A 288,358-nucleotide genomic window follows, 5' to 3' on the forward strand; every position below is an offset into this window, starting at 1 on the left:
TTGTAGAAACATAATTACACTGGTACTCAGCTGATGTGATGTAGTAGTATTATTTTTAATGCCTTCAAATTTTTTTTTATGTCATTCCATAGGTTGACCCAAACCCCGATCAGCCAGTAGAAGAACATCCCTCCTGTCCATCCCGCTGAAGCGGCTTGTGTTCACCAACGTATGAGACTCTGGCTTAACAAGATGTGGCAGCCTTTTTGGAAATGCACTTTCACAGAGAATAGTTTTGTTTTTCACTTTGAAAGTGGGAAACTGAATCAACCTGTGGTCATGGTTATGATGCCTACAGCATTGCAACCAGTCGCTAAGGGAGTTGTACTTCCTTGCTGTTGGCGATCCTGCAGAACTGCTGCATTCACACAGTCGAGCGATGAAATGCTTGTCCCATAAAACCAAGTGGACCGGCTTTCTCTTTACATATGAGTTCGTGCTCCTTCAGTGCGTAATGTAGGGCAGCTTGGAATCACTACAGCGTTCTTTATTTTCCTTTTTTCGGCTTGGCCGTGTTCTGCACACCTAAAAGCAGATGGAAGCTTTGAGAAACTGAGAAAATGCACTAACTTTATTATTATTTTGTAACAAGAATTGTTTAGCCTGGACTCAACCAGCATATTTACGTGCTTAGCGAAGTCATAAAAGGCTACCTGTGCATCACCTCTTCAGCTTGTATTCAGCAATGGTTTCATTTACAAACATCGAATGCCTTCATGCCAATCCTTATTGCTGTATATGTCGTTTTGCAACCTACTGTAGCAAACTGGCTACCAGTGGGTCCCTTTAAAATCAAAGAGACGCGAGGATTCAGACTTTCGTCAAGATTTTACATCTTAATTACTTTAAGACATGTTGCCTTTATACTGTCACCCCGAGCAGGATTTTGTTACAGACTTCCTACAAATCACTTAATCTCAGGAGAACTCTTCACTTGCCAAACTTTTCAATGCTATGTTGTCTTTATGTTGCACTGTGCTTTTGTTGGGAGCAGCTGGGTTTCTGTGGAGTGATGTTGACTGATAACATGCACACGAAAGGTTAAGAAAAGGTTAACCTTTAGAAACCTTTTTTTTTTTTTTTTTTATTTAGAATAAATACCCACTAAAAAAAAGGAAAAAAAAACTAGTATTTAGTTATTTGTGGGCATTAGTTTAAGGCACAATGATGTAAGGGCAGGCCAAGAGCTTAATTGTATGACTTCTGCCACATGACATTTTTGTAGTTGTTGCCTGAACAGATATGTTCTTTCCTCAAAATCAGGATTCATGAACACGTAGAACTCTGTCTAGCTGAGGATGACACGAGTTGTAGCCAAACAGGATACATGCTGCCTGTTAACAAACCCTGCTCTTAAAACAAAACTATTGTTTAGAAGGATTTTTGACAAGCAAAAAATAACATAAATTAAAGAGCACTCAACATCATGGTAAATAATCTGTACAATGGTGACCTAAATACAATTTCTAGTGTCTAGAAAGCTTGGTTGTTAATTGAGATTCCAATGGCATTATTACACAAACATTGCGACTGATTCTGTTACTAAGAACATTTGTCATTGAAATATGACAAAAGTTTCTTTCAGTTGATAGGTTGTGCGAGCCTAGACCTAGGAAAAGTGTAGGCCCCAAGGTACGTAATTCTTGGCATCCGAGAGAGAAACGCCATGCAACGTAGGCGAACCTTAAATATATATGGCCTATGCAACGTGAAGACTGTCCGAAGTATGCCATGAAAGTACAGAGTAGAAGAAAAAAATTACAAGCCATGCCCTATACGTAATTCAAATGGGAGTCCCTTTAAGGATTTTAAGTATTTATTTTCTCGATCTATACACGCTAGTGGTTAAAATCAAGAGGAAAGAACATTTGCTGTACTTGCACAATAAAGAACAAGTTTATAAAAGTTGTACTAAAGACTTGCACTGGAGCGTAAAATCCTAGACATTACGTTAAGAATGAATGGTTTCGTGTAGGTCCTTGAATACAACTTTCAGAGCTCCCTCCTATACAGGTGTCCTCATTCTCCTGATTTTCGAGAATGAAATACCTTTTCAAGAGCAGTTGATTGATTAAAATATAATCGACATGCTCTTTTTCTGCAAGTGTCCTTTTTTTAAGCTAATTTAGTAAATAGTTCCACGTTAAAAGCTTCCAAAGTGAAGAGCTGTAAAGTTTTAATAGTCACGTTTTAAGTGATTGAGTAGCCGTTTGGTTTTCTATGATTCTAATGGTTTAGAATGAAGCAACAGTGATTTCCTTTTTTTTCCTCCCTATTTTGTTTCCTGTCACGTTGTGGATGTTTCTTCACATCTTCACTGTGCTGGTGTATTTGGCATTAAAGCAGTTTTTATATAGATTGATTTTAAATACACAAACCCCCTGTTCCAATTTCTGTGTTATAGAAAAACGGGGAACAATTCCTGATATGCCCATGAGGCAAAAGGCATGGGGTTATGTATGAAATAGGGTTGACCAATATTAATAGCCACTGCAAATGTATTATGTGAAGTTTAGCATTATTAATGCCACTGACACTGTATAGCATGCGGATGTGGTAAAAAAAAAAAAACTATGCTTAAAAAAATAAGAGAAAACTTAAGCAAAGTATTTATTTACTCTGTTGTTAGAGGCATTATTTTTGTGTTTCTTTTGTTTGTTTTTTTATTTCTTGTTTCATTCTTCTACTGGTCAGTTCATATGTAGTCCAGTATTTGAGATTGTTTCCTAACTAGGAACAAATAAGTAAAATCCAAATTCTTAGAGAGAAAAAAGTGCAATATTAAATGTATGCTTATAGATACTAATCTATGGCGGTTGTATGTTTTTTTTTTTTGTTGGTGCTGAAAATTGTAAGCTCCATTTAAAAAAACACGAGGAAAATAATTCTGTTTTCCTGTTGTTCTTCCTTGTCAAAAATAAACTTTTTTTTTTTTTTAATATAATCATGTGTTGGTTGTTTATTAGTTTTTGGTGATATTAGCAAAAACAACTCCTACATTTCCCAGCCATCGATAAATCCTGAATGGGGCTGGTTGTGTTTTTATTTATTTTTCTGTCTTTCTTCTCATCTTTGAAAATGAAATCCAAACGAGCTTCCACCAAAGGAGATTGGTTACTTTTACTTCTAATGACCTATAAAGCTATTAACCTGATACAATAACAGGTTCACCATACCCCTTAATATAATGAAGTAAATATATAATCACAGCAAATAATCTACTATATCCAATAAATGATTACATAATTCGAGCAGCAATGGCCTTGACGATAATCTCTACCACTGACAGAGGGGGAAGGAATGTGCATGAAAATGGTGGTTTTTATGTTTATACATAGTTATCTGCTGTGAAACACACTTTCCTTTATTTTCTGGAGACTCCACAAGATCAGCTGTTGGAAAAATTTCCAAGCACAAATTTCAAGTATTTTTTCCAAATATCTTCCAAACTCTTCGCATAGTATCCACACACACACACACTCTCCTAGGAAATATACCGTATATAGTCAAGGTGCCTTCATGAACACCAATACTAGTCTTTGACATAGTTATTGTAAACATGTTAAGATGGATTTTAACGTTTCATTTTCTTTGTCTCTACGCGCATATACATCTCTGTTACCATGCAAACACTTTTGGATCTCTAAAGCAGACTAAATATTTTTTGCAGTTCACTATACTTAATAAGCATATGTAATTATCCTTACCCACAATTTAGGGGTTTATTTACTAAATGTGATGCGTAACATTAGAAGCCATTTTTAAGTTACATCTGCCGCCTTTCAGCTTCCCTAACAGCTATACTGAATGAGGAACAAAAGACACACATTACAAGACAAATATTTACAGACCATCATGGATTTATTTCCTAAAAGCTGTGAAGGTGACATTTCCTCTTTAAGGAATAGCATGTTATTCAGGTGAATGTTTTCTTCTAGGACTTTACAGGGCACATTGTGTGTTTATAACCTGTACCCCCTCTTAAACTTGGTCTGTAATCATCATGAGATTGGAAGCTAAAATGGATGCTATGTGATAACAAGGCTATTAAAGTAAATCAGGGGTCAGATAAAACACAGCGAGCAGAAGCCAAGTTAATGGAGGGATTAGTAGTGTGTTCACTAACACAAGTTTCTGCATCAGGAAAAGCTCACATAACCGTTCTTTCAGAAGATGCCTACACTTGGTTTGTCCTTCATAATGCCTTGTTAATAGATGTTTCTTTTCCTCGCAACTCACCTACAGCTTACCAGTTAATGATTAAACCCATTAAACAGTGTAGTATATTATAAACTTGGATCAATTTGAAGAACAGAATAAACAGCATGTCGTAATTTTCAGGCAATCTGATATCTACATATTACATTGTATCACTATGCAATGAGGGCAAAATACAAGGTAAACTATTACATAAATGTCAGATTAATATAAATTATGACCAATACATGTGGCTCCTTATAATGTTGCTGGAAAAGATTGCTGATTGCTTATCAAATACATCAGTTCAATGGGGATACTTCAAATAGTGAAGGTTTGATAAATGCCTATTTCATAATAATTGTTGATTATTTGTGGGAGGGGTCTCATGGCGTACCGTATTCATACCCCCTTAATGACCCTCTACTTCTCCCTTAATTCATTTCTACTTTTGCCACCTTCGGCCACAATAAACTCAAACTTTGCCCCAACAGGGCAAACGCTATCAAATTATACATAGCGGGTATAAAACTTAAGGTTTTCCTACTACACCCTCAAAAGCCTTCCATTGTTAGCGCACATCCTGAACAAGAGTTGAGAAGAGCCTTAAAAGACCCCACAAATGATAACACAATTATAACACAACCTTTAGTAATAAATCCTACTGTAGTCCTACATTCAGAATTGTTTTGTTTCATTGGCCCCTATCCTACCTACAAAGGGGAGCATATTCGGGTCTAGGCTCATTTCAGAACCACTGGACGTTTGTTCATGTTTTACCACAAATGTTCAGTCTGTGTTTGTGGGAGAGGTCTCAGGCGGTATTTGTACCCCCACTCTTTCTGCTCCCTTCAGTCTTTATTCTCTATATTTTCTCTTTCCTATCCCTCTTCCTTCTCCTTTATGAGAGGTAGGCCCTTATCCTACATACGAAGGGGGTTCCTTTCTGGGGTCTAGGCACATTTCAGACCCACTGGACGTCCGCTCATGTTTTACCCCTACCACAAGTATTATTTAGAATTCAAGAGTGACTGCATCGTCAACTATAGTATATTATGAATACCGCTGTGGAGACATATATATTTAAATGGTGCTCTCATGAAATTGTACACAACTCAGGGTGCTGGACTGTCCAGCCACATAAGAGATCTATAGAGCATTGTCAGTGGTGTCACAGATGCTCCCTCAACATTGCCTTATCATCCTAGACCTAAACATGTTATTAAACATGCTCAGTAAGACATTTGTTCAATTTGTGATATGTTTGAATTGTATATTTATTGACCTTAAGTGGGTGACAGGACTTGCATGGCAACACATAACACAACCCACACATTATGCAAATCCTAGATTGACATTGTGTATTAGATGCACACATATGTCACGTATAATACCTGTACCAATATATAATATAATAGATAGTTTGATAAAAAAAACAATTTGGCCCACTGAGTCTGCTGTTTTTCACGATTCAACCCTTAGGCAGTCTTTAGGCTTGCCTTAAATTCAGGCTAGCTTTATGCCTGTTCCATGCATGTTTAAATTCCCTCAGTGTATTAGCCTCTACCACTTTTGCTAAGCAATGCTAAAATATCTGTAGGTGACAGGCCCAATTTTTAATGCATCATCTCACCCAAAATAAAGAGACAACCATCGTGCTCAAAGTTATATGATAGGGACACCACTCAAACATGATCCATGATATGCTGGTATTAAAATTTTACTAATGTCTCAAGTATTTAAGTCAAATGTAAATTAGTGAGATATGTGACTAAGTATGAAAAATCTATGAATGAAAAGCATGACACATGAAGCTGTCATTTAAGTCAGGGGAAGACACAGTATAAAATCTAGTTTAGATAAGGATACTGATGCATAATAGAAGGAAAGCCTATTGACATATTTTCCCATTGAAATTGACAATGGCAGATGACATCATTAGAATTTTCTTTCTTGTATAAAATACAATACAAAACAAATTTGAGACATTCAACCAGGAACGGACAGCTGCTTCATAGCCTTCACAGGCTATGAAGCGCTGTCCATTTTTTGGTTGAGCTTCTTAAATTTGTTTTTCATTATATTTTACGCTTGGGGCCCACCGCAGGTGAAAAGGGGAATCCAGATGTGGGCCTCCTTGCCCCCTTGTGCCTAGAGAGATACCAACCGTACCCCACTGACAAGGCCAGTGTAGCCTGAAATGTAAATCTCGGGTTGTTAATTCCCTGGTGCAGGGGGAATTTGCCTCACATTTCAGTCTGGACTGCCTTTGGACACAAACAAACTGATATGCTGTTGGACATTTTTCCTCTCTAATGGCAGCTAAAACATACTGTAGGACAGGCCATGAAGCAACTGTTCTTTGGTTGAGCGTATCAAATTTGTTTTGTCTTGTATAGGAATTCCTACCATTGAGAAATTATTAGATTTTACTAAAACTTGACGTAAAGTCATGATTTTATGGAAGACACGGAGGCGAATATTGTGCATTAACCCTTTCTTTACTCCCAACAGCAGCAAAGAAAAAACAACAGTATATAGAACAATCAAGTAGGAGTATACAAAACATAACCCCTCCCACATAATATGCATCCCATAAAAGGAGACACACATCCCAACATCCTCCTCTTTCTAGGCTGCGACGAAGACTGGACTCTCCAATCTGGAACGACACCAACTGGACCAAACAGGAACCGACTCCAAAATGAAGAACAACCAACGGAACACCGAAGGGAAGGAGATGAACTCACTAAACATCAGCCACCATAAAGTAGCCCAAGCTCAGAAGGAGGAACCTGCCAGCCAGCCTCCAGGACAACAGCAAGGGCAAATAGAAAAACACATAATACTAATGAAAAAAGGCAGAGGAAAAATATACATCACAAGACAAAATACCCCAAAGACAAACCTGAGGGGAAAAATCCCACCAGACCAACGGAAGCACAAACCTGCAGAACACAAGAATAAAGGGAAGGGAAAGAAAAAATAAGGGTAGGGAACAATATTCGCCTCCGTGTCTTTCATAAAATCATGACTTTACGTCATGTTTTAGTAAAATCTAATAATTTTAAGTCAAGACACGGAGGCTCATATTGTGCAAGTTCAAAGCTAGGATACGAATGAAGAAAAAACATGGTCATGATTATCTGGACCAATCCGCCACTCGCAGAATATCCTCCAGACGACCCCCTAGTGCCAAAGTTTTCGACGCCGCAGCATTCCTTGTAGAGTGAGCCCCAAACCTGGAGATATTAACACCCGCAAGGGCCATAACCCATTTGATCCAGCGGGAGAGAGTCGCCGATGATATAGGAGCATGAGGGAAGCGAAAGGAAAGGAACAATTGAGGCGAACGGTCCGTCCGGTACCCCAAAGTGCGGGCCTCATACTCCTGGAGATAAGCCACCGGACACAGTGCAACATTAGAAGTGAAAGCCGGGTAAGTGACTGACCTGATAGCAGTTTTAGTACGTCGCGAGATATCGAAACGCACACCTTCTGGAATGAATGACCTGGCGTTCCAGTCGAGGGCCCGCACATCTGAGACACATTTGCATGATATGAGGCAGAACAACATAACCAACTTAGCCGACAGATGCCTCAAGGAGAGTTCGGAATTAGGGGGCCAAGAGAGAAAAAGGCGCAAGACCAGAGAAACATCCCAAGTAAAGGTATACTTGGGCTGAGGCGGCCTAGCGAGCTGGACGCCCTTAAGGAGACGGCAAATTAATGGATGTTTACCCAGAGGGACCCCGTCAAAACCAAGATGCGCCGCAGAGAGGGCAGAACGGTAAAGGTTGACGGTCCTGTAAGCGCGCCCTTGATCAAACAAGGAAGTGAGAAAAAGAATCACGGAGGTCAGAGGGACTGAAAAGGGATCCAAACCCCGTTCCAAGCACCAAGCAGTCCAAGCTTGCCAGGCTGCATCGTAAGACTTGTGGGTGCCTGGAGCCCAAGCTCCAGCCAGGAGCTGCTGAGCTGAGACCGAAAGGCCGGAGGACTGCCCGGTTCCCGGAAACCAAACAAGCCAGGAGGGAAAGACTGCCGTCCTGAATCAGCGGATGAGGAGCCCCTGCAGGATCTAGGAGCAGAGGGGCGTGAGAATGGAGTAATCGAGGGATTGCCACAAGAAGGTCCAGAAGACTGGGGAACCAAGGTTGGGAGGCCCAGAAAGGAAACCACGAGAACCACCGTGACTTGTTGACGGCGGATCTGCAAGAGCGTCCTGGGAATCATCGCGAAAGGGGGAAACGCATAGTGGTGCCCTCCGGACCAGTCCTGGAGAAAGGCGTCTACCGCAAGAGCGTCTGGATCCGGGCGCCAGCTGTAAAAGAGAGGGAGACGTGAGTTCAACCGCGATGCGAACAGATCTGTGCGGAGTGGGCCCCACAGCTCCATAATAGATGAGAACACACTCTTCTCCAGGGTCCAGTCGCTGGCGTCCGAAAGGTAGCGCGAATTCCAGTCTGCCACCACGTTGGAAAGACCAGGAATGTACTCCGCCTGCACCGTGATGTTGCGTTCCAAGCAGGAGGACCAAAGATCTTTGGCCAAATCCGCTAGAACCGCCGACTGGGTGCCCCCGAGGCAGTTGATATAACGCACTGCAGAAACATTGTCCATGCGCAGGGGGATGCAAGAGTTGATGCGATCCTTGGAAAAGCTCCGAATGGCAAACGAGCCCACAAGGAGCTCCAGGCAATTGATGTGTAAACCCATCTCCCTCCGGGACCAAGGACCGCCCGTGGAAATCTCGCCACATCTTGCGCCCCAGCTGTGAAGGCTGGCGTCGAAATCTATGGACATGTCCGGGGAAGCGCCGAAAATTGCTTTGCCATTCCAAGCGGACATGTTGGCTAGCCACCAGCGCAATTCCGCTATAGTCTGAGCGTCCAGGGTGATGAGATCCACATAGGACGCTCCCCGGTGGAGGTGGTAAATCTTGAGGCGTTGGAGAGCCCGGTAGTGAATAGGGGCCGGCAATATCGCCTGAATGGAGGCTGCCAGAAGGCCGATAATGGAGGCTAGGTGGCACAGCGAGATCACCCGCAATCGTAGGACCCTCCGGAGCTCCTTCTTGATGGAGTGGATCTTGCACGTCGGAAGGTGAAGAACACTGGCTTTGGAGTCCACAACGAAACCCAGGAACTCCAAACGTCTGGACGGAAGAAGGTGGGACTTGTCCTCGTTTATGAGGAAACCCAAGTGTTGGAGGAGCTCCAGAGTCCACTGTGTATGAAGGCGTAAGACCTCCTTGTCCTGAGCCATGAGGAGCATGTCGTCTAGATAAATGATCAGACGTACACCCCGGGATCGCAGAAGTGCTACCACAGGCTTGAGAAGCTTGGTGAAACACCAGGGAGCTGAGGAATGCCCAAAAGGGATACAGGTGAAACGCCAGGATACGTTGCGCCAACGAAAATGCAGGAGATTCCTGGACTCCTCCGCCACCGGGACAGTAAGGTACGCGTCCTTGAGATCTATCTTGACCATCCAATCGTTTGACAGTAGGAGGTCTCGAAGAAGATGGACGCCCTCCATCCTGAAGTGGCGATAAAGGACATATCCGTTGAGGTGCCGGAGGTTGATAACTGGACGGAGGCCACCTCCCTTCTTGTGTACCAGGAAAATATTGCTGAGGAAACCTGGGGTGTCCGGAGGAACCCGTTCGATCGCGTTCTCTGCTAAGGAGGAGATCTCGGCATCCACCATATCTGCGTCGTGGCGAGAGAAGTGGAACGGCCGTGGAATAGAAGACGTCAGAGGATAACCCACCAGTTCGATGACGTAACCGCTCACCGTTTGTAGCACCCAAGCGTCGGAAGTTATCGTCTGCCAGACCTGTAAAAAATGGGTGAGTCTGCCCCCGACAGGAAAGTGGGAAAAAGGGTGAGACAGAAGAGGACTTAACAGAGGGACGACGTGCGGACTGGGATCCACGATAACCTCTTGATCGCCATGGGCGTCCGCATTGGGGGAAGAACGGCTGCCTGCTGGCATAGGAGTCCTAGAGATGAGGACGTTGCGACTGGAATGTCGAATAGGAGCCTCGGAAGGTACGGCTGGACAGACGGCTCCTGCCTCTGCCAGCCCTGGGAGAAACCCGAGGGTGAAAGACCTTCCTCATGGAGGATTGTGCCTTATCCAGAGCTGTAAAGGCTCCAACATAGCGCCCAAGATCCTTGATGAAGGAATCCCCAAACAATAGGCCCTGGGCATCGCTACCCATCTCCGTGAGAGCCAGGTTGGATAGTTTTGGCTCAATCTTAAATAAAATTGCCTTCCGCAGCTCAATATGGAGGGAGGTGTTCATGTCGCCCGCGATGCAAATAGCCCGTTGGAACCAGCCCCGGAGAACCATGGGGTCCGTAGGGGAACCTGAAGCCACCCACTCCTCAATAATCTGAAACATTTTGGTCAAGGGACCAAAAATATCCAAAAGCTTGTCTTGCGTGGCTTTAAGGGCTGATTCCAGACCCTTGCGGGGGTTCCAGCCAGATTTTGCCAGAAACTGGACCATTTTTGGGTCCACAACGGGTGTTTCAAATACCTTGCCCGGGACAATGGGCCGGGGGCATCCTGCACGTAATTTGCTGCGCAAGCTTTTACTCAAGGGTTTACGTACCCTGGCTTGCAAATAGCGGGCCACATGGTCAGAAGGAACCCACTCAGCTGATCAAGGATGGTGAAGATCCTCAGGATCAAAAAATGGCTCACCAAATTGATCCAGGACTGCAGTGTCAGGGTTTTTAGAGAGTAGACCAGCCTGGGAGGAGCTCGCCTGCGCAGCAACCTCAGAAGGGTGAACCGAATCTCCTGTCATCTGATCCTCCGTATTGGAGTCAGAAGTATTCCAAGCCTCCTCAAAAGATTCTGGATCAGAATCAGTAGAACTAGAGGACTGTGCTCTGGCACTCCTCCATTTCCTCGCCTGTTCTGCCCGGCGGGAAAGGGCTCGTTTGCGTTTTGGTGGAACGCTATCTAGGATGGCATTATCCTCATCATTCAAAGAGGTTCTGGAGGCAGACACACCAGTATGGTGAGATTTAAAGGCAACATTCTTTCTCCCAGATGTCTTATGGGAAGTGTCAGAAGGGGGTTCAGCGGTTTGTATGGGTACAGGCAGAGACTTTTTAATGGCTTGGGTCAATGAAGCTGACAAAGCTGTAGTCATAGAGGACATTGCAGAAGCAATAGCCATAGAGACAGAGTTATTTAACTCTTTAAAAGAATCAATAGTTGGCAGGTCAGCATTGTGATCCTCTCTGGGGGAGGAATCAATGTCAGACAACTCTCTAGCAGGAGATTGGTGCCCAGCCATAGTATAATATATATAGAAGTACAGAGTATATATAAAAAGGATAAATTGGTTAATATGGATATGCCCCTTTAAGAAAAAACGGCAAAAGAGGAGTAGTTCGCACAGGGCGCCGGAACACCTAAGGGCGGCTCTGCTCCCTGCCATCACTGTTACATTGTGTATATCGATGAGGAGCCAGTTATGCCATTTTCTATGACCAGATGGGAGACCAGGCAGTCAGAATATACCCTCTCTCCTGCAAAAAAACAGTTTGCTATAGAGCCAGTACCCAAATGCCTACTTGTTTGACCTTTTAAAAAGCATTCATGTTAAACCAGTTAAAGGCTCGCCACTTGACAAACATAATTATATTATATTCCTTCCATCAGTTGCCTGCTTCCATATTAAGTCAGCTAAACAGCATGCATTGTTGATGAGAGTACACTACCAGAAGTGTACTTATCTGTATGCTGAGATCAGAGAGATAACATCAGGGAGACAAATGTTTCATCCACATATATTTATACAGGTAGGAAACTAATTTTACCTTCTAGAAGTACAACCATGTCATTCTTCATACTAGTGTGTGTCTGTGGTCATGCATGGAAAATAAACAACGTCCACCCACAATGAAATGTGAGTTGTCAATTAGCTTTACACCGAAAGGCTAAATTGAGGTCCCCTACATGTAATCTATATATTGAAAATATTAATTGATTGCATAACGTATGACATTAAAGAAGGAAGGGTGAGTCACGTCTGGATAGAGACTGTTTCTGTTCCATTTCGTGAGTCATCGTAGTCCTGCCAAAACCATCCCCTTCACTGCCAGAAGCAGCCGTTTGAAGTGTTAATCATAGCTACACCTCGGCCTGAATTACCACTAGTTTCTTTCCAGTGCTTTAAGTATATGTCTTGACCTTGAAAGACCTTTAATAGAAACTAAAGATTTTCACTTATGTAATATTTCATAAATTAATTTCCTTTATGCAAGGACTTCATTCAAACACATATTTCACGGATCTTTTTAGATTTTAACCAAAAATATGTATGTATATAGATATATATATATATATTTATATATCACTACCATAAACTAAAATTATACTCGATAGAACTAGTAGTCACATCAACAAAAAAGCTGTCAAATTGTTAACAAATAACATAATATTATTAAAGAAAGCACCAAAATGTCAGAGATCCTACCATACTCCATATTTCAACAGAAATTACAACCCAAAAAAAGTTAGTGGTTATTAAATTTAGAAAACAGGATTATATCGGGGCGGTTATTTTTTTTTTTTAGGTACATCAAAGCTAATTGTGTATGCTTGAAATACTTAACGATAATGAAACCTATTATTTTAAGATATAAATTAATTTTAAGAGAAAATTCACATATGCACATTTAAGAAAAATACACAGATTTCTGAATTCATTATCTCTGTTTCTCTGTATACCAAGCAATGTTTCACTGATTCACTTGTGAATTAACTAGGCTGGTGTTTCCAGTTAGTGAAATGAGTAATGATGTGTAGCCAAAAAAAGTAGGCGTGCTTAGTCTCAGTAAGCGTGATTAATTTGTTTAAATACTGAAGCTGCAGATAAGATTATTGGTTTGCACCTGCTTTTTCTTCCACTTGCACAGTTAAAGTGAGAATGGGTAACCCTGTGTATTTCCGGACAAGATAAAATCCAGAACATCTACGGATGGGTGGGTTTTATTCCCAAGACTACATGGAATAGATGTACCATCCTATCAGGGACATTTAATATAACATCTATCAGGGAAAGACCAGGGAGTAAAAACAGCCTTGGCACTTTTAGGCCAGCTGTCCTCTACACGTGGCCAAATGGTACTCTTTTATACTCACACAATGTACGGCAGCGTGCATCCAGTTTGTGGCCACATATTAACGCACCAGATCTGCTGCATGAGCGGTAGTGAAGGTAAGTGATACATGTTATCTAGCACCAACCCAGTAGGCGTTTGTCCAGTTTGCAATGTGGCCAGTCTGGGCCTGAGCGGACTCAAGGCAAATGTTGTAGGGACTATGTCAATGAGAAGTATTAGAAACTTCTGAAATGATGCATACAAGACCTGCAAATAGGTCTTCAGGTAAGAAAATTATGGCAATATATAGAGATATCTATTCTTAATTGTACGGTTAAATGGATTGTTCTTTAATGGTTTATGGTTACATTCCAACCTTACAAAAACCCAAGAGGATATGTGGAGAGTGGTCAAAATCACCTTGGATCAGTTTGAAGAGAATCGATCCCATGTATCTTGTATCCATAGATTTTCTTTCATATATTTTATTTGAATTGTGTAGCTCAGGGCCTCAGTAGCTGATTTTGTATGGGTAGCACTTATTTAATTTCCTGTGTCTTCAGAAACTGTTAGATCTAACTAGTAAAAAATAAATATCTTACAAAGATAGCACATTTAAATCAGTGTCTGAGCTCCTCCATGCACGCCTTTGTAATTCCGAACATAAAGGAGGAATTCGGATGCTGTTCTGCTGAAGCATGCATAGTGCTGAAATAACACGTAGCTGTGAAGTCAAATGTCTAAACAGCATGTGGATTTATTGGCCACATCTACAATACTACTTGGATCAGAAATGGTGCTAGGCTCAGAAACATGAGGCTTTAGATGTTGCTTTTTAGGACTTAAAATAGGCTGACATCCTCAGGTAGAATTATTTTAAGACTAGGTAACGGTTGTTGAGTAAAGAGGCAAGACACTCAAAAAATTTATCTGAATGATTCCTCTAAAATTATGTTTACATTTCCTGATTATCTGTAATCTTCATTAACATCAGATTTGAGACACAGCCTTCACAAAGAAATTGAAAGGCTAATATGAGAGCCAAATTTGCTGCTGAGTTTTGGCCAAACATATCTCCTGTGTACCGCTGAGCCTTGTTTTAAGCACCAAAAGTGGCACAAAAACGGCATCGCAGAGGGGTCGGCACTAAAGCAGTTTAATATACTTTCTTCATTGGTGGGGATTCATAGGACACTAGATTGTCCCATTGTTCTTTAGAATGTCATGCCTTTGACGTACAAGTGCGTAGAGATTTTGAATGCGAGTTCAACTGAGTCCAGTGTCTGGGGTTTACTTCCCTAGCATAAGCAGATTTTAATCTTTAGAGTCATTTCCTGGAAAGGGTAGAAACGATTCTGGAATCTTCTAGCATGTTGAGCTCTGGGCATTTCTAATCCAGTAACTGCTGCATTTTGCTGTCACGTAGTCCAAAAGATGACTCAGCTCTTACTAACTGAATTCCCTGCCAGTGGATTTCCCACTTTGTCAGCTCAGCTGTTGCACATAGCCTATCGCTGACAGCCAAGAAAAAGACATGCTTGCCTTCTACTATAAAATCCTCTTCAATCCAGTTTAGAGCAACATAACATTCACAGTTTGGGCTGGCATGTACCCTATAACTGTAATTCTGTTTTTCTTTCATTTTGACAGCATTATTCTTCCGGACCATTGAAATTCAACAGCCCTGTGAAGACATTTCACAGGATTCTAATGGATTGTTAAAGTAACAAATTTATTTAGAAGTATTGACCTGTGAAACATGATTTATAAACCACCCTAAATTATCACTTCATCAAAGCCTTTGTGTCATTAGGGTTATCTCTGGCATAAGTAGACCTCAGCACCAGGCTACACTAGCAATGACGCACGTTAAGCTTGATTTTGGCACACACTGTTGGCACGTTGTAACATTTTAAAGGAGAACATTTTCTACTGGTGTTTGAAACGTGATTTTCCTTTGAAGTTGTCATCTGATTAAAAGTAATTTATGTTTTAAACCTCGTGCTCAGGGTCTTGTGCTTTCTGGCCTAGGTCTTTATAGACCTTGCATCTCGCACCATATATTTCTCAATATTTCAAATATGTTTGAAATATTGGGTCATTTACTATGGCAAATGAAAAGGAAATGGCAAAACTTACATTTTATATAATTATAGTGATGATTTTGGGATGCACAAGATTACTGCTTTGATACCACCTACCTAAATAATTTCATTTAAAGGGGAAGCATCATGAAGACGTTTGGCAACCTGCCACCACCTACTGACTCTAGGAAATGGGTAACTCTTTTAATACCACAACTAGCTTTGTATTCCAAAGGGATCTAGAGTAAAACTCTATTCTCTGGGTTTCCCATTGTAACTCCTTGTACAATGGTAGTAGCCTGTACCTTGCTAGTGAGAAGACTTTAGCTCCCAGCCAACAAGGAAGTGCCTTGAAGTGCAAAGGCTGATACTAACTCTAGGTCAGTTAAGTGTCTGGTTTTTTTTATACCAGTTTGTTGTGTGCTATATGTAATATTATGTTATTATACATTATATTTTTTCCAGTTGTCCTAATACGAATGGGACAGTCTTGTCAACCTGTCAACAGTCCTGTCCAATATTACAACACATCATTGGTTCCATATGCACAGTGCCTATTTTACAGAAAAACATGGTTTGCACATGAGCAGCGGCCAGGCCTTAAATTAGATGGTACATAATGTGATGCCAAGCTTAATATGAATAGAGTGTGATATCATGAAGGAATCGAGAGAAATCCACAATAAACATTTTTTATTTTTTTTATGTTTTATTTATGTTGACCTGAAAAAATAGTTGAGCATAAGTAAAGAGGGGCCCTTTTGTATAAGTGCTCCAGGGCCACAAGGTATGTAGTCTGGACTGTTTTTATAGTCATGAAGCATGCAGCTGAAAAAATCCAGCCAGCAGCTGCATACTACAGCATCCAGCATGTTGTGTATGAGCAAGTATGGAGTGTTTTAGGCCAGTGGCATGCCAAACATTTGCCTGGTGTGCCAGATGGCCAGGCTGGACCTGCTAATACCATAGAATACACACTCGATACACTAATGCCATACACCTACACACATGCACTCTTTAACACACAACACTTTATGCTAACACCCTATCTCTAGCACCATAAACTAACATCATCATAACATCCACACTATAACACCATAAACTAACACACACTCACTCTAACACCCACACATACTTAAACATGTGTTAACACTTGCTCTAACACCATACATTATCAAACACACACATACTCACTCCATACTCACCCACTCCCATTCTAACACTATGCACTATGAAACGCACACGCACTCTAGCACCATACAATAATGCACATACTGATTGTAATTCCACCTGCTAACACTTATGCTTACTCTAAAAGAATATACTAACATATACATTCACTCTAACATACACATTAATTCTAACTAAATGTGCTAACCCACACATTACCATATACTAACACACACTCAACACACACTTGTTCTCTTACCCTGCATGGCACCTATCTCCAGAGGCAACTCATCCCAGTTCGATTTGCCATGCAACTACTGAGGGGTAACGAAACATAGCATAACATGACCATGTTATGTTACTGGATTTCTGTCCCTTTTAAAAGCATGGTAATAATACGCTCTGTTATGCATAATGACTTACTGTCATTCAGTTCACAGATTGTGTTGTTTTGCACACTATATGTTTGTACGGTCAAATGAGGTGTAGAAGCGTTTGCTTTACTCTGCGAAAAATCTTTATTGTAAATGTGCACAACCACATAGGGACATACATATGCTGACTTATTCTTTACTTGTTTTATCATTTTCCAGAGAGTACATATTTGGCTCAGTGATCTACTAATATGTTTAAAGTGAATCTGTCACTTATTTCAAATTCTAGTTTTAAACTTCCATTTCTAAAGATTTGTATGATTATTACTCCCTATTAACTTTTTTCTGCCCTATTTTTACGCTAACTGCTGTTGATTGGAATAGGCACCTTATAAAAGGGTGGCTACGGTGAAGAGAGAGAGAACAGGATCAAGAAATTGATCATATAATGATCGTTTTGCCAACAATACCAGCTTCCATGAGCATGAGGGACACTCCAGTGTCCCAGGGAGTCCCTTAAATAATGAATATATGTGAAAGTACTTTGTACTAGACTTGGACACCAGGGGGCTCTTCGTGTTCCTCTTCGTGCTCGTCTTGGGGAAAAAAACAAACTTCGTATTCCGCGAATATTCGCCTGGTCCTGTCTTCTCTTCGGGCGAATATTCGTGGACATTCTTCGTGTTCGTTTTTTCTTCGTTTTCCCCGGTTAAGGGGTTAATACGGGGTTAAAGCCGCTCTGGCTCAAGGAGTTTAAATGTCCGTATGAGCAACTCTATTGGTCGTCAGCAGGGGTCTCGTCTGCCATCAACCAATGGCAGACGAGCCCCCTGCTGGCGACCAATAGGGTCGCTCATACAAACTGCTAAACTCCTTGTGCCGTAACTTGTCCGGCAGATCCCACTGGTCTCCCTGTTCTAGCATTTATTAACTGATAGAACAGGGAGACCAGTGGGATGTGCCGGGTAAGTTGCAGCATTGGGATTTTAAAAGTCTCTGTTGGTCGCTCGTACAGACTTTTAGGCTCCTGGTGCTGTAACTTACACGGCACATCCCACTGGTATCCCTGTTCTATCAGTTAAATGTCCGTACGAGCGATCAATAAAGTCGGACATTTAACTGATAGAACAGGGAGACCAGTGGGATGTGCCGGGTAAGTTGCAGCATTGGGGTTTTAAAAGTCTGCACGAGCGACCAATAGAGTCGCTCGTGCAGACTTTTAAAACCCCAATGCTGCAACTTACCCTGCCGATGCCACTGGTCTCCCTCCCTGTTCAATTAATTAAATGTCATTTAACTAATTGAACAGGGAGGGAGACCAGTGGCATCGGCAGGGTAAGTTGCATTTAAAACCCCAATGCTGCAACTTACCCTGCACATCCCACTGGTCTCCCTCCCTGTTCAATTAGTTAGTCTGTGCCGGGGTAAATGTCCGTACGAGCGACCAATAAAGTTTTAAAACCCCAATGCTGCAACTTACCCGGCACATCCCACTGGTCTCCCTCCCTGTTCAATTAGTTAGTCTGTGCCGGGTTAAATGTCCGTACGAGCGACCAATATTTTTGCCATAAAACCAGGTTTGTTTCTTCATGAATCACCACATGTTTACGTTAGCATGTGTAAGGCAGCTCTAAGAATTTCTAAATTTCATAAACAATGTTACACAATTTGTATGCCACTCTGCCCCATGATATGCATTTTAACCCCCTATATGCTGCTCTGCCTCCAGAAATGCCTTATACCCCCCTATATGCCACTCTGTCCCATGATATGCCTTTTAACCCACTATATGCCAGAGTGACATATAGAGGTATAAGGCATTTCTGGAGGAAGAGTGGCATATAGGGGGTATAAGGCATTTCTGGAGGCAGAGCAGCATATAGGGGGTTAAATGCATATCATGGGGCAGAGTGTCATATAGGGGGGTATTAGGCATTTCTGGGGGCAGGGTGGCATATAGGAGGGTATAAGGCATATCATTGAGGCAGAGTGTTATATAGGGGGGTATAAGGCATTTCTGGGGGCAGAGTGGCAAGCAGATGTGCATAACTGGGGGGGCAGGTTGGCAAATAAAAGGAAATAAAAACAAAATAAAAAAAATTCTCAATCATAGCTTTTATTAAATATGAAAAAATAGTTTACATGAATTAATAAAGAAATAAAAGTGTCTCACAAGAATATCGTGAAGAATAATGTGATCACTGTTTTGATCCACTGAATAAAATGGAACTTTTTCATCTAAAATTTGTTGCAGTAGCAAATGTTTTGATTCCAAAATCAAAGGGCAGTGTACATGTATATGTGTATGTGTAAGGGCAGTGTACAAGTATATGTGTGTGTGTAAGGGCAATGTACATGTATGTGTGTCTGTGTATAAGGGTACACACCCTAAAATCATAGGAATTTTAGTTCACAGCTAGAATCTGCAGGTTTGCTTCACTTCCCATGACGCTCTGCCAGCATCATGAAAGTAGTTTGTGTGGCTGAGCCTTATGGGAATTCAATGTGTTGGTTATTTTTAATATGCATGACTGTGCTGATAAAAACGAAGCGTGTTTTAAGTGGCGATGCAAGTGCGACATTTTAAAGTGCAATTGCTTGTATTGGTGAGTTCTGTGAGATTAAAAAAAAAAGTGTCCCTCTTTCACATTTTGAAATGTTGGGAGGTATGGTATAGTAGTGTGTTAAATTACTATACAAAAGATTGTGGGACTTTTTTAATATACAGACATTTTTAAATATACAGTATAGCACTATATGGCCCAATATATTGGCTGCCCGGCTTACTTTATTGAGTGTTCAAGTGAACGTCAGAAGCTGCTTCATTAGCAAGGACTATTAAACTGACATGGAAAAATGATACTATAATGCTTGTTTGATTTGCTTTCTTGCAGTATAAAACCTATCTCTCCATGGATATCTGTTGCAAACAAGGAACACTAAAGATATGGCATGTAAACAACATGAACGAGGAAGTAGCTCTTTCAGACACAACAGGTTACTGCAGCAAAACAAAAAAATAACAGATTCAAATCCAGAGCTTTGCATGGAAAACCATGAACATGGATAGTGAATTAACTCCTAGTCATCCATATTTCATATTACATAAGCATATGCCCAAGAATCATCAAACCTTTAACATACACATGTAAACTAAATGTAAACAATTTTGGGGATTAAACCTATGAAATCGTCAACACACAGTTGCCCTCTGCAGTCTTCTATCACAGTTTTAAGAGATTTAACACCCAGATCTCTCTTTTCATCTCTGCTTCCACTCACTAACCATCACAGTTCCAGGATGGACAACTGGGCATTAAAACGGGTCAACCTGAAATGTTTCTCTACAAAATATATAAGGTCTTGCATGATAGTGTATTGTATGACAAAGGAAAGAAACAGAAATGTCTTAACTACTGTAAACATGTTTTTCTATAATGACTTCTTCCTAATTTGCTAGATGAAACCTACAAGTCTCTATTCACAGCATGAAGTGGATTTTATTCTCATGCTTGATGATTTTCCTACAAAAAACACTGGTTCTAAAAGTGTCATGTAACTTGCATGTTCTCGCCTGCTACTCACTTGCACGCATTCTCAAGTATAGTGCATATACAAACATAGCGAATATTAGACTTGGGTGCCGGCCTCTTCCATCAACCAATGAAGAGCAGCTGCTCTTCATTTATTTGATGTCAGACAAGCCCCTGCCGACCAATAGAGGCACTCGTATGGACCTTTAACTCCTGATGGCGAAACTACGCCTGGGGAGGGAACAGGAGTTAAAGGTGTCACGGACTGGGTCCAAACAGATGACTAAAAGGACCCAGCGCGCCCAAAGATTGTGTGCAGGAGTCACAGTGCAGTAGTGGAGTTAGACAGGGCCTGGTTGCAGGGTGACCACACTCACCCAGGTGTTGAGCACCTAGGGTAGTGCAGCCAAAGACCAGCGCCCAGATATGGCAGCGGATGTAGTCCAGAACAAAGTGAAATCCTGCAGGGCACCCTGGAACAGGCATGAGACATCACACAAGAATCACGTGCAGGATGCTGCAGGCTGGGAGTATGGAAGCTAAGCAGAGAAGTATAGCAGACACATAACAAGCAAGGGACAGGGAGACCAAGCACGAAACATATCCAGACAAGATATACATATTACTGAGCACAACAGTGAACAAGACAAGGAATAAACATAACTAGACAAGATATACATAACACAGGGCACAACAGGGAACAAGACAGGACACCCCGCTGCCGGAGATACAGGACAGGACACCCCGCTGCCGGGGATACAGGACAGACTGACACACATAAATACAGAAACTAGCCTAGGACTGTATGATAACTATTGGAGATTCCGTCACATCTTATGGCCATAGTATGCTTAGCCCACCACTACGCCGAAGTACTCCAATGACGGTGGGTCCTAACGCTAATCCCTGCTGACAGTGGTACGAAACAAACCAAACATGTAAACCAAACACATAGCACTGAGACATACCTTTAGACTGAAGACTGAGACAAACAGAACAAACGGGTGGGACACACTTTATAAAGGAAACAGAGCTGAAGCAAAGAGCAGAACTAGAAGCCAGGAATCAGAACTGAGCATACGGAAATCCAGGAATGGATTAAAGCAAAACAGAAAAACTGAAGCAAGATAGATATGCAGCTCCGCAGCCTGGGTAGAACGTGACAAAAGGTCCATAAGAGCGACTCTATTGGTCGCCGGTAGGGGCCTCCTCTAGCATCAACCAATGAAGGGCAGCAGCCCTTTATTGGTTGATGCCAGAGGAGGCCCCTGCCGGTGACCAATAGAGTTGCTGGCACGGACATTTTACTCCTTGCGCGATTCTACGGATTCCCGCTCACGTAAACCCCTGTGATGCTGCGTAGACAAGATAGGCTAGAGGGGGAAGGGACCAGGGAGATTAGTTAGGCGATATTAACAAAGACGAACACAAAGGTTCTTCGTGTTGTGTGTCTTCGTCTTCATGTGCGTTTTGCCGCCGCCATTTTTGTTTCTTCGGTATTCGTGCTGAGCAACCAAAACGCACCCTTCGTGTTCGTTTTCATGTTTGCCCAAATACGAATGCACAAGTCTAGAGAATATACAAGTTGTTTTGCAGGGGTTGGCATGAGACAGGGTGTGAAACTCAGATAAACTCAGTCTGGAATATTTTTATAAGATCCCCATTCACCATAAATTAAACTCCTTCCTTCCATCTCTCCTACCCTCCAAAAAAAACCAATAGCAAGTATTAGAATCTACAAATGGACATTGCTAATTATAATTAAGTTGGATTATGTACCCATTTATTATAATTACACAACCTGAGGGATTTTATTGCATGTGCTTTTGGCATGCAGTTTGACAGCACTGTGCTCCTTCCACGGGAAAACAGATCAAGACAGGACAGAGTTGGGTGGGTGTAATCTGTAAATTAGAGGTTTGTATCTGTAGGGCAATCAGATGAGCTCTATAATTAAGACGATCTTAAATGAAGAAAAACAGGAAGTTTTCTGATTACTATTGCAGTATTTCAAACAAATAGCCACCTTTAAAAGCCACTCAATAGTTTCTAGGATGCAAGGGATATTATTGCATTTTACATGGTAATTAAATAATTTCTATTAATTTAATTTAGCAAGTCTACTTTTTTCTCTTCCCCTGATGCCAGTTGTGTGGCATGAAACATAATGATGTATGCTCAATGTTCAATGTTTATTTTAATTCATTAGAGACTGAAGTCATGAAAAGTATGCACAGTCAGAACTCGTTGGAAATAAAAGCTAGCCACAAAATGATTCTGCATTTAACTAAATATTTTCTAATCTTTGGAAAACTATACCAGCGAGTTTCCCGAGCTGAGCCCCTACTAAGTGAAAATTCACAAGGCACATGAAGAAAAAATCAAACTTTCAGGGTTTTTATGTTGGAACACATTTATTGACTGTAGGGACTGGAACCGTTCTTTAACTATTATACTAACATGTATTTGCACACCAAGGGTGTTTGTGTAAATGCCTTTCCAAAAAGACAGACATTTAAATACTCTACTCACATCTCATAACTCTACCTAGGGTTAAGGATCTCATATTTATTCAATTGTGTTTATCACCTCTTGCTTTGGGTCTTACTGTCTAGACTGAGTTAACTTCTTCATGCTTAGAGCTGCAACTACAAACTGGATAAGACATCGGGAAGCTCTACTCATGACTGGGCCTCCTCAGCAGGAAGATGTTAAAAGATTCCCCTTTGCTCATATGTTGTGCTCATTTTATCTTGGCTTAATTTCCCGAGCACTCTTTTTGGTGTTTCGAGGCAGTAATAAGATAATTATATTATGGGACTTTTGTTTTGGGGGATGTATCTGCTGCATGGCTTAAAATATAGCTGTTATATAAAAGGCAGTTGCATCATTGCCAACTGTCATGATTTGGTTGGGTCAGTGGACAAGGACCAGTTTCTGTGATAGACATGTGTGTAAAATCACCTGGTGTTCTAATGACCTCCTATAACCTTGTCACAGTCAGACGCTGGTATCCATGCATGAACACTTTGTTTATAGCTGCTTATGTTCCGTGAGCTGGATATCATGACTAATGTGATAGCTGGTCTAGCTTATGTGCAATGCACCTCCAAACCCTGATGCTCAAAGTTAAATCTGTTTTTTTTTCTTGTTTCCCATTTTTGTCTTATGAAGTCATCACGTATTGCTTTTTCGGGCTGCCGTTTAGTACACTACTACTGAAACAAACCATATTATATTATCTTTGTTGTAATCTTTCATATTTACAATAACACACTCTCCCGCCCTCCTTTTCTCCCACTCCCTTGCTGTCTTTCTTACAATTGCTTTATTGCATGTGTGAACTTGCTGCACTGTACCCTTTATAACCTAAACATCATTAGAACCGCTGTACTTTTTGTTTATTCTGTTCAGAACATTAGACTGTGATGCACTTTTTATCATTTTTTTGTTATCGCATCCCCCATAAAGTTGCAATAAAATGAATACATAAGGTAGGACTGTCTGTGCAACGTGTGCTTTACTATGCAAACCGAAAGAGATCACTGTACAAATTGAAAGAAATAGGCTTAGGAGATAATACTTGCACTTGGTTATGAGTTCAGAGAGTTGTTGGTAATGGAAAATTCTACAGTTAGATTGGAGCGGTAAGAGGTCCACTTCTATGTATTGTGTTTATTAACCCCTTAACACACTAAAGGGACAGAACACGCTCAAAAATATGTAGCAGCTTCCTTCTTGAAACCTGGCGGACCTAGGAGCCATTCCAGAAAGAGTTATTTAGAATATGAACAATAAATATGTAGAGTTTCTCTGCAGGGGCTGTGCTACCCAATTCAATTTAAGTTTGAAATTCTCTGGATTTTTCTTTAGCAAAACAGAATATACAGGAATATAAATGTTAATGACAAGGACTAATAATTGTTGCTTCAATGTGGGATTTTTGCTTTCTTCTGGATCGACAACAAGGATAAGATAAAGGAAAGATTGATGTTGGTCAATTTACAAGGTTGGACAAGGGGTCACTATGAGCTGATTTCTGAGTCATTTTAGTTAGGAACTGTGTGATCTCATAGCTCACTCTTCTTTCCCCAGCAGTCAATGTGCTCTGAGATATCCAGAGAACAACAAGTTATGATGTCATAATATAGCACTCTTTGTTTCTTAGTGTGTATGGATGTGCACCTAGGAGCAGAGGACAGTTCTATCCCACAGCTTTCACTGGTCACCACTGAAAAAAACACCATATTTTTCATGGATCATTTAAAATGGGTTTATACGGTTTCAAACTGTGACACAAAAATGAGTTTCTCTAAAATTTGTAGGCATACTGTTACCTGTGCATTGCATGAAATAAAAGAAACTGTCAACCATGGTGAATTTCCATGAATTCCCGGAGCATAAAATTGCCTGTATGTTGTGTTTGCTTCCTCTTTCAATATGTTCAGCAACTTTAAATATATTTTTAATAGAATTATTTATTCACAAAGAGGGTATCTATAGGTAAGCAGGGGTTTCAGTTTCCTCATTTCACTATGCATTATTGGATGGGTAGACACTACTTAATATACAGTTAGTGTATTTCTTGAGGGTTGCCACTCTTAAAACGCCTCTGTAAATTCCCACTGAATAAAACCTAAAACATACTACTCTTTTTTTAACTTTGGATATGTTTTTTTTTCTGTGGCATTTGAGGGCATAATCAGCAATGAGCATCTGGAAAGAAAGTTTCATGCGGACATTTTGTTATTCCAGATATCTTAAAAATGTGACCTCCATAACATAAACATGTTTAGCTTTTTATATATTCAGTTTTCTTCACATGTCTTTCATTAGAAGCTAACGATTTCTTCTTGGAAAGCCTGTTGTAATCAACATATGTTGAGACATAGTTACAGTGATGTGACCCGTGCACACCTTGACAATCAAAACGCCCGGGGGTAGCTACTCCACCAAAACAACCTGAAGGCAGGAGATGAAATATTCTTTATGCTAAGTATGTGCTGATAATGTAGGATGTTTATCTTCGTCAGTTCAATCACAATGCAGCTGACACGTGGAATGCTAATTATATTTGAAACATTGTGCCTTCTACACGTGAATTAAGCTAGTGTGGATATGGACAAAATGTTCATGGAGGATATAGCGTATAGGTGAAACAGTATGATAAGCTCTGTAGTACAATGAAATAATGATCACTTATTGTTTTAGTTTTTTTTATATATATTTGTTACGATATGTTTTTGAATTGCGCCATGATGTTAGCAACGTCTGCTTGTTAATGATTAAAACTGTTGAATGGGTTTTAAAAAAAAAGTGTAGGGAAGTAGCCTGTGAGATCACATTTTCTTTGCTTACATTAGACTTGTGCATTCGTCTTCGGGCGAACATGAAAACGAACACGAAGAGTGCGTTTTCGTGTTCGTTCCGAAGACACCCCGAAGAGAAGACAGCGGCGGTAAAACGTAGGCGAAGACGAAGACACACACCACGAAGATCTTCGTGATCATCTTCATCTACCACTCTCCCCCCTTTCTAACTTACCTTGGCAGTTCACGGAAGTGGAAATCCGCAGGTTCGCCGTCACGGGTTACAGGGCAGTGCGAATGAGCCTACTGGTCGCCTACAGGGACCTCCTCTGACATCAACCAATTGCTGCGTTAGATAACGGGAGCGGAAATCCATAGGTTAAAGGGCCGTGCAAGCGACCAATAGGCTCACTCGCACGGCCCCTTAACCCCTTAAGGTGCAACAAGTGCACCAGGAGCCTAAAAGTCTGTACGAGCGACCAACAGAGTCGCTCGTACAGACTTTAAAAAGTTAAACCCTAATAAAGCAACTTGTCCGGCAGATCCCACTGGTCTCCCTGTTCTATCATTTATTAACTGATAGAACAGGGAGACCAGTGGATCTGCCGGGTAAGTTGCAGCATTGGGGTTTTAAAAGTCTGTACGAGCGACTCTGTTGGTCGCTCGTGCAGACTTTTAAAACCGCAACACTGCAACTTACCCGGCACATCCCACTGGTCTCCCTGTTCTATCAGCTAAATGTCCGTACAAGCGACTTTATTGGTCGTTCGTACGGACATTTAACTGATAGAACAGGGAGACCAGTGGGATCTTCCGGGTAAGTTACAGCACCAGGAGCCTAAAAGTCTGTACGAGCGACCAACAGAGTCGCTCGTACAGACTTTTAAAACCCCAATCCTGCAACTTACCCGGCAGATCCCACTGGTCTCCCTGTTCTATCAGTTAATAAATGATAAAACAGGGAGACCAATGGTATCTGCCGGACAAGTTACGGCATCAGGAGTTTAACAGTCTGTACGAGTGACCCTATTGGTCGCCAGCAGGGGGCTTGTCTGCCATCAACCAATGGCAGACAAGCCCCCTGCTGACGACCAATAGAGTTGCTCATACGGACATTTAAACTCCTGGCCCCAGAGCTGCTGCGGTACGCGTTAACCCCTTAACCGGAAAAAACGAAGAAAAAACGAACACGAAGAATGTCCACGAATATTCGCCCGAAGAGAAGACAGGAACAGGCGAATATTCGCGGAATACGAAGATTTTTTTTTCATGAAGACGAGCACGTAGACGAACACGAAGAGCCCCCTGGTGCCCAAGTCTAGCTTACATTAAGTTTGTGTGTGTTTTCACAAAACTTAGAGTTTGCTTGTTTTGAGGAAGATTACTTTTCCAAAGGACAACCTGTTTGCAATGATTATTAGTTAGCATTGTACATTATGAAGACTAGTAATGTTAATAATGTCACAGTAAGTCAAATGATGGGAATAACAGAATGGTAGGTCAGTTATGGAACACAGTTGCTATCTAGTATCAAAGGGTATTGCCATGGCATTCACAACATATTCATTTGTGAGATAATTTGTTTAGTGAGCTATAATGTCATGGTTGGTAATGTTAAGGGCTGGTGCAAAAAGCTATTTTGAGTTTCTATACCATATTCTATCTTTTTCAATGGGGAGAAAAATATATATTTCTTATTTATCAAAAGTGGGGTTGCTTATTCATTTCTTGATCTACTAAAATGAATGAAAATGACCTGTTCATTGCCCTTCATGGTATTTTAGGAGTCAAATATAATCTGCTTTTTAGGGAGTTTGCAATCCTGATAGCTATTAAGACACTGAAGCCACCTTTGTTACACCTTCTCTGATTGCAGCAATTGCTTTTGATCCACATCAGTGTAGTCACATAACTAGATACTTAAAAAATATTTACTTAGTTACTCGTGACTCATTGCACATAATATGGTTCATAATTATATTGTCAATCACCTGCAGCAAAAATGTTAATTTAAAATGTATATTGCTGAACTCGTAGACCTCAGATAGAAGGTACGATTTCTAAACCAAATAATCAATTTATGTATTGTACTTTCAGATGACCCACAGTAACCAAAAGGTATCTATCTCTCCACCTGCTTTGAAACCACACTCTCATTGTATTTGCCAACATATTAAAAGGCATCAAGGGTATTCATACATTCTTGTGTAAATCATAGAAGTGAAGTATACACAAGGAACACTGTTTTAGTTGATATGGTCATTGCTCCACTTTACCACTTTGTACCATAATTGCTTTTTATTTAGAGTATATCATGAGAGGTATAGTTTTAACATGTCTGTCGTTGGATACTGCCGGTGTACTTAGTTTATAATTAGTTTGTTCAATCTAAGATAATTTAGAAGATACATTCATATGATCCATCTAGTGTTTCCAGTTTGGAAATGGGCATTCCAGTAGCTTATTTGGGAAGCCCATATACAAAATATTGTGAGTCTTTTAAAGTAGTTACCTTAAGTATACTAGTATAAATAAACAGGGAAAGCCCTATGTATTTTGCCCCCTGGCTGAGAGCAAAATTACGGGGGTATACTTTTTCTCACTCTGGTTCACAGACCATAACAATGTACCAGAATTACAGTTGTTCCATCATCACTTATATGGTGGCCCTGAAACAAAAACCCTATTATACTGTATGTTCCAATAGCAGTAAATGGTTAACTCCAGGTCGTATGCATCCAGGCCAAACTAGACTAATTTTGTGTCCTAAAAGCAGAGGAGTCAGCAAAACCAATATTGGTTTGTATATTTACTGCTATAACATCACTTTTTTCCTGGAAATGTTTCAATATTTATCTTAAAATATGAAAACATAATGCAATAATACGCAATCTCTAAAGTAGAGATTGCTTCAAATATGGATTTTATTAATTGCATAGCTTCTTGATTCTGTCCCCAAAACATGAAGGAGTGGAATCAGGTGTGGCTAATATAAGATATAGTTAAAGAGGTTTGTATAACACCTTTGATTATAGTTTTGTATATAACAGCCTTTGTAGTCTCATTCATGTTATACAGTGACATTATCTCATTTATTATGTTCCAATTTCTATCATTCATGCAAATTGGAAAAAGTAAATCATTCGTATCAATTAGCATGTTGTGCTTACAGTGTATATATGTATAAATGTATGTATATATTTATGAATTTGATGGCAGAAAACAATCTGCCTATTGTTCTCTCTGCAAGTAAAGCCTCAGTGCTGTACCATGGTCCTGGGTAGCCTTTTACCTGTCCATTTATACTTTGCCTTTACCTCAATTAATTAAATTAATTGTTTTGTAATTAAGGGTCATTTAAGCAACACAGCAGACACATAAACAAATTCATTTAATATTTGCTCACAAAACATATGAATCAAAATGTTACTTTTCCTAATCATCACATAATTGTGTCCCTTTTATTTCTGAGAAATCCAGTTTGTTGTATTTAAGCCAAGATGCTCCTTGAGACACAGCTATTTGTTACATTACCTACATTGTTATCAGTGGCTGCACAGACCGTACAATAACATTTAGTGCAATAATAGCAAATAAAAAAATATTTATATTTGAACATAAAAAAGTTACAAATGTGTGTCTGCTATTGGGATTCTCCGGAGCTCCACAATCTGTGAGTTACCCATGCTGCCGCCATCTTGACTTCCATGACAGGATTCAGTATCACTGATGTTGAGACCTGATCCTAAAAGGCAACAGAAGATACATTTGTATCAGCTAAAAACACAAATACAATTTTATTGCAAAAACCTATAATTGTTGATGAGAGGGGCTGTACTGCTGGTATGTTAGGGGACTTCAATTTTTTACTAGGTACCCTGCCTTGAGAAACTGATGGGCTTCAGGAAAAATTAAGACAAACTAGGTTCCAAAGGGGGGTAATCCTAATTCCAACACTACATAGTTTATTCACTAAACTAGGAGTCGGCAGGAGAGATGATGACACACGTCAATATGGATTATTCTGAGTTTCTCCTAAAAGATTGAAGGAATCTCACCAATGAAACCATGCACTATGCATGGCCAAATTCAGCCTTTATTTTTAGCCCTCACTAATGCATAGGGAAGTCAGTGAACCATTTTAATTTACCTGAAAATTAGCATTTTGTTGAAGAAATAACACATGTTACTGAGGCATGAGCTCCTCAATGAGCAAGAATATACTTTGCAATACTTAAATACATAAACTCAGTTTTACAACATATATCATATCTAAGCTAAATTAGGATATCTGTAGCTCACCAGCTTTCAAGACAAATATCAAGTCATCAAATTCTTGTAATTCTTCATCTGCTACCAGTGAACCATTGCTGTACCCTCCTGTGGTAGAGAAGGCTGCACCATTTTGTGGGCCTTGTTTTATTGCTTGGCTAGCTGGCCTTTCCCAGTCAGATGAAACCTAAAGAAAAAAACAACAAAGGAATGGAGCTTATTTTCATTTGTTTCTTAAAGCCAAGTAAGGCCATGTATAAAAGCTAAAACAAATGTTTGTCATTTATTAGGGTCTCCTATTCAAGCATTAGTTTCTGAGCACTGGTATTCTGCAATATGTTACAGCAAATTTACTTAGCTTTGAATTTAGGCTGGGGAGAGCTAGCAGTTGGCCATCCCTAGATTACAGAGATGTAACAGCAGTAATGAACATGAATTTTAAGTCATGGCTAGCAGATAACCAGGTCTTTTAAGGGACACCTTTGTAGGGACTAAAAGTAGAAAGTCATTGCTGTCTCTCATTGTCCAACATTAGTGTACAAGGCATATCTCACGGCACACGCCTACACTGACAGAAAGCAACTCCAAACACCAGATACATGCCACTCATTGATAATCACCATTGGTGTTAAAAAAGCTGCTTACCTCCTCCATCGCACTGATTAGGTTCTGTGTGGATTTGCTTATTTCCCCTCCAGCTGCAGGCATTCCACTACCTGGTGTGAAGAAGGCAGAGGCTGGGCTTCTATGTCCATCCATTTCAATACTGTAACTGGCTTTGACTGGGCAGCACAGCTGATTGTGGAGAATAAAGTAAACCACAAAGACATACAGACCCTAGAAATAGAAAATATACAACCAGCAATTAGCACCATCACAGTAATGGTAAATGGAAAACGATTGCAAGGACATCATCCCCCACTAAATTAACTTAACCCCTTCTTTCCCACAGGACAAGGGAGGTGCAAAGGGTAGCATCTGTGTTCATCCAAAAGAATATTTATTTGAACCCCCCTTCGCTCATATGTACAGGGGGGCTGGAAAGGGGGTGTAGGTGAGGCACAAATATTTATAACCACTCGTACCCATTAGCCGGCAATGGGGAGGAAGGGTACATAGTTGTACAATGACAATCATTTCGTTTTTTTCATAAGTTTTTTCAAATGTATTTTAATGTTGCAGGGGGTTAATTTTGCAGGTTAAATGTGAGGGTATGTGAACACACAATGAACATGCATATGACCCTCACCTCTAACTCGCAAAAAGGAGAAGAGGATCTTGCTCTTCTGAGCTTACAATTTATTTGGCCCAATTGCATTCATTATTACAATCATTTCAAAGGATATGAAATCTCCGATTGTAGAACACATGACAGCATGGCACAATTGCAGGCACATCAGCTGCACCTACTGTGTATCTACAGCTGTGATGAAAAACCAGAAAGAATGTTCTTGTGAATGCTACTTTTTTAAAGAGGTCAAGTACTAAAACAATGAAATAACTATGCAATGGAAAAGTAATTTCTTTCTCTGAAAATAAGAAAAAACGATCACAGGAAATGAAATTATTATTTTTAAATTACAAGACTCGTCTCTTTAGTGTAAGCTATCTGCACCTTGCTGTTCATTATACTTTTCTAAGGGGTCTATGATACACTTATAGGAACCAAACATTCTATTATAAGAAATGACTCATTGGGCAGATTAGATGGGCTATGTTTCAATGTATTTATCTTTCAAAGAAAGATGCCCCCCCCAAAAAAAAATTTAGTGAGCTTTGGCTGAATTTATGTTCTGTTCAGGCCACATGCTATTTTAGCTTTATCCAGTATCACTCATCAGTTTTTTGGCAAATGTGACACAAGCCTTTGTGTTGTTTTTGGTCAGCAGTGGTTTTCACCTTGCAATTCTCCTATGGATGACATTTTTTGCAGTCTCTTTCTTATTGTGGAATGGTGAACACCGTTTTCTCCATTGCTTTGCTGGAGTCCTAGATTCTTAGAAATGGTCTTGTAACCCTTTCAAATACTTTGTTTCTCATCTGTTGGATGTCATTAGATTTTTTAAATCTATTTAATTGATGTTTAAATTCAACAGGGCTGGCAGTAGTAATGTCTGGATGTGTCTAATGAAATTGAACCCATTTATGGATTAAATTTGGTTAGTTGGTTGATTTAATAACTAAAGACACAATTACTATCTCATATAGGGCCAGGATAGTTTTTTCCTTCTACACATGAAATCATCAGTTAGACACTTTTGTCTAATAATAAAATTGGATGATCTGAATCATTTAGGTTTAATGAAATTTAAGAAATTGGAAAGAGGCAAATACTGTATATACTATAAAGTTAATTTGTTCTCATACTATCTTGTAGTACTCAACCAGGACTTGGCAGGAGAGTTTGCAGAACATTTCCATCACCATGACTTAATTTTACATTATGAATGACATGTTGGTTATTTTAGTTATGAACTGACTGAATGCAAAGGGAAATAGGACATTAAGCTTAGGTAAAATGGCAAAATGAAGTCAGATTAATTTAGATAAAACTAGCAGACAGATACTTGAAAGAAAGTATGGTTTAACAAGTAACATCTCCACCTACAGCCCTGAGTGCATGTAAAATTATATATAATATGCTATTGTTCCTCCAACACGACCATCCCCAGTAAGCTTCAGCTCCAAGAACAGCTTGGATTGCTCCATATAAAGCATATTTAAATCAGTGAGATTTCTTAAAGTCACCTAAATAACTAAACTATGGATTATGCATGGTTGGCAATTGTCTGGGTCAGACCAGCCCTTTGTGAATAATTTTGGACTGGCCCAGGGAGGAATGCAGCTGGGTGACATAATGTAATGATAATGGCCCTGCAGTAAAAGCGAGGATGCTTGCACAGCACGCAAGTATTCAGAGAGAAAGCTGCAGTGAGGTAAGGGGTGAGTGAGCAAGTTAGTGTGTGGTAGAGAGAGGGTAAGGGAGGGAGTAGGTATGTATGTATAAGTGTTCGTGACCATGTTCTGGGGGGAACAAGGGGCCGATGAGGCCACTTGAATTGACCTGCCCGCCGGGCCATAAGGTGGCAACCATCCAATGCCACCCCACTGTCTTAATCACATGAAGGAACCTATGATCAATATTTTATTATGAGAGGGACTTCATTAATTCCTCTATAAACCATTGGAGTTCCCCTTTAAATGCCTGTAGCATCATTTGTTCCAAGTAATTAGGATTCCATATACTAACCAAAAAACTGCTGAACTATATTAGTGCTCATTTCAGGCATAAATATCACTGCATAAATCTGATAAATTATTTTCATCCAGCTCTTGCCAAGTAAGTAGTCTAGCAGCTGCCGTAGCAACAACATACTTAAAGTAAACTTCAACCCTCATTTATTCAGGGAGTGGTGCAATAAAAGTTACAAAATATACAGCTTGCAAATAAAACAAAATAAATTAGGTAGTACATGTGGGGATGGGGAGATACACTTAGGGAGTCTCAACTCTATATGCAACAACAGCAAGTCCAGCACACCCATCAATTATAGTTTGATTATTAGTGTGGCATTATGACACATACTATTTTGACAAAGATATTTTTAAGCCTTTATCGGACTTAAGAAACGACACAAGTGCATTACATGAACTGTATTCAAAAACAGCATGTGACCTAACAAGGGGGCAATAAGAACTGTAAATGCCAATCATGAACAAATGACATATAGATTCATTTAGAACATTATTGTGCTGAAGTTATGGAAATATAGGCCAGGCAATATTATATCATACACAATTCATATATGGATAGAATTGTGTTTAGAAAATGTAATGCTAACATACCAAAAATGTAGTATTGCAGTACAAAATGGTACCTTGTATATCTGACTACCAAATAAAAAAGTAGGCTATTAGATAGTTCAACAAACAAGATAATATTACATACCGCTCTTATAAAGGTATGAATGGGACCTTAATGTCAAAAGAATCAGTGGAGAAGTCTTGTAACTCAATATAGTACCTTTTAATATTAAAAGTTTAAAAAGTGCTTTCTCCAGGAAAAGAGCTTCAGTTTTAGAAAACAAAATAAAGTTGTAAATATGTGTTTTAAGCAATGTGGTTTACATAGCAGGAAGTTGTTGAGTTAAATACTTAACAACAAACAAGAAAGTTAAAATAAGGAAACAAACATATTATATAACTCTTAGTATCAGGGGATTTTCCTCATCTGTGTTTACCAACCTTACATACAGTTGTATCTGCAGTGATCAAAACATATGATTTGTAATACTGGTGCCAACAATGATGGACTAAGATCTGGGACCGTGCTGATGTATTTATCATTGGATAGTTATTGGATAGAAGGTGCCGGAGTTGTAGTTCAACAGTAAATTACATGCCTATAACCTCAAGGGTAGGTGGGTAAATGATGCCAAATGGGTAAGTACCAAGGCTAGATGGACAGATTATTTAATGTCTCTTTGCAAAACATCATTTATTAGGTTTGGTGGATTCGCATCGGTACTGGAGCTTTGTGGTGACTTCAATATTGAGGACTATCTAAAACAGTTATTTTAGTGGACATTGCCTACACGAAGGTTGGAAAAATAACTAATGTAGTTTAGTGGTAGCTGAAAGTTATCTTTTTTAACTACCACTCATGTATCACACTTTTAAAAACAGCCTTTAGAGAACAGAAAAAACATTGTCTTTTAACAAATGATCCTCAAAAATTAAAATGTGTTCTATTTTTAAACATAGCTGGCAAGTAGTCTTCGCTAACGTTCTATGCTTCACTCAATAGAGTTTCATTACACACAGGTACTTTCCACACCAAAAATAATCTTTCTTTAGAAAGTCTAGTCAGAGCCTTGATTATAACCGAGTTAGAAATAATATCCCTGTTTACAGATGGATAGTTGTAAAGGAAGCAGTTATTATGTTCACTTAAAATAAAGCAAACTTGACTACAGGAAACCATGTGCAAGTTAGGGGAGCTTTGAATAGGTTCTTTTCACATGAAAATGTTGACAGGGAGTCACTGTTCCATGAACGTTAAACTATTTCTGCACACAACGGCTCGATTGTCGAATTGCTTTCATTAGCTTGCTGTGTCATGTTGTTTGCCTCACTTTTGATCCAAAGAGGACATCCTTACTTTTACAGAATTTCTTAATCCTAAATTCTCCTTAAAATACTTGGATATAATGCGTTCACCCAACTTTTGGGTTCCCGTTACCACAACACTTGGATAGTTGGCTGGTGTATTAGCAGCCATTCAGCTACAATAAGTTTAATTTAATAGACATTTTCTGACCAGTAACAATGACTTGAGTTCTAGACACAGTGTTTTGGAGGGTGCAAGGAAAAACATGGACTAGTTTAGGATCCAACTTTATTTTGTTAAGACATAAATCAAGGAGTCTAGTACTGTAATTATAATATAGAGTCAGAATTTAGTTCTATTACATCACTCAATATTAATGCAGGGCTTTAATATGACAGAGTGCAGGCAATGGAAACGTTCTTACCTGCAGGCTGTTAAAGATGATAAAGAGAACCAGCATCCACAGATGTCTATAGGCCATGTGTAATCCACCCCACAACCAGGTTATTGAAATAAGAACAAAGAGGTATAATATCAGGGGGACTTCTGAAAAGGAAAAATGATTTATCTTAAACAACAAAACATTCAAGAGTGTCATGTATGGCCTTCCTTTCCCTTAGGCCATGCAGAGGTTTATTCACTAATTATCAAGTTTAACTAGCACATGGTGTCTATTGTAACTCTTCCTTACTTTCAATCACTGCAAAACTGCTCACAAAATTCTCCTGATTAAATTATGTAGGGAGGGATCTGTAGCTAAACTTGGAGAACCAGGGTAGCTGGAAAAATAATATTGCTAATTCACATAACTGTTTTCAAATTTCGCATTGAACTTTGATAGATGCGAGGTGCTGAGATCCAGTTTAAATAGTGGATGAGTCAAGGCCATGTCTGATCCAACTGTGGACAATTAATGTTGTTACCAGAAATTGTTCTTGTCAGGCCACTACTGAGAGAATAAACCCCAGAAATTGCTAGAAAAAGCAATAGTTATGGATGCTGCAACTAAAAATTGTGAAATGAATAGTGAAACAGACAATAATATATTACACGATACTTTCCAATTAAAAAAATGCTTAGTGTATGTCGTTTGGATGAACCAAAAATCAGCAAACAGTTGCAACTGTCAATCTTTAAAGTTTACTCTGGTTTCAGTGTGACATTATGGTCCTATTTACACTATAAACCTATTATTAGAGTATTCAGTTGTTTCAGATCTATTCTTGAAACATCTGTGTTCTAGAAGGACTTAATAGACCATAAAAGCAATAAATGCAGCAGTCAAACAATTAAAGAAAGGGAATGTGGGTCATTTTCTACATGAAACAATTATAAATGCATAGGTGTTTGTACTGAGTTAGACACTGGCTGGTTTATTTATTACACAGATTATCTGTTATGTATTTCATATTGGGTTTTCTGTTTGTGGTGCTTAAAAACCTTGAAGAATTACTTCTAGTAATACTTAATGGACTGTTTGCCTTCAAGTCATGAATATAATAAAATAAATTCTGAATTTTCTGGTATGTTTACATTATGCTGAATACTTCTGTATTGTGCCTCAGTTTTTATTCTTGATTGCCATTTTACAAAAGATGAACGTTTTCTGTACCTGAGGCGTTAGTTCTTCCTCTAAATACATCGTCGTATGCTTTCCACTGTTGAGTGACTTGGTAAGCGTGGATGAAAACCACAAGTACGACAACAAGGCAAACTAATGGCACCAAAGCAGCAGTAAATAGAGCTGCATAGACATTTGGAGTAAAACACCTATAAACAAAAACATGAACAAAACATATGAAAATATGCACAGTACATACAATAGTTTGAATATCAGTTTGTCTTACATGATGACATGATGTAACATCAAAGAAATTCATGGTGAATAAGCTTTAAGGTAATGTGTCATATTAGTGGAACAATGCTAGACAAACAAATCCATATCCACCCTATGTATGCTGACACCGGCTGAAGCAAGAAGCAATTTACCTGTTTCTTGGGGTGGAATGTAAGTGATAAGGTTTCATTAACAGTGTTTAACACACACACAAAATCATATTTCCTGTGCAAATGGTAAATCACGTGGAAAGGATTTAAACTGTGAATCATGGATATTATGGGGTTGAGAAGCCCAGTATAAAAGTGTAGTTTGCAACTACGTCAGAACTGAAATGTTATCGTACTTCTGAATAAGCCAACGGTGCCCTTATCATTTTCTGTTTCTTCTTTAGTGCAGTTGACAATAATATACCAACAGGATCAATTTTATACACATAAGGTGTCATTACAGCACAAGGACCCATTCATGTGTGTTTAATAAGCTGGGCACTCTGGCTTTCTACCAGGTTACCTTTCATATTGAATAGGTCAGATGTTGTGGTTATCAATATCCTTTCCCAGCTTTGCTCCTTAATATAACCAACACTATTTTGCCAAATTAAAAGGAACTAAATGTATGGATTAAGAATATATTATCATTGAGTTACAATCTGCTGTATCTCTGTGAGATCATCTCCTGGCATAGTACTCAAATCACCTCCTGGCAAACTCATCTAATTGTCTACTCTGCCAAGTGCAATGTGTACAACTTTTGATGTCATTTGTCATGGCACATGTGCCACTTTCCGTCTGCTAATGTGAAAATAAGGTATAGTGAAGTCATTACGTGCATGTCAGCAAAGTAACCATACATGTCACGTTTGGCATATAATATATTTTTAAAATACTATGCCAGATGGTTATATTATGAAGCAGACAAAAATGAGAATTAACAGCCAGTTTCTTTTCTTTCTTCATTGTTAGTAGCACATTTTTGAAGATTTTTTTTTTTTGCTACACTGAAAACCCATTTTTTGGCACTTTCATTTTTTGGATACACTCCACATATGAAACACATAATGAATGTAATATAATCAGGTACGAAATTAAACATATACATAGTTGCTTCCTTCCCTGGGATAAGTGGCTCTTCACATAAGAAACATAACAATGTATTGTTCTCCCATGCCAGTCTACAAAGGCTTATAGAAATCTACGGTAAGAGTTTTGTGTTTCACTGAGGAGGATTGGTAAAGGGGCATTTTTGGGGGGTAACTATCAGCTGCTTTGCAGTGTGTTTTATATCCCACCCCTATACCCCAAGGACTTCTACAGTATCTACAGTACCTAAAATGTAGAACATTTGACACAAATTATTTTTATAAACCAGAAGTTCAATTTTAGATGAAAAACTGCTAACTGGTCCAATGAAGAACATGCTTCTATATGCAAGTACATGTCTAGTGTACGTTAATATCACATAACCACAGCCCAGTGTGTGCTGCTTCCCCCTTCTAACCACTGCATATGGTTGATGTTTTTGTATCCCGGGATATAAATATGATGCTGGTTCATATGTTGGGTAAATTTCATTTTGATCCAAGAAGCTACTTTTATCTGCAGACCTGAAGGCTGCCATTATATGCTTTTGTGTGGTGTTTTGGATGTTTTTGCTTACACACTACACTGAGCTGATTCTTTAAGGCAATGCTATTGAAGACCAGTTTATCTAATCTAAGTCCAGTATTCCATAGACTTTTATATGTGGCCGTGTCTGGGAGATCAAGACTGAGTCATTCTATTTATGTTTATCACAAGGCAGTATGATAAATAGACAGGGTGTTTATCTAGTAGATTGGGCTAAGATAACCCAAGTACTAAAACACACATAAATGACACATATGCAGAATCTTAAAGCATTCTATTATGTAAAAACTAAAATGAAAACAGAAACAGAAAAATATTTTAATAATATGATACCAATAATTAAAACATTTTATTAGTTCCCCTTTAAAGACCAAAACTGTCACGAATAGCAGAGCACAGGTGGTATTCTGTGGCTGTGGAGCTAGAACATCTTCTAAAAGGTAGGGGTCCTTTTTTTTCTTAGAGATAAAGTATGTGTATTAAAATACCCAGCCAAGCTATCTCTTTAAATGCACTTATTTAAATATTCTAATTTCCCTGTAAATGTTCTTGAGTGAATGATTATGCATGCACTGATTATGTGTTTCCTGTGTAACTAAACAATGTGTTATAAATGGCACACACCGGTGCAGTTTTGCTTTGTTTTGGCTAGACACATTAGATTGTTTACCAACTGGCTGCAACAAGAATTTTTAGAATAATTCTCATGGAAATAAATGTTAACTAACAACATATTATCTTAAAATTAGTATATTAAGAATCAATAATATCAACCATAGAAGTATTTCTAGATATTAATGGGATTCTTTGAAAGTTGAGTGATTTATTTTTTACATGTTATATTATATATACCAATTCCCAAGATTTAATGGTAATGTAATAGAATACCTTGGCTCATCTCTCCTTCTTTCTTGCTCTACCCATTCCTGTTTACTACTTTACAAACCTAACATGGTTAATTACAACATACACACAACTATAGTGTAATCTCAAACTTGTACACTTGCCAGTTATCAATATTTAGCAAACACCTATGTCAGCAAGTCCATCAACTGCTGCTGTATCTATGCATTATAACCTGTCAGTGATAAGCTCCTCGTGAAAGAAGTGCATAATGCATTGTTAAATCAAAGAGCTGAATGTCAAAGAAATCTCCCCACATTCACTAGGTTTGATCCAGGGCTAAATCACCTCATCAGGAGAAGTTCATTTTGGTTTGCCCTTCATAGCATATAGTGAAGTCATGTTCATTCAACCTGCAATTTCACAGTTGAGACCATGAATTTCTTGTTTTTATTATTAGTTTCCACCTAATATATATGCAGTCCAACCCTCCTCCAGTTCTGTACCGTCACTGCTCAATAGCTACAAATCTGTGCTATGGGTATTATTCTGCACACAGTGGAGGGGGCACAAAGCCCATAATCCACTAATGTTGCACTGCCCACTCAGTGGCATATTCTTGACTCAGATATCTTAAACAGCAGGTCAGGTATAGGCAGGTCTTTTCTCCTATTGCAATTGGCCACCTGGTGGGCTGCTGTTCTCTTTGGGCTGGTTGATCAACGATCTTCCCTGAAACTGATCAAGTTGTATTTCAAATTTCTGTGCAGACCTCTGTAGTAGCTCTTCAAACCACTTAATATGGAGCTGAACAATATAATGCCATGTCCTGACACTCTGCACAAACAAGATTTGCAGAAGACAGGACAGACGCTTTCACAATGGAAGATCTAAGGATAGCTTAGTGCAACTGCCCTGATGATTAAACCTCTATATGCAACGGACCCAAAATTCTAATTATACATAAATTCAAGTAATATGAGTTCACATTACCAACACATTAGGTTTGGCTTTGATTACTATTTCACAAAATACCTTTTAATTTTTTCAGGCACTGACTCTTCAGACTTTGGCAGCTGTGCAAATAATGAATTACCTGTAAGTCTTCCTCTCGCAGTTGTGTAGTTTGACTCTACGATATGGTATTGATTACCAAAATGTGATATCTTGTAGCTTCCTGTACAATTTGTTTTCTGAGGCACAGCAAGGTCAATAACTATCGACACCTCTGTGTATTTTGCAGATGTCTTGAACGCTGGAAGTTAAGAGTGTTTGGTATATCTAAAAAGATGGACAATGCCCTTATAATCCACAAAGCAGATATTCTTTAAATAACCAAGCATATGTAGGAGTTCCAATAGCTTCCAGGACTTAACAAGGGTGGCTTGTTAAGCCTGCATATTATTGATTTGTGCTACTTTTCAGTTTCATATTCTACAAAGAACTACGACTTTTCTTTGTGCCAAAATGGATACATCATGTGTCAGTATAAAGATCTAGGAAACCTGGGTCCACCATACAAAACTTCATGCTTATCATTAGCAACAACCAAGCAAAGTCTTGGTTTAACCAGTGACAGTGTAATGGTGTTTCAGAAATGAAAATAATACTTAACAGGTATAAGTTAAAAACAAAATTTCTAAAAAAATAGACATATATATGTATATATAGGTGCATATTATATATGCCATCAAATCATTAACCCTGTATTCTATTGATACTATTACTTAGTTCTGTAATATTAAGTCTGCATGGCATTTAGTCAACGTATAGAAAAAAGGACAAGAAAGGTTTGGAAGAAAGCCTAGACTAATCTTCTTCCAATATATTGTGTTACATTCAAGCTGGAGTTCTCAATCAGTCCTCTAGTACTTAAAGCCAGACCTGACAGTACTGTTCAATGTTAGCTCTCATATTTTGTCAAAGGTAATTAATATATAACATAATGTACTATAATGTATGTAATACTATGTTTTGAACAGCACATGTTTTTCATTTTTTTTGCACAGTAAAGAACAATATCTAGTCCCTTAGAACTTTTAAACTAGAATGCTCACAATTAAAACTTGAGATAATAGATTTGGCTGCTGTAGAAAAACAAAACAAAAATGCTTCTCTGGGGCATATGTAGGAAGAGGGCATACATTATAAAGATTGGTGGGACATAGTGAATTAAATGTGAACAGTAATTATTAAAGGTAGGCAGAGGGCTCATTTAGCCAGACCAGTCATATTGCACTCAAAAAGTGGTGGTCAATCCAGGTGTCTGCTCTCCTGTGGGGAATCCATCCCTGACTCTTGGGTTTATAAAAAGTTGATATAGAACTTTCTGATTAACATATTTGATAGAAACAGCAGCTACAGAACCTGTCATTTTTTGCTAAAGGTCTTAAGAATGTTGACTCTTTTCATAAGGGATAATAATCCAATACTGGCCAATACCAATAAAAGACAGTTTCCCATGCAGAAATAATCCCTTGTGTTCATTGGTCAGAACACAATCATTGGACCCTTATTTGTTAATTAAAAGCATATATATGGTTTCCATCTTCATTTCAAATGTATGTTTGCTTTAAAATTGCCACATTCCCTGCTGTTAGTTTTATCTGTTCTTGCATGCTCAGTGTTTACCAGAAGTGATTCTAAATAAGCACATCCAGCACAGATGTCTAAACTTGCACAGAAATGTATTTCCCTCGTGACCATAGATTTGGAGAACATTTAATGTGTGTTTACTGCCACAAGTAAAAATCAAACAGGATTATGTATGTTCTGTAATATTTTTAAAGCGGCAAATCAATGGACAAATGAATAGCTGTATTTTTGAAAATGGTTTGCATAATCGCTTTCCTGCTGTACTTATAGGGTCTTTTTCTGGTTTATGGGGAAAGCTATTTTTTTCCCATCATGCGGAGTAAAGATTTAAAGTAGACCTGGCATTTTTCATTAACTTTTCTTCTGTTGATAGAACTGCTTCTTGAGTCTACTATGGGAAAACTATTTTAGTGGTAATATTGAGGGTGGAAAACAGTTATTAGTAGGTCACACTTTTTTGTATTAGGACAATTTATACTGCCCACTAATAGGTAAAAGCACAAAATTCCGAACTTTTTACAGCAGCACATGGGACACACACATTATGCTCTGTGAATAACCGTGAGCATTATGTCACAGGTTGGGCGCTTGCATGCACATCACACAATCTTCTGGGGCACAGAGAAAGATTACATTACTGTTAATAATACAGAGGTCTTATCAACAGCTGCTTCACAAAATAACTTGAATGTTTGCAGAGGTCCCATGTTATGAAACTAGGTTTCAGTGAGTTTTGTAGGGGTCGGGGTGGGGGCTCTTAAAGTACTTCCGCACACCCCACAGGCATAGTCTCTCCCCCATTCCTCCAATCAGGGGAGAGGATGTGCGTGGAGGCTTCGCCCTTTTGAGGCCTTGTTAATGAAGCTTATACAGAGGAGAAATGGACAAAGAAAGAACACAGAAAAACAAGAAGAGGGAAGAGAAGGAGTAGAGCTGTGGAAAAGGAGATGGGGACAAAGAAGTGGTTGGCAGAGAAAATAGGGGGGCATTGTGTTAATCTCAACCTCTCTCAACGTATCAACAAAATGAACTATATATATATATATATATATATATACAATCAAAAAACAAATGTAAAATGTAAAGGATTCAAAATGTGCATGTATGTCTTGCAGAAACTGTTTATACCAAAAGCTGTGTTCTTGTGAAACAGATATCCGAGATCATATTTCTCTTTTTATCTGTCCACAGGTTTAATGGGTTTTTCTATGAATAGATAGCAAAAGGAGTCCATGATGGGACCCTAGTATTGTCATTATGTTTTCTTGAAAAGACCATTTTAAACCACAATTCCTCATTAAAATTTGCATTGCCTTGTTGCAAAAATATAAAAAAAAAATAAAAAAAAAATAAATATATATATATATTTACTAAAAATGAGTATGGTCACGTTCTGCCCAGGCTGCGGAGCTGCATATCTGTCTTGTTTCAGTTTCCCTGTTTTGCTTCGATCCATTCCTGGATTTCCTTTTGCTCTGTTCTGATCTTCCATTCCTTGCTTCTGCTTCAGCTCTTTGCTTCAGCTCTGTTTCCTTTATAAGGTGTGCTTCACCTGTGTGTTCTGTTTGTCTCAGTCTTCAGTCTAAAGGTATGTCTCAGTGCTATGTGTTTGGTTTACATGTTTGGTTTACATGTTTGGTTTACATGTTTGGTTTACATGTTTGGTTTACATGTTTGGTTTACATGTTTGGTTTACATGTTTGGTTTGTTTTGTACCACTGTCAGCAGGGATTAGCGTTAGGACCCACCGTCATTGGAGTACTTTGGCGTAGTGGTGGGCTGCGGGGTGTCCTGTCCTGTATCCCCGGCAGCGGGGTGTCCTGTCTTGTTCCCTGTTGTGCCCTGTGTTATGTATATCTTGTCTAGTTATGTTTATTCCTTGTCTTGTTCACTGTTGTGCTCAGTAACATGTATATCTTGTCTGGTTATGTTTCGTGCTTGGTCACCCTGTCCCTTGCTTGTTATGTGTCTGCTATATTTCTCTGCTTAGCTTCCATACCCCCAGCCTGCAGCATCCTGCACGTGATTCTTGTGTGATGTCTCATGCCTGTTCCAGGGTGCCCTGCAGGATTTCACTTTGTTCTGGACTACATCCGCTGCCATATCTGGGCGCTGGTGTTTGGCTGCACTACCCTAGGTGCTCAACACCTGGGTGAGTGTGGTCACCCTGCAACCAGGCCCTGTCCAAACTCCACTACTGCACTGTGACTCCTGCATACAATCATCGGGCGTGCTGGGTCCTTTCAGTCATCTGTTTGGACCCAGTCCGTGACAAGTACAAGTTACATGAAGCAAATAATTTCTTGACAAAATATGAAAATGTTATTTTTTTAATCACGTGGTTTTGTTCTTTACAAAGAAAATACTAAAGCTCAACTTTAGGACATTAACCTAAATTCCATTAGGTTACTTTGAGTGATAAGATAAATGAGGTCATAGTGCACAGTCTACAGTATGTGAAGCCCAGTAGCTCAACAATTTGGCATTGTTGTAGTTTTCTAGTAAATATACCCCACAAGGTATAAATATAAAAAAGATTATATATTCGAGCAATACAAATCACTCTTGTAAGAAAGTGAAATACCCTCAATGTATTATGTTTTGTTTCTGTATATTTATGGTGAATAGACCTGTTAATATAGTGGTGCAATATAAATCAGTAACATTTTTCTCTACCATGTATATAACAGACCAACTATATATATATATATATATATATATATATATATATATATATATATATAATTACACAAACTACGTTGATATTTTTGAGTTGGTAGAGATCTGAGTTCTGATTTGAGGCCAAACGAGATCCTGGAGATGCATGGTAATCAAAGTATAAGTGGAATTCACTTGGTTTTCAGGAACATAGGTCTTTTAGTAGGGGTGAAAAGAATGCAATCCACAATCCACTACCTGATAGGGATATGGGCCAAGCTCAAGTCAGCTTTCATCTGAATGTTAGATGGTCCAACAGCTGAGGATGCTTACAGGAGGGCTCTTGCTACACCTGATATTGGCATTAATTAAACCTAAGTGCAGGCTTACAATTTTATATCCTATGTAGACCATAGACATAGAGTGAGAATCCTAAACATACAACTAATTTCCCATGAATTTTGGGGTGATTCATTGTCCTGTTTTCAATAGAAAATAGAGACACTAAAACCTGCCTTGAATTACACTTATTGTACTGATAACGCGCTCTAATCTAATCAAGCTGACATACTGTTAATTATATCACTTGCATCTGTATAGTATCTCTGACCCCACAGCACGGAAACAAAAGGGGCCATTTGTGAAGAAACAAAATAACAGAAATAAAAACTGTGTGCCCTTTCTGTTATTTAGTTCACTGAATTGACAATCATCTCTAACTATACTGTCTGTGTGTTTAGTTGGATGTTTTTTTGGTTTTATTTACACGTTGAACAGCCTGCCGTAAAGATTTTCTTGCATTTCAGGTTTGGTTTCTCCTGGAGCAGACATGATGTGACAAATATTTTGTCTTGTGATAACCTTTGTATTTTGCAAAAAAAAAAAAAAAAAAAGCAATACAATGGATGTAAGATTCACATATAAAACATTCAGGGGGGGGTGCATAAAACACGGGCAGTCACACTTCCCACAGGGCTGTGCAGCTTCACTGCCTTCATGCATCCGAGTTGTTATACCACCGAGTGAGGCTTGGCTGTGTTTTTTGCGTAAAAAAAAATATTGGAGTTTCTTCCCAAATGTTTTGCAACATGGTTACTGGCACGCACATAAGATGATTTTAGACGTTGCCAACAATTGCTCCAACCAGCTAATTAAGTTTGTGTTACGGCTTGTTGGAGGTTCAAATTTTCATCACTCTTATTGTCTGGCACTAAAAATGAATGCTTCTCTGAACTGGAAATTTGGGGAACTCAGAGTCACTTAAGAGTTTAATCACAGAAGGTTATTATATCCATGGCTTGAACCCTCCCTTAACCAAGATAAATATTACAAGTGAAACTATAACAAACAGTACCGTCTGGTAAAAGATACAGCAAATCTTCTCTTTCAGCTGCCTCGTCTCAATAACAAGTTGTCATCAGCAGCATGTTTACAATACTGCATCTTGTCTGAAGGTTCTCTGTAATCACACTCTTATTAAAAAATCATAATCTAGATATTAGATATAACAAAGTAGTAACTATGATTTCCACATAGCTGAACGCAAGGCATAACTGGCAAACAGACCCTCCGGAGGAACTCAATCAGAAAACCACATAGACTCCATAGACTCTGATAACTAAAACGGTTAAAATGTGTTTAAGGACTAGGTTGGTTGTATAAAAAAAAAAAACGGGCTATAAAATTGAACCGGCAATACATCTATTTCTAACAAAATCTGGAGGTCATGTACAAAAACACACTTGGTTGCAAAGTAGTAAAAATTTACAGGCCACGTGATTGGTTGCTATGGTGACTGCACTATGTTTTACACTTGCATTGCTATCTATAACCTGTATAAGTGAAGACATATAGAGTTGTTATACCGAGTTCCCTTTTTATTCTTCTCTTTAAATAACATTACTCTTAGTCCTAAACACGTCTTTGTGCCGATTTAGTTTCTGGTTTCTTGTGGTTTTTTTTAAGCTCATAAACAGGAAGTTCCTCTGCAGTGAATTTTCTACGAGGCAGCTTTGGAAACACCTCTTATTAGCTAGCTTTGCTCATGCTGTAGCTGAACAAACTTTAGCTGGAAAGACAGGATACATTCATCTTGAGTCTTGTTTATACCCACACTGAAATGTTTAACAGACGTGCCAGGTTATTGTGTAACTCTCCAGCTCTGTGTAAAGATTAGCAGCCACACATACACCGTGTATCCCTGTCTTTCAGGGGATTTTTATTTAACCAGCACGGAATGATCTGTTAGCCATCTGTTAATAAACAGAATTTTAACTTAAACTTGGGGGTTTATGTTTACCGGCACTCCTTATATCTTGCAGATAGGTTTATTTCAACCTTAAAATAAGTAATATATGTGCTTGGATCCAACTGTATTTGTATATCATGGGAGAACTCACCTCTTCTTCCTGTTTTCAGGATTTTCATGGTTAAATACCCCTAATTAGTTACTTCTCTCCTTTTGTTACATTACTGCTACCTTCAGTGGTACTCTTTGCAATGTGGAATGACATGAAATTAAAGAACTAAGAAGCTAGTTTTATCACATTTTGCTACAGATCTGAGCTTCTCTTTGGCCAAATGGTGCCTAAGTTCAAGCTCAAAGTAGTTCTAATAAATCGATTTAGTTATGATAAACGCTGGGAAGGTACCAGTTTCCCTTTTTATTAGTAAGTTATTCTTACTGTTGTAATGTTTACCTTTGAGAATAAAGATTAATAGAGGAATAACTAATGAACAAATAATGATGATGGTGCGGTGACCTACTGGATTTTCCTGTTTACAGAATATTTTTGTATTGTTTACATCTTTTCTTCTGGCTTTTAAAAGCTTACTAGGTAGGGGGCAAAGTATAAAAAATATCAATCTGTTTTATACATTAACAGAAACCAGTTAAACTACTTGCTGCATAAAACATACTCAACAGTTCAAAGCAACATCTAATTCATCTTACACAAAGTACGTCTGACACGGATTAGTCCCTAAAGTACGGGGTTAATGAATAAACCTACTAAATGCTGATGGATAGTTACAGGTGGACATCAACCATACTGTCGCATACTTCCAAACGTTTCAAATAAGATGTTTTTATGTGACTATTTATAGTTATTTATATACCTGAGTAAGGTATTTAGAGGAAGAAAATGTCCTTTATTTACAGAATTCATCCGTTTATACACACATTATTGTGACGTTTACAGCTGTAGAACTCTATGATACTCATGCCCAGAAAACATTTTAAGCTCATGTAAAAGATACATCTAGGGAGGAAGGATTTAGGTCCTTAAGATGCATTTATCCTCCCAAAATAATACATTTGGGAGGTATATTAGGAAAGTATATGACAAAGCATGGAAATATTACTAAATGTCTACTGTCTCAAAAATGATGAAGAATTAGGAGATGTTGCTTAGTATTTCTCTGTTGCCCTTTCATCAGTTGTTGCACAGTTTTTATTTACAGATACTACTTGTCATAGCGATAACAGTTGCTCTCTGCTCAGCATCTAAAATTAAAACCTATGGGGCCTTAGGCAGTATTCAGACCGCTATAAATAGCAACACTATGCTATAAATAGTCATCCTTTAACAAATTCTAACACGTCTGTCTGGTTAAGGGTTTCAGTTTGTGCTGTAAGGGGTTTCACTGACCTCAGATAACCCATATCATACATGGACTTGTGTTTCCCAAATCAATAAAATCAATTTGTGCACGCAAAGATTACACGTTATCATACGTATTTCTACAGTACAGAGAATATATAAATAAACCATAAAAACAACTGAAAATGCATTACGCACAGGTCAGTAGTTGTATCTTTAAAGCTTTCTTAAGATCTATTTCTGTGCGCCACATGAAAAAAAACATATTTCCTGTGTGCCTGCAGTCAGCCTAGCCCTGTTCTGATGGTTTGCGGTTATAACCGTACCTGCCGTTTCAGTGATGACAGATTGCAGTGATGTCATTTTCCTTAAATAGCAGCGGTTAGAAAGCAGAGTGTCTGCTGAAAAAGTATTCAATTTATATTTAATCCAATTGACGGTGGGTATATCCCTTATAAATATCCAATTAAGAGGATAGTTAAAAAAAAAAAAAAGTACAAATATATTTCCTTGAGGGAATAAGGCTCTATTATGTCGATTTCTACATACAAGATTGGATTATGGTCTATTTAGGAAGGATAGGAGGGTAAGAAAAGACATTGCATACTTATATGTGAAAAATTAATTTAACATTTTAAGCGAACATTTAATTGAACGGTGTATTGATAGTATAGAACCTGTGTTGCAAGAGTTCAATTGTAATCAAGAAGTCATGCTAGGCAGGCTGTCATTATCAAGGGTTTTAATTTAGCTCTTTATTCCCGAAATAAAGTTTCAGTTTGAAAGGTGTGAAAGAATTAACATTACTATTTATTAATCACATAACTGAATCTATCAGTGAAAACAATCACTTGTTTTATTCATATTTTTATTTAATGTTTCTTCTTTATGTTAGTGAGATTTTCCTAGCTCTCACATTCTCTAGAGGCGTAGCCAGGCCATCTCAAGCACTTTTCCTTAATTTCCTATGATTTCACAGCAAAAGATTGCATTGGAAAATAATTGCGATACAAATATGTAAGTATATTTGAAAAAAAATATGATGGGTACATTAATAAAACTGTTGTAGTGATCCTGTTCTCCCCTTTAATGGCTTAAATGTTTTATGTATCCTGATTTTTGGATGCTGTCAGAATCCTGTGTCCTTTTCTTTTTTTTTTTTTTCTTTCATGTCCTGTTTTCATGCATGATTAGACCAATACAATGTATAGTCCGTATAAATATACAATTTGTATAAATGCCTAGCTACATTTTATATTTCCTCTTTCTTGCTTGTAAGGTTTATAGAGCAACATGGCACTTGAAAATGTCATTAAATGATTAAATGCAAATGATCTCAGCTGAAGTTAATTAACAAGACATTTTATCACTAGTGCATTTAATCAATAATATAGAAAAATGCCAGCGACAGAGCATTTATCTGGTATTTTGTGTTTTTAGAGGTGATAAATATTTACACTGTTGACAGCAATTTGGAAAAGCAAATTTTACTTCAAAGTTCGCTTCATCTGCATATTTTAATTTTTCACTGAAATTTCATTGGCGTTTGGAATATTTGCATGAATTTCAATGTTTGGCCATACTGTAAAGAATGTACAGGAAGCAAATAGCTCTTCCTTTAAAGTAAAACTTATGATACAGAAGTCATTAGGAGCGCTCTCCATCTTAAAATGCGTTGTTACCTTCTTAATCGTTTTAATCAAGTCAAGGTATACTGTCTGCACAACTGTACTGTTATGTCATCAATGCATGTGCGCACAGCACATGATGTTCAGGAGGGATATATATGACTGCTTGTCAAGGTGGGTAGTAGAGACCTGCGCGGGACGGCTTTTTTAAACCCGCTCCCACTGATTTTTGGCCCTCTCCAGCAATGTGAGTATTCCGCTCCCGCCACATTTGTGGCCAATCCCGCCCGCTCCCACCACATTTGTGGCCAATCATGCCCACCTCCTTACCTGAACTGTAGAGTTCCCGCGCAGTCCCGCAAGGCTGCCTTCTCGCTGCTCCCTCACAGTGTCTCTTCTCTTGCTCCGCCCAGGAACAAGGCGGAGTCACGGGAAGTCACATCACTTGACTCCATTTTGTTCCTGGGCGGAGCAAGAGAGGAAACACCGTAATGGAGCAGCGAGAAGGCAGCCTCGCGGGACTGCGCAGGATTACCGAGACCCGCAGGTACAGTGCCTGGCCACCCGCTCCTGCCTGCGAGACCCACCTCCCAATGCAGTCCTCTAGTGGGTAGCACCAGCATAACTGCAATGCTTGAGTGATCCATGAAACTTAGTGTTATTAAAATACTAAAAGCCATAGAAAGAGTTCCTTTCGGATTCCATCACACATGTTCAGTGTAGTTTGTCAGAATTTAAATTAATTTATATAGAGTCCATCTTGTCTGCCGATTTTTGTTATGATCTTCAATCATTGAGGTTGTCTTAGATTAAAGATATCCTAATGCCTATCACATGCATTTTCAACTTCCCTTACTGTATTAGCTTCTACCACTTTTGATGCGAGGTTGTTCCATTTATCTATCACCTTCTCAGTAAAGTAAAAACATGGAAGCAATGAACCCATCCATTTGTTATTGAGGTATTAATACACATATTTATTTAAGAAAAGAAAAGAATTTTTTTTTAACTTGCATGTCCACTGCTATGTGAAAAACAAGACTTAGTAAATAATTCCAAAATGATTGCCAAGAGAGGAAATACACACTTTACCACAGCTAAAAAAGCCCCACTTGTCAAACTAACTTCCATTTATTAGTTTGAATGAGCGTGGCAGATAACTCTCTAATCTTTACTTAGTGGTATATATTTTGCTGTATTGTATACCTTTTTGCTTCATTTGCACTTTTATATTCTGTTAATTATGATACGCTATAAGAAATTGTAAATGAAAGTAGCTATCGTCGGTAGGGTTTTTAGCAATAAACCAAGATGTGCTATGAAAGTCACACCCACGTAAATTAGCACAATGTTTACACTTTAGCTGGAAACTGCTTGATCATCACACGGTATTGAGCAAGATATGACCACTGATTTACGACACAAGGAGGAATTAATCAAATGTGCAAAACCATCCCAAAAGATAGTATGCCATGCAATTATTAGGCACGACCCGAATCATACAACTAAAAAATGGTTTGATTCTGTAAAAAATATGATACATTTAATATTACCGTATTTGCTCGATTATAAGACGACCCTGATTATAAGACGACAAAATCTAAATATTAATTTAGGAAAAAAACAAAAAGCCTGAATATAAGACTACCCTATAGGGAAAAAAAGTTTTACTAGTAAATATTAATTCATGCAAACAATTTTTTCATATTTAATAAAAGCTATGATTGAGAAAAATATATATATTTTTTTTTATTTCCTTTTATTTGCCAACCTGTCTCCCCAGTTATGCACGTCTGCCCCCAGGGTTGCCACTCTGCCCCCAGAAATGCCTTATACCCCCTATTTGCCAGTCTGCCCCATGATGTGCCTTTTAACCCTCTATATGCCACTCTGCCTCCAGAAATGTCTTATACCCTCCTATATGCCACTCTGCCCCATGATATGCCTTTTAACCCCCTATATGCCAGAGTGGCATATAGGGGGTTAAAAGGCATATCATGGGGCAGAGTGGCATATAGGGGGTTAAAAGGCATTTCTGGAGGTATATATATATAACTGCTAACAGCAATCACACTCCTATCAAGCCAAGGCAGCCAGTACATGCTGGAACCTGGGGATGATAGGAGTGTGAGTACAGCCTCCCTATGCCATGCTACCATGCTATCACAATTCACAAACATTTAAATTAGGGCTGAAACAACTAATCGATAAAATCGATAATAATCGATAATGAAAATCGTTGTCAACGATTTTCATTATCGATTAATCGAATCGATTTTTATCGATTAGAAAAATTATAATCCGACTTCAAACAGAGATCGGATTATAACACTAGAATCCAGATCCCCCGCAACACTGCAGGGGACCTGGATTCCCCTCACTGTCGGCCGGTCTCTCACTTCCGTCTCTCTCCCCCCTCCCATACACCCCTCTGACTCCTCCCCCCTCCCATACATCACTCTGCCTCTCTACCCGGCTCCGTTACTGACTTCATAGAAGCCTCAGCGTAAGTGAAGGGCAGTAACGGAGGCTGTCTGTGCGCATCGTACAGACCCCCACCGGCTGACAGATAATCATCCTCTCTGTCAGCCGGTGGGGGTCTGCATCGCACAGACAGCCTCCGTTACTCACCTTCACTTACGCTGAGGCTTCTATGAAGCTTCAGTGAAAGTTCCTGTCAGTAACGGAGCCGGGTAGAGAGGCAGAGCGGTGTATGGGAGCCACCCTCCCATACACCACTCTGGCTCCTCCCCCTCCCATACGGCACTCTTCCTCTCTACCCGGCTCCCTGGTGTCTTGTGAACCTCCGTGGCTGACAGGAGGCAGAGTGGAGTATGGGAGGGGGGAGGAGGCAGAGTGAAGTATGGGAGGGGGGAGGAAACAGAGTGGAGTATGGGAGGGGGGAGGAGGCAGAGTGGAGTATGGGAGGGGGAGGAGGCAAAGTGATGTATGGGAGGGGGAGGAGCCAAAGTGATGTATGGGAGGGGGACGAGGCAGAGTGGTGTATGGGAGGGGGAGGAGGCAGAGTGGTGTATGGGAGGGGGAGGAGCCAGAGTGGAGTATGGGAGGGGGCAAAGTGGTATATGGGAGGGGGAGGATTCAAAGTGATGTATGGGAGGGGGGAGGAGGCAGAGTGGAGTATGGGAGGGGGGAGGAGCCAAAGTGATGTATGGGAGGGGGGAGGAGCCAGAGTGGTGTATGGGAGGGGGAGGAGCCAGAGTCGTGTATGGGTGAGTTATAGTGGTGTATGGGGGGTATTATGAATTTCAGGGCATATAGGGGGTATAAGGCATATCAGGGGGGCATAAAACATATCTGGGGGTAAAAGGTATATCAGGGGGCTCAGTTGCATATCACTGGCATATAAGAGATATAAGGCATATATGGGGGCAGAGTGGCAAGCTGGGGGTCAGATGTGCATAACCGGGGGCAGTTTGGTAAATAAAAAAAATTTAAACAAGGCTTTTTTCTCAGTTTTTATTAAATATGAAAAATAGTTAACATATGAATTAATATTTACTAATAACTTTGTATTAAAACCTAGTTTGAGAAACAGTGTTTGGGTTCTTGTACTTTTATTATTATGTCAGTAAAATAAGAAGGTGAATAGAGAGAGGCCATTGTGATAAAGAGATGAAAGTGTAAATTGTACGTTTTTTATTACATTATTTTAAATAGAAATTTTTTTTATTTTTTTTTATCCGATTAATCGAAAAAATAATCGGCCAACTAATCGATTATTAAAATAATCGTTAGTTGCAGCCCTAATTTAAATACTCATTCATTCCATTAATCACACATACTTCACACATTAATCACAAAAACCCTACCCCACCCCCTTACCTGAACAGCAGATCTCTCACTCTAAGACTTCTGCAGGGGCCCGGCTGTGCGAGCAACTTCTCTGCCCCCGCCCCCCAGTGACACTCTTCTAGCTCCCTGTTCTCCTGCCGCTGGTAGAAGAGAAGCTGCTCGCGACCAAAGCACCGGTAAGCAGCCTGGCCCCAGCGGAGGTCTGATTAGAAGACGACCTCGATTATAAGACGAGGGGTATTTTTCAGAGCATTTGCTCTGAAAAAAACCTCGTCTTATAATTGAGCAAATACGGTAATATATATATACACAGTTCTATGCAAAAGAAAAACAACTCAGCAAATGAACTATATTAAATTTCATAACATTCATTTACATATACCGTATTTCCCCATGTATAAGACGCACCTTTTTTCGAAAAATGTGGGGTCTAAAAACTGGGTGCGTCTTATACAGTGGTTGTAGATAGTAGATTACAGTTACTACTTACAGTCCCAACCTGAAGTCACACTGATGATTGGCCCCACCCCTTTCCTTATAGCGTCCACACTGCTCAGCAACTGATCTAAGTATAAAATTAATATTTGGGCTGCTGAAAGTTAGGGGAGGTGGGGGTTAATTTAGGGGCAATTATGGTTAATGGGGTGTTTAGGGTTAATTTAGGGGCAGTTATGATTAATGGGGTCTTTAGGGTTAATTTAGGGGCAGTTAATGGATGGGAGTGATGAGGATGAATTTTATGATGAATAAAACTTAAATTCAATAACTTTATGTAATACACTTTTTTTCAAATTTCGGTCCCCAAAATTAAGGTACGTCTTATACATTGGAGTGTCTTTGGGAAATACGGTATTATGCAAGTCACACTCATAGGATCTATCAGTGTTTTAGTGGATAAAGTGGGTACTTCGAAAATAGGAGACAAGCGCATGAATTCTATAGTGAGTTATTCTGATGATCTTTGAGATGGTTAAAATGTCCTGGGACAGAGATGGTTAAAATGTCCTGGGACATCATAAAAGAAGCACCAAACTCTAGCCACATCTGCCCCACACTTAACATATTAATTATATGCAAATATGTTTAAGCATATGATGAACAATAACACTAAAACTATTTACAGACATCAACAACAGCATCGTATGTTGACACCCAGATAATAGTACAGACGCAGAGGATCCAGGATGTTTTTAAAAGGGCGTTTAGGTTGCTAATAATTGACTCCACTGACGACTGACAGTTGGGTGTGCACTGTCGCTATCAGGGGCGTAACTAGATGCCTCAGGGCCCGGGTGCGAGAATCTGTTAAGGGCCACCCCACCCCCTCACCCCCCCCAAAAAAACATGATTTTTACCCAACAATTTTTTTTCAACAAATTCAATTTACATATTGAATCATATCTGTAAAAAAATCAGAGAAAAAGGGGCGCATGTACAAAGGGCATAATCCAGGGGCATCCAAGTTTTTTCTGCAGTGGGCCACTTCATCAGAATTGTATACGTGCGTGGGCCGCACTCATTTTTCACTGTGACAAAAAATATGGCCTTTAATAAAATAAAGTAAAATGCCACAAAACCTTTACTCTTCCTCTCACTGATTTCTGGGCCTTGAAAGTTTTGCGACTACAAATTCAGGATTCCCTCGATTTATTCTAGGGATGAACTAAAATGAAAATTCTGGACCAAAACATTCAGGGTTCACTTAGCCAAAACCGAAAATGACCCCCACCTTTAAAAATAATAATAACTCACATGTTTAATAAAAGTAGGTAACACACAATTGGACAAAATTAGCAATATGACTTGGCATGATAGGAGTGTGATTGCTAACAGCAATCACACTCCTATCATACCCAGGCAACCAGTAAATGCTGGTACCTAGGCATGATGGGACTGTGCTCGCTGTGATTGCTGTTAGCAATCACACTCCTATCATGCCAAGTCAGCCAGTACATGCTGGTACAGGGTGGCTGTAAGTGATGTGCAGACCCCATACTGCTGGCAGCATCAATACACAAGGGGGGCAGCTAGACAGGTTTCAGCATGAACTGGCTGACTTGGCATGATAGGAGTGTGATTGCTAACAGCAATCACAGTCCCATCATGCCTAGGTTCCAGCACTTACACATCCATCCAGTAAATGCTGGAACCTAGGCATTATGGGACTGTGATTGCTGTTAGCAATCACACTCCTATCATGCCAAGTCAGCCAGTACATGCTGGTACAGGGTGGCTGTAAGTGCAGACCCCATACTGCTGGCAGCATCACTACACAAGGGGGGCAGCTGGCCAGGTTTCAGCATGTACTGGCTGACTTGGCATGATAGGAGTGTGATTGCTAACAGCAATCACAGTCCCATCATGCCTAGGTTCCAGCACTTACACATCCATGCTATCACACACACACACGCACTCATTTATTCATATAATCATTAATTCACAGATTCATTCTCTCAATCACACACACTCATTCAAACACCCTCCCCACCCCCTTACCTGCACTGCAGCTCCTCGATGCCGCTCACAGACTTCAGCAGGGGGCGCGGCCTCCCTCTGCCTTCTCTGCTAAAGCACAGAGGAAGTAGGATGTCACGTGAACTCCGCTTCCTCTGTGCAGTCCAGAAGACCCTCCCACAAGTAAGTAGCAGGGCTTGAGGTGCGGCTCGCGTAAGATCGGTTGCCCTGGCTGCCGATCTTACGCAGGCCGCACCTCGAGGTCTCGCGGGCCGCATTTGGCCCGCGGGCCGCATGTTGGACGCCCCTGCCTTATTTAAAAAAAAAAAAAAACGGAAAAAAGATTTCGGGCGGCCCCTTGGCTTGGGCCCCCCTGCATTTTATGTGGTTATCTGATTCAACAATTAAATTGAGTGTTTACCAAATAAAGACTACAATTAGCTTGATTCAGTCAGTGGCCAATATCTAATCTAATATGGCTTCAAACAAATGCTTTGATACCTCTCTAAATAACAATAATAAAATGTGATATCTGTCCCTTCTATTGGTCATATACATCATCATATGTTGATTATGTGCAAAAATAAATATTTCTCTAACCTTTCAAATTAAAACAACAATGCAATGGTGCATTGCAATATATGTAAGGGCAGTAACATCTTTAAGGGCCAATAATGGTCTAGGTTAGCCCTTAAAGACAGGGGACTTAATATGATGCCCTCCATCCTGCAGATGGACAGGAGAATAACAGCCTGTTATCATATGAAGACAAAATTGCCATGAACTGATTTAAACAATGGTGTTTATGCACTAAAGATATAGTTTGCAGAAGAGTTGTGGTTTTAACTCTCTCACCTCACAATTCAATGTGAGGAGTCAACACTGCCCCTATACTGTGGGCAAAGAAATCCCGCTGATTTAACTATGCATTTTAATATAGAGCAAGTCAAGGCCGCCTGCAACAGAATCTCACTGATTGGCTCTCCATAATGTATAGTGAAGTCAAGGAGCTGAAACACAACTCTTAATGTGATCAGGAATGCAGGGTTACAGAGCAATCATAGAGTAAAACGATGGACAGGCAAAGATTCTGCCTTTTAAAAAAATTGGAACGGAAAAAAATTGCAAAATAGCAATAAAAAGTTACGGTATTTAAAAAAAAATTTTAAGGGACCCCTCTGATGCCAAAAAGTCCCCAAGGGATCTCTAGTCATGTTGCAATGCTGAAAGAGTAGTGTTTTGAAAAAGATATTTTTTAAAATATAAACATGAAGTATTTTCAAAAGCAGAACACAAACACCAAGGTTAAAAAAAGTCAAATTGTTTGTGTTCCTTAATATTCCCACTTTTTTAGATTTTGTTCATACAAATATGTTTGTTAGTTTATATATTTAGACATCGTTTTAAATGAAAGCTCTACCAGTCCTGATAAAAAAAAAACAGAAGGATATCATGAATGAATAAAACAGAAAAAGCGCAGAAAATGCTTCAGTCCTAAGTGTAAAAATACATTAAGCATTTTTATAGTTTTAAAGAGACAGGGGTGGAGTGATCCACCTGATACCATGAATGCTCTGCAGTGCCTGGCTGATCAAAAAAATAGAATATTCTATTCCCGCATAGACTCCTTAGGGCCCACACTGTTACCTGTACATGCTGTTCTTTTACATGTTTTTAATGAAATTTGCATGGAATTTATACATTTAATAAACAAATCTGAAAATTTTTATTAAAAAAAAAACATTTTTAGAAACTTTGTTATAATAGAGTAGCATTCTGCATATTTATATTAAGAAAAACTTACATATCTCCATGGACCAGTCCATAAATCTCAGCCATGTTTTTATGATAGAGGCTCTTCAGAATGACCAGATGAAGAATTACAACAAAAGCTGGGAGACCCCAACCCAAAACAAAAAACATCAGATGGCGTCGCTCTGCGTGCTCGTCATTCATCACCAGAATGTACCAAAAATTAACAGCCTAAAGAAGAACAAATAATAAGTTGCTGTTTTTTTTAACAAATATTTAAAGGTACAGTACTGTTTATTAGCCATTTCTCATTCAATATATCAAATTACATAGTTAACTGTAATGAACATCTTGTGGTCTTTGCAATATCCTAATACCAAATTATCAAATAGTCCATTTGGCAGGGCCATTCCACCAGATACCAGGATAGAATCATCAACCACATCTTGAAAAAGAGATCGGGGGTGTTTGGGTCTAGGAATTATGGTGTATAAAAGGTAGAGCTTTACTTACTTTAGACCTCTTTGGATAAATCTGCCACAATGATTTTTCTTTCTGGTCAGGATCAGTGCTTGGAGGGGGGTCCCTGACGGCTGGCATCAGTGTGGAACTTTACTCTCTGAGGTACAGCTAATTCGGGTGGCAATAGCACTAGTAGCTAAGTGCAGGACACACTGTGGAGTGGATCCATAGTGAGTGGCAAGCAGTGTGTCCGCCTTGCAGGGGTTCATATGTTTTATTAGATTGCATTCAAATAAATTGTCACAATGTTCAATAACACGGTGGCCTTTTATCTCAATGCCTCTGCAGCTGTGTCCTTATTTGAATTTAATTTAATGACTATATTGACATTGTACCAGTCACGAAATAATCTCTTTGCCCCTGTTTAATCAGCTTACACCTTTTCTGCTTTCATATGCATTTTGCAATTTAAATATCATCCCTCTTTGAGTCTATCTAGAACTATATGCTGATGGAGCTTCTAATACCGTTGTAATACCTTTTAATACCTGTCTTATGTTGTTTCAGACAGTACTGTTCCATTATATAACTTGAAAATGATCATGTAATAATATTTAAATGTTCTACCCAGCAAATTGATATAATGTCATTGCTATGTTAATGACAGATGACTACAATTACTTATTTAAAATGATATGACCGTAAAAATATAATCTCTCCGTTAGATGTGCTTTTCGGATCACAATGTCCAGAACAAATCTGTAATTCCCAAATTACAGAATGCCATCAGCCAGGTTATCAGGAATATGTAATGAAGGTATGCTTGTAGTTGACATCAAAACTCATTAGCAGCATTTAAAGTGTTGTATTTTGTCTGACATTGCATTATGAATGAGAAAAAACAACTTCAGCATTAATTTCAAATTCTAATTTTAAGAAACCTTTGACTTGTGCACACAGCCATGCTCACTATTATGTTCATTGGTACATATCATAGTATGTCCTTGGCATTTATATCAGGATGTGATCACATTGTACATTGTTACAATATGAGACAGGCAGTACAATTAGACCATGGAATGATTTCATGCCAAAGTAATGCTTAGAGACAATTATGTAATACAACCGATACCACTGAGTTTTGTTTCAGAAAACCTTTGGGTTTGTTCTAGCCTTAACAGAACTAATCTAATTTAAACATCTTTAGTGTGCATTCAAGTCTAGATCTAGAAAGGATTTGAATGAATTATTGCTATATATAATTCTTCAAAATGTATCAGCTTATGAAGACCACCCACCACCTTACCAGAAGAGCCACTTCACAACAGCACATACCTCTTTTGATTTTACAGATCCCTGTGCCAGTCAGGGGAGATCAGAAGAACTCCTCAACTGGCCCATGATCCCCACTGCACTCCAAGGCAGGACAGTGGTGCGGCAATGCCAAAAGTGCCGGAAAACCAGGACTGTCCCATGAAAAATTAGGGCATTTCCCACAGATGCTTGCAAGCATGACCTATAAGTGTGCCTTGTATTGTGTGAAACTCATACTGGTAGAGTTTCAGATGGAATATTTTGATGTTGGTGACTCTAGTATATAATGGAATTGTAACCCAAGGGACAGTTTCGCAAATTAAACCCCTGTGGTCAGATTTGGTTCTGATAACAGCATTCTATACCTGCCATTTGTGAGCTTATAGCAGACCAGTAAGCAGCATTGAGACAGGGATGCTCTGTGTCTTTATAATTCCCAGGTATATTTAATGTTTCAAGGTAGCTAGATCTTATTTAATGAATATTTAATCAATACAACTTAAACTCGGAATAACCTATAATCATTTCATATCGTTTTAGTGCTTAGTTAATTGCACTCAGAAATACCAGCTTAAGCAAACAATATCTGAAAATGTGTTATGTATTAAATACAGTGAATTATGGGCATAAAATACCCATGATCACAGCTTAGCGGATGTCAGCACAGACCTTATGGCTCCAAAGTAAGTGATGTGAACTCTGTCTTAATAAACATTACATTGTTATACTATAAGGGCTGTATAGTTGGACTAAGATAAACAATTATTTATAAGAGAACGAAATCTTCCTGATGAAGCAAAGGAAGTAAACAATGCACCAGACCAGGAAGAGCCCAATAATAACTAGCCATGGCCAACAACTGGTATGAATAAATGCAGAAGAGGATAAAGAGGGCAGCAATAACATTAGTGACATTCAGACACACAATAACATTAACAACAAACATCAGCAGACATAAGGTATTTTAGTACAGAAGGAGAAGATGGTCCTGCTCATTTGATCTTAAAATCGATTGGGCTTACACTGCTTGTTTGTGGGACCGAAGGGGTCTTGTGAGATTAAGTATTAGCCAAGATCATTATGCTTTTTAACTTAATTATGAATATGCAGGTAAGTTGATACATACTGTAAATTGACATGGCCTACATGTCATATGATAATTGATTAACCATAAAAAAAGAGGTCAAGAGGACATATTGTAGGACTTTGAGACAAGTATTAATTCAGATCAGAAGTTTAGTAACTGACCATTGTGACAATCAAGAAGTTACAATTTTTAGACACGGGTATTTTAAAATTTTAAATGGAGAAGGAAACGTATAGAAATGCGTCTCTTTCTCATTATGGCCTGGTGTAGTACTTCTCCAACAGGGCGGAGACCCACAAGTGGATCACAGGAAAAGACAGAAGAAACAGAAAAAAAGAAGTGGAGGGAAGGAGAAGCGGAGACACAAAGAAGGTAGAGAAACACTGATGTTTATGAGATAGTGAGTAATTTAGAATGAGGGAATAAGAGTTTATGAGGGTGAAGAAAAAAACAAAATAGAAGCGAAAAGTCAGAGTTCTCTGTTGTTTTTCGCATTTTTCATTGGGGTCCCTTCTCGTTTTCGGACATTCGTACAAATTGATGATATTGGCATGAAATAGTGGCAAATGAAAGAGCTTTTTATAACTTTCTGTGTTCTTTTAATGTTACTAACCTCAACAGAGAAAAGTAAAATTGCAGAAATGCTAAGGTTCGTGAACAATTAGACATTCATATACAGTATTTAGCGTACAGTGTTCAGCAGGATTAGCAGAATATGAAACTATTTTAAGCATTAAGCATTTTGGACACAGTAAACTGTACTCACCTGGATAAGCATCCAAACGAACTGACAGAGGTAGAAATAGTGAGTCACAGATGCTAAACCTGAGCAGCTTTCAGTGGAGAGCTCCCGGCTGGTATATGCTGAGGCCAGGAAAGAGACCTACAGGGTACAAGCAAGTCTATTAATATGATATATGCTGTAAAATATCAAATGTAACACTAGATTTTCTTTATTTTAGGACACTTTGAGAGAACGTATATATTACAAAATATTTTACCCTAAAAAGGACAAAAATGTATACTACTGTACAAGCTTTTTCCTATTTTATCAATACCAATAGCATGAGCAAGGATACAATAATACTATACAATATTGTTTTTCTCTTACTTCTTATGCTCCAAATGTTAATATACTGTTATATTTTCATATACGATAGTTACAAGCTAATAGCAATTTACAGGAGCAAACTAAACTCCATGTTATACATGGTAGATTAAGGACAAGGGACATTTTCATTGATGGGATATAAAATTAATAAATTACTTATGGTGTTTGAAGCAGGTAGTGGCACAAATCTTCTCAAAATGACAAAACACAGGCAGGGGAAATTGCAGCTTTCATGTGATAACATAATTATGATATTTAACATTTTCATAAATACATCTCAAAGTATACAATAGCACAAAAGCATTCTAGAAGCAATAGATTCTCTCTCCTTGACCCCATTTTGCAGACCTTTTTAAGATGTTTGTAATTGCTTGTGTTAAAAGAAAGGAAATATTTGCCAAAATGGCATGTTTATAACTTTACACACTAGACTTCCCTTTAAAATGTAGCAGGAATCAGTAGTGTAGAGATGTGTGCCAACGGGGGCACAAATCTCCACTCTTTGTCACATTACACCACCAGGGGTGAAGCGGCTCTGCAGCAGTTATGACTGGGCTGAACGGGGGCAACTGGAGAAGGCCTCGACTGCAAGTTACCATAATTAACCCCTTAATGGCAAAGCCCGTACATGTACGGTCTCAAAATGCATTGTTTTCATTAGGGACTGCCCATTGTCCTCAAGGGGTTAACAAGTCCTTGACATCAACCTGAAACCAGTGCAAGTTTTGCTTATTCTCTATAAAAATCACTAGGAGAATAACTAGGAGAATTAATCATAATCTCCTAATTGTAATGGATGACAGCTTGCGGCATTGAGTTAGCTGGTTGCTCAATTTAAGGAAATTTGGATCTGTTAGGCGATTTGATTTCGATCAACACTCTGACCCAAACTAATTCCACTTGCATTATGGCAAATCTCGCTCTCAATTTAAAATTCTTAAAATATATAAATTAGAGAATAATAAAAATCCAATTTTCCCAAATCTCTTTAATATGGCATTTTTTTAAAAAACATAGTGTGAAGGTGCCAGTAAAGTAGAATTTATTTTAAAACCTTTCATTAATTCCCCTGATCAGAAATCACAGTTTTATTATCTACCCTACCGAGAAGCGTCAGAGACACGTTTGAATGCCAGAAACTTGCTTACCCATAGTTAATTGGATTAATGTTGCCTCGCTTTTGATTAGATAAGCCCAGTAACATGCCAAGGCTTGGTTGTTTTTCTGTTCATGTAGAAACAAAACTGGTTTTAACTTTGATTATTAGAAAAGTGCAACAAAGGGACAAGAAAATTACTTGCATAATTGGAGTTTTCTTAGAAAAGGTCTAAGAAAATAGTTTTAAAGCATGACAAAGGGCATTTAACTCTGTTTTAGGAAAGACAAATAAAATATGTTGTCACGTGACCAGATAAAGCTGATATGGTTGTAAGCACAGCAGTAGAGAAAGGGAGTCTGGAAGCAAAGCTGGTTTGTATTTTACATGGAATTTCCATTTTTTTTTTTCACTTGATCTTTTCCCAATTCACCATTCTGTTATGTAAAATGTTTACATAGGTATAGGAGACGTGCTTATGTAAGTATGACAAATTTCAAACCCCCTATCAAACAGTACTAAAGCAAGCATTTACATGAGAACAAGGGTAAAAAGGTAATTACATAAAATATCCAGAATCCCCTACACCTAGGAAATATGGCTGCACCACGGAGAGACCGGCGGCTGGGAGCGGCGGTCCGGGTGGCGGCCCCCAATGAGAGGTGGGTTGTGGTCTCTGAGCCTGACATTATGCCTACTTGACTTTGCAAGACAGGTTCTATTGGTGTTTAGATTTGACAGAGCTGGCAGTAATCATGCCTGGGTGTTTCTAGTGAAATTGAACCCAATTATCAATTATATTTGGTTAATTGATTGAGTTAGTAACTAAAGAGGCAATCGCTTTTTCACACAGGGCCATATTGGGTTGGATAGATCTTTTCCTTCTATATATAAAATCTTTTAAAAACTGCATTTTGTCTTTACCCGGGTTATCATTATATAATGTTAAGATTAGTTGGATGATCTATGTGAAAAATATGCAAAAAAAAAAAAAGAAGAAATCAGGAATGGACAAATACTTTCTCACAGAACTGTAGGTTTTATATATAGTAGATATGCTCTATGAAAATACAATTGCATATAAATATGGGAGACAATAAATTGTGACATGTTTGTGCCATTTCAAAATGTAAAATTTGGCAGAAAAACTATCTTTACACAGACCAAAATCATTCCATAATTTATTGTGTCAGTTCTGCATTTCTCTTTATTTCTTTGATGCACTTGTCCTAACCTGTATTTGTAACAACAACCCTATGACATATCGTTATGATTAAAGACAGACCTTCCTTAGGGCTATGTAGCTCTTTGCATGAGCAGTAGCAAAGTACATTGTTTTTGCTGGACTTAAAGAAATGACCAAAAAGTGGGAATTCTTCTGGTTCTCAAGGTTCACCATGACCTTCATATATGACTTCATGCCATCATAACCTTCATGTATGACTTCATGCCATCATAACTTGCATACTTTGATTGTTTTGGATGAAGAGTGGCAGGTGTTTTGGCAGTAATAATAACAAATATTACTATTTCTTCTTCAGGATTAGGATAGAGGCACACCCCATACTGTATGCCTCGGCAATTTCTAGCCTGATTACCAGTCTTGCACAATGAATTGTTTTTATTTCAGCTGATGTGGAGCTAAAGTTCTTATGATGCTAGGTCAGCCATAATGGTGTTAATCCATGGAAAGCCATCAACATACCATCTAAAGCTGCAAAATGGCCAAAATATACTTCATTTTAAGAAGCATGGCTCGACGATTGGGTCAAAAGAAATAGAGGTCAAAGAAATTGCGGCTAATATGTAACTGGGTATATTATTCAGAACAAAAAAATTTAAAATTGCTTCCTGCAGTTCACACAAATATTATAGTTAATTTTATTTCTTAGGGGCACTGTGATACATATTCACTAATACATACTTTGTTGTGTATCTTTTCCCTAGAATTTAGAACAAACGACAAATTGGATGGTGTATATTATAACATAGTCCTTATTGCTGTTATTTCCATTAACGGTGGTTCAGAGTCCTTGAACAGCAGCTACTTCTTAACTACATTTCCAGACACAGGATTAGTGCATAGGAAGAGAACCTTCGCTTGTCTACTATATGATAAACTGATATGCCTATGATACTCTGCCCCTCCGCTGTAGTTCATCAGCAGCTTGAGAGCTGAAGGTTCTGTACTTCTAGAGCAGTTTATTTAACCTTGCTTCGCCATAGTTTGGGTAACCCATGTGCCTATATTTCATGTGCTGTATCCATTAGTATTCTGTTTTGGCCTTTAATTTATAAAATATTCATAATTAATGTTTTCATGAATATTTTCTCCCTAAAGGCAGCTTCTGCTCAACAGACCACAGCGGAAATATTTTCTTAATTTAATTAGTTTTATAAAGACATTTCTGATATAGCACTTAGAAGATTCAGTTGCAACTTTTTAATTACCAATAACACAAGCAGGAGAAATGTATTTATCCAAAAACTAAAATGTAAACTTTACTTTTTGTAGAAAAAAAATCTAATCTATTAGCAAAATGAATATAAGTATCGGGGACTTGGCGCTAGAGGACCAGGTCAATTTCATGGCTTTGCCTAGGTTATGTAAGAAATCAAAGGCAGAGCTTACCACGCATGTGTATACAATACTTGCTGAGCCAGCACTAAAGCCGAACACATCTCCAGCATGGCAAATAGCTTATAGTGGGGAAAGAGCACATACATATGGGGGGATTCTGCAGAATTCCCATGCATTTGATAGGGGAAACCACAACTGGATTAATAGCTGGAGTGAGCCTTTAAGCCCACAATATCCTAAAGTCTGTAACACTATTCTGAGGATAATTTAACGAAAAGTCTAGTAATGGGTAAAATACCACCACAAAGGGTTAAATGGCACCCTTTGCTATTCATTATTATAAAAATAAAAATATTATGGTTTCTATTATATATCATTAACAAATAATTGTGTGAAGTAAATTTTGTGGTTTTTAATTGTTTACTTTTAACAACTACAACAGATTATATATATATATTTTGCAAATGTTGATTTTGTTAACATGAAGCAAATGTGTTCTACTATTGAATTTATTTTTTTATTACTTATGTCGTTATTGATGTTGAATATTTCTAATACTGCATCCAGGCTCCTTGAAATAGCTGTCTTTAGCAGTCTCCTTCACCCTTTCTATCCCACCTCTGCTTTCCCTTCCCACAGTAGACGACGCCGGTTCAAACTGGCTGGCTCCAGACATAGCAGCATCCTCTTCATGGTTTGCTCTTGCATTCAGAGCCTTTGTTTCCAGTTGGAAAAAAAAAACTATCCTGCTATAGTGTAAAGCTCAAAAATGAAACATAACAAACATTAAATTTTTAAATAACATTATAATTATTCATTTTTGTATTGTATTATGGAAGCTTCAGCGGTTCCGTGCTAAGTTTTGAGTAAATTCACTTAACCGTATCTATCTTGAATTATTATTAGATAATTCCATTTTTAAAAAGTATCAGAAAAACATGCAATATGTTGTAGGAATATTATATATGCCTGTATTTATTATTCTACTAAGGTTTGTTGGTTTAGGTTATAAAGAGGTTAACATCATTTGGATATAAATTTTATATTGTCACTATCACTATTTTATAGTTTTTTTCTTTGGTATTTATCCATTATCCCTCCTCCACCAAACTTTACAGTTGCCACAATGCAGTCAGACAGGTAACGTTCTCCTGGCATCCGCCAATCCACCCAGACTCACCCATCAGACTGCCAAACAGAACTGCGCCAAAGTCCAGTGGTGGCGTGCTTTACATCACACGATCCAACGCTTGGTATTGCACTTGGTCATGCGAGGGTTGCATGCAACTGCTTGGCCATGAAATCCCATTCCATGAAGCTCCCACCGCACAGGTTTTAGCTATTAATGCACTAAGTTACCCGCTCTGACTTTAGGTGCTCTTGCTACACACTTCCACTTTCCAATAATGCTATAATATCTAGCATTTCACAAACTGATTTTTTGTGAAGGTGGCATCCTATCACAGTACCACACTTACATTCACTAAGCTCTTCAGAATGGCCCATTTTTTTCACAACTGTTTGCATGGCTAGGTGCTTGATTTTATACACCTGTGGAAAAAGGTGGGTCCCAATACTTTTAATGTCATATACATTATTTTTCAAGTAAAAGTGCTGTATTCAGGGCTAGAAAACCTACAAGAGATGTGTTGTCTTGACCTCAGCTATATTTCTTATTATACATGTGCTGCAGAGCATCGCGTCCAACATGGACAGTCTAAATTCTTCAAACAGGGCCGGAACGACTTGGGCTGGCCCACTCGCTGAGAGATGGCATGACCCTGCTGTAGTACCACAGCAATTTACATGTGAAAGAGGCTCTAAAGACAGGCAGTGCGCAAGAGTGTGTATATGTGTGAGTCTGTTGTTAACTGTGCGTGTTAGTGTGTGTGTCTTTGGTAGTGTTTGCACTGGGATGGGATAGGGGTCAGGGAGATCACTTGCCCCCCAAAAAATGCCAGTCCTTAAGTCTAACGCATAACATACTGTATTACCTATTCTTAAGAAGATTCAAAATTTTGCAAACACAGAGGGCTTGCTCTCATGCCTCTTACCTGGCCTTTGATGATGTCAATTAATCATACTCACACTCCTCATCAATTTTCAATTTAGGGAGTGTTAAATACAGAAACTGTTACTTTTTTATTAGGAAACGTAGCTTACAATTAACCATCTGGTTCCATGAGCTATTGTACGTGTACATACATATCATATATTCACTAGGACAGTGTAATGAGGATCGAGATCTAGAATTAACTATATTGAACTATTGCTGTTGGACAGAAATAAAAGTCTATTCACCAGTTTCGATTATACCAGCCACTGTACTGTACTTATCTTGTGGTTTTCCTGTATAAATATAAATGACAAAGAAGGTTTGCACAAATTGAGTGGTTAATAGGTGTCACACAGTGTTTCCTACTGAACCTGCACTTTTACTTACATTTCAAGTACACATTATTCTGGATTGGTATAATTACTGTAACACTGATTTTTTTTTGCTGATTTAACCCCTTTCATCACCGATAATGTACCAGGTATGTTATAAATAACTGAGGTGGATCTGCTGCATACTGACTGTAGCTCTCTGCCTCTCTCCTCACTGTGATTGCCAGCTAAAGAGATTCACATGTATATGTATATGTATATGTATATGTATATGTATATATATATATATATATATATATATATATATATATATATACACACACACACACATTTTAGCTTTTTTTTTCAATTGACCCTAAGGGTTTACTTTTTTATATTCAATTGCTTTTATTTAGTGTAGTGGGTGTCTAGTTAGTGGATAATTTTCCAGATAGGGTTAGGTAAGGGTTAAAAAGATCTGAAAAAAACAATGTCATATAATAAATAAATAAATACGGTTTACAAAGAAAAAGCCCTACTTGTCCCCAAACAAAACCATATAATTTGTGTGCATACACTAAATAAAAAAGAGGAAAATAACAGTTGAAGAACAGAGCAAAAACACAAGAATAGCTCTGCTCCTGTTGCGTAAAATCCTTAAACTGGAAACAGAAGTTTTGTAGATTGAAAAAAAAAAATACATTGTATCCCTTATAATCAGCCCATAGGGTGAAGTTAATTGGATCAAAACAATGTGAATTTGAGCCACCTACAAGACAATGACGTTGGTGCTTCTGCTTAGTAGACACATACAGGACACGGGAAAGACAAAATGTACAGTTATGAAAGGGAACATAATGTATTTACTGGAGTTTAAATGTCAATAATCAGACATGTAAAGAGCTCCCCCTAGTGGTTATAAATGATCAGATGCTCAGGTTAGAACAAGAGGCCAAACCAGACGGTGTAGATGTGATGTAAGGAAGTTTTACTTACAGATAAAAGGAACAGCCTCCCATCAGAAGTGGTAGAGGCTAATACAGTGAGAGAATTTAACATGTATCCATTATGTATAGCATTATGCTAGATAGCAACTTTTAAATAGGGAAAAGATATTTAACAAAGTAAAAGAGGGAAGCAAATTACAAAAGTTTGTAGTTTAAAATGAAGGGGTCAGAGTTCTATATGCTATTCAAGCTTAGAGAGTGGAACGCCCCTGTGCTAGCGGTAAGGGAATACAGTAAGGGAATTTAAGCATGCATTGGATAGGCATGAAATTATCCTGAATATAAAGCAAGACTATTAAGCAATCATTTTTTGACAGCAGGAAAAGTTGGCAGAATAGTTGGGTCAATACATCCACCCTGATATATGTGGTAAAAAAACCATGCATGTATAAGCGTAGGTTAAAAAACTTGTATTCATAATTACTAATTTCACAGTTCTCCAGCATGCACTGCTGAACTTTTCAACTGTACCAAAAAAGTATATTCGAGACTGCTGCCATCATACTGATTTGCACACAATGTTTATTCTTTTCTCACATTTGCAAGAGTCTGTGGCTTAACCCTTAGAATGCCAACCATGTTTAAAAATGTTAAGATTTCCAAATCATTAATAATCATCACTGGAAAACGTCATAATGAAAACGTCTCCAGCTGTTCCTGAATTACATGTGTCGATACACTCAGGCAGCCCTAGTTTTGGTTATCAGTGTTAGAGTTAACTACTGTGACTGTTCATAAGCAATTGTTTATGTAAAATGATACAAGCAGATTTCCTACAGAAGCTATCCCACCAGCGATCTTCCTATTTACCAGAAGTACTTCTGTCACCCGTCACCCGTCACCCTGAAATCTACTTCTAAATCACAAGAAATGTCAAAGCAAGATATAACTGTTTCCCTTTACAAGAATTCTGCATTACACGGCAATCCAGTATATAATGTATTCATACATACAAATCCAGTAAAGTACTTCAACATTAATAGTGTTATTTATTTATGTTTGTTTAAATACTTTATTGTACAAAACTGCCCCAAGGGGCAGTGTTACTCCAGTGATATAAATGAAAAAAATATATATATCTAAACCTATAATTTTACAAAGATGCAGAATATGAACTATGTGTATAAATAAATAATATGTATGGAAAGAATGCATTGGGAAGCTCTTGGCTATGGGGTGGGATAATATATAAGATTTAAAAAAGTGCAGAATCTTGCAAAAAATAATTTTCAACAAGGCTGGGCCTTCAGGTAAAAAACACATTTATTTACACAAGGTTAAAAGTATGTATCTGCATGGAAGTCACTTACAGATTGGTCCCCAAGCAAAACACCCACAATAGCCTAACAGTAGCCTGGGTCTTAATTATAGGACCCGCAATCACGAGCACTAATCCCCACATAAATATATAACCACATGCATACACACTGGGTTCCATACACATGGATCCAAGGTCCTGCTTGCACTGAGTATCTTTGCTCCTGTGAGTGCAGGCTGTTGGCTGTGGAGAGTCATGCAGCTTCTACTCTTACTGAAGGTGATATGTAACTACAAACAAAGCTTTTTACTAGCCGATCCTGTGATCTGTCAGAAACTGAGCTCTCTATACCATTGCTGATCATGCTCCAGCAATGGAACCTGTCTGCGGAACTGCATATAACCCTGCTTCACGATAGAGCCCCCTGTGGAACTGTGTTCCTGCTGTGAAAGTGCAGACAAATATATAAATTACATAGTAACTAAGAAGAAACCACCCCTGAATGTGACATGTATTTTATATAAAATTTAGCATGCATGTCTTCTTCAGAGTCTTAGATAGTCTTGACAGCTTGCAATCCATTATATGGCAGTTAGCCAATATAGGTATCATCTTTACCAGATTTGCTTTCTCTTTTCTATGGTGCATTAGATGAATAGAACATGTATTGTTAGCACTGTTTGTACTTCACAATACCGTGTGAACAGCTGTATGTCTGTACAGGAAAAGAGCTATATCCTGCTGCGCAGAGGTCATTGCATTTGATCAAAATAACAGTAATAGTTAATGGGGATTCTTCCTTCTTTTGTTTTCATTTGGCTATTAGGTTTGTAAACAATACTGACAGGCAGCTATTATTATAGGTTCATGTTTAAGAGCAATGGAGCAACACAACTAAAAGGAGTTCATTTCTCTATATAGTGTGTGTAGATTTAATTCCCAAAATTACAACGTTTTGTTAAATAACAGCACCAACCAGCCTTTCTTATGCTTAGCTTTAGTATACCAATTACATTCTATTTCCAGGTCATCCAGTTTGCTGCTGCTCCATTTTTTTCAGACTTTAATAGAATTTGTTCCCCATCTCAACAGCTGACAATGTATGCAACTTCGTTACTGGATGCTTTGAAAAAGAAAATCTCACTATTCTCAGGGTTGCTATTCTCAATGTTTTAAGTAATGTGACCAATAATAATCTGTATGAAGTCAGTAGATGTTTTACTTGTTTCAAACTAACTCTTCATTGCAAAAAAATAGAAAAGAATTTAGCATTGTATATAAAACCAATACATACTCTGGGTTCAACTGTTCACAAGGGCATGACTTATGACTAGATATGATACTTTGTATTGTGGTTAAAATGTAATCGCTATATTGCTTTCAGAAAACCAGTTTAGGTATTTCCACAAAATACAAAGTACAGGTAAAAAGCAGCACTTGCATAAATACCATGATTTCTTATTCTACTGATTATTCATATATATTTAATAAACATTTATAAATAAACATTTGAACCTGTAATAGTCATGCTCTCTGAAGATTACCGGAAACTTTTTTTAATTTAAAAAACCCTTTTTTTTAAATCCACAACAATTAGCCAGAAAAGTTCTTGAGACATAAATATAATACTTCATTTATCACCCAAATTAAAAATAATAGGGTAGCAGAAGCTTTTTGCTTGTACGATTCCTCATAGCATAACCTAGAGGGTTTGAGTCTCAAACCCTGGAAGAAAGTATTCACTTATATTATAGAAACAATTTGACAGAAGATAAAAAAAACCCCCAACATTTGACCCATCTAGTCTGATCCTTTTCCTGATGTAAAGACTCAAACCTTCATCATTCCTTGGTCTTGTCTTAGACAACCTTTTCCCTCCCATGTATATTTAAATTCCCTCACTGTACTATCCTCTACCATGTCTGCTAGGAGGTTATTCCACTTATCTACCTTTCCCCATTCACCATCACAACACGTTCCTGGCAGAAATGTCAATGACTAAGGAGCAACTCTTATTAGCCTCTAGATATTTATCTCTAGGCAAATAACTTAACCATCAAATACTATAAAAATTTCCAGAAAACTCTAGCTCTGTGGAATTGATGGCCTTCAACTCATCATCTTCCTTCAACTCCTTTCACCCAACTACATTTGAGGCGACTATCTGTGTTATACCCAAACTAGACAGTGATCCTGAGCTGTGAGGTAGCTAACATCCTTCCTTGTGGTTACCGTGTTCTATCTTCGGCAATTGGGACTAATGTTCATAATAATACATCAAAAGTTATTTATTTATTTAAACTTGCCCAGAAAATGAATACCTCTGTGTTTTTCTTATTTACAGGTGCCAAGAATGCAGGTCTTTCTGAGTACATTTTGCCTTAACCCCCTTTTTTGCGAGGCTATTGGACATTATCTGGAGAGCCACAAACATGGAATTGACCAACTCCCCATCTTCTCTTTTACTCCACCACACCATCTGGACAGTACAGAGAAATAAACATTCTGTTTTCTTCAACATTGCTATATTCCTGGTATTTTTTATTTTTTTTTTTTGGAATAGGAGTCAGATTCCTTCTGTTAGGATGGAGAGTATATGAAATACGGAGGCGCTCTACAAATCTTCCGGTAGCCTATTTGGTAGCATTTTTTAAACTTTCTTATTATTGGACAGGAAGCCCCCTCGATGCCACATTAGGAGTCTTCTTGATACTGTCAATGCTGGTATGATCTGATATGTATATTTTTGTTATACACCAAATACCATGTATGTTTTTATGCTTCTTTTTTTGGTTTTTATCTTCTTTGAAATTTATGTGACATGATTTGTCAGCTAGCTACTGTACATCACTGTTGCATAAAACACATAATAAAGATAATAAAAAAAACTAGCACGAAAGTTGCACCACAGCAATTAAGCACATCAAAACATTACTTTTGACACACTTTGCTGCTTCTACTTTGTGTGCCAAGTGAATTCTGTAATGAGATCAACTATCCAAAGACAAACCTTTGGACTGTTAGACTGATATTTTCTGGCACTTGGTGGCAGTGGTTTTGCAAATGAACATTCCCCTGCCCATCTCTCCACGAACTTTATCGGGAATATTTACTAATATTTATTTACGCATTCCGCTGCACTGATTAACCAACATTTTTAAAAATTATGTTACACATATGGTAAGATTTAAATTACACTTCATAAATTATATATATACAGTGCCCTCCATATATTTTATATAATATTTAAATATTGAAAATTATACCCTTAGCAAGCATTTACTTGGGCCCCCTCCACACTCCCTAGCATGCAATCACTCCCTCCGCTCCTACGCCAAAAAAACTTTCAACACTGACTGCAGATTAGGGGAAGACTGAGAGTCAGTGCAGTCATCCCTCCTTCTGACCCTACCGTAACACTGAGAGGTCCTCTCCCCATTATCATCACCAGAGTCTTTTTCTCCCCTCATTCACTAAGCCATACCTCTCTTTTACTTACTCCCTGTAGTTCAGGTATAGATCAAATAAACAACACATGGAAACAACACTTGCATGTATAGATCAACTGTGTAAGACATACAAACCCTATATTTGCAGGTATACATAAATAATGTTGCACACCCCAAAAGCCAGCCCTGGCATCCACATTGCCCACATAGAACCTGACCAGCACCCAGATTACACAAACAGATTACAGTCCAGCATGAGCCAACTTTGTCCCTAAACAGCCCCGTGTGAGCCATCTTGGTCCCCAAGGCTCAAACACCCTGCTTGTGCCATCTTTGCCTTTCCCTAAATGCCCATACCTCTGACCATCACAGGTTTATTCCCTGGTCTTACTCATCGTGATTAATGGCTAAGGGAATTTGGCCTATATACCGTATTGGCCCGAATATAGGCTGCACTTTTTCCGGGAAACTGCTGGGCAGGCAGCAGGGTTAGGATACAGATCCCCCGCAGCGGTGCAGGGGACCTGCATCCTACTCTCCGATACGCTCAGACAGCCTCCCCTGTCGGCACTTTCCACGGGGGGAGTGCCGGCACGGGAGATTGTCTAAGCGCATCGTGCAGACGTTCACCGGCAGCGGCGATGAGCGTGAACGACCTCCGCTGCCGGCACGTCTGCTCGATGTGCTTTAACAATCTCCCTTGCCGGGAATTCCCACGAGGGGAGTCCTGGCAAGGGAGATTGTTAAAGCACATCGTGCAAACATGCCGGCAGCGGAGGTCGTTTACGCGCATCGCTGCAGCCGGTGAACGTCTGCACGATGCGCTTAGACAATCTCCCGTACCGGCGGAAGTGCCGGCACCGGAAGTTGTCTACGCATATTGCGTAGGTTTCCCCTGCCGGCCCCGCAAGACACACGGGAGTCTGCTTTGGTAAGTGGTGGGGGGGGGGCACATCTTGGGGGCAGAGTGGCAGTGTATCTCGGGGGGGCAGAGTGGCAGTATATATCGGGTGGAGGGCAGAGTGGCAGTATATATCGGGTAGAGGACAGAGTGGCTGTATATATCGGGTGGAGGGCAGAGTGGCAGCATATCTATTCTACATTTTTTTTTAACTAAGAAAATTTTTTCCTTAAAAAAGCACCTAACTTTAAGGGTGCGGCCTATATTCGGGTGCGGCCTATATCCGAGCCAATACGGTATTATCTAATCTTTATATACCTGTGAAACAGTAAGTCATGGTTGAACAATTTCCTGTTCCTTGTCACCCAGGTATACTAAATGAAAAAAATTAATGGAAATATACTTCAAATATATTTTTCTTATATGATTTCACAGGGGTGCCAATATTTGTGCCACACATATATTTCACAGGATAAACCTGTGCTGTTTGTGCAATTGTTTGAAATCTATTAGAGCAGAGTATTTTTGAGTATTGTTTGTAGAAAAGATCAAAGGGTTAAATAATAAAGACAATTTTTACAGCATTGTTTGCTCATATTTACCAAGGTTATGTTATCATGGCAAAGTGACCTCAGTCACCTACCATGGTGTCATAGGAGATGTCTGTATTGGTTGATACAATTATTTCTACTTCCATGGAAGACCCTCAGGTACTTGTATTGTAGAGGTCCTAATCTGGTTGTCAGTGCCCCATATTGACCTTATAACCAAAATACAGTAGAGGAATTTTGTTACATATACATCTTTATACTGTACTTGCTATTTCATTCCTTCTGTTATATAAAATAATGGTAATTCTGTTAAAATTAAGACCCAAAGATAAACTTTTGTATGACACTGGAACTATGGGAGGGGGAATATAATTTACACTATTAATGTCAGAAGGAAAACATGCAAATGATGTCATGGAAACCTGTGCAGTTGCAGATGATACTTGAAGCTCTTTAACTATGTGCTTTCACAGACAGAATTTTTCACCTCAATAAACCTACTTACTCTATAGAAAACTGGGCACATCCTACATGGTATGCTGTCCTTGGAGCCATGCATCTATGATAGGTAGAGCACTGCAGAGAGTGTGCTGCCCTGGGTCAGGCCTAGAGCAGTACCATAGATTAAAAAACATTGCAGGGTAAGGAATTGTGATTATATAAAAGGAATCGCTTTATTCTCAAAAATACCGATATGGTAATGGAACTTTACTCTTGAAAACATTTATACCTTATTATGATGGGCTACTTAAAATGTTTAACAAAGTATTATGGATGCCACCTTCTGAAACCTACACAGCATTATCCTTTCTCTTGAATGTAGATGTTTTAGAAGCATTTTAGCAAAAGAGATGTCCAATCTCTACTATATCATTTGAAGAATATAGCAGGATATACATACAGATACACGCTTATTTTTTACATAATTTTACTGATTGATCATAATAGTAACATTAATACTTAATAAAGGGTTAATGTATCCTTGAGTAGTTGCTGCCAAAATATACAGTTCTTTTCCACGTATACAGATTCACTTCAGATAAATCATAAAGTTGATAGCCCAGTACTGAACTCAGTGACACTATAGTCAGGTCACTTTATTTGAAGATCCTGTCCTTGATACCCACAAGTTCACTGGACTATAGCCACACTTTTTCAAAATAAACATTACATTTTGTTGAAAACAACATTTGTCCTTAGAATTCCAACAAGGTTCTCCCGTTAAAGCTGTTCTGGTAATCATGTTACATGGATATCTATATGTAGAAGAGCATCAGTGTTCTGCTTTTAACAATGAACAGCAATTTTGAGTAACAAGGCACATGTCAATTACATACAACACACGTGAATTAAAAAATTATCCAAAAATCAAGATAAGGTTCTGTTAGTACAATTTCCATTAATCCAATTTTTACATATACATTATTCGGAAAAAAATGGTAATTTGTAGTAAATATCATTTTATGAATTTGTGTTCCCATAAAATTGCTAATTAGCACAATTCAAGAGATTTCATTTCACTTATATCCCCACACAGGGGATTGCCATATTTGGAGTCGGGAAGGAATTTTCCCCCTGGTATGGGGCAATTGGCATCTGCTTCATAAGGGTTTTTTGCCTTCCTCTGGATCAACACAGTAGGGACACAATATGTATATAGGTTGAACTTGATGGACTTTGGTCTTTTTTCAACCTTATGAACTATGTTACAGGCGTGAATCAGAAATACCTTGTACTATACAAGCAAATGTTGAATGAAAATATGCACAATGTTGACATCGAACAAGATCTAAACCGGAATATAGGTGAAACTCTATGTCCAAAGGGGGCCTGAAAAGGCACTTTGAGGAGGAATTCGAGTGAACCATCTTCCGTTCCAAGGTGGAGGATCTGGAGAAGCGTGAGAAATGTAACTTTCTTTTTCAGGAATCTACACTCTGCCCACATGCCTCTGACAGAAATGAGAAACAGCCAAGGTGTGGTACTACAAGGAAAGGAGGAGGTGTAGAAGGTAGTCGCTCACTACTATTGAGATCTCTACTTTCCCAAAGTCACAGTCCCGGCCGCTGCAGTTCCTGTCAGGTATTACTAATACCATTGTTCCCGCAGGCCAAGCACCCTTGAGCAGCACTCTGCTGCCAAATCCCAGGGATAAAGTGCTCGCTCTAAATGGACTACGTGACCATCTTCTGTGCAGACCACCAGTCGTGTGAGGACTTCAGCAGAGCTTCAGGCACAAAGGTCAACTGCAGGAAGTCAAAGACCATGCTGTTCGGCCAGTGGGATCTGACTTCCAATCCGCCATAAAGAAGGATTTCCTAAAGATCCTGGAAGTCTGGTTCGGCAAAGACGGCGCAGCCCTGAAGAGCTGGGAGGAGAGACTTGCTAAAGTAAAGCAGAAATTTGGATTGTAGAGCCTTAGTGACCTTACCATAGAAGGGAATGTGCTGGTGATGTGCAACAAGATTATTCCTGTTTTGCAGAACGTGGCTCAGTCCTGGCCCTTGATGGTCACCATACACAGAGCCATCAACAAAGCCGTTTCCACTTCACCTGGGGCTCCAAAATAGACAGAGTAAAGTGCGTAGTGATGTACAAGGAACCTCGCAAGGGAGGCAAAGGAGTGCCTGACATCCCCACCATGATGAGAACTTTCTTTGTGTGCTAATGTGTGCGCAGGATGTAGTGAAAGGCTCTGCTGGAAACTCCATGTCTTGTTTCTTCCTACTACCCCTGTGGAAGGAGGTCAAGTGGGAAAAGTGGGACAGCTCCATCCCTTACAATTGGACTATGCCGTGGTTCTACGCAGACATGGGCAAATTTGTAAGGGAGCATCAACTGGATGGAGTTAAGCCAGATCTGTGGCCACCTCATGTGATCCACAAGCTCATTGCAGCCAAAGACACAATCAAGAACATCCCAGGGCTCCCTGTGTCAGGGGTGAGGTCCGTACGGCTTACAAAATGATGGTATTCAGGAGTTATTGCACAGTAACCTAGTCAAACAGGGCCTGCTGCAGGGCAACTGCACTCTCCTGGGTGTTCAGCACCTAGGGTTGTGCGGCCACATATCAGGGCCCTGACATAGCAGCGGATGTTATCCAGTACAAAACAAAATGAGATCTGGTGATATCATGCAGGCACTGAGAGATAGCACTACAGATAAATATGCAGGATGCTGCAGGCTGGGATAAGGAGAGCTAAGCAGAGTAATATCAAAGAGTCTAGAGAAACATAAGAAGCAAGGGGGACCGAGCAAGAAACATAGTGAGGGTGAACTGCATGAGAAACTGAATAAAGCAAAGCTGAACATAAGTAAGAACACACAGCACACTAATTCTAAACATAACCAGACAAGACATACATGGTAAAGGACACAATAAAGGACAAGGAGCATGGCTAGGAACAAGGGATGGAGTGAGGGGCAGAGATAGCAAGGATAGGATTCTTAACTGGGACACAGGAAGAGGAGAGAGGAACCGTGATCCTCAGATTATTCAGGGAAAAGAGGTCAAAAGGTGATATAAAATACAGACATAAAAACAGGACTAGCCTAGGACTATAAGATAACAATTGGAGATTTAGTCACATCATATGACCATAGTATTCTTAGCCCATCACTATGCCAAAGTACTAATATTCGGTGGGTCCTAGCGCTAAGCCCTGCCTACTGAATTTCTAATAAGCTGAAACTAAACATTTAATATAAACACAGAACAGAGATAAAGACATACCTTTAGACTACAGACTGAGACAAACATAACAAACGGGTGGGGCACAACTCATAAAGGAAGCAGAAGCTGAAGCTAAGAGCAGGACTGGAATCAAAGAATCAAGGGGAACTATAGCTAGACAGGGAATACTAAAGACAAGCAGCTTCCCAGCCTTGACAGGGCCTGACACCCTGCTGCCACAGCCATGACTGTCTGGGCAAATGTGGCATCGAGCAGGCTGACCAACAGGCCTCTAAGGACCTTTATGCATGCCAGGGGGCTGTGCAGATATAGATACTACCCACAATACATTGTGGAGGAGGAAAATGCCCTTCACTTGTTCTGGCAGTGCCCATTTGCGCAGGCTTTGTTCAGAGTCCTGGAGTTTGAACTCAAGACTCTATCGAGAGAAAGTACCTGTCCCTCCACTCTGTACTTACTGACTTTTTCCAGGAACACACAGAGGGCACCATTGACGAAGCCTGGCGCCTCATCTGCTGTGTAAAGGACGCTCAATGGTTTGCCAGAAACTGCCTGGTGTTGAGGAGGGAGCAGGTTACAGTCCGTGACTGCCGCAGGCTTACCTACAGAGATACTACTCTCTTATGGACAGTCTAGAAGCTGAGGACTAGCCCCATCTCCCTCAAACCCCTCCACTATTCCCCTTACCCACCACTCCACCACCCCATTTCCCTAGACTGTTTCCACTAATGTACTAACCATATGTGCCATGTCTGGAATTGTAATTGTACACTGCTTTTACTGTATTTTTGAGCTTTCCGTTAACTGAAGTTGTACTGTACATGTATTGCCCTGCGCTGGGTCGCAGTACTGCTTATCGTGTTTCTGATTTTACGAATTCCCGTAACACAGAATATGTCAAAAACAGGCATCAACCTGTTTTATCGGGTTTTTTTGGTTTGTATTAATACAAAAAAAGTCTTGTAGGGTAGCACTTTAGATGTACAGGTCAGTTGCATGTGAAAATTACATGTATTCTGACTCTACCATGATCTCAAGGGGCATCATTAAAGCTCTGTACACCTGGCCTATAGCATATAAATAAAACACCAAAGCACTCCTGAACATCATGAACCACTTTTCAAAGTATCTAAAATAAACAAACAAGGAACTATACAGGGCAATTTCAGGTTTCTTCAGTCAGAGGGTTAGTGATTAACGGGTGCAGACATTTTTTTCCCATGATGATTTTTTTCTGTTAATAATGTTAAAACCTTTGTGTACTTTAGCCCCACTTAGCTTATCTGATTTTGATATGTAAATAGACAAAGGATTCCAGCATTTCCAGACCCAAACAATGACCACACTCCCTGTGCATGCTGGGTGCCAAGTTCACCTTTTGTATCTTTCCAAGAGTTTATTGTGAGGTTTACTCTATGTCCATTCTCATAGGGTTTCCAGAGAAGCAAACAGTTCTAGATACCAAAGGTTGATTTATGAGATTAAAGATTAAGATACTGCTGCAAATGGATTGTAAGCATTATCCAAAAATAACAAAACACATATTTTCAATTTGAAATAATGTTGAAATAATGTGAATTGATAATGCATTGTTCAATCAATGAGTTTGGTTACATATGGCAAACAGCTTTCCCATAATTATTTAGTCCAGCGATTTGCTTAATCTCTAATCATTTTCCCACCCCAGCTATTTGCCATGCAGTAGATCATCCATCAAGAAGCCAATCAGCAGTGAGAACTACCAGATTATGGAGGTGGCATTCTACAGCAACTATAGAACTGCAACTTCTCCCAAAGAAGAATATGTTCTATGTGTTTCTTTACTTTTAAAAATGCATAGTATTGTAAAATTGTATTAAAAATGTGCCTTTAAAGGTGTGACCCACTCTTCTCATAGCCTCCTAGTTACTGTTGCTTAAATGTGCATACAGTTTAAACAACTATCACATTTCCTAGAACATTGTTTATTAACTTTATGTTCTCAAAAGAATACAGCTTTCATAAGAATGCTGATACTAGCAACCCAGTGCAAAATCCCTTCTAGGCAATGCATGGGCATGTCTTGGTTGGTGCGGAATTCTAGGAAGTCAGGTTAGCAGTATATGTAAAATGCTTAAACAACAATATTTATCAGTATCTCCTCTGGCTGCCTCTACAGAAACCAGGACACTTTAGCAGGAAGCATACTTCATATACATCCTGCATATGCACTTCCATTCATTTTTATGCTCAGCTACAATTGACTAGAATGGAAGTGTTATTGAGCAAGTGTGTCTTGCTTGCTGTAGAAAAAGTAACAATTTACATATGTTTAGAATTTTTGCTAGAAATGCTTGTAATGCGACACAAAAGCAGGTAGTGACAGACTGTTTTCACAGAAAAAGAAAAAGCTTCTTAAAAGATTGTGTTGTTTTAAAGTGAGTAAGCCTTCAAAGGAAATAACAGAGTAATAAAAAACTGTAAAAGTTTTATTTACTTAATATACTAGAGAGTAAAAAGTATACTTTAAGTTGAACAACTCCCTTAAATTAGCAGGATAATGTCTGTATGCACACGAGGACAAGCGGATGTTTTCCTTAATATGAAGCCTTTGATCCTTGATAACAGATATTGAAAAAAGGTGCACTGCCAGGGAACTCTAATGTTTATATTTGCAAAGATAAACCAGGGCCTGGCTAAATCTGTAGTGTTCTGATAAATTTGATGGTTTCTATTTAGGATGTACAGTACTGTGGAAAGGTTTTAGGCAGGTGTGAAAAAAATATGTAAAGTAGAAATGTTTTAAAAAAAAATAGACATGGCAATAGTTTTTATCATTTAACAAAATGCAAACTGGGTCAACAGAAGAATAATCCAGATCAAATCAATATTTGGGGTGACCCCCTTTTGCCTTCAAAACAGAATCAATTCTTCTGCAAACAGTATTTTAAGGAACTCGGCAGGTAGGTATTTCAAACATCTCGGAGAACCAACCACAGTTCTTCTGTAGATTTAGGCAGCCTTGGTGGTTTCTTTTTCTCTTCATGTAATCCCAGACAGACTTGATGATGTTGAAATCAGGGCTCTGTGGGAGCTATTGGTACTTTGGTCATATGTTTGGGGTCATTGTCATGTTGCAGAATAAAGTTAAGGCCAATCAGATGCCTCCCTGATGGTATTGCATGATGAATAAGTATCTACCTGTCCTTCTCAGCACTGAGGAGAACAATTAATTCTGACCAAATCCCTAACTTCATGTGGAGAAATGCAGCCTCAAACTTGGAAGGAACCACTATGCTGCCTGCAAATACTCATTATTTTACTGCTCTCCAGCCTTTTGGCTTACAAACTGCCTTCTGCTACAGCCAAATACTTAAAATTGTGACTCAGTTCAGAGCACGTGTTGCTATTTTTCTGCACTCCAGTTCTTAGTTGAGTCGCTTGGCCTCGTTTCTCCATGAGATGTTTGGCATTTTGGCCGCATGTCTTCCATGAAGGCCACTTCTGACCAGAATTTTCTGGACTGTAGATGAGTGTATCAGGGTCCCACTCTTTTCTGCCAATGCTGAACTGATGGCACTGCTGGACATCTTCTGCTTGCAAAGGGAAGTCTTTCATCTGCTTCACTAAGTTGTCTTGGATGGCTACTCTATCCACGGTTCTTGCCATTGCCCATTTCTTTGTGCTTCTTCAAAAGAGCTTGGGCAGAATATCTGGAAACTCCTGCCAGCCTTAGAAATTTCTGCCTGGGAGAGACCTTGTCTTTAGCAACCTAACGTTTTTTAGTGAGTTTGGCTGTTCCTTACCAAGTTTTATTTTTCTTTTGTTTTAGTCAATGATTGTGTTTCAACATACATATTAAATTGATGATCATTAGTACTTGTTTGATATAATTGTTTAATCATACGCCTTACTATATGAATACAAAACCCATTACTTTGTGCAAGTGAACCTAGGAGAATTGATGCTGTTTTGAAGGCAAAGGGTGATCACAACAAATATTGATTTGATTTAGATTTTTTTCTGTACACTTACCTTGCATTAAATTTCACACTTGCCGAAAATGATTCCGCATTGCTGTACATTCATAGTAAAACTATTGCATGGTTTATACAGGGAACAACTCTGTTTTAAAACTAGTTATGCCAGCTGTTCCTATTGAGTCAGCATTTCTTATGGATCAAATGTAGCAGTCAGGGATGTGTCTTTTTTTATTAATTACAATGAGTCTAGTAACTATAATAAGTCACAAATCTTAAACTTGAACCTCCAACCTACATTTTATGTAATTGGTATAAGTACTAGGCCCAGACTGGCCATCTGGCACACTGGGCAAATGCCTGATGGGTTGCTGACTGACAGCACCACATATGTGCATCAAGTGACTCGATATGCGTGGCCACACGCTATATGAGCATAAAACCTTAGCTAGAGGCCATTAGACCTAAGTCATTTAGAAGTCATTAGACCTAAGTGACTCTCTGTAAATAATATGAGGGTCTTCTATGATCTAGAGCAGGGTATAAATCCAGGCCAGTGATTTGACAGCCAGACATGAAAGAAGTAAACATAACAAAGTATAACTAAACGTACCACACTAAATTTAGTACTAGCTAAGAACGTTCAAGAGCATATATTTATATATATATATATATATATATATATATGTCTGATATAACTGATATTGTATATCCTGTTGACTACAAACCCCATCATGTACAAATAATCTCCGAGGCGAGGCAGGTAGTCAGCACTAGTTGGAATTCTTTGTTTCTCATACTCCTTCAAGACTTGAATTTGTCAACTGTTCACTAACAATTAGACATATATTAAGTACGTTGACAGTCCTAATTTTAAGAAAGGTTAAATTCTGACAAGATGCAATCTAATTATATTTCATGACAGTTAGAAGATGACAATAATACCATAATGCCATTCATCAAACTGATATTTCATTCTAGGGATGAGTCACAGAAAAGGTCTGTTTGGGGGGTGTTATTTAAAATGTCATTAAGATTTAACTGCCATGAATTTGATGAACTACAAACCTTCTCTAAGATTATTGAAACTGAAAACCAGTACATAAATAAAATTAAATAACTGAGTTTAAATAAATATTTAAAGGGATAGAAAGACAGCATTGCTCAATAAGGATGTAATAAAAAGTGAAAATTAGAAATTGAAAATGTTAAAAAAAAATACGAAAAACACCTGAATTTACCTTTCCAATTAAATTAGCTACTCTCAATGTACAGAGAGATCCTCAGCAAATAGGAAATTTGATGAGTGCTCTTCTTGTTACCACCCTCAGTGTTTTGCTACTGCATTCCAAGTTCAGCTTCCGAATACTCTGAATACTCCACTTGGAAGGGCAGTAAACAAGTGACAGAACTACTGTCGGTAAAAAGCATGAAAGCCTAAAGGGAGCGTGGGAAGGATGGTTCCTGTCTGCGTCATGGGGCAGAGCATGATATACTGTAATTTGTTCAGCTCACAATTAATATCAAGTACTTGTGTATATGAAATCCACAAGAAGTAGTGATAACAATTAACAGGGAACTTCATCGAATGCATAATTTATCTCCAAAGTCGCAATTTATAAAACCCACTGATTTAAACAATTTTATTAAAGTTAAAAGGACCTGCAAACACAATGAATATGGTTCTGTGGTATGCACTCATTTTTATTAGTATCCTTGCTTCAAAGAAACCTTTGTGCAAAGATAGGAGACAACTAAGAGGGGTTGGTCTTTGATTAATTTCGTAATGAATGCTTTTCTGCCAAGTACAAGATGGCAATGTGTATCATTTCAGTGCTGCTCTATACAAAAGGAACTCCTAGTACCAGGGTCAGTGTTTACCTGATTTGTTTCTAAGAGCAGTGAACTTCTGCCTTTTTGTTAGCCATAAAACAACAGTTCCACCTAGAGTTTGTCTCTAGAGGTACATGGAAATGATTTGCAAATTTTAATCAGGGTTGGATTTGCTCACAGGTGCTATACAGACTCACCAGCCCAAATTGTTTTGTTATTATTCACCACATTTCAAACATTTTTAATATGTGACATGCTTGAAATTCTTACAAATTAATGTGCAATATTAATAACCTTACCATGAGTATAATGTAGACCATAAAAGCCTTATGGCCACCAAAGAAACCTAGAATTCACATACTTCTAAAAAAAGGGATTTTAGATGCCACATCACAAGAACACTTCAACATAAAATGATATACCCTAATAGGCTATATAACGTATACAAGAACAAATGTTGGGACTAACACAAAACTATGCATGTCTCAGCTTTTTGCATGCTCAATAATATTTTTCTATGTATTTATCTTGACTAAAAAGGTGCATCAATATAAGGATTATATAATGTTTCGCAAACTTCAGCATTGTACTACAAGACAGAAAGAGGTTTCATTTAATGGCACAAAGCAACATACCTAGTGTATTTTTTAAAGTTTACAATGATGTAATAACCTCAGCAAATTGACTGTATAATACTGGGTTTTTCATAAATCATAATCTAAAACTCTAAATATATATTTTGACAGCTTCCTCGGCCAATGTATAATGTCTGCTCTGAAAACAGGTACGAGCTACAAAAGTAAATAATGATTGTATTTTCCAAATGTTGGAAAAATGCCATTGAGCAAATGCCATGTAATGACTCTTTATTGTAAGAGTGCTTCATGGTTACACAATCTGACTCTTGTCCAATATATCTGCCCTCACTTGTATGAAATGCAGTTACTATGGAAACTGTTACCTAAAGTCACTTGAGTCCTTCCACATGAAAACCATATATTTATGGACCTTGTTTTATGCAGGGGGACAGAGTCAGGAAAGGCCTTCACCAAACCGGTGCTCACTGGCGTAACTACAGCAGCCTCTAAGGTTTAGAAAGGGTCATTCCGACCTGGGCTGCAGCAGCATCAGCACCAGGATTTTTAAGGTCCGTACGAACAACTCTATTGGTCCTCTGCCATCAACCACGATGGCAGATGAGCCCCTGCTGGCAACCAATAGAGTTGTTCGTACAAACTTTTAAAATCCTGGTGCCGTGACTTGGCCGGGGGAGACCACTGGCCTCCCCGCTCCAAGAGTTAAAGGTCTTTAACTCCTGACGGTGAACCTATGGATTTCCGCTCCCATTATCTACGCAGCATCGTAGGGGTTACCGGGAGCAGAAATCCGTAGGTTCGCCATCAGGAGTTAAAGGGCCATAAAAACGACTTTTTTAGTCGCCCGCAGGGGCCTCCTCTAGCATCAACCAATTGGTTTAATCTAACCAATGACTGATTAGTGTCTGGGTGTTTTTATGTTTCTAGGTTACATATCCAGGCATACTCCTGTCTAAAGCAACAGCACCTTATCTCCAGATGTTGATCATCTGGGTATCCTGTGGCTGCTGGAACTTTAGATCTAAAGTGAGGTGCCAAAGTAGAACAAATAGTAACCAAAAACAAGCCAGGAGGTTTGGAGCAGACAGAGCATTAGCAAATATGGTTGCCAAGGTCTGGAACACAAATCTAAGGACAACAAATGCACCAGGCTACAACAAATGTGCTCATTGAATAGCCATTGAGATTCTGGATGACTAAATCAACCAAACTATCATCACAATAGAAGTAAAATTAGTATTATGTCATAATGTTGGAGTATATAAAACGCAATAGATTATGTGCATGACTAAGTAGGAGGAGGCATATGCCAGTGCAAAATACACCTTTTGCAGAGATGAAGAATGATGCATCTGTAGGTAATTATGGACATGACAATGGTCCTCCTATACAGGTGTAAAATATTACACAATGGTTTGTTCTGAGAAAAATTTACAAATGAAACATTTTCAATTTATATGGAAATGGCCTTTTGTCAAAATCTTGTGCATATATGAAAAAATGACCACTGTGCTTTATCAACCCTTATATACAAAAGCATTAGTATAAAAGTTAGCCCATAAATAACATGCATTTGGTTGGATATACGAAGCCTTGCCTACACTAGTACTTCACCCAACAAGATATGTATTAACCTGTTACTATAAAGTGACATTTTCACAATTTACTAATCATATTAAAAGATAAACAAAGTAAAGAAAAGGAGCTGTATATTGATACAGTATTCCAGGTAATAGCTATTGACCTTTTATTAGTACGGCTATTAGTATATATTTGCTAATTGTTCACAGTGCGAGGGAAGACCCTAGTGACATAATGGTCAAGTATTTTGGGCATCTGAAAAGATCTTGTGTTTAACGTTCTTGCACTTCATAATCTTCTAACAGCTTTTTTTTTTTATAAAGTAATATAACAGGTTTCCGTCCTGTGCAAACAATTATCTTCTAATGCCCTGCAACACTACAACAGTAACGTAGATAAATAGAATTCTGTCCATCTAGCTGGTGTGTTTGACGTAATGGATAAAGTGAATATGTAGCCCCTGAGGAGACTGACTTTAACTTGGGAGAATGGGTGTGTATCTGATAAAGCCGGTTTCAGGGCTGGATTGCTTCCACTCCTTCTAGTTTCTCACAAGTCTGTTTACATTTCACTTCCCTTTTCAGCTCAGATGCCAGGTTTTGTTTTCTCAGGGTTGTCTGTGTTTCATGCAAACTGCGTCGTGCTTTGTTATGCTATAAATATATACACATCGCAAATACAGAGATGGCAGGTTTTCAAAAACAAAGTGTGTGTCTTCTGGGACCCAGTGATGTCAAACTACCCAACTGTCTGACCCCAAACACATATTTTTAATTAGTGTTAACGCCATAGGTTCCAGAAGCACAAATAAGTTAAATGGAAACATTGCAAAACATATTTTCCATGACCTAATAGATTTACTCATATGTTTAGGGTCATTGTCCTGCTGCATTACACAACTTCTACTGAGCTTCGGCTGCCGGACAGCCGCCCTTACATTATCCTGTATGATACCTTGATCAACTTGGGAAATCATTGTCCCCTGGATGACGACATTATATCCAGGCCACAAAGAAGCAAATCAGCAACATGGTTGGTATGCGATGGCTATTTTACGCCATATGTAAACATTCTTCCTAAACAATTCAACCTCAGTTCCATTAGTCCACAAAACACACCGCCTGATTCATTGATTAGACTCCAGGTTTGCTAACTTCTCACTCCAATTAGCTTTTGTTGAAGAGATTAGCCTAGGGGTTCACATACTTTTTCCAACCCACGCTGAGAACATTTGAATGATGTATTCAATATGGGAAGAACAATGCAATGATGTGGGCATCATTAGTTCAAACCTGTTGTGTTTGTTCATTGTTGTAACTTAGATGAACATCATATCATATTTTATAAGACTTATTTATATATAAATTCTAGTAATTCCAAAGGGTTCACATTGCCACTGTATATATTATTTATACACACACAACATTATAGGAAATTATTTGTGTTGTAAAACAAAACTGATGTTATTACTGTCTTACAACCTACACCATGCAAATATACCGGTATCACTGAATGTGCTTGATAGTGATCAGTTAGTATTTAATTTAGCAACAATTTGCTTTGACCTCAGAGCTCACATAACACCCTGGGAATTCCAGAGATAGACGTGTCCTGCAATGCAGAGGAGTAATGTGAAAGAGAAAAGACAGTTTGATGACAGTTACTGTGGGAAGCTTTAACTTGGCTGATAAGTGAAGGACACAGGCGGCAGTGGGTATTCACACACATTAGCATTCTTACCATTTAACTTTTACAGGTATGCCTGGGAAGCTACAAACAATGGATGCCCAGGTAGTGGTGGAAAACATGCTATATCGGTTCTTAAAATATCAAACAGAGGCAGACAACTAGCAGACATGGTAGGAGCTAATACATTTCGGCAATTTAAACATGCTAGGCATAGGCATAAAGCTATCCTGAAACTTAGATGAGACCAAGGACTTATTAAGGTATGAGGTCATCAGGAAAAAATGGACCGACTAGATGGGCCAAATGGTTCTTATCTGCATATCAAATTCTATGTTTCTATGTAACTAGCTGCTATCCAGCTATTACAGGTTACAGCTTTATGTAGCATGGCATGTAGTCAATCAAAAAAGATGATGTCAGCCTACAGTTTATGTCAGCCTCAGTCAGTCTGTGAATGATAGATGTTGTAGTATAACAAAAAAGGGAATGCCACATAGTGGTCAATGCTTCTACATTGTAAGAAATCAGGGGTTGAGGGGTTAACAAATTCCAGGCAATGCATGTTATAGCGGCCCTAATGCATACATGTAATATGTAGATCAGTACATTGGGAATCTAGTTACTTTAGATACCTTAAGACCCATCTAAACGTTAAATGGTGTAATGGTAGCTGAAAATGCATGGTCTGTGGATTCTAGACTGTGACCAGTATATGAAAAAGCTACAATGGAATTAACATAAAACAACTCCTACTAAGTAGTTCAGAGGAGGGGTAGGAGCTGGGGCCGAACATAAGACATAGGTCTTGGTAAATATGTACACCCTTTTGTGGAATTAGTGATTTATTTTATTTGCATCCTGAGTTTAAAATGCTTGCTTATGAATATTTTTCAAAGTCCAGGAAAAAGGCTAGATTTGGCATGAGTGATTGAATCAAGTCCTTGATGGCTACACATACATGCACAGAAAGACCAAAAAAACATATGATAGTGTCCCAAGTCCCCAGGGGGCATTTGTTCCTCTTACAAGTGCATTTAGGTTGGTGGTTGTGATTGGTGAGTGTCATTTTTAGCTTGGACATGCTTTTTCAATAATAAAAACTTTAGGAATTATTTTTCTTACCTGAGTCCCTAAACAGGCAACCATCATGTGAGTAAGAAGTTTAGCTGCAAACATGGAAGACCGAACACAGAACAGTTGTGAAAGAATAGCCAATGTGAAACCTGGCGGAACAAAAAGTGGAATTTCAGTGATTTTTTTCATTATATAAGATGCAGCAATAACATGTAAACTTTTTTTTGTTTGTTTTCTATTCTAGACATCAATTCTATTAAAGTCAACAAAACTGAAGAGTGACACCATTTTTTTTGTGTTTTCTTATACTGATACATACCTGAAATGCAAATAAATCCAGCACAGAAAAAGGCTTCATTATAGGAAGAAAGGCTGTCAGTTTGGGCATAGACAGCATAGGAAGACATATGAGAGCAGGAGCATTCCACATATTCAGGCGTATCAGACAAAACTTTGCAGTACTGACCATCAGCCAACCACCTAGAGGACAAAAATGTACATTTAACAAAATATCTGCTGGTCGGTAGTATAAACAATTCTTCTCTAAAGTCAATTAGCCACCACAATGAGATTATTTTTTTACAATAAAGGGATTTCCTCTATTGTTGCTTATTGGGGATGGCGAAAGAGTGCCCTGTGCATTGTAGGGGGCCTCCTATGTACATTCCAAAGTTAGACATTGGTTTTAAGAGTTAAACAGGTGTTAAGAAGTTACACAACACATGTGCATTCAGCATTTTCCCTTGAAAAATTGTTTTAAATTTTTTTCTAAATTGTTAAAAATACTTTAAAGCATTAGGTAAATGTACTCGATGAACCTGTGTAATTTCTCACATAGTTGAAATGATGAATGATAAGTCTGCATGAGGAATAGAGTGACAAGAGAGAGAGAGTGATCATTCTGTTGACATTCTTGTGAGGGTCATGGAGTGCGAACAGCTACAGGATACAAGCTATTTTTACACACAGCCGCAGAACTGAAATAAAACCGGTTTAGCAAAACCGTATGCACGAGTTAAACATCTAGCTGGTATGGCATTAAATTATTTGCAGGTTTGGTTTCTGAAAGAAAATATTGGCTATTTTGGCCAGGCTTGTATGACACCTCCAGGTTATATGCAAGGGCAATATGAAAGCTCAAAGTAATATAGTATCTATCACATAAACACAGCTGTATCATCTCTACTGCGACCTGTGAATGTTTGGACTGTCACAAGCTGTATATGCCATATCTTCTCATTATATCTTATAATTAACATAACTCTGCTGCATAGTAAACATTTTTACAATGTAATTGTAAAGTATGGTAGAAACCAATATGGGAAGCACACAATGTCAGATTTCATAATGTTTCTCCAAATGTCTTCAAAAATCTTCATAAAGCTGTTTAACCCCTTCAGGTACACATTACAGTATACAGTATATTGCAATATATGTTCAATGCTTGTGATGTCTCAGCGAACTACAATGTTTGTCCAGCAAGATTTGCAAACTAACGTGTAGTGAGTAAAATAGTATTGAAAATAGGAAACATTTTTTCCTTGTTTAAAAAAAAAAATCTGGTACCCTTACCCTTTTTCTAGCCGCTCATGTTTTTTGATGGCTGTACCTTAGTGTATGCTTTGGCTAAACGCGTGATAGACAGACATACCACTTAGCTGTAACCACCAGGGAATGGAAGAAATCCAACTCCCATGATACAGAAAACAGAAGCATAAAATGGTAAGACTTGCTATACTGTACCATCAAGATCTATCAAAACAGAACACATAAAATAACTTTTACTTGTTACCTCTCTGAAGCCTGATTCCAAAGAAGGCAAAGTGATACATGTGGGATAATACGATCTCCTCCTGTATGAATCCTATACACTACCTCATTGTCACTGGATAGCTCATGGGAGTTCTGGTCTTTGACACTCACAGACAAAATCTAAATCAATACAATACGTTAGAATATTAGTGAATGAAACACATTTTATATTAGGTTCAGTAGCAAACTACATGCACACTATGCATTTATGTTGTTGTGTTCTCCCAAAGCAGACAATAGCCCTAAAGCTGTACTATTTTTAGTTGTGTGTTTGACTATGTAGATATGTTCACAAGAACATACACACATACATTTCTGTATATTTGAGCTCCAAAAACACACTCAAAAAAGCTGGTGCTAGAAGGCTGCTGGATGCTTTGTTTGATAGACAATTCTCACTATATATATATATATATATATATATAGAGAGAGAGAGAGAGAGAGAGAGATAGTGCTTAAAGTAGAACATTTAGTAAGACATTTTCATTTAATGTTATTGTGCCACTTTTCCCAGCAGAATTTGCTCTTCACGCATAGTCCCCATTGTTCTATATAACATGATTTGTCCTGTTTTACCATTTTCCCAATGTGCTGTATACTCTAAGGGGTTTTGTATATAAAAAAGAAAAAAAATAAGAGATAGTGTTGCAGTGTGAATGGGAAAGTAATGGTCCAATCAGCAGGACAGTTTGGTTTGTTGTTATGGGATAATACCACTTCTCAGACATTCTACAAGAATCTGTTTTTCATTCTTGTTAAACTATCTCTAGGAACTTGTTTACCTTCTCAATATATCTGTCCAGTCTATTTGATAGAAAGTTTACCTACTAAATGTATAAAGTGGTAAAATAATGCCCATAGATATACAGCATTTGTACCATTATAAGACAAGGGATTTTAAAACGTAAGCTGAAGAAATGACATTGTCTAATAATCAAAGTTGTCTTCTGTTCAGACCTCAGCTCCAAGGACAGGGGCTTGTCACTCACCCTCTCATTCATTCTTAATGCTCTCATTCACTCTCTCACACTCCTATTCACTCTTTCACGCTCTTTCAAGGCTCCTTTTGTGACCCTGTCTCCTTTTCGGCAGTTCCGCTTCTTTGCTTGCCTCTTGTCTTTCTGTGCAAATCGGTCTGCAATATTCTGGCCTCTTAAAGTACTTATGGAAAAAGGCAGAGCTATGTCGCGCATCACAAGGACATCCTTTCCCCTGCTCCTCCAATTGGAGGAGATGGTGTGCGCGGAGGCTCCACCCTTTTGCGGAAGTTCTTGGAGCTAATCCAGGGAGAAGTGAGTGAAGAAAGAAGAACAAAAAGAGGCAAGCAAGTAAGAGGAGCTGCTGAAAAGGAGGCAATGGACACACAGCTCTGCTTTTTCTCTTCAAATAAACTGTGATCAGAAAATGTTATTTTCTTCTTTAATTAAGATCTAAAGTTTTGGGGGGTTGTTTTATAATCAGGGTTGTCTTATAATAGAGCAAATATGGTTTATAAGTTTAGAGACATCCAATGCCAGTAATCAAAAGATAAACCTGCTGACATCTATGTTATTCAAAGTAATAGAAGCTACACAAGGTTTGTAGTTTTCCTGTATATCTTTCTAATTGTAAAATAAAGTATTTCTTATAAACGTTATATATTACAAACAAGCAAACCTGAAGAAGCTCACAGAATAATGTGTGCAAGTAATTCTGTGTGCATTTAAATAGTTGAGTACACATCTATAAATAATTCTTCCAGCCAATCAAATCTTAGGAAAGGCCATGCTAATTGTGTCCTGATTCCTGGAAGAATGAATTCAATCTAACTAAAGGGTAAAAATAAACACACGATTCATAGCAAGACCATCTACTTTAGAGCTAATGAGAACTTAAGGTTCTACAGAGAAACTGAAGATGTCTTCATTCAGAGTCTAAATTACCTTGTTATTTAAAGTAGACTGTTTACCACTGGTAAGAAACCACTGCTGGCTGCTATACTCAGTGAAGTGGACAAACTTACAGCCTCCTTCTGCTGTACTGTTAAGAGGAAAAACAGTCAACATGCTTTCTGGAACCTGGATGAAATCTCCATTCTTTCCTTCAAATTTATGTCCATTGATTTGTTGTGGATACCAGTTATAGGCACTTACAGAAATGTGAGGGCAAGTGTCAAAGATGGTCTTCCCTCTGAGAACAGAGAAAAAAAGTTTTATGTATAACAGTACAACAATATTCTGTTTCATAGGTTCTTAACAGCTGCTTAGGACCCCCTCTGAGGATATGGAGTGAGGCATCTTGTCTTAAATTTATATCATTATAATGTATCTTTATCATTAAAAAACTTGATCATATAATTATATTTTTCATTATTTTTTTACTTATGATGAGGCCTTCCTATTCATTATTTATCAATTATCCTGTTTTGTAACAAACCCTTTCTTACAGAAAGAAAGTAACAGCTCAGGAATTCTAACTGATGAAATCAGAAGGCAATGCTACAGAGACTTGTCAGACTAATTTATACACCATCAGCCTATGGGTGGATTTCTCCCTTCTCAATTATTGATCTTTTTTTTTTTTACATAACATGCTTCATTTTCTTTCTTTTCATCATTCCACTCTTTTTTTCTCTTTCTACCACTATTTAAAAAATGTTCAATAAATCAAAACCTTGTATTCCACTGGATGGGACTCAGAACTTCACACTCTGACTTGATGACATATACTGACAATATTACTTTAATGTGAAATATCAAATATCAACAAACTGTCACGTACAAGTAGTTTGGAGACACCGTGGTCAGGTAGGACTCCAGGACAGAACAGGGTCAAACAAGCCGAGGTCAGGTTTCCGGAGAGCAGGATAGTCGCAGGGCCGGCCCTACCATGGAGCAGACTGGGGCAATTGCCCCAGGCGGCACTTTTGAAGAGGCGGCACTTTGCCGCCCCAAGCGCCGTTTTTTCGCATCCGATGCGGCTACCGGTTTTAAAACAGCTGTAAAACCGCCTCCGTTTAATTATTTGAAAGCGGTCGGCTTGCCTGCATGCCGATCAGTTCGGATCTTCCTCCCGCCCCCTTGAAGATGCGCCGTGACGCTCAAGGGGGCGGGCTCACGCAGAACAGTTGCTCGTTACCGTGTGACAAGGAGAAGATCTCGAGGGAGAAGAGCAGGTCAGTGGAAGAAAGCCAGCAGAAAAAGTAAGTATTTAAAAAAAAAAAAATAATTGAGGTGAGACATGGAGTCATGGAGAGACATATTCATGCCCCTAGAGGATGGCTGGGGACATAAGTACACAACAGGGTGATTAGGACAATCTATACACAAAGGGGAGGGGGGGTAATACACATGGGTATGGGGGGGCATTACGATTAACCAGAACAAAAAGGGGGGTCAAAACACAAGGGTGGGGGGCTGGCTGGGGGCATCAAATAAATCAATAGACAGGGGTGTGTTGGGGCAAATTGCACAAAGGGGCCTCGCTGGGGGCACAGACACACAAAGGTGGCACACACACAACAAGCAGCAATGTGGAAAGCATTTTTTATGCTCTTAGTAGCTTATCCCATCCTGATGTGGCTGAGCCTGTCCTGATGTGTGTGTTTGGGGGTCGGTGTGGCAGAGCCTGTCCTGGTGTGTGTGTCTGGGTGTCAGTATGGCAGAGTCTGCCCTGGTGTGTTTGTCTGGGTGTCAGTGTGGCAGAGCCTGTCCTAGTGTGTGTGTTTGGGTGTCAGTGTGGCAGAGCCTGTCCTGGTGTGTTTGTCTGGGTGTCAGTGTGGCAGAGCCTGTCCTGGTGTGTGTGTGTTTGGCTGTTGGTGAGGCAGAGCCTGTCCTGGTGTGTGTGTGTTTGGGTGTCGGTGAGGCAGAGCCTGTCCTGGTGTGTGTGTTTGGGTGTCGGTGGCAGAGCCTGTCCTTGTTTGTTTGTCTGGGTGTCAGTGTGGCAGAGCATGTCCTGGTGTGTGTGTGTTTGGGTGTCGGTGGCAGAGCCTTTCCTGGTGTGTGTGTTTGGGTGTCAGTGTGGCAGAGCATGTCCTGGTTTGTGTGTTTGGGTGTCGGTGTGGCAGGGCCTGTCCTGGTGTGTGTTTGGGTGTCGATGGCAGAGCCTGTCCTGGTGTGTGTGTTTGGGTGTCAGTGTGGCAGAGCATGTCCTGGTTTGTGTGTTTGGGTGTCGGTGTGGGAGAGCCTGTCCTGGTGTGTATTTGGTTATCTGTTTCCTCGCACTTTACTTACTGTAGGGATAAATAGAACTTTGTAATTTTTATTTATCCAGAGATAAAATGCCTTCCTGAATTTCTAGTCACTTCACAGGCCAAAACTCCAGAAATCAGTGTGAGGAAAAGTGAGAAAAACGTGTTGTTTACGCTTTTTCAATCTGAATATATTATGAAAAAGGAAACTTAAATTGGTTCTTCGGAGTTTGTGAAACACAATTGCTGATTTCATTATAGAGGGGGCTGTACACCACACATACAGGGGGGGGGAACTATAGAGGGGACTTTACACCACACATACAGGGGTGGGGGTCAGCATTTCACACTTCGCCCCAGGCAGCACAATGTCTTGGGCCGGCCCTGGATAGTCGTATAACGTAGCCGAGGTCAGGATTAAGGAAAACAGGATAAACGTAAACGTAGCCGAGGTCAGGTTTCAGGAAATCAACGAAGTCAGACAAGCCGGGATCAAACACGAGGAAGCAGAATCAAAACGCTATCTGGGTACTAGCATAGGGCATAGACAACCAACAGAAGGCAAAGTCTGGCAGAACTGAGGAGGTTTAAATAGAAACCGCATGGGAAGTTCGAAACTCCCGCCAAACCTTCATGACGTCACTTCCAGTGTCTGGGAATCGCCGCCATCATGAGTGTGGCGTAATCTCCCCTCATATATGCCTGCAGTTTGGGAGTTCGCAAGCGCCGAAGCCGGACGCCGTGTTCCAGGAGGTCTACCTCTCCTGCGTGGCAACTCCGAGGATGACGGCGGAAGCGGCAGTGTTTTGGAGGGGGGTCTCCCTCTCCTGCGTGGCGGCTGCTGCGGAGGTGGCCCTGTGTTGGAGGGGGATCTCCCTCTCCTGCGTGGCGGCTGCTGCGGAGGTGGCCGTGCATTGGAGCGGGGTCTCCCTCTCCTGCGTGGCGGCTGTTGCGGCAATGTGGGAGCCGAGGACAGGTGAGTAACAGTACCCCCTCTCAAAAGGGTGCCCTCAGGGCGACCACCAGGGCGAGAAGGACGTCTAGCGTGAAGCGCACGTATCAGTAGTGGCACGGAGAGGCGTGCCGCAGGTATCCAGGATCGTTCTTCGGGACCGACACCCCTCCATTGTACCAGGTACTGTAAGCTGCCTTGTTGCCGTCGGGAATCAAGAATGACCTGGGGAGTACGTCCCTCCGAAGCCCTCCTGGCAGTTTCGGTAGTGGAACTCTCGCCTCGGGTAAACCGGTTGCAGACCAGGGGCTTCAACAATGAGGCGTGAAATACCCAGGGGATGCGGAGCGTTCTGGGTAGAAAAAGTTCAAAAGCCACTGGATTGATTTGCCGTAGAACCGGAAAAGGCCGTGGGGCTAGTTTCAGGGAAGGGACCCGGAGTCTCAGGAACCATGTAGACAGCCAAACTCTATCGCCCGGCCGGTACGAGGGGTTGGGAGAACGTCTCTTATTGGCCTGACGTTGCTGGAGCAGGACAGCAGGTTCTAGTGCGGAATGAACCGAAGCCCAGGTGGCACGAATGGAGGCAAGTCTCTCCTCCAGATCAGGAACAGGCGAAACTGGTAAGGTCTCTGGGAGAGACTGCGGATGGAGTCCCTAGAGACAATAAAATGGAGAGATCCTGGTAGACTCCTGGAGCGTGTTATTCCTCGCGAATTCCGCGAATGGCTGCAAGTCGACCCAATCATCTTGATGGTTATTAATGAAGAGACGCAGGTACTGCTCCAGATGTTGGTTCGCTCTCTCCACCGGGCCGTTCGTCTGAGGGTGATATGCCGAAGAGAAGGCCAACGAGATGCCCAAGAATTTAGTAAATTTGCGCCAGAATCTTGCTACGAATTGGGTGCCTCTGTCCTACACAATTTCAGACGGTACTCCGTGGAGCTGCACAATCTCCCGGATGAAAATGTCTGCGAAGGTGGAGGCGCTGGGTAGTTTCCGTAGCGGAATAAAGTGAGCCATTTTAGAGAAACGATCGACCACCACCAGAATCACGGTATGTCCCCTGGACGGAGGCAACTCAACAATAAAGTCCATGGCCACATGAGTCCAGGGAACCGAAGGACAAGGGAGAGTTTGAAGGAGGCCAGCCGGGCGAGTACGAGAGGACTTGTTAGCTGCGCACCTCGTACAGGACTGGACAAACGCAGTTACGTCCCTGCCCCAATAAGGCCACCAAAAAGTCCGTGACAGTAACTCCTTGGTACGCGCCACTCCGGAATGTCCCGAGGTTCTGGCACCATGCAGTGTGCGCAGGATAGGTCCCCACAAAGTGGGAGGAACATACAATCTCCCTGGCGGCAAGGAGTCCGGAGCTTGACCTTGAGAGCGAGTGATGCGATCCAACAGTGGAGCATAACCCAGTAGCCGAATGGCCGCAACGACTTTGGTAGAAGGGACAATGGGTTCGGGCTCTCTACTCTCCTCATCCGGTCGTGTATGCATCCGCTTTAGTGTTCTTTGAACCGGGGCGGTAAGTCAGCACGAAGGGAAAGTGGGAGAGGAAGAGAGCCCACCTGGCCTGACAAGGGTTGAGGCACTTGGCCGATTCCATATATTGAAGATTCTTATGATCGGTCAGGATCAAGGTAGGTACCGAGGCCCCCTCCAGCAGGTGACGCCACTCCTCCAAGGCCAGGATAACCGCCAACAGTTCCTTATTCCCGATATCATAATTTTTCTCGGATGCTGAGAAGTGCCTGGAGAAGTAGCCGCAAGGATGTAGTGGTCCGCTGTACGAAGCCCGTTGGGAGAGTATAGCTCCAACCCCGGATTCAGAGGCATCCACCTCCAGGACAAACAGCAGAAGAGGGTTGGGATGCCGTAACACTGGGGCCGTCGTGAACTTCTCTTTGAGAAGAGTGAACGCAGACACGGCTTCAGAGGACCACTCCGAGACATTGGCCCCTTTTTTAGTTAAGTCTGTTAGGGGAGCAACAATCCTCGAGTAATTACGAATGAAGCGTCTGTTGCAGAGCCTTGAGACCCGTAGGCTGTGGCCAATCCTTGATTGCCAGAACCTTCGATGGGTCCATATCAAAACCCTCAGTAGTAATTACGTACCCCAGGAAGGTCACCTTGCGGGTCTCAAAGACGCACTTATCCAACGTGGCAAACAGTCCATGCTGTTGAAGGCGACTCAGTACTTGACGAACCTGGTCGTGATGGGTAAATAAGTCCGCCGAGTAAATCAGGAAGTCGAACTTCTGGAGAAAGTCCCGGAGACAGTCATTAATAAACTCCTGGAACACCGCCGGGGCATTAAACAGAGCGAACGGCATAACCAGATACTCGTAATGTCCAGAACAAGTGTTGAATGCTGTCCTCCATTCATGGCCGGCACGGATACGGACCAAGTTATAGGCCCCACGTAGATCTAGCTTCGTGAAGATCTGAGCCCCACGTAACCTATCAAAAAGTACCGAGATGAGAGGAATAGGATAGGAATTTCGTCTTGTAATCCTATTCAGGCCTCTATAGTCAATGCATGGCCTTAGTTCTCCGTTCTTCTTCTTGACGAAAAAAAATCCAGCTCCAGCCGGGGACGTAGACCGACGGATGAAACCCTGCCTAAGATTCTCCTCGATGTAGCTCTCCATGGCCTTAGTCTCAGGAACAGACAAGGGGTAGACTCGGCCTCGGGGTGGCATGGTACCCGAAAGGAGATCAACAGGGCAATCGTAAGGTCTGTGTGGAGGCAACCTCTCCGCCTCCTTCTTGTCACACACATCCGCAAAATCCCGGTAATGACTTGGAAGAGCTGTAGTGACCATCTCCGACATAGTAGACACCATGGCCAGTCGAATGGGTTTGTCACAGTGCTCCCCACATGCTTGACCCCAGGACGTGAGCTCTCCAGTCGTCCAATTGATGGTGGGATTGTGCTTCCATAACCATGGAAACCCCAAAATGACAGGAGTAGAGGGAGAGCAGATTACTAAGAACTGAAGTCTCTCGTTATGCATCATCCCTACGGAGAGTGTCATTGGTATAGTAGTCTGGGTAACCTGAGCCGGATGAAGTGGTCTGCCATCAATGGCCTCAATTCTTACGGGCATGTCTTTAGGTGTAGTGGACTGCTGCTCGCAAAAATAGGCATCGATAAAGTTCTCTGCGGCTCCTGAATCCACGAAAGCCTCTGTGCAAACGGATCCCTCAGACCACGATACCCGAATCGGAACAGTCATCCGAGTACTGCTAGAATCAGAGGACAGACCCAGCACACCCAAAGCAGGTCCTCTAAACCACTCTAGGTGCGGGTATTTCCCGACTTCTTAGGACAGGATCTTGCCCAATGGCCTGCCGTGCCGCAGTATAAGCAGAGTCCTTCTCTACGTCTCCTGGCCTTCTCGTTCTCCGACAGACGAGTGACACCCAGCTGCATAGGCTCCTCAAAGGTGGAAGGAGTCGTAGGTGGTGGTGAGAACTGAGGAACAGGACGCAGAAGGGAACGAACTCCTCTCTCGTGCTCTCATACTGTCCCGTTGTATCTGACGATCGCGGAGACGAAGATCAATCTGTGTCACGTAAGAAATCACAGAGTCTAGGTCGGAGGGAAGATCTCGAGCAGCAATCTCGTCTTTTAAAGTTTCTGATAATCCGTTCAAAAAGGCTGCAATAAGTGCCTCGCCGGTCCAGTTCCAGGTACGACATTCAATAGCATAATCCATGAGAGAACGCTCCCCTTGACGGAGCATTGTCGGTGAGGAGCGAAATTATGTATCCAACCTTCGCCCGGTCGGAAGCAAAGGTGTAAGGGGAAAGTTGGAAATGAATTTCGCACTGGTTGAGGAAACCACAACAAGTAGTAGGATCTCCTCCATAACGTTGTGGCGGTGGTAGATTCATAGGAGCTTGCACCACGGAAACTGGAGCCGGGGACGGAACTGGTGGCAGTGCTACAGTTGGAGGATGCACCTGTCGTCCGGGGTCAGTACGCTGAAGAACAGTCTGGAGTGCCTGGGCAAACTGATCCAGACGATGATCCATCTCATCCAGACGAACCTCACAGGAACCTTGAAGTCCCACCAAAGCGGGTCTCATGATGGCCCTCTGTTTCTGTCACGTACAAGTAGTTTGGAGACACCGTGGTCAGGTAGGACTCCAGGACAGAACAGGGTCAAACAAGCCGAGGTCAGGTTTCCGGAGAGCAGGATAGTCGTATAACGTAGCCGAGGTCAGGATTCAGGAATACAGGATAAACGTAAACGTAGCCGGGATCAAACACGAGGAAGCAGAATCAAAACGCTATCTGGGTACTAGCACAGGGCATAGACAACCAACAGAAGGCAACGTCTGGCAGAACTGAGGAGGTTTAAATAGGAACCACAGGGGAAGTTCGAATCTCCCGCCAAACCTTCATGCCGTCACTTCCAGTGTCCGGGAATCGCCGCCATCATAAGTGTGGCGTAATCTCCCCTCATATATGCCTGCAGTTTGGGAGTTTGCAAGCGCCGAAGCCGGACGCCGTGTTCCAGGAGGTCTACCTCTCCTGTACGGCAACTCTGAGGATGACGACGGAAGCGGCAGTGCGTTGGAGGGTGGTCTCCTTCTTCTGCGTAGCGGCTGCTGCGGAGGTGGCCGTGCGTTGGAGGGGGGTCTCCCTCTCCTGTGTGGCGGCTGCTGCGGAGGTGGCCGTGCGTTGGAGGGGGGTCTCCCTCTCATGCGTGGCGGCTGCTGCGGAGGTGGCCGTGCGTTGGAGGGGGGTCTCCCTCTCCTGCGTGGCGGCTGCTGCGGAGGTGGCCGTGCGTTGGAGGGGGGTCTCCCTCTCCTGCGTGGCGGCTGCTGCGGAGGTGGCCGTGCGTTGAAGGGGGGTCTCCCTCTCCTGCGCGGCGGCTGTTGCGGCAACGTGGGAGCCGAAGACAGGTGAGTAACACAAACATCTAAGTCTCACTCAGCAGTGTACATATAATACAACCATTAAAAACATCTTGCATAATTATTAAATTAGTTACTTCCACAATACATCCTATTATTGTGAAGGAAAATGAATTGATGCTTCTTGAGAAGATTGCAATGTTCTCTAAGCAGAGCAATACATTTACAACTACTGACACAATACATTTGACTGCATTTGAATTGTTAACCAAGCCATGAATCACAATAACTTTTACTATTATATTTACTTTTCCCCCAGAGATCCACATTTTACTCCTGTAAGAAGTGAGAAGGCATACTGCTCAGCTATTTCAATTAACGGGCTATATCCAAGTGTATCCAACCGTTGTGGGTCAGCAAGACTGCAGAGTATGTCATAGAAAAGAATTCGGCTCTGATCACTAAGAATGTGTATTTCCCCTTCCCTTGTTATCTGGAAATTGGGAAAAAAAACATAATTAAGGACATCAGATACTAACAATAGAACATACATAGTAAAAGAATATAAGAAATCACTAAGCATGTGTGCCAAGTTGATTAAATATGTGTCATACTTCTTTAAATGTATAAAAAATTACCGCAGAAAAAATGAAGATAAATATTTTGTCCTCATGCAAACAGATGTTTAAGGGTCTTAATGGAAAGAGCTATGGTACAAATAAGTGTGAATATACAATCCCTTTAATTGTTGATGCCAAATATCTGCTACACACACAAACAAAAAGAGTTTTATTTAAAAACATTTTATTCTGGGATCACTACAGGGGTTAACAGGCATGTTTACATGCATTTCTGGACAGAGATTTCTTCGTCTCCCAGTGAAGAAAACACCGCAAAGCAAAGGTTCAATCTGCTGTGCAGCATTCCTGTTATATTAATCTGCATGAATGCTGCAAGGGGTTTATTCGACCAAAGACTGTTTTTAATATGGAACTGTAGTATTTGTCCACTTAATCTTAAAATGTAGCTACAGTTAGGTCTCTCAAATGTATGATTTAATACATGTATCTTGTTAAGAGCTTGGGGTACTGTCCCTTCTGTGGCCGCGGTCCTTACTGCTGAGCACCAAGATCTGGCGGCTCGACAGTTCTGCATAGTGTGAATGGCACTGCTGGGGAGATCAGAGATCTCCTTTGCAACTAAACTGGCCAATACAGCAGCATTGGATTGAGATTTATACCACTGGCGATAACAAGAGGGCCCGGTGCGCTCCCTGCAATCCCTTCTTCCTGTCTCCCCGTGGCGGTTTCAAAACAAAACAAAACAATAGTTTAGAAAGGGCCCTTCCGACCTGAATTGGTGAGGTCCAGGTGGGAAGGGCCCTTTCTAAACTATTTTGAACCGCCACGGGGAGACAAGTGTATATATGTACGTATGAATATGTATGGATGTGTACTTGTCTGTGTGTGAGCATGGATGTGTACTTGTATGTGTGTGTGTATGCATGTGTACTTGTGTGTGAGCATGGATGTGTACTTGTGTGTGTGTGTTTGTATGAGCATTGATGTGTTATTTCATGTTTGTATGAGCATGGGTGTATATTTGTGTATGTGCATGAGCATGGCTGTGTAATTGTGTATGTGTATGAGCATGGATGTGTAATTGTGTATGTGTGTGTGTATGAGCATGGATATGTAATTGTGTAAGTGGGCTGAGATGAAGGTGTTTTAGTAAGTATGAGTAAGTGTGTGTAATTCATGTAGGTGTGTTTACATATGCTGTATGTTGGAAGGGGGACAAAGAAGGCACAGACCAGTTGTGTGAGGGAAGTGATGGCACAGAGCAGCTGTTGAAGTTGGGAGGCCCGGGGCAATTTTTTGCACAAGGGCCCCGTGGTTTCTTATATGTTACATACCTTTTCCATAATATTCGTCATGGCACCAAGATGCTCCTCTGACACCTCCACGCCAGCTTTATTGTCTAGAGTCTGGAGAACCCTGTTAAAAATGTTTTCATCATATGGTTGATGCAACTGATCAATTAGCCCCCAAGTAGACTGAGATGAAGAGTCTGATAATATGGTGATGTTGGCAATACCATACAGTTTATCTACTTTGGCACCTCCTGAAGGATCAGTAAGTAAAACCTGAAACCGCTTAGGAAATGGATTGAGTGATCCTATTTCTGGAGTTAGTGTGATATCCAGCACTAGATTTCCTTGTCCTGGTTTAAAAGAGAGTCTTCCCTCCGACTTAACAAAATCTCGCCCAGCTACTGCTGGGGATATCAGTGTATGTCCTGCCATTTCAGGCTTTTTAAGCTCCTTAAAAAGAAAAAAATGAAAACAAAGCAACCACAAGTTAGCAAATTATAAAATTAAATAGATCAATTTAAAATCGAACCCTACATTCATTTTATATCACCTTCAAACAGTTAAAGGACCACTAAGAAATCATTAAAAGGGAGAAACATAGGAAGATAGAAGAAATCATTTAGAGTGATGGCATGGTATCAAATAAAGTGGCTATGTGTTAATAAAGGAGATTGATCAGAGAGGAGTAAGGTGGTAGTTACAACCTTTCGAAAAGTGGCAACATCATCCTCCCCCCAGCTAATGTAAAACATGCATGAGTTCTTATTGCTGCCCTATATGTATCCCTACCAAATGCATGCACTAACACAGAACCCAAACTTCTATTTAGTGAGAGTTACTTAGGACTGACCAACATTTATGAAAGCTAAATTGAAAATGTATTTTAATTAATTATATAATTTAAATATTGCATTCACTTACGGATTAGTGACATGAATGAATATAAATGTTGTTCATTTATTGCTTAATGTTTTGGCGTTATTTAATTGTATTACTTCCATAGGGTAAATTGTGGTAGCAAACCTATATCAGGCATGCTGTACATAGTGCTGATTGCCATACCTGGGAACTCTCCGGGTTTGACCCCGACGTCAGCATGAACTGCCCCTGACGTCAGCGGTAATGCTCCAACATCAGCGGGAACTCCCATTAACGTCAGCAGGACCGCCCGTCGTCAACAGGACCGCCCACCGACGTCAGTATGCAGTCCTGGCTGCATCCCGCAAGGGAAGGCTCCGGGTAGCCGGAACCCAAAAGTTCCCAGGTATGCTGATTGCTTGAGACCTCAAGTAGGTACCACAGGGCTTGAGGAATGAAATGATGAAGGGATTGACTGAAAGAGATTTTTGGCTCAGGGAAGGGAATTTCCACAATTCCTGAGTAATTCTATTATATTTTATGCACAAAGTTAATAATAGGTGATTGACATTTTCATTTTGACAGGACAATGAAAAAAATATTGGTAGAGTAGTATACCTCTAATTTAGTCAATGATAAATTGGTTTAATAATTGGTTTAAAATGTGGTTTGGTAAAGTCCAACGCACGTGACACTGTTTTATATTTATATCATACACCTGGCATCACTAATGCACTAACATACCTGTATAACATAGCCAACAGAAATGGACTGTGCTGTGTTAGATTCTCTGGATATTTCCAAGCTGATTAAAGTGGTTTTCTTATGTGCAACAGCTACTCTGGATCCAACAGCAAAATAAATGAGGCCACGCGGTGCGTCACTCTCTAGAATAACAATTTTGGCAAATCGCATGCTGTTGTTAATTGAGGCACCGCCACCAACTTCATAGATTTCAACAAAGAAGTATGTTTCAAATTCAGGCACCTGGGATATTAAAAAACATAGTTAAACAGGGAGTTTTACGCATTTCAAGAGAAAAAAGTCACAAATAAACCTTGAGTATAACTAAACAGTTAACTTATTTATCACCTTTCTCTAAACCAGCATTGCTTAAAACCCTTTGAAAGTAGTATTTTCATAAGATCACCACCAGAATTTAACACTAGACAAGTTCTAATGACTTATTTACGCAGAGATAGCAGAGCGACTAATGGATGCAGAAAGACATTCACATTAGTAAATACCTTCCCTTCTATTGGAAAGAACTAAAAAAAACTTGACCAGACATTCTAATGAAAATAAAATACCTAAACTATAGCTTCAAAAGTCCTCATGAAAAGCAGGGCTGGCCCCTGACAGCCTTTAGTGGGTAGGGAGTGGAAGGGAAGTGGGTGGGTAATGGCTGTGTCCAAATACAACTCCAGGGGTAGCTGTGGCACAGGCAGGTTGTTTTAGGGGCAGCGGTGGCACAGGCAGGTTGTTTTAGGGGCAGCGGTGGCACTGGCAGGCTGTTTTAGAGGCAGCGCTGGCATAGGAAGGCTGTTTTAGGGGCAGCGATGGCACAGGCAGGCTGTTTTAGGTGCAGCGGTGGCATGGGGAAGCTGTTTTAGGGGCAGAGGCCTACCACGTCAAAGTCAGGCTTACCGTATAGTGATAGGGGTTATGCTGCACTACTGTCAATGTCTGGCTCAGTATATAGTAATGGGTGTTATGCTGTACCATATCTTTTCAGTAAATGTTATTTATTTAAACTTAATTCATTTATTAAGTTTTTTTCAGATTTCTAGTTTTTTCCAGTTGGCATACAGTTTACATTTTGTGAAATAAATATTCTAGTAATATTTACACTTCACTACCATAAATTGCTATGGCAAACACCAATCAAGAGACTGGGGAATTTACTTCAGCACAAAACAGAGTGCCATGCACAGTAACGTAGGTTACCATTGGCAAAAACCCTGCAGACCTGCAATCAAGTGATATTCAGGGAAACCACACTGATTAACATAGTAACATAGTAGTTTAGGTTGAAAAAAGTCCATCAAGTCCTTCCACCTACTATTCTTGCTTATGCCCCAAAAGAAGTTAAAAAAGCGAAATTAAACAATTTTTTCCAATTTTGCCAAAATTTCCTCTTGACTCCAACAGGCAATCAGATTTCTCCCTGGATCAAGAAACTCTAAAATATTAATGTTATATTCTATCATTTACATCCCTGTATGTTCTGCTTTTCTAAAAAAAATATCCAGACCCTTTTTGAAGCCATCCATTGTACCTGATAGCACTACCTCTCTACTTTATGGCAATGCCAATAAAGTCTGTTGCATAGACTTTCATTAGTCATATTACATCCCTGTGTTATTACCGTATTGGCTCGAATATAGGCCGCACTTCCCCCCCCCCACTTTAAGTCTTTAAAATGGGGGTGCAGCCTATATTCGGGGTCTACCGCCCGACGCCCCGGACATGCAGTTCCGGGCGCCGGGCAGGCAGCAGGGTTAGGATACAGATCCCCCGCAGCGGTGCAGGGGACCTGCATCCTACTCTCCGATATGCTGAGACAGCCTCCCCTGCCGGCACGGGAGGTTGTCTAAGCGCATCGCGCAGACGTTCACCGGCAGCGGCGATGCGCGTAAACAACCTCTGCTGCCGGCACGTCTGCTCGGTGTGCTTTAACAATCTCCCTTGCCGGGAATTCCCACGGGTGGAGTCCCGGCAAGGGAGATTGTTAAAGCACATCGTGCAGACGTGCCGGCAGCGAGAGGTTGTTAACGCTTGCATCGCCGCAGCCAGTGAACATCTGCGCGATGTACGCTAACAATCTTCCTTGCCGGCACTTCCCACGGCGGAAGTGCCAGCACCGGAAGTTGAATACGCGTACTGCATAGCTGTCCCCCGCCGACCTTGCAAGACCCCGGGGAGTCTGCACCGGTAAGTCTAGGGGGGGGGGACCTCTTGGGGTCAGAGTGGCAGCATATCTCAGGGGGGGATAGAGTGGCAGCATATCTCGGGGGGGGCACATCTCGGGGGCAGAGTGCATATCTCAGGGGGGGGATAGAGTGGCAACATATCTCGGGGGCAGAGTGGCAGCATGTCTGGGGAGGGCAGAGTGGCAGCATATCTCGCGGGGGCAGAGTGGCAGCATATCTGTTCTACTAAGAAATGTTTTTCTTTAAAAAAGCACCTAACTTTTAGGGTACGGCCTATATTCAGCTGCGGCCTATATCCGAGCCAATACGGTATTAAGTCATTCTATCGTTTAACACAGACTGTATGAGTCCATGTGTTTGGCTAGTAGATTGGGTTAAGATGACAGAGTTAGAAAACATGCAAGTAGTTGAAAATATATTGTGCGAAAAACAATAAAAAAGAAAACAGCACAATCTTTTTCAAACATTTTTTAACACATACTAGTAAAAAAAACACTGGTGAAAGTTCCAATTTAAGTACCTGATAGCTGAAATGTCTCTTTAAGTTCTACTTTCTATAGCTATGCCATGGAACATAGCAGAAACTAGACTTGGGCGCCAGCCAACTCTTCGTGTTCATCTTCGTGGGGGACAAAATCTTCGTATTCCACGAATATTCGCCCTTTCCTGTGTTCGGTTCGGGCGAATATTCGTGTACATTCTTTGTGTTCATTTTTTTTTCTTCATTTTTTTTTTATTATTTAGAAAGGGTTAATACGGGGTCAACGCGGTACGCAGCAGCTTTGGCGCCAGGATTTCAGAGGTCCATACAAGCAACTATATTGGTTGCCGGCAGGGAGCTCCTCTGGCATCAACCAATGAAGGAGCTCCTTGCCGGTGACCAATAGAGTCGCTCGTACAAACCTTTAATGCCTGGTGGCGGAACCCTTAACTCCTGTTCCCTCCTTAGGCCAAGTTTTGGCATCAGGAGTTAAAGGTCAGTGCAAGTGACTCTATTGGTCGGTTGATGCCAGAGGAGGCCCCTGCAGGCGACCAACAGAGTGGTTTGCACGAACCTTTATCTCCTTGTGCGATCCTACAGATTTCCACTCCCGTTAACCCCTGCGATGCTGCGTAGATAAGGTAGGGTAGATGGGGAAGGGACAAGGGAGATTGGTTGAAAATATTAACAAAGACGAACACGAAGATTCTTCATGTTGTGTGTCTTCGCCTTCATGTACATTTTGCAGCCGCCATGTCTGTTTCTTCGGCATTTGGGCTTTATGTTTGCCCGAATACGAATGCACAAGTGTAGCAGAAACCCCATCTGAACCAATCCTTAGGAAAAACCTGTCTGACAACAAACATCTGAACAATATAGTAAGCATTTTGTGCGGTGTATAAATTGGGTAGGGTACAGCATGGAACTTATTTAAGTATTATTCAAAATTCATGTTTCCAATTGTGATAATATTTAACCTTATACGCTGAACATACAGATCAGTTCATTGGTCTTAGTGTTTTAGCAAACATAATATTTTGAATCCTGTTTATATAACAAATGTATGCTGAACACACGACGTTCCTTTTAATTATTTGCCTGTCTTTTGTTCTGTCTTAATAGGCATTGTGTTAACACTTTAACCTTTAAGACTACTAGGAACATTTCCAGGAACATATGATGGCATCACCGAACACTTGCTCCCACGAATTTAGCCTTCAACTGTTCCTGAGCACTGACCTTGTCTGGTTTTATTTCCATAGTAATTATGCACTCAGTTTGGCCTGCTGAACAGATGGTATATCCTGACACTGCCTGCAATTCATTAACCAAGTTTACTTCATCCCTATATAGTTCAACTGATGTTTTATTAAAGGTTGCACGCCAGGAAACCTTCACATCTTCAAATGCCCTGAAAAACAAAACACCATGAACGTTCTTGAAAACATTATTACATTTACCAGACTTGTTTAATTTGTTTTATAAAACAGTAAAAAAAGAAAACAGTACATAGTGAGAGTTCCCCTTGCTTTGAGACTGTACATATTTATAAACCTAGCTCAAATGTTTCCCTCTTCATTAGACTTGTTAGGATAAGGCAGATCACCCCAAAATGTACTGCCAATGTCAGAAATAGGAGCTTGCATTGTTTAGTTATTTGAGTTTAATTTGACTTTTTTTGCATTCATGCCTCTACTAAAAGCAGGAAGCATTAACCTGTTGCACATGCTCAGCAGCACTCCCATTTAAGGTACAGACGCCACAGCCAATCAAATGTATTTTAGCAAAACATTAGGTTTAGACAGGATACATGTGATTGGCTGTTGCTATTCCCATTGATTTCAAAAGGGCCTTAGCAGTGAGCATGTGCAAGAAGCATACTAAGGTACACTCCCTGGTGTCAGAACAGGCTTCTGGGGTAGGAGTTAAACAATCCAAAAGCCTTGTTTTTTTAACTCCAATATTGAAATAATACTTTTAAATGGACTCCAATCGGCATTTAACATGAAATTATGGCTGGAGTGCTCCTTTATAAAACTAATCAGCATGACACTAAAATGTAACTTGTATTTTCTCATCTTTGTAAAGGTGATATTAAATGTTTGAGAGCTCCATAAATGTATTAATTATAACATTAAAAACATTGCAAAGATGTTTTTTAAGTAAAATAAGTCAATTTTGTAAAATGTTAATACTTTAACAAACTGATTTTGTGAAGTTGCCCATTATCAGTAGACTCATTCAGTAAAATGTCTGAACATGGCAACTTTCCTATTTATTTGTTAGTAATACTAACACTGTAACATTATTAGATTAAAAGTTATCAATAGTTCTCAAAATGTATTAGTTTGAGACCACCATCAAATTCTGCTAAGGAATGATTAACAACATTGTCATTGATGGAAAATATCATTATACTCATAAAAACTGCATTTTTCTAACCTCTTTTTTTGTCTTGAGACAACAAGTTGTATAGTCCTCTGTGTAGAATCCTCATCAAGTATCAGACCTTCCATGGACTCCGCTGTAAATCCCAATATGCCATTCTGCAGATCATTTCCTGAAATGTTTCAGAAATCACACCAGGGAAAAACACTCTACTATTTAATGATTGAAACTGTTATTTTTCTCCTACAGATATGCAAAGTGAAGAAACACATTCTACACTAAAACAATAAAAAATATTATGTGTAGCTGGAAGATACTTCACTGAATGAATACTGTACCCGTTCCTTCATAACCCATGCCAAATGTTTACATAGATACAGTATTGTACCCTCTTATTATGTTAAAGAAAAATGTAAGCATATCTATAATTTCACTTTCTACTCAAGGTATTTAAGCACAGAAAGTACCACAATGTTTAAACAAGGCTATTTTTCTGCTATGCGGCAAAAGAGCTTTTCAACCAACTTCATCTTGCGTCACTACTCAACCTAAGTAGTACCTAAAAAAGAAATGAGAGCAAAGTACAATCTGAAATGATATAAAGTATTTCTCTGAAGGGAGTGTACACGTTTCTAATGCAGCATTTAGTTACAATGGCGTTAAGCAGGTTTTACTTTTTAATGTCCTATTTTAAGAGACACTAAGTTTGTCTACAGTTGATTTATATGTACAATCCTATCAATAAAAGGGAACAGAAGATTTGGTCTTTCAGTGTGCATCCCCTGGCTGGGGTAAGAATGTACTGCGCAGCCATGCAAATCCAGTTGACAACCTTATATACCAAGCAATATATATAGAGCAAATGCTCTAAAAAATACCCCTCATCTTATAATCGGGGTCGTCTTGTAATCAGACCTCAAATAAGTCTGACTATGAGACGACTAAGATCCAGATCCCCCGCAGATCCTCCTGTGTCCCCCCGCGCCCCACTTACCGGTACTTCTGAGTCCCCGGTGCAGCAGGAAGGAGTTGTGGCTAGCAGCGGGGGTTGTCTGGGTTCATCGCGCAGACCTTCTCCGGCTTTCAGAGATCTCTGAGAGTCGGGGAAGGTCTGCGCGATGGACGCAGACAACCCCTGCTGCTAGCCACGCCTCCTTCCGGCTGCAGCGTAACTGCGTGGGGTCTACACGCTGCCCCGGCTACATGACAAGGAAGTCAGAAGCACCAGTAAGTTTGGGAAGGGCGGGGGAAAGGAGTGTTAAATGGGGGGCATAAGGCATTTCTGGGGCAGATGTGCATAACTGGGGGGCAGGTTGGAAAATAGAAGGAAATAAAACCAAAATATTTTTCTCAATCATAGCTTTTATAAAAAAAAAATAGTTAAAATGAATTAACATTTACTGGTAAAACTTTTTTCCTATAGGGTCATCTTATATTCAGGCTTTTTCTTTTTTTCCTAAATTAATATTCACATTTGGGGGGTCGTCTTATAATCAGGGTCGTCTTATAATCGAGCAAATACAGTATGTTATTTAGGGGCTCTTGACCTTAAAGTGCCCGGGTCACATTTTATCCTCAGTCCGGCCCGGGATGTTATTAAAAAGATTTTTTTTTTATTCTCAAGTAAACATAAAAATCTCTCTATTCTCTGTTGTACTGAAATGGATACTACCATACTACTAAAGAAGAACGAAGAATGGCAAACACTAGTGTGCCTTCTAAAACAATCTCCATTCCCTAAAAGAATTTGGATATAATCTCTATGTCATTATTAAGCTATGGCTTCGCTGGATAAGAGGGCTAGAAAATCTATATTTAAATAGCTAAAAACAATACATTAACTAAAAAAAATAACAGAAGTGATTAATGGTTTTCAGTGCTGGATTCAGATATGGTTGTGTCTCAAACATGACAGTTCTCTTTTAAACGTGAAGTCAAAATAAGTAAAGCCGTACCATTAATTATAATACTTGAAAATGAAGCATATCCATTATTTTCAGTGTCATCTGCTATCTGAACACCACCCTGCGGATCTTGGAGAAAAACATAGAAAACCTCCTTGCCCTCTGGCTCCTCATCGTCAATAATTTTGAAAGCAACTGTATTTTCACTTTCCCCATCAAGTAAAGTGATGCGCAATGATTTTTCTTCAAAGTCTAAACCTTCAGTGGCCCAGGAAAGGTTTGAAGATCCATGGATATGTTCAAAAGGTAGACTCTGCAACCCGTTCTTTGCACTTTTCCCTCCGAAGGTTCTAAGTGTGACATGGACAACTCCACTCAAGCCTCGAGTCCTCTTTATGTTGATGCTTACATTGTTCATTGCACCATAATTAGCATCCTCATCTACGTAAATAATTGTAGGTCCAATACTTAAAAACCCGGAAATCAAATCATTGGCCAATATTATTATAGTTGAAAGACTATTATCAAAATGTAAGCGAGGTTTTTTGTGGTAGACATCCAAACTTTCCACAGATGTAAGATTAAGGTAAAAAAGCTCATCCATTTCATTAATATTATCATTAATTATTGAAATTTCTATTAAAGCACTAATCTGATGTTTCTCAAAAATCACTTCCCCATTATTAATGGGTACAAAATCTTCCATTGCTTTGGCACTTCCCGAAATGGTCTGAAAATACAGTTTTGTTAGATTCCCACGAAAGCCATACAAACGTTGGACTTGAAGTGTAATTTTCTGCCCCTCTTCTTCCACAGCAATGTGTAGAGAATTAGAAGAAAACTGGAATACACCTATTGGCTCAAATTCTGCAAACAGGAATCCAGGCCTGGGGAAATAAACATAATCAAGTGAACAAGAGTATTCACTAAAAATAGTGAGGAATTAATCATGATTACTGACTAATGATCTTTGGAACTCCAGTTGCAGTATTCAGTGTTGCAAAAATGACTTTGGTGACATACAAAATGCCAGTACTATTCTATATAGGCTGAAGCTAAAATGTAGGCTGTACAGAATGGTAAATATAACAATAAAACTTAAGGATAACAAAAGCATCTTACTTGAAACGGGCTCCACCAGACACATTGCTTTTCAGGTCAGTAAGATACAATGCAAAGGCCTCAGGGCCACTTGTGTTTGCCACCAAATACACTGGGACCATTTTTCTGTCTTCTCCATGTAAGAATATTACATCACCTAGAAAAAGAATGGATAATACTAGACTTCTGCATTCGTCTTCGGGCGAACATGAAAACGAACACGAAGAGTGCGTTTTCGTGTTCGTTCCGAAGACACGCCGAAGAGAAGACAGCGGCGGTAAAACGTAGGCGAAGACGAAGACACACATCACGAAGATCTTCGTGATCGTCTTGGTCTACCACTCTCCGCCCCTTCTAACTTACCTTGGCATCGCGGCAGTTCACGGAAGTGGAAATCCGCAGGTTCGCCGTCACGGGTTACAGGGCAGTTCGAATGAGCCTATTGGTCGCCTACAGGGACCTCCTCTGGCATCAACCAATTGGTTGATGCCAGAGGAAGACCCTGCAGGTGACCAATAGGCTCACTCGCACGGCCTTTGTAACCCCTGACAGCGAACCTATGGATTTCCGCTCCCGTTAACCCCTTCGATGCTGCGTTAGATAACGGGAGCGGAAATCCATAGGTTAAAGGGCCGTGCAAACGATCAATAGGCTCACTCGCGTGGCCCTTTAACTGCTTAAGGTGCAACAAGTGCACCAGTCTGTACAGACTTTAAAAAGTTAACCCCTAATGAAGCAACTTGTCCGGCAGATCCCACTAGTCTCCCTGTTCTATCATTTATTAACTGATAGAACAGGGAGACCAGTGGGATCTGCCGGGTAAGTTGCAGCATTGGGGTTTTAAAAGTCTGTACGAGCGACCCTATTGGTCGCCAGCAGGGGGCTCGTCTGCCATCAACCATTGGCAGACGAGCCCCCTGCTGACGACCAATAGAGTTGCTCATACGGACATTTAAACTCCTGGTGCCAGAGCTGCTGCGGTACGCGTTAACCCTGTATTAACCCCTTAACCGGAAAAAACGAAGAAAAAACGAACACGAAGAATTTCCACGAATATTAGCCCGAAGAGAAGACAGGAACAGGCGAATATTCGCGGAATACGAAGATTTTTTTTCCCCCGAAGACGAACGCGAAGACGAACACGACGAGCCCCCTGGTGCCCAAGTCTAGATAATATACTTCTGTATGATTAGAAAAATCTAGGGGTGTGTATTTATAAAAAAGTTATTCTGGTTCAGTGTTTTACTATATGGCTTTACTGCGGCAAAAGTGTCAGAACTAGTATATCAATGACTTTCATACTTAAGTCCTCTCCAGCATTCTTCCCCAGACTTACAAAGACAACCAGAATCAATGAAAAGCTACCATTCATTGTTAATTGATTGTTAATTGGATGCCACCAACTATATATATATATATATATATATATTTTATTTTTTTTACATAATCTTTACATAATTAGTGTACTGAACTAAGTGTAAGATTTTGGGTAAATGACTGTTATACGAACCTCATCCTAGCCTAATAGATAAAAAATGCATGAACCTATAGTTTATGTCTTACCTGATTGTGGTGTGATTTTACCAAGTCGGACATTATGTGGCATGAAGCCAGGAGGATACCCGGTACTCCAGCTTACAGTTATAGAACCGTATGTTCCCTTCCTATTTATTACAGCTTCACCTCTTCCTGATGTAATATTTGTAAGACGGAAAACAACAGATTCAAAGCCAATCTATTTTGAGAAAAAAAAAATTTCAATGTATTGTATGAACAACATATGCAGACACAAATCTCAATCACTGCAAGTAATTTAAATATAAAGAATAGCTATAATACGTAAAACAAAATATGTTGAAACAAAGAACCTTTGGAAGATTAATGAATCAATTGTATATTGATGTCAGTACACTACGTCTCTAGCACTTTTATATTTGAAGTAATTGAATCAATGTTATTGGGGTCTAATTACTATGTGAGTTCTTGCAGGTTGGCTAAAACGTGAGAATGGCAGCTCAAAGAAAGAGTTGGGCTGAAGTTCACCCGCACTGAAGCCAACATGCATTTGTTAAAAATCTACTCAAATCTGACACAAGCTGAAAAAGCAAACAACTTGCAAAAGGTTAACCTGTAATTTACTTGCAAGTAGCAAATCTGAATTGGTACTACACTATAATTTAGGTTTAATAAGTATAGAGCTGCAAGAACACCCTGTCTATCATCCCTATATCCTGTTCAGGGAGATGGGGCTAAATTTCAAATACTATAAATAAAATATGTGAGAGTATATGGAGGATGTCATTCAAGCATATGGAACCCATTCACATCAATGGGGCCTAATTTAGTAAAACAAAAAAACATGCAATACATCCTCCAAACACTTGGTGGCACCAGTATGCATACAAACGCCAGTGGTACCTGCGGCCTTTTTACAATCTGCTTCATTTTACAATCAGGAGAGTAATAGATTTTTTTACATTTTTTTAAAATTAGTTTATTTTCGGGGGGGGGGGCACCTTTTTGTGTGCTGAAAATAAGGATCGATGGCTTCCATATGACACAACCACTGAGTGTCAACAGAATGAACAGTGATTTTCATTACGTTTTTGGTCCATTTGTTTTTGGACAACAAATTTCATGAACCTAGCAATATTTCTGTAATGACTTTTATTGTTTGCCTTTCGGGATGACAACATATGTGTTCCAGAGAGTGTTAATGTACTTGCATGTGAGTTTTCATGTGAGAATAGACATAATTTTTCTTCTTTTATTATGGAACCCAGATAGAGTTTCCAGTATTCAATCGTTTGAAAGGCCAATACAGCTGGCAGTTTGATACCCTGACCAGCTTTATAGAGAGAACATTTTTGCAGGGAGAAGGTTGTATACTGACAGCCTGGTCAGGAGCTGCATTGCTGGCTCCTCACTGACAGACACAATGTAACAGCTTACACCGAGCCCTGCTGCATTTTAAAAGGAATGCTGTAAGCATGGAGCCTTCGCTATGTCAGCAAACTGGATACAACATAGTGGAAAGATTGTAATGTACTTGCAGCACAACTAAACAATCACCTCTTCCACACTCTATTCCTGTATGTAAGTTAACACTGATGCTGAAACTTAGTAGCTCTGTTTGCGTGTAGATAACCTCTTCAATGCTGGAGTGCAAAAGGTGTATGTGTGTGTCTAACCTCTTTAATACTGGAGTGCCAAACTGATGGGTGGGTGTATGGCACCAAGGCTGTGATGTGGGGAGCTGGGGCTGTGTTAATGCCATTTTTGTCTTCTCCTTTTTGACTTTGGTAACCCTTAACCTTGCCCACTGTATCGTCAGCTTTTACGCCTAACCACTGTATGTCCCAGATTTAGCTTCAGGTCCAAAATGCTATAAGAAGGGAGCAGAGTGGGGTCAAGTAACACAATGTAATGATGGTCTCCGAGTAAGGTAAGGATCAGGGTTGCCATCAGAAATCTTGGGGTCGGGATTTCTCCATCTCTGTTCCACCCATTCCCCCACCTTACAATCCTCCCATAAGCACACTTTATGAGAGCACACATACGGTAACACACACAACACCATGCTCTCATACATGCCAATACCACACCTTATATACATGCATACACACAATCCAACAATATACAGTTAGGTTACTAAACTATTTAGACAGTTACGCCATTTTCATTATTTTGGCTCTGTAGGCTTAAAACAATTAAGATATGATTGAAGTGCACAAACAATTTTCATACGTGATCCCTTGTTTTGAGGGTCAAAATGATCATTCTTAATATTCTTAATATGTTAAAAATTATTTGCAGTAAATGACTGCCTAAAGTCTGGTTATGCCCCTAGTGATGCTTTGCCAGGCCTTTATGGCAGCTGTCTTAAGTTGCTGTTACTTTCTGGGTCTATCTGCCCTCAGTTTTGTCTTCAGCAAGTACGTCCAATTGGGTTAAGGCCAGGTGAATTTCGCTTCTTTGTCTTGAAAAACTCTTTGCCTGCTTTGGTTCATTGTTCATTTGTCCTATAAATTGCTTTCTTATCAGTTTTGCAGCATTTAGCTAAATTTGAACTCATAGTATAGCCCTATACACTTTAGAATTCATCCTGCTGCTTCTGTCAGCAGTCATGTGATCAATTGGCAGCCATACATGCCCATGACATGTCCTGCCTCCACTATGTTGCACAGATAATGTGTTATGCTTTGGACCATTATTTCCCTTCTCGTCCCATCATTCTGGTATCAGCTCAACTTAGTTTTATCTGTCCAAAGAAGTGTAGTCTGGCTCTATTCTTGAAGCTAACCAATGGTTTGCACCTTATGGTATACTTTCTGTATTCCCTTTCATGATGTGGTAAAGATGTCAGATGAGAAGTGGGAGGGAGTAAAGTCAGATAGTATTGATGTGTGATTGGAGTGAGTTGTAATTTATAGGAGTGATGGGAGTGAGTTCTGATGTATCAATATGGTTAGGAAATGCATCACTTCCACGTGGAAACAATGGATAAGTAATTAATGAACATACACTGCATTGTATATAATCAGATTGAGCCTAAATCCATGGGTTTTACATGTAACTTCAGCTGTTCAGCCCACCTGTACTATTTATTGTAATAGAAGGAAGTGCGGAAAGTTGTACTTGCTTTCCCTCTGGTGGTTAGCAGTTGCAATTGCAGTCAAAGTGGTTAAAATACCTCTGAATTGGCAGCATCCTTCGGAACAGATATTGGAGTTGGCTTTTGTTCTTTTAGGATTTGCGGCTTTCCAGCAGTACTATCACCAATCAGGCTCACATTTGTTAATTGAAGAGTGAAATTAAAGCCAGGCAAAAGAAACACCTGAAAGCACACATGTTGTCAGTAAAGTGAACACTAAGCACATAACTTTACAACTATTGTTAACACTAATATTACACTTCTTATTTTTAACTAGAGTATACTATTTATACTTTTACTATTTATACTTAAGTAGATGAAATGGTTTTGAAAAGAATACTGACCTGATTGCCAATTGGCACTGTGCTGACTCCATAGCTGGCACCATGTTCAATCATCACACTCCCTATAATAATTTCAGTGAGGTTCTCTTCCTGTCCTATTCCACTAATTATCTGGTATTCAATTGTGACGTTTCCAAAAGTGCCAGCAAGTCGAGTGACATTAACTAGTATGTAGCGGCCCAAATCATTGGTCACACCAATTGACTGGCTGGTTGAGTACACTGTGAAGACTCCATGTGGATCATCATTTGCTAAAACAGTGAAGTGTGCTGCACTTTTAGCGCTGTCCAAATCTGCTCCCCCATCCACATATGTCAGGTGGACTACATAGCGCTCATCTAATTCCGGCACGTCATCTGGAAGAATCTGGATTATAATCTCAGCAGTGTTGTGCTTGTCGGGAATGAAGACCCAACCGGTGATCTCAGTGAAATCCCCTTCAATGTTCGACAAACTGCTTAACAACCAATAAACCTTCAAAGAATGACATAAGTATTATTAAAATAACAAGGTAACTATTTATCAAATGTTTATTTTTCATGAAAAAATGCAACACAGTTTCCCCGTCACAGGCTGTATTCTGCACAGGACAAAAGAACCACTCTCCAAGTGTTTGTAGTGTGAACAGACATCTGTGCCTGTTTCATAGGCTCTAGAGAATTTTTCTTTGTGGAATGCTCCTTTAATTATTATTATAAATGCAGGTGGATAAGTGAGCGCAGGTAATTTCACTTATTATTAATATGCTCTCATCATTCCAGAGCTGGTGTTGTGTCATAATTGATACTATCTATTCTGATATAAATAACTAAGAAAAGACACAGGAAAGTAAGACATGTAAAACATTTGCCTTTTAGAATTAATAACTAAAAAAACATCATAGCGAAGTATGTCATAGTGTCACGTTAAAATGACTTAAGTCACCAGTTGCCAAATGCATTGAATATATTAACGGGGTCCAACAACAGAAGCGTGCCCAGGGACCCATTACAACTAAAGATGGTGCTGCCTGGTGCATGGAATAGAGAAGGGTTTCATACAGGTAATATGCTTGGATATAGAAAAGCATTTGTATGGGGGTTTAACATCTTTTAATTATTACATTTTGATGTGATTCTTTAATTTTGAGAAATTAGGATGTTTACAAACTTCCCGCCATCATTGCAACCTGTAAGAAACTCATTTTACCCTTAGCAGGATATACCATATTAATTTAAACAATTATTTAATAATTTAAACAATCTTATTAAACTTTTATAAAAGAACATAGAATAATATAATATTAATATAATGTATAATAATAATATGTTGAAAAATAGTTGGTTTTTTTTAGAAAAAAGGTTACATGTTCCAGTATATTTTTTATTTTTATACACATCCTTTTGAACAAATGTATGCTCACCCAATAAACCCCTAACACAAAATTTGTATGAAAACCATGTTTCTTATAAGACTTCACTTAATGTTTCCTCTACTTTTTTTCATTGTAAAGCATACATAGATTTCTATGGAAACAGAACATGTGAAATACAGTAAAAAGGCAGAACATTACCGTTAAGTTCCCCAAGGTCCCTTGGATTCTCTTGACATGTAGAGTTATGTTTAATGCTTCATCAGAAGCTTCTGGCTCAGTATAATTTTTTATCAAAAGTGATTCCTCTGCAAACTGAACAATACCGTTAGGATCCCCAAATTTGTTTATCTAAAGAAAATAAAAAAGTCATAAGCCAAACAGTTTTACGGATTCATTATTCGGTTGGTAAACTATAACCAAATGGATCATCACTTCTCCTGGATAAGAATTATTTTACTTTACAAGTATAACAGAATAAAATACACAGTCTGCGAGCTACAAATTACTTATGAAAAAGCCAAATGCAGCTCACGAGCCAGGGTTTGGCCACCCCTGTTGTATACCTTATTAACAGAGCCCCCCATACACCATAATGGCAAACTAGGCGAAATGAGGTCAATTCCTATTTTATTAAACAAGTGCATGAAGGACAGGGTGTTGGAATCCTAGTTTCCTTTAGGGTGCAAGAAAAGGCAAGAAAGCCCGGGGTTACCCTTTCATTAAAATAATAATTCCCAGAAATGAATCAGAGCTATCACTGAATAATGCATTAAATACAATGAACATTACATGCATTGTAATGGATAGGTATTTGGCAATAATACAATGTAACACAAGACCAAGGTCCAAACAAGGTTTGAGCTTTTTTATGGAAGGAATAAAAATGAGCAGACTATATAGACCCAATAGCTGTTCTATGCCGTCAAATTCTGTCATGATTTTCACAAACCCAACAAGGCAAAATGCAACAGGGTGCGTATCATCTTTGCGGAGAACAAACGTGATTACAACACACCTACAAAACCTCTAAGAGAGATAGGTCGGTGATAGAAAAATAAATAGATATAGCTTAGAAAAGGAAGGTTCATGCTTCGGGGGTCGCTCTGCTACCCTGCGGCCGCCCCGGTGCTCGCCGCGTGTCGCTCGGACCGCCCGTGCTGCTCGCGCGCGCTGGCCCTCGGGGCTCGCGCTGGCTTCGGGGTGCGCGGGGCTCGACCCGCCCCTTGTTATGTCGGCCGCCTGTGGCGCTCTGCGGCTCTCTGCCGCGCGCTGCCCCGTGCCATCTTGCACATGTCCCTCCTGGTGGGGTTGGCATTGCCGCCTTGAGTGGCGGGTTCTCTCCCCCGTCTCCGCTGGCGTCTGTGTCACACCCTGGGGTGCGCTCTCCTGCGGTGTGTTGGACTCCAGGCATGCCTGCTTTGGGACGCTCCCAGTATGGCCCACGGGCAGCCATTCGCTCTCACTACACTACACGTTCGTTTTTTTTTTTGTTTTTTTTTTTCTTTTCCGGCCGTGGACATGTTTGATTCCTCTGTTCTGGGGGGTTCTCCTCCGGGGTCCGCACTTGTATTGCGTAATTCTGTGTATTGCGTTGCCCAATAATTTGTTACTTGTTATTTCACTGTTCTGGTGCTGTCTGTTGTGTCTGTTTCGGGCGGGTGGCGGGGTGTTCTATGGTTTGGCGGCACTTGGTTTACCTGCGGAGCTTTTGCCGCTTTCTGGAGTTCTTCGCCCGCCTCGTTCTCTACCCCACGGGGCTTGGTGTCGTTGCCCGTTCTCTGGGGACCCCGCTCGCCTCCCTAGGGGGGTAGGGGTCTGCCCGGTACTTGACACGTTACCCCACACACTACATATCCCACTACTATTACATACCCCCCCCCGTTCCTGTTCTCCTCCCCACCGTCCTTTCCGCCCACCCCCCCTTTTTCTCTCTACCCCCCGCGGCACTGAGACGCCGCTTCGCATACCGACTGTCATGGCTTTCCGCCCAGCCCCGCTGACCGTTTATTCTGTTAACGCACAGGGTCTTAATATACCCGAAAAACGGTCCAGGGCTCTGAGAGAATTTAAGGCGCATGATGCCTCCGTGGTACTGCTTCAGGAGACCCACTTCAGGGGGGGGCACGCCCCTAGTCTAAAGAATTCCCGCTACCCTCTGGGATATTTTAGTAACAATCCGGAGTCCAAGACTAAGGGGACGACTATACTATTTTCTAACAGGGTCCCGTTCGTTGTTAAGGATACTCTCCTTGATCCCTCGGGCCGCTTCACCTTCGTTAAGGGCTACATTGCGGAGCTTCGCTACACCTTTGCTAGCGTGTATCTTCCTAATAGGGCTCAGCATGTGGCCCTCCGCTCTATCGTGGCCTCGCTCGCCACTTTTGGGGAGGGCCTTGTGATTCTGGGGGGGGATCTCAATGTCCCTCTTCGCCCGGAGGTCAATACTTCCTCGGGCTCCAGTTATGTCCCGGCTAACCAGTTGCGCTCGGTTCGCAAACTCCTGACTGAGCAGCGCCTGATTGACTGCTGGCGTTCTCTGTACCCGACTGCCCGTGACTTCACTTTTTACTCTTCCCCTCATGCTTGCTACTCCCGTCTGGACTACATCTTTCTCTCTCAGACTTACCTGGACTTGCTGCAGGCGGCCACGATCCTACCGATGACCTGGACAGATCACTCTCCGGTTTCCATTACGCTAGACTCTCCGTTGTGTAGGCCCAGGGAGTGGACGTGGCGACTTAACGACTCTTTTCTACTGGACGAGGCTCTTGTCTCACAGACGACGTCGGAACTGCAACGTTACTTTCAGGATAATGCTACGCAGGGGCTGTCCCCTCTGGTGGTGTGGGAGGCCCATAAGTGTGTGCTGCGAGGTTTCTTTATTCAACAAGGTACGCAGCGAAAGAGGGCGCGCGCGCGGGAGATTGATAGGCTTACTGTTCGAATTCAGCAGTTGGAATCCCTGCATAAGGATACCCTGGATGAGGCGACCTACGCGGATCTGACCTCCCTCAGGGGCCAACTGTCTGATATTCTCAACTCTAAGTTTCGGCAGGCTTCCCTGTATAGTCAGAGATTTTTCAGTGAGCACGGTAATAAGTGTGGTAAGCTGTTGGCCAAAATGATCAACCCCCTTAAGCGCAATACGCACGTTCACCGGGTCCGGACACCTGCGGGGGATCTATCCCATTTCCCCTCTAAGATAGTGGATGCGTTTCACGCGTACTACTCCTCCCTTTATGGTTCGTCCCAGGTTTCAGATGGGGGTGCCAGTCATGATAAGCGGGTCCGCATCAACAGTTATCTTGCGGAACACGGTGTTCGCAAACTCACCCGCGAACAGGCGGAATCCATGGAGGCGCCGTTCTCGGCTGAGGAGCTCTCCGCGGCTCTGAAGGCTACCCAGCGGGGTAAGTGTCCGGGTCCGGACGGTCTGCCCCTGGGGTACTACCGTACGTTCTCGGCGCCCCTTTTCCCACACCTGCTTGCCGCGCTCAATGCCATCCGGGGGGGACTTCGGTTTCCCTCCCAGTCCTTGGCGGCCACGATCACGGTCGTTCCGAAGGAGGGCAAGGACCCTGGTCTGTGTCAGAGCTACCGCCCGATCTCGCTCCTCAATGCCGACTTGAAGCTTTTTGCTAAAATGCTGGCGTTGCGGTTTGGGTCGGTTCCTCCCGCTGTTGATCCACCCTGACCAAGCTGGTTTTATCCCTCGGCGTGAGGCGCGTGATAATACTATTCGACTTCTCTCTGTCATCCACAAGGCGCGGGTGGAGGCGCGCCAGATTTTACTGTTATCAACCGACGCGGAGAAGGCCTTTGATAGGGTGGACTGGGGTTTTTTGGAGGCTACCCTGGAACATCTAGGTCTGGGTCCCTCTATGTTGGCCTGGATTGGGGCCCTCTACTCCTCGCCTACTGCTCGCGTGCGGGTTAATGGGGCTCTTTCTCCCCCCATAGCGATAAGGAACGGGACCAGACAGGGGTGTCCCCTGTCCCCGATGCTCTTTGCGCTGTCTCTGGAGCCTTTTTTGGAGGCTGTCCGTTCGGACCCGAACATCTTGGGGTTACGGGACGGGGGTCGACATCATAAGGTAGCGGCGTACGCTGACGATCTGCTGTTTATTGTTGACCGCCCCAGTATTTCGCTCCCGAATATTCTTGAGGCTTTTCGTCTCTACGGCGCGCTGTCTAACCTTAAGATAAATTATTCGAAGTCCGAAATTTTAAATGTCTCCCTGCCCCCTCGGATGGTGACCTCGCTTATGCCTTGCTTCCCCTTCCGGTGGTGCCCGGAAAAGCTGAAGTATTTAGGGATTTGGCTGACTGCCGACCCCGCGCGGCTTTATCATGTTAATTTTACACCTTTGTTGGCCGTTCTGTCCGAGGACCTGCGGCGGTGGACGCCGCTATATCTCTCCTGGATAGGCCGGGTGAATGTTGTCAAGATGAACCTTTTGCCTCGGGTGTTGTACTTGTTCCAGACGCTCCCGATTCGGATACCGCGGGACTTTTTTAAGGTTCTCCGATCTATGGTGTCTAGGTTTGTCTGGGGCAACAAGAGCCCTCGGCAGCGGTTCTCCCAGCTCACGAGGCCCAAGTCTGCGGGCCGGCTTGCCTTGCCTGATTTTCATGCGTACTACCGTGCTGCCCACCTACTTCGCATCTTGGAGTGGCATACCTTGGGTCCCCTGGCTAAGCCATGGGTCGATCTGGAGCTTGGTGGGTTGCGGGGCCGTATGTACCATGCCTTGTGGGGCCCGGGTGGCGGCCACGGCGGCATTTCCCATCCTTGTGTGCTGGCGACGCTGGCGGTTTGGCGGGGGGTGGGCCTGCGCGCTCGCCTGTCTACCGCGCCGTCGCCGTTGCTGCCCCTCTGCGAGAACCCGGACTTTGCTCCGGGGCGAGGGGTGGGACGGTTGGACTTCCTCGGGGTCCCTGCCCCTGTCCGGGCCCGGGCGCTGCTGGAGGGGGGCGGGCTGCTGTCATTGAGCTCGCTGCTGCAGGGACGCGATCCTACGTGGTCGGAGCGCTTCACGTACCACCAAATTAGGCACTATCTCTCTACCTTGCCGCATGGGGACCGTCTCCACCGGCCCTTAACGGGCTTTGAAACCTTGTGCACGGGGGCTCACCCACCGGAGAGGGCCATCTCCTTGCTCTATTCCTTACTGATGACTGTGTCCTCTACGACTCGACCGTCCTTCTGTGAGACCTGGGAGACCGTTTGTGACGCTCGACTCTCTGACAAGGACTGGGATAAGATATTTGTTTTCACCCATAAGAGCTCGAGGGCCACTAGGACGCAGGAGACTAACTATAAACTGTTGACACACTGGTACAGAACGCCGCAGCGCCTTCAGCGTATGTTCCCGGGTACGTCCGACAGGTGTTGGAGGTGCGGTGGGGATGTGGGCACGATGTTGCACATATGGTGGTCCTGTCCCTTGCTGCAACCTTACTGGCGGGAGGTTCACCGGGTGATTTCGGAGTTATCAGACTCTCCCCCCCCTTTCCGTCCGCTGCCCATGCTCTTGCATCACACGTCTCACTCGATCTCTCATTACAAACGGTCGGTGGTCCGACATCTCCTCGACGCTGCTAAAAGCCTTATACCCTTACACTGGAAATGACCTTGCCCTCCCTCTCACCGGGACTGGGTGGCAAGGGTGGAGGAGATCAGGAGGGTGGAGGATCTCTCCGCCTCGACCCCGAAACTTAGGGAGGCCTATATGGCCACGTGGTTTTACTGGTTATCCTCGGTTGTTGTGCACGGTGTGTAGTTGCCTAGTTTCGCCCGGTGTCGCCCGGCTACTCGGCGGGCCGGTGCTCGTGGCCGCGAGCTGTCCGGACTTCTTGATTTGTGCTCTCCATTGTTCCTGAGCTGAGTATTTGTAACGCTGCTTGCGTGCTGGTGCACGCCTCTGCCTGTATTTGTGTTATGTACCTTGCTTTGTATTTTTATGTTCCACTGTCTTGTGCCGTGGTGTCCTGATTCCCCCTTGCCCCCCTTCCTTTTTTCCTTCTGTATCCCTGCCCTACCTCCCTCCTTTCTGTTTTTGAAAATTTCAATAAAAATCTGATTTTGGAAAAAAAAAAGAAAAGGAAGGTTCAAAGTTGTTCCATTTCTTAATGAAACATTGGATGGACAAAGACACATATAATAACATACCGTCAGGGTTATGTTTCCAGCTTTGGGATCAATCTCTGTATTTCCACTTCCAATGGTCAGTAAAATAATGAATTTCTCTTGAACTTCAATATCTCCATGAGGGAGAACTGTTAAGTTGATAGTCCTTGTCCCCCATTCCCCATCTTTAAAATAGAATGATCCATTCAAAGGCTCGCCAAAGTCATCATTCATAAGAGGTAAAGGCACAATCGAGTTTGGTCCCAGTATTTTCCACAAAATCTACAAAAAGATATGCAATAGACAAAATAAACATGAAGAGCTACCCAATTTCTACAGACACTTTTTTGTCTTAGAGAAGCAAACTGTACTTTTTTCTCGGGGTGAAAACGCAATAAGCTAATAATGAGGTTGAAAACCTCATTGAGATGATTCCACCAAGGTTAGATGTCCTCTGAAGGGTATGCAATGAAAACCTAGCCCCAGGTCCCAAGCAGCCCTGTGGCGCTATATGGCTCTAATGTTTCAACAAATCAAGCAATATGTATATTACCTGAGATTCTCCCAAGTGACCGCCTGTTCTCTCCAACACAAGCGACAGACCAAGCGACATATTAGGATTAGGAATAGTTATTTGACTCTGATTCAAGAACCTCACTGCTCCATTTGGGGAGTCGCTTTTAGCAATGGTGATAAGGGACACTAGATGTTGACCCAGCACTGCACCTCCAGTGGCTCCCACAAGCCGAATTTCGAACTGCTCAGCAAACTCACTGTTACAAAAATAAAGAAAACATTTCCATCACTAATTATAAAAATGTTACTCTGCCATGAATACTTTCTCCTAGTCACCTTAACATATGTGTCAATCTGGTTTTGCTTAAAGTGATATCTCACTGATTTGGGGGGTTTTAAAACTCTTATTTCTCCTAGAAGCTCTAGGTCTATTCCTCTTACAGTGATTTCCTTTGGAAGTCTCATGAAAGCAATTAAGCTCTTGAAATATTAATTTGTTTAAATATAAACAGAATATGTTCAACAGTCTCCCAGTAGTTCACCTATGTTTTCTATAACTTCAACCATCAGATAAATGTGAAATACAGACTAGCAGGTCGACTGATGAGTCTCACTCAAGTAAATGGGTGGGGTGTGAGGTAAAGAGATGCCAGCTAAAACACCTTCTGAGTCCATTTGAACTTGTGCTAGAGCTTCCAATATTTAAAGGGAGGGTCCACTTTTTACTTTTGGCTTGATGAGGCCCCGTAAGCATGCCTGTGAACTAGGTTCTGGCTACCCGGCAGCCTCCCTCTTCTGGGGCACTGGTGGCATTTGTGGTCAGGTCCAGTGTCATTGGTGGGCAGGCCTGCTGACAAGGATAGCCCCAAACTCTTTAACTTTGCTTCAGGATGGGAAGGGAAATGGGCAGGGACTGGGGCAGGCTCCCGTGACGTAGAGATTTTTCGCCATGACCCGGAGAAAAGGTGCTTTACTTCTAATTATGTCTTACAATTTCTTTCATATAAGATTACCAAAAAAGTAACGTAAATACCTTTCTTCATCATCAGTAATAAGGACACTGATAAAACCCTGTTGTTGTCCATGCTGAAATATGACTGACGTATTAGAAATTGCGTAGTCTATGCCGTCTGGCAATGCAGATATGCCATGTGATATGTAATCAGCTGTCACATAGCCGTATGTCCCACGTATCCTTGTTATAGGAATTAATAATGTGCCGATATCTTCTTCCACTATAAAAGCAACAAGATGTCATACAATTAAATGCAATGCTTTTTCTAGTTTTGCTATATATCATATCCATCACATCTTAACATCTTGAGAGCAGGTCCCCTTTGTATACCTCATCAAAGTGACCTCATTGGTACTCTTTACCGATATAATTGTATTGGAAATATTTGGGTTACAGTAACAGTTACACCCACGAAAGTTTGAAGAACCTGCGTATTGATTTTCCGTACGCCTCTCCCAGCCTTACAAAGGCTGTCACTAGAGAGGGATAGTAACCTATTAAAAAGGGATGAAATCACACATGAGTAAATTATCCTCCAAATCCTTAGAACGGAAAGTTAAGATGGCTGCTCTTGTGGCATATATGCGATACGTTTCAAATAAATGCAAAATTTTTATCAAAGCACCAATACAAATGTGTACTTGTTATACTGAACTGCAAAATAGAATACTTGAGAAAGAAACACCTTTAAGCAAGTTGACAAACAGAAATATAATAGAAAACATTGTTGCAGAAATAGACATGATAGACAGAAAATAAAATAAAAAATATATATATATCTTATACAAGACTAGATATGTGAAAGTATAGATAGTGCTACTTTCTGCACATGATCAGATGGACAGCTCTAATAAGGACAAAGCAGACTGGAGCATCACTTCTTCCAGACATCTGCCTATGATGGGTACCAGCTACCTGGTATGTACAGTCTATGGGCAATTTTATTCTTCAAGTCACATGAATACAAAATGGATTAACTTCTATTTTAAACAAATTGGGTAAAATTACCTTGGATTGTGGTAAATTCAGGATCAAACTGAATGATACCTTCTGCATTATCGTTTTTAAGAATGATGATTCGAACCACAGAGCCATTTCCAATGGTAGGAGGCTGATCTATCTGAAGTCCGTTTTCTCTAATAGCGTGATCGTAATCCCTGCACGATTGTTTTCAGCAAGGGAAATATTATGGAAAGCAGAAAAAAAAATGTTTTAAGCAAATACACTGCAAAATAAATGTGTTTCATTAAATCGTTTAACTTTAAATACACCCAGGGGTTAGTTCTGCATTTAATCAATTTGAGTGTTTCACAACCATTCTCCAAGTGTATACCCCTACTATAAATCTTTCCAATGAAGTAACATTAAGAAATAATCAAACTGGGTTTTCAAGTACTCTCTTGACCCATAAGAACCACATACCACACACAGTAAAGCTGATCTACACTATATTTGTTTAGATTGTATAAGGTTTTTGGTTGTGATCAGTGTGCTTTTGAAAAATCCTTATAACATAAAGAATGTTTAAATCCTAATAATTTAACTGCAAAGTTAATAAATAAGCCTTCCAGTTTGATGTTATGGCTCCCTGTTTTTTACATTTCTAATATAGTACCAGATTTGATCTACATATAACATGGGTTACAATGATATACCTTCCTAGAAGTTTGATGTCATAAATAATAACAAAAAAATCTTCAGGGCCCTCCGGGATATCATCATTTTGTATTCCTATTGAGATACTTTTCATGGCTTCATTTGGGCTGAAAACAAGTTTGCCAGAGGTGTTTGTAAAATCCAGATCTGTTAATGCTGATCCATTAAAGGTTTCATAACTGAGTTGAACTTCCCCATATCTACCACCAGAACGTACAATGGTAACGTTTACCTATTAAGGGAAACACAAAACGACTTCTGAGGATGTAAGTGAATAAATTGATAAAGTGAACAAAAGTCTAGAACGATTAGATTTCAAGTAAAAATAAGTTAAAATTGTTAACGGTTCTGTTATGAGAATTATATTCTTAGAAAATAAAAATGCATTTCTTCTATTTGCAACATCTGTTTTCAGATTTGGTGACAATCACATTAAGCGAGTAATGAATAATTATAGATGGACTATATTTGGGCCAATTAGATTTCAATTAAAAGGAAAGATTATCAGCTGTCCATACCAAAATCAGCATTATAATGGGCTAATAATTATTAGTTAGTGGATGAGTTTATAGATAACGTATTCCGAATTGACATTTTTTCTCTTTTATTTGAACTATTGTGTCGCACGCACCCTCACATACGAAGAATGCGTATTAAAGTACTTTGTGAATTTTGCAGAATTCTCATGTGCATTTGGAATGGGGACCACAGGGAGATTTAATGGCACCACTCAGCTATAATATGCAATAAAGTATTGCCCTTCTAGCTGTTCATTAGCAAAAAGCCTTGGCATTTTCTTCTACATTGGCAGATTTACGATGCAGCTGAGATGCCAGATGATACACTGCATTTATTAGCGCGTCATTAACAAAAACAATAACATTTTACCGATCTTTCCTCTTCTGATGTCTGAACCAGTGTCTGTGAAAACTCAAAGTGCCCGTAAGGATGGTCACTGGAAACCATGGTGATATTAGCAGATCTGCTTGATTCATTTATGATTCCTCCATCACTGATTTCACTCAGTTGAAACTGATAGTAGCTTTTCTCCTCTGGAATATTGTCATTTACTGCCTGAGCAGAACAAAGAAAACATACAAAGAAAACATTCTGATATCTTCTTACATCTTCTTTCATTAGATCTTCCCATATCTATCTATTGATTGCTCTATCTATCTATCTATCTATCTATCTATCTATCTATCTATCTATCTATCTTTCCTTTCTCAGATGATACAAATACAAAAAATGTCACCTGGCATCACCTGATGTAAGGTTAGCTTTGTTTGTTTGAACTAAATTAAGAAAATAACAGCCCAAGAGAAAAATAGTGCCTTTAGTTAATGCTGGTTCTGTTTATTGGGCCAAAAATTAAAAAAAAAAGTAAGTTACATAAAATTTCACGACCTGCTTTTTTTTGCCCTGTGTTTTTCAGGTCCCCTCTCTGGAGTGTCCAGAATGAATTTATGAGACTACAAATATGAAACTCACATCTTCTGCTGGCTCTCATGCACTCGCTGTTTAGTGAATAGACCACATAGCTTTGCATTATATTTTAATATAATATTTTTAGATGAACGTGTGCCTACTTGTATAACAACAACAGCAGCAGACTGCAGATCTTTCATAGTGAGCTTTCCTGAAACGTCCACAAATTCGCTTTGATTTGCAGGGATGATGTTCCAATATATAGTAATCTCTCCAAAAATCCCAGGACCTCGATGAAGACTAAGGAAGCAAGCCATGAGAAATGACTTTATGCATAATGTATCAATATAAATCAACAATGTAGCATTTGTTAAAAATATGGTCTATTTACACATAGATCGCTCTGTTTGTGGATACGTTTAAGGTATGGAACAAAAATGTTTCTTCTGGAGCATAAAATGCAGCACTGTATACAGCTACGTAGATTAGCATTGACAAAAATCTGTTTATATCTCATTTTGTCATTTTCTTTGCACACCCGGTCTGCTATTGTTGTCAGTCATGTGATATTCCGTGAAAAGAAAATAGTTTTAATCTGATACTAGTAATAAACTAATAGGGCCATACCTAATGTGGGCTGTTGCATTATAGTTTCCAAAAGGTTCACCAATGAGAATATGCTGAGATGATGTAGCTATTCCAACCGTACCAGATGCTCCAGCATCCCCAGATATGATAACAGTGGCTGTACCTGAAATAAAACATCACTCATTGTATTATGGCTCTATATGTTACCATTGTTAAAGATAATACTAATACTATGAGCTCTGGAAAGTAAAAGTTTGTGTATAGATTATAGACATAATTTAGCTGCCACGGGCCCATTCATTCCTAGGGGCCACAGCAGCTGCCTCTTGGGCGACCCTTGAGACCACTTCTGCACCTTACCTTTGTGATGCTCGCACACTGACCCTGTTGCATTCCTGCTGGAGTTGAAACACTAGCACAATAATTAAATTAAGATTAGTCTGTTTAAGCACAGAAATCCACATATTATAGTTACCAACTGGGCCATTCATTACAATCTATTGTGCCAGATTAGGACATGGTACCAAAACACCCACTATAAGTCACTATACCTAAAAATGTTACTTTGCCACAGATAATAGGCACCCTCTGTATTCTTAAATAATAGAAGTTGTATAAATTGTAACCTGCACTTCATGTGGTAAAGTTTTTTAGTATATATTTCAGTGGTTCACATTTAATAATGTACTTCGTCTAAAGAAAAGTAGTTAACAGAAGAGTGAGCTTTACTTGCCATCTACTGGAGATATCACTGAATAGTCAACAGAAACCAGCTGGAGACTATACTTCTCCTCACCCTCCAACAAACCATCCTGAATTGCAAACAAAGTAAAGGATTTCCTTGTGTCGCTCTGAAAAAAAAGATATGGAAGTTTAAAGGCAATTATTCCAAGCTCTTGAAAGGAACGTGAAATGTTATTCAATCCTGTACAATATTTCACATGCTGTAAGTAACTAGGTATTAGTGCAGCTTGTTTCAGTTCCATTCATTAAAAGTATATCCAAGCGTATTAGGAATTTAACTGAAAACCATCTTGGACATTTATGGCTTACAGTATCATATCTCAGTGTGCACAAAACATAATTTATTGTATTAGATTATTTTTACTGCGTTGCTGTATTAATTCATCAAGCACAAGGGACTCCACGCGGTCTGAGTTTTCAGGAAGCTAAATCAGAAGCTAAAGCTCTTCACTGAGTGAATACATCCCATAGAGTAAATTATAGAACCATCTCAATCGTTTGTCTTAAAATAAATTTTTTCCTAGTGTAATTTAAATTAAAGTTACAAAAATCACACACCTCATTAAATATTAAAGTGCCATTTAATGGTCTGAGATCAAATTGTGCCGCTTCTTCAAGGATCCAGATAATTTTCACTGCACCATAACCACCAGAGCTTCTTACCACCGTCAAAGTCACTTCTCCACCCTGCCCATCTGCTGACTGAGGTTCACTTACTATCACCTTGGTAAAAATACAAGACCATGGAAAACCGAGAGAATTAGTATATTAATTTGCATTTATTTAAATATAACACAGAAACAGAAATGTATGATTGTTTTGAATGTTATCAATACAACACAAGCCTAGAAACAAAGCTATCGCTACTCAAAAATTGAGAAAAAAATCGACATTATTGAAAAATGTGACATGCACAAAGACAAATATGGTAAAATCCTCAGAAACGTGCTGTTTATATCTAAAGGGGTGAATTTATAATGTGACTTGTAAATACCCCGCAGGTACAAATAGTACAGCAGTTTTTTGTGCTATTGAGATTCCAACCAAGAATCTATGCACATTCAAAGGAGTCACACGTTTGTAGGAAGGTTAACTTGTAGGTCTTCTCCTTTAAAGGGAAGACAAGTGGTGGCAGGGGTCTCCGGATCCCCTAGAGTGTCCAGCCTGGTTGGAGTTGCAACTCCAGCCCTTGGCAGGAGGTCTGTGTAAGTGTTGCACTGGGGTGGGTTACCCCATGGCATGTACGTCACTGGTCCTCTAGGGGCATTTTCTCTTCCGTCGCAAAGTCGCTAAAGTCTAGTCAGGTCATTGAGGCGAGCCCTCAGTGATCAAAAAGATTCTCTGGAGGCCAGGCACACAGCTGTCATACTAAGAGCAAGTGCAGACAGTTTTGAGGTATGATACATATTATTCTATGGTAATGATATATGATAACATTTCGTAAGCATTTATATTATTTTTTACTCATAACTTGCAAACATGTTCTCATAGACTGGTAAGCTACAGACAGTATGAAGTGTTATTATGCACATACCATTTTCTTCTCAAAGCCAAACAATCCTAATGGCGAATCATTAGGTGGAATATTAATCAGGACTTTCGTTCCATTTCCAAGTATGGCACCATTCGTTAGCTCTATTAATGAGACACTGAAAGTCTCTACAAATTCAATGAAGGTGTCATCCACAATGAATATCTCTATAACTCCTAATGCCTGAGAGAAAATAACATGAGTGTTATGAAATAAGGTTTGCCAACATTGCAAAATCCTCTATTTTAACCATTAAACAGTAGGTTTGCTTCTTAGCTTTGATTGGGTCAGTTTCACCTTGCATTCACAGACACATCAAATAGATTGGGGCTACAACAACAGTTTATTCTGGGATAATTCTACAGGTAGAAAATCATCTCAGCTAACTAGATATTATCGCTGCCCAGTCAACCACTTTGCATGTTCGGAAACTATGGAACTCATAACATAGAGGCATGTCTCTACCAGTTCTGCATCTAAGTTCATCAACTAACAGATTTTATCTTTAATAGTGGTGTCATTCTAACAAGAAAAGAGTAAAACAGCACATTCCTCTGACAAAACCCCATAGCTACATTAACTTGTTATAAAGTATGAATGCATAGCACACCTGTCCATCTGAGAAGGTGACGTTTCCTGAAGAAGGTGTGAAGTCTTCCAGACTTGCGGTGATTGGCTGGGCTTCCCAGTAAACCGTTACAGATCCGAACTTCCCAGCCAACCTGATGACAGAAAGTCTAAGAACATTTTGTGGCGGAGGAACTTCAAATCCAGTTACGGCTCCATTCACATCCTGGGACGCGGAAAATTCATATTGTTATTGACAAACTACAGCAACATAACCTACAGCTGCTTACTTTTGATACAACATCATTAAAAAAAACTAAATTCTTGTGAGGAACAGTTCAAACAATTCACAACACAGAAAACTCAAGTATAGTACTAGTAGCTATGTATTCTGTGTGTCAAAGTTAAAGAAAAATATTTAAAAAGAAAACCTACTTTGGTAACATTGAACTGGAACACTCCTCTCGGATTGTCATTCTCCCAAATAGTTATTTCTGATAGCTCTGTACCAGGTCTTTTTATAGTTGGCAGGCCGCTCGAGAGAGACAAATTCACAAACTGAACACCAGTGATGTTTAATAAAATCCCTTCGTTTAATTCTGGTAAATCATCCTTAGGAATGAAACAGTTAAATATTGTTTACATGTCACAAAAGGTATAGGCTGTATCATTTCAGACAAATTGGAATATTCTTGCTTTAGAAGTCTGGTACTACTGAATTGTTAAGGTCTGGTCAGCAAAACTTCTAAAACAATATAAAACTTAGCAACTGCAGTATTTTTTAGTAAAGACACCATTTTGCCTTTGTGTTACCTACAAAATAATAAAGCAGTACAACTGCTTTTTATCATACTACAGCAAAGCTTGGGTCTGATGTCTAAAAGTGAAATACTCTTGACATCATTAGAATAAATAATAATAAAAAATAGTCCCTACTGTAGAAACAAGGATTTGAGGAATAAGACCCAAGTGGTATCAATGGTTTCCATGTTTCATACATTTTTAATTAATATGTTACACATATACTGGTCAATACCAAGATCCTCTCGGACAGTATTAGGATATAATGGGATATCATTCATTTTTTTCTTTATTTATTTGTGCTGAGAAATCACATTATACATATGCCAGGGTAATTCAGTGTAATTGGGCTAAAATTATGAACATGTGTTCAACTGCATTATTCTTATGATTATATGTAAAACTCCATCTATGATTCAGATGCCCTTGATGGATGCTACTAATTAATATTTACTACCAATTAATGATGTGATACCACACATAACCCTTTCATTACCCTGGGAGAGGTCTCATTCCATGTGAAGTAGAGAGCTCTGAGATCCCAAAAGCTTACATGACCGTACATCTATTTTATGGCCAATAAAAGGTATCAAGTTTGACTGAAGAAACCACTAATGTCGGGAAGAGAAAGTCAAGCTTCTACTTCAAGCACTACTTATAGAGAAGTTCAAATATATTGGTAAATGTTATGAAACTTGCATATTTTAAGGCATATTGGGCATTTCATAGCAGAGAAGGGCTATATTTTTCATAATCTGTGTATCATCTGGTTAGTGACCATGATTTGAATTATAATTGTTTTCTGATTGGCCAAAAACATGGTGTTTTTTACTTATTACTTATATGTTTTAGTATTTGTCAGCCAGTCCAACTGGAGGACAACATTTCATTTTGGATTATAGTTCTCGTTTGACAGAGCTATGGAGTATGATGGGGATATATAAAATAAATAATAACAATAATTTGACCTGAATCTGTAGGTAGGAGTCTGTAAACAGCGGTGTGGTTGCCACTGAATAACCTTGAACTCACATTAGCTGATTGTGTGCATGACAATACCTGAATGATTAAAACTACTGGAGTACGAACATATTGCATTTGAAATGCCTATTCTTTGATGTTTAATATCATCTTGTATTAAAATTGTTTTTGATTAACGTTATTCCAGGCAATAGTTATGAAAACATATGTATGAAAACATCTGTATCGCATTGTATTTTACAAGGTTGTACAACATTTATTGTAAATAGAAAGGACTACAAAATATAATAATTAAGCGACCTTGTATAACAAATAAGAAGAGATACAGCACTTTATATAAAGGTCCTTTATATTGAGATAGCAGTAGGAATAAAGGAATAAAGGCATCCAGAAAACAGATATTCTTTTTATCATGACTCAACGCATACTTTATCCTGCAAAAACTATTCAAAACGTGTTCTCCCATTCTAATCAATCTTCCACATTACACATATAGAAAAAAAGATTCTGACACAGAAAAGTACTAACTTAACTGAAAACACACAATTTAATGTGTTATAGCAGACATTTTAAAGTTTCTTAGTTAAAAAAAAGTTTTAAACTAAATAAAGTTTCTTATTTTATAGAGATCTTATTTATAGAGATCACTCAAAAACTGAACTTGCCTCAATTCAAATCTCATCTTGGTTTTTGTCAACATCGTATGATTTGAGCTGAGGGAATTGTGTTAAAGACCAACCAATGAGCTTCTTGATTGGCGCAAGGTTTCAGCCAACCAGAAGGATTATATACTGTACTTTGGAGATTTGTTGGTATTTACATCATTTTTCAATTCAATGTAAATCTCGAGGAAGCCATTTAAAAAAAAAACACTTCAGTCTGGAATTTTTAGGGATTAATTTCTAGATCAACAATAGTGGACACGGAATGGCACAGAGACAAAGGTTAGCCACTAAAGTTTTTTCCCCACCATGTATTTTTCACTCTTCTTCCCTTTAGTTTGAAACTAATTGGATAACTCCATCCCTTTTGCTCTGCGCTAGTAAGAGATTTTCAGTTTTATTTTCAAAATGATGTTGCATGAAGGGGTTGGCCAATAGGCATTTCCCCTTTTGGTGTTCTATGTATCCCACCAATACAATAGACATGCATTTTAATGTTACACCGTGTCACGCATGAGTAACGCAGGTTACCCATTAGTTAGAATTTTGTTTAAAATAGGAAACAATTTTAACAAGACTCTATACATGGCTTCTGAATAAAACTAGCTATACATCAAAAGGGTGGTATTTATACTGACTAATGCAAAAATTAACCAATAAAAGTTCATTCTAAATACTTGCAATGTTTACTTATACTACAAAAGCAACTATTCACATTATATTACAGAAAGTACTGTTGTATCTATTTTACTCACAGGAAAGATAGTAACTGTAACAAGAGCAAAGGTTCTGTTGTCTTTGATAATTATGACTTTGCTGAGGACGGTGTAATCTTCATTCTCCGTGGCTCTGTTCACCAGTGGGAGAGACATATTTGCTTTTACTTCTAAATGAATTGCAATATCACCAGTGAATCCTTGTTCTCTATTAATTTGCAGGGTAATAAGTGTTGCATTCCCTTTTAGTTAAAGAAAAGAAGAAATGTGAGCACTTCCATCATTATATTACATGTGACCCTTTATACATTTTAGAAAAAAATGACCTTTCATAAAACTTTAATCTGCTAATTTTCCGGTGCCGGATTATTATCTCTGGATTATTTCAAAGAATGATTATACATTCACATCTGTGATCACTCGCTGAAAATGGCAGGTTTGAATTCGAGACAAAGAGGCTTACGTATGAAAAGTTATTCTGTTGCAAAATTGAAACTGGGTCTTATCGCTAAAGCATACAATAGAATGTAGCTCAACTCCAACGTGTGAAAAGAGGAATGTATGAGAAAGCTAACATTTCTCTCTTGTGAGGTTTTTGGTCCTCGTGAGGATTCATAAGGATGCTTGCACGAACATTCTTCCTGTTTTTTTCCTGGTGACTGGACCAGCCTTTCAGTTACAATGGTTTTTACGACCACTTTTAAAAATTTTGCACCAGAGCCACTTTGAATACATAAAAAATACATCTCAAAGTTATTTTTCCTTCCCACACGTTAACCGCAAAGGAAAGAGGAACAGAGGGGCAGGGTCAAACTTTTTGGATTCTTATCAGCTGCACTCCCTCCAAGACATGAAAAAGTGTGTGCTTAAGGAATTAATTATCAAAAATCGAAAATAACTGAAAAACAAAACTCATTGTATACAGAAAAATAACAGAAGTATAATGCACTGTATTTTAATAGAAGCACACTTTATTATTCTTGCTATACCAATGTGTATGTATTTACTTGCAGAGATTGTTTTTTTATTTAGCGTTCTAACCTGTAGGCTCTTCCACCCTCACAGCCAGTGAGTTGACATCCCATCCGATCACACCATGCGGTGAGTCATTAGGCAGGATGGTCAGCACAGCTTTGGACTTCTGTGGATCTATTACAGCCCCTTTCTGAGGATCTTTGATATTCATAGTTACAGCTTTTGTTAATATCACTGTGATGGTCTCGGCAAGTTCTGCTATATTATCTGCAATAACTGTGACAGTAATTGTAGTAAGTGCTTGGCCATCAGAGAAAGTGACCTAGAAGTAAGGGTAGAAAAGAAATGAACGAATGTTAATGATCTTTGACTTCAGGAATTAATACTCTAGGGTTTGGTAGGAGACGTTTGGCACAAAATCAATTCTATGTATTGAATTTCAAAGTATAGTAAGTATTGTTCGATTAAATGATTAATGATTTTTAAGTTAAAAAAAAAAACGTCATCTACTATATAACACATCTGTAACGCAAAACTGTAGAGCTGTCATTACTTCTATGAACAATGTTTATAATGCATCATAAATAGGAGACTATTTTCTTGTCACTATTGTGAGGTTGAATGAGACGTCAGCTAGCTGTTTGGCATGAGGGGTTTCCTTTCTGCCACCTCTGTATGATAGGCACTATGACCGACAGATTCCCAATTGGTTATAACCAGTGGAAGGGTAAGTAGATTTGTGCCTAAAAAAGATTTAGTCAAAAGATTTACTTTGCACGATCAACTAGAACAAACAAATTTTTTTCCCCACACTCCATGGATGAAAACCAGTTACTTTTTATTGTAACGCTGATTACTGCTGCAATCACATACCATTCCTGAAGAAGGAAATATGTCAGAGACACTGCCATTAGCAAACCACTCCACTGCCACGCGGCCATAAGTGCCCCGCAGACGCTCAATGCTGAAGCTGATCAGATTATCCTGCTCCATCTCTTCCGCTTGTTTCATTAAGGAATTCTAGCACACAAATAAACATTGAAACCAATATATTATAAACCAATCTTTTTTGTGGTGAGGTATGTGGAGCTTACAAAAACATTCATGGAAACATTTTTACTACCGGTTATGATATCGATCACATTCAGCTAGCATTACATTAAAGGGAAATTCGGAGCAATCTATGCACTTTAATGCATATGATAGCTGAGTGTGCCCTCTAAATATTTTTGTCCCCTTACAAATACGTGGAGGGATTCAGCAGCTCCCAGCTACTCGGCTTAGAGGTAGTTGGCTTATTATTATTTTTTTTTACTATTGGTAAATGTCGCATATTAAAGTACCTAGAAAATAAGTAAACTGTCTCTTTCGAAGATTACAATTCATTTTATTTTATCAATACACTAATAAAATGGAAAATTACAAGTATGCCCTGCAATTTCTAAACTCTGTAATGATCTATCAAATTAATTTAATGAAGGGATCCTAAAACTGAAAACTGTGGACAACAATAAAAATACCAACAAATATTCTATATAAAAAATATTACAAAATCATGGTGTCAATATGCATGTTATTATTACCTGAGAGAATCCAATGATTCCATGAGCATAATCATTTGTTGGTATAACAATTGTCACATAGCTGTTAGAACCAATTTCTGCTCCACCTTTTGGGTTTTTTAGTCTTATTCGAAATGACTCATCTTCCTCAGGTATGTAATCATCGAGAATATTGATAGCCAGAGTAGCTTCACTTTGTCCAGGCTCAAACCTCAGCTCACCTGAACTAGCCGAAAGGCAGACACAGCACATCTTTAGAACAATAACACAAATTACCCAAAATATATGTCACGAAGCAAAACAATATCCCAAACTATAAGACTTTTTCTTGCAAAATACATCAACTTACCTATTACCATTTTTTATCTACTATTAGCAGATCGGTGTGTGTCATGATGCCAGGGGATATCTGCATAATTAGATTTTTCAGTCCCGTTTCATCCAAGATAGCTCACATTTGAAATGATACGTTGTATACCCTTCCTTACTACCAAAATGAACAACTGATTCATTTTAAAAAAAGGCATATTTGTAATAATGGGGTGTAAACCTTATGTTGCAACCTTGTACATGTACTATAAACTAATAAAAAATGTCTTATTTAGGCAAGGTAACAATACCCATACCTTCTCATTAACGCTGTATACAGCATGCAAAACCTATGTGATATGTATTACACATAAAAAGTGTTATACTTTGCATTTACCTGGGTATGAAGTCTGAGTGGTTGGAGATAGAAATAAGTTCATAGATCTGAGACTTGGACTCTTCTATCTGAGCAATTATGATTTTGGTTGTATTAATTGACTTTACCACAGCTGAGGACAAATGTTTAGCTGCTGGGGCCAACAGTACAGGAGAAAACTGGCCCTGTTCAGTGTTCAAAGAGTACAATCCAGATACTGTTTCACCAGCAAGCAAAATGTGGGCTAAAGACAAGAACACATAATTGTTTTTACTTATTACGACATATTAATCATTACATCATCAATCATGATTTACAGTAGAAAACACAGCAATGTTTTGTCTCTCTATGGTTTTAATAGGAGGAAATTGATATTCAGCCCATCATAGGGTTAAGAAACATAAAAAAATAAATACAATATCTGTAATTTACAATGCTTGTATACAGAATTCATCACACTTCATTTATACTTTAGGCTAACAAATGAACAGTCTACTGATCACAAGGCACCACTCTGGGTTCGGAATTCCTTGCTTTGTTGTATGTACATATTGGTTATTTCAGAAGCACCCAACAAATCTGTATTTATATGCTTTTTATTGTGTGCTTTCCTTTTTGTATAACTTGAGCTTATTCTAGGGTCTTGACCAAGCTTCTGGGTTAAGCACCCCCGCCATACCACACAGTTGCCTCATTAATGGTTTCCAGAGAGGGCTCTAAAATAAAGGCGAGCCTCAGTGGGTGATGTAGTAACACTGATCCAGCTCCATTGTAAGCATAATAGCAATGATAAGATGAAATATAACACACTAAAATTGGAGTACTTTGACGTAGTAGTGGGCTAAGCAATTTATGCCCATAGAGTGTGACAGAATCCCCACTATGTATACTGACATAGGTGTTAATATTATCTGCCGGTGTGCACTGCTGCCTTACTTTGTTGTAATTGCAAACCATGTGCAATTATAATGATTTAACCGATGCTAAGATTTTGCTCGTGTATCAGCCACAAATGGGAGCTTTAGTATTCATTCAACATTAATTTCTGATTGCACATTTACCCTTCAGTAATTATGCTTCTATATTCTAGTTGGTATATTATATATGTTTTAAAAAACCCTGTTAAATTCATTTTGTGTATTTTATATTTTAGTATAAAATGAGCATGTAAAACAGAGAAGTACTTTTTCAATCACTATATAATAACATCAGATTATACTTTTTGAGTCTCAGAAGGACCTTACCTAGACCAGATGGAGGTGTAAAGCCATGAATCATGTTCGCAGCGAAAGGAATGGATTGAATTCTCTTAAAGAACATTTGACCTGCTTCCCAGAGGAAAGTATGAACAAGAGAGCTTTTTGCTGTGAAAGACAAAATATTAAAGAAATAAATCAAAAAGATATACTTTACTAATTCATGATGAACTAGACTTATTCAGCAGAACACAAGACACAGACAAAATAATACCTGGGGAAAATGATCTTTCCACATTTATATCAATCTTCGTATTAACAGTAAACAAAAAAACATACTTCTAATAGTTAAATCTCCATTGGGCCAATAAAGAGTATCACATGATGTTACCTATGTTTACTATTTTGTATTTTTTGCTAAACATATATTTTTGTTGATCATATTTACTAATAGTGTTAACCTAATGATAGTGATTTGTAATCCCAATCTTACATTGGAAATGATATATATATATATATATATATATATATATATCCAATGAAAAAGAAAACTTAAAACTGGTAGAATGCATATGGTTCATGCTAAATGTTGGGGTCTTTGTTGATGGATACCAATATGGCAAAGAAACTATAGGGTGAACTTGGACTAAAGTTATCATATTTGAAATTTCTCTTCTGAAAAATACCTTCTGAAAAAAAGATGAAGATGTCAGCCCCAGAGGCTACAGAGTCCACACTTGTTGCTCCTTTGATTCCCAACTCCTGGGGATTTCCAAACTGATTGTTTGACCATTCATACATCAGAGACTTGTGATCTGGTTCCGTACGGGACGTGACCAAATAAAACGTTTCTCCACGGGTAAACACTGATAATCCTGACACCCCACTGACTGGGAGTTCTTGATAAAGTGTAAATATGGTGTTGTTCCATTTAAAAACCTAATAAAATATGACATCGACAAGACAAAAAAAAACAACAACAAAACATCAGAATATAAAGGTTTATTTTTAATAAAAAAGGAATATAAAGGTTCAGAATATAACGGTTCATATAGAATTTTGTGGAACTTTAAAGTGGCCCAGCACATTCATGGCATATAGTGACACTTATGTCATCCTACATCTTGTTCTGTGAATATGAAAGGTGTCAGAGAATGATACCTATGTTTGTGATTTTTTTATTTGAGCCTTTGTGAAATATTTTTTTTGGGGACCCCATATTAAATAGCAATATTGATTAGTGATTAGGCATAACTGGTTTTATTTTCTGAATCACATATAAATACATATTGCATTTAAGTTCTAATGATTGTTAAGAAAGAATATTAATGTTACCACATTTCAATTAATAATGTAACAGTCATTTTATACAAATATCTAACCTGAGATGTTTCTGGTTTATTCATATGACTAGCGATGATCAGATAATCTTGATGTGAGATAGAAAGGTGTCTAACACTGCTGGTTTCCGGAACTGTTAAAGTCTGTTTCTGGAAATTCAATATTACAATGACATCATTAGTTCTTGAGCAACAGTTAAAAATCTGTTCAAATGCAACTGCATGTCAAGGTTCAGTTCCCTGGAAAATCAAAGATGTTCTAAATAGTGTTATAACGAGAAGCCAGTTAATTTCCATGGTTAAATGATTAAATGAATGATATTTTAATGTGCATGAATTTATTTCAATTAAGTTTAATAAAATGTAAATCAGTATCTACATTTACAAATCATTTCACTTAATAATTTGTGATTACTAATTCATTAAGTAAAAACTCATGTTATGATTCCCAGATTGAAAATGTATCTTCCCTGAAAGGAAGACAATTGATATTTCCATTTATTTCAAAGTAAAAATGCCTTACATAAGACTAGTGATAGCCAAGTGTTAGAGTCAGATCCCTTGTGCGTGACCTAAAATGATTCATGTACAGTTTGGGAAACATACTTTACAAGGTTATCGGCTAACTAAAGAGTAGAAGGCTGCACCTGTCATCTTAGCCTAAGTATCCTCTTTGCTTATCCCAGGGACGAAGAATTACTCGATTTCTATTCTACAGTTCCTTTTAAATAAAAGCAGAGACTTGGGCATAGGTGTAAATCCTGTCTGTTAATAACACATTATATACTTACCAGAAGCAATCCATGGTTGTGTGTGAATGTATACAATGTGTTATAGAAAGGTCCATCACTCCCACTAGTGATGACTACAAACCGAGATCCATTAATTAGAAATGTCATACAATCATGAGGATTTTCAATTGTAATATCCTGTTAAAATAAAAACAAGATATTTATTTTCACATTTACTAATTTAAGATGTTCAGCTCCTTTCATACAAGTGCTTAGAAAGGAACATGAACTGAGTGATCTTTTTTACTTGTTACTACTTTTTGTACTTTTCAGGTAGTGAGAGCCAACACATCTCTTTACTAGCAAAATGGACAGGATTCTGGTGTCTAGGAACATACCTGGATGGGCACAAAAACACCTCTCCATTCATAGACTGTGGAAAGTGGCGTTGTTGAAGAGGCCATTGGCAAAGTTCTCAGCAAAATGCCATAAAGCAAATCACCATGACTGAAGAAACACCAGCTTGCAGCAGCTTCACTCCAGAAACTTTGCAAAACAGACATCACACTGTTTGGACCCTCTGAAACAAGAAATAACCACAAAATGATTTTAATTTAGTAACAACAGTTGGAATTAACTCAACAGACCTCATATTAATATAAAGTATTCTAAAAATATGTTCACTTGTTTGCATCTATAATGTTTGCATTCATTTGTTATGTGCAGTTTAATTTGTGAAACTCATGAAACTGTGAAAATCAGCCCACAATATGTCCTACAATCTACACTGAATACACAACATGATTGCATCTCACAGCTTAAGTTGAATAACAACATCCTGCAGATGGGTTCAAGTACATCATTTAATTCATATCTTCTGAAACAGAATTCAAGTAAATGGATCTTACTTATTCCCAGCGCGGTTCCTGACAACGTCTCCCATTCCACACTCACAGAAATGTTTAATCCATTGCTGCGGGACACTTTCAAGTAAGCAGTCACATTGCCTTCTTCAATGCTCAAAGAACTCGTCCTAAAATTCCACGTTGGTTAAAAACATATAAAGTTGCATAGTATCACAAGTAGCATTGTCTATTTTTTATATGGCTAATATAGGAGAGGATAAACACATGTAACATCTGTAGTTTATAAGATAATCTACCTATTGTTAATGCTGGTTCCGTGTGTACCTGTTATTTGTTGGGAAAATGCTAAAAAGCCCCTTTGGTGCCTGGTTCTGTAGCACAGTTATCATTGTTTGTGTTCTTGTGCCCAGTCTTGCACCCCCTGTTGGATTAAATAGGGTGACAGTAAAATGCTCATCCATCTCAGGTTCTTCATCAAGCACAGCAGAAATTTCCAGTGTCTGCACACAAAAAATAATTTAGATTTAATTTAATAATTTACAATTTTATATATATGCCCACATTTTAATGAATATATACTATTTATTTTGTACTAATATTACCTTGAATCGCACTCCTTCTTCCAGTACAACATATCCCTGTACTGGGTTGAGATCTCCATCTGCTCCTGAAGCATTTTCACCAGTGACCAGATACTGGACAGCGACCGTACCAAATATTCCCTGTGGGGGATCTCTGACAATGTACAGAACCGCAACACTCTCTGTCATGTACAGTGCTGTAGGTTCTCTGAGAAAGAATCGCTCACTGTTGTTGAAGGACAGAACTCCAAGTCCGTCATCATTGGCAAGGATTGTAACCGTAGCTGTGTCAATAGGATTAAAAGTAACTTCATGGAACAAAACATTGCAACAACGTGTAACTATATTTTAAGTGACTAAAACCCTTTTATACAATTAAAAAAAGGTATCCGGACAACTGTATTAACTATTCTGTTAAAATGCAAAAATATACAATGTACTATAAATTATGGATTATTATTGTCATGTTTTTATTTTAAATAAAATATATCTTAGTTATTTTTCCTAAATTGACATTAAAAACACAAACATAGTTCCATTTTTTACCTGTTGTGTTAGCACCCAGTTCAAGTCCATGAGAAGGATTTGCGAGTATCAGCTGGAAACTCTCATCCCCTTCTGGGATGTCATCATCATTAATATTTATATCTATATATTTATATTTTTCTCCTTCAGCAAAAGTCAAAACCTGGAAACAAAATTACAATGTAAAGTGTAAATCTTTTCTTGATTTGCTCATTAAAAAAATAAAATGATTCTCCATGTCAAGTAAAGTCACAAATTACACAATCCTACATGCCATTAGCAAAAAGTTGTTACAGTATAATAGTTTCGTCTGATATACCTTAATTATATTACCAGACTTGAATTTACTTCTTTGGATATTTGAGGACATGATTATTGCTCTATTATAAATCCTAGTTCTTCAAAGTTCAGCTTCCATCTCTATTAAATGTAGTTTTTTAAAAAATGTTGTTCTAACCGCCTGTTATAACTTACAGCTCAGGAAGTGCTCAGAAGCAGAGCAATATACCATAGTGTGTTCTAAAGATGTATATAAGCTGTCCCTAAATACCCTAAATAAATGAGAATGATTCACGCAATATAAAAGACATTGTCTAGCTGTAACTGTTTTGATAAAAAGAGTTTAAAAGCTTATGCTTACATTCTTACACCCTTCTGTATTGCGAGACCCCCAAAGCCATGTACTGCTTCTATGCTGCAAGGCTGATTACCGGGGACCATATACTAATCCATAGCACGGTATTTCTCCGAAAGAGGCTAATTTATACATTTAGAGATACATGAACGCCTACATGAGGCAGTTTACCGAATGTGCTCATTAACTCTTATCTAAAAACTTTACTTTAAACAACATTTGCTCCCTCACACACCAGGTGCAAGCATGTGCAGTGGTATTTTATGTTGACATACTATGTTGGTATAAAGCTTCAACTTGGCTGAGAAACAATATGCCTCTTCATTAACCCTTCCTCCAACAATTTACCCTTAAACATGCTTCATCATACTATTAACCCCTTTGTGTCACAATACTCTTCCAGGCACTGCTAAAGCATTTACTGAATGACATGCTTTCCAGATTTTAAGAAGATTAATAAGAATTAAACATTAATATTTACATGTAAAAATAAATTATATAAAAAAACAGCAATTCCAACAGTTTACTGGCATTAAGTAACATTTCAGCTGGGTTCATTGCTGGAACATCTATGTATATGATAATGTACTTTGTCAAATGTATTGAAATTTCACAGATTGATTGTAATCAAGTAGGAATCCGTGAATCTCTCTTCCAAGCACACATCGGTTATGGAAATCTTACCGTGGCGGTAGCATTAAAATCCATCCCAAGCTGAGCTCTTAAATTCTGTGCGTAGAAAAACAAAGTTACATTTCCGTAGGTCCCTTTGTTTCTGCATGCCACTAGGGTCAAAATACCATGGGATTCATTAACTTCATAGCTGAAAAAGAAATAGAAATCACTGGTTTAGTTGTTGTAAGGTGACTTTTTTATTATGATCTCATAACCAATTAGTGTCAGTGTTATTTGAAAATTCTGCCTCTGTCAAGAACATGATCAGAAATAGCCACAACAACAGAAAACAGCAAAACTGTAGCACTACATATACTTTAAAAGTTTATTATAAAAAGAAAAATGGTCTTTGTGAAAAAGTGTTTTTAGAAAGCAAATATTTCCTGCATTCCTCACATCTTGCTTTTAGAACAGCATCACTTACCAAAATGAAAAAAAAATAAAGCAAAGTGTTGAAATTGCTGGAAAAACCATACAATTTCAATATACAGTATCTTAAATGATGACAGAGTGTAAATATTTATACCCTTCTACAGGAGAAAATAGTGACGTTGCTAGAAGAAGATGGTAACTCAGCGTCGTACACCTCCCTAGGAACTGTGCTGAGCTGGAACTCGGCAGTGCCCAGTTTACAAAATAAGGCAACACAATCTTTATTTCCAACTCGACAACCAAGGTTAAAGTTCCATAGTTACGTGTGATAACTGGATCCTATTTTGTCCAGGAATCCCTTGTACACACCTTGTTGTTTCCCATTCAATGACTCCCTGGATTCCATCATTTGCCTCAATAATGATCTGAGCTGTCATGCCTTCAGCATCTAGAAACAAAAAAACCCCCCAAAAGTTAATGAAAAGGAAAAACTATTTAGTATCATGACATTTTCAAAAGCTTTTTTTTGGGTATCTTTTTAATAAGGAAAATGGATATGATCATATTTGTCCAAGAAAATGCCATGACTCTGTGTGAACAGGGAGCTTCCTATCTCTGCCTTCTATCAGACGATAGCGTGCTGACTGTGGAGGTGCTGGGACACTACGAAGGCTGACTCTTGAATTTGGCTACCAGCACCTGGGCTGGTATCCAGCCTACACTATATATTTCTCCCTCTCCTCAAATATCTTCTAAGTATTCGTGGAAAAGAATGAAGCTTTATCTGAAACGTACTTTGAGTGGAACTTTTTCAGTCTGTTTTTTTTATATACATCTCCTTTGACTAAGACTCCTATTATTTTTTACTTTTTTGTTTTAGACTAGCACTCATCTATAACAGATAACAAGTAAAAGTGCACTTAATTTAGGACGATTAATAACAGTATCATTATTTTAAATTCCTCAAAGAGCAAAGGGGACTTTATGATGTCTTGTTACAAATGTATCAATCTCCATCTATGCAAAGATGCTCCGGTATAACAATATAATCACACAGTTCCTCTTTAAAAGGTTTATTGTGTTTTTCATGTTTAAAAAAATATATAAACACAGAGTTTATATATATATTCAAGGTCACCTTTACTTGATTGTTGATTAATAATTTAAAAACAATTCCTGAAGGCTGAAGAAGACCCATGACTTACTAATCTTTTATTATTATGATTGCTCCCTACTCCTTTTTACTTTTTGCCTTGCACAATTCAGCCTGTAGTGCATACACACGCCTCGGAGCTTACTACTGAATTATTGAATCTAATAAATATTGTAGGTAGAAGCATGGTTTAAGTCATTTCGATAGATTACCTTTCATCCGGTAATAAAGGAATTCTATCATGTCAACAGCAAGCATGCAGAAATAAAACAAGGATAACAAGGCAGAGTTAAAGGAAAAGAAATATAGATTTCAGAAAAGTCTCTTTAGGGTAACAGAATGTAAATAGACATAAGACAATGCATTTAGATGTCACCAGTATTACTGTACATAAGAAAATAAACAACTAGGATCTACTTAACTTTACTGGAAAAATAATTTAACACAAGCATTTATTTCTATAACTACCAAAACACCATTGATTCCATTCCCTGTTAATATTTTTTTTTACTTTTTCTTGAATTTGCTAATAAAAACAAGGTTGATGGCAGGACGTTAAAACAACAGGTTTGTCACTTTTCATATAAGAAAAGTCTTAAAATGTATATGCCACCCACAAAATAACTATTTTGCAGCAGTCTGATCTAGATCCGTATCCAAATGAATCACTCTGTAACTTCAGACCACTGCAGATTTGTGATGGGAGTTGTTTCTGTCTACGGCTCTTTCCTGCTCATGCAGCTGCATTTTCTCCTTGCTATTCTCTCTTATCTGTTTCCTTGCTGTAACGATTTCTTGGCACACAGCCATATTGTTAGGGACATAATATTGTTTGATTTGGGGCTACTGTCCATTCACATAAGGATGCACCTCTCGACATCACATGGCTAACTTGTAAAACAAACAGCCATTGATTGTGGACTTTTCTGCTTTACCATAGGTACAGAAAGACCAATTTTTTTGTTGTTTTTTTTTTATTTATTAATAATAATGAAACCAGAAAAATATATTATCCTTCCATTACAGAAACAACCTGCAAAACACAGGGAAGATGTCAGAATTTGACATGACTGCTCCTTTACTAGAGAATTATGATTAATAAATTGTCAAAATTTGAGATTATAGGTTTGTAGATAAAAGTACCGAGTCTTGGTGGAGATGAGGTCAGCAACTTTACAGTAAGTTCCACAGAAACCATAGTGATCAGGATATGCTCTTGAAGTTCAGGTATGTCGTCCTGTAGATGGATGTAAAGCAAAATATTTAAGCATTGCAATAGTGGCATCATAGGGGAAAAATACCAGCAAAGGAACACCATGAGACATGGGCAAGGCAATGCTAAAATCAAAGCAAATTGATTTCTTCTCCACTTTTATGATTATTTCTACAATTATTATATATCAAACATAATCTTGCATTTGATCTTTAATTTGACTGCTTCATCAGTACTTCCAATGGTGCTGCTCTGTCCCTGCAAAGTGCAAAATTACCAGGGTGGACTGCCTGGAGATGCCCATGCCATGGAGTTATCCACCTAATTACACCTATCATGGTTACATGATGTCATTTGTCCTCCTACCTTCCTAAATAATAACACATAAACAATAATGGTAACTGATTCATCTTAAAAGCACAGTCATGTATGAATGCGTGAGCTATGCGACATATGATATATTAAACAAAGCCTATCTGTCTGTCTTTAGGTCTGCCTGTCTGCTACAAGTGTGTTTCTCAGCATATCACATGTATTATTACATAGTGCTAGTAATTTTGTTTTTAAAAAAAAGACACAAGACCACCACGTTCAAACTTGAGAAGCACAAAGTAGAATCACAAGTGTCAAATATAATTGTTCAGCTTTCATTGTAATTAGCTACAAAGTGTACATTTTGCTATATTCATAACTATTATCAGTAATTATCACATCCCCCGCAACTAACTAAAAAAAATCACGAAAAATAGCTTTGATTTATCATCATAGCAATCAATCAGCTACACAGTCCCACTTGTCGACTTTTGACTTTTTTAACATTGCAGCAGAATTAATTCTCATTTACAAACCCCATTACTTCATAGCTGACAAACTCAGATGTTGTGTTTTGAGCATAACAAAGTTGTCATGTTGGCAGACATACCTCCAGAATAGATACATTAAGGGCAGCCGTTGTTTGGCCATCGTGTAGTATCAATGAGCCAGAGACTGGTATGAAATCCAGTCCAGGCTCGGCGAACTGTCCTTCACTCATCTGATTCAGCGTATGAAGTGGATCAAGTGTTGTGGCGAAAGTAACATTAATATCCCCTGACAAATACAGTAACACAGAAATACAATTGATATATATATATAGAAATACAGTCATAACTGCTGTAATACAGAACTTTGGAATTAACTGGATTTTACTGGAATGTATATTTAGAGGTTAAATAATTTACTAACATTACAACAACTAAATCATTTAGCATTAAGAAAGTGCTTGTGTGTTAGAAACAAAGTTTGTAAGCCTGATATGTTTTTTAGAAAACTAAAAGATACTATTATAATAAATTATATTATTCATTATATTCTTCATGTTGGCGTTCCAAAACCAAGTAAAGAAGTTGTGAAATAATGCCCGAATGTAGTTTGAAGAGTCATAATGCATGATACTCTAATGAAATACCTTGGTCCTGAATTCTAACATGATATGATATTAATAAATATTATTGTAGCCTTCCAATGTTCCATATGTTATAAGCACATGATCTATTGACAAGTATGTTCAATTAGATGGTTGCTGTAGCTTGATGGAGGGAACTGGGACACTAGCCCATATTTCCTGGTTTTACAAATTGAACAACATGATAACCATGATACTAGACATCCCTGTTGTATTTTGTTGCTGTTATATGCAAACTCTCTAATTTATTCATTTCTAATACATTATTATTCTTTTGTTTCATCTATGTTTTGTATTATCATCTCCTAAAACACAAACCTAGGGATCCATACTCCCGGTTGATGAAGAGTTGAATTGTTTTATTTCCCTCTTCTGTTAAAACAATTCTTGACGAAGGAGCAAAATTCAATACCCCATGTGGTTCATCACTGGCCTCTACAGTAAGAACAGCCTCATATCCTTGTTTATCAAGGGCACCTACCCCTGTGCCATATACACCTAGAAACAAAGAGTAACACTATCAGCGATGTTTAACCTTTAAATATAAAGTTCCATTGAAAGATTATTTTTTTCACATTAAATAAAGGATTGGATACAGAAATTTAGTTTAGCATTGAAGAAAAGCAGCTTTACTTCCATTTTGTTCCAATAAACAAGCCTGTAGGTAGTGTGATAAGTGTGAGCCGTGGTGGTTGTTTAGTAGATTGGGTTAAAAATAACAGGGCTAGAAAACACATACATATGGCAAATATGTAATTGTTTTTAATCATAATATGTGAAAACTAGAATTGTTCTAAAACAGAAATAATGCAATGATTTTTTTAAATGTGTGTTTAATGTAATACTAGTAATAAAATGTTGTTGTCTATAGATATTGCCAGATTACAGGGCCCAGTAATAAAAGGTAGGTCCAGTCTGCATAGTCTTTAAAAAAAAATATATGGGTTAATAGAGGTTCCATACATTTACTGCTAAAGCCCGATCAACATAAAACAGCTCATACCTCTATTTTACTTTCAGCACACACGTCATCTCTCCGCCACAGTAAGTAGGATGTTAAGCAGTAGCATGGAAGGAATGGAAAACTCGAAAGTCCTACAAACCTTATACCTCTCTAAATGATTATCTACCCACCTTGCGTTGTTACATTGTAGAGAACAAGTTGGTATTCTTCTTTTTGCTCAGGTATATGGTCGTCCAACAGATGAACAACAAAGCTTGCATTTAATGCTCCCTGGTAGCAACAAAGAAAAAAATGATTAATCAATTAAAAGACTATTCTCGATAATTCATTTGTATCACAATTTTGCGTAATAAAAAAAATTCTCCTTGTTTTAGAACTTTTAAAGATACCGAGTATTCTACTTCATACCTCTGGAAAGTGTAATAAGCCTGTGCTGTTCTCAAAGTTTAGCTCTAGATGATGGCCAATAATCTTCCAGTGGACAGTTACGTTTCCATGCGCAGGATATGTTCGTAAAACATGGAACAACAGCTTTTCCCCTATAACAGTAAAATAAATTCATTATTAAGATTTTTTTGATGCTAGGTAAGTAATACATTTTCCAATATTTCCTAATGCTCAGTAAGACAAAGAACCAAAATGCACTAAAATAAGCATATTACGCTATATCATGTCAAATTAACTCATACATGGATATGCAGATTGTATATTTTCTCAATAGTATAGATGTCATAGAAAAGTAGCAAACGGGAGGGTTAAATGCATTAATAACTGCTAACAAAAGTAATTTATTATAACAAACAAATATAACACGACAAAGAGCTTCATTGATACTTTTCCCCAAGAAACAAAGAAATAAACATGCCTAACACACATCATTTTGCACTTAGTAATATAAACTTGCTCTCCAACGGATCAGGCAAAGCCATCATGAGATGATGGTTGCTGGATACAATGCTGCATAGACCAGGTGACGGTATCCTTAGGGTTTATGGTAAAGCATCAAGCATGACGACTTGAATGTATCAATACAATTCTTTAATACTGTATGTAATAAGGTCATACTGCCCATGCAAGGTCAAACAGTATTTGGTGCCATTTGAGAACTGCCTATAATTTTTTACACTTTATGACACAGCGTTATGCCTAGAAAACATCAGAGGATATAAATGACATACCCAGTACTGTACATTAATAAGGATAATTCTATTATTTCTTATTGATTTATTTAGCGCTACAGAATTTCTTCTATTAAGGAAAATGATTAGTCTTGGAAACTCTAATTTTCTTTGGTCACTTTAAGATATTTGTGGAAAGAAAATATGTCTAAAATGCAATTACAGCCTATCCAATGACATGTAAATGAGGAGAATAAAAAAATATACCGAAATACATTACAAAAAGTACTCTTACATTAGCATGAAAGACGATGTAGTAAAAAACAATCTACTAGAAAAGTTTTGAAATATTTGTTATTACCAATTATTAATATAATACATTTTCATAGATAAATCTCAATACACGTTCCCATACAACGTACTACTGAAGACATAGAGAACAGTAGAGGTTATGTTATAGCTTTTGTACTTTTATTCTCTATTTGCCAGGAAAATAGAGAAAATATTGTAGTGACACCCACCTTCTCGACCAATCACTGATCTTGAGGCTTTCTGAAAGCTAATCAAGCCAGCTACATTATCATTAGCCAAAATCACTATGGTAACAGTGTCAAAATTGGGAAGAACACGACTTCCTCCATCTGTGTGGGTTAGACGAATTATGAGACTTTCATTTTCTTCAGGTTCATCATCATCTAGTATAGTCAAAGTTACTAGTTTTCTTGTTTCGCCTGGATAAAGAAAAATATATATTTACAGATTAAACATTTCTTACAACTTAACATACAATGTTATTGTGATTCCCATTTTTATTTTATAGCAAAAGGGTTGCTTAATTTAAACAGTTTTGGACAATCTGATTTGCACTTTTAAAAAGACAGAATATTTTTTAATAACATATAATATTTAAAAATATATTCTTCAAAATAAGTAATAAGTGACAAAAGAAAATTAAATGCAAAGCTTACCATATTTACCAAATATGTACCTTTTGCCATACATAGTTCTTTTACAAGTATGCGAGTTCTATGTTCAGACAATTATAGGTACCATACCATGGGAAATATATTATCATGCATTAAATTAAATAAATTAAATAACCAGATATTTGCTGCTGTTACAGAGTTATACAACACTTACAAGCAACTAGAACCTGTGATTCCTCGGCTGCAGTATTGTTTTGGCTTTCAGTGTAAATGACTTGGTTCTAGTAATATTATTAATACACATCAAAGTACTGATATTATGCATACTTGAAAGCAGATGTCAGGAGACATTGTGCTCACATAAAAAAAAATATCACGCAATATTAGTGCAAGATTAGTGCTTTATGTGGGGTCAAAAATGGAATCTCAATGAATAATAAATACCATTATAATAAAACAAGATACATCTTAATGAGAAACAATTAATAAAACATCTATCTTATGTGTTGTGTACTGCTATTTCTGACAAGTTTTTTTTTAAATGGTGACAACACACATGTACATTGTGTATGCTTCATGTTTCATTACAGAACTCTACACAGTCCGAGAATGAGATTGCCCAAGCTATTGGCCATAGTTGGCCAGCTCACATTTGAGAAACACTGATCTTTCAGATCTTACTAAGGCTTAGCTACACTACAACTGAGTTGACCAATTCACACTTTAAATACCTATATAGTAACGCCTATGTTGAGCTAGGCCCAAAATGGTTAATGCTTATAATGTATATAAAGTTGGTACATTGACATGTTGATAGTATTTAAAGTACAAAAGTCAATGGAGAGAATGTATTTTACCTTCAGCAAATGTTAAAAGTTCACCATCAGCTATGAAATCCACATTTCTGGTAGCAGTTCCTCCAGCTATGGCCCATTCCACCTTCACTTCGCCAAGGCTTCCCTCTCTTCTTTCAATCACAAGCTGAACTATTGTTTGGGGCTTCTCTTCAACTTCCACATAGTGACCTGACTCTGTTGTGTTGGGACTTAGATTGTAAATCACAAATACCCCGAAAGCATCTCCGTTCATCATTATTACAACCATTGATGTATTTGGCTGACCTATAGTTGGCTGGTTCTTTAAGCTGGTTGAAATGTTTAGCAGTTTGACTTTGAGAAGAGAGACAATGAATCTCTCATCCAGTTCTGGGAAAGTGTCAGTAAGTATAGAAACTGTAAGATTTGCAAACTCATCTCCTTCCAACATCGTGAGCCAGTGCCCTGTAACTGTTTCATAATCACTTCCAGCAGTAGCCTGAGAACTAAAAAGCACAGACACACTGGTGCTATTTTTCTTATACGTCAGGAATTCTGTGTGGTTGGTGAGTTGATTTGACCATGTTGTCACCCAGAAGCATTGAGGCACACCAGAGGTATTGTAAAAAGAAAAACCAGAACATACTTGGTTTCTTAGGCATGCAATGGCACAAGACTGCAGAGGGTTTTTTGCTACTGAAATATCAACTCTGGTTGTCACAGATAACTGTGGTGTCCCTAGTAGTGGCGATTCATAGTAAGATAACATGTCCTGGCCTTGTTTAATGGCAAGAGCTATCACATCAATCTCTGTGGTGGTATACAAAATCTGTAAGTGGCCAAACCTGCCAGCACTGAAGAGAAAAAAATATGGATGTTACTTGGAACATTTTTACTAACCCACTTCAAGGAATGTCAAATCTTCAGTTAAATATAAGGAGATAAACTCAAATGAAAGAGGGGTAAAGAATTATATAAAGCCTGAGTATTGTAATAAAATATATATAAAAGGACTTTCAAAAGAGGAGAAAGAGGAGAAAGAGGGCTATAGCAACCCATGAATAATGCATACTATTTCTCAAGGCGCTAACCTCCTCCTGATGGTAATATTAACACGAGAACTCCCTGCCAATGGTTCTTGAACACGATAGACATCTGTGTGAAAGGATATTGTTCCGTAGGGATTATCATTGGCTGGAATCATAATTTTTGCTACTCCATCAGATCCAATGGAGCCTCCATTTGAGGCGCCAATAAGATGCACTTCAATAATCTACAGAAAGAAGTGAGATTTATTGAAAATATTAATACAAAGTGAAAAAGTTCACATGTTTTGTATTTGTTGTTATTGTAGCTGATGTTTGTTTTGTATTTGTTGTTATTGTAGCTAATGAAGGTTTAATTGAGCATTTTCAATCCCAAAGAAAGATTTGGAACGTTCATCCTGTATCAAGCGGAGCTCTAACTTAAAAGTATACTCATGTTCTGCTGTACATAACACGATTTACATCTCATTAATAGGAAAGAGTAGGATTACTAAGAAGAAGATGGCTGAAGACCAAAATACTGGAGATCCTAAAGGAATAGTGCCTCCAACAATTTTAAATGGACACATGAGCAAAGATCTGAATTTACTTTTGTTTTTATTATTTTTAAACCCTATAAAAAATGATGGGACATCCTATCAGCAATTCAGTACACACTCACACATATAATAATATGTAGCTAACACCAACTAAGAGTTAAACCCAGCCAGCACCTGTATGGTGTGTATAGACAAAACTGGGGACTGAGCTGACCCTGGGACTCAAATGTAAAACATGTAATAACTTGTAATAACTTATAATGGTTTTAAATTACAACATTATACAATGGCAACTATATCTACAAAGTTATTCTTGTACAAATTTGAAATGGGTCTTACAACACAGCATCCAATAGAATACAGCTGCTGGCTACAATATTTAATAGGTTGCAATGGTGATAAAACTGCTGTTAAAACCTTTCACCAAGATCACTCTTTACATATAACCCCACACTGCTTATTCAAAAGGGAAGAAGATAACAGCTTATGAACCAATAATAAATAGAACCTACAGTATTAGATTACATTTACTGTATAGTGAAATAAACTACACATCTTACCTCTTCAATCTCTGGAACGTCATCAGGTAAGATTTCCAACAACAAAGTCTTAAAGGTTTCACCAGCAGCAAAAGTCACATTACCCGAAGCAACCTTCAGGTCATCATTGGCAAGTTTTCCATTAATTGTGCCAACCCACTGCACAGTAACAACACCAAGTGTCCCAGAATTCCTAATAATTGGCAATTTTACTGTGAAAGGACTTGATTCAGGTTCATCTATCGTGAGGGATGTCACCTGCAAAACTAGAATAAGAAAAAAAGAAAGGTTGTCATTAATTGATAAATGTCAAACTCCATTAAATCTTCCAATTAGGCCATATTTTATTAAAGAATACCGATTATATTTTATAAAATTATTTAAAAAAAATAAAAAAAGATGACTAAGAAAGAGGAAGTATTTTGACAAAAGACAGAATAAAAGAAAGTATTTTTACATGAAAACATTGGGTGGCACTAGAGGAGCTAATGCAATGGTTAGAAAGATGCATAATATATATATATATATATATATATATATATATATTTATTTTTTTAAACTGTATTGTGTTTTATGTGATTAAATCTTCAAAGAAAAGAATGCAGATCTACTGACGTTTAATTGCTTAACATTCTAAAGAGAAATATATATAGATGAAGGAAACATAATTCAATAGATTAAATATAGTTCAATTATGCATTTTATTATATTGAATATTGGGGCAATCATAGACACTAGATAACCACTTATATCTAAAGAAACAAAGTAGGTAGTTTACCTACCGAAGGACCCATAGGGATCATCTGATGCCTCTATGGTGATAATTGCTTCGGTCATTTCTCCTATTAACGCGCCTCCAGTGGTCTGGTTCAAAAGCAGGACTCGGAAGGACTCCTCTACCTCTGGGTTAATGTCATTTATGATATAAATTGGCACAGCTTTGCTTGTTTCTCCTTCCAATAAAACAACATCTGAAGAAGCTACACTGTAATCTTCACCTGATAAAATTATAAAAAAATATATCAATTCTGAAAAGTTAAATGAAAGTATATTTAATATTTTAATATTTTACAGTAATATGAAAGTTTGATCATGGTATAGTACAAACACATTAGCAATAAAGCCAGTGTTGGGCTAATAAGATAAAGAGGTTTTATTATAAGGTTGCTTGTGTATAAAAAAAACTGTCACCATATGAATGAAACCTACAGTAATTTAATTTGTTTCACAATTAATCATCATTTTTAATAGTACTCACCGGCTGTTGCTGTAATTGGCAAGGCTTTAAACTTCACAGAAACGTCAGCGAACATCCCACCGGTTCTTGTGACATTAATTATCGGCCCAACATAACTTTCAGCAATACGTACATATGTGGTGGACAGCTGAAGCACTCCAAAAGCATCGTCACTGTCATTAATAACTATATGTGCTATTGTTTCAATTTTAGATCCAAGACGAGGAGAATTGAAAACTAAAAACAAACAAGCAGCATAACTAACCAAATGTGAAAGGAATGCGTTTCTTATAATAATCTTAGATTACCAGCTTTAAAAAATCACCCAACCAAAAACTTAACATAGAACTGTCCTTTACAGTCCATGCTGTCTTTTCCATGGCCCTGACCATATATATATATATATATATATATATATATATATATATATATAGGTACAGTTGTGTAAAAAATTATTTGAATTCTATGGTTTTACATATCAGGACATAATAAGAATCAGCTGTACTTTAGCAGGTCTAAAAATTAGGTAAATACAACTTAAGGTGAAAAACACAAGACATAATACGCCGTGTCATGATTTATTCAACAAAAATTAAGCCAAAATGGAGAAGCCATGTGGTAAAATTAAGTACACCTTATGATTTAATAGCTTGTAGAACGACCTTAAGCAGCAATAACTTGAAGTAATTGTTTTCTGTATGACTTTATCAGTCTGTCACATGATTGTTATTATGTTATTTTTCACGACTGTGTATATATTTATATAAATATGGAAGGGCCTACAATGTTACAGTATAAACATACCTGGTTGATTCTGGACTTTTTCCACTAACGTGATATTGAATAATTCAACAAATAATGACTCTGCTCTCTCTGGATCATCATCATCCAGAATAGGGAGGAATATATTGACTTCACTCATATTGACTGTAAAAAGAACACTTCCAGAAATCGGCAAGTAGTCTTTATCCTGTGTAGCTCTTGCTATGCTTGGGAAAAATGAAAGTTTTTCTGAGTCTAAAATTGTTCTATATGCAACCATTACAGTACCCATAAGACCATTCAACCTTCTTACGGTTAAAGTAATATTTTTATTTTTTTCTTCAACTCTGATGGGTCTGTTGTTTTCAGAAAATATGAAGAGTCCATATGGGTCATCATTGGCAAATATAACAAGAGATGCATTAGTATGTTCTCCCAGCCGTCCATTGGAGACATTGGTAATTAAAATGGAAAACATTTTATCCAGTTCTGGAGTATCATCAGGTAAAACCTGAATTGTTAAATTTGCTAATTTTTGTCCAGTTTCAAAAGTTATGTTGCCTGTGGTAAAAGCCAAATCATCTAATGGATCTGATTCTATTCTCCAAAACAAAGACACACTGGATAAGGCTCCACGATCACGCAAGACCTAGAATAAATTTTATATAATCAAATTACAATATAAATGCAAAATAGCAAAAAAGTCTAAGCAAATACTTAACTTGATATGCATTAAAAAGACAAAGATGGTAATGAAATATATTTATCATGCAATTACACTGACAAACAAAAATATTTAAAAAATACAATAAAGAGTTACTTTGAAATGGAGGAAGACAATGGGATGACTCAGTTCCTAATTACAGAGCCCTATCTTCATTATAGTGATGTACTAAGGTGCATGTGGAAGGTCATTGAGCGTTAATCAGAGCACTGTGAACAACCTAGTAAATTGCCTCTGATCAACTCATGAATTGTGAGTTAAACTCCCATTGACTTCAATGGCAATTCCGCTCATATACAGCCTATTTGAAAAAGATTCAGTACCGTGTAAATTTAATTATGATTTGTCCCTTTATCAATTGATATATTTGTCTATTCGAGTGTAAAAATAGCTGTAGCTGTTGGAAGCGTATACGAACCTGGAAAGTAACGGTACTATATCCATGTTCAGGTTCCGTGGCAGTAACGTACAGAGATTCAGTGCTAAATTCAAATATCCCATGGGCATCATCAGAGTCTTCAATGATCACAGTTATATGGGATGCAATGCCCAGACTGGCTGTATAATCAAAAACCAACAGAAAGCATACTAAGGCACAATGTTGTCTGCTTCATTATATAAGTATCATTTTTCTTAACTTAATTTAAAGTTGAATATATTATAAGATGTTATTAAATTAACTCAACACAATTAGACACTATTCAGAGCGCAGCTTCATTCCACTTCTAAATGTCCATCACAGGGATCCCTATATTGCCACAGACCGTTCATGGTTTTCTTAATGGTTCATTCTTCTCCTACTATAGTTCATTCTTCATCAAATTTGTAATTTACAAAATGAAAGGCAATGAAGTGAAAAAAACAGTCTCATCACTAGCTGGTCAACTTTAAATACAGTGACCAGGGATCTACTTTTTTGTATTGTATTGTATTGTACCTTAATTATAAGGTTTTTTTAACTGTAATTTTTTTATAAATGTAATTACTGCGTCTCCCCTTTGTATATGGCAAGTATAATCTGTTAACACTAGATAAATAAAATGATCCAAAATATACCCCAGTGATTTTCTTTTCCTGTCTCAATTATCTCTGTTTGCTTACAGAAAAACACACAGCACATAAGAATAGAGTGAAAAATAAAAAGTGCAGGTAAGGATCCAAGGTGCAAAAGATGAGCACATTTTCCCTGTGAGTGTCCTGGCGGACCAAACCAGGGGACACCAACCCCAATACCTTGGGCTTCTTGTACTTGCTCAGCCTCAGGCCAAAGGACCAAGCTGTGCCTCTCTCACAAATAATCACAAAAATGCTAAATTATCAGACACCAGCAAGTGTCTGTATCAGCAGGGTAGAAGGAGCCCAGAATGCAGGACTACTGGAGGTAACCGGAATAGTCCAGAGTAGTAGAGATGGGACACAGTAGAAAAACACAGGTAGAGGCAGTACTCCAAATAGCATAGACCGGTAACAGGCCAGGGTCAGGTCCAGGCAGCAAAGTAGCGAAAACAGGTCACAGGCAAGGGTCAGGTCCAGGCGGCGAAGTAGCGTAAACAGGTCACAGGCAAGGGTCAGGTCCAGGCGGCAAGGAAGCATAAACGGTTCACAGGCAAGGGTCAGGTAACAGATCAAATCAGGAATCAAATAGGTAAAGGAGCACAGTACAGGAGACGCTGTGTAGGGCACAAAGCGTCTCAGAATATCTGAGCGCCGACATAAGGGAGCTTGAGGGTTTTATTGAGATCCCAGACGTGGCGTCTGACGTCACGTCTGGATCTCCGCCCTCGGTTCCGCCCCCAACCATCTCTCTCCTGTGAGACGGCACCAGAGGTGCCGCCCCTCCAGAGGAAGCCTCTCTCCCCACTCCTCCCCCTCCCTCCTGCATACTGTTAGCAGGAGGAGAGGAACTTAGGGCGGCGTGCTGGAGCGCCGCCCCCTCCGTGGGGACCAGAGCCGCGTCGCCGGCGTGTTCCCCAGCTCCCCGCGTGGACGCGGGGAGTGAAGAACAGACTGCCCGAGCCGGCGACAGGGACCGAGAGCCTGCCACGAGCAGACGCGGTCTGCCACGGGAGGTAAGTCCCGGACCTTGAATGGCACGTACCGTACGCCGGGCGGTACGTGCCTTACATAAATATACTCAAAATGGTTATATCCTGTGTCAGTCATCTATGGGAAATGATATGAGTGTTTTTGTTGCTGTTGCCAAGGCTAGCAAGATTCTGAAGTGCATTAAAAAGGGTAACAGGCTTAAGCGACCCTAATTCTGCCTCTTTATAAATCATTGGTAAGACTGCATCTAGAATATGCAGTGCCGTTTTGGACACCAGTTCAAAAAGAAGGACATACTGGAAATAGAGAGGGTTCAGAGAAGGGCTACAAAAATGATGAAGGAAAGGCTGTACAGATTGGCATTGTTTTCTCTCGCGAAAAGACGCCTTTGTCGCGATTATAAACCTTTACAAGTAATTTCAAGGTCAATAAAAGGATTTTTTTGGAGATCTCTTTATAAATCGTACCTTCCAGACAACACATGGGCACCTCTTAAGATTGGAAGAAAGGAGCATTCGTCTTTAACGCTTTGAAGGGTTTTTACTGTTAAAATTGTTTAATTATGAAATAGACATAGTCATCTGAAGTCAAGATGAAATGCATATTTTTCAAGATGAAATGCATACAAGGTTATCACAAGTAAAGGTACATAGGTAATGTTGATCCAATGTGATTCCGACCTTCCAGTCAAGAAGGAAGTTTTTTTTCCCCTTTGAGTTGATGTACTAGATGTCCTTTTTTCAACCTAATTAACGATGTAACTATGTAACTATTTAAGCCTTAAATATGCTTTTTTTTGTGTCACAACTCTTTGAACCAATTGGCTTAAAAAGTTGTGTTTATGTGTCATTCAAATTTCTAAAAAAAAAACTAGTCATTTTTAGTATAAATGATATTTATTGTATGGAACTATTTATTGTGATACTATAACATTAACAAAGCTAGCATCACCTACATGATTAGAAATCCTAAAACATAGATGAAAAATCAAGGGATAGAATGAGGCTCTTACCCCGCTGAAGAACAGCTGGAAGGAAGAATTCCAAGTCATCATCACCACTACCACTGCCATCATTCCTAAAGAGTTCAGCAACTTCAGGAAAAGACATACAGAAACACACATATATATACACATATATGAAGCACAGACAAGACAGCGTGTGTAGCAGTAATCAGAAGTGGATTATACGGTAATGTAAGAACCAGTAACTTGTATGGTATTGCGTAATACACTCTGATGGCAACATAATTTGTGCCGGTGCCATAACAGGGACGGCAAATGTGCAACTTATCAAATTGTTTGTAATACTTGCAATCCTAGAGGTCATGCACAGGAAAAGTATTTTGGCCTGCACATTATCCTGCTCCTTGATGATCTATGTACTATATGGAACTCAGAACCTTATGTTAATATTGTCATAAAATGTCACTTTCAGTCTCCATTTGTGCATGCCAGTGAAAAGCAGGAGAAGAACTTTGCAGTTCCAACCTAACCCTCCACAGCTAACAGATATGGACACCACTCAACCCTATGCAGACACGTAAAGGAGTGAAAACTGTTACCACTTCTGGAGTGTGAATATATTATGTGAATATTGAAAACAATAGCCCACTGTCAGACATTCAAAACAAATTAAAGGAAAGAAAGGGCTTACTGATGGGCTTACTGATAATAGCCATATGTAAGAATGTGCAAAATAAATAAGTAATGTATCTCTTCATGACTCATAAAAAATTGCACTGGATGGATGAGCTTGGCACAGCTTTATATTAACCATATGTTTCTTCAATTATTCCTATTTGGTACTGAAATTCCTTTCCTGATGTCCATCTTTTTTATATGCTCAGAATTGTTGGTGGGTATTTATATAGCATTCTACTGCCCTACAAGTCACAAGGATGTGTTTAAAAGAATGTAAGTAAAATAATTTCTATTAAATCCATTTTTGTTTTTCTAAATAAAACATTGCTTTTGGTAAGCAAAGTGATTTCCCTGCACAGAGTTTTTAGTTAATATTAGTTGATCCAAGGAGAAAGCCGACTACCTATTGGGGTTGCAAGGGGTTTTTTTTTGTTTACCGATTTCGTCTTGCCGTCATCTGAATAAACATATATAGGAATGTGTTGTAAAGGTTGAACATGACTTATATCTTTTTCAACCTTCTTAACTATAGATCTGTGTAAATGTCTTACAAAGCCTGATTAAAAGCCACAATCACATACCCTAAATAAAGAATGTACTGCCCTTATTTAGAAATTTTAGAAAAATGTGCATTACCTCTTCCATTCACATTCAGTAACTCCACTCTAAAAGATTTGGCCAGTTCAGGTACAGCGTTATCTGTGATATTAACTGTAATATATTTGTATCGCTCTCCCGGCTGAAATTCCAAATAATCTTCTGCGTCCTTTATGGGGAAAAAAAATAATTATCCTGCATCATGTGTTAACATAGTGTGATGTTGGGCAAGCAGATATGCTGTAGTTACCTTATAATCCTGAGGGCTGAATGCTGTTAGTGAAACTGTCCGATATTCAACCCTTATTCGCCCAAGAAGTCCCTGGGCACGGACCACCAGCAGTTTGATTTGCCCTATCTCCTCCTTCACTGTAATAGTTGGGACAGATTTTGCAGGAACAGTCATTGGGTCACCTGGTTTTGGTGGCATCCCCAACGAAAACTGCAGTAATCCTGTTAAATAAAAATGTATATTTCCATGTTGTCTCATTCCAGTATATTTTATTTGTAGATCACCAGTAGGTATTACAATATACAAAATCGCCAGTAAGATAAAATTAGGGGCCCTGCTCTTGTGAGATGAGGTTAAGTGAGAATGTAACAGAAGATAAGGGGCTACGTGGGCAAGTTAGGTGCTTGATTGTCATGTAGAGTCACTGGTGTGGAGCTTTTAAAGTTAAGGGGAACAGATTCCTTCTTTTCAGGATACAGATTGTCTCTGAATAGGTAGGTTTTCAGGAAGCATTCAACGTTATAGAAAGTTGGTGGAGTCTGGCAGAAAGGGATAGAGAGGAGGAAGAAGGTAGAGTAAAGATAATATTCTGGATACACAAGGGTTTGTGTGACACTAATAACGTTTGAATAGAGATGCAAATAATGGGCAGAAAGAAGAGGATGGTAGGATACCGTATATCTCTGGAGATAAGTACAGAGATATAGGGTGGCACAGTGTTGTTAATATATGTGTAGGTAAGGGTCAGATTTCATTCTGGAGAGCCAGTGGAGGGATTGGCACAGTGAGGCAGAAGATGAACAGTGATAGAATTAAAAAAATAGTCTGAGAAAAGTGTTCAGTATGAATTGAAGAGGTGAAAGATGGAATATGGGAGGACAGTAGATCACAAAGGAATGGGTTAGTATTTTAGCAGCATCATGTGTGAGGAAAGGACTAATCTAGTTAATTAGCCGTCCTGGTTCCATTGAATGCATTAGGAATACACCGCAATTACAAAAAAAGTACAACTGTGTAATGTTTGCCAGGGAAGTTTATGCAGGACTTCTGGTGCCAAAAAAGAGATGCTCTGATAAACCTGTTTATCATTTTATGAATATAGCTCAGTGTCATACATACAATCCAGCACATTTACAATAAATCTTACCATAATTTAACACCTGGTAGATACAGTATGGTAACAATACTTGCCATATGGGTGATCACTTGCATTTATTGTAACATATTCAGAATCCTTGTAAGGGTCTATGCTTGCACCGCTTCTTGGAGTGGACCCGATCTTCCCATCGGCCGAAACTGCAGACACTAAAGACACGCGGAATTGTTCCGCAAGCTCTGGTATGTCATCATCTAGAATGTTCAGATTTAAAACCTAGATCAAGATGTGTAAAACAGACCATTTAATGTTTTAATCATTAGTTCATAACGGACAACATTCTATGTTCCACTGCCTGGACAGGATGTGACTAAATACAAAGTAATCTATTTGCAACCCTTTGTTTATTTACAGATCCCATTCTTGCACTGGCTAACCATATATCGTGGTACTAGTGTTTGAAACTGCTGGGAAGTTCTGAATTTAGTAAGGGATTGCTGAACTGCATGGGCATCTATTTAATCTTTATGTTTATGCCGGATTGTTCCTTTAAGATTGTGGGATTTCTTACTTGCAGAGCACTCATAGAGCATTCAAATTTTGGCATAACAGCTTTTTTTTTTAATGAAAACCTTGAACAATTACAAAACTATTATTGACAATTTTCTCTTAAACACTATGCGATATTTCATCATTTTCAGTGAGACGCGCAACTACAAAAACTGTGCATTTAAACGTCAACTATAATTCAAATATCAAGGGTATGACAAAACAAATAATATATTTACCGTTGATCTCTGCATAGGAAGAAATGTGATATTTCCATTGCTGGTCGTAAAATCCACAACAGAGTCATTAAAATTAACAGGGTCTACGGGAGTGATGGTATAGAAAACAAATACAGTGTCCAGAGCTCCCCGTGTACGTTCCACAATACAAGATATAGTAGACCCTTCCTCGGAAGACTATAATGATAAATATATAAATCAAAATGAAAAGGTATAAAATATTGTAAGCACAGAAAAAACAAAAATGAACCCGATGATAACTCAAGTTAATTACCCTACATGTGTAGCATCCAAGCAGAGTGTCAGGTCAGGACCCATAGATAAACATTCACATTTAGGCTTTTCATAGTAATGCTAGAGACCTATTGATTGGCCCGAGAGTGCCCTGACTTCAATAAAGTCTCAACACCAGGCTCACAAATCCAAATTAAAGGTAGAATCAGCTCTTCATTAGAGTTCAGTTGTGGAGAATGTACTTGGTCCATGCAGGATGGAAGAGAAACTAAGTACAGTTTATATCATCTAGTGTATATATACACAAATAAAAAAAATAAAAAAGAAATGTGACCTTAAACCAAGAGAAATTCAGATATGCTTAATAACCGTCAAATATCTAAAACAACCAAAAAATTTCAAAATGTCCAAGAATTTCAAAAAAGCATCATATATATATATATATATATATATATATATATATATATATATATATATATATATATATAGTGCTTCCTAGTTTTCAAGTACAAATACATACCAAAAGTATTTCTCCCTAGGTATAGGAAGCTTGGCCAGCTATATGCCTAGAATTTGTAACATTAATATTGCTATTATTGCATTCCACAAAATGTTTGCTAACCAGTGAAGGTATGTATCCAAAATATTATTATTATGTTCATGCATTCTTGCCTTAAGATGTCTCTTTGTCTTACTGTTTAGAACTGTTTAAGCAATGTACAATGTAAAAAAACCCAAAAAAACATTTTTAGTAACAGCAACGTTCTTGACTGGAAAATGTATCTCTTAAGGAGAGACTTACATGATGACCAAATAGAACATAATATTTCATACTCAATACGCAGCCCCTAAACAAATCCTCACCTCAGGAATGCAAGGCCCTGTGAAGCCGAACAAGCCATTGGCATTATCACTTTTCTGAATCCGTATGAGTGCCGTTTTGTTTGCTTCAGGAAGTCTTGCGCCACCAACTACTGATACTAATTTTAGTATAAAAATTTCTTCTCCTTCTTCTTCATTGTCATCTCGTGCTGATACAATGAAAGACTTATGGTTTTCTTCTTGTCTATATTCCAAATAGCCAGACACTGGATGCAAGTCATTCTTTGCTGGTGTAGCATGGAGTTCAGCAATTTCTGCTTGAGATAACTTCTGTTCATAAATTCTCACATCTTGTAGCATTCCTGAGTATCTGTTGTCTCCATTTAACCCTGCACCAACACGTAAAGTCCCTGGACCTGTCACAGGAAGAACAAATGCATAGTCAATTGCCATGTATACATTAGAAGATTGATTTCAAACACACCAGTTCCAAAACACTGGCATACCTACAGGTGAGCCCCTGTCTAAGACAGAGTCACCCTCCCTCTCAGTATGGCTGACATAGTGTCAGAGCTGGTTGGGATTTCAGAGATCACCCTTTTACAAGCATGGAAGGCAACGCAACAAGGGTTGCAAGCTCTGTACCTTCATCAGCACAGACCCACATGCTTCCTACATACAAATGATACCATTAACATGCTAACAGCAAGCACAGATAATCTTTCACTTTAGTAATGCTCATTTTAAAATATAATAATAACAAAACAATACATTACCTACCATTAATTATTGCTTCGCCTTTGAGGCTCCGGATTCCTCCAGGAATGGTGTTTCCATCAATATGAAACTCAATGAAGCCATCATCTAAGGTAATCAAAAGATGTGTCCAGGCATTCTGTTGAATAAACTTTGGGGTGCCAGCTTTAGCAAAATAAGTCATGTTGGATGCATAAGTCATATAATAAAGCAGCAAAGTGATATAGGAACTATTTGTCTCAACTTTCACCCCATAATATAGTGTTCCATTGTCGTTGTCCTTTGATATTATAAATCCATCAGTATCCACATTTGGTATGACCCATGCTGAGAAGGTAAAGTTAGTCAAAGTAGTATTCATATTGTGGTAATACTGTGGTTCAATAACTCCAAAAGCACCTTCACCACCACTGAAATGCAACGAATCTGTTCCACTGTGATGCCGGCGCATGTGTGGTCGCAACTGTACAGAAGATGGGAATGAGGCAACAAGCAAAAGATCCAGCACCGGAGGAAAGCCGGTTTTAAATGTGCTGGAGTAAATTTCCCAGCCCACTCTAACATCTCCAAATGTACCCTGATGTCTCCAAACTGAAAAGCTTGTAACATAGCTCATGTCATCTTCTGAAAGCACATCTTCTGCTATCTCACGATTCTGACTCTCTGGACTTAAAACAAATACTCCGAAAGGGTCATCATTGAATGGTATCATAACCGTTACTGTGAGATTTGTTTGTGCCAAACGCCCACCGGGACCTGGGATGCCACCTGTTTTAACGATATGTACAGCAATTATAGAAAAATACATTAAATAAACAAATAAAAGGATAGACAAATGGCAAACTCATTCATAACAATATTTGGATTTGAATTAATACACTTAAGATCACTACTTTTAACTACCGTATTTTCTTATTAGTTGAATCACCATTATATAGTAAACAAATTATATTGGTTTTTACCGAGCCAAATGTAGCCTTGAATTGAGGATGAGATTGAACTTTTAACCAGAATGTTGGTGGCAATGCAGGATTGTGAAAATGAGCTTTTATGTGTTTTAGTTTTTTTTTTATATTGAATTAAAACTATTACCTCTTACTAACTGGTTCATCTCATATTTTATCGGAGCTACTGTTTGGGAGGAAGCAATAAAGGTGACCAGAGAGTCCAAGAGCAACACAAAGGACCTCTAAAAAGTGTAAGTGAACATTTGAATTTCCTTATACACAGATATGGTTGATATTTTTATTGTGCCATGAGATTCCCTGTTTCTTTGCTTTTTACATATTTTACTACTGAACTGCATTGGATACTGCACTGATGTGTACATGAAAGTTAAGTATAATACACCTTTGGTGTGTTTATAAGGTACAATCTGGTCGCACACCCTACCACTCTGTTTGCCAGGTCTCCCAAGCTCTATATAAATAAGAGATGTAATGTACACTATGTGTATAGATTGCTGTAGGATATGGGCCAGGAGAAAACCTTAACAAGCCTATTCTAATGTATGTGTGTCCAGTGTCCTCATAACAGAAGCACAGACAAAATAATAAGAAATGTTTTATACAATCTGCCCCTCCCCTCAAAAAAAACCCCATAAGAACAGAAAACCTCAATAACACAATAATTCAATAATCAAGTGAGATAACTTAATCTACCTGTAACATTTACTAGTTTTAAAGTGTAAAATTCATTAAATTCAGGAAGTTGATCAGAAAGTGCCTGCAAGGTTATATATTTGAATTCCTCTTGATCCTTGAACCAAAGCGTTCCTGAAGATTCATAAAACTCCTGTCCCGGTTGTAAAGCAGAATTGTTCTTCAAGACCTGCCAGTGTAACAGTACAGTACCAAAATGTCCTCTGCTCCTCACCACCCTGAAACAGAATTAGCAGATTTATCAATATGTCCAAAGACAACATATAATGAGCTAAATGAGATAAATTAAATACTGCATTTAAATAGAATAGCTTTGACATTAAAGGGAAAGTTTTAGGGTGGTTGCAATCCTTGATTTATATTTTTCACAATTATATGTATCAGTCCCTATTTCTTTGTACAGGTTTATGATAAATCACAAGCAACTGAATTACAATCGTTTCAACAGAGCTGTGACTGGACTCTTAGACCATGGGGCAGGGTTGAAGGTTGGTGGTATTAACTGTGATAAAAATTTATCACTACCTTGCATTTTTTCCTTTACAACCTACACAAGTATCACTATTAAATTATTACTTTATCTTTTAATTATTATTATGATTAAATAATATATCATGTGTATTATCCTTAATATTTGTAATATTCCTTACTTAAAATTATTAGTTGACCCTTCCTCAACAGTCTTCTCAATCTGTTCAAGGTAAAATATTCCATTGGGATCATCATTAGCTTTAATAAAAATTGTAGCTTTACCATGTCCGCTCACCACTGTGTCACCTAATGGCAAAAACACACATATGTTACCATAAAATTATAAAGTTGTCAGAATTATAAGGAAACAAATCAATTTACCATTCATATTGTTGAAAAACATAAGAAAAAAATAGTAGAAATGTGAGGCAAACAGTATTGTTAGAAAAAGGTTGTATGTATTGTAGGATAAAATAAACATTTTACGTTAACTATTAGATAATGATATACACATTAATATTATGAGGTATATATTTTGAAACATTAAACATGTCCAATAACTTGAATAGGATATGTGTAGAACAAGCACCCTGTTGATACATGGAATTCCAGGAACTACAAAAGGGCCTGTTAGATAAGTCAAATGGTGAGTCAAGTTGAGGGTTAATTTGACTGACCACACTTGACTTCAGTTGCATTCACTAATCTGCAAGTTATTTGCAAGGGCATATATAATTTGGCAAGTTACAGCCATAAATTCAATGTGAATTTATATGTCCTTGCCTGAAACTCGCAAACCTACCTCGCGCCTGTTTGCGTGATTTTCTCAACGCACATCTCCTACATGAAAGTGTATATGAGTTGTTTTTTATTTATTTTTTACTGCTAATGTGAGTTGACTTTAGGGAATTTTGTAGCTGGCCTTTTGTCCAACTCATATTTTAAGCCAGCTTGCAGGCAACTTGCAGTTTTGTGAATAGAAGTAAAAAAAGAGAAACATTTAAGCATGATTTCACTGAGTTTATATATATATATATATATATATATAAAAATAATATCATCTATAGTTGAAATTAAATGTCATGGTAATTCTGACCTGTGGCATTGAGAAGCATAATATAAAAGGGCTCATCTGTTTCTGGAATGTCATCTTCATTGGTATAAACTATTATCTTCTGAAATCTTTCACCAACGTCAAAAGTAAAGATACATTCAGAAGTGTAATTAAAGTCTCCTCCTTCGGCACTGGCTAGTCCATTGACAGTAATATACGTGACCGATGACTTAAAATCAGTAGACCCATTTCTTACAATTGTAAAGTTGGCGGCCTGACCTTCTTCAATCCATATCTCAACAGGTTCTGGGATAAAACGAGAGATCACTATCAATATGTGGATTACAAAGTTGATCAATTTGCTACCCAATAAAACGTTTGTTTTTTTTCTGTTGAGCGTAACAGTACAGCAGTATAACAATTTTAACTAGAACTGAAGTTATGCTAATTAATGCTTAACGCCATATTGAAGCATTATGCTAAATAATTGGTTACCCCATTGCCACATAGGTAAAACCTAAATGGTTTTTTATTTTGTTTATCAATGAATAAAATAGTAAAAGTGCAATAAAACATATCGTACTAGCTTAAGAGAAATAATAATAATCATAAATCAATATTAAGTAATAATAGGTGCCGCATCAGTAGCAAACATTTTTCTATACCGGTACCAGAGTCAATCTATGCATGCCGCCACAATGAATTAAATCATACTATTCCCCAGCGAAAATGAAATACCTGCAAAGAAAACAGGATCATCGTTTTTATTTATCTCCAGCTTAGCGTTGGTAATGTTTCCAAGATTTGCACTACCAGATGGATTGAGAAGCATAAGGGTAAATGTTTCCTTGTTTTCTGGGATCTAGAGCACACAATGAAGTATGTATAGACATTATAATATTGAATTATACCATATACGCTAAAAGCATTTTTGACCAATAACAAAACTTTTAACCTAATGTGCATATTCTAGAATATTTGCATAGTTTAAGGCTTTCATTGTCTATAGAATGCATAATGTGTTTACAAGTAGGTTGGTCTATGGTACTTATGTTCAGGCTTTGTGCCTTGATGTCATGTCCATGTTTATAGGCATCCACAGGCAGTGGCAATGGGTACGCTCCAGTGCCTACAAGGTCATTTGAACTAGTGGCTAAGCCTTCAGGGACAATTACACAGTATGATAAATTAAAGGAGGGTGAGTTAGCAGGATTAGATATTACACTTATGATGTCTCAAAAAATGCAAACATTTTGGCACTGATAGCAGATGAGGGATTAAGAGCATTCAGAGTGGCATAAAATATACTGTTTGGTCATAATATCTTTCACCTTATCACCATGGTAATCAACAACTGATATTCCTAATTATTCCTGTACTTCAGTTGTTAGAATATGAAGTGATATTTCGTAATATACAGTACATTATCAATATGAATGATTTGATGTAAGCAAAGTTGCTCACCTCATCTGAAAGGGATAAAATACTTATGGTTTTTGAAAACTCATTATCTCCAAAGTGAAGAACACCACTTGTGGGATACACATCATCAGTTGAATTAGGAATGAGTATCCACGGAACACTTATATGACCAAAACGTCCTTGTTTTCGTATTACTTCAAAGTTAGCTGAAAAAGAAATATGAATAGGCTCAGTCACACACCTTCTTTTAAATATATAGTTATAGAATATTATCTTTATGCAAGTATAACTATTTTTGGTAGAAAGGCAAAGAGAAGAAAACTATACTATTACAGTTCCAAACTAGTATCTAGCAAGAAACAACTAATTAACATCAATGGCCAAACACAAACTTCATCTAAAGAAACTCTGATTTCTTAAATTAACCCTGTAGTTTGTGGGTCTCTTTCATTAGTGACATACCTTCCAACATTTCAAAAGGTCAAAAAGGGACATTTGTTTTAGGAAGTATAGTTACGGAAGCAGCTAGGAGGGGAGGGATTTGCCCCATGTGACTGTAACCTATTGACAGATATTTATGCAACTGAGTAGGGAAGTTGAAATAATAACTATATATTTTTTTGTTACAGTTGTATTTATAAATACACTTTCCGCAGTTTGATTCTACATTATTGAGGAGGAAAGTGGGGTAGACGGATTTGGGTTTCAAAGAGGGGCTTTTTGGAAGACTGACTTCCGATTCCTTGACCCATATATATATATATATATTTTTTTTTTTTACTATAAATAGACAGCTAGTTATGAGCCACTATTAAATGTAAACACATTACGTCCAAAACAAAGTGATATAACCCACATTACTGATACTGGTTACTGCAACACTGCAAGCGCAAATGCATATTCATATATCAACAATTTCATTAACAAATAAAAGGGAGATACCATAATAGATGTCTTCTCCTTTGCTTTCATTAATGCTCTCCACAGTTCCATTGGGAGAGAACTCAATGATGCCATGGGGGTCATCATTTTTCAAGATAGTTATGTTGACTCTTCGGGCTTCTCCCAGAGTGCTTGGATATTCTCCATGACTGCTTAGCACGACAGAATACATCTCATCCAGCTTGAAAAAAAACATAGTAACCGTGTTTGTTTTACTATTACAAAATTTATTTTTTTATGTTCTAAAACTCAAAATAAGCAGTCCATACCTGTTTGTTTTATCTTTAAAATGCATATTTTTATCCTCTATTTTTCTAAATGTGTTTCTTGTTGCAAACTGTTTTTTTTCTTTATTCTGGCTATATCAACTCCCATTAATATTTTTATATTGGATAATAACAGATCTCAAATCGGTCCACAACCTAGTATAATTTGTTGTACTTATAAAGTACAGTTTTCCATTCTCTTGGCAATTAAAAATAATATTAAAATATTTACATCGATCTAAACTTATCCATAGAATTTTATTAATTACATTTTTTATCTTACGTAGATGAACTTTCCTTAAGTTTGTGTATACAATATTTTAATTAAAATTAAAAATTGATAAAATAAAGAATACATATTAATTTTAGAAAACTATATCATTCGAAGAGAATATCATCTTTTTTACGTAATACATTTGTCAGAAAGAATGAAAAGAGAGCACAATGCCGTCTGTATTGTCAAATTATTTCTTTTCTGTGTAGCTATATCCTTAACAACAAGACAGTGAAATAAATCAACACTGAAATTCACATTCATCTCACATGTACCACAGAAAGCTGATAACAAAAGCCGGGGATCAGGGCATAACAGTCCTGTGTAATTGCCAAATGATTGGTTATTTATGCTAAATAGGTGTCAGAGAATTTTCACACTGTTATCAATCGTGTGAGATGTGAATGAGGCTTCTCAGCTTCTTAATCACTATTTAATCATGTGTTGGACACGTTGCTGTGGAAGTTCATGCCACCTCTTTTTGAAACCTTTAGGTTGTAGTTGTGGACAAATTTAACCTCTACATAAAGGTTTCTCGAAAAACGTGCAGCTAGAGATAAATGATGTCTAATACCTCTGGTATACCATCCATTCTGGTTAGCAGGGTAATTACAATCTCCTTTTCACCAGCCTTAAACTCTAAGATCCCAGTGTTTCCATAGAATTCATTGCTGTCTCTTGGTTCAATGGTGTAGCGCAGGAACTGTTTAACAAGAATACCTTTGGATCGAGCAATTCTAAGCTCAACAGAGCCTCCTTCCTGAGGAAATAGGGATGCAGAATACATATTATGTATCATCAGTTAATCACTCACATAAGCAGATAACAAACATAGCCATCCATTATTAGGAATTATTAGGTGTTTACATTAAATTAGGTGTTTACATTAAATTAGATCCAGAATCGATCTACTTTCAGGGTTAGCCTATCTGGCAGTTGTAAGTATGATGCTTCCTTACTACAAGATTTCCTATGTAAGGTCCGGATAGCATCAAACAAAAGTTAGAAAATCTAAATCAGCCTTTTCAAACATTTTTTTCTAGCACTGTTATGGAACATATTGTGTTATTTATGTTAACATGATACAACTTCATAAAACATTGTTCCTACCTACCATACCAAAGGTTAATAACTAAATAGATAGCCAAAAGCATGTTGATACAATATTCAAGACCGTCCTTCAATCTGAATACATCTTGTGGTATTTAATGGACTCAGAAACTGGTAATCATGACCTAATTTAAAGAACACATGCACTCAGAGGTCTTGTGTCATTAGAATACATCAAGAGAGTAGGAACCGAAGGTTACACCACTATTAGAATATATTATTCATATGCAGTAGCTTCCATTTATTATTTGATTGCATTTTAATATGCTCTCGTGTAAGAAACTATAAGAGTTTTCGGCAAATGGGATTTATGTTGAGATTTCAGTCGTGTATCGCAAGAATTTCGATTCTGTTATACTCACTTTTACAGTATATGGCCCTCTGTATGAAGGGGAAAATTCAAACACTCCTCCTGGGTCATCGTTTTCCAGAATCGTCAGTTCACAGCTGGTAAATCCTGACTTCAGAATTTGATTTTCCACATTGACCCTAAAATGTATTTACACAATTATTTCACTCCATGTTTACCAGGCAGGGTGCTGCAGGTACATGTGTACATGATATGACGGCAGCAAAATAAACGTTGAACTTTTCATGCATCGCTTATACTTCAGGTTTCTTCACTGAAGTTAAAAGGGGGTTAAAAGGAGAATTTGCAGGAAGGTTCAGCTTTCAACTACCTGAATTCATTATGTGCCACGCTGGCTGTGCATAACTCATAGTTTAATCAATGACAATTTTCAAGAACTCTCACTGATTTAAATATTCTTTGTACAGGGCTCCTCTGAGCTATTTCAGAGGTGAAATATTGTTTTTCAACATTATAACTTCACTAATAGACTTGTGCAAGGCAAGCAAAATCGTTTCTGTTTTGTTTTTTTGTCACATTTGTATTCAGGCAACGAATTTCCTTTTATGACCCTTCTGATGAAATTCAAAGGGCCATTTTTGATTTGGAAACATTTGGGACATGTTCCCAAAGCAGGGGTCCCTGACATCTTCTGGACTTTCACCTACAGCATGCACCATGTCAAGGTTTAGAAAAAGATCCAAACAGCATAATGCACTGCAGGATCAACACTGCACCAATATACACACATCAAGCATCATGCTACGGGACTAAATTTCTCCAAACTTTGTACCATTTGGATTAATCGAGCAAGGAAAGTGATATGGTGGCAGTAGTGGTAGTGCACTGGGAATACACAGGCAGGTAGATACATCCAGCCCCACGGTACAGAAGGGCACTGAATCTCCCCCAAAAATATGTAAATTACATGAATGTGCTGACAACAAAATCACACCTAATGAAGGAGATTGCGGAGCAGCAGCAGCAGCAGCAGCAGCAGCAGCAGAAGGGCATGTGGCCTGCATAGGCACTGGCAGATAGACACCTGCAGCCCTTTGATGCAGGACTTAATTTCCACAATATTTAAAGAATTAAAAGAATTGACCACCCCAGAGTAAGGAAGGTAGCAGCTGTAAGACATGTAGCCTGGACAGACGCTGGAAGTATGCACATGTAGCATCTTGGTGCTGGACTGAATTTCCCAATATTTTAAAGATAAAAATAACTAATCCCCCAGAAGCACAAGAACCTCACTCACTTTGAATATTGAGTGTTGGGTAACCTAATTTGGGGAGAATGAAAAAAAGCCACCTACCAGATGTGGTAAAAGCTGTGTTCTCTGGGGGTTGAGGATGTTGTCTGTCACAGAGAAAACCCTCTCACTTTGGACACAGGTTGGTGGACATAAAAGCAACTTCTGGGCCATTATGAAAAGGCCTGGGCAGATAACAGCTTTCTGGTCCCGAGAAGGACTAAGGCTAAAGTGGGGCACAGCCCAGAACTGGATACATTATCACCCTGCCTACGGCTATGCTCTGAATCTCAACCTGCCCCTGCATCAAGACTCCTACCTGATCCGGCACCCAGCGTCCTTACGTCCCTCTTCTTCCTCACTTATTCTGGACCAAAATAGATCTGCTGCTATCATCTCACTGTGTCTGCCCATCTTTGCTCTGGGGAGTGCTTGTGGCAGTGGTAGCATTAGAGATAGTTGTGGTTACACTGGTAGTGGTTTTATTCTGTGCTTAATCATAGAAGCTAACTTGGCCCTGGATCCCACCACATCACCAGCACATGACCCCTCTGTGACTCATTGGTTGTAAGTAAAAATATGTTGCAGGGATAATATAAAGAGCTCTCCAGTGAGCTGTGATCTGCGAAAATTTTACAGAGAACAAAGGAAGGGATTCTTTACGATAAAGGTATGAGATGATCCTATCAAATACAAACAGACGCTTTAAAAAAGGCAAGGAAATAGCATAACATATAGGGTTATGAATAATACAGTAAACATTTAATATTTTAGAGCTTCTGATTGCCGCTTGTGGTCAAGAAGAACATAATGCGAAAAATAGCTTATGCATGGATCTTTTTTTTTTGCCTACTTGTGGACCAAAAGCAAGGATAGGCAGAAGGGCTGAACTTGATGGATGAGGTAAGTCATTATCTTACTCCTTCTCACAGACATTTCCAAACATTTTGTACTTGACTGTAAAAATTGTTTTGCATTGACCACAAACTTGAGGTTTTGCTAGTGGCTCTACAGTCTTAACAAACACTGCTTGGAACAGTATTTTAACAACTAAAACCGTGTAACACTGTGAGCAATGACAGCCAAATGCCTGATTGTGTTGCCAATATTATCAATGAATAGAACAATGTTTTTTGAGTTGTCCACAAACTAGAGGTTTTGCTGGTAGAGTAAATGGGTTTTATAACACAAACTGTGTGCAAGCACAGTCAAACACCTAATTGTGTCACACATATTTTTAATGAGTTATTGTTTTGTCATGTCAAAAAACTAAATGTTTTGCCTAAGTTAATTTTTCAAGTAAAAAAATCAGCCCTAAAATAAATGAAAAAAAAGTCTGCTGCAGTCCCTGTATATCAATAACTAACTCATATACAACACACTTCAGCTTCTCCAATCCACCCTAGTAAACTTTCTGCGCTAAACTATTGACTTGATTTGCAGTATGGTAGATGAGCAAATATTAAGGATCAATCTCAGCCTCTTTTAAGTTAATTAACTGTCACTGACTGTCTCACCCTTCATCCTTCTGTAACTCCTGCTGAAAAGTAAAAATGGTATCAGCAAAGTCTGTTTCTGACCGTTTGAGTGGACACATGCACATTTGTGGCCTGCTGGAGGTCATTTTGCAGGGCTTTGGCAGTGCTCCTCCTGCTCCTCCTTGCACAAAGGCGGAGGTAGCGGTCCTACTGCTGGGTTGTTGCCCTCCTACGGCCTCCTCCACATCTCCTGATGTACTGGCCTGTCTCCTGGTAGTGCCTTCATGCTCTGGACACTACACTAACAGACACAGCAAACCTTCTTGCCACAGCTCGCATTGATGTGCCATCCTGGATGAGCTGCACTACCTGAGCCACTTGTGTGGGTTGTAGACTCCGTTTCATGCTACCACTAGAGTGAAAGCACCGCCAGCATTCAAAAGTGACCAAAACATCAGCCAGGAAGCATAGGAACTGAGAAGTGGTCTGTGGTCACCACCTGCAGATCCACTCCTTTATTGGGGGTGTCTTGCTAATTGCCTATAATTTCCACCTGTTGTCTGTTCCACTTGCGCAACAGCAAGTGAAATTGATTGTCCATCAGTGTTGCTTCCTGAGTGGACAGTGTGATTTCACAGATGTGTGATTGACTTTGAGTTACATTGTGTTGTTTAAGTGTTCCCTTTATTATTTTGAGCAGTGTATATATACGGATTGCTCCTTCCCCTTGTAAATGCTGATTGGCCAGAGTGAAAATATAAAGAAAAACTCCCACAGGTTGTTGGACCCATCACACCCAAAACCAACAAATCACTTTGTAATGTTGGTTAAACATGGCAAATGAATCGACCAATCTTACTGAAATGTCATCGCTTTTAACCTTAATTTTTAGTTATTTCATCAGGGACCCTCCTCCTTATTGGAGATTCATATGAACACACAAAGCAGACATTTAAAATAACGTTCGTATCTAAAGTCTAGGCACCAAACCATGCAAAGCATGTAATCTGCATGCAAACACAGTTGAGAGACAGGCATGCATTGATATATATCAAATGAGTCAATCCACTACACTTACCCAAAGTATACCACAAATCTCTCAGTTTCTACCCTGGCAAAACAGAGAGCGGATATGAAGAAAAACAAGTAGACTTTGCCAAAACCTCAATAAAGGAGGATAAAGGTAAAAGAGACAGTTTTATTTCTCCTGCACACATAGCGATGTAGGCATTATTTGCTGGGTGCTGCACTGCCTACAAAAGCTAGAATACAAATTGTCAGTGCTCCTTAATGAGAGATGACCCAAGACCAAGCAGCATGTCAAGACCTATTCAAAGCCTCTAATGCCAGCTTTATTCTTGCAGGACATCTGCCAAGCTCTGTGTAAAACCACGATCCAAATAAACTGAACAATTCTTATCCAAACATATTCAGAACTACACCACTCAGAGGGCAATACAATTACATAAACACAAGAAGTTTACAGTTTAGGAAATAAAGAAATACAAATAATGCTTGTATTGAAAGTCCGTGTTTAGCATTTTCATTTTGAAATACTTTTATACTAATTTTGGAAGGTACATAGCTTTTACATATTGTTCTGTGATTTTAACTCCTAGTTAGTAACAGCAAAATGGCCACCATGCAAGTTAAAGTCAAACCTGGTAGCCAAACCAAATAAAAATGAAACCCGCAAAAATGTCATTATATGGATAGATTTTAAATATTAGATAATTTGTATGGATTACATAAGTGGTACACATTCATTTTAGGAAATTAGTTTTTCAGGTTGGATCATCGAAACATTTAAAAGCAAATGTACAGTCCTTTATTTTTTCATTCATCATTCATCAGTTTTTTTTCTTTCATTCATCAACATACATTTAATCTCAATATAAAAACCCCATCTTGCTGTTTTATCTATATAGCTGTGATTGTGTGTGAATGTCTTCTCTTTAAGGTGACTTGCAATCATATTATAATATGAGCTAGAAAAATGTACATTCTTTCTGTACTTTACACTTTTTTTACACTTTCTACATTCTTTTGTTAACACTGTCACAGTAATTAAGAATAATCTTACTGCTGTGATCCAGCGTAGGACCTCTAATTCCTGATGTATTCCCTTTGATCATCCTGTGATACAGAACCCTGGGTTTGTTTTATACTCATTCACATTTACTGCTTTGAAACATGCCTAGTCACAGCTGGAACATGGGGGACAGGGTTTTCTATTTATTCAGACACATTTCTTTCTCATCAGCAAATTTAAACCCTGCTTTGTTAGTGTCAACTGCTATATAATTTGTAGCTTTTCTAATTTCCATGGAAGAAATCGCACAATTTGCAGGGTTCCGTAGGTATTAAGTGCACACTGTTCTTGTATTTCCATACAAATGCAATGTCTGTCGGTGTAAATGCTGCTTCACTGATAGACTGTAAGTATTAAGTACTTGGTAATGTATCAGGGCCCTCATGTCTTAGGTACTAATAACACCTACTGCTAATAACATGTAATTATTATACCATCCACTAGCAAGGGGTTTTCACCATATGACTGGTATATGTGTGTAGGCACTGCTTGAAAGTTGGCATGAATATATTGAAAATGAGAGAACTAGTTGACCCATTCAGAACCTTTTGAATTGTTTAGCATAACTTTATGCACATCTGAAGTTTTCTTGAAATCCAGTTTTTGTTTGCACTATTCCAGGACAAGACCGGAGATGGAAGGTGGCCTTGTCACTTGAAAGCCAGCAGCCACTAACTGATACATGGGCATCCACTGGCAGGATACACACAGCTACATATTTTTATATTGTTACAACACGTAGCCATGCGTCTCCAGCCAGTGGCTGTAAACTACAGGACCCGATCTGTCACTTTGTTCTGGCTTCTACTTAAATGCTTCGTCTATCTTCACTCTTCTACGGTGTATACAGTACCCAAAAGGTTTGAGAATGAGACAAGTATGGGTCTTGCTGCTTCACTGTTCTCAGATATTTTTGTCAGATGTTAGTATGGTAAACTGTATAATTACAAGCATTTCATAACTGTCAAAGGCTTTTACTGACAATTACATTAAGTTTATGCAAAGAGTCAATATTTACAGTGTTGACCCTTCTTTTTCAAGACCTCTGCAATCTGCCCTCGCATGCTGTCAATTAACTTCTGGGTCTCATCCTGACTGATGGCAGCCCATTCTTGCATAACCAATGCTTGGAGTTTGTCAGAATTTGTAGGTTTTTGTTTGTCCACCCTCCTCTTGAGGATTGACCACAAATTCTCAATGGGATTATAGTCTGGGGAGTTTACTGGCCATGGACCCAAAATTTCGATGTTTTGTTCCCTGAGCCACTTAGTTATCACTTTTGCCTTATGGCAAGGTGCTTCATCATGCTGAAAAAGGCATTGTTCGTCACCAAACTGTTCTTGGATGGTTGGAAGAATTTGCTTTTGAAGGATGTGTTGGTACCATTCTTTATTCATGGCTGTGTTCTTAGGCAAAATTGTGAGTGAGCCCACTCACTTGACTGAGATGCAACTCCACACATGAATGGTCTCAGGATGCTTTACTGTTGGCATGACACAGGACTGATGGTAGCGCTCGCCTTGTCTTCTCCGGATAAGCTTTTTTCCAGATGCCCCAAACAATCGGAAAGCGGATTCATCAGAGAAGTGGTCCAATCCCTGTACCTTTTGCAGAATATCAGTCTGTCCCTGATGTTTTTCCTGGAGAGAAGTGGCTGCTTTGCTGCACTTCTTGACACCAGGCCATCCTCCAAAAGTCTTCGCCTCACTGTGCATGCAGATGCACTCACACCTGCCTGCTTGAAGTTCTTGGTGATCAGATAAATAGTTGATTTAGGTGCAATCTTACTAGCAGCAATATCCTTGCCTGTGAGGCCCTTTTTGTGCAAAGCAATGATGACAGCACGTGTTTCCTTGCAGGTAACCATGGTCACTAGAGGAAGAATAATGGTTCCAAGCACCACCCTCCTTTTAAAGCTTCCACTCTTCAGGCTTGTCCATGTCAACACTCTCACCTCTGTTAACAAGAGAATGACTAACATGATGTCAGCTGGTCCTTTTGGGGCAGGGCTGAAATGCAGTGGAAATGTTTTTTGGGGATTGAATTTATTTTCATGGCAAATAGGGACTTTGCAATTGATTGCAATTCATCTGATCACTCTTCATAACATTCTGGAGTATATGCATATTGCCATCATCTAAACTGAGGCAGCAGACTTTGTGAAAATGTATATTTGTGTCATGGCTGTACATAAAGTCTTTCCTGGTATGTTTTGTTAGTGGCACCATTTATCACTTTAGTGGCCCTAAATTCTCTCTTGATTACTTGTGTCTTCAGAAGCCTTGACCTTCAGATTTGTCAATAGTCATAGATTGCCATGACAGGCATGAATTTTAGCAATGTTTTTAATAGAAACACAGAGAGTGATGTCAGGTAAGAACCATTAGGCCCTAGATGCATTACTTTGCATTTATCCACATTAAATGCCAGATGTCACAGCTCTGACCATTTCTCCAGTTTACCTAAATCATTTGCCATTTGGCTTATCCCTCGACTATTGAAGACATGACAATTTGCAGTCAGTGTTCCATATATTTCGGGTTCTTGATTAGTCAGTGATATGCCATAAACAAGGTCTGAAGATCCCAAAAGATCTGAACATGCATGAAACCTTATTTAGTACTCAGGGAAATACATTCAAGCTTGTCAACTACAACCCTAACACTATTGTTCCTAATTGTTCTCACCCTGCTGCAAACCAGTTCTGGTCAAGAATTACAGACTAATTACAATCTTTGTAGTTAGCACTTTATATTAATTACAGAGGAAAAGGTACTAAGATTCATGAATGGCTTTGGACTTGATTTGTTAATTTTGAGAAACAGTTTCTAAACCAGAGAAATAGGGTATCCTAAAAATTACCTATGTGAAATTAATGAATAGACTAAGCTTAGTGGTTTTCAAATGTTGGCTACCATCTGTCATACAGTGGGAACAAGAGAAGAAAAAAAAATATAAGGTAAATGTTACTATATCTAGATAAATTAATACACATTTTAGTTTACCTGTCTAGTGATATTACAACGGTTTCGTTAATCTCAGGAATTTCATCTGCTTTGATTGTTATATTTATAGATGTGTTGCTTTCCCCTGAAAAAAACATCACAGATCCATTGAAAGGACCTAAGTCACCCAGAGTAATGGCATTTGCATTCAAGCCTGATGGTTTCAGACTCCAGAAAACAACAGCATCTCCTCCAGTTCCATCTCGATGTAGAGCAATAGAAACCTGAAAAAAGGAGTCATAAGAATAAAAAAAGATTAGGGGAGTATTTAAATATAAAAGCAGACATATAGGGGTACCATTTTGTTAAGGGGCCTGTAAGTAAAGATCAGGAGTTCAGAGGTAGTAAACGTGGCACAGTGTGGAGCAGCTGAATAGCTATGGCATAAAAACACTAGTCTGAGAGAGGTATGAAGAATGGACTGGACTGTTGAAAAGCTGGAGAGAGGTGGGCTAGTTAGTAATGAGTTGCAGTAATCCAAAAAGATATTAGCATTTCAGTTGTGTTCAGATTCAAGAGATTTCTTAGGCGCAGATGGCAGGATTTGGTGACTGCACTGAATGTGATGTGTCAGAAGAGAGTAACACCAAAGCATGGTTGTTGGGTAGAATGAAGAACTGTGAAATGGAATGGAGATATCAGTAACTGGGGGTAGAAGAGACAGGGGATAGAGAAGACCAACAGGTCAGTTTTAGAGATACTGAGCTTTAGGTTGTAGAATGCCATCCAAGATGCGATTTTAGGGATACATTTTGTGAGCGACATTACAAGACAGGGCAAAAGGTCAGGATAGGAAAGGTACATTAGTGTGTATTTATCAGTACTGAAACAACACTGGCATACATGTCTATGAGTCCATCATAAGTACCCCAAAGTACACACATACCATAGATTGAGAATCAAAGAAGTATGATATATTTGGATCAAGAATAGGAAGGTTAGGTAGAAGGGTTGAACTTGATGGACTTAGGTCTTTTTTCAACCTTATTTACTATGTAACCATGTAACTATATTTAATATAAAGAGGGATAACTTTTCTGCCCATTATAAATTGATAGTAATATCACACACATAACTTTCAATTTAAGACCTCAAAAGTTCTGTATATCAGGTACAGATATGATGTGTATCCCTTTTTTTTATAGGGTATACAATAATATTTCAGAGAATTATTACAAACACAAGCATATTACCCATTTATCCTTCTTTTGGATCAACAGTAACAGCAGGAATATTTGATAAGTTAACCATCTGGGACATGCATATTTTTTTAAAGCACAAGATAACCATGTTACTTGGGCTGTAATATTGATTTAACTACTGGAATACTAAAAATGAGCTATGATACTTTTGTATTTCAAAACATTGGCAATCTTCTTACCACCTCAAAGGATGAATTTTCTGGCTCTGATACAACAATGGGTTGATTGCTGGTGAAACCAATCTCTCCATTCGCAATATCTGGGGTAACCTTTAGCGAAATATTTCGGAGAACACCTATGCTTGGGCTGATTGGTGGCACAATAGGAGTGGGTCTCAGCAGGTCACAATTTTCCAGCTAAAAATAATCAGAAAACAGGAATGTGATAAACAAAACAGTGATACATTTTGCTTTCAGTTAATGTATCTGGGATAATATATACCGTATTTGCCCGATTATAAGACAAGGTGTTTTCAAATGTTCTGAAAAGTACCCCTCGTCCTATAATCAGACCTCAACTAGGTCTGACTATGAAACTAAGATCCGGATCCTCCTGCCCCCCCACTCACCGGTGCTTCTGAGTCCCCGGTGTGTAGCCGGGGCAGCATTTAGACGTCTACGCGATTTGTGTAGACAACTTCCACTGCAGCCGGAAGGAGGTGCGGTTGTATTCCTTTTATGTAATAATTAAGCAAGGAGCCAAAGCTTACATTGAATGGAGCCCGAGAATCTAGTAATCTCCTGGTGACTAGCACTGCTCGGCAGTGGTATAACTACAGGAATGGCAGGGGTGCCACTCTAGGGAGCCTGGGCGACCCCTGCAACCACTTATTCCTGTCTATCTTCGTAACACTTCAAAATTGTTCAGGAAAAGGCCCTTCTGACCTCAACCGCACTTGTCCAGGTCAGGAGGGTTCTTTCTAAACAACTTTGAACTGGCATGGAGAGAGAGAGGCACACAGTAGGGTCAGGTTATGTCAATTGACCCTGCGGTTAAACCAATGCTGCTCCCATGCTACAAAATCTGCAGGAAAGGTAAGAAGGTACGGGTGGCAGGAGGTATGCATGTTTGTATGCATGTGAGAATGCATGTCTATATAAGTGCTTGTTAGTATACACGTCTATGTATAAGTGTATGTGATCATGCATGTCTATGTGTGTATGAGCATGGATGTGGTTGCGTAAGTGTGTGTGTGAGCATAGATGTATATGTGTAAGTGAGTGTGAGCATGTATGTGTAAGTAGTGTGAGATGGGGTATGTGTTAGCATGAGTGGTGTGAGATGAGAGAGTATGCGTGTCAGAATGAGTGTGTACATTTGTGTTGGTGAGTATAATTGTATGTGTTAGCATGTGTAAATTCGTGTAAGTGTGTTTACATAGTGTATGTTGGAGGGACGAGCAAGGGGCAACCATAGCACAGACAAGCTGGAGCAAATATGGCACAGGCAGGCTGTTTGGGGTGCTGATAATCTGCTTGGGGCAAAGGTGGCACTCACAAGCTGTTTGTGGGCAAAGGTGGCACTGTGGGGCATGTTGCTTGGTGAAGTTGGGGATCCCCAGAGGAATTTTTGCACCGGGGCTCTGTGGTTTCTGGTTCGGTCCCTGCTGCTTAGTGCGGTAAGGGTGTTTAAAGGCACTGTTAACTAGATACAAATATAGTCTCATAAAATTTACATGCGCTATAATCATCGTAATCTAAAACAATGAATTGTTAGTTGCTGCTATTTCACAAACTACTTTTAAGTCTTAACACAGCTTAGTAGATATGACTTCTACGTTGATTCCAGTTCTTAAAGCTTTCCTTTATCAATGGGGTATTTGAGAACTAAAATAAAAAGTCCAACTTTGTCCTCTTTTGTGCCCAATGTACAAATATACTGGGAGTTTTTCTTCCAGTGCTCTTGTAGTAATCCTTGTAGTACAACAAAAGTCTGGGTTTTGCTTGTTAGCACTTTGGCCCTGTTTTATTTTTCCTGTACACTGATCTTTTGGCTCATTTGTCCAAGTAACAGGGATTTGTGAAAAACGCAGTTTTAATATAAGCTGGGGGACTCACAGCCTTTCACAAGTGAAAATAGGCCTTTCTGGGAAGATGGCCAACGAGCCACCTACTTCACAAACCTTGCAACTCAAAAAAATCAAACCTTAATTTCCGCAAATGGGCTTTTTCTTTCTTAAACTCAATATTTTATTTACAAAGGAGCTTTGTTTTGAGTAAATGCATATGATGTATAATCTGTATGATCATTTGATTTCTACAGCTCACTTGGTGAAGAAGTATACAGAACAAAGCATCCTCTTTTGTGGGATAAGGACCTTCAAGAAAGTGTTAACTGCATGGGAAGTTCAGGAGTCAGTATTTTTTGTGGTTCTGGGTGTCTCTCTGAGAAATATAATTCTAAAGCAATCTAAACACATAATATAGGCATTCTATAATCTGTTGATTGGACACATCTTCCTTAAATGTATGGGGGAAATATCATTTTTTTACACACATGGTGGACAGTGTCTTTCTTTGTTTGTTTTTTGTAATTGATCATATAACTCATAATCTGGCATAGGAACACAAAAATAAATTGTTGGTAACAGCTGAAAACAGAAACTTTTATTTACAACTAAAATCAATTTACCCTTGATATTGCTAACATAACCATGCCTATTATTGTTTTGTTATACACTTGCAAAATTATTTAAAGGTACTGTTATACTTATGTTTATGGCTATGGTAGTCAAAATAGAATTCCTAGTAATGGTAAATGTCCAAACCTTGGAATGGGTTACTAGAAACCACAGGGCCCTTGTGCAAAAATTGCCCCAGGGCACCCAAGCAACGTATCCTACAGTGCCACCTTAGCCCACAAAAACTGTGTGAGTGCCATAGTTTGCCCTCAAACAGCTCAAACATCTTGTCTGTGCCACACTTGTCTCCAAACAGCGTGTTTGTGCCATCATTGCCCCTACACTGCTTGTCTGTGCCTTCTTTGCCCCTTGCAACACACACTCTGGCACACATACGCGAACATATAACAGCTGTGTAGTCCATTTAAACTGAAGTTATACCAATACATTCCTATATATACAAGGATGTATAAAAATAATTTGAACATTTACAGCTCTGTACAAAATATTTTTTGTAAACACCATGAAACTCAGATCTAGATGCAGGTTTTGCTTTTGAAGAACAGAGATGCCAGCCAACTTCGGCGCTGGCAAATAGAAAACACAAACATACACAAAACTTATTTTTTTCAGATTTTGATGCAAAAACAAAACTTTGAAACTATTCATGGCAGAATCCCTTTCACGTGGATTATAATTTTGATATGGCAGTACCTGTACAAGGAAATGGGCCCCATTTTGTAGAAATGCATCATTTCGTATTGGTAGCTTCACTTTAATGAAGGAGTTTGATTCCTCAAAAATCACACTATTCCTTGAGGAGATGTTTAGTACACCGTCTTTCGCTCTCAATGGATCCACTGGTCCAGCAGGAATATAAAAAGCACTATAAATCAGTTTTACATCTCCTCTGGTTCCATTTTGCCTCACAAAGCTTAAAGCCAAAGATCGTCCTTCAAGACTGCTTTCGATTTTCTGATCTTCTGCACCATTAAATTGTATCAAGCCATATACATCATCACTGTCCTGAATGTAGAACACAAGCTACAACAAAGGAAGAGGATGAAGAACATGTCTTTCAGTATATACACTGGCTGTCACTATCATCAACAAGGTGTTTTTGAAATACCTCTCATTGGATTTTTTTTTGTATAAAGCACCATTTTTGATAGAGAATGCAGAAAAATGAAAACCCCAGGAGGTCAGCTGTCAGATGCTTTCACAAACACTCAGACCCTGGACAAAGTTACTTAACTCAAATGTCTTCCCAATTGTAATGTCTGGTTGAACAACATGTAAACCTCTTGACCATGTCTACATATTTTACATACTGAGTTACAGGAATTGCTGGTTGGCTATGTGTGTTAAAGTGCAAGTGTAAAGTATGGTGAGTACATGTAAACATAAATAAGGCATATATAAGGTTATCTTGACTAGGACTGAAAAGTCCTTGGTAAACATTGTACATGGTAGAGACATAATAATCATACTTGTCTTCTTACAGAATTTCAGTCAGAGCAAATTCAACCATAACATTAAAGCAAATAATTTTAGAAACAAACAGTACACATATTTTAGTACACAGGCCTTGAAAAATGTACATAGGAAAATAACACTATTTACTAATAAAAAAGGCCTTGGCAACAATCATTTTGGAAATATGTTTTAGATTATCAGAATGACCATGCTTAAAATAGAAATATTATAAGCAAAAGTCTTGAGTCTCAAGAAAAGACATTATTAAAGTTGATTACGTGGTTCAGCTCATGATATATTATCCTATATTAAAAGGAAACTGTTACACATATACATTTTAGTAGGTGTACGGGGGAAAAGTCATAGAATTCAAGTTTTTATGAATCAAAAGATCTCAATCCACATATGCAATGTTTTGTTCTTCACCCATAAAACTAACCTCTGAAGGTGAGCCCACTTCAGCACCCCCCTGTACAGAGTTTGCCAATAACTGCACCATATACGCCTCTGCTTCTTCTGGTGTGTCATCACTTAGAATTCTCAGATGAAGTGTCGCCAGCATCTGTCCCTGAGCAAACTGGAGTGTTCCAGATTCAGGCAAGATGTCAGAGGACACAGGTGAGGTATCAATGCTGCTACGTTTAATAATCCAGCGTACAGAAACATTCCCATGTGTCCCTCCATTTCTCACTATGGTGATCCCATCATACCTAAAATAAGAATATTTTCAGTTTTACTATATTACACATGAAAGTCAATAGATGCCAATGCATCCCAGCTATTAATGAACATTTAAAAATTCACCTTAGTAATTGTGTGCTAATTTAAAAGTGGATAAAAAGATATATAAAACAATCATACAAGAAGGAGATGGATGGCTATGACAATGTAAGTCTTAAGACAGCTACCTATATAGTACCTAGTGGCTCCCAAAGGAGATTAGAAACAGTTACAATGTTACTTAGTCTCCAACCAGAACAATCAAACATTCTACACATATTCTTCAGACACATACCTTGATATTGTATCTTCATCAATAATAACTGTCTGTGCAAGAAGAGCACTGTTAATTGATAAGACACCATAAGGCTTATCATTTGGTTCAATTGTAATATAGACAATGTTGGGAAACTGTAACACAGCATCGCCTTGCAGTGTATCTTCAACCAATTCAACTTGAAAAGACTCAGCAATTTCTGGAATCACATCATCAATGATTTCAAACCGCAAGTCAATTGCATGAACTTTAGGTGGAAAGACAATCGTGTTATTTGGCTGAAGATCTAGAAAATCAGTGTTGAGTTGTGCATGAGCATTTGAACTCCCAGTAATGACTCTGTACTTTATTGAGACCTCAGTGTCATCAGATCCAATGATGTTGCCAGTAGATGTCTTCCCTCGAATCACCGGAATGGTGATGACGTCAGCTGCTTCAGGCACTATGTATGAGCTCTGACCAAATCGCACTGGGCTGTCATTTTTCAGAATATTTATCTGAAGGGAGCTTCGTGAAGAATTTATCTCAGCACCTCCATAGACATTTGTAAGTCTCAAAGTAAAATTTTCATCGTTTTCTGGAATCTTGAAGACAAAATCATTGCAATATTATTTACACAACTAATATACTAAGTGACACATTTCTGAATGCAAACTATGCTTCCCAGTTTATTGGTCCTATTTGCCTTCCTCACAAGTAAATCTCTTTGGGTTCACTGAGAGCTTCACTGGTTACGTGGTTCATCGATACCAGCAGTGCAATTTGTTTCTTTGTTTATATAACATTAATGATTAAACTATATCTCACAATATTTCAAATTGAAATGAAATTGTTCCTGTGAGTTGCTACTTACCTGATCATCTAATACTGTAATATTAAGAAGCAGGACAGAATGACCAGTAGAAAATGTGATATTCCCTTTAGCTGGTGCCAGGTCTTCATCAGGTGAATTTGGACCTCCATCTATCTGTAAAGTAGTAATATAACTTTAACTGAACAGATGCCTAAATCACTGTCAGCGAGCTAACACTTTAAATATAACAAACTACAGTTATGATTTGTGTCTGAATTTTTCTGTTTGCATGCAACAAAAACAGCAGCAGTGATATCCTATAACACAAAAATATGATTTAGCTTGGATGAGTTAAGGCTATACAAAGTAATATTAACTAAATAAAATGTATTTTCCATAACTGTTTTTTTTGTGAAAAATAGGAATAAAAATAGAAAGTTAATTGATTTTGTTCTTTCTTCTCAACCATCAGTTACTTGATGCCTTTCTGTTAGCCCTGGTCTTGTGTTGCTTATCACATTTTGGCCAAACTACACTCATGCCTACCCTGCAACCACAACAGCTTCATTTTTGGTTTGTGAAGGTGGCTGGGGTTCAAACTTCCAACTTATCCCCCTTTTTTAATTCTCAATATTTTTTGGGGAAACCCTAAATATAATAATAAGGTATTAAAATATACCTATACATCTACATCTAAATTTGGCTATACATCTAGCAAACAACATTAAAATGGATAGGAGACTACATGTCTCACTTTACTAATAGGTTGTTCTGTTTTCATCAGCTACTTTATTCAAAATAGGTTGCCTCCAGTGCAAAAAAACCAATATGTAACATCAACATATCTTTCATTCATGGTGCAAAAAACAGAAAATGTAACGTTAACACATCTTTCATTCTTTATATAGGACACAATATAACACATTCAAATATATTAAATTCTTCATTAGCTTATTACTATGAGGTTAAATTGATATGCCTGTGCCACAGGCGATACACATCCACTGCTAGTAGTATAATACTTACTTACTCTTTTTTTTCTCAATTTCTGCTGAGTTAGCAAGAGAAACCTCCTAAGAGTGATTGAGTGAAACCCACCTCAAATGTCACCGTCACGCTTCCATAGGTTCCCTTCTCCCGAAGTAGAATGACAGACACTGATTGGTTTCTTCCCCGCAGTTCATTCACTATGATAAAGGAGGACTAAAGTGGAAAAGAATAAAGAAACAGTCAGTTACTAATCAAACATCACGCTGGTGACTGGAGAACAATGTAGCTGAAGAAATTCTTAACTCCCGCAGGCAAATTAATCCAGGGTCTTAGTTATCAAATAACGCTGCTACATTCCTATGCAACCAATTAGTTCACATCAAGCAATGTTAAAGGAACTTAAGTAAAATGGTATTATACCTTATTAATACCCTGTGCCAAATAATCTAATAACTTCTTGCTTTTACAGAATATGAAAGAAGCCTGGATAACAATATCTCTACCAATGAAGCCATTACAGAAAAAAATATATATATTTTTGCGGTGGTTGATAGCAGATGAAGTGCTGTATAAATACAGATATTTACATAAAAAACCACACAAGTCCGTGCATTTCAATTAACAAAATGGTGTCCAAGTATTTCCCCTAATTGGAAATATACGGTACATTTGTGTGTGTGTTATTTTACTTTGTTATTCTATTACTATACATATTATGGCACAAGTAGACATATGTTTTGCTATATAAATGTAAATCTTACCATATTGAGAGATATGACTCCAAAGGCATTGTCATTTGATAAGATAGTAACGGTTGCCACTTTTTGTGAGCCTAATTTTGTATTAAATGGAGGATTCTGGAAGCAAAACAACAGAAAGCTTGATCACGTTGACAAATATTGGTTCAATAAATAGATTGAACAGTTCAAGGCGACAACAATATGTATAAAAGAGCTACTATGGTCTGTCTAGACATGTGTAATATAGACTTTGCAGACCATTAATCATGTTTGACAGTCTATTAATGACACCATAGCAATGCACTAGTGATACAAATTATTCAGGCCATTAGTCTTTTCTGTCAATGAGCCCAATATGGCATCTACGCTGCTGCTTTGTGGTATTTGCATGCCATGGTACTTAAATTAAATATATTAAATCACGCAATGTGAGTGGCATATTCATATGCATATTTACATACATTAGTCTGGGAAAATGAGCAAGGAAAGAAATTGGGAAATGGTTTGGCTAACAAAAAACACATATATACACATAAGAACATCATTATCCAAGCAAACCATGACCAATTCTAGCGCAAAGTTGTAAATGTGAAGCAATCAGCATAAAGACCAATGGAGAGTTCCTGTTTGATTACTCCACATAAAATGTTTTTTCCCCATTTTTCCTCCATTTTAACCATGAAAAGTATTGTACTATTTGGTAATATCGATAGCTGTTCCTAACCAATAAAAAAACTCATACAAAGAAAAAGTCATACAACAAAAATGTAATCTATAGATAAGCTAAATCAAGCAGAAAAAAAAGTGAAAATGGGGAACATACAACGGCTCATATGATTTAATAGCACTGGATGTGCCAAATGGTAAGGTCCATCACAGGGCACTCACATGTTTCTAGACACACTTACCAGCTGCCATTAAATCACTTTTGTTTTAAGTGCTAGAATAGACTTCTCCACTCTAAAGCAATTTAAATATGTCTGAAGTAGAAGAAAAAGAGACTTTTGCCCCAACCATACGATGTTGGCACCAACCCAACTCTCCAGGTGTCACGGATGGCCATAAATTCATAACTTTCACAGATCCATGACAACAGAACGGATTTTCTGTGTGGTTCTGCTGTGGAAAGCATGGTCCAGATACTCCGTTACAGTGTAGAGCATTGGTGTTCAGTTCCAGACCTTGAGGGTCACAAGTAAAGGGGCTCAACCCAGAGGCTTAACAAGTGTGTTGTTTTGTATCTTAAATGTCTTACCAATACAGTGAGATATTGAGAGACACAGTCACTCTCAACATCCCAGTGTACAGGTAAGACATTTAAGACAGCTATATTAAAAACTCAAAAGATAAAATTGCATTTATGGTATTTGTTAATGAAATGTCAGTGAAAGGCACAGTTAATAATTGAACAAGAATAAAACAAACATGTACTGATATTAATAATTATCTATGCTTACATTGAATTCTACTGTTTTATATGTTATCATTATGTTTGACACATACTTGTAATATTAAAAGGAAATGAAATGTTTCATCTGCCTCTGGAGAGTCATCATCACACACAGATATGTAGACGGTCCGGTTTGTTTCTCTTTCTGGTATAAAAGTAGCTGTTACAGTTTCTACAAAGTCTCCCGTGTTTTCTTCTTGCAGCTAAAACAACACCATAAGTATCTATTATTCATGGCTCATAGGATAGCTAAAGTTGTCAGTACAGATACTTTAAGGTGCTCACAAGTGTTATTTAAATGCAGGAATACATAACATATGTCCAAAGACATTTTAGTGTATACAATTGAAGTTTATTCAAACAACACTGCTGCCATCTCAGTTAGGGGGTAGCTATTGTCTAAGTGCGTCAAGTTCATGTCCTCATTGACCTCATTGTCTCTCAAACCGGCTATTGTGGGACATGAGTGTTTGCACAACAGAAAGGGTACAAGAGGTCATCATTTATGTTAAAGAACATATTTTATTTACTAGAATACAAGATGGGGGGGACCATGTTATTCTATTACAAAATAGATTAATGCATTTACTGCATATATGGACACATTATAAATGCATAATATGAAGTGCTTATTCCCATGGGGGGAAAGTCTTAAGTTTAAATATTAATTATTTTTTGTGAAAACATAAAAAATATATATTTGAAAATACTAGTCATTGTCACTTACCAAGACTATTGCTGTAATATTAGCAGGTGCTCCTGTTTTTTCGATGACTAGGCGTATGACGGTGGTACTGGTTTCATTGACCAAAAAATCAGTTTGACCAGCAAACTGTACTTCTGTTTCTCCAGAGATAACTGGAATCAATAAAGCTAATAAAAAGGGTGCAATGAAAGAAGCAGAGGGCATCCCTGTTGAAAAGCAACACAATAATTAGACACAGAGAACTGTGATAACAATGGAGAAAGTAAACACAAATGTTTGTGTGTTGAATTTGTTGTTTTGTGTGAAATAAGCATAGCCATGACCTACAGCAGATACATCCCTTTGTTACAATGTCACTTTAGGATTATAGCATACTATCTATACAAAAAGTATGCTCAGGATTTGTAACGAAAACGTATATTTGTGAGTGCTCAAAAATGTAACACGGCCGATTGATCTATTTTAAATCTTCCCAATGTGATAAATCTAACTTGAAAAAAAATGGCCGTGCCAAAAATTATCTCTCTGAATAAAAAGACAATATTCATAATATAGAAAGTGGAGTACCCCATATTTAAAAAAATTTTTAAATCCCCAACCCCAAAAAATAAATACAAACATGTGCCTCCGTATCTATATATGTATAACAGAGGTATAGTATGTACAAAGGATGGTCATTCAAGTTATACAATTTGTTATGCTGCAAGGACATTATAGGCATCATGCTTGTGATACATTTATAAATCAACTTATACTCATTTATTTGATTTAGAAGTTCTGCATCTTTCAACTCATATGCATACATCTTAAGGTAACAGCTCAATGCAGTCTGAACGCACACGTTTAGTTTTAAAATAGCTGGAAAAAAAATTGTATTGGGTTTTGCAGACCATTGTGAATTATTTTACATTCATATGGTTACAGTTAATACTGGCACAAAGGTACCTATCCTGGGCAATTTAAGCTTGTAGTACAGAGTTTTACTTTTTGCTGATTATAAGTATCAATATTCTTAAGTGCAATAGCACCAAAATCTACCATTTTGTGGTTAAAAAATCATCAGCTTTTGATGAATTAATCTAGAAGCTAAGTGATTACAACGCATGTACGTGGTTAAAAATGACAATAATATTTTTATCTATCAAAGCCACTGTGTGAATACGGATTCCTTTAAATATCAATCATCAGTTTATCGATCACTATTAGAAGATGCAAAAATGAGCAAACACATTCCATAGCATTTTTACCGAAATAATACTCACGTGGTTTGATGGCTGGCAACAGGCAGCAGCCTTCATATACATAAAACATATACAATGTAAAAGGGACTTTAGAGTGTACTTACTCTCTGACTGTACAGCCTTCTTCACTTGGTGTGCATATCACGTAATTAAATACAGAAATGTGATCTATTCTTAGCATGGTCACTACAGATTGAGTTACATGACTTCTACCGCTAAGACTAATGGATGGTTAAGACTATGCAATTACTCTTCTGGAACAAGAGAGGTTTCATAATAATATTGTCAATTATTAAAGAGGTCCTTTTCCTTTGGTGCATGGACTCATACTTTCAATGTACCCATTTATTCAGGAAAGGTTATCTCTATGATGTGTGCGTTCAGGAAAGATCAGGTACACATTTTTAGCACCCCCCAAAATCTACTTTTTAACTGAAAAAATATGGTTTTACAAATAATACGAGAACTAACTGTATTTTGGCCTTAAAATTACAGGTTTCACTGCTTTTCCATTTCAATCATAGTCCAACTGATTTATATTAGGACACTATGTAAATTAATCTAAAGTTTGGAATGTGGGTGAGGAAGCAGGTAGAAATGGGATAAAACCCCAAACATGTATGCCCCACATATACATTCTAGGGCACAGCTGCACAGAAGGCAATTTATATTTTGTTAAATATTTATTTTGTTGTTCAAGAGATATGAAAGAGCTTTGATACAGAATGAGTAAAAATGAACTAAAACTGGGCCCAAATAAAAGTCTGAGAAATGAGTAGCAATTAATAGACGCATACTCAACAAATACTGCATCATATAACAGAAGAAAACATAAAATGTATCACTGTTACCAAAATAACTATTGAATGTCTATAAAAGCCTCAATTTGTGATACTGAATAGTATCCAACATTTTGTGGCAGTTATGAGGTAGACTTCCATCATGCTTATCACACAGGTAACGTCAGGATGAAATCTGAGTTAAAGTTCAGAAGACAAGGTCATAATACTAGATGTTCCCGTTTGGAACGCATGGTCACTTTTTACTCCAAATATCCTTAGAACTGCTGGACAACCTATCATTCAAAGAGATTAGCAACAACTATAGCTTCCCACACTAGGTGACATTGTATCAAGTACTTGAAGGCATTACCATTGGGTGTTAATATTGAGTCCACTGTACTATCCCCCCGCTCAGTAGAAAACTAAATGGGTTAAATGATGCATTCATTTATGTAATATGAATAGAGAATTATTTGGTTTGTGATTTTAACACTTGGTCCACTTTAATGCACTTAAAGAGGGTGTCGCTAGAGGGGGCTAAGTTTAATAAAGCCCTGAGTGTTTTGGTGGGCAGCCCCAAATGGAGACTCCAGAACCATCTGTGTGTAATAAAATAACCCAACTTTATTCAGAAGTCATATACCTATTTTGCAATGTATTCATGGGGTTATTTGTAGGTTGTGGAAGCCTTGCTTAGTATTGTAGAGACTGATTACAACTCCCCTTACACAGCAAGTACTGCATGTTTGGAATTGTAGTCCAGTTGTAGAGGAGTAGAATTATACTCAGTACCCCTTTGGCACACAGTAGGTTAATACGGATAGCACTAGGCACTTGCCTGCTTAATACCACAGGGTTGCTTTTTACCTTCCCTACTCTTTCCTGGAAGTTTTCTTACAGAAAATGCAACACTAGAGCTAAAGTAAAAAAGGGCCTCAGACCTCAGAGTCAGCTAGTTCAAGAATAAAGTCCCACGCTTTAGCCCACAATTTGTTGTAGTTTTGCAACCTAGCAATGCCCTGAACTTAAATGAAATATCCAAAACAATAGAGGAATCTAAAAAGTGAGAAAACACATTGAACCACAGTTACCTAGAGATTTGGTTTTGTAAGTAAAGTTGTTTTTTTTTTAAAGATAAAAGGTGGGATTCTGGGTAGGCATTTAGGTAAAATAATGGTGCTGTGGGAGAACTAAGCAATCATTTGCAATTCATTAGGAAATACCATGTGCCAAATAAATAAAGAATCCCCCATATACCCCTGTATCCAAGTTACTATGTCAATGCAATGTAAACACCAAATTCAAAATAATAAGGTCAACAACTAAAAGGGGTATTATCAGTGAAATGAGCTTTAGTTTAATTGTGGCCCCATGTGACACTAGTGGACATGAACAAAGCCCTTGTGTGTCCCACAAGACATCAAACTCATGTGTATATGGGAAGTGTTTGACCTTCTCGAAGAACTATTTGACATTCCCCTTATAAACAATTAACCACCACAAAAAAATCAACAATCATTGTATAATGCAAATACAACATAAAAAGAATAGTGGTGGAACAAACCAAGCACTTTTTATAGTAAAAAAGAAAGTTAGATCAGCTGGTTGGTATACTGAAGAAATTCCTCTCAGATCCCTGCGGTTATGTCATTATTTATGTAATCTAGATAAACATGGAAAGTTTGGTTAAAAAAACAACAAAAATTTAATTATCGTTACAGCTCCCTTTGGCAGGGATTGGTGACCAACTAGTTGCATGATAAGTGTCCAAATGTTCCTAGTGAAATACTGGGTTGTCTTCTCTTCAAAAAAAGATGTACTTTTGTGGGGGTATTTTGAGCTGATGGGCTGCTTAACAGTCCCAAATGAGACATAGGCTTCAGAAAATAAAACTGGAAAATTTCAGGTTTGGAAAATGAACAGTGGTCTTACCATTTTGTGCCCTGTAACTTCCAAAAAAACATAATTATAAATATATATTTATATAAAACTATATATGTTGGGTTTTTTCTAATTAAAGATACTTGCATAAATATATTTTGTAGTATGTTGTACAAATGAACTGGTTTGGGGATCATTTTCATAGCCAAATATTATTATTATTATTGGATTTTTTTTTCAAAATGTTTCATTATTTCAATAAATTATTCATACTAAATGTTGGACTTTACATCTAAAAATGGAATTAAAAAAAGCTATATCTATCTAGGAAACAGTGTAAAAATGCCCTCTCAGTAAAGAAGAGGTTAAGGTTTGAGCCATTCTTATATTTACCATAAGACAGTATGATTCTCTAGATCATTTGACCAGGGCTCTCCTTACCACTTGTTTCTCAAATTGTTAAGTTATTTCTTGTTTTGTCCTGCTTCCCCATTGTACAGCACTGTGGAATATGATGATACTATATAAAATATTACAAATAATAATAATAATAATAACATAAAATTGAAAATATAAATTGGATATATAAAAAAAAACTTATGTTTCTTTTTATTAAATTTGATACTATAAAGAAAAAACGATGTTATAGGAGTTCATCTTTAAACTGTATATTAGATTTATGGTGTTTCAGAGGTTTCTTAGTCACATACAACATATAAAAGTAATCTTCATTCTATACATTTATTTATAAAGTGCATACAGTCATTTGTATTATACCTATTTGTGTTGGGTAGTGAAAGACAATCTATGGCAAGGCATCACTGGGGTCGTATTATGCGGAGTTACTTTAGTTGTGCAGCACCTTGTATCGCATGCTCTCGGCATAAGCTGCACATATGCTATGGAGAGGGAGTATGTGTATGTTTATGTGTAAGTCTGTTAATTAAGGGGGGGGCAGGGGCTATTTGGGTTTACATGCCCCCTGAGCCAGAAGGTGCTATGTCTCCCCTGATGGTATTGCCAAGGCATGCGTACGCTTTGACAAGCATTGGAATTACTTAAAGGTATTCATCTATGCCCCCTGATTACACATTTTTGCAGTTTTGTGGTCATTCTTTACACATCTGTGTCACCTATGTATGCCTATTAGTAGAAAATAAGATGATAGGAAGGCATAAACATTTTTGTTGACATAGCTGTTCCAAACGATATCATTATAGAGGTTAAATACTCAAAAATGTCAAAATAGAGACACTTGTAAATTAATCTCAAAAATTGTAGGTTAATAATGCAGCATACGTTCAGTCCGAGGGTCATCTGTATCTAGTTGTTAATGCAGAAAAATGGGTTCCCATTTTCATAATTACAATTTAATAATTGTAATCAGCCTCTTTTTAACAAGTTATTGCGTTTTTATTTCCCTCTGGCTCCCCTATTGCTTCATGTACGGCAGTGTCTTTGTTGATTAATTCTTTAAGACCGTTAACAATGGTGACTGCTGGAAAGAAGGGTACTCAGTGCTGGTTCTCAGCAGCACCAAGCCGAGAACAGCAAATTACACACCCATGCACTTCACTGCTTCTACCCAAATTGCCTAGTTGAAATGCTAATTGCCTTTCAGTCATGGAAAAGACAGCCAGGAGATCTTGTGCTTCACAGAATGACGCACATTTTTTATTCCACTCCTGTTCCATTGTCTTGATGAGAATTATTTAAAATCTATTCAGAAAGGTAGCTCCCTGTCTAACCTTTAAAAATGTGGGAAATTTCTAAAGCTCTAGACGAGCATCACAAATCGGATGGCCCAGCAAGCCAAAAAACAGATGGTTGGATTAAGCCATGTTAAGTCGTTAATAAAATAATGCTTGAAGCTGGTAAAAGAAAGGTTTCTAAAGGCACACAGAGGCACACAGACACAATAAAAAAAACTTAAAAATACAGTGAGTCTTTGGAAATAGATGTTTAAGGTTTATTTATTCAAATTGACTACAAAACTGGACATCCTAAAGTTTCCAAAAGAAATCAGAAAAAAAGAGTTAAAATAAATGTGTAACTTGACCTTGATTATTTAATGAGAAAAGTGAAAGAAACAATATTAGAAGGTTTATATTTTGTTGTTATTTTGGAGAGCTCTGAAGACTTTATAAAATTGTCTTATGTAGTCCCTCCACAAGATTTTGTGGGTATAGTTTGATGGACAGAAGGCTCGTGTGAGAATCCATTCCTTTTTTAATGTATCACTACTGTTGTTGTTGTAGGCTTCTACACAGTGAAAAAATGGACCTTGAAGTCCAGAAGAACCAGATGTTCCAGTACTGATACTCCAGTATTGATGTTAACGGACTTCAGCAACTTGTGTCCATGTAAGTAAACATTTTAAAACATCAACAGTGACTCTTGTTAGTTTTCCAAATCATGTCCTCTGACACTGGACCTTTTGAGACATACAAGTGAGTCGAGTAATACCTAACTTAATTGCCAGACTGTTCAAAACAGGTTCACATGACACTGCTGAAAATCTGCAAGCATCAAAGGGCCTTCATGAGCTCCAAAAACTGTGAACTTTGCTTTCTATCTAATTCTTTGAAAATGCCAGCTTTTAAAATTAACGAGGTGGTGCTCCAACTTATCTTGCGCAATGGACTCTACCGTTCCTTGAGAAAGCAGGATTTTGTAGAAGTTGGGGGAATCGTTACTGCATGCCACTATGCGTTTCAATGGTCATGTATTCAACTTAAAATTAAGGTGGTTATTTTCATTAACTAAAACACTTTACAGTATACAGGAATAAACATCCCATTCCTGTATACACACTGGACTTTATTCTTATAGCAATTTTTTTATACAAACATTTATTAAGTACATGCGAATCTAAAATGATTGACATTTCCATTTAATAAAATTATACCTGAAACAAAAAATAATAAAAAATATTGCGTTTCAAAGTCTGGGTTGCATATTACCGAAAATAATCTGTATGTATATATATATATATTGTTACACTATAAGCAGTTGTGTGAATAAATATGTATATGGACACGTGTATGCGGGTATATGGATGTACATGTGTGTAGATATGCATATGTAGGTATGTATGTGTATGTGTGTATATATATATATATATATATATATATATATATCATGGTTTCTGTTAATACTAGTTAAATTAAGATGCATGGGAGGTGGCCGGGAATGATAAATATTTGGGAAACCTTTTATCTTAGTTTAGATAACACTGATATGCGTGATGAAGGGTGTGTGGAAGAAAGACAGGTTTTCTCATGAAATAGATTGAATCAGGTCAGGAGATCTTTGGGTTTTACTGCCCCATGATTGTAAAGACCCCAGGGTGTGGTGTTGGCCAAAGGGAATAACTTCAAAGGGTAACTACGGCAACCACAGGGTCCAATCAGGGATCTCCCAGTAGACTCAATTGGGACCCTCTAGTATATCAATGGACAGGTAGTGAAAGAGAAAAGGAGGAGAGAAAGTAAAGAGACAAAGGAACACTACTAACCTGGAGCTCTCAGGGAAGGTAACTATGAACATGCATGTTTGAATATTGTAAATAGGAACTTATATATATGTATTTGTTGTAAGTGTGTCAATTAATGTGGGGATTATTGTTATTGTACTGTTATTTGTATTGTTTTATATTTGGAACGTTCTAGTAAAAGTTTGTATTGTTGTATCATAGCCGCATTGTGGATTCTTGGATATCCTGTTGTTGTTTCCAAAATATTCTGTTGCATTCTGGAAGAAGCGAAAGTTTTCAGTTCAAACCTTAAAAGTTAGAAGAGATAGAACAGGGATTGTATAACTTAATAAGCCAGTGGGTGGGTTTATCGGTGCATATTTCATAAGTGTACCCATACACCCATTCACCTGGATAAGTGTAGTTATTGTAGCTAGAAAACACATTAGCCTCAGGAGATATATCCGAATACATATTGTGATTCCATTGATATGTGTTTGGATGTATCTGTTGTTGGATCAGTTGTAATCTTAAGCACATAACACATTCATAAGTCTTTTAGATGGTATGCTGTAGATAAAGCATTAATCCATCTGATTGATATTTTAATGACACAATTCCCTAGTTCCCTCAAAAGAAAACTTAACAATATATATATATATATATGTTGTTAAAGGGTATAAAAGGTCAGGAAAAAAGACGATTCACAAGCTAATTTTACTTCTTTAAGGACAATTTTGCATCTTGCTTCTATTGAATATCAATGAAATGTTCATTTATTTCTCAAAATTTCTATTATGCTAAAAAAACTATTTTTTTCCAATTTCCACTAATTTAACGTATATTTATAGAATGTATGGCATTTCTTTCCATTTGTTTGCTTCCTGGTTACTAATGAGAAGGCAGCTCACAGCAAGTAGGTATAACAATGGCCCCACCTGGATTTTTCTGAATAACCAGGACCAACAAGGGGTTCACTATTTATCCCCAGACTACTCGCTCTATTCATCAATACCAGCTCAAGATGTTTTGACCAAAGGAAAACTTTTCCAATTTCCCCGCACCCATCTCGCACAATCTGCAGAAAAAATCCACTAAGCCTCCCTTTAACAATGGAACAGAGCTGTCACATGGACCGTTCTGCAAATCCCAAGGAAGGGGGAAGCTTCATTTTCAAGAAAGAAAGTCTGTTTAACCCTTTAGTGCTGGAAGAAGTCCACAATGCCATCACTTATAATTAAAATTAACATAAAGACATATAATTTGAGAGCAGACAACAACCATTTGGCCCATCTAGTCTGCCCAATTATTTGCTGTAAATTGTCTTAGATTAGGGATGGCTTTATGCCTATCCCATGCGTGTTCAATTTCCCTCACTGTATTAGCTTCTACCACTTCTGAAGGGAGGCTCTTCCATTTATTTACCACCCACTGGTAAAAATGGAAGCTCCAAAACATTTATTTTTATTTAAAATATTTTTAAAAATACGTAAAAATACAATCAGTTTCAAGTCAGTTTCATTCATTCATTAAGGTCTTTTGTATACCCAATGTTCTAACACACAACAAGAAAATATCACTTTGCCTTTTAGTTGTCGGTGCTTGCGGCTATGGTTTAGCTCCTAGGTTGAGGCTATTACCAAAACAATATCATATTATAGATTATATTTAGAATTATGGATTATATGAAAGGCATAGCCCTCACAATAATTTCATAAAAATGATGATCTATGGATAAACTCCCAGCAGGTGAATAAAGTAAAATGTACAATAAGAAACAAAATATTTTATTTGCTTTTTTTTGTTTATTTTGACATCCTAACATCTCAGTTACCAGGGAGTGAAAATTTAGATGGAGGGTCTCAGCTGGTACTTGGCCCTATTTGGGAGTTTTTTCTCACATAGTGTAGGATAAAATTTGTAACCTTACTCATATAGGAGGCTTCCTATTCTACAATTATGAGCATCTACAGCAGTGTGCGCCAATTGGAATATTGGTGAATAGACCAATATGTTTAACATACTTTTAAAGACCATGTGCCTGAATAAGAAAACTTTCAGAATGCTAGAAATTGATACAGTATTTCATTACATTCATTTATAGAGCACCAGCTGAATCTGTAGAGCTATTACAATAGGGGAAAAACAATGGCATTAAAACTGATAATATATTAAGTTGACAATAACTTTTTATGACATCATACCTAGGCCCTAGGCATAGACTCCCTTTTAATGCAGTCTATGGAGGCTCTGCTGATCCTTCACAGTGCCAGTAGGTCCGTTGCGGAGATCAAAGATTTCTCTTGTAATTGGCCCATTGTGCAGCAGGACAAACAGTGAAGGGCAAACAACAGCTGGCCATGAATAATATATTTTTAACGCAGGGTCAGTTCAACCCTTCTACAGCAGAAGCTCACTGGGGCCGGTTCTTCCTAAAGCATAGTAAAGTTAGTGAAGTGACATATTTAAAGTGCACATGTCATTGGAAAATGACAAGGTGTCATTGCGTAGAGGGTACATTTTCACCTACACATTGTCCTAGAAAATGTATAATGTGAAAAGTTATTCAAATTCTTAAATTTCACAAGAAGCTAGCACACAGATAAAAAAAATACCAATATGACTACTGGCTGGGCTACACTCACACCCCAAATCCCCTCCATCATGTCTCTAATGTGTCACATAATGCTTTGTGTACAACCACATACAACAGCATTCTGAGATTTTGGTCTCAATCACCCAGACCACCTTCTGTTCTGTCCCAGAATTCATTCTGTGACACTTTGAAGACATGGTGGAGAGGATGGTGGGTGAGTGCAGTTCTGTTTTATTAGCCTGATCTACAAGACAAACACCATAACGCCTTATAATACTGACTTGTGGTAAACAATAGAGTGGCTCAATCTTAATTACCCAGTTGGACACTCTAAAAATCATTGGAATGGACTTCATTAGTATTGCCACAAAGAATCAGCTCAGTGTGGTGCAGGGAAGATCATCCAAAGTCTCAAAACCTGACAACAATGGCAGCCTCGAGGACTGCAGATAAGGGAGGTTTACTGGAACAAAATGAGATGAGGTTTTGGTCAACGCTAACCTTCAATACTGTATGCAGGACTGCATTGTATGTTTTCCCTTTAAGACTTTGCAATAATTAATCCAGAATCATTTGTAGTTAATGCCTTTAACACCCTTTACCAGAAGTAATAGTAGTTCTTGTACAACATATCCTTGATGACCTTAGATTTCCCAACCCTGTTATGTATATTGTTCTAAGGTGTAAATATTAGCATTTTGTACTACAATGAATTTAGGCTTTCTAGACATAATGCTTTATGGGTAAGAATCAATTATTTAGTGGTTACCCAGTATCTCTTTCAAAGTGGCCTTTGAATGATGGTGTTTTAACAGATGTGCTGGCAAGTATATCCTGGCTGCAGTGGCCTGAGATACATTGAAGTACTTGAAGCTCAAATTCAGTGCACATTCAGCTCAGATTAAATGCAGTGAGGTTTTGGTTTTTCTGACCTTGAGAAGTAGTTACACAGGTCAACGAGAGTATGGGGGTAAACAATAGTGTTTCAGGAAAAATAGCCCTTCAGTAAAAAACAAAAACAAATGGTATATAGATGTCTCCATACCTGCACACTAATACACACACACACACACATATGTTTACCCAAAATGCAAGATAAAACCTTGCTTATATAAGGAATTTGTTTATGTATATATGCAAATATAAAAACAATAGTTACATGCAATATAAGAGCAAAACATGCACACAACTTTGAGAAGCATATCCTGGAAGCATTTTGTACCTGGAAGTTATCAATTCAAACTTTTTTCAGGTTGAGAAGTTGCACCATTCCGCTGATACACTACGTCCAACAAGCAGGGTCCTGGGGTAACTCACACATACATACCCTAATTTAGCAGGATAACATAACCAGGGAAGTGCTTACTGGAAAGAGCACAAAGGTGCATCCTCTACTTCTCTGACCAACAGTAGCTTCAAGCGGACAGCACCGACAGCTTCCTACAAGATACTCAATAGCAAGGTGTCTGGTTTCTCCCATTGATTCAGTTGCTACTGTGTGTGTACTTCATCTTTATAATGCAAGTGTGTGCTAAGAATGTTATTACATAACGTGATGCATTATGGCAATATTTTATGTTTATGTGATTTGCATTTTTTTAATTACAGTCTGCTTTACTAAATGTATAGCTTTCTCTTAGCCTGTCAATTCTAGTTTATTCATACCCTTTGAATGTATGTACTGTAAGAAGTGCTGTGCAAATTGTTGGTTAAGTAATAATAATTGATAATAATATAATAAACAATAATAATAACATACAAGACACATACACCATTTATCACATAGCACTAATCCTCCCATTGCAAACATCCTAAACGTTAATTTTACTGCTCAGTAATAAGCAATAGACTGAGTCTCTCAGTCACTTACCTAAAGCGGGTTCAGTGGACACTTGGGGTTAGAGTTCCCAGGCAGCCGCTATGGTTTGTTGGATGTAGTGATGGGTCAGTGACATGTTTTGCTGACGGGTGAGTGCGTGTCACTGTCTGTCCCCTGATCTGCAAGCTGGTGAAGGGAGGAGCTCAGCTGGGTCACTGTTAATCCTGACCTGTCATCACTAGCATGTGTAGCACAGGGTAATCATCCCTGGATTGCCACCCCCTTAACTCTCAGCCACCTCCTAGCTGCAGGTACTATTATAGTGCAGCAATAAACTCAAGCACCTCCTGTCTTCCAAATGAAAATGCTAAGGGTTTACTATGATTTAATAGGATCCCAAATAATAGTAATAATAATTTTATATTCAGTCATTTGAAACTACACATCCACCTCAAAAAGCATGTGTGATATTGTGTTAATTTTAACACACGGGTGTATAAGATGGTATTGCAGAAAGAAGTTCTTGCTTTCATTTTATATTTACCATTGTTTATAGAGCAGAGCCCTCTTCTCCATCTTTACTAGTATGTGTTAATGTGTGTTATGTCATTTATTTGAACTACCCTTATTGTAACAGAGCTACGGAATAGGTGTACATAGATTTTGGAGATGAAACTGAGATCCTGTCACCTTCGTTGGGGGTTATCTGTGTACAGGAGGCTTGCATTGTAGGTCTAAGATTTCTGCCATCTGGCAGATGGGAGCTGTGTGTTGGTGCGTTGATCAGTAACTGGACACCATATTTCCAGTGCTGAGGAATGGACATGATGGTACGCGCAATGAAGTTTATATAACATATATAACATGTATGTGAAATGCACACACAGTAAAAGTACGTTTGATACATCAGAGTGTTTTGACATAAAACATGATTTGCTCTAGGCTGAAATAATGTTATTACATTACATTTATTGACAGTGCACCAGTAGATTTCATAGCAATCTTAGTTACAACAAAGAAATGGTGAAAATTAAAGCTGTAGCAATCCTTCCCTTCCGTGGTCTGACGATTCTTGCCACTGATTGGCTGCTTGAAGTAGCCAGTTAGTGGTAGGAAAGTGTTCCCAATGAAATCAATACAACCACTTTCTGCAGGTGTGCTCGGGATCTGAATAGAGCCCTGCCTGCAGCCTACGAAGGGATCGCAGGGGAGCTGACTGGTGGTAAGTATATGACATGCAAGGTCAAATAAATCTACACAGAAAACAGCTGGGGGCACCAAATGCATATGGGGTGTTCTGATGAATAACCCCCATGCATTTGCAAGACCTCTCAGCTATAGTATACATTATGGTGCATATGATGGCTGGAGTGTGCCTTTATTTATACATTATGCTGGGTTAAAGCAGTTAGTCCTTCTAAAGGCATAGCTATGTCTCTCGGATGAAATGTTGTATCCCACACCAATCTACTGTGAATAAACCCTACTGTTTTGGGGGTGGGAGTGCCATCTTATATTTCTTGCAGGCTGCAGGGAATAAGGTTTCGATTCTATTATCAGTTAGTAATGTAATAATAATAACCACCGAGGTGGGGCATGTGGGTGAAGAAAAAGTGCAGTATTCTAGATTGTAAGCTCATTTGAGCATAGCCCTCTTCACCTATTGTTTTGTAAGTCAAATTGTTATGTTATATACTACTTGTCTACCAATTCTACAGCACTACGGAATATGATGCCACTATATAAAACAATAAACAATAATAATAGTAATAATGTGTCACTGTTTATTGCTTTACAAGGAATACTTAAAAATGAGAAGAATACATTATCCAGGGCAAAACACTTCATAAATAAAATTTCATTATGAAATCGTTTTAAGTGACTTTGCAAAAAAAAAATGCAATTTAAACACTGGTAATTGGCTTTTCCTGTATAATACAATGTTTTAATCTGTAAAATTTCTATACATTATACAAGACCAGTTCATTCCATGGTAGAGAAATTTGCTGGGGATGGCTCTTCATAATGAATAGTGAATTGAGGGAGTTGAATCCAAAACTCTCCTGGCAACCCCAAGTGAGATTTGCAACACTGTATATGAACATATGGTCAGTATAAAAGGTTCAAAGCACCCATTTCATGTAATGAAGCAGATCATCATTGTAACTGATACAGCTAGGATAGGTCTGGCGGAGTGGATCCGCAGTGCCGAACCAAAGGACCGATCCAGAATCTGGCAACAGCAGCAAGGCGAAGTGCACAAGTACAAAGATCGAGGTCAAAGGCAGGAGCAGGCAGAATAGTCAGGAATAAGCCAAAAGCCAATACACAGAGAAAACACTAGCAGTGATACAAAGCCCAGAGTACTGGAGAAATAAACTCTTTGACAAGCAAGTAGGGGACAGCTAACTGTCCTTAAATAGGCCTTGTAGGAAAAAAACCCATCTTCAGATGGTTACAGGGGTGAGAAGAAATAAGGAGTATGTTCCAGTCGTGCATGAGCAGTGAGATCCTGACTGTGCCAGTCGGCCATCTTAAATGTGGCTGAACTATATGGCGCAGAGCTCCGTGTTTGTTGGCAGCGGGCTCCACAAGGATTCTCTGCTACCTCGGTAGTAGTAGAAGGTAAGAGAGTGACAGTCATGTAATTCAGGGGATAAGTGAATGCCCAGCAGAGCTGTGAGGCTAGTGTAGATATATTGTATAACCATGAAGGGCGGACTAAGGCAATATATACAGTATGATCAGCGCAAGAGTCTGTGTATGGGATGCAGAACATCTACATTCATCTAGTTTTAGATCACACGATTATTTCATGAAAACAGTTATTTTTACATTTGCTTTTAATAATGTGAAATGTCCCAAAAAAAATCTAGTCTACAACATCTAATTTGCACATGTTACATAGTAACATATTAATTTAGGTTAAAAAAAAAAAGAAGTCCATCAAGTTTAACTTTGCTGCTGATCCAGAAGGCAAAAAAATCCTCATCAAAGTGATTTCAAATTATGCCACAAAAAGGGAAACAATTCCTTCTTAACATCATATGGAAATCTGATATAAGCTATAACTAATCCTCTCCTTATAGCCAATCAGATAACTATAAATAGTTTTTTCTAAAAAGTTGTGTCCATATTTTAAAAGCATCTAGCAAATATGATAACACAACATCTGTGGGTAGAGAATTCTATATCTTTATTGTTCTAACTGTAAATAACCTACTTCAAGTGAAAATTGCTTTCTTAAAGTCTGAGTGGATACCTCTTGTTCTTGACACAGTCCTATTCATGAACAGATCATCAGAGAGCGGCTTGCACTGTCCCTGTATGTATATGTATAATATTCTATCCCCTCCAAGATACCTTTTTGTTAATGCAAATTTCACCTCTCCTGTCTTTCTTCATATCTAAGGTGTTCCATTCATCTTATTAATGTTGTACTTCAAACTTTTTTAACCTCTATAGTGTCCTCTTTAAGAACAAGTGCCCAAACTTGCAGTGGATCTTCAAGCTGGGGTCCTACCATTGATATCAAGCTAGAAAAATTACATTGTAATGAAAATGTTGAAGTTTCAAACTGTAAAATGGGAGGTAAATAGGAGCAAAAACACATTTCAATGAAAAAATAGGTAACAAGAAGATTTTGAGATTCAACCTGCTGGTAGAAGATGAAGACAAGAGCCCACAGCAGATCATGCGGTATGGGACTGGGTGTATTCAAAACTGAAACAAGTGATGTGTGAGTCATGGTGACCACATTTTATTGAGCTATTAAACCTGTTATTTTACACTGAACTATTATTATTTTTTTTTTTAAATATGACCGGTGTAGGAAAGGTTGGTTAAAGCCAGTCCAAGAAGCTGCTATGATGATCTCACCATGTTGTTACTGTAGCAGATATATATATGAATTTACTAACTTACGCTAACAGGAATTTTTTGGTCCATCCCCAAAGCTTGTCTCATCTGTTACTTTGCATCAAAAGCTTGCTGCTATTTAAGACAAATGTATACAGAAAGCATTGGGTTGCTAGTGATCTTTGTTCCTATGGTCACATTGGATATAAATACATCATCATCATTTTAATTAAATTGTTTCCACTAATCATACTTTGGATCTACAAGGGAGCACAGATAAGACTAAAATGTGAGATCTGCCTATATTTCCTTGGAACATAACTAATCCTGCTTAACATAACAATGCTAAGGAGGGAATGGAGGTCCATTTACTAATACAATTACTGTTTTGGTGGTGTTTTTATAAAGAAAAGAAACAGAATTTTAGTTGTAGCAACAAAACACCACCGATACCTAGGGTTATTTTCTGATCCTGTGTGTTTTAGTACATCTTTATGCCACTCATTGGACACATCCACTTAACCCTTTATTTGCCTTGAGTAACTCAATTGTTCAGTTTCTATGTTACATAAATGACATACAAGCAGCACCATTAATTAGTATGAAATACTAAATACTAATCACCTGCCTATATTTCACACAATGAAGAAATGATTGTTGGCATTAATCAGAATAGACCATTTCTACTAGACATGCCAAGCTAGACAAAGAAATTCTTCAATCAGAATGTCATAAATAAAAAAGCAGTCACATTGTTTCAGCTTTCTAAACAAAAAAAATCTAGAATTTAGCAAATCCGACTTCTAGAAATACATTAAAAATTATAAATTAACTACAGACATACATTTTTAGTGTGATGTGACTTGCAAATAATGCAAAATGTGTACATATACATGACATCTTGTTTTAATAATTACTGTGCGAAATCTCACCAAATAGTAAATCTTAAGGCTTGGGTCTGGCTAAGGGTAAAGGAAGTTATCAGAGTTTCTTTAGTATTCTATAGATTATTGGTTCCATTATTAAATCTACATATTGCACGTGGCTATTTAAAAAAAAAAGGGTTCCATTTAAAGGTGCAACTGTTTTCTAATAGCTTCTAAGATATTACCACTAGTATCTAACCTTTGGATATATCCCATGTTGCCTCCTAAAACAAAATAAAGCTGAACCCAAATACTCTGAATACGTTAGTATGTTTATTATTAATAATGCACACTAAAAAACAAATGGCAAGATGGTATGCTCCATAGATGCTCCATAGATATTACCAAATAAAGAACATTTCTATATATTAAAAAATATACCTGGCAGAGCTAGCATACACAATCAAGTCTGATATAAGAAGAATAATCAAGTTATGGTACATTATTATACACATTATACAATAATAATTATATTATCATGCACATCGAAATAAGGATGGACCCAATACTTTGTCTTTTCTATATTATGCGGCACACTTATAGTGTGGCTGCAAATAGTATTTTGTCCAATATATACTTATGTGTGCATCCTCCACAATATTGACTACCCACTAGTTCTAGGCAGTGGACAAAGTAACTCAATCATTCACCTTTGCTTTTCAAAAACTATTATTTTTATTGATCCAGGTAGCACTATTTTATTCTACAGTGTTGTACAATGGTATATATATATATTTAATGCAAAATAAATAATAAAAAAAAAGTTCAGCTAAAGTTCAGCTAAATGCATTAACTGCCCTCATTTTGAAAACTACAAGATCAAACTAACACTAATAGAAGAAGGTTACATTTAATAGGCATCACAGCATCACAGTCAGCATCACAGCCCTGTGTGATTTAAAAAGAAGGATATATTTCTCAGTCTGAGTGAATTAAGGCCAGTTGGCTTTGGTAATATTTGCAAACTTCATCTGTTAATTTTGTGTAAAATTAAGTTTAATCAACATTTTATTGGCTGTTGCTGTAATTGTTTTGTACTGGTCCTAAACATACTAGAACTGCTTTGTGATACAGCCAAAGTTTTTTCATTTTTTCAAGTAATAAAAGTTTACCTTTTCTAGCTCTGTATGTGTATTCAAATTCTTTTGCTACTATATTTGGGAACTTCTTATTAATTCCTAAACCCATAACCATACCAAATGCTATTTTTACCGTTCAATCTGAAAAATCCTAAATTTGCATACAAATTTAATAGCCCAACTTCAAAATTGTGCTCATAACCCAAAAAAATAGCATGTCAGGTTTTTTATTTTTTTTTACTACATTGTGGATTTTCACCATTATATGATCTATGCAAATTCCAGTTCCAAAGGATAAGGTTGTGGAGGGAGATCAGTTAAAAACACCCAAGCTTTGGATAGTAAATGTAGAGCATTAAAATCAATACCGTACTACCTGAAATAGATGGACATGTAAAGTTGAATAATTACCTTACTGAGGAGTGGACACTTTAACAGATTGAAAAAAAATGATTACGTCTGAAGTCTTCTCATTTGTTCCTCATCTAGAATCTCCTCTGAGAACGTTAAATGCTTCTTATGGTTTTATTCTCTTGCATGATAAAATCTGCCAACCAACATATGGTATGTGCTATGGAATTCCTGGTTTCTCCCTTAAAGAAGTTATAACGTATTTCAAAAGGAGACCTCAGTCTACAATAAAGATTGCTTCTGGCTAGCAAGCCTGATCTTTTAAAGTTGCTCCTGGATGATGTTCACCATGTGTGGCAGGGTATCCTGTGGTTTGTTATTTTACTTCAATGGAGGGAGGAGGAACCCAACAAAGCACAGTGACCACACTGCATATCAAAATGTAACCATGGAAGCAATTGTCCACTTGTCAGTGCCTCCCCAAAATGATCCAGGCATTCACATCAATGAATCAATATTGAAGCCTTTACGATTTATTAGGCTAGGGAATAAAAGAAATTATTCCTTTAACACGCCTAGTTTATATTAATAATATTAGTATACATATTACATCTGTATCCAACTGATGGCTAGTTTCTCTTCTTGTTTCACTCCTTTATGGCATTTCACCCGCTCCCAGAGGATTATTTTCCTACTTAGTCCCTTGAAGGTTACGTATATGGGCAAGAAGTGGGTCAACCTGCAAGAAAAATAATCACCTGGTGGAGCCAGTCGTGAGATCTGATAAGAGAAACTTCAATTCATTGTATAATACATGACTCTCACATTTTCTACTTAGTGTTACTATCTGTAACAGCCCATCGAGCAATGGGTTACTGGGGGGCCTGATCGATCTGCCTTTCGGTGTGGCAGCTGGGGGACTGTCACCCCCCTGGGCCTAGGCCAAAATACATCTCTGGTGATGGTTAACGTAACTCCAAAACTGTTACTGGCCATGATGTTTATATATTCAAAGCCTAAATATAGTGTCTCATACCTATGATACACCTATTTGGATTTTTTATTTATTCAAATTGTTCATCCATATCTTCTGATTGACGCTTTACTCTCCCTGGTGCCAGTCTGGTTGTTGTTCTCAGAGCACCCTAGGCATATGGCCATACCACCCTGAATGCGCCCGATCTTGTCTGATCTCGGAAGCTAAACAGGTTTGAGCCTGCTTAGTACCAGGATGCGAGACCGCCTGGGAATAAAAGGTGTCGTAGGGCGCTAAGACGCTTCCGGGTTAGTCGACGTGAGTTGCGTAAGGGGGCTGGGTTTTCTCCTTTTTGCCCACATCCACAGATAGGATCTTTCCTTTTTTGAATCCTTAGGGTTCGTGGGACGGGTGGAGGGTGACCTCATTCACCTCCTTCTTGGGAGACGCCATTACCACAGAAAATGTATTTATGTTTTGTATATGTATAAATAGTTTATTATTGTCATGTGATTTTATTGAAAGATGGAGATTCCATCTTATTGGTGTATTTTGGTCATATGACCATATTGAGGGGAGGGGACTATCACTTATAAGGAACCATATGGACATTTCAAAACTGAACCACTCTGGATTTGTTGAGCTGTAAGGTAGGTGGGCTACATTATATCTTTGGGCAAGCTGCAAAAGAAAATCCTGATTCATCTCCTGAGGAAGCCGGTTGTCCGGATGGTGGACTTCCCTGTGCCTGGTTTTATGCTGATTACATTGTAAATGCTATTATTAATAAAAGAAAATCACCATGTAGCACAAATATTGGAAAAGGTAGCATTTAGGAATTATAAGCAAACTCTGTGTGAGAAAGATGAGAACAAATAAAAAGCCAAGCTTAGGGAGGAAAAACACATTAGTAATTGTACTAAAGCAAACACAGAGGAGAGAACTGCCAGGTTAACAAAAGGAGAAAAGGTAAGGACAAATTAGATTAAAGACAAATGAAGGGTGTTATATAAATATCTAGCCTAAATAAATACTTCTGTTCACTTTAACCTTAAGAATGTTAAAGTAACGGACCTCAGTTACAAGATACGGGGAAACATGTAAAGCATGTGTGTTCTATTTAAATAAAAACAGGCAAAATGATTTAACCAGGCACGATTGACAGGATGAATTAGATTGGAAAGTGTATGGAGGGGCTCAATTCCAGTATGCTAGCAGCCTTCTGGAGGAAGACTTTATCTATTTAGGTAGGAGAGTGAGGGCTACATTTTTTTTGAACCCTTCGTGATTGAGGCTGTTTTAACATTTTTGCGGTGCTTGTGGTTATCCTTAATTTTCTTCTCTCTTGTTTACTGTACCCACACAAATTATACATTTTTTTCACAAGAAGGGATTTCTAAAGATTACATTTTGTTGATCATATCATCTAATTTCTGCTTAAAAAATATAAAATATGGTGAAAAATTAAAAAAGCACTTTTTTCACTTTTATTTGAAAAATCTACAAAAGCTAATGAAAAAAACCGTCTGAATAGATTCTGCTATTTGTCCTGAGTTTAGAAATGCTCTATATTTTTAGGGGGGTTTTTGCAAGTTATAGGGCAATAAGTAAAAGTGGTGTTTTGCTATTTCAAAACCATTTTTTTTAAATCTGGTAATCCTGTCTCGATGTCCTTTTTGGGACATATTTGAAACCAGCCAATTCAATTTACCCCATCAAAATATATATTTTTGGAAACTAGCGACCACAAGGCATTTGCTCCCTATACACACCACCAGCTATCCACAGCGCCGTCTTGTGCAAGAGTACCAGGTGTACTAACGAGACCGTGTGTGCATGCGCAGAAGCACTTTCCTGCAAGTAATAGAAAATCACACAGCTTTGCATAAAGATGAATGCATACTAAGGAATATACAATGGGATACTCAAATATCCCTTTTACAGGTTTTTAGAGGTCACTTCCTGCTCACATAAGAAAGGCTCCTGAATATGAGATATGTAAATATCGTTAGAATGATCATTATTTATTTATATAGTGTTTACACGGCCCTCTACACTGTATGGGCATTAGAAACGTTACTCAGACGTTAAGTCTTATGGTCACAGTACTATGATAATTAGTACTTGACGTAACAGAGTAATGTTCCTTGAGACATCTAAATAAATGGAAGAGAAATGAAACTGTGCCAATTATTCACGTTTCACAGAAACGAAAATATCAACAGTATTGGAATAATCGAATATTCCGTCAGCAAACTACAGTAACGCGCTGTGTTTACGTGACGACGTCATCGCGGAAGCCGATGGTGAATCTTTGGCGTCGTGTGGACGTGGCTTGAGTTGAGCGCGCGTTCTACGTGAGCGTGCACCTGGCATCTGTAGGGACGGTGGCCGAGATGGGCTCTTGAGGGGGGGGAAGAAAAAGTGCAGAAGGTGAGTATGTGACAAGCTCCACAGGACGGAATAGGGATGGGAGAGAGCAGGCGGTTCGGCTTCACTATCCGCAGACTCATGGGCTTTAGTGTAGACATTAAGGAGTTACAGAGAGTTATAAAGTGTCCTATCGCTCTATCCATGTACTGTGTCTGCACACATATGATGAACAAGTCTAGCCCATGTTATGTTTTATTAAACCTGCCTTCTGGGACATGTGTGTTATTTTTGTGTAATTTTTTATTTTTCAGCATGCCCAGTTCTTCCCAGTCTGCATTCCCATAGCTGGCTGCTGTCAGTAAACTGCCTTCCCTCTTGCTCAGGGCAATAAGAGAATGGCTGAGGTTTTGGACCCAGTTCCTATTTGCCTGGCAAATTTTTGTTGCATTATTTAAACTTGTAAACTCTGCATTTATGTCCCAATTCTCAGAGCAGCTTTTCCACATCCAAAGGCAGAAACCCCATTAGCAATTAATAACAGGAAAACAAACTGCCAGACTACTGCGTTTCTGTCAGATGTTGTTTACGTTTTATGTCATAGTAATGTGTTCCTCCCATAATATGACATCACTAACCATGTATCAGAGTGAATTGCGCTTTGTGGGTGCATGCAAACCAACATTTATTCATTAGCCATTTTGTATCCATTGTAAACATCGCTTTAGTCTGTGCCGAGCAGACCTGTCATCTGAAAATGACTGAATGTAATATATTTTCCTTCCTTTTAGATGAAAGCCAAAGACCGCAGATTCTGAAACGTAGTGCTGGGTAAGTTTAAGCTATGCAATACATTTTCAAAAGTCCAAGGGTTGAAGTCTACAGCTGTATTCTGATCCTAACGTTCAAGGAAAAGGATACGGATGTTCATTTTAAAGTAAGCTGGAGGGGGAAGTATTCTTATTTGTTTATGCAATAAAGAATATTTAGGTTGATTAAATGTATTTACACAAACTAGCGGTTTCCTGATATATTTTCCAGTAACTATGATTGTTTGAGGAAACCCACCAGGAAGCTTTCAGACTGTTGTGGAATTACAACTCCCGTGATGATCCTGTTGTAGCCAGGCAGCCATCAGCGTAATTAGGGTGCTCGTACATAGGAGACCTCGGCATCGTGTCAGTAGTAGTTTCACAACTGCCGGGGTGCTACCTGATGACTGTCCCTGTTTTTGTAGGTTTGATTTAGAACATAGGTACAGTTTTTTTCACTTGGTAAAGGTCTGACACACAGTTGTAAATGTGTTTTCCTCTCTATGGCCAAGCATGGGACACCTTGTTAGACAATCCTGTTTATATACATGACAGATGAGACGCTGTCTAACAAGTCCTAGACAATGAGTAAGGTGGAGGGAGGAAGAAAAGCCACAGAAGTCCAAAGACAGATACATATACATACATTTATTTAGAGGAACACCTGTAAGCACACACGATTTGTCATGGTGAACTCAAACCATCTATCGCCTGTAGTCAGCGGCAGGCTGAGAGACTAAATTAATGTATAAAGACGTATTTCCAATGGGAATCTGGTACCTAACGCCATCAAAAGCATGATGTTTTATACATGTATAAGCCCTCTGGTTTGTGTGGTGATTTCCATCACACATGATACAAAATCTAAATAAAGGTAATCTAGGGCTTGTGTATTATGGTAAATATTAATTAAGATTTAGGCAATGTTACGTGTTATGCAAACTATATGTATATATGAATAATTATGTCTTTCTACCTCTCTTACAATGCTACCTACCTGATTCAAGCACATTGTTAAAATACCTATTTAATGTCTATAGAAAACCTTTCTTAAGATGACTGGGAGGATTCCAGCACGAAGTTACCTGAAACCAGCAAGCGTTTCGTCGTCAGCAGCTGGTCATAGCTACCACTTTGCAGACACAGCTAGCTCTGAAAACGACACTGTGGAAGAAGATGTAGATGAATACGAACTTAGACCACGGGGCAGAGAGAAAAATCGTAGAAGCACCTCGAAAGAGCGTCTTGATGATATCATATTGATAAGCAAGGATATAAGCGAAGGAGACACCTTAAATTCTATAGCTCTTCAATACTGCTGCACTGTAAGTTGTACTGAAAAAGAGTACCATGCCATGGGTCGATTGTCAATGAATAAATATAGCTCTTAGTAATTTAATTGAAGGGCTGATGAAGTTCTATGCTTTTTGTAACAATTTACAGCTTCTATACTTTATTCCAGCATTGATTATTATGTATTAGTTATTTCTGTTGTAAGGGTCCCCCAGCACTGTACAGATTGGAAGTTCCCCCTGATGGGGCAGGTGTTCTACAGGTGTAAATCCTGTTATGAGCTTTTTGGATAGCCCTTCAAGGGTCTTTTCATGTTGTGCCTGTAGTGTTGCCAGCATGTACAAGCTTCCCTTTTGGAAGTATTGGTATCCACCTGAAAAGTAGACATAATTTATTATTATTCCTATGCTAGGAAAAAGCTTCTTCCTGTTCCTAAGGTTGCTGTTGAAGAGAGAAACCTTTAATACCTTTAAAACGAAGTTGGTTCCCTTTAAATATTCTATAGCACAGGTAACTGTTCTGCAAATCAGTGACAGCCACTTCCATAAACTCACTCTGGCATTTAAAGGGTTATTACCATCCTATTCAAGGGGCAAATTGTAATGTATAACAAAGAATTAATGATCATGCTTTCTATGCTGGTCATTAGACAAATGGGCAAGTTTATAGTTTTTATAAGAGAGCTCCCTGTAGATTTTGTGACTAAATGACCTATTTGACATGATGTGTAAGTGAATTTATATTTTGGAGGTTAAGGTTTGTGGTATTTAGAATTAGGGCTGCAACTAACGATTATTTTCATAATCGATTAGTTGGCCGATTATTTTTTCGATTAATCGGGTAAAAAAAAACCAATATGCAAATTCTTCGTTTATTTAAAATAAAAACTTATAATTTACAATGGCATTTCACGATTCACCTTCTTATTTCGCTGACATAATAATTAAAGCTATATTTTAACAAGAACCCCCAAAATACCCAAAAAAGCTTTACTAGTAAATATTCATGTAAACTATTTTTGCCCAGTTATGCCCCTCTCACCCCCAGCTTGCCTCTCTGCCCCAGAAATACCCTTGATATGCCACTGTGCCCCCTGATATGCCTTATAGCCCCTTTATGCCACTGTCCCCCCTGATATGCCTTATAGCCCCTTTATGCCACTGTGCCCCCTGATATGTCTTATGCCCCCCCGATATAAGAAAAACTGACATCACTAAAATAGATTTTTTATATTTATTAAATATAGACAAAAAAAATACACAATACAATATAAATATATATAAATATATGGACAATAAATCAAATATTATAGACATCAAAAAAAAACAAAACACAAATGCACATAATTAATAGATCCTGCAAAAATATTTTAATATTTTAATATATCAACAGAAGAAACACAGGGCAAATGAGCATAAAAATAAAGATAATACTTACCCAGTGCTGCTTACTTGTCCTGTTTTTCTTCTGTTGATGTATTAACCCCTGGTGGGGCAGGTGGATGTGGCAGCGAAATGAAGTAGCGAGGTTGCGCACATCACGCACTAAAATCCAAATCCCCTGCACCGCTGCACGGGACCTGGATCCTCTCCGGCAGCCGGTAGGAGTCTGTGCGATGCGCGCAGACAGCCGCTTCTCCCCTCCGCTTCCGTTGGGGCTTCCATGATGGAAGCCGCACTGGAAGGTCACGTGACGCCGGGTTCAGTAATAGAAGCCCCGGCGGAAGTGGAGGGGAGAAGCGGAAGGGGAGGGGAGAAGCGGAGGATATCTGCGCGTTTTGCACAGACCCTCACCGGGTGGCAGAGAGGATCCAGGTCTCCTGCAGCTTTGCGGGGGGTCTGGATTCTACTGTTATAATCCGATCTCTATTTGAGATCGGATTAAAAACATAATTTTATAAATCGATAAAAATAGATTCAACTAATCGATTATGAAAATCGTTGACAACGATTTTCATAATCGATTACTATCGATTTTATCGATTCGTTGTTGCAGCCCTATTTAGAATCCAAACATCTTGGTTTATACATGTGCTTTACCTGTATACATTATGCATTTTAGTCTCAAATATTAATGCTTTGGAGTAGTTAATGTCATATGGCATTATTCCATGTTTATTAATTACATTTGTCCTCATATGTCACATATGTTGATCCATTCTTGTTTTTGCTCTGTCAGATACTGAAATGCTCAAAAAGCGCTAAAAACTTAGTTCTACCATAGTGACCATTTTACCTCTTTTCACGCAGCTGTTTTCCCTTGAACCCAGGGCCGGCCCGACAATGGAGCCGAGTGGGGCAACCGCTCCAGGCGGCACTTTTGAAGGGGCGGCACTTCGCCGCCCCAAGCCGCCTTTTTTTTTTTTTTTTTTTTTTTTTTTAAAGCTAAAGAGAGAGAAAGGGGCGACGACCATCTTACCAAGCTGTCAGTACCCGCTCGGCACCCCTCTCTCTCTCTCCTCTGCGGCGAGTCTTCCTGTTCGGTCTCGGTGCCGGCTTGTAATGCTGAGTGCCGGAAGATTTCCGGCGTTCAACATTACAAGCCGGCACCCAGACTGAACAGGGAGACTCGCCGCAGGACTGCTGAAATGTAAGTACAAGGGTAGGGGGGCGGCATTTTAAAATTCGCCCCAGGCGGCATTTTGCCTTGGGCCGGCCCTGCTCGAACCTCTACTAACATTTGTGGCAAGAAATATAAATTGGGCATTTTTCACAAACACTCTGCAATTTTGTTTAGAATGTCTTTTATTGGAGACATATGTTCACAAAACCTGGCATATAAGCTTGTCAATAAATCGAAGTTTGTTTTCTAATTTTTATATATTACTTGCCTTAAATAAAATATTAGTATGTATGGGTTGCTACAGGTTCTCCTACATGGGGCCATCATACGTGACATCTTGAGGCACCAAGCTAAAATTGTGTATTTGTTTTATTTTTTTCTAGGTTGCCGATCTTAAGAGGGCCAACAATTTCATTAATGAGCAGGACTTCTTTGCACTCCGATCTATAAAAATTCCTGTGAAAAGATTTAGTGTATTGGCAGAATCTTATTTCTCACCAAAGGGAAAGGCCTCAAGAACTGTATCTTTTCAGCCATCTCTGGAAGACCAAGAAAGCAACCAGTCTATTTCAACACTCTCCTCTGAGACGGCTGACAGTTTCCTACAAGAAGTAGATAGAGATATCGAAAAGATTGTAAAGTGTACAGACACCAAAAAGGAAAACCTTCATGAAGTAGTCTCTGCCTTAACCGAAGAACTAAACTTTGAGCTGGAACATAAACCTGTCAAGCAAAAGGACCCTTACTTTGGTGCAGACTGGGGGTTGGGTTGGTGGACAGCAGTTGTAGTAATGGTAATTGTAGGAATCATCACTCCAGTATTTTATTTCCTTTATTATGAGGTTCTGGTAAAACCCAATACAAGTCACTTCCCGGCCACTAACTCATCACACATCGCAGGGCCTTCATAGGATTCTATAAATATTAAAGTGGTATGGCATATTGCCCAATGGATGCAGCCTACTTCTTGGTGGGGGGGGCTGGGACAGACCTCCATCATTGTTGGCTTTAACAGTCATAATATTTATAAAATGAAATATTTGTGAACTACACCATTGCAGCTCACCTTTACCTTGGGGGGGTCCTATTTTGGATTCAAATGCTCATGGTTCCAGTAACCCCTCTTCAATCAACCTGTGGATGGTACCTGAGATGCAAGGCAGACAATAGGACTGTACCCGCACAGCCCTGACCTTGAATGTTTTTTCTTCCTCAATAAAAATAAAAGGGCATTGTATTCTTGCACAAGGAGTACTGATAGATTTTACAGCCTTATCTAATGCAGTATAAAATTAAATTAACTTTGTTCTTACGCACATTGTGAAATTTATCCGCTTAAAAAGTTGCAAGACCTTTTAAATTAAAATGTATTTGAATGTTAACTAATAAGGGTAAAAGGTCTCTACTCTGCAGTGTTTTAGTAGTTAAGTACTATCAGAGTTTTAATTGTATTTTTGTTGTTCTTGTCGCTTTCTTAAGACCTTTTTAATTTAGGTGGATGAGACAGGCTTGTCCACATATTACTTATTGATTTTGTATATAGAGCGCTATGATATTGAACAGAATATGACAAGTAGTGCATAACATAACAACTTGTGCTTACAAAAAACAAATGGCAAGAATAACCCTGCCCAAACAAGCTGAATAGTAGAATGTGGAGGTTCTTTTCAAAGACTGAAGAAAAAAAAAAAAAGTGGTAGCTGCTTAGCCAGTTCATTACTAGATAAAGCCCTTGTGCTAAACTGGGCTCAGCAAGACATCAGGCCTGAACCCACATTACTTGTCCAATTTCACGTGATTGCGTTTACAGATTAAAATAATTATATACGTGTTTGAATACCCTAACCAGCTATTTACACTTATTTTAGGGATTCGTGTGCTCTTTCTTCCCCATTAACCCCTTCAATCCCAGGGGTTTTTGGTACCTCAAAGCCCAGAGCAATTTTGCCATTTTTGCGCTATGTCGGTTCAGAGATTATTCTCTTTTCCTGTGAATAGTGTACCCATATAAACTATATATTGTTTTTTTCAAGGAGAGATAGATCTTTCTTTTGATACCATAGTTGGATGATTAGCTGAAAATTCAGAATGAGAACTTTAGTAAAAACTAGAGAAAATTTGAAAAAAAAAACGGATTTTTTTTTTTTACATTTTCCCTCTGAATCCTCACAAAATTAGGTAAAGTGATGGAAAATCCCCTCCAAGTTTATCAACTCAGGTGTCCTAATTTCAGAAATACCTAATTTATATAGATTTTCCATACTTTCCCAGCACCAGGGAGCAGGGCGATCAGGCAGTTTGAAATGTAACAGCTTTCCGGCTTTCATGCCGGAAGCTGTTACAGCAGATCGGACAGCAGAAAGCCGGCGATGCCAGTCAGTGGGGAGACAGCCTGGTGTCCCGTGCAGCGGCAGGGATGTGTCCCTGACGCTGCAAGAAAGGCTCGACGTACCGGGACGTCCAAAGGGGTTTCTTAATAGGCGTTTTTTGGACATCCCGGTACGTCTATAGGGGATTGAAGGGGTTAAATAGCCGCTTTGTTTTTGCTCATTTGATGACTATTGAGGCAAGTGTGGGATCAGGTGTTAGTTGAACATTCAGTGACGTATTAGCCATGGCCAGACCTGCTCCCTCACTGTGCTCTAAATTCCTGGTCCACTTTATTTCCTGTATGCCTTTTGCCACCAAGTGGTGCTTTTTTTAATTGCAGTTTCCTGATAAAAATGCTATTTGTAGGATAAAATATGTACTTTATTTGGTTTAGTTGGCTTGGCCGGCCACCAAAGGGTTAAAAATATTATTTTGCAGATACAGCAAATGGAAAATTATACCAGCCCTGTACAAGTATGTTGTGTAATGTGCTTGATCGACGGGTAACCAGCAATATAATTAAACTTCCAGGACCAGTGCAAGTTGTGCTAACCGTATCATTATTGATATTTAGCGTTTCATAGATGGGAACATTAACTATTCAGAAATGTTATATTGCTGGTTAAGAAATCCCTTGCTATGTTCATTGCTACAAATAATACATTTTAAACACTCAGGCAAATCAGGACCATCTTTAAGATGGGGCAAGAAGGTAAACTGCCCGGGGCTGTCATAGCTGGGGGGCCCAATTTTGTGGCCGCCACCACAATTTATTCTCTCCACCACCTTGTCAGGTGTCTCCGGAGGTAGACTGGACTGGCCACAGCTGGAAAAGCAGAGTCGGTTGGGGAGATTAAGAATCTCTAATGCTAAAACAGACCCACTCACACAGTAGAAAGGTAAGAAAATGGGAGAAAGGGAAATGATAGCAAGAAAATAAGGAGATAAAGTGAAAGATATAGGAGAGGGAGATTAGATTTTTTTAAAATATAAATTTTAATTCATTTGCTTGACTTCAAGAGGGCTAAGTTTTTACTTTTATTTAAAAATACATTTTATGTGCGTGTGGGCAGTATAGTATAAATGGACCCAGATAGCACAATGTATTGGGCCGGCCCTGGGCCCAAAGCAGTAGCCCCTTGAGTCTGCAACCACACTTGAGAGGATCGTGACATACACATTCCTTTCAGGTTACTCGCCAGACCTGCACCATTCATTTGCTAGGCAATCACCAAAGTATTGTGTGGTTGGGCAAGTGGCACACCAGTCACCCACCACCAGCAAGCCTGGTCCAGGCTTTTCGGGAGTGCGGGGGAGCCCAAGCAAATAAGGGTCCTATTAACATAAAGACAGCCCTGCAGCCAATGTACCAGTTTTATTTTAGAAGTCTCTTTTTTCCTAGAGCCCAGTACTAGGTTTTACCTGTACTGTATATGAATGACACTGCAAGACATGTGATGCAATCCAAAAGTCACTCAAGGTGACTATTTAATTTCACCAACATTTCTATTCACTAAGCAGGGTCTACTTATTTTCTAATTTTATATAAAATTATTTAGAGGCCAACCAAGACCCTTTTTTTGGAGAAACACATATGGATGATCCTCATATGTGTGTATAATATGCACCCTCCAGATTAGATTGCTGGTTGATGATTGGTGAGACTGATCAGTGACTTATTCATTTGATTGGAATTGCATTAACCACATTGCATTTTTTTTACATTAAAATGGTTTAAAAAAAATGTGAAAAAGTAAAAATAAAATATGTAACCATTATTGGATCACTTATAAGTAACATGATTAGGCTATTGACATTGTTCAGTTTTGTAATAAAAGTGTAAAAATAAAATGCATTCATGTTTTTTTTTCTCTCCACCTTGTAACCTGGATGACTCCTCTCTCGCTGGCCATCACTGATGGTGGGGGCGGGGGGGAGCGGTCATCCATGATTAGATCATTCCTGACCAATAGGAGTGATCCTATCATCAGCCGTTGTATCTGACAGCCACTGACCGAGAAGCACATTTGATTTCCATGTCTGTGCTGTTGATTTTTTTTTTTTTTTTTTTATTATATCATCATCTATCGGAGAATTGATTGATATTTGCTCCCCACAAGCCTTATGGGACTAAAACACAAGTGTTAACCTCTTCAATACTACATATTAAATTTATAGCCAAAATACATAATCGTTTTTAATGTACGTCTGTTATTGAGCACTGGCATTTTTTTTTCTTTTTTAAAAATTATTATTCCCTTGCAGATGCAAGCGCATTCTTGTTTTGGTCTCAAATATGGGTTATAAACAGTACTTACTAATTGCCAACATTAAGCACTTACTCATAACTATTACATTACAACTTTTAGCCCAATGACTCTCCATTCTTACCTATCTACAGAAACGCAGATACAAGCTGACAATTGTCCAACCCCGTTGATCAGTATTATTGTGAAATCATATTTCACAACTATATCAGAATACCGAAGACATAGCAGCGTACTGATGTGCATGTAGTTTATACAAGGAACAGAACAGTTATCAAGTCAGTAGAACTGATGTCCCTAATTCCTGAATCTCCTATTTTTATTGAAAATATATTCACTTGGGTTTTTAATTTACATTGATGCAATATATATTAGAGATTGCACACAAAGTAATCAAGTCTGTATCTGAAATTATACATTGACATGTCTAAAGAAATGTTACTGCAAACAAAACTGGAATATACATTTAATAGGTGGCTTCATCCATATTGTCATCACTAGCAGCAAAGTCATCTCCGTCTTCGAAATAGGAGGCAATATAATCATTCTCCTACAATACAGAAACACAGCCATCCCAAGGATGCATTTCAAATAAACATGAATAAAATACTTAAAAAATATATAGTATAAATATAAAAACGTGATTCAGAACTTATATTTTGTGTATATTTCCCAGGACTGCTAATTTTATAGTCTAATTTCACCATTGCTGATAGTATGTGTATATGTATATGTATATATATATATATATATATATATATATATATATATATATATATATATACACACATACATATATACACACACACAGATATACATACACATACCGGTATATTTAACATGTTAGGCTCTCCTGCCATTAGGCCATATACAGAGGTCAAGAATGGCAAGTGTGTAGTCTGGGAGCTACCGGGGAAAAAGCAGCTTGTCTATGTTGTGTCAATATTTCAGTAACTCAACACAATTACTAATTGTGGCACAAACTTTCTCATTAAAAAACCAATAATCTTACTATTAAAATATAATTCCCGATAAACATTAATAATAAGACGCTGTGGAACTCACCTCCTCATGCTCCTCTTCATCTTCTATTTCTTGCTCAACCTCTTCCTCATCTTCTTCCCCCTCTTTCTTTTTCTCCTCATTTTCCTCATCTGATTTTTCATCACCCTTTTTCTCTAACTCCTAGTGTTAATGTAAAAGAATAAATGATCATTGTCAAGTTGGAATGGTTGTATTTTCATGCTGCATATCATATAATGCCATTTGTGTTTTGCCACGAAAAAGAAAAAAAAAACTACTGCAGACTTTTACAACACTCATCATCCCTTAGACCCTTGAAGGAACAGCTTTTTCCAGCTGGGACTTAGCAAAAAAAAAAGCTAGTCTTACTTCTATTTTTTTCAGGACATCATCACTGCTGCTGCTGGGTTTGGTAACTTTACTTTTTTTTACTCCTGTAAAAAAAAAAAAAAAAAGTAAAAAAAAAAAAAAAAGGTGAGAAATGAAGAATGAAAAAATGAAGTCATGTTTATTTGTTTAAATTGCCAATACTTTTAGACTGTAGCTGTATTGCATTATTTTAGTATTTTGTAGCATTACTTGAAGGGACTTCTTATGCCAAAGACCATGGTGTCACAAAGGCATTCCCATCGGAACACCACTGAATCCAGTACAGTTGTTTTTCAATAGAAGGTTGCTTCTATTTACTTAGAACCTTAAAAAATTATGTCCTTTCTAGTTTATGTCACATCAGCAATGTAAACACATAGAAGCGTAGAATACCAGCTTGTGGCATACAAATTCTAGTTACGTTTTTTCACAGTCTTCTTCACAGCCTTCATTTCCCTTGGAAGTAATCGCCAATCTGTAAATGCAGAGCATTTATGTTATGAATTTGTAATGAATTTGTAAAAAAATGTGTTATTTCATTCACGCCGAAACACTTGTAATTACCCGGTGTCCATTCCATAACCAATTTTGCTGCAGCTTCAGTTTCATATCTTGTTCGGTATTTTTCAACTCCTAAAACATAGAGAAAAGAAAGGTAGATGGTGTATAACAGTGCTTTTAAAATACTTTAAACCCTGGACCATGCAAAAAGAAAAAGAAAAAAACTTCCCGGGGCCAGACTGGACTTCCCGGGACACTGGGAAATTTCCCAGTAGGCTGCCTCCACTGGGGCCGAACTGGAGGCTGGCCATCTATTCATACATGTAATTACTCCCGCTGCGTATATGCCCGTCAACACCGCACGGAATATGATGTCATATCCAGCATTACGCTGACTGTCAGATCACTGCATTCCTGCCTCCATTGGGCTGCTCCCAATTATTCACAAAGGGCTGATCCGACCTAGACCAAATAATTTTGGTACGGCATGGGGAGGCACGCAGCAGGGTGATATTGCGTGATATATGTTGCAGGCTGATGTCATGCAAGAATGGCAGCTTTAAAGGGGGTGGATAGAGAGAAAGCTTAGGGTGAGGTAAGGGGGTGCAAGAGAGAGTGTATGTGTTACAGGGTCACCGTACCCAAGGCTGGGTACCCCTGTTTGAGGGCTGAGGAATCACCAGTCAGTCCCTCATACAGATAGCACTCAGCTATCCACGGATCAGTCAGACCACCATTCGTAGTAAACCAAGAAGAACTCTCTTTATTACAAACACACAGAATTTATATACAATCTCAATGCAATGTGTACCGAACCCAACCCCCAATCCAATCAGCCACATCCCCTCACAAATCCCATCAGTATACAGGGGATGTATCAGGTGAGGGGATTACAGAATACAATGGGTTCCCTGTGGTGCGGGTGCCGTCTGGGCAGACAGGGCTGTGCTGGCTGATTAAGAGCCCCAGCCAGATTATAGGATCGTCTCTTTGAAGGCTGGAGCTGCAGCCACATTCAGTCTCTGGGCCGAATACACAATAAAACATCTTATAAAATATTACCGGGTCACGGTATACGGAACCGGACACAAAAGTGCTCCATGACCCGGCTAAACTTCATATGACATATGAGCCAGCTAGCCTGGCCGTGTCACAGTATGTTAGAATGAGAATATATGCAGATGTTTTGTGTTAACATGAATGTGTAGGGGTTTGTGTGTGTGTCCATGGATGTGTTAGTGGTTTGGGGCAAAGATGGCACAAACAAGCTGTTTGGCCAAGATGGAAAAGACAGGCTGTTTGAGAACACTGACAAGCTGACAGATGGAACTCACAACTGTGGTTTCTAGTTATGTCCCTGTGTTAAAATTGTATAAATTAAAATTATTGTTGAATATTGTGTGAATATAAAGGGACCATGCTACGAGAAGGGTATTATGATCATGGGGAAATAAATGATGGGTAAAGAGATGATGGGAAATTGTTAGGGAGCATGAAGATGGAGGGGGATGATTGTGGTGCAATATGTGGCGATAATGGTAGGGTATTGGAATGAATTAGGGAGTATGGAGTTGGGGGTATGATGATAGTGACGGGCAGCTCTACACTAACACATATATGCATACAGTCACTTTAGCCCCATAAACATACACATGCTTTTACAATATACAATTACATATATATACACACACACACACACACACACACAAATACAGGGCTGGTATTCAAATATTTCCATTGCTGGTTTTAATCCCCATTCTGGCCCTGCACTTTCCTACTTACTATATGTAATAGTAAAAATATAATGAAGACACAAAATATTAGTTTCTACTTAAGTAATTTATGGTAATCAGTAATAAGCTGCCATATTGCTACTTCATTACATGTTACTTACTGGCTCTCTTCTCTCACATAGTCAATGGAATAGCGTTACAGATGGAACATAAAGTAAGCCGCCAAGCACCAGAAGTGGATATGCAAGTCTCCTAAACCAATGCCTTAGACCACTTGAAGCAAGACTATCTTTAGGGTTTGTGGTGCGCAGGTCAAAGAGAATTTGTGCATGGCTCTTTTATGGTCATTAGGAAGAGGTAAGTGTGGCTTCTGCTCTCCCTCATGCCCCCATGGACTCTACAGGTCTGAATAGCAGAGTGCTAGGATATGGTATCAGAAAAGACCAAGAGCTTGAGGGCCAAGCAACAGCACTGTAGGGCCTCCTAAATTCAGAGTCCCCCCTGCCTAAAGGTGGCCCTGACTAGCATTACAACTTCCTACTTTCAATGCGGTCTTCACTTAGTGATCCTGGATGGCATGAAATGCCCTAGTTATTCCTTTTGAAGAGACAGATGTTAGTTACAGGGTTGGCTGGACCAGGAACAAAAATCAGCACTGGAAAAAAAAATAACACTAGCCCTGTCATAGGGCCATTATTGCGTGGAAAATATTTGTGGAGTCCTAGACTTTTAAACATTTATATTTACAGTTTAAATTATAACCCACCATCGTCATACCCCTATTACCTTGCATATATTTTTCTTCAATTTATTCACTCTACATATGGATTCAACAGGATCCATTGTATTACACACACACACACACACCTGTCTGAACTGCTTTTGTTACGTGACCTTACGTTATGTGACCCTGTGAGCCAGCCACATGGAAGTGGCCCCCAGGGCTGAAGCCTTATGGGGGGGGGGGGATTTCCATTATCCAGATAAGCCAGTACCAGACCCTGGCGGTATCTTTCATGTTAACGTAATGCTTTGGTGGAACAGCACCTTTAACAAAATGATTTACATCTACAAGACTTAAGTACATACTTGGTTTAGCAGATTTGTCGTCAATGAAATAAGGCATTTTTTTCATGGCTGCACGCAAATCTTGTTTTAATTCCAGTACATAATCTATATCATCTCCTTCTCTTAGCGGTGCTGGTTTAAACTCTACAGACTGAAAATACAAACACATAGGTATACGATGTAGATGACACCTCATTTAGCAAGCTGCTCAGTCAATTAGCAAATACAAGACAACATATTGAGGGGGTTAAAAGAGGTAAAATCGCCACAGCAACCATTTCAACTGATTGAACTACAGGTCTGCAGGATCTTCCCGCATCTCAGACAACCTCATTTGTAGAACACAAGTCCCAGGGCAAAGAAGTAATGCAGATTGTTCTGCACTGCCTGTGAGATGATGTCATAGATACTGCATACGGTACACACTAGTACTATACTTAATGGCATCTAGTCTGCAGTCAGTGAGTATTGCGGATTACCAAGTAAAATCTGCGTGAGAGCCGTGTAAGGACAAAACAAACGTGTGTGGTGTGTACTATCATGTATAAATGTACATATAGTGATGTCCGGATCATGAACGAATCGTTCATTTGATACGGTTCTTTTTAGTGATCCGGATGAATAGGTTCAGTAGACTGAACGATTCATTTGTAGCGGTTCAGTCTGTGAATCATTCAGCTGTAACCTGATCCTAGAACTGTGAGTCATCTGCAGAGCACTCAGACACAGACTCTGGGGTCAGGTTACAGCTCATTAATTCACAGAGGAACGATGACTCAGAGTCAGAGACTACTTCAATGATTCGAATGATCCGAAGACTCGAATGATCCGAAGACTCGAATGATCCGAAGACTCGAATGATCCGAAGACTCGAATGATCCGAAGACTCGAATGATCCGAAGACTCGAATGATTCAATGATTCAAATGATTAGAATCTTACAGGGATCCGGATCTTACAGAGATTCGAATCTTACAGGATTTAGATTCCCCTAAGTTTGCCCCCCTTTACCTATAAGTGCACCTACAGTTAACTTTATTAAATTAATTAAATTAACCCGCAGTCATCAGCATAAAATTAACCCTTATACCCCATCAACCATAACTGCCCCTGAAATTAACCCTTAAGACCCCATTAACCATAACGGCCCCTGAAATTAACCCTAAATACTCCATTAACCATAACTGCCCCTAAATTAATTGCATGTACTCCAGATAAATTACCTAATAAATTGGTATGGTTGATGGGGTCTTTAGTGTTCATTTAGGGGCAGTTATGCTTAATGGGGTGTTTAGGGTTAATTTAGGGGCAGTTATGCTTAATGGGGTCTTTAGTGTTAATTTAGGGGCAGTTATGCTTAATGGGGTCTTTAGTGTTAATTTAGGGGCAGTTATGCTTAATGGGGTCTTTAGTGTTAATTTAGGGGCCGTTATGCTTAATGGGGTGTTTAGGGTTAATTTGGGGGCAGTTATGCTTAATGGGGTGTTAAGGGTTAATTTTAGGGGCAGACATGGTTGATGGGGTGTTTAGGGTTAATTTAATTAATTTAATAAAGTTAGCTTAAGGTGCAGTTGCAGGTAAAGGGGAATGTAAATCCTGGGGGCAGTGATTATTAATGTATTATTTATAACAGTATGGTAATATTATCTGACTGATTCGAATCCCAATGAAGTCAGAGAGTCGTTCAAAGATCCGGATCTTACAGTAATCCGGATCGTACAGTGAACCGGATCACTGTAAGATTCGGATCCCTGTAAGATCCGAATCTTTGAACGACTCTCTGCCTTCATTGACATCACTCGAGTAGGCAGGCAGGAGGGTTCATTGACTAATGAAAGGGGCGGGGCCAATCGTTAGTGTGCCTGCACGGAGTTACTGGAAAACAGTAACTCCTGTGAGTCACACTGAGTGATCCGAAGATTCGGATCATGAATCTGATCATTTCAGTGGACGAATCGAAATGATCCGATTCACTTTAATGATCCGAACTTCCCATCACTATGTACATATGCATCTATGCATGTGCGAGGGGGAGTCTTTGCAAATTAGAGCTTGAAATGGAAACAGAGCCAAAGTGTCTATTAATACAATAGCCTGAACACATTTGGCAGACAGTAGGCTCAATTTTTTCCATCCGCTCATATTCAACACAATCATCTAAAAGAGAAAATCCCATCCAGGCTGCTGATGCTGTTACTGTTGACAGCTGCTCAATACAGAATTGCAAGCAATCAGCTAGCAGCCAAAATCTTCAAATCAGAGAAGCCCATGGGGCAACTGCCCATTGTCTGCCCTCCCCTGAGTGTGTGTATACACATTATATGTGGTTGTGTGTTAACATTCAATTGGATTGTCCCAGTCTGTAACTGGTGCCCCCATGGGCAAAAAAAAATAAAAATCAAAGGGGTCACACAACGAAGCACATATGCATGCAGACGTATCTCAGTTTAGATTCCTACTACGGGTGTGCTTACAGACATATGGGAGCTCCTGGTGGTGGCGTCTGACACCTGCCCAGGACAAATATATGGTGGGCATGGCCCATAGAGAAGAAATGTATCCATGTAAGTATCTACATACTGCAAGAACCACTTCTTCAAAAAAAAAAATTCCCCTGATTTCAGTCAAGACAAGAATTTCTTACCGGAAATATGGGTAAAGGTTGTAGCTGAGTTTCGGGCAAAGATTCTCCTTTTGAGAAACCGATTGCTTGAAGGTCAAACGTGAAAGATGCACCTCTTCCCCTGCCCCTTCCAGCCATCTCTGAAGCAAACAGGAGCCAGCTTAAAAGTGATGTCAAAGTGAAACGCATGGCTGAGATCACTGAAGGCCTAGAAGCTCTGCATAGCTGTTCACTATGTAGGGCTTTGAAAGGCTTTAATATTGTTAAAATAAAATAAAAATTAAGGCTTAATGGGCTTTTGCAATTAAATCAACATCACAAACGTATGTCACCATGTGTTTATAAACATGCATAGCATTTACCTTTATACTAACATTTTTCACAGTTGCAACAGCGTTAGTTGTCACGTGAAGCCGGAAATTCTGACAATTAACAAAAACACTAATTTCCTATATTGCCTGAAACATATAGCCATACAGATACGGAGCATTACTATCTGGAAACTCTGGCTTTAATTCAAATATAAAATTACTAATTATATACCCCTCTGCTGTTAAAAGGTTAAACATGCCAGTATTACAAACAAAAACAAAAAGAAATTGCAAAAATACTATTTTTCATTCTTGCCGATATATATGCACAACATAAAAATAGTATATATATATATATATATATATATGTCTAAATGGCAGACTTGGTATATATATATATATATATATATATATATACCAAGTCTGCCATTTAGCAGCTCTTCTCATTAGACCCCCATAAACATTTCTCACATATGAATTCCACTACAGTAAAGGCTGCAGTTGATAAAAGAAATAGCTCATGTCATTAATAACAATTCCAACTGTAGTGTCATACCTGCAGTTTCATAAAGTTCCCACTTGAAGAAGATAGTCCTGCTATAGCAAGTTCCAAATGAGTTCTCATGAAATCACTAATGGAGAGGTTGAAATGATGTCAGGTGTGTAAATCCATTGCCCCATTATCATGACACATTTACTAAAGTTCAAACAACCCAGGCATTTTTTGGGGCCCCTTTATAAATTCTCTTCTTATTATTTAATTTTAAAAATGTATAACTAAGTCCCACTTAAAAGAAAATGATACAATATAAATGACACAAGCATGCATGCTTTCAGGGCACATTTTCATGATATTCAGTGCTATGCTGTTACTTTATGTCTGCGTTAAGCATTTGATGAGATAAGAGCTGAATACCATTAACAAGGAGCTATGTTATAATAATATGCTGAAAACATTAGAATGTCATGTCTCCTAAATCTAGCACTAGATTGATATAAGTCCCTTGAGTTGAACTACAAGTCCCATGATGCCCAGGCAGCTGCCTTAAAAAAGAATGTGTCTGGTTAGGTGAGCACAGAGTGGGTGGCGAGTCTACAATAGCTGGAGAGACACCTACTGTCTTTCTTCGCTCAGTGACCACTGATGTCATTTTGGACTTCTCCATGGTAGTGGTTCTGAAGGCAAACCTTAAGGACAAATAAAAGCACTGGTTTTATTATTATACTGGAATACAGCCGTCGAATCCCTACATTTGGCTCTGTTGGTGGATACCTTCAGATCCACAATCCATAGCAGGACTATTTCAGTTTGGTGCACTGCATTTGGGCAGACACAATCTACCCAATCTAAGCCAAAGGAACAAAAAGCTAGCAGAGCCACCATACATGATGTGTGATACTGGAGCAGGGAACTTAGCAACAATCTAATTGCATGGTGGGTAGGAGGACAGATCAGCCTGAGATACTTGTAAATACCATGGCAACTGCTAAAAGTCAGGGACTGCTCCCTGGTGACAACAAAGCAGCGGGTTTTGCATTACATTAAATAATTTGTACTTTAGCTATATAGAATTGAATGCCAGGTTGAATTTAATTAAGACTTTATTGAAGAACATAATTTTAACCCACTGATGTACTATGTCCACCAAAAGGTGTGTGAGTGACCGTATTAGAATGTGGAGGGTTTTTTTGCTGTCTGGGAGCAAAGAGCGCTGGTTCCCGCAGACAATGTAATGTCGCTTAGTGAGAGCGCCGGTACACCGTTACCATTGGAATAGAGACCAAGGAGGGTCTGTCCGGTCCCTTCAGTGGGAAGATCAGTGAGACCATGGAGAAGGAGGGCGACCTCTTCTGTGTCAGGTAAGTGCTTATTTCAGAGAGTACTTTAATATGCATTCTTCTTTAGGTGGGGTCTCAGGCAGTGGCGGCTGGTGGGTAATTCCAATGGGGCTTCACAATATATAAATTTTGAAAATTAAATGTACATTTATGATGTAATGTACAAGTTAAAATTAATTTCCCTAAATTAACCCTATCAACTGTAACTGCCCCTAAATTAACTCTAAAGACCCTATCAACCATAACTGTCCCTAAATTAACCCTAAAGACCCCATCAACCATAACTGCCCCTAAATTAACCCCCACCTCCCCTAACTTTCAGCAGCCCAAATATTAATTTTATACTTACTGTTAGATGAGTTGCTGAGCAGTGTGGACGCTATAAGGAAAGGGGCGGGGCCAATCCTCAGTGTGACTGCAGGGATGGACTAGGAAGCAGAAATGGGCGGGGCCAATCATCAGAGTGACTGCAGGATTGCTGACAGTCACTGGGGAGGGCTGGAGACTCCGGGCTGGGCGGTGAGTTTGTTGACGTCTGGGAGCACCTCCCCGTTCGCACAGCGCTTGGGGGTTCACGTGTGCATGCGCTCCTATGGAGGAGCCTCCGCTGGTCTCAGGGATATTAGACCCGCCTTTCACAATGAGATTGTTAGTGCTGTGAAGACAGGGAATCCATGCTTTACGTGGGGATCAGAGTCACAGGAATTCTGTGCCATCTAAGAAAGCCACCTGGAATATCACCGATGTTTTTATACTTTATGCCAGTTATCTCCCTGTCCATCTTTCTTCCCCTGATGTCCCTCTTTGCTATGAGCTCACCCTGTTCAGCGTGTATATAAACCGCAGGAAATGGGGTTTATAAATGAAACTGTTTATATAAACCGTATTATTTTGCTTCTTATAGTTTTATTCTATTAACAGCTATCAACAGGCCACAGTCACATAAGCCCTATCCCCTCGCCATGGCTATAAACACACATCCTGCCGTGGGCCTGTGTGGCGGTATGCAGTGACTCTCAACCAGCACACACGGTTCTTCCACGCCGCAGCACACCGTACACCGAGGCATTGCAACGCATGCTTGTTTACACTCACACGCAAGGAGGGTGGGAAAACAAGCGCCTTGGTACAGTTACGCCTTTCTGATTGGTGAAAAGGACAGTGACGCGCCTCTTCCCGTTCTGCTATTGGCTGAAACGGGTTCTGAAGACTCACTCAGGTGACGGATGTGTGGGCGCTGCCTGAAGGGTTGATCGCCTAAGTGTCCCTGCAACAGGCGCTTTGGACCTGAAGACTTACGGTCCGCTGTGCCCGTCCTCCGCCATGGCCGCGCTGGATTGGTACGCGCACAAGGCTCTGGGAGACGGCGTGTACTGGATCCAGGAGCGCTACTACGAGTCCGGCAACAGAGCCAACATCTGGCTGGTTCGCGGCTCCCATCAGGACCTAGTGATTGACACCGGGCTCGGGTTGCGGAGTCTGCCGGAGTACCTGTGCTCGTCAGGACTACTTCCAAACGGCCGGGAAGGAGGATCCGGCCGCCGGCCCCTCATGGCTGTGGCGACTCATGTTCACTTTGATCATGCAGGTGGGCTGCACCAGTTCGGGCAGGTGGCGGTACACCGGCTGGAGGCCGAAGCCCTGGCCCGCGGGGATAACTTCGAGACGGTGACTTGGCTGTCGGACAGTGAGGTGGTGAAGCCGCCAACCCCGGGCTGGAGTGCCAGTCAGTTCAAGGTGCAGGCGGTGAAACCCACGCACGTCCTGGAAGATGGTAAATGAGGTGACCCTGTGTGCTCATTATGGGTAATAATGGCTGCTGGGAGAGGGTGTCTTGCACTTGGCCACTGTCTTGGCAGAAAAGCTGGCCCTCTGTGTGGTGTGCCGCACGTTCCATTACCGCAGGGCCCAGCATCCTCAGGGATCCAGGCCAGAAGATTAACCTACCTGTGCTTATGCCCTTTTAACCCTTTTGGTGATATAGATGTTTGCCAAAGAAATACTGAAACCGTCATATGAACAGTTAACCGAAATGGTTAATGCTGCCATCGTACATAAGCCTCCCAATTGGTGCTTTTGATATTGCTATGCTATGGTAGATATCCCTGCTTGAATGCAGACTCAATTACGTGCATCTTTAAATAATGACAAGTCAAGGTTTCCATGAGGTATTAGAGCCGTTTGGCGAGTCACTACATAGAATCTTCGCAATGGGCTATTAAAGGGTTAATATTTCAAAATTCTCAGGGTCAACTTATCTAGAAAGTTCCCGGGTATGGTTATGAGTTTGAAATGTTTGGTATATATATAATATACCGGGCCAGAAATTTATAGTACTTCATGCTTCCTTACATAATATATGTCCATAATACGCATTCCACTATAGACGATATATGGACCACCAAAACAAAAGCGCTGCAAAGGCTGTACCCTTTTGTAAGTGTGAAAGAAGTAAGAAGAGGGCGCGGTATACCAATCCTAGTGGTAATGGGGTTCTAGATTGAGTATTTCATAGGAATTCCTGTTCAGGAAGATTTACAATGAAGATGAATTCTATTCAAATCCTTGACTATATCCTATTGTACAGCGCAACAATGGTGCTATAGAAATCGATAAATAATATATTTTCCAAACTTGCGTTGTTTGAGTGATGGTGGTGCACCGGTGGCTTGCTCGTACCGTCTTAAAATGACCGGGTGAATTCATTGATTATATCTGAGCTGACCATTCTGCGTACTCCAGCACGTAGCCACTGGCTGGGAGTCACTGGCTTCTATTTATCATGAAGGGCCAACTCCAGTGAGCATCTCTCGGAACGGGTTGCGTCAGCAGAGCACAACATGTAGTTGAATCAGTGAGGTGACTTTAAGAAGTGGCCCAGAATTTATATAATCCTTGGGTCCGGCGTAGCCCTTTTTGCAAGAGTAGTTCCCAGGGTCTGCCCCTTAAAATGATCAGAGAAGTCTTGGTGTGTATAAAACAGACACGTAGTACGTCTTCAGGTCATCAGGGACTTTGTGTATTTTGGGTGTGATTTATCCCGTAGGATGTCAACTCTCACCACTCCAACCTTCCTTTTCTACTAAAGAGACAGTTTACTGCTACAGATAGCCCTACTATAGAAGAATGCATGCACCGTGGCACTTTACTATATAGAGTCTCCAGAACTGCTTGTGAAACGCTGCGATGCCTGGTAGTGAAGTGCAGGCAGTGGCTACCCTGAGCAGCTGTCAGGTGTTGCCTTGAACTCTGCTCGGTTGTTGCCTAGTTAGTTCTTCTATATTGAATCTATACAAAAAACAAACTGTCTGCGCTTCTTACCCTAATAAAGTTGGCAACAAATATATAAACATAATATAAATGAGAGGTTTTGGTTATATGAATAGGTCAAAGCATAATTAAGCTCACCCGCCACGTCAAGGCACACTCTCAATAGGGTGAGAACCTACGCTCACCTCCTACATATGTGCACATATTTGAGGTTGTTGGCTCCTCATCAGTCTGGTTGCAGCTTGCTGTCCAGGGGTTAATGGGGAGGAGGTTTAATTGCACCTCCCCCAACACATTAATTTGGTTTTGGTAGCAGTATAAACTGCTTTGTGTGCCCACTATGTAGGAGGTGAGAGTAGGATCTCACCCTATTGAGAGTGTGCCTTGACGTGGCGGGTGAGCTTAATTATGCTTTGGCCAATTCATATAACCAAAACCTCTAATTTATATTATGTTTATATATTTGTTGCTAACTTTATTAGGGTAAGAAGTGCAGACAGTTTTTGTTTTTTGTATACAGTGTACAGCTACCTGTTTGGTAGGCCTCGTATCACACATTTGTATTATTTGAGCCTGAGACTAGCTTAGCGCACCAACATTTTTTCTTTTCCCTATATTGAATCTATAGCTGCATCCCTTCTTGGCTCTTAAAAAATAATAAAACTGCCTACTAAAATGTTCCTTCTCCAGAATTCTTAATTGATGCACCCACTGTGTCTCTGGAGTTAAGATGAACTTGTCATTTACACAGTTTTTATGTTAACTCATTGAAACTATTGATGTACAGTTTTACATTTTATCATCGTTTTAGGTATATTTTTGCTAAAAGTGGGAACAGGGGTAGTGGGCCCCCCCCCTACAAGCCAACTGCCCCCCCAATACAGCACCTGCCCCCCCACTACAGGACAGGAGGGGGGGCCCACTATTATATTGTTTGCCCAGGGCCCCCCAGAGCCTTGAATCTGCCCTGAGACATCCCCCACTTCCGCCGGGGCTTCTATGACTGAGCACGGTATCACATGAACTTCCGGTGCTCTATCATAGAAGCACCAGCGGGCTTTGTTGTTATTGCATTGCACCGCAATAATCGTTAGTTAAAGGGATACTCCAGCCATCATATGCACTTTAATGGGCACTTTAAATTTTCATGTTCTCAGTTTTGAAAATGCATGGGGGGAATTCTGCAGAATCTGTCCCTATGCATTTGCCCCCTTCTTAGAAAAATGCCGTGGAGGAGATGCGTTTGGCTAAAAACATTGTGTAATACACCCTAACTCCCTCTAGATTGTAAGATCATTTGAGCAGGGCCCTCCTCACCTGTTGTAAGTCATACTACTTGTTTTGTCCCTTCTGCTTACGGTACAGCGTGCTGCGGAATGGGATAGCGTTATATAAAACAATAAATAAGAATAATCTCCCTGCATGTTATATACTGCCTTCCAGTCAGCTCCATTCTGTCGACTAACGGGAGAGCTGTGGTTACAGCTCCCTCACTTCACTATTCATTATAAATCACCAACTCTGGCAGGTTTCTCCTCCTGAGGAGACCCACTGATTTCACTATGCATTATACAGGGCCAGCCAAGCACCTCTGTAGCAGAAGCTGATGAGAGAAAATACATTCCTAATATATAGTGTAGACAACTCTTCCTTTAACCCCTTGATGACAATTGCCGGTCCGGGCACATCACGGAAAAACATGTCGTTAACGACAAATGACGTGCCAGGACCGTCATTTGTTAAAACGGGTAAAAAAAAATCGATCCGTGATAGATTTTTTTTTTATTTTTATTTTTTTTTTAAAGCGTTTAGGAGGCTATCAACGATCACCTCCTAAACTTAAATGGTGTCGCTGGAATGCCTCGATCAGGAGGCATCCAGCGACACCAAACACTTACCTTTGGATGGGCTGTGACCGCTCCGGAGAGCGGTCACAGCCGCAGCTGCCGGTGATCTTCGCCATCAGCAAGATGGCGGCGACCCGGGAAAAAAAATAATAAAGACGAAAAAGTTCGCTAGACGGTCTCCTGACCCTCTAGAGAACTCTGGCTCCACTTGCAGGTTGAATATAGGTACTGTATTCAACCATGCAAGTCAATGGAGCTCAGCTTTCTAATCACAGTGTGATTAGAAAAATATAAATTAAAAATAAAATAAAATTATTAATCATTAGAAAAAAAATAGTAAAAAACCAGTAAAATGTAAAAATAATTTCCCTCTGATGTCACTATCAGGGGAACCTTCAAGTTGAAAAAATCTTAAAAATGTTTTAAAAAAGGCAAAAAAAAATTAAAATATATATATAAAAAATATATTTTTGTGAGCAAGTCCTAAAATTAGCACATTAGCTTAAAACAATTCTCGCATGGAAAGAGTTAAAATACTGGCATATTAAATGCCCATGGGGTGTCTACTTTTAAAAAATGTATGATTTGATGGGGTAAATTGAATTAGCCGGATTTAACAATGTCCCAAATAACACGGGGGGAAGGATGGCCACACATCTAATTTCCAATTAGAAAAATGCACACGTACCAAATGTGGCCTTTTAGTTCCCCCCAAAAATGACAAACCCATGCATGTGGGGTATCACTGTACTCAGGACATGTTGCTGAACACATATTGGGGTGTCGTGTGACAGCGGCATATACCAGGAGCTGTAAATTCATACATAAAGTAGGTGTGTGTGGGAAAAATACACACACAAAAATACTACTGCAAACTTTGAAAAAATGCTGGTGGTAAAATGTGTGCATGCAAAGAGTTAAAATACCAGCATTTAAAATACCCTGGGGTGTCTAGTTTTCAAAAATATATGGCTTTATTGGGCACACTGAAATGGCCCGGCTCAAAGATGTACCAAATAGGGCATGGGCAGTGGATCCCCAAATGCCAAAGTTCCACATTGAAAAATGTGCACGCTCCAAATGTGGCCCTTTTGCCCCCAAACAGCCAGGCAAAATCATTCATGTGGGGTATCACTGCGCTCAGGAGATGTTGCTGAACACATATTGGGGTGTTTTGTGATAGTGACATATACGAGAACTTTTTAATTCATACCTGAAGTAAAATGTGTGTGACAAAACAAATGCAAAAAAATGACTACCGCAAAGTTTGACAAACTGGTGGTAGATATGGTGCATGGAAAGAGTTAAAATACTAGCACTTGGAATACCCTGGGCTGTCTAGTTTTCAAAAATATATGACTTGATGGGGTAAATTGCATTGGCCGGCATCAAAGATACCCGAAATGGCACATGGGGGGAAGAATTACCAGATTTGGAAAAAAAGGCTTTGAAATAGCAAAACGCTACCTGTACTTTTTGCCCCATAATGTGTAGAAAAAAGCAAAAAAACATAAAAACATTGGGTATTTCTAAACTCAGGACAAATAGTAGAATCCATTTAGCAGGTTTTTTCATTACCTTTTATAGATGAGTAAAAGATTTTTCAACTAAAAGTTAGAAAGTCTTTTTTTTCTAAATTTTTCACCATATTTTATACTTTTTTTAATAGTAAATAATATGATACAATCAAAACAATGTCATCTAAAGAAAGCCCTTCTTGTCCTGAAAAAAACAATATCTAATGTGTGTGGGTTCTGTAAACGGGAAAGAAGAAAATTACAACTAAACGCGAGCAGCGCAGAAATGTTAAAACGGCCATTGTCACGAAGGGTACAAAAAGTAAAATCAGCCTTTGTCACGAAGGGGTTAAAGCAGTATCATCAAAGAAAGTGGTATGCATTTTGCATGTTTTGTGCTAAATATTATGACCCATTATCAATGCCTTAAAACAGTTTCCTGAAAACCAATACAGTGAAAACATCTGTAGCTGATTCATCATGGGATCACTTAGTGTTCATCTCACAGAACATTACACATTACAGCTTTTGGCAGCTAAATGTTTTCAACATTAATGAGATACCACATTTCCAATCCGGTGCCTTTAGTGCATAAATCAGTAAAACATATTCTGTTTATGTGCCTTAAATTTTAAGACATCATCATATGAGCTTTGATTTCCCAGATAAAAAGGTTATTAGTAAGCCATGATTACAAATACAACTCCAGTAAACATTACTTCATCCAATCAGAATCCAAATCAATAGCACAAGTACAGGACTTCTAGGATGCATTAAAAAGATGGTATTGGTGTTTCTGAGCCAAAAAAAAAGACTTAATTAAATGGAGCAGTGAGAAAGCAAATTGTAGTATGAAATTATATAATTGTCTGATTCTTATCTACATTCTGTAATCATTGAACAAATTGGTGAATGAGCCTCCTCTGCCACTTGTTCAGTTAACCCCTTAATATTCAAAGACGAATACGAATACGCAAAAACGGTCAGGTAGCGACCAATGACGTGAATGGCCCGTCATTTCATTAAACAAGCTTAGAAAGGGATCTACGATCACTTTCTTCGCTTAAATGAAGATCGGCATTATCGGCCAAGTCTGGGCCCTTCCCGGGGTGTCATCGGGTACTGCATTCAACCATGCAGGTCAATGGAGCCCAGCTTTCTAGTAACAATGTGATTAGTAAAATATTTTTTTTAAAAAAAATAAAAATAGCTAAAAAATAAAATGTAGTAACACGTAAAAATATTTATGCAGTGATGTCACCATCAGCGGAACCATCCAGTTCCAGCAAAATGTGAAAAAAAGTCCAAAAATTATAAAATAAATAAAGTAAAAAAAAAGTTTATTATGGGCAATTGCTAAAATTTGCGCTGTATCTTCCCAAAAATCTTGACATGGAAAGAGTTAAAATAAAAGCATTTCAAAACGCAAGTGGTGTCTAATTTAAAAAATGAATGGTTTGATGAGGTAAATTGGAGTGGCCGGGTTCAAAGACACAGATTGACCAAAATTGGGGGGGGCACATCCCAAATGTGGCCTTTTAGCCCCAAACACCAGACAAACCCATACAGGGGTTGTATCACTGTAATCAGTAGATGTTGCTGAACATATATTGGGGTGTTGTTTGACAGCAATATATACCAGGACCTGTTAATTCATATCTGAAATACAATTTGTGTGATAAAAATTTTTAAAAAAATTACTACCACAAATTTTGACAAAGGCTGGTGGTAAAATTAGTGCATGGAAAGGGTTAAACTACCGCCATTTGAAATAAATTGAATTAACTGGCTTCAAAGATGGCCCATTTAGGACATAAGGGCAGTAGGACCAGATGTTAAAGTTCCAAGTTCAAAAATGCGCACTTTGCAAATAGTAGAATCTATTTAGCAGGTTTTTCTTCATTAGCTTTTTTTGGATGAGTAAAAGTGAGGTTTTTTTTTTGTTTGTTTTTTTTTCTTCAAATTTTCATCATTTTATTATTTTTATATAGGAAATTTAGATGATATGATCATTAAAAAGGTATCTGAAGAAAGCCCTTCTTGTCCTGAAAAAAATATATAACTGGGTGAGGAGAAAATTACAGCTGAACACGAGCACCGCAGCTTTGGTCCCAAAGTGTTAAAAAAAACAAACAAACAAACAAAAAAACGCCTGGTCCTTAAGGGGTTAAATGGCAGCAAGCAATGTACACAGTGTTTGTTTACTTGTGTACCACCGCTCTTAGTGGCATTTCACCAAGAAACTTTTTTTTTTTCCCCCCCACATCCCAGTGGCTACTGCCCTTATCCTGGCAGCCTTAGGGGGGTGCTCTCAGAGTGGGATCAAACGGGAAACAGTTGAAGTATATTTCATCAAGATGACTTTTAAATTGAGTAGGAATTTTAGCATTACGAGGTCGGTCATTCTTGCTTTAATATTAGGACCAAACGGGGTTTGCGATTTCATTTTTTTTTTTTTTTTTTTTACAGCAAACAAAACGTGGGGAGACTAGATATGTGCTATCAAATTCTATCCATGTAACAGCTGGACTAATGACGATACTTTGGGTTAAAGGTGTTTAACATGAAAGCATTTTGGCACTGGTTTTCACCCCTGAAAACAAGAAATAGTTTCATTACTATCATGTCAGGGTCGCTAAATCACTAGCTGATGCTCTGCGTGATCATCATACTTACGAATGATATAGTCAGAATTTAGGAGCCAGTAGTGACTTTATTTGTAAGTCATAGCTTCTGGGCCCTGTTGGGTTTTTTAAGACTTGCATTAATGCTTTTTTTTTTTTATTTGTTTTCTTGTAAATGTATTTCAACAAGTGAAAAAAAAATAGAATTTGAGAAATCTTGTCAACATTTTTTTTTTTTTTTTTTTTGCCTGCACAAGATGTCCTGTTTATGTCATTGATTTGGAGACAACACATTTTTTTCTTTTGTTTTACAGGTGATATTATCAGCCTTGGTGACAGACAACTTACTGTAATGCATATGCCTGGTCACTCAAGGGGCAGTATTTGCCTGCATGACAGAGACCGAAAGATTCTCTTCAGTGGAGATGTGGTATATGATGGCTCCGTGATCGACTGGCTTCCTTACAGCAACATCAGTGACTATGTCAGGTCTTGCGAGCGTCTCAAAGGACTGGTAGATATGGGTCTTGTGGAGAAAGTGCTCCCGGGCCATTTCAACACCTTTGGGGCAGAAAGGCTTCACCATTTGGCCTCCAACTATATAGCTAATGCTGGAGTGTGTCACAAAGTATCAACTTGCGCTGTCAGGTCATTTGCAGGACTGGCTTTACGGGTAACCAATTCTAGGAGGTGACTTATTTGTCGCGCCATTTGGAACCATACAAAAGAAAAAAAAAATGCTATGCAAACATCAGTTAAACCAAACAAAACACGAAGTGTAAATGTAAGTTGTGTGTAAACTACGTAGGGTTAAATGTAAATTCCCATGTTTGCTTACATTTTTTTCTTCTTATTCCAGTATTTATTTTTAAGTTGAATAAATGTGTATAGCATTGCCTGGCAACAGCCAACCTATGGTTGTTTGAAAAACAACTTCCATCCAGAAGAGATGGTTAGCGGAAAGCCCGTGGATTGTGGCTGCTGCTGGCGTATAGTGTTTGTGTGTGTTCACGCTGTGTGACGGCTCCTGCCCTGCTCCTCTTCTCACCTAACTGCAGTTCATTGAAGTGGGAGATAAATTGCTGCTTTTCTGCTGACTTTAGTATTTGCACATATTCAGTGTGTTACTGAGTAGAACAAGTGACTTTTTTATATGGATTCCTATCCTCTGTTTCTTCATGCTTACAGATATATGTAACAAAATTGATTACATTGTGAAAGACAACCACTTTTCTTGTATTTTGCTATTGTTAAATATCTGTTACATTTTTAAACATTATTATATATATAATTTATTATAATTATTTAAAATGTTGAGCTACAAAAGACAGGTTTGTGTAATATTTCCTTGTGTTTTAGTAGGTCAGCTTTTTGACTCGCCTCTACCATTCCTGAGACATATATTCTACAATATATCCTAAAAGGCAGAACCCAATATTTTTTATTTGGGAGGTTAGCAATTCAAGATTATACTTTTTATATCAAAAACAAACAAAAGTAAAAATAAAGATATAAAATACAAATATATATATAGTATATACTCTATTTAAAAACCCAAACCTTTGATTTGTTCAAATGCATCATTGTGGTTGTACAAAAATATATATCATGTGAGTACGCCAAAAACATTTTTCTAACAGAAGTTGAAATCACCAGCAAACACTCCTCGGTGGTACAATACTTTTAATTCAAAGTCCAAAGCACCATAGTAGTGTTTGCGCTTAGAGCTCCCTAAGTATGATTTAAATACCTTGTTTGGAAGATGTACAAGATGAAAATATAACCTGCCCAATACTCATCAATAGCAGTCATTATATACACCTATAAGTATATTCTACTTACGGGCAGCACAAAAAAAAATGGAGCCCACGAGGAATGCCAAATATGTTTCTATGCATTAAATGACAAAGTATGCTTACATTTGGTGAAATACTAAAGTCAATTAATTGACCACCTGTGTTCATGGTAAATGCTGTGTTCTGAGCTTTTACAAAGGGCCAAGGCCAGTACTTTAAAAGTTCAACTAAAATCTCACATTAATTCCCTGCAAAGTGAATGCAACCATGAGTCAAGTCACAAACATTTATCACCTTAAAATATTCGTGTTTTTTTTTTGTTTGTTTTGTTTTTTATTTCGCCGAAATCTTTCAGCCTTGGCGTCTGGAACCATGTTGGCTCTAGGCTAAGATGAGGCATTTGCAGGTTTAATGAAAGATCCCATGTTTTATCCTTTATAACATTAAAATTCACATTGAAGGACTACTTCATTCATCTTTAAGTAAAAATTATACCTACAGTGGCAAGAAAAAGTAGATCTCATCTACAACTGAACCCTTGGATTTAATAACTTGTCGAACCTTCTTTGGCAGCAATAACCTCAAACAAACGCTTCCGGTAGCTGCGGATAAGACCTGCTGAACAACGTTTAGGCGCCCACATCTAGGGAGAGTAGCCACAGTACTAAATTGTGTCCATTTATAAACAATTTATCTAAGCGTGGACTGATGAATATGTAAACTTGTTCAGATTACTTTGTAACCCTTTCCAGCTTTATGAAAATCAACATTCTGGGATGTTTGGTTTTTTTGTGAGCCGTGGTTCACATGAGTAGATGCTTCTTGCAAATAGCAAACTCAAAATGTTTTCTTATTTCAAAGTAGCTGTAAAACACATCTCCAGTCCTGTTTCATTGATTGGACTTCAGATTTGGTCTCCAATTAGGTATTGTTGAAGTGATTAGCCTAAGGGTTCACATACTTTTTCCAAGCTAAACAACATGCTTTAGCACCCCAGTAGATGGGAGCAGTAGCAGCCTGTTCTACATCACTTGTGCAGGAGGCACATTAGAAAATAATTTTGGTTACTTGACTGTCCCTTTAATTTACAAGTGAGCTATGAAATCAAAGCATTTTTGTTGTGCTACTAAAATTGTTTAACCACTACTACTTAGACTGTTAAGTTCTACTGGACAGGATGTATTCATACCTATTGTACCTCAAAATGTATGTAGACAAATGTACTTTGTAACTTATTGAAACTCCCTTTTTATTTTACTGTGGACTGTTAGTGCTTAATGTATGAAAGTATCCATACACTACTTAGCCAAGTTACAGCTAAACTTAAGAAACAACAAATTTGATGTCCGATAACGACTGTTCTGCCAGCTCCTGCATGTGGTAGAACCAATAACTTTACATGTAGACCTCAGACCCTTTAGTTTTAAACAACTTCTTGTCTTGGCACTTCTTCCCTTGGGAATGATCCGTTTCAGGCATATGTAATCTACACTTATTATAGGCCACAGTTCTGATCATTCCCAGTAAACATAGCCGCTGATTATTAAGATCCTAATTCAATTAATATATATATATATATATATATATATATATATATATATATATATATATAAATATATAAAGAAAAACAAATATGTTATTAACTTATCATCATGTCACCAAATGTGGCCATAGTTGTTGGCCTGTCATTAACCTGAACAGCATATTAGTTGTGAAGTACTGTAATATGGCCATTGGCAATGTTTTATATAAAGTATTTAAAACAGAATATATTTGTATATACCATATACATTAAAATAAGTTTGTTGTGTTTAAGATTTTTCCATGAGCCAATTCTGTAAAACAGAAACTGACTTAAGAATGTATTTTGTACAGAGGCAAAGACGAAAGTTGCATTGTCACATGCACTGATTTTTATCTTTGTGCTGCTTACGTGTTTTGCCACAACGTACATGACAATAAATTTAATTTGCTTTTATCCCATCTATGAATGTTTTTCTGTTTATATGCGTAGGAATACTCCAAAGATGTATTAGTAGAAAAAAAGTCACGTTGAGTCCAATCATGCAGAGTATGTTTGGAATGCTTCGATTATGTTTTTCTACACATTTTTTAGTGTAACAAGGTCAACATTGGAACACTTCTGCACAAACCTTTTAACCCTTTCGCGACCTTTGCCGGTTCAGGACCCTCATGACAAGAAGGTCACTAAATGACCTTTGACGGTCCTGAACCGTCAAAAAATTAAATAAGCTTAGAAAGTGATCAACGATCACTTTCTTCGCTTAAACGGCGTTACTGTAATGCCTCGATGTCGAGGCATTCAGTAACGCCGAGATCGGCATCGGGGGCCATGTCTGGCCCCTCCCCGGGGCGTCAACAGCCGCCATACATTGTATGGCGGCGGACGCCCGTTTTAAAAGCGTTTATCGCCTCCTAAACTTAAATGGTGTCGCTGGAATGCCTCGATCAGGAGGCATCCAGCGACACCAAACACTTACCTTTGGATGGGCTGTGACTGCTCCGGAGAGCGGTCACAGCCGCAGCTGCCAGTGATCTTCGCCATCAGCAAGATGGCGGCGGCCCGGGAAAAAAAACAATAAAGAAGAAAGAGTTCGCTAGACGGTCTCCAGACCCTCTAGAGAACTCTGGCTCCACTTGCAGGTTGAATACAGGTACTGCATTCAACCAAGCAAGTCAATGGAACCCAGCTTTCTAATCACTATGTGATTAGTAAAATATTCAAAAATAAAAATAAAAAATGTGCTAACATTTAAAAATAATTATGCAGTGATGTCACTTGATGAACCATCCAGTACCAGCAAAATGTATAAAAAAAATATTAAAAAATAAAATAAAGTTTATTATTTTGAGCAAGTGCTAAAATTTCTCAAAAATCTCAACAAAGAGTTAAAATAAAAGCACTTCAAATACCCAAGGGGTGTCTAATATATAAAAAAAAATGGCTGATGGGGTAAATTGGAGTGGCCGAGCTCAAAGATAGGGCATAGGTACAGACTGACCAAAATGGAGAAAAAAAGCACACTTCCCAAATGTGGCATTTTAAATCTCAAACAACACGACAAACCCATGCGTGTGGGGTATCACTGCACTCAGGAGATGTTCCTGAACACACATTGGCGTGTTGTTTGACAGTGACATATACCAGAACCTGTATATCTATAACTAAAGTACAATTTGTGTGAAAAAAAAAAATTACTATTACAAAGTTTGACAAAGTGTAGTTCTATAATTGGTGCATGATAGGGGTTAAAATAACAGCATTTGGAATGCCCTGGGGTGTCTAGTTTTCAAAAATATATGGTTTGAATGGGTTAAATTGAGTTAACCCGCTTCAAAGATATTCCAAAGAGGAGATGGAGGCAGAATGACCAAATGACCACCTGGATTACGCATGCCCCAAAAGTAGCCTTTTACCAGCCAAACAATCTGACAAACCCATACATGTGGGGTATCACTGTACTCAGGAGATGTTCCTGAACACATATTGGGGGGTTGTTTGACAGTGACATATACCAGGACCTGTATATCTATAACTAAAGTACAATTTGTGTGGGGGAAAAAAAATAAAAAAATTACTATTACAAAGTTTGACAAAGTGTAGTTCTATAATTGGTGCATGGAAAGGGTTAAAATAACAGCATTTGGAATACCCTGGGTTGTCTAGTTTTCAAAAATATATGGTTTGAATGGGTTAAAATGAGTTAACCGGCTTCAAAGATATTCCAAAGAGGAGATGGAGGCAGACTGACCAGATTTGTTAAAAAAGATTTGGAAATAATAAAACACTGCTTGTACTTATTGCCCTATAACTTACAAAAAACAGCAAAAAAAACTAAGAAACATTGGGTATTTCTAAACTCAGGACAAGTAGTAGAATCTAGTTAGCTAGTTTTTTTACTTGCTTTTTTAGGTGAGTAAAAGATTTTTCAAATAAGTCATAAAATTTGTTTTTTTTTTCAATTTTTCACCATGTTTTTTTTATTTTTTTTATAGTAAATAAGATGATACAATCAAAATAATGGTATCTGAAGAAAGCCCATCTTGTCCTGAAAAAAACAATATATAACTTATGTGGGTACACTAAATGGGTGAGGAGAAAATTACAGCTGAACACAAGCACCACAAAAGTGTCAAAACAGCCTCGGTCCCACAGGGTACAAAACGAAAAATGAGCCCGGTCCTTAAGGGGTTAAAGTGACACACTTTACCCATGCAATATATTTTTTGGACCACAGAGCCCACACAGTCTGACACTTATGGAAAGAAGTGATCGACCAACAGTGGCACTCCTTCTACATGCACCAGGATGATTAAAAAAAATGCAACATATGTTTCTAGTAAGTAAATATTTTTTTTTTCTGGGGGTTGGGATGCCACCTGGTGTTCACAAACATCCCTGCAATTTAATTGTTGAGGTAAAGCTTGCACATTGACCTAGGGCCTTACCGCGAAAGCTTATATAAATTAGCTGACGGCAAGACTTCAGAATAACTATTTAGTAGTGCGTAAATTCATAATAAATACCCTATGTTTAGGAACTTGCTTATTATGGGAGCTATTAACGTCTAATACATCCTGTTTCTTCCTACCATTTGCTGTAGTCCCCAGTGGTCCTGGGGTGGGATTACAGTTATTAGTTACTAGCAAACTTCACATTAGTGTCCCCTTGCAGTGGGTGTGACCTCAGCGGTGAGAGAATGGTGTTATGACATGACATCACGACATGAGGGAGCACTAAAACAGTGGACATGATGTAATGAATGTTTAGCAACTGGCTTATCTGTGAGCCTATTTCTATAGGCAGCTGTCATAGCTGAGTGATGTCCATGCATACGCTCCCTGTTAACTGTCAAATTGATTTTTTTCAAAATAGGACAAGATTTTAAAATGACACGTTCCGTCATACAAGTAGGGTTGGATTTTATATTGTTCCCTGCTGTGTGGATGAGAAAAATGGGTAACAGGAATCATTTGGGTACTTGTCACACATTGTAAATAAAGAACAGAGCCAAGGTTGTGTCATGTGGGATTTCTTGGAGTTTTAATAACATCGAACAGGGTGAACGTTGATGAGTATATCTTGTAAATGTCTAAGCAGGAATAATCATGAAAAAATGTAGGTAAAGAATTATCACAGCTAATGATGTTCCAGTTGGACCTGATAATTTGGTAGATAGCCTTATAAGTTGTATGTAATTTTATAGGGAACAAGAACCTAGTGTCAGTTTTTTTTATATTGGCACTCATCCAAGCTTTGTGGAGAACTTTAGTAAATACAAAATCTTTGATACATCTGTATTTGTACTTCACCCTAGTGTTGTCTCAGATCTGTAATACCTGTAAAACTTGAGAAAAAGATTGCTTAAGAACTGATAAATGGCAGCTCATGGTGTGTGAGATAGTAATTACCATTGGTAGATTTAACTAAAAGGTATAGCCTGGTGTGCCATGCTTCTTAAACACGGACATCCAAAAAAGAACTCACACGTGTAATCACTTGATCTAATTGGATCTGATCTAACTCGGAGCCACACCAGAACAAAAAATTATCAATCATACAAAAATAGGCAATGATAAACATGCCATACGGTTGTATGTTTGGACACATGCATACATAGCGTGGCATAGTGGCCCCATGGAAGTGCCTAAAGTTTGTAAAAAAAATAAAATAAAAAATTGCAACACTTTAGCAATAAAGTTAATTGCAAAATACCCAACACAAAATGAATGTGCAGTCCATTAGAGGTGGGATAATCCAAATATATATTTTAAAGCTTTGATGCCTCATGAGGTATAATGAACAACCAGAATGAGGAATCCGCACACTCCAAGAGAACCCAGGTGCTTAACTGTGCCAGGAAGGGCCAGTTCCCCAGTAAATCCAATTGATAAATAAAGGCTCCAGGCACTCGAGTTCCAACGTCAGGCAGATTTACTGAGACAAAGAACAATTTTTCGACCTCACAAGGTCTTTTTCTAATTATTTTTCACAAGAAACCCAAATAAATACTTACATTGTTGCCAAAAATTAAAGACGTTTTGCATTTTATTATTTTATTGTCAACATGACAAAATGCTTGGTTTAAGATAGAAATAATACATACTTTTATGATTTTTTTGAATGCAATAATTTGTATTCATTATAGCATACATACCAAGGTATTTAAAAAAACGTCTAACGTCTAAACTCTGAGGGACTGAAATATTACTGAAACTCAGGAATGACCCTAAAACTAAATAAATAAGGTAAAAACAGGTGTTCTTGTTAAAAAAAAAAAGTAACTTTCCAAAGTCTCTGCAAGACATTTCAGCAACCAGTTAGGATGTCAGCGTACCACCAGGGAAATCAGTGGCTAGCGTCACATGCAGGACAACACTGTGACTGGAGGGAGAGGACCATCCAGAGAAGGTGCGCAAAAGGTACGACATTAAGAACAGCTGGAATTCACCAATAGCGACACACTACATTGCCGCTCTTTTTGTTTATATACACGCTCCATACATATTAGCCCCTCCTGCTGAGGGCACGCCCCTCCAGCGTAACCTTCCAGAGGATGGATACAAAGAAGACATTCTCTCCTGCCGTGACGTCGAAAGGCTTACTCTTCCAATCAGAGTGTGCGACTGCCTTCAAGCCGGTCTCGTTGCTAAGGGGCGTGGTCGTGAACTTAACCAATCGCCTGAGCGCTTGGTTGTTTACCAGGCGGGGCTAACTGTATGTGACTTGAATGTTTTCCGTTGTGTGGATTGCGAGGAGTGAGAGCGGCCGGAAGAGCGCGATGAGTTTGGCTGCAAGGTCGGTGTGTGTGTCTGTCTGTCTGTCGGTCGGTAGCCTTCGGGGTCACTTGTATGTCACAGTAATACAGTCGCATGTCTTGTGTGAGCTGCTTAGGCCTTGATCTGCTTATGGTGTGCGATCGTGGCATATGTCTAGCGCATAGGTTGGGGATCTGCTGGTTTACTGTTGTAATAGAAGGTGGATCACCTCAGCCAGGCTTGATCGTACTGATGGACTGTTTTCTAGACTGCCACCAGCAGCTGGTGGCCACGGTTGCCCAGGCACAATAAAAGCATCCCGCATACAGCAGATTCCCGGCCTAAAGGCACGACAACAGTCTGGGTTTAAGCTTCCCCCGATTGGAGCAGAATGGGATAAAGGAATGAGTCCGGTAGCACCCGACCTGATGACATGATGGGGAAACCCTATTGCAGTTAGCTGTTTATTTCTGTGTGTTGACCTGTCGCTCTCTTTCTGTCTGCTTAGAGTTCTGCTATCACTCCCCCTTTTTGTAGGATTTTACGGACTTTCTCTTCTGATGTCTCTTACTACAAGTTTAGGATCTGTTCAGTTAAGACTGCTGGCTAGAGAGTAGTTATTCCTGGTATCTGTTCTGTATCCAGGGCAGCCGTTTACCTATGCCGTGCATGTTTAACCCCTTAAGGACAGGTGCTTGTGTTCAGCTGTAGTTTTCTCCTCACCCATTTAGTGTACCCACACATGTTATATCATCTTATTTACTATAAAAAAAATAATAAACATGGTGAAAATTTGAAAAAAAAAACACCTTTTATGACTTTTCTTTGAAAAATCTTTCTCACCTACAAAAGGAAGTAAAAAAAGTAGCTAAAGAGATTCTACTATTTGTCCTGAGTTTAGAAATACCCAATGTTTTTATGGTTTTTTTTTTTTGCTGTTATTGGGCAATAAGTACAAGTACCGTTTTATGATTTCCAGATGTGGTCATTCTGCCTCCATCTCCTCTTTGGAACATCTTTGTGGGGACAAATGTTAACCCCTGCAATGCCACGAATGTGTCATACACAATTGTGGCATTGAAGGGGTTAACGCTGCACTGTCGCTCTCATGGAGCGATCAGGCAGCAGGGGAGGGTTGCGGCTGGCCTCCACTGGTAGTATGACCACTTTTTTAAACTTTACAAAGATATTGCTCTTTAGAAATAACACCATATATCCCTTAAAATATCTTCAGCGGATATGATATTCCCCTCTGTCCCCCCTGATATGCCACTCTGCTCCCTAGATATGCCAATCCCCCAGACTTACCAATGCACCCCCAGACTCCCTGGTGTCTAGCAGGGCCTGCCAGGGGGCGTCTGTGCGATGTGCAACGCAAATTGCATGTTTACAATATTGGATGAATATTCAGTGATTAGAACTAACCGGTTATCTTTCTTGCAGGACTGAATTGGCTGTTGACAAATTAAAAAAGAAGAAACGAAAAGAGTTGACCGAGGAACAGAAACAAGAAATCAAAGATGCTTTTGAGTTATTTGATACAGACAAAGATAAAGCCATAGATTATCATGAACTTAAGGTAAAGTGTCTGGATATTATTGCAGGGCTGGGTCAGTTTTCAATAGTATATTGGTCTTCTTTGTGAAGAAATTGAGGTTTCCCTTTCCAGCTGCTTCCTCTACACATCTAATGGGACCTCCCATGTCAGTGACTGCTATTAGAACAATCAGCTTGGGATACAGCGCCTGATTGTGTCTATTTTTGTCTCTCCAGCGACATTGTCTACTGTGTAAGAAGGTTCGATATATCATGGAATGAAAAACAAATTACTCTGGTGTTTTCATTGTGTTCACAATAAATATTCACATGCGGTAAAAGCGATATACACCCGTTTTCTAAGAATGTCCTAATCTCATGTCCATGGTTGAAATAGATGGATAACTTAAAAAAAAAACTAATTTCACTACCTTGGATTTATATGGACATAACTATTGCGACTTCATAAATACTGTTGTATTAACTTCTTGCCAAAAATCAGTCATCCATTCATTCTTCGAGCTACAGTGGATTGCTGTGATCGCTACTGCTCTTGAATGGTTGCCAAATGTGAATGAGTGCTGATCAAGTAAGCTAAATATGAAATAATAGCAATAAAAGTCACTTTAACCCTGGAGTTTATGATGGCGTTCCAACCGCGCTTGCCAGCGCATATACTGGAAAAGAAATCCAAAGCCTCTTCACTCAAGGCGGAAAACCCACCTGCAGTAGAAATAAATGGATGCCGCGGTAGTAAATAATTTGCACTGCTTAACCTCAAGACATCAGAAAAGGGGATGAAAACAGAAAATACCTTACATGTTTCGTATCCACAGACACTTAATCATAGGCTGCTGGAGTGGGGTAGCAGACTCCACGCACATATCCACATATAGCCCGATTTATATACTGTATCTATATTATGTTCAGGGATTGATCTGATGAATATTGTTTAGCTATATGAAAGCCCAATTTGTCCGAGCACGCTCGATTCAATCCAAATATTTTTTTTGAGCCGATATGAATACATATTTTCATTAGGGCAAAATATATATTCATATGTTTTGGGATATAGCTTGTAATTGGTGGTAAAATAGCATGTGGCGTAAGGGGACTAGTGCAACAGCTGTGGCATTGAATAAAAGTTTTGGGGAAGTATGTGTTCTTTTTAAGTATTTTTTTTTTTCTTTCTCACGCAGGTAGCAATGAGAGCCCTGGGATTTGATGTTAAAAAAGCCGACGTCTTAAAGATACTAAAAGATTATGATGGTGACACAACAGGCAAAATTTCATTTGACGATTTTAATGAAGTTGGTAAGTGCCCTTTCATTGGGGTCTCCTCCATCAGCAGGAGCTAGCATCGCTGCTGTCATCTGAAGCAACAGGGATCAAAGTGAAAAGAGGGAGAAACAATGTTTCCACCTCTTCATGATTTACATTATTTATTTATTTATTTATTTTAAAGTCAGACCTCAATGAGATCTCCAATAAAAAAAAGTGTAAAAAAAAAATAGTATGCAGGTATTCTACTCTACTTTTAATTAAAACTGCATATATATTTTTTTTTACTGGTTTTCGCCCTATCTGTCCTTGATCAAGCAAAAAAGCTCCTGTCACTTAGTCACAAAGGAATTAATGGACGATCTTCATTCACTTGGGTAGTTTAAAAAAATATACACCCTGTCCCGGAGAGCAACTGAGTTGTCATTGCATTAATCTAATGTCTAATAATGTTATTTTACAATATGGCATAGAAATGTATTGTGAAATAAATATTTGGTACTAACAAATTACATATTTTAGGAAATAGGTTGACCCACATGCTCAAACCTTAATATTTTATTTTCTGTTTAGTTACTGACTTAATACTAGACCGTGATCCACAAGAAGAGATGCTGAAGGCCTTTAAATTATTTGATGATGATGATTCAGGAAAGATAAGTTTGAGGAATCTACGCCGAGTTGCACGAGAGCTTGGAGAAAACATGACTGACGAAGAACTTCGGGCCATGATTGAAGAATTCGATAAAGATGGTGATGGTGAAAGTAAGTTCAGTGGGATACTTTTTGTGTAGGGTGCTTCGAGGGTGAACTCGCTGAGTTATTACTTTAGGAGCAGTTGAATGCAATGTTTTATTATGATTCATCCACAATATCCCCCAATGTTATATAGTGGAAGCTACAGTGGAACATTTATGAGAAAATTCTACTTTTCATATGGTTCCAGGATTAGACTTCCAGCAGAAGAGGTACAGGAAGTCAAGGAAGATTGCTATGTGTTAAAGTGTTAATAAGGGAAAAAGTAATTAAAAAAGGGTTGATTAGTTGGACTTGTAAGTCTTTCTGCGATCACTATGTGTGTATCGCGATGGATTTGCTTTTAAATTCTTGACAAAGGGTGGCCATACCAAGTATTTAGCTTGTGTGTGTGTGTGTGTGTGTGTGTGTGTGTATGTGTGTGTATATATATATATATATATATATATAAGTCCAAAATTAACAATTGCACTTCCAATAACCACTTTTTCTGCCCGGTGCCAAGTAGCTGTAACAGCAAATCATACAATATCCAAAAATAGTTACCGGCACTCCAGGGACTTCTTTAAATAACTACTCGAGAAACTCCAGTTTTCCAATCAACATTTCAGTCTATTTATTGTAGACTTTCATCAGGACTATATATATATATATATATATATATATATATTATTAGAATAATCATAGTTTTAAAGAGTCACTTTAATCAATTTTTTTTTTTTGTTCTTTCTACTTTAGTAAATCAAGAAGAGTTTATTTCCATAATGACCGGAGACGTTTAGCAGTTTACAAGCTGGATGTGCCCAAGGTTTTTGCATGTTGAAATTCACCAACAGGAATACTAGTGATGTTTGCCAGAATGTTGTTTTTTGCCGTTAAGGACCAGCATTTAATACTATTTAAATACGTTTAGAATTTTGTAGCATATGATGTTAAATTCTAATATTTCTCAACATTTTGAGTATGCTTTTTATTTGTAAAATAGTTTTTTATGAAGTTTTTGAAAATAAATACTTTTGAAATCTATCTTTGTGCTGTGCTTAACTTTTAAAACCGGGGTACATGTACAGCTCAGCCCTCCTAGCTGGAAGAACATGCCAGCGGTGGGCCTTCATAATGAATAAATGTGAGGTAGCTGAAACCTACATCTTTCCCGCAAACCCTCCTTTTAGTGAATAAACCCCACTGTGATCTGAAAGCTCAAATACCAAATTTTCCATAAACGTTGCCCGTCTTGCTGAATTAAATATCCCTCACTGAACTACTGGAGTGCTGAGCGACTTTATTTGTGATATTTTGGGGTGCTGGTGGAGCCCAGTTCAAGCACCAGAAATAGTGGAGTGCTGTTCTGCTATTTATACATTCATCTATAGTAATGTCTTTGTCATGACGTGTTATCTGGTATCTCACCACTTGTATTTATTGCACAATAGCAAAATCGATACTAGGGTTCTTTTGAAAGTAGTCCATCCCAATATAAAAATAATCACTTGTCATACAGAAAACTTACATAAAAAGCAAATCCATTAGGGCCAAGCAAATGCTGTAGATCCGGTGGTGCTGCCTGCAAATAAAAGGGAAATTAAATAAACCGTGCTTCTGAAAGAACATCACTATGTCACCTAAGAGCATGACATCATTTGACGCAAACATTTGCTTTACTGGTAACCTAAATAAAAAAAAAAAAGGGGGGGGCATAACTACCCTTTATTGATGTTGTCATTCTCAGCGTTTTGGCAGTGGTATAACGGCAGACTGCTCAGGAAAGACTCTCTAGATCATGGCCATCCAACCTGCGGCCCTCCAGCTGCTGCAGGACTACATCTCCCATAATGCTCTTTCAGCTAAGGGGCTGGCAGAGGAGGATGGGAGATGTAGTACTGCAGCAGCTGGAGGGCCACAGGTTGGACGCCCCTGCTCTAGATGTAGGCACAGAAATATAAAGATATAACAATAGACACAGAAATGGTCTACAGCAAAACGTTGCACAGAGGAAAATGCTGGACACGATAAAACACAGTTTGCTGTGGGTTGGGGAGTTGTTTTTTTTGATCATTATAATTGATTTACTGTCACGCGTACTAATTTAATTTCCATTGTAGAGAGTTTTGCTAAGTACTGAGGATGCTGGGATTTGTCTCACGCTGCTTAATTGAGCTTATTCAAAGACAAGATATGCATTATACACATGGCAGACATTTACAGAACACAGCCATCAACAGACTAACCAAGCATATACACTTGTGTACGGTCAATAATTAAATGAGTTCATTGGAGTCAATCAATTATGCACTAAAACACAGAACCCACAGCAGTCATAGCACAAAAACGTTTCAGGAGCGCAAAAAAGAGGTATTGTGCTAGCAATGACACCTGAGTATGCTGATATGAGAAAAGTCTAAGGGCTAAGGGGGCCACCAGAGTTTATTTATATAGTGGTAGCAGATTCCGTAGCACTTTAAAATCCAAAGTCGGGTTAAATTTAAGATCACAAATAATAATAAACTGGTACAAAATGAGAAGAGGCCTTGCTCTTGTGAGCTTACAATCTAGTAGGTTGAGGGGAAGTGATATAAGAGAGGACTGCTTGTATGGGGATGGGTTGGTCGAGTCAGGATGAGCTGTAGAGATTGTCAGTATTATGAGGAAAACCATTAACAGACTTATTTAACAAGAACTATTGTCATGAGTAGTTCCAGAACATTGGAAGTTGGCAAATGCAGTATCACTTCAAAAACCAAAAGGTAGGGAAGACTTAGCCAACTACAGATGTTTAAGACATGTCAGTAATTGAGAAATCAATTGAAACTGCTGAAGGAAATTATGTCAATTAAAGAGGAAATATGGGCAATAGGCCAAGAGAGGCTAGTTCTGGGCTTACTCAAACCAATATGTTTGAAAGTTTGTATAATGATGCTCGAGCGATCAGTTCAGGTCTAGCATTACTGGAGCAGGCTGATTCACCTAGCAGCCAGGTGAGCATCCTTTCTAGTACAGAGGGAGACAGAAAGGCTAGACGTTTTTTGTTGACAGGGGATTCCATTATAAGGAAGGTAGGTAGGGTAATCTGCGCCAAAACCTTGATTGCCAAACCACTTGCTGTCTCTCAGGTGCTCTGGTTCAGCATGTCGTGGACCAGCTGTACAGATTATTGGCAGAGGGTAGTGATGATCCAGCTGTCAATACACATTTGTTCTAATGAGTACCGTATTTGCTCGATTATAAGATGACCCTGATTATAAGACGACCCCCCAAAATCTAAATATTAATTTAGGAAAAAAACAAAAAGCCTGAATATAAGACTACCCTATAGAAAAAAAAGTTTTACTAGTAAATATTAATGCATGTAAACAATTTTTTCATATCTAATAAAAGCTATGATTGAGAAAAATATATATTTTTTTTATTTCTTTTTATTTGCCAACCTGCCCCCCCAGTTATGCACATCTGCCCCCCAGGGTTGCCACTCTGCCCCCAGAAATGCCTTATACCCCCTATCTGCCACTCTGCCCCATGATGTGCCTTTTAACCCTCTATATGCCAGAGTGGCATATAGGGGGTTAAAAGGCATATCATGGGGCAGAGTGGCATATAGGGGGTTAAAAGGCATTTCTGGAGGTATATATATATAACTGCTAACAGCAATCACACTCCTATCAACCCAAGGCAGCCAGTACATGATGGAACCTGGGGATGATATGAGTGTGAGTACAGCCTCCCTATGACATGCTACCACCACCACCCACCTTACACATCCATGCTATGACACACTCATTCACAAACATTTAAATACTCATTCATGCCATTAATCACACATACTTCACACATTAATCACAACAACCCTCCCCCACCCCCTTACCTGAACTGCAGATCTCTCACTCGAAGACTTCTGCAGGGGCCGGCTGTGCGAGCAACTTCTCTGGCCCCGCCCCCAGAGGAAGGAGGGGGGAGGCAGAGTTATGTGACACTCTGCTAGCTTCCTGTTCTCCTGCTGCTAGAAGAAGAGACGCTGCTCGCGACCAAAGCACCGGTAAGCAGCCTGGCAACCTGATCGAGGTCTGATTAGAAGACGACCTCGATTATAAGACGAGGGATATTTTTCAGAGCATTTGCTCTGAAAAAAACCTTGTCTTATAATCGAGCAAATACGGTAATTCAATGGCAAGTAGGGGGTCCTTTAAAACAGTTTTCAGGGCACTACTGGCAAACTTAAGTGCAAGGACCCCCAAGGTCCTTTTCTGAAATATTACCTGTGCCACATGCTACAAAAGGGAGGTAGTGGGTAGTTACTAAGATTAATCAGCGGCAGGGCTGTAGGAAGGGTGAGGCGAGAGAGGCACTCGCCTCTGGCACAGCTGCGAGGGGGCGCACAGCCGCCCGATCAGCAGCTGCAGCCTCCAGGACTAGTTGGGGAGATCACATCTCCCTAACCAGCTCAACGAGGCCCCGTGGTGAATCACATTGCTGCCAGCAATGTAATTCACCACAAAGCCCCTAAAAATCAGTGATTCTATAGGGGAGGGGGGAAAGGCTGCCTCCCCTTGGCCGGTCTTCAGGGGACTGCCGAGGCAGCTACACGATTGTGCTCTCCCCAACCAGCCCTGCTCATCAGGTGCCCCTGTGGGAAGTGCGCAGCCAGGCACCATCAGCGATGGTCTGGGGAAGAGGTGTCCAATGAGCAGGGCTGGTTGGGGAAATCACAATCCCCCTCTAACCGGCCCAACATTAGGGAGCACGAGGTCTGTCAATTCAGACCTTGGCTTACGTTCTTCCTAATCACTACGCGCCGGCAAATGATGCAGAGCACTGGGCTATGACGTCACCCTGGCACTCTGCATCAATAGCCGGCGTATAGTGATGAGGGAGCACTAAAGCAGAGGCCTTGAGTAACAGACATCACGCTCCCACCCCAGGATGGAAGATAGAAGATGATGGATGATGGAAGATGAGAAAAGTAGGAGATAGGGAGAAAGGGGTGTAAGGGCTGTTTATATGTGTGTGTTTGTAAGCTGGCGTGTGTGTGTGAGCAGTGTGTGTAAGAGCAGTGTAGGTATTTGTGTGTTTGTAAGCTGGTGTGTGTGAGGGCATTGTGTGTGTGAGGGCATTGTGTGTATGGACAGGCTTGTGTAAGGGCAGTCTATGTGTATATATGTGTGTGTTATGGGCACCTGCATAAAGGCAGTGTATATGGGCAGGTGTGTGTAAGAGCAGTGTATGTGTATATACGTGTTAATGGGCAGGTGTGTGTAAAGGAGGTGTGTGTAAGCGTAGTGTATGTGTATATATGTATGTGTTTGTAAGCTAGTGTGTGTATGGGTAGCGTGTGTGTGAGGGCAGTGTAGCTATTTGTATGTTTGTAAGCTGGTGTGTGTGTATATGTGTGTAAGGGCAGTGTATGTGTATATGCATATTAATGGACAGGTGTGTGTGTAAGGGCAGTGTATGTGTATGTGTGTGCTTATGGGCAGTCGACTGTAAGGGCAGTGTATGCGTATATGTGTGTTAATGGGCAGGTGTGTGTAAAGGTAGCGTGTATGCGTGTTTATGCCACGGTTGACCTTTCATTTTAACCCTTTCCTGCCCAGATGCAGCAGCCTCTTTTTAAAACAATACACTTGCCTCATCTCTCGACAGCATAGCTCCAATTACTAAATGTTACCCCTGACAATTGAAACACCAACCGTGGCATACCAAAACCACACAATTTATTCAGAAGTGCTGCCGCACAGCTGAACTTATGTTTGTCACCCCATTCCCTCATTCGGGAGCAAAAGGAGCTAGCTACGGCTCTGATCAGCGGTTGCAAAAGCAGTGCCGGAAGAGAAGGATTTGGATTTTTTAGAGAACCGGGCAAACTTTGCGGTGAGCTACAAACTCTACTGCAGGGATGGGCTGCACATCAATGCTGAGGGAGTTGTACTGGGGGAAAATATGTTTAGAGACTTAGAGAAGATTTTAAACTATGGGATGTAGGGGGTTGAAGATAGAATTAAAGGGGTAGCTAGTGTAGATTTATGGCAGGACTTAGCTTTGGGAATTGTGAAATGATTTGTGTAGATAAGAGAACAACTAAACTACAACAAAGAAAATAAACAAGGACTTGTCGCGACCTTACTAGTTGCTAGCAAATGCAATATCTTAAAAAAATAAAATGGGGGAACTAGAGCTACTGGCAAGTGAAGACCATTATGACCTAATTGAGACCACTGAAACTTGGTTAGACGCTTCTTATGACTGGGCAGTGAATTTAAATGCTTATATACTTTTTAGGAAGGACAGACTAAAAAGGAAAGGTGGAGGGGTATATATTTATGTTAGTCCTTTAGTTAAGGCCTAGTAATAAAGAAATAGTATGCGGTGACAATGGTGGTAATGTTGAAGCATTATCGGTAGAAATTTGCACAGATGTTAAAAGGGGCAGTACATTAATAGTATATGTTACACAATTAGTATTGAGGGCAAAGATCTTTTTTTTCCCAAAATGAAAAAGCTGCATATCTGGGTCACATTTTAATCATGAGAGATTTCAATTACCCAGACATTGACTGCTGGAACAAATACTGCAGTTAAGCATAAGGAAGCAACTTTTTGAATCTGTCAAATGACCGCTTCATGTCAAATAGTGGAGTCACTAAGTAAAAAGCACAAAACTAAGATAGAGCCTGTGAGGGAACAGTGATGACACTGGAGATTAGTGCACAGAAGCTACTTATTGCCCCCATAACATGCAGAAAAAAGCATAAAAACATTGGGTATTTCTAAACTCAGGACTCAGGAGTAGAATCTATTTAGCAGTTTTTTTTCATTACTTTGATAGATGAGTAAAATATTTTTCAAGTAAAAGTCAGAAAAAGACATTTTTCCCCTCAAATTTTTTACCATGTTTTATACTTTATGATATGATACCATTATTTAAAGAAAGCCCTTCTTGTCCTGAGAAAAAACAATATATAACTTGTGTGGGTCCAATAAACAGGAAAGAAGAAAATTACAGCTAAACACAGAAATGTTAAAACCATTGTCATGAAGGGTAAAAAAAATAAAATCAGCCATTGTCATGAAGGGGTTAAATACATTTATAGGCTTGGGTAAGAACTACAAAACAAACAAGTTTAAACCAATGTGGCATAATAGAGCAGTCAGTCTGGAAATAAGGAAAAAGAGAATTGCATTTAAAGCATATAAATCAAAGAGATCAGCAGCATCATTTATTTTTAAATGTACACACAAAAATTGCAAAAGGGCAATCAAATTGGCTAAAGTAGATAATCACAAAAGGAAAGAATTGTAGTATAAAATCATGGGGGGGGGGTTTCTCCACAGTTAACACAAATTGATATTTAGACAGCTAATAGAATTGAGCCCAAAGTGAGATCCATCTCTTTGAGGATATAGGATCCTGTGTGGATGTGTAATCCTTTCTTGTAATCTCCCGACAGGCCACAAGATGGCAATCTTCTCACATTAATAGGTGTCTAGAACATGATGATGAAAATATTCAAAATAATCAGTATATGGTATGTAACTACAAGAAGATTCTGAATTCTTGTCTTTTTTCACTGGAACAGTAAAAAAAAGGTTTCTCAAAAGCCTCTCTGTTGTTTTTATGCCATAAAACCTATTTAGGAAACAGTTCTTTGGTTAACATGATGGCAAACTCAATGCTAAATTTTCCACTTTTGTAACTTAAAAAGCAATTACTTGAAGGAATGGTCATGTCTTCATGTTATTTGAGCTTCAAAGCTGATGTCCCTGCAGCTCGCCACATTGCTTGGAGAGTCTTTCGATGAACAATAACCAGTTCATTGCAGCCGAGTTCCATCCTGAAGCTTCTAGGGGAGAGCGAGTGCTTGTTCCTGGTGCCTCATTAACAACATCTCATGGGCAAGCACACAATGCCATATGGTGCCCTCTAAAGCAGTCATTTTTCATAACTGTCCCTTATAACGGCATCAGATTTGTCACAATGTTATTCCCGTGGGTTCCAATAATTACTTAATTTAGTCATATGACGGAAAAATAAGTTGAAAGGCATTATTTAAATTTTATAAATTTTAATGATGGTTTTATGTGTTTAAAAAATATGGCAAACGGGAGCTGCTTTATTTTATTATCTTAACACGCAAGATCACCAAATTAACGTTAGTCTAGGGCTAATAACACTATTATAATCTAGAATACCTTGCTCAAATTAACAAATTTTTGCACTTCATAGACTAAAACAAAAAAAAGAAAGTTCAGTCAGTTTTCCATCTTATTACTGGGCGTTACATTGCAATACATTCGCCAATATGTGACGAATGAAATGAAGGAAAGTATGCAGGAGGAAAAATTTATGCCAGGAGAAATTAATGTGATCTTTCTTTTGAAATATGCTAAACTACAAATGAAATTGTAATAACAGGTCACTTGAGGATAAGACTGTTCGGTTTCTTTCTCCAGGGATCTGTCATGTCACAAGGAGCACATATTTTCTAAAATCATTTCTCTACAGACTTCACTGGTTTGTAAATTTCCAAAAACAATTCCATGTAACATGAATATAATTATACCGAAATAATTTCAGACAAGTACATTTTATTTAAGGTTGACAAACTTAGCTGTTTAATTTTAAGTTTAATTTAGTTTACAACAACTTAGTTTTTTTATTTATTGCATGCATGTGTTGGGCCCAAGCCAAAGGAAACAGGGAGGCAAGGGAGAGGAAAACTTTCAGCTTTAGGTTTGCCCCAAAAAGTCTCTCATCACATCAAGTCAACAGGCCGGTGGCACCGTGTCCCCCCTTTTTTTGTTGTTCTTTACATATACTGTGCCCTATGTCCTGTCTTTTAGGGTTTTTTCATTCTTTTGAGCCCCAAATCAAATTTGTCCCCAGGTTATGTCATTGCCATGCCTGAGAACTCTCTGGGTTTCTGACCATGGGTGAAGGGGAAATACTCTGTGTCACTGACATGAGGACTTGTGGGGTATGAAGATAGAGGGGGAAGATTGTAGTGCAATATAGGGTGAGGATCTCCCTGAATGGCTAACAATGCCATTACCTTGTGTCTTCTGGTTAGCCTGTTCGATGCCCCATTGGTCCAAACAGTCTGTGCTATGATATAAGGAATCGCTGGAATTGGCTCCATGTCTTTGTCACTGATGAGTCTAGTATTGAGTCTATTCAATGCCCTCTACTTTATAATATCAAGGTTAACCCAGGGTGTAGTCCAGCTGTAAGAGAAGGATCTGCCCTATTTGTCTTATTTTATGCTCTTCCAGAGTTGAAGCAAGAAAAGACGGCACATGGCGTTCCAAGCAGTCATTTGCAGTTTTTCTTGGAGTCCCACGCACACAGTTACACACAAAATAGTCTCTCAACAAAGTTGGTGTATTGGGCACTCGTTTCCAGTCCTTGGATGGGTGATTATACATGACTGTGTGTTTTCCTCCATTTTGGAGGAGTAGATTAAGTTAAAAAAAACAAAAACTTAACTCCTAGCCAACAGTACTGTGGCTGGGCCATGTGCTGTAGCAGGGGAAGAGTGTAGTTGCGTAGAACCAGGACTTTTTCCTCAGTTGGTAAGGTTTCTGAGGCTCCAATGTCCAAAATATTGTTTTACTCCTAGCCTAGATTCTCAGGACTGTGCCATCTCTGCCAAACCACACCTTAAACTTCTTGAAGAAGTTTGTAGCTATGGTGAGTCATAACAAAGCTATGATAGCCATCTTTAACGAGTAAGGTGAGAATACTTATCTAGAGGCAGCATTTAAAGATCTACCATGGAGCAAAAACAGATTTTATATATGTGTCTATATATAATGTGTGTATCTATCTACTGCCAAATGCAATGTTTAGTATTGGCAAAGGAAAAGTCTACCACCTCCTGCCTCCATTGTATCCAGTAATTAGGATTTGTGCAAGACATAAGGAGGCTATGCTGACCTCATAACTGCATTAGATCAAAACTGCTAAATTAAACATGATTGCACTGTTTGCCATTATGTTACCCATCGCAGTCGCTAAATATAGAAGAAACCTGCTTTCAGTAGTCTTTCCTTTAAACAAAACCACAACTGATGCAGTTGGCGTTACATATAAAAGGTGATTCTGGTGCAAAGTTTGAAATGAGGTCATACCACCGTAGTAACCAACTGAATGGTCCAATCAGCAGAAACATTCAATTGGTTGTTTCAAGTGATCATACCACCTTGCTCCAAAACTACTATCCATATTTCACAAACGCCACACCAATAGCCTATATGTGTTGTGCATAGAAAATATTACTTAAAAGTAATGATGGTAGATGCAGAGAATAACTCTAGAGTGGAGGTTGCAGTAGCAGAATTCATTTAACAATCACATCAAATTGTCATAAAAAAGTTAAGCTAAGAAGTATAAGTATAATATAGGGCACAGATCCTAATTAATGTGAAGTATAAACTGAATGAAAACAACTAAATTAAGGAAACTGAGGTCAATTAACAAATTGGTTGAAAGGAAGTGAGACAGTAAGAGATGTTTTCATGGATGAGGATGGGTTAATTGCAGTAAGGGCACTATGGAGAACCTGCAGATGAGCATGGCAGAATATTTTTTTGGCATGCTGGTTGAGGGTGTCGGGAGAGAAGGTTGTACAGTTTGTTTTTAAAAAAAAAAAAATTTTCTAGGAAGCTTTGGAAATTGCAGTAAGAGGGAGAAAGACTTGATGGAATGATGAAGGAAAATCCAGAGAAGTGAGAAGAGATAATAACAGAAAAAGAGAGTTGCCAGCCATGGGAGGAACAAAGAGGACTTTTGGAGTGTATTTGCATTGAAAGTAGAAATAAAGGGGTACGGAATTTAACAGCTTTAAAAGTCAGGAGTTTTAATTTATTCTAGAGGGTACAGGGAGCCAATGGTGTGATTGGCACAGTGGAGCAGGAGATGAAGAGTAGTAGGATTAGAAAATTAGAATAGCAGCAGTGTTAGGATAGATTGGAGAGGGGGAGACCAGTTAATATGTAGTTACAATAATCCAGAAGGGATATCACAAGTGAATGGATTAGTATTTTGGTAGTTTCTTGTATGAGGAAAGGACAGATTGGGGAATGTTTCCACCACAGATCCACCACCTCCAAAGGTGTTCACACACAGATGCCCACAGCAACCATAAATCTTCCAAGAACAGAGGATTTCTAACCCTCCCATATGTTTCATGTTCCAGTCATATCTGAGAATGGATTCTGGAGATGGGCTTGGGAGTAATTATTTCTAAGGACTTAAAGGGTTGTATAGTTAGAAGCATTAGCAGCAAAAAGACAGAGATGACTGAGCTGAAGACTTTAGCATCTACACCAACCCATAAAAAGATTGCCCCCATGGCAGTCCCACAGTTCTGGAGAAAAAATCAGAAAACATCTCCAGCCAACCTTGTGTGGCATGCAAGAATATAAAGAGACCACAATGAATATGCATATAGGAGTAAATGTTTTATTAGTCAATTTTGCTTATTTGTTTTTATAAATGATCTTAAGTATGAATAAATTAGAAAAATACTGTAAAATACTATAAAAAAAAAATTCTGTTAGATAACAAGCAAATGATAATATAATTATACTAAAATCATTGCAGTTAATAGTAGGTAATAGAAAAATTGTATATTAATTTGTTACAAATTACCGTCAAACCTTCCATGCTAATAGTATGAAACAAATTTTATTCACATAGATGTGTGGGATGTTAACGAGCAGGAACAAGTGAAACCAGTTTTTTTTTTTCATTTTTTCTTTGCTGTAATGTTCAAAGAAATAAATAGATTTGAAATTCCATGTTGTTGTTGTGGTCAACAGTAAGTAAATATAGAACTGTAAGATTATTTTTAGTGTGTGTTTTGTGGCTTTATATCAATAGCTGTAAATATATACTGGAAAACTGTGCAAATTATATTTAGAAAGGGAAATTACAAGAGTGCATGATGTATAATTTAAGTTGCATCATAGAACGGAAGGCATTTTCAGATACATTCAGAAACCTGACAATACAATTATATTTTTAGATACCAGCATGTGCAACAAGAAACACAATGCAATTGCACTTCCTTTGATACTCATATATTTCACTTGGCAAAACAAAAGTCTATCAAAACATATTTTCTGGTACTTTCCATCAGAAGACGATGAGACACGGTATCCAAAAATTAGGTACCACAACGTTTTGTCATTAAAAGAAATAGAATATTGATTCATGAAAAAACATTGTAGTACCTAACTTTTGGGTAGAGTATCTCCAGCAAAAACAGCTTTGAATAAGTTGAATAAATCATATTTGACTTTAATTTGCATTCAATCTGTTTGGCTGTAGGTAATAGTGAGCATATAGTGAGGATAATTTTATACTGCTTAATGGGAATAAAATATATTTATATATATATATATATATATATACCATTACATAAGTTATGGTGGGTAAAAGGTGATGGAAACCCTTCCACTTAAAAAGGGATCCATGTATAAAGTGGATATAGAGGCTAAGGTGATAATTGTTAACCTTATTTGCATGCGCCTACCCAGAATCCCTTGTGGTTGTGAAAGCGCCATGAGATTTCTGAGGGGAAAACAAGCCTTCTGGCTTGTCTGGTGTCTGTAGATGAGTGTTTAATAATACTTTTACTATATATATATATATATATATATATATATATATAGCATTAAATGTATATTGTGTAAGTGAAATTGCCAGCAAATGTATATATAACATTACACTTACCTGAATTGTCCCCAGAGGGATTCCATTCCAGTTTATCTATTCAGACACAGAATGCTGTGTAGGAGATAATGGTTGCTCTGCCACAAGGTGTTACCAATATCAGCTTCAATTAATTTATTGTTTCAACTAAATATCTCCAAAACAATATGTATTGTTAAACAGTGCACATTGAATACTTTATTTTAATATTTCAAAGATTTCAGATTGTTTTGCAATTGAATTGTTCGCGTTATTGGTCACATTAAAGGTGGAAAAAGTTCTGACATGATTTATGTTTGTCTCATTCTTTAACATCACAAGAACCTGCCATTTTAACAGGGGTGTGTAGACTTTTTTTTATCCACTGTATGTATTGTGTTTATTTTAATAAAATCAGTTCGGAATTAGTGTGGTGATAGTAATTTTAATGTTTTCAGGGAGAGCAATACATTGGAATACATTTTATAATTTTAAAAGCATATCATCTATCATTACATAAAAGTTGCCAATAGGTAAACTTTTGAATCTGAATTCAATAGCTTTTAAAAAGCCATTAAGAAAACAATTGTCTGTCTTCATGATCAATGCATTTGTCACAAGGGAATTAAGTGAGTGACGAGTGGGACTTTGTATTTACCCTACCTCAGTCTTCACACGTTTTTCATCTTCCCATGAGTGTGGCAAACCCGAGCAATCAATTAATAGCTAAAGTACGAGCACTTGGAAGCCATGTAATGGGCCCATTCATGTGGAAATACAATGATTCCACATCCACTCTTACGTTTATTGTGCTCGGTGAAAGTTTTTTCTCATGAGGACCAAATGCTAAAAAATGACTCAAGTGACTCTCTTTTAAGAAACACAGCTTGATGATGCAACATGGGACACCACATTTTAAACCATATCTATAAAAAATATTTGGAGCTCTCCTCTGTATTTATCAGTTGCTATGGTGACATATAGGATTTTTCCTGCTTGTATGTATTCATTTTTCTTTGTCTTTATATATTTTTGCTTTCATGGTATATGTGTACCATTGCAGTTTGTTTCTCTAGTTCTATTTTTGTCTTTTTCTGTTTTGTAAACCCAATAAACTTTGAGTGACAAAAAAAATATTAGAAATGGTGCCCACTAATATATTGAAGCAGGATATCCTTCATTCAATATTAACCGCAAAAAGTTTAAACTTTGAAAGGTAACACACAATTACAATTCCTAATGCAAACATTAGTTTTTAAATTATAAATGCACGAGTTAAGTGATGATACCCACTCCGGCAGTAGTGGGGCCCTTGGATGCTGTAGGTAGCACTTGGTGTAAAATGTGGATGGTAGTATTGCCTTACGGAAGGAGCTGACAACTCTGGTTTGGATCTAGTAGCCAGCCAAACAATGCTGGAGCCAGTTTTTTTTTTTCAATTATGTTTTTATTTTTATACATTTAAGTTTTTTGGCCAGATCTCTTCTCTCATTTCTGTCTTCTAAGGTGATGGTCCACAAAAAATTTCAAATGTTTGGGGTCACTTAGCCGTTTTCTAAAGAGTTTTCTAATGACCAAATATCCTTTTAAACTTAAACTTAAATAACCAATGCACCCCAAGACTCCCCCAGTGAATGACTGCGCGATGAGCTTAGGCAACCTCCGCTGCCGGCGCTTCCGCCGTGGCTTCTATGGTGGAGCACTGGCGTGACATAACCTTCCGGTGCTCCACCATAGAAGCCCCAGCGGAAGAGCTGGCAGCAGAGGTTGCCTAAGCGCATTGCGCAGACGTCCACCGGCTGCTGGAGAGTAGGATCCAGGTCCTCTGCAGAGATGCGGGAGATCTGTATCCTAACCCTGGTGCTTGCCCGCAGCAGAGCTAAATGAAAAACAAAACACCCACCTGGTGCCTGAGCGATATGAATTGGACATCGCTGCACTAAACCCCGATTATAGTGCGACCTATATTCAGGCAAATACGGTATATATAAAATGCAGCAAAGTAAACATGTTAGTTTATTTTTATAATTTAACAAAATATAAATCAAATCAATATTTGGCTTCAAACCCAACTTTTTTCCTGTGTTTATGATAATTTTGTAATAGTAGCACAGTAGAGAATGAGGTTAATTTTTATGCTGATACCATTTATATCATATCATTTTAATACTTTGTAAAGGGATTTATTGTATCACATCGGTAACAAATTTTCCATTCTTCCTCTCTCGAGCAGAGAGACAGCGTACCTGTTTAATAAATGGCAGCTATTTAAACACTACATAAGTTATAATGAGACATGCTTTGAACTTGCAAGGTAGTAACATTGATGGTAGAGTGTTCCTGGAGTGAAAATGTTTGAGAGACATTTTAATATGGTGGCACCATGCAGAGGACATTAATCTTTTTGCATGATTTCCTCATGTTGTAAGTCTAAAAGGTCTTTTCATGTGCCAGAGTAATCAAATCAATCTTCTCTGGGAATTAAAGGGCTCAGTATGGAAAAAGCGCCACCCTGTTTTTGCTTATAGAAAAAAAAAAGGCAGACAGGGATAAAAAAGGTTGTTTTATATTAAATATTTATTTTATACTTGAAAAGTAAGGCTTTTGAAGGGTAATTAGCTACAATGAAAACTATAAATGTGCTTTCTGCCACTGGGTGTTCACATGTTATATTGATTATTGTTGATGGTAACATATATTAAAGGAAAATATAGTGATTAAGATTATTTCTGATGTGCAACATGCATTAACTGTTTGGTTTGAGAGTAGTCACTCACAACAGCAAAAATTAGTTAAAAAGCGCATTATTTTAAACATGTTGAACGAGCATACATTCTTGAACAAGAGTTCATAGGTTCAGATGCAATCATATAAATGTTTTGTTCATTGAGATAGTAGTGGATAAGAGGACAAAGAGGGAGACGTTCATTCATCGAGGAAATTGAAAGACGAGACAAGGAAAAGTTAGGGCAAAGAACAACATAAAATGTTTGAGTTCTTAAAAATAACTTCATCTTCCATGGCTTCTTCTTTAAGGTAACCTCCTTATCATCAAGAAAAAAATCACTTTAACACTAACTTATTAAGAAGAAGATACGGTTAGACAATCTTGATTAACAACTTGGGTAGAGCTTTCACTTCTCTTATATCAATAATCAGAAACCACCCATTAAAGGGTCACTCTAGCCATCAAATGCACTTAAATGCACTTAAGTGGTCCCTTTAAATTACACGATGTTGCCCTTGCAAATGCTACGGGGAATCTTGCTGAACACAGGATTCTGCTGAGCATATCTTGTGACACGTGATATACTAACCACCAGTCAGCCTGTGCACTGGTTCAGCAATCTTTCCAGGGGGTATAATGAGACCCCCAATACATATGCATGGAAGGCACTTCAATTGATGTCGGATCACGAAGGAGGCACATCAGACCACAGAAGTGGCTATAAGGTGATTACCACATAAACATTATGGACCAGAACTGATGTTCCCTAAGAGAGTACTTGGAAATCTCTTTAAACCCTTTACCCTTTTAAGCCCTTTGTCCATCTACCTCACCTGTAGAAGTATGAGTATTCATTGTTGAAAAGAAGCATCATTTACTAGGCTGTGGATTACAGGAAATGTACTATAAAGACAGTTCTGTGGCAGTCTTCTGCTAATTGGAGCATCACAGTGCCTACAACCTAGTCAAAATATGCAAAGGTGATTACCTTGTAAGACCATTTGGCTTACACAGTACGTGAGCCCTGATCCAACATTTTGTTACTTATATATTCAGAGACTTTCTTGATGAATATGGTAGCATATTTGGATGCCATTTAGTTTTTTTTTTATAAATCTGTAACTGTGTCAGTTTGAAAGTCATACATTGGTCTTATCTTTGCATCCACAAGAATCAGGGTGAACTCTCACAAAGTGGCCACCATTAAGATGGTGTTCTGTTCTTACAGATCACAAGGGAGTACAGACAATAATTGGATTTGTGAACTATGGTAAATGTAATTGTAACTTCTCCAAGGTCATTCAACAACCCACAGGCTTTTGATGCTTCTACAGTGTATCCCAGACTCCGGTATGAATTAAACAGGTTTCCACTTTCAGGCTCTAGTGACCACTGGAACTCTTTCTCCAATTTGATAGTGTCAGCTGGGCCACATTAACAAACTTACCCTATGCAGGTCTGCCTTAAAAGTAGCTGATGCTTTCTATAAACGGGCCTTTGCATTGTGTGAGTATTGCAGCCTTGTGTTGTTTTTCTAATGGTATTTGCTGAATTTTATTACATGACAAAATAAACGTTCACTCAGCAAGAGGTCAGTGAAGAAAACTATGTTTCCTTATCTGCCCCATTTATTCATGCATCCCACTGTATTCCACCATGCGTTAAGCACTGGTTTCACTGGTGGCTTGTCATAGTCGACAGCTGGATCAACAATGCTGTCTTATTTAAGGTGAAACATTGGTTTCATGGTTTTTTAAGCCCAACAAAAGAGACAGTAGAATTACTTGACAGTTAGAGAAAAAAGCCAAAAAATATTCAAAGGCTTACAACCGCTAAATTTGAGAGTCATGATTACCCATGGCTTCGGTACTTATTCTGAAGTAAGCTGTAAGTGTTTGTGGACTGAGTAATGGGAACAATTGAAATCATCAGTTATATTATATAGCTCTTATTTTAGCTACTCATCAACTGTCAATTCTTCTTATTTTCTTCCACTTTTAAAACAAACCAATCGAGTAATGCTTTCCTCCAGAAGGGGGAACTATTAGCCCGTGTTAATCTAATGGAAAGGCTAATATTACATACCTTGTCACCGCATAGCAACTATCTTACAGAAAGATATGAAGAAAAGCATTTGACCTGCTGGTGAAACACCCTACAGAATGTACACTACATCTGTTATCCATCACAGTTACAAAAACACCAATATTCACATTGATATAAAGCGCATAGCCATCTTCATTCTGATTTTCCCAACACATTTTAACAAAAAAAAAATTATTACACAAAAGCGCTCTGTACTTTTTTTATGCAAAAATATATAAATAATATAATGTAACCTATTTTTTTTGCTAACAATGTTTTTACAGAATTTTTTATTTAATCTGTTTATGGAAAAGTATGCCAATTATAGTTAATGTCTTCACCGGAAAGGTGTTCAACACCCTGCAACAGATATATCATATATAATAAATCCGTCAGAGGAGAATGTTAAGAGGGACATATAACCTGCATGCTCCATACATTTATACAAGCACTGGAGAAGCAGTTTATGTATTATTATTGTGAAATGCATGATAAGCATCTATAATATCCTGTTTTTCAAGCTAACTACTGACTTCATAGAGTACTAAGTATTATATTATTCTCCCTTTGAAATAAATGTTGTTCTATTCAAGACCATAACCTGTTGGGAAAGAGGGGCAGCTGCCCCCAAGCACCCCAAGTTGGGAGGCGTGTTTGAGCCACGCAGGAAAAATACCCCACATCTCATTGTGCTTCTATCTACTTCCGTTGGATAGAGTATTGTTTGCATGATTAACTGAGGCATTTTGCAACTATTTTATACTTTTCTGGTATTTTTTAGTCAGAAGGTAGTGCTTCCTGTCAAGCATAGATAGACAACCAGCTCTCTATGATGCAGAACGTAGAGGCTATCAAGATGTCATATATATCAATAGGTGTGATTACATAAGATGACCATTACTCTTCTGTAGTTACCGCAGTCAGACAAACAAACAAGCAAAAAAACAAAAAAACATGTAATGTAATTAAATTGAAGTTCCTTTTTGTTTTGTTAGGTAGCACCAACTCATTTATACAGATAAAACCAACAAAGTAACACTACAACAATATGTATTCAGGGACATAATAACAATTATTTGTTTGCCATTGGGTATCAGTATTAAAAATTATATTTTTTTCAATAACAGAAAATGATAAATAAATAAGAATTGAACCACAAACTGCATGGAAAAATAATTCTCAACACATATATTGGCCCTGAAATGAAATGTATATTTTTATTTTTATTTTGCAATATATGCAACGATTGCTAATCAATTTATCTTCACCGTTAAATTCAGCTCATCCTGTCTCTTTAAAACACTTTGGCAAAAGGTGCTTTGAATCAAAGTTGAAAAGTTCAGTTTTCCCATATCCAGTGGAATTTCTTTAATCTGTTTTATTGAATGTTCTTTCAGTCATCCAATATTTTTTCAGTGGCTTTAAATAAAGTTGAAATATAGGGAATATTTGAGGTAAACTAATTAAAAGGATTTTTTTTTTGCTGTACCCTGGTCAGGAGGGACCTTTAATAATTTCATTAAGACATATGTCAAAGCAACAGCAAATCCTGGAAATGAAAGTGAATTTGCTACTCCCTTTGCAGTCAAGAGAAGCATTTTCTGCCTCTCTCAGATAAAGAAAATTGAACATACCTTATCAAAACGTCTTCATGTTTTGTGCAATTTGTTTTAGAAAATTCTACAGCATTAGACATCGAAGAACTAAAAAGAGAAGCCGATGTACTTGGCTTCTGAGTCAAGTTTTTTTTCTCACATCAGTACTCCCTTGACATCACCGTGAGGGCTATGGGGCCACTTCAGAGGGAGTTGCATTACAAAGACACAGAAAAACGGTTACCATACATCAGCAGTTTTAGATCAGAGGAAAGACATTTTTACTATTCTTGAAATATCTTTGATTTGAAAGTGCTTTTGAGCAGACAGGTCTGGGTCATTAAAGTCTTCATTTTTTTTTTGCTTCATGGCAGGCAGTTGGGATCTTCATTTTTGTATTTCAGAGTTGTGTTTGTCTTGTCTAGGTATGGTAACAGTTGAAAGAAAACGGGCTTGTTAGCTAGAAACATACGCTTGCTGAATCAAAGGAGATTTTTTTCCCCCTTAAGATTTGTAAATGTTGACTTCTCAAGAATAGTTTAGAGATTTAGGAACAAATACTAAGAAAAAACAAAATAAAAATACGTGAATAAGTCAATAAAAACGTGGACATGATGAACGTACTAATATCCCTGCTGCTTTTAAATAATTTTAAAATTAAACTTGCCAACACACAAAAGCATAGGGAAAAGGGTCAAAGACAAGGCAAAAAAAACACAAAAAAGTCAACAAAGCGTAGTAAAAAAAAACCCAAAACAAATGTAACAGAAAAGACTATATAGTTAATTCACTAAATGGAGACCCTGTAGAAGAGGTATGGTAATAACAACTTGACAATATACTTTATGAAGGTCAAACCTTAGTGAGCTTCTGCTGGTCAAATATATCTCATCATACACTTAATTATGTATTTTTCAGCTCTTCTTTCTGGAAAAACCTTCCAGTGTCCTGACAACTCTCCCTTCGGTGAATAGACCCCAGTAACACCTCTAAAATTTCAGTACTGCATGATCCAGTGTTAAGGACCACCTATAGGATGACAAGGATTTTTTGAAATGGAAGCTGTAGGCTTATGCTCGTTAACAGTCTAGTACTCAAATTTGTATTTTTATTTTAAAATACATATTCATTATTGGAAATTTCTGAATACACTGTTTAGTAATTAAAGTTACAAAAATGAGACGTCTAATTTTGCTCCTCCTCGGAGAGTGCCGATGAAAGGTCGCAGGCGCACTCCTACTCCTACATCTTACACTCCAAGAGGCTGTGTTCACATGACAAGCAGCCTGGATGCTGCAGCTGGCTCATAACTGTAGTGATTTTATGTGATTGGTAGACAAAGATTTTCCATGGGTAGACCTTGTACAGCTCAGGTATAAAACATGTATAACATGAGTACATCAGGTAACAGAATGCAGACCTTTAATTGGCATCTGGATGTAATATTACATGCCTCTGGCCTGTTGGATGGGCATAAAAAGCAGCTCTTGCTAAATAAAAAATTACGTTGTTTTAATGTTTTCTCTTAATAAGTAGATTTAGCAAATTGACAGTGAATGACAGGGGAAACAACAGTCAAAGTTGGTGACTTTTTCATGAAATCCGTGAATAAAATGAAACTGTTATGTTTTTCTTATTTAAAGATAGATACTAAATAGCATCCCTGAAAAAGACTGGAGAATGTAAACTGCCATGACCATTGTCTATTAATGCCTTTTCACAATAGCCCTTGTCATTCAGAATGCTAGAGGGTGATGGCATATGTTGTCCAGTAGTAGGCTACACAAGCGGTAGCTAAGGTATACAAGAGTATGCAAGTTGTAGGCTAAAAGGCAAGTTATCTTTTTAGTGCTACATTCTGTTTTTTTCTTTTGAAGTGTGCCGAGTTGGATCTAGTTTGACATTTTATAATTATTTCGCACATACAATACAAGTGTCTTGGAAAACTTTAAAAAGTATGCAAACAAGCATATATGATCCATATCAAAGTAATCAAAAGAAACATTTCACTAAACCTTCCTATACATCATATAAGCATGGTTTAGAGCACATAAATGTTACCTGGGATAGTTAAGTTATTTTGTTTCTTAGCAAAATATTAGGAAAAGGCAATAAAACAGAGGAATGCCCCTAGCTGACTTGAAAAGATTTTATTCTGCTATCTAGAACTTAACAGAATGCAATAGAAGAGTAGTTGATTGAGGTATGATGAGGATATACTAAAACCATTGAAGGCCGTGCAGAGCATGTGTTATGTATTTGGATGCTAACTGCACAAAGAGTATAACAAATTAATCAGATTTATGTATTCCATTGCCAAACTCAAGGGCAAGGACCAAATCAGTTGCTACAGATTCCTCTCTTGTACCATGTGCATACTAAACTAAACTACCCCTCGGCCAACCCACAGCACTACTTCTCATCAGGAGATGGGATGCTTTCAATCGCAGCATTTTGTCATCAAAGTCAATGTGTCAGAAACAGGAAAAATGGGTAGGCACAAGGATCTGAGCGACATAGACAAGGGCCAGTGTTCCTCAACCCTCTCCTCAAGGCACACCTAACAGCCCAGGATCAGAAGTGGCCGGCCACGGCTCATTGAAGCACGTAGGGGGTAGGGGAAGCTGGCCAGTGTGGTCAAATCTAACAGATGAGCTACTGTAGTACTGTACTCAAATTTCTGAAAACGTTAATGCTGATTCTGATGGAAATGTCAGAACACGCAGTGCATCACAGTTTGTTGCGCATGGGGACAGTCAGGGTACCCATGATGACCCCCGTCCAATATGCCTACAATGGGCACGTGAGCATACGAACTGGACCATGGAGCAATGGAAGAAGGTGGCCTGGTCTGATGTTTTCTTTTACATCATGTGGATTGCCGGGTGTGTGAGCGTCGTTTAACTGGAGAACACATGGTACCAAGATCAATCCACGGAGACCCCACCTCGCAACTTATAGGACCTAAAGGATCTGCTGCTAACGTCTTGGTGCCAGATACCACAGCACAGCTTCAGAGGTCTAGTGGAGTCAATGCCTTGACGGGTCAGGGCTTTTTTGGCGGCAAAAAGGGGACCTACAGAATATTAGGTAGGTGTTCATAATGTTATGGGTGTTCAGTGTATATATAACTTTTATTTTATATTTTATTCTGATATGTGTAAGCAAGTGATTGCTTCAAACAAGCGGACAGTTTATGGCTTTAATATATAGTAGACGATGAAGAAAACTTTCAAATCAGTACTGACCAATGGGCATATTTTAACAGTGAAATATTAAACCTATATTTATTATATGCAGACATTCATTGGGCAAAAGCTCTTCTGTCTGTATTGATAAAAAGGTATAATTCTCACCTTCAAATGGGTAAATGGGAGGTCTAGAAAAACACCGGAAGCAATAGTCGACAACTAGACATCCTAAATTGTCCTAACTTCTTTTTATTTTAGTATATGGAAGCACAATATATATAGTTAATCAGAAACATTTATAATTTGCCTAATTCTTCCTTTAGGGGCCACAGTAATATACATATCCCACACTGAGCAACAAACAAGTTATGTGCAATATTGTGCAGGTAGTCGAAATGTCAAAACTATGCTCACTTTTGATAAGAAATACAAGCTCTTAAACCTTACAACTCACAGACATATTATTTTTCTTACGGCTATGAAATACATCCTCTCTAAATGTACTTTTTTCAGCTTTATTTTATTTTACTTCACAAACCTTTATGATCAAAATGATCAGATGTCATGTCATGCTCTTATGTTCCATTTTTCAACTAACCAGATAAAATGTTCTTTTCCTGATGTTGCTACAGTCGTTTTAAGTACTAACAAGTGTTTTGTGGTTACTAAAAGATTCTTTTTTTCTTTCTTAGCTCTGGGGTTGCCAACGTAGTAGGTGCTCAAAATCTTTATCACTTCTCTGTGACAAAAGCAGCATCTAAATCACGGAGTGTGACCACAACTTGTAAAGTGCACTTCATAGACTTTACAATACTTTAATGTTCAATTCTAGACCTCCCTTTGTCCAGAAGAGAACACTTTTGGATGTAGCAATAGAGAAAACTATTGATCTGTCATCCTTTCACCCTTCACATTTGTATCTCACTGTCAAAGGTTCTATCAAAGATTCTTAGCAGTATGAAGATTCTGAAAAAAACCTGCACTGATATTTTATCTATAAAACATGCTGGAAAAAAGTAAACAGAAATTGCTTGGTCAATCATATTTAATTAATTAATAGGAGTAGAAGAAATCAAACGTTCCATCAGATTTGTTAGGTTTGTGATGAATAAATCAATAAACTAAACTTCAAATGTGTCACCATACAGTAAAGCATTTGTGATAAACCAAAAACTGGTAAGCTCATTACTGACTGAGAATTTGCTTAATTGATAGCAAGCGTAGTAGGACAATTTTGGCACAATAGTTCAATTCTAGTCCTTTTTTACATTAACTCACTATTAGTCAAAATATACAACAGGAAGGTAAGTCCACCGTTTGCCAAACTCAGTAAGTATTTCATGCAGGAAAAGCATGTCCATAAAAAAAGGGATGTACTCTATAGTGCACCAAGTGAATGACTAAAAAAGCAACAATCTCCAACAAGTGTCTCCAACTAGCAAAAAGGGTAACATCATATATATATATACCTGAACAGAACTTTTTTATTGCTTGCTTTTATATGGAAGCGAAATGTCATGTATATTGGACTTGGTGATCACTGCTGATTTTATTAACATGTGACATAGGAAGGATCTACTACCCTCAAGGATGCTCTAATATTGTGCTGTGGAAAAGAGCAGTATACTATCCTTGAAAGTGTGATTTTAAATTTTACAGACCTCCAGATGTTTTGTATTTGTTTAACACACCATTATTTATTTTATGTTTATTTTACATATTTCAAGCTATCTGTACCCCCTCCATTTCGAATTCTAAAGATAAGTGATTATTTTTTTTATGTTCTTTGGTGTGGTATAATTGCACTATATATATTTGATGTTAATAAAAATGGCTAATATACAGTTCCTTATTGCATTTAAAAAAGTAATTATCAAGGCCTGAAGAGCCAAAAGTCAGCATTCCTTTTTGAAATCGTATCAGGTCATTCAATAGATGAAGTGGGACGGTGCGTTGTCAATGTCATAAAGAGAGAAACAAAGATTCTAGCGTGTCTAGTTGGTTTATTGGGGATAAAATGAAGACATATAAATGGCCATGGTAATATGTTTATACATTTTACCAGTAATGAAAAAGTATAGCCATCTGACCATTTATATTCTTTATATTTTTACATCAATTTGAAATAGATCAGGCTAACATATAGTTTTATAGTATTTCTCTGTAATTATTTTGCTGTAAAACAATCTCTCAGGATTGAATAAGGAAATATCATTCACTTGGAGTGGGCAACGGCAGTACCCAGTACAGGAATAGTCACATGAGAAAAATGTCTTAAACTGTTTCATCTGTCTGAGATACGTTCCAGCCTAATTGACTTTGCTTAAGGTTCCCATCACACGATCTAACTCATTCTATGGGACTGTAGATATTAAACTTCTGGGAATGTTTTGAGATTTAGACAAGCCAGAAACATGCTGCAAAATGTGGCATATAATTAATATAATAAAGGTCAAACTGGGCTACATATTAGGATGAATAAATTCTTCAAATTATAATTTCTAGTTCATTTCTCCTCACCCATGTTCTTCATCTATCATCTGTAATTCAGGCTTTATGTGCTTCACCACCCACACTACCATTCTGGTAGGACTTTCTTCAGCACAGGGCTAAGGGGGATCACCCCAGAGCTCGGTTACTTTCAAGGACGATGTGGTAGAGGATAATACAGTGAGAAAAAACACACATGGTATAGACATATGGCTATTCTAAATCTAAGACGATGATCACAGAAGATTTGAGAATAATACAGCAGGAAAAATAGGCAGACCAGAATGGGCCAAATAGTTCTTAACTGTTGTCAAATTCTATGTTTCTAAGGGCACTTAAAGCATGGTAGTAGTTATGGGCACTTAAAAACATAGACCCTGACAACAGATAAGAACTATTCACATGTAGCTATATGGTTGTTTTAGTTCATTGCAAACTATTGCAATTTCTTTGTGTAACTAAAAGAGAGTTCACTGCCTATTGGCTACAAAATGCCTTGCTAAAGTTTGCCCAGATGGAAGGCCTTGAGTGTCAATTGTTAATAATGGGCGATTTCACAGCAAATGGGTGTTATCCTAGTAAAATCCCAGTAACATTACCTAATCATTAAAGCTTGCAGAAAAAATACATGGTGTTGTCAGTGCTGCTAATTACAACTTGCCAGGAAGCAGTACAAACACTTTAAGATAGTAAAATATACTCAAACATTAACACATTTCATTTATTCATGCAGATTTATTGTCCCAGGCTGTTGTCCTAACACATTGTATATTTTTAGTTTTTTAGGGACAGGGACCATGTAGATCTCTTGGGGTGGTTTATCACTTTGCATACACTTAGGTTCTCTACTCAACTACCGTTATCCCTTGCACAGAAAAGTCTGATGCATGCTGAGCACACATATGTAAAATCGATAAGATTCATAAAGTTCCCTAACTGCTTTGTGAAAATGTTCTAATGTATTCTGTTTTATACCGAATGTTTTAGCGTCTGCAATTTCTAATTACACTGGTATTTCTATTCTCTTCTAATTTGCAATCGGTAGCCTTAGAAACATACAATTTAATTGGGGTTGCAGGTTTTCTTACCCCCCCCCTGTTTTGAAGTAATAATATGTCCACATAACAACTGAAAGTGCCAACAAGATGTGGTCATTGTGCAGTTATTACCTTTTGAGAACCTCTGCCTATATGATAACAGCTAGATGTCCAAAAAGGTATAGTGTACCACTTTTTAGGGCAGTGTGTGGCAAAAAGTGACAAACTTTCATTTTTTTTTTAAAACATGCTCTCCCTAGTCTTTTACATGACCCATCTGCTTATTCCCTTCCCAAATTTCTTATAATCTCAGGGTTATACTCCACAATAAAGAAATGATTTGGCTTGTGTTACTAAGGGAATTTGGCAAGTTGAAATCATACACATCATGAAACATCAAATGCATCTCTACCAACTGAACAACATGCCAGACAACAAGATAACATAGTCAACTAGTGCCTAAGAAAATCCACTTTAAAAATATATTGGACACTTAGTGAAGAGCATTGCTGTGTCAAGAGTTAAACTCCATGAGACTTCTGGGAGATGATACTTTAGATCTTGGCAGAATCGCACATGAGGTGGCATCAGATGTGGCTAAGCACTGCATTTAAATGTATCTACAAGTAAACAAAAACAGGATGCTCTAAGTATATACTGATCAATAATGCAAAAGGAAGGCACTATCCCACTCAGAGTTTGATCACTAATGCATTTAGAAGTATTTAATTCATTCTGCAACTTTGGATTGTTTTAGTGGCCAACATTTTCATGTAAGTCCCTCTTTGCGAGACTTTTAATATATCCATTTTCTGTTTTGTTAATAGGGGAAATGTAGTTTTAGTCATTTTATCTAGTGCTTTCATGTGTAGGTGTTTGTGAGGAAACTTGGTGACATTAGCATTGTTTTAGTATTGGCCTGGTTTTAATTTGGGTCTGGGTGTGGTGGGCGTCCCTCAGGGGCTGGCATCAGTGCAGGAGTTGGCCATCTGAGGTATATGACGGCTACATGAGGACTCCCCATAGGATGGCACAGGGGAGTACATATCGATTTCAATACTGTACAGGGAGGTAGCTGGTAATTACTCTTAACATCGTTTATGTCTGCATCACCTGGTTGGTTGGAAGAGTGATGGGTAATGTCTGCTTGCCCTCAAGGGCTGAGTAGTGGATGGAATTACAAGATAGGACTGTAAATAAAGGTTAATGAATCAAGTACTTCAAAGCTTATATGGGCTAAAAGGACCACTTACTCCCCTCCATAGCATGTGGTTTATAGCACCGGTACATTTTAAATGGCATACAAAATGGAACATTTGGGAAAGGTGAGAATAAATGAATGTAGAGAAAGGAAAGCGTGAGAGGAAAATAAAATTAAGTGTAAAATACAGGAAGACTTTTTAGGGAAGACAGGACATACTTTTTGCTTTAATCCCCTCTTTAGACCCACCCGTAAAATAAAATAATAATTATTTGCTTAATCCATCCAAAAAAGGTAAATTATCTTCCCTGCAATATTCAATTTATAATATTGCCATTGTCGTAAACTACTGATGCTCAAGAGGTTCTAAATTGGTGGCCATTAAGTTACTGCATTAGAGTACATTTTTATGAAAATACCTTTTATGGTAAACATCAGAAAATCCATTTCTCCCAATGAGCATTTTTTCCTTGCTGTATTTAATAAATATATTCTTGGCACAATGAATTCAATCAATACTGTCTGAGCTTAAGAAAAGGAACACATATTTAGTTGTTCAAACAAATGAGATGATTAACTTTGAAACATGGAGAGAAGATGAAGCAATTCTTATTTTTAGAAGTTCTAAAAATCATTTTACTGCTGTTTCTTAGATAAAGAAACAAGCAATATACAGCATTATTTATAGGGTCTAATTCTTCTGAATAGCTGTGGTTTATGAATGAAAATGCAGAATAGATTGGTAGTTCATTCACTTTCCAGAAGTTAACAACAACAATTTATCATATTTAATGTTTAAGCAAAATATGTTATTTTTTCAAAATCGCAGCCAAATGAATACAGAATATATTTTTGCATTACATTTCAGAAATATACTAACTTTTTTGCCATGCTGTTTGGTGCTTACGTCTTAACAACTTGCAAATATCAATGTAGCAGAATTAGAATAACCATATTATTTTTATTAGTTAATTTATGAAGCATATTCCACACATTATGCTAATTTGAAATGATTACTGATGCAATTGGCATCTGAGGCACTGTACAAAACATTTTCTCACCACATTCCCACCAGGTTTGAAACAATTTTAGTTTTTAAGCAAGTCTACTAAGTGAAAGCACTTGATTTTACAAATCTTGTGTTCAATGCACAGGGAGACCACAGTTTATGCACTTGTCCTCATGTTTGTCTACAGAAAATTTGGCTGCAGAAGTAAGCCTGAACTTTACCAAGATGGCTGAACATGTTAGTTAGGTGCAACCGAAGTAAAAACCCTTAGGATAATATAATTCAATTGTACTGCTTGGAGAAGGCAGCATGAACAAAATGTAAACAAAAAATACCCAAAATAAAGTAAGTATTAGCCAAATTGGCCCTGGTTATCTGTCCAAGTGGTCAACAACAGAGTGAGAGTAAAAACTTGATGGCTCGAGGTCTTTAGTATAGTCAGTTAAATAGGGCTTTGAATTTTGCCCTTACATCATGAAACATAGTCTTCAGTAGTTGTGTGAAGCTGCTTGAGCCTATGTGATCATCCACTTGCTATCCTGTTTGTTCCTAAACAAATGTTCGGAAAAGAAAAACTTGATTTTTGGGCAATAAAAAAGGCCCAGAGTGCAGTATTAAATATAGCCCCCATCTAAGATATTAATGAAGAGTTCTCATAGTCTAAAAGAAAAAGATGTAATGGTTGTTATATAATATCGGACACGCTATATCAGGAACAGACCGGGAGGTATCACCTGTCCACGTCATGAGACAGTTATAGGATAAGTTACAAATATTTCAAAGTTCCAAAATAAGTAGCCAGTTGAACAACATGATCTAAGCACACGAAACTTAATGGAATTAAATGTAGTGAACTAAATATAATATAAAACTTTTAATGCAGCAATAATTAATTAATTAATTGAAATTATAAGACCTTTTTGACCAGGCGTAGGCAAAGCCTAAATGTTACACTCTCAGATGGGATAAAATAGTTCTTAGAAACTTTTCTACAAAGAAGTATTCAAAAAGGAAATTTTCCGTAAAAAAAGTTCCCAGGGGTACAGTTTTTTTGTATTATGTTCAAGACCCAAAGTGCATTTAAATATTTTGATTATTTAAAGTTACAGGAATTAACTCTGTCCAAGACCCAAAGTCCAATTCTGAATGAAGCTAAACATTAATAAGATAAATCCAGCCATGATACAGTAAATCAGACGCATGGAGTGTAAGAAATTCAGTAAATATATGTAAAACAGAAATCATTTTTTCACACTATAGTTAATAAATAGCAAGGGTGATGGGTGGATGCATGTAAAAGTCATTAAGGTCATCACTGACATTGTAGCAGAGTGTCGTGTCTTCAGTGTTGTCACATGAAAATATATAATAAAATATTTACAAAAATGTGAGGGGTGTGCTTATTTTTGTGAGATACTGTACATTTCAGGAGTATACAAAAATAAATAAAAAGGTCTGCTTAATTAAAGTTACTACTGAATTGCTATAAAAGCTGGTATGTTAGGTCACCTCACATACAAAAAACCCCAATATTTCTGTTGCTATGGATTATGTGTACAACAAGACATATTTTCTCAAATAAAACATGGGGTAAATGTAGTTGTTTCCTCAAGCAATTACGATATTGGAAGGGAAATAACTTAGTGGGAACTGTATAAAGCTTGCCTCAATTTATTCCTGAAAAGGCATTTCTTCAATTTGTTATCCTTACCATCTGGTTTAATACACTTGCAGCCTGTCAACTTTTTAACCATTTGTGAAAAAAATAAAACATATTCCCAAATGATTTCTATACAAATTTCAATGGCAACAGTGCAAAAAAAAGGAAGAAAAAATATATAAAAAATAAAAAAATAATAAAAACTATAAACATACCCCCTACCTTTTAGAAGTAGAAGGTTATTAAAAAAGTTTGCTACCTCCACACCCCTTATGCCGGAAGAATAATGCGTCCTGATGTGCATTGTCTCCCTTTATAAATGTGTTGCTGATTATCACACCCATTCAACATACTTGGGACTTCAATCAGAAAGGTCTTGTGGCAAAAAAAAATTTTTACACTATGTGGTCCAGACCAACACTGTACACAATCTGCTAATTTTTCATCTAATAAATATTTTGATCTCAAAGGTACATGGGGTTGGGGGTGTCATGAGGTTATTTATTAAACAGTGAGTTGTGGTGAGACAAGGAATTTCATGTTGGAGCAAAAAAGTTGCTGGCATTGGCTAGTTAATGCAGTGAAATGAAATGATTTATAATATTTCTTGAACTTGATGCGATTGTAGATTTTTAGAAATATGAAATATATTGCAGTGGTGTCATTTATATAACAATATTTTTACTGCAAATTACATTACTTAAGTCAAATATTTATGTGGTTTAAGATCAATAGAACCTGACTTATAAAGAATCTATCTTTTTCTAACTATTTTACCAAGGTTCTTTCTATTTCGTGTGATTGATATTTTTCATGGTTGTGTATTTTGTGCAAAAAGCCCATTCTTTTATAGGTGACACTTTTCAGGCACTTCCTGCTGGCACTGTTGAATTCTCTGAAAGGGACATTGTTAATTGACTTTTCACTACTTCTATTATATGTCATGGTACTATTAGGGCACATATAAGGGACTTTCTGATTACATTATTATTGCCTGTCATTCGCATTTCTTTTCTATTCTTTATAACTGATGGATTTACTGGATAGCTAAATTATAACCTTTCAAACTGGAAAAAGTAATGATCCACATCTCCCTGAATCTACAGATTCAGGTGACAGATACCTATTTTTGGATCAAGATACAGAGTTTAGGCAAATTTAAATATTGTCAGTTTGGCTAACCCTTCATTTCCAATCTGTCTCCTACTCTTTATTTGTAGTAATATTAATATTTACACATGCTGTACATCATCAGCTTAAAGACAAGCACTGAGCCTTGTGTAGTCAGGGCTTTTCAAACTGTTACCACTATTTATCTGATTATATCTTTTGTGTGCGAGTGTGCAAATACACAGGTGTATATATGTATGTGTATAGAATAGTACTTGTATAAAGGTTTATTTATCAAAGAGCGAGATTGTAGGTAAGCTGCAGTTTTAACTTACAAAGCTCAAGTAACGTGATGTGTGATATAACCCTGCTTCGTGCATGGAGCATCTACCTTAGCATGTCCCTAGAAAGCAGTCTTCCAATGTCCTCTTAATAAGCTTGTAAAAAAGGAAAAAAAGAAACAAAAAAGCAGTTTTACAGATCAAGATTACATTGACACACCTCTGATACACAGTGGCACTAAAAGTACCGTATTTGCTCGATTATAAGATGACCCTGATTATAAGACGACCCCCCAAAATCTGAATATTAATTTATGAAAAAAAGAAAAAGCCTGAATATAAGACGACCCTATAGGAAAAAAGTTTTACTAGTAAATGTTAATTCATGTAAACTATATGAACAATTGTTTGTTAATAAAAGCTACGATTGAGAAAAATCTTTTGTTTTTATTTCCTTTTTTTTTCAACCTGCCCCCCTCCCAGTTATGCACATCTGCCCCCAGGCTTGCCACTCTGCCCCAGAAATGCCTTATACCCCATATATGCCACTGTGCCCCATGATATGCCTTTTAAGCCTCTAAATGCCACTGTGCCCCATGATACACCTTTTAACCCTGTCACGGAGCTGGCTAGTCCGACCGACTACCTCCGCTGTCTTGTGCTCCCTTAGCCTGGGACACCACACTTTCCCCGGTTCCCCAGTCACTCGCTGAGACTCAGTGTAGGGTAAAACCAAACGAAGACTGATTTATTTCTCATACACAGGGCTGGATATATCCAGCAAAACACACATTAACATGAAACAAGATATAGGGACACAAACCGCCCCCTTAATCTGCCTCCCAGAGACAACAGGGGCAGTAACGAGATTAACAATACAATAGGGGGGGAGACTGATTTATACAACATTAAACTGAAACAATGGCAGTCACTCCCTGGTGGCAGATCCTGGCTGTGTGCTGGAGATAATCCCCTCAGCCAGTGATGAGATGATACTGCTGGGGGTAGCCACAGAAGCCTTTACAAGCCCAGGGCCCATAGTCAATAGGAAGGAGGCTGGCAGTCAGGCTTCTCCAGTGGTCCCAGTGATGGAGGCTTCCGTCACAAACCCTCTATATGACACTGTGCCCCATGATATGCCTTTTGACCCCCATGTGCCACTCCAGAAATGCCTTATACCCCTATATGCCACTCTGGCATTTAGGGGGTTAAAAGGCATATTATGGGGCAGAGTGGCATATAGGGAGGTATAGGGCATTTCAGGAGGCAGAGTGGCGTATAGAGGGTTAAAAGGCATTTCTGGAGGCAGAGTGGCATTAAGGGGGTTAAAAGGCATTTCACAGAGCACTCTGCCTCCAGAAATGCCTTATGCCCCCCGTTTAACACTCCCTCCCCCTCCCTCCTCCAAACTTACCGGTGCTTCTGAGTCCCCCGGTGCTTAGTCCGGGCAGCGTGTATTCGCGTAGACAACTTCCGCTCTACGCAAATCGCGTAGAGCTCTACACACTGCCCAGTCTAAGCACCGGGGACTCAGATGCACCGGTAAGTTGGGGGGGCATAACACAGGAGGATCCAGGTCCCCTGCATCTGAGTCCCCGGTGCTTAGTCCGGACAGCCTGTAGAACTCTACGCGATTCGCGTAGAGTGTAAGTTGTCTACGCGAATCGCGTAGAGCTCTACACGCTGCCCGGACTAAGCACCGGGGACTCAGAAGCACCGGTAAGTTGAGGGGGGCATAGCACAGGAGGATCCAGGTCCCCTGCATCTGAGTCCCCGGAGCTTAGCCCGGGCAGCATGTAGCTGCCCGGACTAAGCCCCGGGGACTCAGAAGCATCCAGAAGGATCCAGGTCCCCTGCATCTGAGTCCCCGGTGCTTAGTCCGGGCAGCACTACACGCTACACTACACTTTGATCCTGATTTTCTGATTTATT

The 288,358-nt window shown here is 38.6% G+C and overlaps 6 protein-coding genes and 1 pseudogene across 6 annotated transcripts in view; 5 read left to right on the forward strand and 2 right to left on the reverse strand.

Moving 5' to 3' along the window:
* Positions 1-149, forward strand: part of LOC149303039 (arrestin domain-containing protein 3-like) — a 7,559-nt gene extending 7,410 nt beyond the window's left edge. Inside the window, exon 8 of the mRNA XM_089481798.1 lies at positions 93-149. Coding sequence (XP_089337924.1) covers positions 93-149 — 57 coding nt within the window. The remainder of the gene's footprint in view (positions 1-92) is intronic.
* Positions 150-29,427: 29,278 nt separating this feature from the next.
* Positions 29,428-194,864, reverse strand: LOC149303040 (adhesion G protein-coupled receptor V1-like). The gene is made up of 90 exons (XM_089481806.1): positions 194,798-194,864; positions 193,845-194,029; positions 193,171-193,320; positions 191,689-191,784; positions 191,032-191,140; positions 189,998-190,107; positions 189,163-189,728; positions 188,587-188,857; positions 187,386-187,715; positions 184,231-184,407; positions 182,850-183,073; positions 175,036-175,162; positions 174,138-174,323; positions 173,024-173,204; positions 172,124-172,287; positions 171,398-171,521; positions 170,702-170,965; positions 169,785-169,911; positions 169,135-169,352; positions 167,498-168,241; positions 166,760-167,133; positions 165,662-165,838; positions 164,969-165,149; positions 163,796-163,998; positions 163,585-163,714; positions 162,319-162,399; positions 159,679-159,818; positions 158,579-159,185; positions 157,796-158,011; positions 157,320-157,535; positions 156,559-156,803; positions 155,505-155,686; positions 154,456-155,267; positions 153,194-153,403; positions 151,963-152,093; positions 151,725-151,824; positions 150,909-151,088; positions 150,069-150,235; positions 149,077-149,170; positions 147,150-147,228; positions 146,418-146,556; positions 145,121-145,262; positions 144,596-144,858; positions 144,318-144,493; positions 144,036-144,160; positions 143,526-143,707; positions 143,188-143,325; positions 142,439-142,546; positions 141,743-141,995; positions 141,105-141,224; positions 139,882-140,104; positions 139,197-139,401; positions 138,487-138,633; positions 137,680-137,935; positions 136,678-136,880; positions 133,914-134,090; positions 133,522-133,704; positions 132,915-133,094; positions 131,937-132,103; positions 131,370-131,485; positions 130,676-130,799; positions 130,210-130,348; positions 129,509-129,694; positions 128,620-128,852; positions 127,973-128,121; positions 126,983-127,184; positions 125,987-126,206; positions 125,476-125,715; positions 119,502-119,651; positions 117,950-118,423; positions 117,645-117,788; positions 114,515-114,686; positions 112,973-113,108; positions 111,902-112,737; positions 110,001-110,118; positions 108,798-108,969; positions 104,889-105,131; positions 103,329-103,736; positions 101,722-101,906; positions 93,338-93,584; positions 91,396-91,535; positions 89,923-90,083; positions 89,652-89,752; positions 61,623-61,739; positions 58,046-58,224; positions 36,796-36,953; positions 35,608-35,729; positions 30,719-30,910; positions 30,104-30,260; positions 29,428-29,546 (listed from the first exon to the last, which is right to left on the reverse strand). Exons 1-90 carry the CDS (start codon positions 194,862-194,864, stop codon positions 29,428-29,430), a joined length of 18,672 nt encoding a protein of 6,223 aa, XP_089337932.1.
* An 18,116-nt stretch (positions 194,865-212,980) lies between these two features.
* On the forward strand, positions 212,981-213,099 carry LOC149303041 (5S ribosomal RNA; annotated as a pseudogene).
* A 3,945-nt stretch (positions 213,100-217,044) lies between these two features.
* On the forward strand, positions 217,045-220,755 carry LOC149303042 (lysM and putative peptidoglycan-binding domain-containing protein 3-like). The gene is made up of 2 exons (XM_089481808.1): positions 217,045-217,314; positions 220,228-220,755. Exons 1-2 carry the CDS (start codon positions 217,045-217,047, stop codon positions 220,753-220,755), a joined length of 798 nt encoding a protein of 265 aa, XP_089337934.1.
* Positions 220,756-224,947: 4,192 nt separating this feature from the next.
* POLR3G (RNA polymerase III subunit G) lies at positions 224,948-231,935 on the reverse strand. The gene is made up of 7 exons (XM_089481809.1): positions 231,819-231,935; positions 229,197-229,326; positions 226,438-226,506; positions 226,305-226,348; positions 225,874-225,906; positions 225,547-225,666; positions 224,948-225,031 (listed from the first exon to the last, which is right to left on the reverse strand). The coding sequence occupies exons 1-7, from the start codon at positions 231,933-231,935 to the stop codon at positions 224,948-224,950; spliced, it is 597 nt and encodes a 198-aa protein (XP_089337935.1).
* A 3,335-nt stretch (positions 231,936-235,270) lies between these two features.
* LOC149303044 (acyl-coenzyme A thioesterase MBLAC2-like) lies at positions 235,271-243,899 on the forward strand. Its single transcript, XM_089481810.1, has 2 exons — positions 235,271-235,721; positions 243,520-243,899. Exons 1-2 carry the CDS (start codon positions 235,271-235,273, stop codon positions 243,897-243,899), a joined length of 831 nt encoding a protein of 276 aa, XP_089337936.1.
* A 7,905-nt stretch (positions 243,900-251,804) lies between these two features.
* LOC149303045 (centrin-3-like) lies at positions 251,805-256,136 on the forward strand. The gene is made up of 5 exons (XM_089481846.1): positions 251,805-251,821; positions 253,225-253,360; positions 254,517-254,631; positions 255,172-255,363; positions 256,093-256,136. Exons 1-5 carry the CDS (start codon positions 251,805-251,807, stop codon positions 256,134-256,136), a joined length of 504 nt encoding a protein of 167 aa, XP_089337972.1.
* Positions 256,137-288,358: the final 32,222 nt, after the last annotated feature.

The sequence above is a fragment of the Sceloporus occidentalis genome, unplaced genomic scaffold (assembly GCF_023333645.1).
Source record: "Sceloporus occidentalis isolate IW3139 unplaced genomic scaffold, rSceOcc1.0.p SCAF_16, whole genome shotgun sequence".
In the NCBI taxonomy this organism is placed as follows: domain Eukaryota; kingdom Metazoa; phylum Chordata; class Lepidosauria; order Squamata; family Phrynosomatidae; genus Sceloporus; species Sceloporus occidentalis.

What these genes read in the sequence shown, in the direction of transcription:
- POLR3G (XM_089481809.1), bottom strand. Translation starts at nt 231,935, where the DNA reads ATGGCTGGAAGGGGCAGGGGAAGAGGTGCATCTTTCACGTTTGACCTT. An exon ending in CGACAAATCTGCTAAACCAA is followed by an intron (nt 226,507 to 229,196) that starts GTATGTACTTAA and finishes TCTATGTTTTAG; the next exon opens with GAGTTGAAAAATACCGAACA. An exon ending in GGTTATGGAATGGACACCGG is followed by an intron (nt 226,349 to 226,437) that starts GTAATTACAAGT and finishes CTGCATTTACAG; the next exon opens with ATTGGCGATTACTTCCAAGG.
- LOC149303045 (XM_089481846.1), top strand. An exon ending in TAGATTATCATGAACTTAAG is followed by an intron (nt 253,361 to 254,516) that starts GTAAAGTGTCTG and finishes TTTCTCACGCAG; the next exon opens with GTAGCAATGAGAGCCCTGGG. An exon ending in TGACGATTTTAATGAAGTTG is followed by an intron (nt 254,632 to 255,171) that starts GTAAGTGCCCTT and finishes TTTTCTGTTTAG; the next exon opens with TTACTGACTTAATACTAGAC.
- LOC149303040 (XM_089481806.1), bottom strand. Translation starts at nt 194,864, where the DNA reads ATGGTAGATTTTGGTGCTATTGCACTTAAGAATATTGATACTTATAAT. An exon ending in TCCAGTTCAATGTTACCAAA is followed by an intron (nt 133,705 to 133,913) that starts GTAGGTTTTCTT and finishes TCCGCGTCCCAG; the next exon opens with GATGTGAATGGAGCCGTAAC. An exon ending in GACATCAAACTTCTAGGAAG is followed by an intron (nt 128,122 to 128,619) that starts GTATATCATTGT and finishes ACAATCGTGCAG; the next exon opens with GGATTACGATCACGCTATTA.
- LOC149303044 (XM_089481810.1), top strand. Translation starts at nt 235,271, where the DNA reads ATGGCCGCGCTGGATTGGTACGCGCACAAGGCTCTGGGAGACGGCGTG. An exon ending in CACGCACGTCCTGGAAGATG is followed by an intron (nt 235,722 to 243,519) that starts GTAAATGAGGTG and finishes TTTGTTTTACAG; the next exon opens with GTGATATTATCAGCCTTGGT.
- LOC149303042 (XM_089481808.1), top strand. Translation starts at nt 217,045, where the DNA reads ATGACTGGGAGGATTCCAGCACGAAGTTACCTGAAACCAGCAAGCGTT. An exon ending in CTCTTCAATACTGCTGCACT is followed by an intron (nt 217,315 to 220,227) that starts GTAAGTTGTACT and finishes ATTTTTTTCTAG; the next exon opens with GTTGCCGATCTTAAGAGGGC.